The 288,358-nt window shown below is 42.1% G+C and overlaps 1 protein-coding gene across 2 annotated transcripts; it reads right to left on the bottom strand.

Moving 5' to 3' along the window:
- Nucleotides 1–3,923: 3,923 nt before the first annotated feature.
- Nucleotides 3,924–194,110, bottom strand: DLGAP1 (DLG associated protein 1). 2 transcript variants are annotated; one of them, XM_074985842.1, is made up of 10 exons: nucleotides 193,151–194,110; nucleotides 174,971–175,185; nucleotides 130,927–131,104; nucleotides 126,965–127,205; nucleotides 47,321–47,694; nucleotides 40,491–40,582; nucleotides 23,576–23,997; nucleotides 12,674–12,765; nucleotides 7,538–7,690; nucleotides 3,924–4,133 (listed from the first exon to the last, which is right to left on the bottom strand). In XM_074985842.1, the coding sequence occupies exons 1-10, from the start codon at nucleotides 194,108–194,110 to the stop codon at nucleotides 3,924–3,926; spliced, it is 2,937 nt and encodes a 978-aa protein (XP_074841943.1). The 2 variants fall into 2 exon arrangements, with proteins under 2 accessions (XP_074841943.1, XP_074841944.1); XM_074985843.1 differs by lacking the exon at nucleotides 193,151–194,110 and adding an exon at nucleotides 184,619–184,669.
- Between the last annotated feature and the right edge of the window lie 94,248 nt (nucleotides 194,111–288,358).

Raw genomic sequence — 288,358 nt, forward strand, 5'->3', positions numbered from 1 at the left:
ACAAATAAGTTAATTCTATTTACCTTTTCAAATACTAAAAATCTTTAATCCATTTGTTCATCATTCTTTACAAAAAGATTATGAGAATTTTATGGAAACATCTGCAAAAAATAGAATAATTTTTTTTTTGTTTTTTGTTTATTTTTTTAGCTTTCAATGCAGGTGACAAAAACAATCTTTTTTTCTTTTAAATTTTTCCCAAGGGGGAAAAAAAGCAACAATTTTGTACCAAGCTAACCAGAATATGGTAATTTTTAGTTTACACTTGGACAGATCTATTTTCATTTTAAGGATCCAAAGTAGTTTTTCTGGCCCATATTTACCAATATCTAAATTGGGTGTACCTTTAAATTTTGCAGTAAAGCTAGGAAAATATTATATACCCACAGTCATTAGGAATCAGCAGGCATTCAGCTAAGAAGTCATTCATTTAAAATACATACCAAAATATCATATGATATACAAATATGATTCATAATGCACAAAACTAAAAAGTCTCTCATTTTCTTCTTCAGTTTCCATAGTCACTTCTCAAGCTAAGTCTTAATTCTTCTTTCAGAGAACTTCATCCTCACCTGAATGTTGTTTTGGACAGCTTAGTACGACTAAGTTCCAAATAATTTTTAATATGTAACAGACCCATGTGATATATGACCAGAAGTGGCAATTGGCACTATATATGCTGCAAACACTGTGATCTGTCATTGCTGCTAAAAGTTAAAGCATGTGGGTTCATTCAAAACTAGCAAATACACTGGTATTCAAATACTTATAGGGCCAACCTTTCAAAGATCCATGGACATGAAGCACTCAGTTGGGTTACACTGGATTTCTGATCACTCTAGTTAAAAGTTTTTTTAAATATTTAGCCCTTATCTTGTAAACCACAGCAGTAAATATTTGTGCCCTGTTTATAAAGATATAGCTCAGATATGAATGGCTTTGAGAGGTAGCAAATTCGTTAGTGGCTTTACAAGTTTTCATGAAACAATTTGGTGCCAGACCCTTTTACCTCTCCTAATTTCTTCAATGAACTTAAATTAGCACCTGGCTATGTTACATTAAAAGAAGTTGCCTGGCATGATCTGAGATGTGTATTTTTAGGAAGCAGTTCACTTTCTGGTGGGAATTTCAAACGTTTTAAGATGTGAGCTACACAATTATATGTACCATGCATTGGGATTTCCGCAGGTGGCATGGGCACACTTTTTAAAGAAGGGCATTTACAGCCAACTTGGATTGGATGCAAAAAGTACACCTCAGCCACCCCTCAGTGGATTCTGTCACTGTGCCATTTCCAGATCAGTGAGGAAAGCTCTTCCTGTGTTACGCAGATGTCCCAATGGGAGAAGAGAGCATAAGCAGTGTCCCTCTCACTTTTTCCTTCAGGGGGTGGAATACATTTTAGGTGCATGAAGGCGTATGGGGATGTGCACCACCAACAGAAGAAACATAGGCTGCCAGCTGTAGGTGCTCAGCTAATCGGCTGGGCAGCACCTGACTCTCTCCTGGGTGGCTGCCCAAGTGCTCAGCTTACAGGGACTACTGAACATAAGACCCACCAGCAGGGCATGATTCTAGTCTTTAGCCCAAGAGGGCACTAATAATGAGAAATAGCCATTAGGCCAAAAGACACACAACAGTCCCAAAAGGCATGGTCTGCTGACTCGTGGGCACGGCCAGGTGGGCCCAGCCAACTAGCTAATGCTGCCTTCTGCAGCATGTGCCAGCTGCTCATTTTGGCTACGTCTACACGTGAAGCCAACATCGAAGTAGCTTATTTCGATGTAGCAACATCGAAATAGGCTATTTCGATGAATAACGTTTACACATCCTCCAGGGCTGGCAACGTCGATGTTCAACTTCGACGTTGCGCGGCACCACATCGAAATAGGCGCTGTGAGGGAACGTCTACACGCCAAAGTAGCACACATCGAAATAAGGGTGCCAGGCACAGCTGCAGACAGAGTCACAGGGCGGACTCAACAGCAAGCCGCTCCCTTAAAGGGCGCCTCCCAGACACAGTTGCACTAAACAACACAAGATACACAGAGCCGACAACTGGTTGCAGACCCTGTGCCTGCAGCATGGATCCCCAGCTGCCGCAGCAGCAGCCAGAAGCCCTGGGCTAAGGGCTGCTGCCCACTGTGACCATAGAGCCCCGCAGGGGCTGGAGAGAGAGCATCTCTCAACCCCCCAGCTGATGGCCGCCATGGAGGACCCGGCAATTTCGACGTTGCGGGACGCGGATCGTCTACACGGTCCCTACTTCGACGTTGAACGTCGAAGTAGGGTGCTATGCCGATCCCCTCATGAGGTTAGCAACTTCGACGTCTCGCCGCCTAACGTCGAAGTTAACTTCGAAATAGCGCCCGACGCGTGTAGCCGCGACGGGCGCTATTTCGAAGTTAGTGCCGCTACTTCGAAGTAGCGTGCACGTGTAGACGCAGCTTTTCAGTGACATACCCAAAACATCCTAGCCTGTGCTGGCACAGTGGCTAGTGTCAGTAATGCACAGCTAACACTTTCCTCCATCAGTACAACTCCAAGCAGCAAGGGCAAGATTTTTCCCTAAGTATCAAATAAACTGCTGAAGACTAGGCAATACATATAGGTCACAATGTTAAAAGCTAGTGTAGTGAACAAATACAGGCTCGTTACGGTCCCGCTACTTGTGAAAAATCCTCATCTTTAAAAAAGGAGGGTAGTTAATATATATATATTTTTGTTTAAAAAAAGAGACTAAAGGAGAAGCAGGCTGACCTGAAGCATATAACCAGCTACATGTAAAACAAAACAAAGCCTTGCTTTGAAAAACATCATGGGTTCCATTTACAGTATTTCAGTAATGGGGGATAGGTGTGAAATCTGATAGTTTCACCAGGATTAAGACATCAACAAAACCAAGTTGCTTTTTCTTTTCTTTTTTTTTCCTTTTTTAAAACCAATATAATTCATACAATACAATACCATAGGAATTGACAATACAGTACAGTTTTAAAAATTCTTAATACTTTGACAAAAAAGTCCCTTTTTATGTTATCTTCAACCATCATTTCTTCTTATCGCCTTTTTATTGCCTTTCAAAATAGATGAATTCCCTGGAAGATCGAATTTACAATCTTCTGCTGATCAAAACATTTAAGTCGTGATCGATGAGATACAAATGAGGCAGTTTGTGCAGCTGTGAGCGTGCAGGTATCATTTCTCAGGATCTTTTCTGTCCCTCACCATCTCACCTGCAGGGTCTACTCCTCCCTCCTGTTCACCACAACACAGCTATCTTCCCTCCCCGCATTCTCACCCTTTGTGACTTCTTAAATTCAGGTGAGACATTGATTCTGAGGTTTAGAATAAAGTGCGCCATCTGCTTAAAAAATAATAGTAATAAAAAGGGAATCCGAGCCAGAGCTCCTTTAATCTTTAACAAGGAAGACGGCAGAGCCTCAAGGGATCACCCTGCTTTACTGAATTTCCAAAATACTCTATATTTTTATATTGCTGTACACCAGGTAACAGATTAACTTTAGATAAAACTAAAGATCATGACTGAGTTTAATGGTGTATTTACTATACAGGTGTGTATGTGTGAGTTGTGTATTTATTTCTTAAACCAAAAGAGGGATTGTACTCTCTTACATGAGGTGAGGTGGCAGCATCAATACATGTGACAAAGCAGTATGAAGACATGGGCAAACCTTTAGAAAGCCAGGGTTATTAGAGGACATCTCTTGGAGGATCAACAACTACACCACAAAAGTGGAATTCATTGGGATCTTCGGGACTATGTGGAGAGAGGGAGAGAAAGAAAGAAAGAAAGAGGGAAAGACAAATACTTAAAGGTGGCTCTGAGCAGGGACCTAGAGGAGCAGATTATACAAGAAACTTGTCTTGCCAGAGAGAGTCCTCCTGGTAGGATCCCTTCATAGCCTGGTCTGGGCTTCAGGGATGTAAATTTCAATGCTTTCAGCGCTCTCAGTGGCTGAATTCTGGCGGACAGATGCAGCTCGTTTGGCAGCCATCAGCCGTTTCCGGGCCTCTTGACGCTGTGAGCTTTCCAGAGAACGTTCCCGTATGAGTGGCACCTGACCTTTCGCTGGCTTCTTTGGCACTGGAGGAGGGACCCTTCTCTCCTGATCAAAGCAGAAGGTTAATGATATTATACAGCTTCTCAGGGAAAGCTTGGAAAAAACTAGGATAGGTCAGTAGTTAGAACACACATTTTACCTAAGGTTTGTTAGTTCTTATCTGCACTTTCTTCATTGAACTGGCTTTTGTATTCAAGGGTTCATAAAAATAATGTAAGCTTAAAACAAAGGGTAGTATTGATAGCAGTGCTAGTTCTCCACAGGTACGGTGTGTGTATTAAACGCCTGGCGCTGAAAGGGCCGAAGCTCCCATAGCTAACCACTTAATTGTGGTTCCCATTGGGGAATCCAGACTCCTTGTCCTGGTGCCAGGGATTAGAAAGGAGAGCATCTTAAACAGAACTTTGTAGCGCTATTTTAAGATGAAACAGTTTCACAAACCTAAAGTATAAATTCTACTACGTGATTAAAAAAAAACCCAACTCCTATCAAACTCATAGGGTTTGTTAATAATAAAATTAATTTACTATAGCAGCAATCTGTTACAGACGTGAAGTACACAAATGACCTTGTCCCTTAAACACAATACATACACAGCACTCGATGGGCTTACAACACGGAGAGTCAATGGATATATATATCACACAGTAAATGTAATGTAAACTAGCAGCTTGGAGTTAGCATACCATAGTTAAGAATGAAAAAAATATATGTGCTTAGTGGTGGCCGATCTTGGTAATAGCTCAAATAATCCATACTTTTCATGGGTCACTATAAAAATTCCTAAAATTTAGCACCGTGCTGAATGGGTGTTAGGAATTACAATAACCTACAAACTGAAAACTGAGTGGGAATTTTTTAAAAGTCATTGAGAACATACACTAATCATCACTTTGGCACCCAAAAACACATGGTTAACAAAGGGAAAATATATATATTTATATACATATACGAGGATGGCTTTAGGAAAAGTGTGTACTCCACTCTGAATTTCAGTTGGTTGTAAAGTTTTAATCAAGTCAATAGATGGTCTTTTCAGTGACATCCCCTTCCAGCTGTGAACACAGTTTCTGAAAGTAGGGCTTTTAATACAGGTTGAACCTCTTATGCAGCACCCACGGAACCTGACAGGTGCTGGATGAGGGAATTTGCCAGATGATGGGAGGTCAATATTTTCTGGCATGTTACCAACACTTCCACTCCTTACTGGGCTCTCAGAAGACATTTAGGAGTAAATTACACCTAAATAACAGGACAGAACACTGGGAGCTAGGACTGGTGGCTGTAAACAAATGTTACATGACCACAGGAAACTTGGCCACACTGGAGATAAGTGGATATCCAGCTAACTAAAATCATGCTGGATTACGGATGCTGTCAAATGACAGAGTGCCGGATTAGAGAGGTTCAACCTGTACTTCAAAGATCCCATTCTAGTCTCTCATGTGCTCTCATGTTGATCACAACAGTCTTCATTAGTTGAAATGTAAAAGTGCATCCTCACACTTATTCACACTTGCCTTTTTCCTCTACAGCTAAAGATTAATCTATGTTGTTTAATAAGGGCCCAGTGGGGGTTGGGGGCAGAAATCGGGATGGGGGGCGAGAGGAGAGAGGCAAACGCAAACATTAATTCCACAAAAAGTTTCCAGCCTTTCTTTTAAATAAGGAGATGAACAGATTAATTTAAAAGCACAGTCAAATGAAGCAGAAGCAGCGTCAGTATAATTCTTCAAAGCACAGAACCTCTACCTTCCTAGTATGGGTTGTAAAATATATATGAACTTTTCTACAGTACTGCTGAACTTTTTTTAACCCTTTATAGTCTTCCTTTTGATGGGAATTCCTTGGAATGTTTTCCAGGGAAATGAAAGGGATACTTGGTAAAACGCTCTTGTCTTCATGCTGGAGACTAGACTCATTCTTTTGCATTAGAAGCAAATGCAAAATGGTACATTAGCATGTGTGCGTATGCGGGCTTGCAGATTTACAGCTTTGTCTCAAGAAAGGCATATTAAAAACAATTACCAGACTTCTGTATCGTTGCCTCAGAAAACAAATATGGGCCACCCTCAAACAAAATCCTAATGATATTCCACTGATGGTTTGGGATTAATTTGGAATTAGGCACTCGTAAATCGGGAAAATAGGACATGCTTTTTAAAGTCTTGTTTGGTGGAAATAGGATGTCAACAAAACTGTATATCAGACCTTCCTGCTGGAAGATTTATGGACATTTGCATTATTATTTGTCCAAAAGGAAATGTCACTTTTGCTTGTCAACAACAAGATGGATCAGAGCTATTTTTAGGGGCAGCTAATGTAGACACCAGTGTGGGTCAGCCAGATGAACAAGAGTATAATCCTTTGTCTGTAAAAGCTGTCTCTCTTGCTCCCTTGCCTTTCTGGTGTATGTTATATCCCTATCTATGTATGATATTCATCAGCCGGTGCCCATTTCTGAGCCTAACGAGGCTAATGGAAACTCAGCTCTAGAGTTAGATGGCAGCAGGTCCATGGCATTAGACTTTAAGCTCCTCTGGACACAGGTCTGGCTGTAGGTGTTTTCTATAAAGTTTCTAGCAACCGATGGGTTTTATAGAGTAATAAATTATGACACAAATAGTTTTGGAGAACTGTATTGTGGTTCACCCAGCATGCTGTATGACCAGCTGATCAGCTGTCCTGAGGGTGAGGATTAAAAATAAAGATATGTGTCAAACCGGAATGAAAAGAGGAATGTGGCTCACCCTTGGCAACCTGATAGTCTCCTAATGGAAACAATGGAAAACTGTTAAAAATAATTACTAGTGCAGTGCTACAAATGATTTCCAGGCTATCGTGGAAAAATAGTATTACCAGCAAAATGAACCCAATTACAAGAACTTCCTTTAAAAGAAAAGAAAAGAAAAGAAACAAATAAAAATAACGTGGAAAGATTTCCATGCAATTTTTAGAAAGTGTGTTCTTAATTCAGTATGAGAGCACGTGGGTTATCACTGTACTTATGATTTGGTTACCAAAGTCAGTGATGATTACAGTACTTCTCTAGCTTTCTCAGTAACAAAGCTTAGAATGTGCAAGTAAATTGAATTCTTTTTATATGCAATAATATGCACTGTAAAAGTGGTTTATTTAAATTTAAGAATCAATATATATGGCAGTTCTTTCCAATGACTGAGCATCTAGTATGATTAAATGTAAACTTTAACAAAGTACTACATTCCCATTATCCAATTCACAAAGACAGATTTGGTTTTAAAATATGCCTGAAACAGATTACAGATAATATCCCAGATGATTATTATGTAAACATTATTATTACAGTGAAATGAATCTGATATGAGCTTCGTTGCACATTTTTAACATCTGTATGCAGAGGACTATTTAATTTGTCCAGTATTTGTGCAGGGTTTTAAATGAAGCATACAAAATCTACATTGTTCTACCTTCTTGTCATGAGGATCCATCTGTTTCCAATTATTGGCCTTTAACTGATGAAGTTCATCAAATTTCATACTAATATTTTCTATGGATAACTGGAGCATATCCCAAAACCCTGCTAAATCCTGGGAGGTCGGCCTTGGATGTGCATTTGGATTCTGTACAACAAAAGAAAGAATAATTTGGCTTTAGTATCTTTTAATATAAAGCATTTGAGCAAATGGCCATGCACCATGGCGGCAAAGCACTTTACCTAGATTCCAATCATCAATGAGATACATAGAAAAAGTTAATAGAAATGAGAAAGCACACGCCTTCCTAATACTTTTACTTAGATTGAGGGCTAAATTCTGACAGGTGTTCTCCCCTGAACTCAGCGGCCTCAATTCCTGTGTTCTCCCCTGAACTCAGTGGCCTCAATTCTGGCTACCCATCCAAACACGGGAAAAAGTTGCTTTCCCAACGTCTTTCTGTAACAGGAGTCACAGAGGGCTCATTCTTTGGCACAGCCAAGGAGTCTGTCATGGGTGAAATCCTGGCTGCTTTGAAATCAATGGCAAGACTTGGCAAAACATGAGAAGTCATTCTTCCGCTCTATTCTGTGCTCATTAGGCCTCAATTGGAGTATTGTATCCTGTTCTGGGCACCACATTTCAAGAAAGATGTGGAGAAATTGGAGAAGGTTCAGAGAAGAGCAACAAGAATGATTAAAGATCTAGAGAACATGAGCTATGCGGGAAGACTGAAAGAACTGGGCCTGTTTCGTTTAGAAAAGAGAAGACTTAGAGGGGACGTGATAGTGGTTTTCAAGTACAAGAAGGTTATAAGTAGGAGGGAGAAAAATTGTTCTCCTTGGCCTTTGAGGATAGGACAAGGAGCAATGGGGTTAAACTGCAGCAAGGGAAGTTTAGATTAGACATTAGGAAAAACTTCCTAACTGTCAGGGTGGTTAAATGCTGGAATAAGTTGCCTAGGGAGGTTATGGAATCTCCATCGCTGGGATATTTGAGAACAGGTTAGACAGACACCTATTGGGGATGGTCTAGTTGGTGTTTGGTCCTGCCAGGAGGGCAGGGAACTGGACTCGATGGCCTCTTGAGGTCCCTTCCAGTTCTAGTGTTCTATGATTCTGTGACTTCACTGAGGTCAGGATTTCATCCTGCTTGTGAATCTACTGATTCAGCCAAGCATTAATTAACACTTGCACAGTGCTTTGATGATATTAAGGTCGATGAAAATATTACATTTTAAATAATAAACACCATTGCTTGTAAAGCTGGTATGTCTCCCTGCCCCCTGCCTGAGGTTCTGGTTCCCCGGCTGTGTTCCTGTGGGCAGTGAGGGCTCTGGACCCACACTGCTGTGGGGCACAGGGGCTCCAGCTTCTGGCCTCACACTGCTGTGGTGTTGGTGGGGGTTCCAGCCATGGGATCCCTGGCCAAGGCATGAGGGGATCTTGAAGCCCCATGGCTGGGAGCTGGCTGAGGCATGGAGCCCCACCACCAGCCCCAGCTGCAGGATCCCTGGCTGTGAGGGAACACTGGTGTGGAGGTGCCAGTACTCAATACCAGCACATACTAGCCGTGTCTACACGTGCACGCTACTTCGAAGTAGCGGCACTAACTTCGAAATAGCGCCCGTCACGGCTACACGCGCCAGGCGCTATTTCGAAGTTAACTTCGACGTTAGGCGGCGAGACGTCGAAGTCGCTAACCCCATGAAGGGATAGGAATAGCGCCCTACTTCAACGTTCAATGTCGAAGTAGGGACCGTGTAGTCGTTGCGCGTCCCGCAACTTCGAAATAGCGGGGTCCGCCATGGCGGCCATCAGCTGAGGGGTTGAGAGATGCTCTCTCTCCAGCCCCTGCGGGGCTCTATGGTCACCGTGGGCAGCAGCCCTTAGCCCAGGGCTTCTGGCTGCTGCTGCGGCAGCTGGAGATCCATGCTGCAGGCACAGGGTCTGCAACCAGTTGTCAGCTCTGTGGATCTCGTGTTGTTTAGTGCAACTGTGTCTGGGAGGGGCCCTTTAAGGGAGCGGCTTGCTGTTGAGTCCGCCCTGTGACCCTGTCTGCAGCTGTGCCTGGCACCCTTATTTCGATGTGTGCTACTTTGGCGTGTAGACGTTCCCTCGCAACGCCTATTTCGATGTGGTGCTGTGCAACGTCAATGTTGAACGTCGATGTTGCCAGCCCTGGAGGATGTGTAGACGTTATTCATCGAAATAGCCTATTTCGATGTTGCTACATCGAAATAAGCTATTTCGATGTTGGCTTCACGTGTAGACGTAGCCACTGCCACAAAAAAAAACCAAACCCTGCTAAACACACAAATAAATAAATGTCTGCTTTACACAGATTATTTATATCCCTGACAACAATAATCTTTGCAGATGGAAACATATATAGAAAGAGAATATGGATGCACATGAACTTCACTTTTGCAGGGCACTGTTGGGGATAGTTATATGCTGGATCAGAGTCTGGCTGTTAAAACTTACCTTGTGCCTTTGGCTCCTAAGATTTTGACCTTCCAGTGAAGTGCTACGTATTGCTCAGGTGAAGTCTGTCTAAAAGATCTAGTCAAGTGATTTAAATAAAATAGGCTGTTGGATACACTGGCTTACAGCTTAATTTTTCAGAAGTGCTGATCTCCCACAATTTCACATGAGGTAATGGGATCAACACCTTTTCAATACAGACCTGTCCCTGTGCTGTACAATTCTGTAGGATAGCTGGCTCCACTGAGATTAGGGTTTATATTACATCATGTTACCATTTTATCTTTCTCCAACAAAAATAAACCAGGTGCTGGTTATGAAAATATTCCCCTGAAGGAATGTGTTCCACCACATCTTTTTCATAACATCAGAGAGAAGGGAATTTAAGAGGATGCCTATGCCATCAAAACAGTGACTGTGGAAAACAAAAAAGCCACTTTTGTGGACATAGGGTATTACAGGATTTTCCATTCTTGAGCATTGCTATTATTGGGTAGGCAAATTGAAATAGTAACTTTGACATACACAGAGATGGAAACAAAATAATTTTTCATTCTTCATGTTAGTAAGAGAAGGACTAAATCATGCATAGCTGATTTCTGTTGCATTTGGCAGTTTAGGCAAGTTTGTAATTTATATCCTGATCCTCTGAGGTGCTGCTTCATCTCCCTTTGCCTTTGGTAAGAGCTGAAGGCTCTCAGCACTTAGCCACAGGGTTGAGCTGCTGATTACAAAGTTGAGTTCAATATGAAGCTTTTACTGTTACATTTTTCTTGTTAAGGCCCCAATCTAACTCACACTGAGAGACTCCTAATAACTTGGATGAGAACCAGGACAGGTGCTGAAAGCAAATGTCACCTTAAAATACGCACTATTCTGTAATGTCAACATGACATAATTTAAAAAGTGTTTTTGTAACAGTGAAAAATAAAATCAGTTTATCTGTAATTTGGAGCTACTGTTGTTTTATCTCAGCCTGACTGAGTGTTTTAAGAGGAGAGCTTAATAATGCGATGGTTAGTGTACAGAAAAGAGAGCCATGAGTTGTATGTTCCATTCTCCACTCTGTCCTGGTTTAGCAGACAAAAGTTTAATGAGATCCAACAATGGCTAGAAGATAAAACTAAATAAATTCAGACTAAAAATAAGAAGCTATTTGTTAATGTGAGAACAATTATCTATTGGGACAACTTACCAAAAGTTGTGCTAGGTTCTCCATTGCTAGACATTTTAAAATCAAGACTGGCTGTTTTTCTAAAAATTATGTTGTAGCTGACACAGGAATTAATTCAGAGAAGTTTTACAGCTTGTGTTATACTGGAAGGTCGCCTTACATGATGACAGTGGTCCCTGCTGACCTTAAAATCTATGAATTAGTTAAAAATGTGGTTTGAAATATAAATGAAAAGTATTATCATACTAGGTATACAGTATACAATGTATTGTGACTTATTAAGAGTAGCTATGGGAAACTGATTCTGAGAAAATAAGAAATTTCTTATGTCTCTTTGAAGATTTGGAAGAGTTTGGCTGTGTCTACACTGCCTCCCTACTTCGAAGGGAGGATGGTAAGGAGGGAGTTGGGAGTTTATTAATGAAGTGCTGCGGTGCATACGCAGCACTTCATTAAGCTAATTCACCCCCGTGGTAACTTCGAAGTGTTAAACTTCAAAGTGCCGACTCGTGTCTAGCCACGGCTCACCCGCAGGTACTTTGAAGTGCTGGGGCAACTTCAAAGTCCCTTTACTCCTCAAAATTGTACTGTTACATGCTTCTTGTTAAGGCCCCAATCTAATTCACACTGAGAGACTCCTAATAACTTGGATGAGAACTGGGACAGGTGCTGAAAGCAAATGTCACCTTAAAATACGCACTATTCTGTAATGTCAATGTGACATTACATTTTTGAGGAGTAAAGGGACTTGGAAGAACCCTGGGCACTTCGAAGTACCGGCGGGTGAGCTGCGGCTAGACGCGAGCCGGCACTTTGAAGTTGCCGCAGGGGTGGAATTGGCTTAGTGAAGTGCTGTGTATGCACCACAGCACTTCATTAATAAACTCACAACACCCTACTTACCATGCTCCCTTCAAAGTAGGGAGGTAGTGTAGACAAGACCTTTGATTGCTTCAATTACTCCCTTTTTGCAAAGTGCTACACTTACTTAATGTGGAGGTAGATCAGCCAAGATTCCACATTTGATATTGTTTCACAGTAGATCACTCCAACTGAAAGCAGTCAGCATTAGGAATCCCATGAGAAAGTGTCCATGAACCAAGAGGTTCACTCAGTTTTGAATAACATCCAAACCTTTGGGTGCTTATTTGAACAGCATCCAAATTCCAAGCATGAAAATCCTACCTCTGTTGAAGTCAGTGGCAAACCTACCACCGAATTTCATCCAACGCCTTTTTAGTTTCTCTCTTTTGTAATTATGATGGGCCTCTTACCAATCTCACACTGATTTTATACTGGTGTAACTCCATTAACTTCAATGGATTTACATTGTTCAAGCCTTTTACTGGAATAAATTGCAGATATTATAACCCTAGACAATCTTCATGAAATTTAAGGCACAGTGACTCACAGAGTAAATTCCTTTGGGATAAGAAATGCACAATCATATCTATAATAAATAATACATACCAGGTTTTCTTCACACAGTTCTCTGAACTGGTAAAATTTCTGCGCCATAAGAAGCTGGGCACTGCCCACTGCAGTTCGAATTTTCCCTAGAACTGACAGGAAAGCAAATGTAAGTCAGCAGGGGTTAGGCACTGTGCCCTTCTGCAGAGATTGATCCAGACACCCTAATGAGAAAAGTGGAGTAGCCACCATTCATTTTTAAGAAGAATGTTACCTCTGACTCATGCATTCTAGAGCAGCTGATAACAGTAAGTTCAGCTGCACACTAGAAAAGGTTTGCCCAGATACATGTACAACAAAGTGCTCCTGCTGGTACAGCTTACACCAAATGAAAACACTGGTGCACAGGGTGATCTGTCCTTTTAAAAACCAGAAGGACTGGATCAGCCAAGCCTGTCTGGTTATCAAACACATGTGGGAAGGAGCCAGTGAGATTCATAAAAGGCTGAGAGTGCTCATTTGCAGGCTGCTGCAGGACAGGTGTTTTTGTGACTGGCCTTGGAGCAGAGAGGTGCAGGGCAGGGGTCTCAAACTTAATTTACCTTAGGGCCAGTTCCATTCCTCAAATCCTCCTAAGAGGCGAGCAGACAACACCCTCTGGCAGGGCTCTGGGCAGTGGGGAAGAGAATGGGGAGTCTCTGCACATTTCCCCCTCCCCATGTGTCTCCTGGCCCCGCCTGCTGGCCCTCATGGTCTCCCTACACGTTTTCTGACCCTGCCTGCTGCCCCCAGGTGATTTAATCCCCCCCCCACACTCCAGGTCCCCATTACCACCTTCAGTGTAGCAGGGCTAGAGTGACTTCTGGCTTTGTGCTGCTGCCAGCACATGTCATTAGACTGGGGGATGTGTGCAGAACTGTCCGAGGACAGTTTGGAGCGGCTGTCCCAGGTGCGGCACTTTGGAGGGCCCCTGCAGTGCCCCCCCCACAACCATCCTATGGATAGAATGGTCTCCCATACTCAGGCACTCATGCAGGGCCCTGGGTGGCTTGCAGGGAGCTGTGGGGAAGCAGCCATCTCCCAGGCCAGCCTGGTGAAGTGGAGCTTGACCCCTGCTGCCGCCCTGCACCAGACAGACCTCCAGTGGTCCCTGTGGCTGTGTTCCTCAGGGGAGGGGGCTTGTCAGGAGGAGTGCGGGGGAGGGAGTGAGGGATGAGGGAGAGGGTGGGACAGGGCTGGGAAGAGCTGGGGTGGGGGTGGAGGAGGGACTGGGCAAACACATGTCTATGCAGGTACCACAATAAAAGCCCTATAGCTTTTGCTGATATAGGACTGCTGTGAAAAATCACCCCCTCACTGACATTGTTACACCTGCCAAAGTTTCTAGTCCAGACCTGGCCTCCGATGCAGGGTGGTGAAGAGCTTTCTGAAAATGTTACAAATGCGGAAGTAATCATGTGCCATGTCGGTGAAACACAGCTCCGACCAACGCCTCTGCCGTTTCCATCAGAAACATGGAGTCCAGTTCTTGGGTCTGGCTGACTCCTAGCTGGTGCTAGTCCCAGGAGGAGGGAACAGTTGCTTTATGTCCCATTTGCAAACCCAGAGGTCACGCAGAGGCTTTTTTTAGTCACTGTTTCAACTTAGAGCTGCTCTCAGTTGTTCTCAGCCACCAATGGCTCTAACTGGCCATTTCAGTATCCAGCACCCATCAGAGCATATGGTACTCCAGCCAGGTCATGTTTTGCTCAGCTGCATCCGCTACACTGGTGGCCCTGACAAAGGCAGCTAAGGGCCTCTATGGAAGCTGTGCATCTGTTGGTGCTTTCCCCCTCAGTGGTAAGTGAAATCAGCTTTACAGTCTCTTTGCACCATCTGAGTGGTGCAATGAGTTATAGTAGACCAGAGAATCTGGCCCATAACACATGTTTTTTCAATAACCTGGATGGAGTTAACTTGGTATTTACCACTTTACTAATGAAAGACATGAAGAAGAATTGTTCTGCTTTGATCTTAACTATTATTAATGGTAAAGCTTGCAGTCTCCAGAGGTCACAACTAACACAGGGCCCCATTGTGCTAGGAAGCATACAAGCACACACAGAGGCAGTCCCTGAGGAGTCATAGTATATACAGACAAGACAGATGATGATAAGTAGAGAGAACTGAGGTACAGATGTCTTGTGCATCTGATGAAGTGGGTCTTTGCCCATGAAAGCTCATGCTCCAAAATATCTGTCAGTCTATAAGGTGCCACAAGACTTCTTGTTGTTCTCGAAGCTACAGACTAACACGGCTACCTCTCTGACACTTACCCAAGGTCACCTGGCAGAGCAGTGGCAGAACTCTGACTAGAGCCCACGTCTGACTTTGAAGCGGTGCCTGAGTGTGGATCACGCAAAACCCCTATAAAGTCCACACAGCACTGAGGAGAGTTCAGTGGTGCAAAATGCCTTTCACACTGGGTGCTTTAAAATCCACAGTAAAGAATTCAGGCCTCTCAGCAAAGGCCAGACTTTAGAGATTGCCACAAAATCATTTTCAACGGAAAGGCCCAACTGGGTAGTCACAGACACACAGACATCAAGCAAGTAAGGACAAAACTAAATTAAGAGCTGAGTGGGCTTAACTGGCACCAGAGATTTTGTATACCAAGGGGTGCTGGCAATAAACCCCGGGTATACAATCACAGCTCCACGTTTTACCCTTGTCCTAGGGTAGCACAACAACTGGGCCTGGTAGAAATAAAACTGATCATAGCACAATGGGTCTGTATGTTAGTTGTGGCCTCTGGACACTGCAATCTTTACCATTAATAATAGTTAAGATCAAAGCAGAACAATTCTTTTGCATGTATTTCATTAGTAAAGTGGTAACTATCAATACAGTGTAAATGTTAAGGAAGAAGGATAAAATCGTCAGGGAGCCTTGTCTTTTTTGTGACTCTCCATTCAGAGCCTTACAGAAAAGAACTCGGGGCACACACAAGCACAGTCCAAGTCTTTCACTTTGCTGCCAGAACTAACCACTGCCAAGAAATAACTGTGAACTGAAAGATTCACTGAGCAGCATATTTTCAGAATGTTGCACTGGCAATTCTACATACAACTGTCATTATTGTTAGTAAAGGTGGTACGCCTAATTCCCTGTGCTGAAAAACGCACCCTTGGAGCGTCTAGTCATTTATGGGATGCAGTGGGCAAGCCACTCAACTGAAAGGAATCTGCAATAGTCAGGAGGAACTACTCTGCAAGCTTTCATGTGTTTCCCATTGTTAGGAACACTCTTCCCAGTGTGTATATTTCAGAACAGCTGCCTTATCTGGGCCTTGGCCATCTGATGCTGCACAACACAGCTTAGGAGTTGAGAAATGGGCCCTCCACTTCTCAGTACAAAGTTCAGACACAACTTTGTATGAAATATACATTGCCTGCAGGCAGGTCATGTCGAGAGGCTGTTCGTAAGTGAATTAAAATACACTTTTCAGTGGGGGATGGGGATGTACCCCTTCCTTTTTGTTTTTAAAGAATGCATAATAAGTTTAATGCTCTATAATATCATTAGAACTAGGGACTACAGGAGTTCCAACTTCTGGCTACCCTTGAGTAGCTACTCCTTTAAAACCCCTCCCCCCAGCTGATTGTGAGATGCATACTGATGTTGCTTTCCTTTGTTACTGGCTTCTGCTGTCGCTCCTGCTGTAGCTAGTCAAGTGTCACTGATTTCCCTACTCCTTGAAAACACTAGAGTACTACTGAAAGAAATCTCCCTAGAAGGCAAAAAGTTCTTCTCAGTAGCTCAACACTGCTTTATAATACTTGTTGCATTTAGTTTGCAAGGCAGAATGCCCATTTCTCTGACTCAGTCAAAATCTCTAGTGCCAGAAACGGAAGGGCTAACGTGTACTGTTGTAAAATAAATAAAAATATAAATAAAAACACATTGGTGCACTTATCTCTGGCTAAAATCCTGAGACGCTCTAATCTTGGATATAAGTCACACTTATTCACTCAGTGAGTGAATAAGAGAAAATGACAATGGCTATGTCTACACTAGCCCCAAACTTCGAAATGGCCATGCAAACGGCCATTTCAAAGTTTACTAATGAAGCGCTGAAATGCATATTCAGCGCTTCATTAGCATGCGGGCAGCCGCAGCACTTCGAAATTGACGCGCCTCGCCGCCGCGCGGCTCGTCCCGACGGGGCTCCTTTTTGAAAGGACCCTGCCTACTTCGAAGTTCCCTTATTCCCATCAGCTGAATTTCGAAGTGCCGTGGCCGCCCGCATGCTAATGAAGCGCTGAATATGCATTTCAGCGCTTCATTAGTAAACTTCGAAATGGCTATTTGCGTGGCCATTTCGAAGTTTGGGGCTAGTGTAGACACGGCCAATGTGTCATAAAAGGACTGAGCAAATCTTAGGAGCAGGTGGAAGTGTGTGCAGGAGGAAAAAAGTATTTATTAAAGCATTAAAACTGACTACTTTAGTTCATAATGCAACACACAAAAATTTCAAAGCATGCAATCAATCCCTCCTGTTCATTAACTCCATCAAGATGAAGTCATAACCTATCATAGTAACCAGATATTTCTATTCTTACTAACCTGGAGCTCCCTCCCCTCATAAATCCACTTCTTGGTCTTGCCTGCGTGAGGAGAAGTTACCACCATTGATTGCTGTTCAGAAAAAACTATTCCACTATAGTTAGTTTAGCATATTTTATCTATTCTGGACTCACTCCCCCATGTAGGCACTTCCTCCTGGAAAAAGGTGATTTTTGCAAGCACAGTATTATTCTGGAATAAAAAATCACTTTCATTTCAAAATAAAATGCCCACATGGGGGAGTAACTATGCAATAGATATAGTGAAATACTGAATTTAGAATAGCTAAACTGTTCAATTTCCCTGGGTAGACATGCTTTTAATCTGGTATATTTGTAGAGTGGTCTAGCATATTGAGCACTGGGCAGGGACTCAGGAGACCTGAGTTCTTATTTCCATTGTGGGCAGTGGCTGTTGGGTAACCCCAGACAAGTCACTTCTCCCCTGTGGGCCTCAACTCCTCTCTATGTAAAATGGGAATAATGATGCTGACCTCCTTTGTAATGTGCTCAGACTATAGAATCTTTGGAGGAAGGACTGTCATTTTTAATTGTTTTGGATAATACACAAATAAACTCAGTCGTAGAGGAGCAAAAATGCAAAACAAAACAAAAATATAAGACAAAAAGAGGAGTCTGCTACATCTTAAAGAAGTTCGCCTGCATGTGTATCAAAAAAGAAATAGAAAAAGTGACAAAGAAATAAAACAGGTAATGTGAAAAATCATAATATGATGAGTCTTTTAAAATATTATTTGACCTCTAAACACAAACTATTTGCACTTTGATTATGAACGACCTCAGTGTCTAACAAAGAACAAAGCTGGTCTTTGCCCATGAAGTGGGTCTTTGCCCGCAAAAGCTGAAGCTCCAAAATATATCTGTTAGTCTATAAGGTGCCACAGACTTGTTGTTTTTGAAGATACCAACTAACACAGCTAACTCTCTGATAAAAACCAAAGGAACATCTTTAGGACTGTGGTTATAAAACCTGATGTTTGCACTGTGGTTGTAGCCATGTTGGTCCCAGGCTATTGGAGAAACAAGGTGGATGAAGTAATATCTTTTACTGGGCCAAATTCCATTGGTGAGAGAGGAGAGCTTGCCACTTGTCTCAGCCACCTTGTCTCTCCAACACCTGCCAGTCAGTCAGGAAGGAACAGCTGGATAGCTGAAGACAGGAGACTGGCTGATTGCAAGGATGAGCACCAGCAATAAGGGGAGGGTGGCAGAAAATAAAATGGATCAAGACTGATGTGTGTGTTGCAGATGTTAGTAGTGCCCTGTGCATATGAAACAATGCTGCTAAAGAGACAGTACAATCCATTTCCCAGCCAGGATGGACCAGCAGTTAGCCTATTTGTTCCACTAGACCTGCATTTAAATAACTCTAAGCATGACAAAAGCCAGGAAATTCAAAGTTAATTCTAACCCTGGTGTCTTTAGTTGGCTATTGAGGAAAAAAGAAGCTGACTGGAACAAGTTAAGGACTGACTCTACAACTTACAATGAGTAGCATTTATTTACACGGCTGATCGCATTGAAGATTAATGGCACTATTTGGCTTGAGTAAGTGCCACTCAATATGAATAAGCATTGCAGAGTAAGGACTTTGTCCTATGATTTACCTGTTTTTTATTCCTGTGACTGACATGCTCGCTAATTGTAGGTATTTTATAGCCTGTGGATTTGTCTCTTTTCTTTCTGTCTTTGTACACTGACAAGAATCACATTTGAAACTTGGCTCTTCTGAGGCTCTGGGACATAGGTTAGTGTAGGGGGAGTTAGGGAGAGGAATTACAGAAAAGAAGAACACAGGAAAGAGCCAGGAAATGGTAGGAATAACTGATTATTTTATTTGCGCATAATTAGGACTAAAAGAGTACCTCTGAGGGGCAAAGAGAAATTAATGGTTAGTTTTATTTTCTCTTACATAATCAATCTGGTATCTCCCCAAACTCTTCTTCCTTTTGTTCCTGAGTTTCATATTTCATATTTTGTTTGAAACAAGTTACTAAACATTTGCAAGCTCCACATTAATCTGTTATAGTTTGTTGCACTTGCTTAGCAGAGACCCTAGAAGTGAATAGCAGGGTTACTGCAGATTTGAGGCCAACTTTATGCTCCAAAAAAACCCAGAGGGGCACAGTAACTGAGGAGGGGCACAAATCTTGTTAAGTTCCTTTGTTTTCTTTTTAGTCATCTTTAATTTCTTCAGTTTGATTCATCTGTCTGTTACACCAGTATTACACTGGTACTTACACTCCTAAAACCCAGGACTTGTGGTGAACCTGCCCACTGTTTGCTTTGGATGGTCATTTGAAAGTTTAGGAATAAGAAGCTGGAGATGAACAGAAATGTTTCTTAAGATGCGTGAACTCAAAACAATTTTCAAATTCCTTTGAAACTCTACACGAACTTATTCAACACTTTTATTAATGACCTGTATGAGGAAAAGGATTGTATCCTCAGCAAATCTGTGGATGACACCAAGCTAGGGGACAGGTAGATACATTGGAGGGTAGGGATAGGGTCCAGAGTGACCTAGACAAATTGGAGGATTGGGCCAAAAGAAATCTGATGAGGTTCAACAAGGGACAAGTGCGAAGCCTACATTTGGGAGGGAAGAGTCACAAGCATTGTTACAGGCTGGGGAGTGACTGGCTAAGTAGCAGTGCAGCAGAAAAAGACCTGGGGATTACAATCGATGAGAGATTGGATATGAGTCAACAGTGTGCCCTTGTAGCCAAGAAGGCTAATGGCATATTGGGGTGCATTAGGAGGAGAATTTCCAGCAGCTCTAGAGAAGTTATTATTCTCCCCTGTTTGGTACTGGTGAGGCCACATCTGGAGTGCTGCATCCAGTTCTGTGCCCCACTCCCTCCCCCAAGTAAAGAAAGGATGTGGATGTACTGGAGAGGGTCCAGCAGAGGGCAACGAAAATGATTAGTTTCAGAGGAATAGCTGTGTTAGTCTGTATCTGCAAAAGCAACAAGAAGTCCTCTGGCACCTTACAGAGTAACAGATATTTTGGAGCACAAGTTTTAGTGTGTGAAGATCCACTTTGACAGATGCATCTGATGAAGCAGGTCTTTGCCCACAAAAGCTTATGCTCCAAAATATCTGTTAGTCTATAAGGTGCCACAGAACTTGTTGGAAATTATTAGGGAGCTGGACTACATGACATATGAGGGGAACTTGAGGGATTTGGGCTTATTTAGTCTGTAGAAGAGAAGAGAGATAGGCAGTTTGATAGCAGCCTTCAACTTCTTGAATGGGCAGGTGCTCTAAAGAGTATTAAGAGAGGCTGTTCTCAATAGTGATAGATGTCAGAACAAGGAGTGATGGTCTCAAGTTACAGAGTGGGAGATGCAGGTTGGACTCTAGGAAAAACTATTTTACTAGGGGAGAGGTGAAGCACTGGAATGTGTTACTTAGAGCGGTGGTGGACTCTCCATCCCTATAGGTTTTTAAGTCTCAGCTTGACAAATTCTTAACTGGGATGAATTAGTTAGGGTTGATCCTTCTTTAGGCAGGGAGCTGCACTCGATGACTTCCTGAGGTCCGTTTCAGCCCTAGTATTCTACGATTCTATGAAATCAATAAATGGACCTGCTTTTGTTTGTATCCACAATCTGCTGCAAATGTGCCTTGAGATCTTTTTTCTACTGATTGAAACCAGGACCAGAGGAGAATTTGGCTCTCTAATATTAGGTTTGTCAGAGTCTGCTGTGTGGTAAAGTTAGTTAAGAGTCTGATCCAAAGTCTATTGAAATGCATGGAAAGAATCCAGTTGATTTCATCAGGATTTGAATCAGGTGCTTAACACATGCTTAGGTTTGCATCCTTACTTCCAGCATTTTCCTTTCATAAAGAAAAAGCTCTATAATCATGGGTGAACTCAGAAAATAGCAAAGTATGCTTAAGAAGTATCAGGTGTCCTGAACTGAAAGAGCGAGCATACAGTGATAACATGGCATTAATTTACCAGCTATATATACTACATTTTTGTGAGGAAATGGTTTCAGATAAACTCAGCAAATTTCATACAATAAGTAGTTTATTACAAGAAAGAGCATATCTATGTATACTGGTATTTCTCCCTGTAATGACTGAAACTATATCCTGTGTTTTCATACACAGCAGTAGACTGCATTCCTAGTTAGAAAACATTCAGTCCCATCTGGTAGATTCATTCCCAGTTAGATAATACCAAACGTATCTATGTAACATACAATCTACTGTCAAATAGCAGTGAGCCGTCTCCCAGAGACAGCTGTTTCACACAAGGGCTGCATTGTCTGACAGAAGCTTGTATCATTTTACTTCAAGTGCTCAGGGAACAAGCATTCTGTCAGCTGCCATGGCATTGAAGAAAACTCTGGCTCCAGATTTTCATTATTTTGTTATCAGGCCAAAAATATACTGTGGACTGTCAGAACTGAAGGTTGAAAACAAGAGATGCATTCCTTGTTCTACTTACATTTTATCAATTACAAATCCCCTCCTTTTCTGCAATGTGTATGTGTGTGTGTGTATGAAAAAGACATGATTTACTTCTCCAATTCCTACAACAAGCTTTTGTTCTCAGCATGAGTAAGCTGGCTACCGTGGCCCTCACCATATGTTTTTATTTGGCTTCAGGTAGAACAGGAAACTCAGAGCTGCCGTGGAATGTAAAACACAAGGTCCTCAGGAAGCAGCTGTCACTTTTAAGAATTGCAGATGACATCACAAAGAAGCCAGAAACTCACTAATGATTGCTAAACAAGGTTGACCCCCTTAGCCTCTGAAACCTCCACCGAAACCAAGAAGTGCCAGTTAATAAAAAAACAGATAAATAATCTGCAGAATACATAAAATGTCATTTGTACTGTACATTGAGGCAATGGTAGAACCTATATAACTCTTACCTTACTAGTCCCAAATTAGAACTTTTCCACTGATTGCTAAAAATTTAAAGGTATTATAACTAAAAAGACACCTCAATACAACCACAAAGTTCTCACTGTATTAGCCTTACTGTATTCTCTTCCTCCACTTGTCCTAGATGAGTAATTGTTTGATGGGCAAGTAATGCTTTTGCCATAAACCCATTTTCAGTTGCTTACTATCTTCCCAAATGATAACCATTTCAACTGAAATTCTCCACGTTTGGTTTCTGTGTAAGGTTGAATAATTTCAGCAATATATTTCAGCCATTTCTGAGAATGATCCTAGTGAAAATTAAAAAAAACCCCAAGGTTGCAGTATGAATGTGCCAAATCTATGTGTTATATGCCCTATACTCACAAAATTTTATAATATTTGCATGTGTAAAATTAGAGGCCACATCCTGAAAAACTGCTCCAGAAAATCAGTGTATTTAGTTCAGCTCTGAAAGTGTGTCTGTGCATGTACACACATATAGAATGTAAAAACTGTCAGAGGAGTCAAAGTGAGAGAGAGAGAGAGAGAGAGAGAGAGAGAGAAGAGTAGGTTGACAAGGACACTGAAAATTCTCTGTTTGTGTAAGCAACTGAAAAAGTTGGTGCCTTTTCAAACTGACCCTTTTGAAATTTTTGAAATGTGACCTTCACTATTCAAAAATACAAGGGAACATAATATTGCTAAAGAAATGAAAATGAACAACATCAGTTACATTTAAGATTCTAAGAGGCAATTTAAACCAAGAGCTAAAAAGAACTAAAAGATACTTGATAGTGAACATTTAATTGTATGTTGAACAGTTTCTGCTGCACATGGTGTTTAATGCTCCTTTGGAAAACCACCTTCAAAACTGTGGGCACTGTAAAAATTAGTAACTTGGGTGCTGTTTGGTGTATAGATTCTTTAGTGTTTTCTGATTGTGCTTGGATGATATAACTTAAATTCTAGGTATAGTCTAAGTTCAGTGACAGGAAATTTGAGGTGCAATGCCCATTTACAATAAATTTTAGCACATAAAGAGGAGCATTTACCCATAAAACCGTATCTTTTTTACAGAATCATCCATAGCATAACCCAGAAAATGTATCCATACATTGTGGAGGCATATCTAAATAAGGCACATATATGTCTGACATACAAATATACATAAGACAGCTTAATTTCCACCCACAACCTTTTAGAAATTTAAATGATATCCAAGGAAACTATTATGGCCTGACTTTCTGAGCTGCTGAGCATCTGCCGTTCCCAAACTCAAATGGAGTTACAGGTACTGGGTGCTTCTGATATCCAGGCATACCATCTGACCATTGTAAACCTAAGTGGCAAATGGCCTTTTCAAACCCCACAGACTCCTGCTTACTTCATCAGGCTTTGGATCATTCTTAAATGCTTATTTCTAGCAGTGATATTGTACTCGGTTACTTACTGTCCTCAGGTAAGTTGCTTTCCCGTTCTTCTCTCTCCATTTGCTGGCACCAGCCCTCCATACGATCTCTTTCTGCCTGAAGAAGCTTCAGAAACCAGTGCCCATCTCTGGGACAAACTGACCTTTGAACAGCCTCCAGAGTATCTTCAGTTATAGAATCAATCCAAGGATCCGGAGGAGGTAAAATTGAAGGGTCAAACTCTGTATCAAAGTCGTCATCTACTGCACATGCATGATAATGGTTTCCTGACCCCTGTATGCTAACAGTGGAGGTGCTTGCATCTCGGGAGTATTGTCTTGATATTTGCCCAGTGCATGTATTGTCCTCCTGAGGATCCACTGATATTTCAAAATTTTCATGGAAATCCAGGTCGGCTTGCACAGCTGCTGTTACACTATTAGATCGAGTAAACCTGCGGAAGCTTGAAAGAACATAAAAATCAAATGCTTAGTTATAGAGATTTTCCTATGGCAAACATTCCAGTGAAAACTGATAATACAGGAAAAAGATGATATTCTAAGATTCTGCCTCAGAGGGAATGGCAGTCCCTCCATCAGATTTTATATAGAAAAACTAATTTATCTTTTCTCATAATGTTTATCACCATGGATTATTTTTCTTAAAACAAACTCCCCACAAATTTTGATTTGAACTTAACATTTGTGATTGTTTCTGGATTGACAAGTCTTGGGTTTAGGCCAAGATCTTTAGTGATAACTATTGACTTTGGACATCTTAAAAGGGCCTGATTGTAAGAAACTGTTGGACTTCCATTTTCTAAATAGTGTTTCCTTTTAAGATGTCTCAAGTTGAGTACCCACAAACCGAGGCAGCCGAACTTATTAGCTGCTTTCCAAAATGTTGGCCTGAAGTTTCCTGCATTATGCATAGTGAGAATCAATATCACTAATAGATGCAAGGGGAGTTCAGCGTCCATGTACATTTTGTTCTTGTTTCTCTGCTGAGGTTGCCAATAAGCTAACACCAGCAAGTTAATTATCTGAAGCATTTTTATGAAGGGGTGGGTAAGGAAAACTGTTTTCAACATAATTATTCTATAGGTTAATTTCTAGTTTACCTCAAATAGTTTAATTTACTTCTTCACAAAAAGTCATTATTGACAACTCTCAGAAATGTATTACAAGTCTTACAATATTGTTTTTTATGCAATTCTGTGATTTTCTAACTTCTGCCCTCAATTTCAGCATGTTCTGCCCATATTCACAATGGCCCATCTCCCATTATGGCCCGTATAAAGGACTGAAACTACACGCTACCCTCTGAAAGATAGTCACCATGTCCTAAGGTTTGTAGATGACAGCGAAACTCCCCTCAGCAAACATGGCCTACATTTCCTATTGTTTTTAATAGAGCTGAAGCCAAGCTACTCTGAGGGAAGAAGCCGTTTTGTCAGCATGTAAGGGCTAGACAGCAGATGGGAGAACATGGCCATATCAGGAATGGGACTGCTGGGGGAGTACGAATGGGGAGTGTGTTGAGGAAACAGAACAGGTAACTATGGTGAGTCAGAGAGAGGCAGACTGAGGCTAAGTCTTTACAGTATTGATGATGTAGGGTGTACGTAGCAAAATGCAGAGAAAAGCAGGCTGTGTTCACATTGTAGTGTTTAGGTACATGTCACTGAAAGACTCCAGTAGGCAGCCGGGAAAGGCTTCATCATCTCTTTTCACAGTGTGGAGGAAAAGGGTCAGGGAGGGGAAGGGACTGGGGAAGTCCCTCAATGACAGCCTTTTGCTGCTTCCAGATTCTTTCCTTGCAACAGGAAAGGGCGCCAGCCGCAGGAAGCTGGCGAGCTTTCCTCTTCTGCCTCTCTGCTGGAGTCTTCTCCTGTGGCAGGGAACCACTTCAGCATGAGGGAGGCAGCCGGACGCTACATAGCTGAAAATAGCAGTGCCGAGCGGAAGGCAAAGCTTGGGCGAACAGAGCTGCATATGCTATGTACTCAGATACGTACTCACTGCCTTCAAGCATGTCTTTACTCATCTAAGCTTGCCCTCCCTGGGAGCGCTGGTAGTTATATGCATGCCAGGTGTGTGTATAAACATCTGTTGAGAGGACATGCAGAAGTGGCAGGAGGCAGATGGGGGGGCACCAGAGAGAGTGAGGGGGAAGAGGAAAACTGAAGGGAGCAAAGAGGAGTGTCAGAGGCAGGAGGCAGACGGATGGGTGCCAGAAGGAACTGAGTGTGTTGTAGGAGAATGTGGCATGGCAGAGGTGGTGCATATGAAGGGTTGCAGGTTGTGAAGAGAAAGGGAGGGAAATACAGGGGTCAAGTGAATGTAGCAAGTAACTGAGGACTGGAGACCTGCGTGGGAGCAGAAAGGAAGAAACTGACCGAGACAGATGCCTAGCCTACCTCTTTGGGGAGAACGGGGAGAAGTAGAATGATGAACTAACTCACAAGGATGACATTTAAATTATCTCAACTAGGCTTCAAAGTGAACATCTACCTGCACTGGGTAGAGAGTGTTCATACTTTTCCACATTACTAAATCAGGCCATCTGCACTAGCGTCTGGCTGAATCTGTATTAGTTTACACTTGGTTCACAATCTGACAATCATCTCTGCAGCCCTAAGGCTCTAGGACCAGATTGGCCATGACTTCCTGGGCTGCTTGGCACAGCTTCCGTGTTGCAAAATTGACACAGAAACACTACCCCCCCTCAACACACACACTTAGGGCTTGTCTACACTACCACCTTCCTTTGAAGGAAGGATGGTAATTAGTGTGGTGGGAGCTTACTAATGAAGTCCTGTGGTGCATAATGGAGCACTCTTTAGCAAATTCCCCCCTTGCGGCAACTTCAAGTTTTAAACTTCGAAGTATCGGCTCACGTCTAGCCGCAGCTCAAAGTGCACACCCAGTTTGATCCCTTCCCTTCAAAGACCAAGGCTTTATTTTCAGGCCTAGCTTTCTAGGGGGTGAGAATGCTGGAGAGGCAGTACGCTGGATTCAGGGGACCTCATTTTCATTTGCTTCCCTTTACATTCTCTTCTTGTTATGCCACTGAAGAATTAGTCCAGGTTTAACTGAGAGCAAAATTTGGTCAATTGTATTTAATCCCTGGTGGACTGATGGATGGGAGGGAGCATCCTGCATCATTTAATAGTGACTATCCAGGCAAAGAGACTCACTGAGAGACTTCAAAGAGAATCTCCTTTAATTCAATTGGAGCAGAAGAAGAATGGCTATTGATATGATGTGCCTTTGAGAGGCACAGCAAGGCAAAGTGGGAATTGGAAGGGGCTTCTCAATACCAAAACTGACCTGGGGATTCTGCAGGAAATTGTTAACAATACCCATTGTCTTCTCAGTAAAACAAATGTGCCATATTTGCATTTTTTAAACTTATCATCATATATAGAGAGAGTCTTTTTCACATCATACAAAATAATGCTTTTAATGAAGTAACTGTTTATGTGCACTTGTTTTGAAACAGGTGGTTCGGTGATGCAAAAGTCAATTATCCAGTTACAGCTTCACATGATAGACTCCATTTGCATTGAAATGACAAAGTATGATGCTCCCAGATTACTTCAGGTTTACAGCATTTATTTATTCTTTAATTAGAAAACTCTTTCTCTCCATTTTCTCATTTTCTATTTCAGACATGATCCACAGGTAGAAGGAAAACCAAAAAATAATACATGTCTCTTCTAATGACTATTAATATTATAGTTCAGCAATTGTGGAGGGAGAGCAATTCCTTTAATATGGACAGAATTTCTTCTCCATGCCCTTCAAGAGGTTGCTTGTGATTTCACCACAATGTGTGAGTCTTAGGGCTTGTCTACACTTGCAGAACTGCACCAGTGCACCTGTTCCACAATAGTGCTTAGTGAAGATGCTGCTATCCCCACAGGAGATCACCTGTCAGTATAAGTATCACTCCTCACTTATAGGTGATAACTGCATCAATAAGAAAAGCAGTCCTATTAATAGCACTGTCCACACCACGCATTAAGTTTGGTACATCCGTGTTGATCAGGGGAGTGGATTTTCTACATCCTTAAGCAATATAAATATAGTGACATAAGTTGGTAGTGTAGACCAAGATTGATTTAGAGCTTGTCTGTGCTAGGACTGAGGCTGCAGTGATTGATCCACCAGCAGCTGATTTACTGAGTCTAATAAAGACCCACTAAATCAACTGCCGATCACTCACATGTTGACTTGGGTACTCCAGCAGAATGAGAGGAGTAATGGGAGTTGACAGGAGAGTTTTTTCTCTTGACTCCCTGCAATGTGGACCCCACAGTAAATAGATCTAAACTGTGTTGACTTGAGTTATGCTATGAATGTAAAGGCTTAGCTTGACCTGTCCCTGTAGTACAGACCTGCCCTTAGATGCTGATATGCTTCTGTCTTAGTATCTGTAGCTATGTCTACATGTAAGCACCTTTTGGAAAGGCTGAAAATTGAATGGGGGCATTCAAAAGCATGGCTTTCTAAAGATAGCGACCACACATAAAAGTCGGATTCAACCGTTGATCTACCCTTTCGAAAGAGCACTGTGTTCTTTTGAAAGGGAGCGTCCACATGGCTCCAGGCACTCTTTTGAAAGAAAAGAAGGGAGCTGGAAATGCTGAGTACAGGATTGCATGGCCCACAAGCCCTTCTGGGGCTGCAGCCAGCCGCTCCTAGAAGGACCCCTTCCCAACACCCCCAGCCTGCATGAGCTGAGTGCTGCCTAGCTGCCCCCAGCCAGGCAGAGCTCAGTGTGCACTGGCATGGAGTCCCAGCTGCTGCTCCTGGCTGAGGACACATTGTTCTTGGAGACTGTGCTGGCACCGCTGTGCACAGTCATCACAGCCGCCCCCCCATCTACTTGGGTGGCTGAGCAGCCCCACTGGGGCCATGGAGTCCCTGCACCCAGAACCCTGCTGTCCCCGCTCCCCACCCCCCGGGTGCCCCAGCATCTCTGGAGCCACTCCAGCAGCACCGACTGGTGGGATAGCCTGGTGCTGGGGGAGTGGGACATGCCTGATGGATCCGCAACTTCCACACGAGCAGGCAGATCTTTCACAAGCTCTGCCATTGGCCTGCCCCCACACTCAGGCACCAGAACACCTGCATGCGGCCCACTATTTCCTTTGAGAAGCAGATCGCCATAGCCATACAGAAGCTGGCTACTCCAGACTCCTATTGCTCCAGTTCGGGGTGGCCAAGGCCACCATCAGGGCTGTATTCATGGAGGTAAGCCGTGCCCAGGTCATACGGTCTCTACAGGGAGGGGGCTCCCGGGCAAGGGAGACCCTTGTGGCGGGGGGGCAGGGAGGAGGCCAGGAGAGGTCCAGGAATGCCCCGCCACACTCTCACAAGAGCACATGTCCTCCCTCCCATGTAGGTTGTCTGGGCTATCAACGTCATGCTGCTCCACACGGTTATCCACCTGGAGGATCCAGATGCCACTGTTGCGGGATTCACTGCACTCGGTTTTCTGAACTGTTTTGGCCCCCTGGATGGGATGCATATCCCCATCTGTGCCCCAGCACACAGCGCTGGCCGGTACGTGAACTGCAAAGGCTGCCGTTTGGTGATGCTCCAGTCCCTGGTGGAGTCCAGAGCCTGGTTAATGGACATCTATGTGGGCTGGGCTGGCTGGACACATGATGCCTGTGTGTTTCGGAAATCTGGGCTCTGGTGGTGCGTGGAGACCAGGACCTTCATCCCCCAGCAGGAGATTCCAGTTCGGAGTGTCACCATGCCGCTCTGTACGGTGGCAGACGCTGCCTACCCCTTGTAGCCTGGCTAATGTGGACCTATATGGGCTACCTTGACCCCACCCAGGAGGCATTCAACACCCCCATGAACTAGGCCCACAACATGGTTGAGCAGGCCTTCAGGCACCTTAAGGGGTGGTGGTGGTGCCTCCTCTCACGGCTAGCGGTCAGGGTGCTGAACATGTCCAAGTTGGTGGGCACCTGCTGCGCCATCCATAACATCGTGGAGGGTAGGGGGGATGCCTTTGTGCATAGGTGGGTGGCTGAGGCTGAGTCCAGCCCTGGGTACGAGCAGCTGGGCACTGCCACCTTTTGCCAGGCCCACCAGGATGGGCTCCACATCAGGGAGGCTCTCTGTTGGAGCTTTGCTGATGGGCCTCAATGACCCTCCTCCTGCAACTATCCCCCCCACACATTGACCCCTCACCATCACCACTGCCACCACCACACCCACACATCCACCCTTCACCACCCCTTCAGGAAGAGCACGGCACATGGGGGTGTTTGTCAAATAAAAAATGTACGATCCACTACTGAAACTGTTCAGTGAATGAACATAAACCTATGTAGAGAGGGAGGGGGGCATACTATGTACCTTGGGGGGACAGGAGGGACCGCAACCTGGAGGGAGGATGGGAGGGATCAGTCCATGGCTGGGGTGGATGGCCACAAGCCCCATCGGCCCCGGGATCCCATCCCTCCCCAGGTCTGGGGTCCTCAGTGGGGCTGGGATGGGATGGGGAGCACTGGGAGACATGGCCATGGGAGGGGCTCGGTAAGGTGGGCAGCAGGGGGAAAAGAGGGTGGGCCACATTGGTCACGTGCTCCTGGAGGATGCCACTAATGTCCTGCAGGTTGGCCATGAGCCTGTCCCTGCTGGCCATGTTGGCCTCGGTGAGGTGAAAGTGCTGCTCAAGCTGGGTTTACACGTGGGTCTTGGCCTGGTGGTGGCTGGCCGTGTCATTCTCCGTCCGCTGGGGGGGTCGTCTCCGTCTGTGGGCCTGATGTTGTAATGCATGGGTGGGTGCCTGGGTGCTCTCCATCTCTGCTTGGGGGGCTCTCCAGGACAACGGAGGGCACGGCGCTCTCCTGACCCTTGGATGGTGCAGCTACATGGAGAGAAGGACGGCATGTCAGCACTGTATTATGGCCCTTGGGGCTGTGACTATGGGACCACATCCCTCCCCCTCAGGGCACCATCCCCCCTCCTGGGGGCACCACGTCCCATCCAAAGGCACCATAGCCATGTTGCATCTCGGGCAGTTAGGGGTTCCCAGCCAATGTGGAACAGTCCCTGGGTGCAGTCCAGCCCTGACTACCTCTTGTCATGTGTGCAGCTCACGGTGCTGTCTACAGGGGTGGGTGCTGACCATTGCTGGCAGCTGTCAAGGAGTGCCAGGTACCACACAAGGCTGGGAAGTGAGTGGACTGGGACCACTGGTCATGTGTGTGGCCCACTGGCAGGTGCATCGCCCCCACCCCACAGGCCAGGGTGCGTGCCCTGCTGTGTACTTACAGAGGGTCCCTCGATGAAGTCCGGTGATGCCTGGATCGCAGTCGCCCAGCTGGATGACTGGAAAGGCAAATCGATCGTGAGGTTCCCCTCCTCACTCAACCACTCCGTGGTGGTGTCTGGCTCCTGGCTTCCCAGTCCTGGCTGCTCCTCTGCCTCCAGCTGTGGCTCATCCGCAGATGTATTGAGGACGGCAGGTGGTGGGGAGCTGTCCCAGGGCCCCAGGATGGCCTGTAGCTCCCTGTAGAAGGGACAGGTGGATGGACCTGCCCTAGAACAGCTGGCTTTGTCCCGGGCTTGGGCATAGCCCTGCCGGAGCTCCTTCACCTTACTGTGGACTTGGTCCGCAGTATGCGCTGTGTGCCCGGGGTAAAGAGGCCATGGGTCAGGTGGGCGAATATTGTAGCATTTTGCCGCTTGACCCCTGTTTCGCTGAGGACCTCCTCTCCCTTCCAGAGTCCAAGGAGGTCTCTCAGCTCCCACTCCATCCAGGAGGGTGCCCTTCTTTTTTTTCTCTGTTCCAGGCCCCTGTGAGGCCCCAAGGGGCTCCTATGGCGGGTAGCTGTTGGTCATTCTTGTGGTTTTCCGTTTTGGAGGGTGGGTGAGAGGCATGCTGCAGTCAGCTCATGGCTGTGCTGCTAGCATGCTCTCAGCTTCCTGCCCTGGAGTTTCTGGTCCATATCACTTTAAGGGCAGCCAGATGCAGGGATCAGAGAGCCCCACTGCTGTGGGCCACACCGTCCCCGTGCTCCAGCTGGTCGGCACCATGGTGGACTCCTCTTTCAACAGAGCAGGCTGTGGAGAATCCACATGTGTATTCTTTCCAAAGAGTATTTTGGAAGGGGACCCTATTCCTGATATGGGATTGGGGTTGGGATTTTGAAGTCTGCACTGCATTCCTTCAATTCCTTTTGAAAGAACATGTTTCGCTTGTAGACTCTCTTTGCATTCTTTTGAAAGACGGCCGGAGAGTTCAGAGTTTCTTGCATGTGTAGACCCAGCTTGTGTGAACAGAACCGCTATTTGAACAGCTGCAGCTAATGTTCTGGCTTTACGAAACAAGACCCACATGTGAAAACATCAAGCTCTGCTTACTCGGATGATGCACTGCCAGAGGCATCACATTTTAAAACTTGTAAGAGTATATCCTTAGTGTTTTCAACATGGGCTAGTGCCACCAATGACAGACTTTGCTGAACATATAAAAGAGAACGGCCTATTTACTATTCTTGCCTAACAGACTATTCTTCGTACTGGACTGTGTAAATGTACCGGCCTTCACAAGAAAAATGACTTGTCAATATAGAATACAGCATCAGTTTAGAATTAAGTTACTCAAGGCTGTGTCTACACTTAAACTGAACCAGAAGCCACCTGCTACAAGACAGGCCTCGCAAGGAAAACAAGAGAACACCACTGAACATCACATACAACCCCCACCTATGGCCTCTCCAGCATATCATCAGTGATCTGCAATCCATCCTGAACAATGATCCTTCACTCTCACAGACCTTGGGAGGCAGGCCTGTCCTTGCCTACAGATGGCCTGCCAACCTTAAACAAATCCTCACCCGCCACTACAAATCACAAACCAGTGACTCTAGGCCTGGAACCAGCCCCTGCAATGGTCCTCGCTGCCAACTCTGCTCACATATCTACACCAGTGACATCATCACAGGACCTAACATCAACCATACCATCAGGGGCTTCTTTACCTGCACAGCTACTAATATAATATATGCCGTCATGTGCCAGCAATACCCCACTGCAATTTACATTGGCCAAACTGGACAGTTTCTCTGTAAAAGAATAAATGGACATAAATCAGACATCAGGAACGGTAATGTACAGAAGCCGGTGGGGGAACACTTCAATCTCCCTGGACGCTCAGTGGCAGATTTAAGGGTGATAGTTCTGAAAGAAAGAAATTTCAAAAATCAAGTGGTGGGGTGGAGGTTTCTGGGCTGCAGTTCATTTGCAAATTTGACTCCATTGACCAGGGATTGAATGGAGACTGGGAGTGGCTCGCAGCTTTACAAAACCAGCTTCTCTGCCCTGGGTGTTAATATCTCCCCATTAGACTCTAGCAAAGGCTCACATCCCCCTGTCTGATCTGATTTGTTTTTTCCTCTTTTGATAAGTACTGTTGATACTGGGCCATTTCCACCTTGCTGAATAGACCTTGTCAGCTCTGGCCCTCCCTTTCACTGGGACCCCACTCTTTAAATACCCCTATGAAACCACCGCCCCGCCCCATGCCCTCATGCATCTGATGAAGTGGGTCTTTGCCCACGAAAGCTTATGCTCCAAAATATCTGTTAGTCCATAAGGTGCCACAAGACTTCTTGTTGTTCTCAAAGCTACAGACTAACACGGCTACCTCTCTGACACTTCCTTGCAGACTCTCTGCAGACTCCCTGAGAACCCTGCAATGGGCAAGGTTCTCTCCCTTTGACATAGATAATCCATCTATCTCAGGGTATGTCTGTACTTATGGGAAGATCACTGCGCGTTGACCTATCTTCCAGAGTTTGATTTTGCTGCATGTGTGAGGATGCAACAAAATCGATCTCTCTGGACTCCACCTTTGACCCTAGTATTCCAGGCTATCGCATGGGGTAAGGGACGTTGGCACAAGCCCGAAGAGCCCTGATCTACGCTAGGGTTGAAAGTAGAATCTGATATGCTAATGGCATAGGTAGAATTGCATGCCTGGAATGGACTTTGTTCCCTAGTGTAGACCAGGCCTCAAAGGTAACTAGGTCGACAGAAAAATCTGTCCAACACTAGCACTTCTATGATCCGACCTAACGCTGTCTACACCAGAGGTTAGGTGAATATAATTATGTTGCTCAAAGGTGTGGATTTTTTAAACCCCTAAGCAATGTAGCTGGGTAACCCTAACCTTTTAGCATGGACCTAGCCAAAGAAATACAACTTTAATTGAAATGAAATAACCTGTTCTGTTCTTACAAAATACCATCCATCCATCCATCTCCTCTCTGCTTAAGCCAGTTAAAATTCTATGCTATATACATGACAGAACTGCTAGTGAAAACAAATAATAATAACAACAAAAACAATGCAGGAGAGTTTCTATGGCCAATGTGCAAAGTTCACAATGTCTTTACCCAGATGGAGCATTCACAACTAGTTAAGTCTTTCTGAGAAAGAAAAAAAAATGTTTGTAAATCGCTGACTGTCAGGGTAAGGATCTAAAACCACGAATTCATGGACTTGCCTCTTCCCCTGCTTTCAGATTCAGTTATTTCATGCTCGTTTGTGCCCTGCAGGGGTAAGGTGCAATAATTACTACTTTGGAGAATAACAGATAGCTGGCCTAAGGTGCAGAAAACCATGAAACTGCAGACTGGATAAACCAGTATGGAGCACAATACAGTGTCTGTTCTAAACAGCAACAGCAGGGTCACTCCTTAGCATTCATCTTTCTGCTGCTTCTTTGTGTTCCTTTTGAGAAACATGTTTACATTGCTATTGAGAGCAATTCTCCCCTCTTTTCCAAGAGGTTGCAAAGCATCTTACAGATGGCAGGTCACAAAGGCACATCTAATACTTTCAACCAGCTTCATTATGTACCTATTGGTTCTGTTGTCTCTTGCATTGTGCTTGTCTGCCAGGGTTATGGGGATGATAACTAAACAAAACAAGCTGTGGAAAAGCCTAGCAGATTCAATGTCATTGACATGCGTGTCTTGTGATGGCAAGATCTCGAACCATATAGTTTCAAGATTCATGTCAAACAGAGGTAATAGAAAAAAAGAGCTATCAAATCTTTTATTTGTAACTATCTTTCTCTCCCTTTCAGGTAGGACTCTGCTTTCAGATCTAAATGGCCTTTAAATTGGAATGTTACTTCTCTATTGTTGTTCTATGTTATTATGATTTTTAAAAATTGCACAGTGAAACTTTTTTTCACTTCACAGAATAAGTGGGGACAGACAGTGTTGCATATCTGAACAAAGTCTGTATGAATCTTGGCACCTTAGCAGAAGTACAGACTGGAGATGCCTCATGTTTATTATTATTTGAGAGATCTGTCAAGCAATAAATGAATAGACTGCAAGATAAAACTGTAAAACCCCAATTATTTGCTGGCAGATTATTTTTTGTGCTAAAGCCACACAAGCAGGAACCCATGTGTTAATGTTAATGCCACAGAATGTAAGCCAAATTAGATCCCAGGTGAAAAAGGCAGCACAAGAAGGATGATCGTGGTCCACAAATGAACAAAAGCCAGAGTAAAAAGAGGACTCTCTTTCATAAAATCATAGAATACTAGAACTGGTAGGGACCTTGAGAGTTCACCAAGTCCAGTACCCTGCCCTCATGGCAGGACCAAGCACCATCTGTATCATTGTTCTTTTCTTTTCATAACATTTTAAGTGATGGCAGAAGTCTTGGTCTATTTTTCTATGTTTGATTGGAAATAATTTGCCTCTGTAATTTAGCCTCTTTAGCTTATGTTATTGCTCTAACTTAGTAAGTTAAAACCTCAAAAATGAGATACTCCATGTGAAAGAGTCTCAGTGTACATAGTAGGGAAAAATCATATGTACTAACCAGAGAAACACTGTGATCAGGGGAAGATAGAACCTTTCCTTGGTGGGGAGGGACTTAAGTGGGTGTTTCACACCCATTTTGCTCCAGGACAGTATTCTTGGTCAGTGAAATGTGTTATTTCACTGTCTGCAAATTTCTTCCTAATCATCTCCGAACCAATTATAGTTACCCATGCACAATGTGAATGGGAGGTATGGCCAGGGAATATCATAGGGGCAAAGATGGGAGGGAAGGAGATACCCCAGGGGCCTCGATTGGGCTGGGACAGTTTGTGGGTAGCAGAGAGAGGGAATTACCATGGAACTGTGGGCAAGGCACTACAGAGGCACTGCAGCTGAATTGGTTTAGACCTGTACTAGTAAGGCTGTGGGACAACTCTGATTAAACCAATGCAGAATGGCTATCCTGGGTGCACTGCAAGGCTTGCGCTTCAGTTAATTTGACACAAGTAACTGAAAAACAAACAATTCAACTCCTAGGGAGGGAGCCTTGCTGCGGGGGGAGTGGCGCCTGGCTCGGAGGGTGGAGGCATATGGCAATCCATTCTATTTCTTTTGGACACCACTGCCTAGGATAGAAGAGGCCTTAGGTGGTCTTTTCAGGTCAAGGTTGAGTCAGAAACGAATGGAAAGATCAGCAAGCAGAGAAAACCAAGGACTGCAAAATAAATCTGCATGAACTTGACTGAACCTATAAAAATGAAGACCCACGTTTTGAAATGTTCCCTTACATGAGTGAGAAGCTAGCAGACTCATCTGAGAACTAGAGTGATATGGTTAAGCACGCTGAAAGCACACATGAAAAAGTTCAGCATCAATGTCAACACTTGGGAGAACCTTGCCCAAGATCGTCCCCAGCACAGAACGGTAATCCATGAGGGGGTGGCACAGTTTGAGAGGTCCTGCCACAGTGCAGATGAGGAGACGTGGAGAAGAAGAAAGGAGCATCAAAAACTTCCCCGTGCCCCTCCAACAGCTATCAACACCTGCCCATTCTGTGATAAGATCCACAGCTCCAGAACTGGGCTAAGCAGCCACCAACGGATTCACAAGTAGGAGGGTGACATGAAGACGCTCTACTAGTTATTAAGTGACCACCAAGGGGAAAAAATAGAGCAAAAAAAGGGGAAAAAGGGTTAGTATTGGTGGGATGAGAGGTGGGTGAGTTATAAGGATATACACTGTCTTTGTATGTGTGAAAAGATAGACCAGGGCATCGGCACTTAAGCAATATTGCAGAGCGGGGGCTTGCAACCAGTGTGAAAGCGTTATGACAATGAATGGAAAAGGGGATACAGGGTTGGATAGAAAGCATAATGGATTTGGACCCATGGCATTTTTGTATATGGACAATATTACAGAGATAATGACAGGCAAATTTATAAACACAGATACTGTGGGATGAGGAAGAGTGCTCTGAGTAAAATATCTCTCAAGGTCATGTTTAGTGAAGGCACATGGAAGGCACATTTAAAAATCAGAACAGCCTATGTCACTCATGGCTGTTGAAAAATATGCTGTGAGTAGTTAGACAACTGAATAGTTAGGTCAACCTAACTCCTGGTGTAGATGCAGCTAGGTCAGTGAAAGATTGTCTCAGAAAGATGGATTTATTACGTCTAAAGAAAGTCCCCTTTAGTTGATGCAGAGAGGATCTGCGTGGTGGTGCTGCAGCTCTGACACTGCAGTGCAGACACTACAAGAAGAGCTAGGGCTGTGTGTTGGGGACCCTCCATTTGTGTGAAAGAAGCACTCCTGTTTCTTGAGATATTTACATGAAGAAACTGAGACAAAGTCTCTTGTTTATGTGGTCTGAACACAAAAGGTGAAGAGTCATTAAGGAAATAAAAGACATGGAGAGTTTCATCAGCATGAGAATGAAGACTGAGGATAGTGATAAGATGACCAAAGGGTATAAAACCCATAGAATGAGAGGGCTGAGAAAATATGGACCTTGTAAAATGCCATAGGGGAGGGCTCTTGGCATAGGCGAGGCCAACTTTGTGGCTTTGTGACACGTTGATTTGGCGAGTGCACAAAGACAAATGATCCAATTAATATTTTTATCATCTTAGAACAACAAGAAGTCCTGCAGCACCTTATAGACTAACAGATATTTTGGAGCATAAGCTTTCATGGGCAAAGACCTGCTTCATGTGATGGGGGTGCCCATGAAAGCTTTTGCCTACGAAAGCTTATGCTCCAAAATATCTGTTAGTCTCAGGTGCCACAGGACTTCTTGCTGTCCTTTTAGAGTTAAGTCTTCTAAGGTGTTTTACCTTCCAGTACCCTGGAAGATAATTCAACAGGGCTATTTTTTTTCTTGTCACACCCATCCATTTGAAATGTGCTCTCAGGGATTCTGCAGATGTTACGGTTTAGGGCCAGGAAGAATGCACTACGTTTGCAAGTCTGTTCCTTTAAAAGATATTCATTAAAATGTCCTCCTTCACTGTGTTAACAAAATGTTAACAAAATGTATAGGAGTGCCAAATTGTGATGATAAGCCTTTTGAGTCTTGAGTGCACTCATTTTCTGACTATTAGGTTGCTGTCTTTTATCAGTCAGTTCCTTTCTGGACATACATGATGGATTACTATTTGCCGTTCTGCTCAAAACAGCAGCAGCCTCAACTTTATCACAAAAGGAATCCCACAACACAGCTGCCCTTAGGTAATGCAGAAATACTGCTATCTCAGTATAGACCTTGACAGTTAAATCCTATCTCTTGATTTCCCTCTCTAGAACAATAAAAACAAAACAAAACAAAACAAAACAAAAAAAGAAATGCTGGGTAAGTAAGGCATTTAGTATAAGTGGTTGCCTTATTTTGGACACTTATTTCTTTTGTGCTTGGGGAGGAGTTAAATGGCTGTCATCACCTATTCAAATGTGCTAATTTACTTAACACTAGAAAAGTGGGGGTGGGGCTGGGCTGAAGGCTCAGGATGCTATGTAAAGGAATGTGTTCCAGAAAGAGATGTTTCAACAGTTAATGAGGAACTTACTTAGCAACAGCATAACGGGGTCACTACAGTTCACATTTCCTCCCTTGAAGTCTCTTTAATCTTTTAGAGCCATGACAGAAATGCTCAGAAGATAATGAGACTCTGGTCTATTTGGTTTGAGATTTGGTTATAATCTTAGTGAAGGTGCAATAGCCAAAAAGAGAAAATTGGTGCTAAATATGCTTCTGACCCACTCTCTACTACAGTCACAAAGAGGAAGCCGTGCTAGTCTATACACTATCAAAACAAAAAGCAGTCAAGCAGCACTTTAAAGACTAGCAAAATGGTTTATTAGGTGAGTCTGTCCCATGAAAGCTCACCTAATAAACCATTTTGCTAGTCTTTAAAGTGCTACTTGACTGCTTTTTTTCTACTACAGTCAGTGGGCCAAATTCTGCTGACTGTATGAAAGTGGCAGGCCCAGCTGAAAGTGGTTCATATTTGCTGAGGTTTCCCATCACTGAGACTCTGCAGAGGGGGGCTCTTCTCCCCCTGCCTGGTATGAGGCAGTGCTTCATGGTGGCCCTTTATGCTACTCCACAGTGGCTTTTGGGCTAGTGCCTCATGTCCTGAGAGGATGGAGAAAATTCTGCCCCTCACTCAGCTCTCATATTAAAAGCCACTGAGTAAGGTTTGTGCAAGGATCGGGATTTGCCCTATTGTTTGCTTGGTCATAAATTAAACGTACAAGGTAGAAGTCTTTTTGGCAATTTCTGGACAGAGATGGTCCCGTGAAGTGTGCTCCGGTAAGGAAAAAATAGCATAAATGGCAGGAATGGGCTTTTTTATTTCAAGCACTAATTTAATAAATGACTCTAGAAGAGAGACAAGTTTTATAAACTAACTGTTTTGTGTAAATGTTGCATAACAATCTTAGTCAGGGATAATCTACTTAAAATGTGATGGGTCTCTGAAATATATCATGTTTTCATTTAACTCTCCTAGTGCTTCTGAAAAATATAAAACACAACCCTGAATCATACCCACCTTTCCAGCACCTCAACCCAACAACAGCCAGTCAAGAAGGAGTTTAATTTTACTGTGAGTGCAGGCACTTAGCCATTTCAGCTCTATCCCCTGCTTAACTTACCTATTGGAGAGAACAAGATGGGGGAGGCGATATCATTTATTGGACCAGCTTCTGTATCGTAGGTGCAGTAAAAGATATTACCTCTCCCAATTTATCCCTCTAATATTCTGGGACTGATGTGCCTTCAACACTGGATATTACATAATTGTTGTCCTCTTGTGTACATGTAGGGAATGAAAAGTGCAAGAAGCCAGCTTTTGGCTTGTACTTATGTACCTACAAATGTAAAGAAGTAGATTTAATTCTAGACTAACAGCCCCAGTACTAACGATACACACTTTAATTGTATTGGTCAACAGAAGAATAGAGTATTCTTTGTCAATTGGTTTACATACATTATTTTATAATTAATCCTCACAATAGAGGCTAGAAAATATAAATACCCATGTTTTACAGATAGGGAAACTGAGGTAGATAGGTTAATTCACTTGTCAAAATCCCCTTTTTGGATTTGAGGTTCAATCTCAAATCCAACATTAGAACTAAGGACCACTTGATTCCCGGTCCCATGGTCAGACCACATCTCTGTAACTCATCTTCTATGCACCTATGCTTTTAGACATCACAGTGTTTCTCTGAGAAATCTGATATCAGCAGGAATTTTCTCCTAAGGTAACATTCATATTATTTTAAAGTGAGACTGTTTGTGCCTTTATTCTTTTTAGAAAAGATTTTGAAAATGTGTTAACACCTTCCAACTTATAACATTCCAAATGAACATGCATTACTTTTAATGTAATTTTAAAACAGGAACATAATGAAGTGTGGAAACATATACAAGTTTACCTGCAAGTACTTTTTCATATCTACCTTTGAAATATGAAATTTAATAAAAACTTAAAAGTGTGTTGTTTGCAAGTCAGGCTCTTACATATCTGATCTCACTGGTGTGATTTTCCTTTGAGATATTTTGTATTAAGACAGGAACAAGAATATTGTACATGTGTATTAAAAAGATCAAATGAATGTTTACTCACCATTTCTCCTCCTCTACTTGAACACCTATGGATTGGAACTTACTGGTTGCTTTATTTTCACCTGGCTTGGTGGATTCTTCAGCTCCATCGACCTGAAGAAATAATGAGATATAAACAGAATGTTTTTTTAAGAAATATACTAAGGTAGCTGAGACACTTTCCTTCTTAATGTTTTAATTAGCAAGGACTTACCCATATGGCTGATATCATAACTATCTTCATCTTTTATGATGCTATTCAAATAATAGCATTTTGTGCTAATTTATAAAGGTTTTTATGAAGGTAATGATGGATTTTTACAATGCAGATGTTGTTTATCCATTGCATAACAGACACCGATTATTATTTGACAACACATTTTAATTAATGTGAATGTGAAGTGATGTTAAAATTATATTTTTAAAGGAAATTGTTTTATTTACACGTTAGAGTTTTGGAACTGTTATAGATACAAGGTTTAAAAGAAATGGAAGGTTATTTACTTGTAAGCCAAGTTCTTTGAGATGACTTTGCACCACACTACCCACAAATGGGAATATATAGAGCCACTTGAAGGAATAAGGGATTGGTAATGTTGACTGGTGAGGCACTAGACTGGGTCTCTCCCTTGATCAAGCAAAATAGGCCAACACTGCTGGATTAGAACACCTTTCTTGGGGCTTTTCCTGTGACTTTTGATGCACTCCCATTGCATGTGGTTAGCTGAAACCAGCCTGTTGAAGCTCCAATAGAGACGGGGGCTGGCTGCCTTGTCTGATGTACCCTTCTGACACTTTACAGTGGCCAACAACCAGAACAAGGTAATCCAGCTGCACCAATGTCAACCGGAACTCAGCAAGGAGGTGAAGGGTAAGGTACCCTGCATGCCAGCTCCTGCCCACCTGCATGTCTTTATCAACCTTTCCTTCTGTATTGACAACTGGTTGTGTGAGCTAAGAGAGCAAAAGAGGGGAGGTATGCCAACACCCTGATCACATCCTGAGACAAGAGCCCTGGGCTTGACCCCTAGGATCCACTGGTACTTGACAGGCAAGGAAAAAGAATGACTTTGGTGCAACAACCTATTTTCTACAGTGTTAATCCTGTGCATGCACATGCTTTGTACCCATTACAGATGCTGACCGGGAGATAACTGTGCAGTGGATGTGCCCAGACTCTGTTGGGGGCCAGGGGTGGCTGCAACCATGAAATTATACTTTGAAACGATCCCCCACCATACCTGGTGAGACCCTATTCGGATCACTCAGGCCCTTGCTGTCTCTTTGAGTTCAGATCCAGTTACGCATTCCATGCAAAGCTATGTGGATCACACCACTGTCTGCACTCATTGATACTGATGCAGCTGATAACTGTATGGATGAGAAGACTCTCCAGGCCCCAGGAATTTGCTTCCAGAAACCCACACCAGATGTCATGGAAACTCCATATGGAACCTTTATCCTTTGGGCTGATGACTAAGAAGATTATACCCCTGCAAGCTGTAATCAAGGGCCACTGAGAGGAGATGCAGTTCAGTGTAATTTGTTCACTCCACTTCCTCGCTAATCTTTGGGGGTCCACCTGCTTGGCATGGCACAACCCCCACATTCTCAGTCAGGAAAGAAATTCAGCCAACAGGTCAGCCTATGCACCAGCAGTGATGAATAGCGGGATCTGGGGGCCCATCCCAGGCAAATCTCAGAAGGAATCTCAGATTGCAGCAGCTGGGCACTGCCCCAGCTTCAACCTCCCACACTCCTGGCAAATAGCAAGATTATGCAAATATTTATCAAAAGAGAAATGTGGACATACGATCCCTGCACTGGGATTATTACTGTCCCATTGAACAGCCCATGGAAGGTCCATTATGACTGAATTTCTGCGACGTTTGAATTGCAAGTGGCAGCTCTCTGCTTGCACATCCAAGAAGACTTGGGGTTTTATTTGCCGCTTGACATTCCCTGTCCTATTCCTGGAAAAAGGATGGGAGATTGCACCTCTGTGTTGACTTTAGTGAGCTGAACCAAAAATGGTATTCTCTACTTTAATCTCAGAAGCATGCAATAATGTGCACTGTGTGTGGATTATTCACCACACTAGACCTACCACATATCCAGATAGGGTACAAGTAAAAGATCACCTTTGGGATCGATTGTGGATGCTCTGAATACTTGGTGATGTCAGTCAAACTAATTCAAACTTGGAACTTTCAACGCTTGCTTCATAAAGTGTTCAGATAAACTTGACTTTCAGACAATCATGAGCAACACAAATGTCACATTGTCTGTTCAGAAGACACTATCAGAGCATGGTCTGTTCGCCAAATTAGAGAATATACCATTGATCAATCCTCCAGAGATTTTAGGGTACATCTGACCCTCATAAGGGTTTAGAATGTACCTCCAAGACCGATCAAGAATTGTGACCAAGATGTAAGATTTCAAGCAGAACAGACCAATATATAGATGGTTGAATATATGTTTTGTAGTTGCAGGTCCTGTAACTGTATCACAGTAACCCTGTAGCAGGCCACTTTGGGTGCCTCAAAGCTCACTGTGCAGCCTCCTGCTCCTTTTGGTGATCTTGAATATGGGCTGAAGTTGGAGTTTATATTCACTCTTATGACGTGTGCCTACAATAAGGTATCCCGCACTAAGCTGCTGGGCACAGCTGTGACACCAAAAATCCCATCAAATCCCTGGGCTGATGACATAATTATAGAATTCCTTGACTCCAACAGCTACTTGGTAGTACAAACGATCAGGGATTAGTTGATAAAGATAGCACATTTCGTCTGATGTGACCACTCGCCATCGGCTCAGATGACTGCTCAATTCATATGTCATTCACGTTCATGGGTTCCCTGATTGCATTCAGTCAGATCAAGGACCACAGTTTATCTCATGAGACACACATAAGGCTCTCTGGTTACTAGATGTCCATGGCTTTGTAGCCCCTCTACAGGCAGCTAGCCAGAGAAGGTGAATAAAGTATAAGCAATATATATTATGTTTAGTTAAATATGACCAAGAGGATGGGTCCACTTCCTGCCTCTGCTGAATTTGCATAGAACAGACATGACTGTATTGCGCAGAGACCCTTTTTTGCAATTACAGGTGTCACTGATTGACAATATCGTGTAAAATCCTGAATTTTATAGTATTAACTTAAACTTTACTGAGTGAACTCAAACCTTACTGAATTAGGGTTAATTAACATCTCTGGAGTTCACTGTATTATGAATGTAAATGTTTATGTACTATTGTAAGATTGTATGGAACTTCTTTACCGCTAAGACAAGATTAATGAAATATCTGGCAGTTCAAAGAGCTTTTTGGAGCAATACGTGTGAAACAGATTTCCTTAGGAAATGCCTTAAGACGAAGAGAACTCAATGTCTGTGAAGTGAACTCTTTCTAAGATATGGCCTGGAGAGAGAGCACCTTTCTATATTACCTGCTTCTGGAAACTTCAGGTCAAAGTCCTCTGAACTGCACAAACAGGGAAAATGAACTTGTTTTGAATGAGCCAGTTATGAACTAAAATTGCGATGAAATTTTAACGACAAGGAATTCCTTAGGTTAGGGTTTTAAAAGAGTGCACTTGCCAGAGACCATATGAGAGTTGCAATGGACACCGATGCCAACAGATTATTCTGGCAGACTCACAATGGTCAGAAAGAGGCAAAAAGCCACCTCGAGGATGTTAAGAAAGCTTAAAATGGCACACAAACCACCAAAGACAGGAAGGATCAACTTTTGGGGGCTAAAAGGTTTGACTGTCAAAAATCTCTACACAGATAGGCCACCTTGAAAACTAGATCATCAATTCTTCAGACCTTATCAAATTTGTCAGAAAAACAATCCAGACCATGAGGAATATGAAGGCCATGCTGTAATGGATTCCACATTGAAATCTGGTCTCACCATTTATGGCACCTCAGAAAATGGGAGTGCTATGGTCCCAAAGAACAGTCCTGGGAGCCTGTTAGCAAGGTCTACACACCTGGGCCGCATCTACACGTGCACGCTACTTCGAAGTAGCGGCGCCAACTTTGAAATAGCGCCCGTCACGGCTACACGTGTTGGGCGCTATTTCGAAGTTGAAATCGACGTTAGGCGGTGAGACGTCGAAGTTGCTAACCCCATGAGGGGATGGGAATAGCGCCCTACTTCGAAGTTGAACGTCGAAGTAGGGCACGTGTAGACGATCCGCGTCCCGCAACATCGAAATAGCGGGGTCCACCGTGGCTGCCATCAGCTGAGGGGTTGAGAGACGCTCTCTCTCCAGCCCCTGCGGGGCTCTATGGTTACCGTGTGCAGCAGCCCTTAGCCCAGGTCTTCTGGCTGCTGCTGCTGCAGCTGGGGATCCATGCTGCATACACAGGGTCTGCAACCAGTTGTCGGCTCTGTGTATCTTGTGTTGTTTAGTGCAACTGTGTCTGGGAGGGGCCCTTTAAGGGAGCGGCTTGCTGTTGAGTCCACCCTGTGACCCTGTCTGCAGCTGTGCCTGGCACCCTTATTTCAATGTGTGCTACTTTGGCGTGTAGACGTTCCCTTGCAGCGCCTATTTCGATGTGGTGCTGCCCAGCGTCGAACTTGAACGTCGACGTTGCCAGCCCTGGAGGACGTGTAAACATTATTCATCGAAATAGCCTATTTCGATGTCGCTACATCGAAATAAGCTATTTCGATGTAGCGTGCACGTGTAGACGTAGCCCTGAAGAGGTAGAGAATTTTCACAGGAAACACCCAGATAACCCTAGCCTGGGGTTTCAGCTCTCTCTCAGCCTTTCTCTCTGTTGGGTGAAGCTCTGCTACTGCCTTCCCTGGCTCCAAGTACCCCAGTTGTGGATGTTGCCTCTGATTCCAATCCTGGCTGTGACTCAGGTTTGATGTCTGACTTCGGTATTTGGCCTCTGACTCTGGGCAGTGGCAGCTGGTGAAAGGGATTCTGGGGGGCACTGATTATGTGCCCTCCTCCTCCTCCCCAAGTCCTGGCCCCTCCCTTCCCTTGCTCCAAGCCTCCTCCACCCTGACCGGCCTCTTCCTCCAGAAGTGCAGTGCTGCTTCTGGTGAGTGCGGAGGCAGTCCCGCCTCTCACCTGGAGCAGCACAGCCAAGGCTCCAGCTTGCTGTGCTCTCAGGTCAAGATGCTCCGGGGGAGTGGCGGGATTGCCCCCACCCTCACCAGAAGCGGCATAGTGCTGGCAGTGAGTGTGGAGGGTGGACTGGGTGCTGGGCGTGCACGTTCCCCCATGGACCGCTCATGCTTTTCCCCTGCTAGTTTGACCCTTAATTCTGGCATCTGCTCTGGCTCTGAATCTTGGTTCTGTTTCTTTGCTGCAGACTGCTGCTCTGACCTCTAGGACTGACTACTTTCCTCCTAACCCTTGATTCCTCATACTGAGCACCCCAATCTAGATATGACTAGGGTGCTGGAAGAATTCTTCCATCTAGCTACCTACCTATTGCTGCTTGGCCACAGGTGGTTTACTGACATCAATGCAAAAACCTCTTCCATCACTGTTTGAAGCACCTACCCTATGGGGCTACAGTGGTATAGCTGCAACCTTGAAAGTGCGCCACTGTGACACGTGTAGTATAGACTTGGCTTCACTCACAGTTTGATCCAGGGGCTGCTCCCAATTCCACACCACACGCAGCCTAATGTCTCAGCCTATTCCACAGCAATTAGGTAAACCTAATAATACCAACGTGCCAGATATCTGTGTGAGAGTACACATGTGCAAACTCTATCTTTAGGTAAAGACTAACCAGATTTCCTGGGGGAGGAGGGTTGGTCAGTTTGAGGACACTGCCCTGTTTGCTTGGGATTCATTTCCATGCAAAAACCAGAACTGATTCGTAGCTGACTCCTATCCAGGCTATCTTGTTTTATTAGCATGAATGACCAGGCAGCTAATAATAGGTAGTCATGAGCATGTCATACTTCCATAGTCATCATTTGGGAACGCATGGGAGAGGGTAGTAGGAAAGTTGGCTCATATCTAAAAGGGAAATATATAACTTTTAAAATTTCTCTTTTCCTTAAGCTTCAACTGAGAATGATTGGATTAATTTTCTTGTTTCGTTCCACTAGAGGTAACAGAGTTTAATTTATGTTAAACGGGGGAATCACAGGGCTCTTACCCTGTGCTTTTGCAGCTGAAATAACAGCCAAGTAGAACAATGCTGCCTCATTCCAATGACTAACTGTTGTTTCCAAATGCATGAATAAGCAGTGACAATTCAGCTAAGCTGTCTGAAAGTGTTTTTCTGGTGATAGCATAGTGTAAATTATGGTTTTACACATTCTCTTTCAATGACTTCATTGCCCACCCTCCCCCTGCTGTAGTATGATTCATAGGTTTGGGTTCATGTGTGCAATTTAATAGAATTTAATAATAAGTAGCAAAAAGATTAAAAAAATACATGCATTTGATATATTTAAGATTATTTAGGAAAACGTCACTACCAGTAGTGAGAATACATTTACACAGGTTGAACCTCTCTAGTCCGGCACTGTGCTATTAAATTATTTAGCTATAATTTGCCACAAGCGTCTTCTAAATACCCAGAAAGCAGTGGATATGTTGGTAATGCTGCTCAATAGCACTGATTTCCCATGGTCTGGCAAATTCTCTGGCTCACCACCGGTCAGGTCCCAAGGGTGCCAGACTAGAGAGGTTCAACCTGTACAACAGACATCTCCAGTCACCTGACAGAAATGGGTAAATAACCAAAAAATGGATTGAAAAAGAGAAAAAATAAGACCATTCCATAAGTTATGTAGAAACCCACACCAACAAAAGCAGATTCTTAATCTGCTACTCAAAAACCAACACTTTACCTGTATTCCAACGGACAAACATCTGTTTTTCTTGAAGTGATCCTTCTTTCTGTCTTCCACAGCAACAGTGGCAATGGTGGTGGTTGTGGTGACTGTTGCAGTGTTGTTGCCTACGTGCTGGCTCGCAGGGCCATGGATCTGTGCATTAGCAGCCTCGATAGCAGCAGTTAAGGCCTTCATACTGTCCAAGCTTTCTGTAGAGTTACTGAGTCCCGACTGACTGATGATATCTCCCCTTTGTCCCTGCCCATCCATGTATGCATCTTGGGCTGACTCTGTGCTGCTCTGGGCTGTGATCGAAATAAAAGGTTTTGTGGTGGTCCTTGGTGGAACAGGAGGTGGTGTCTTCTTATATGTGGTAATGCAGGATGAAACTGGAAAGAATAACAACATATATATATATATATATATAGACCCTGACTTACATTTTGGTTTTCACATTTTAGTAGCAAACCAGCAGGAAAAAGAATGGATTCCAAACACGCAAATGACCATCTCTATCGGCAGGCTGATGGTGAAGAGGGCACTGTGTGTGTCAACCAGCCCTAGTAGACTCCCATTAGAGAGCTGCATTACCCTGCTTAATATTTTTGCTCATTCAGATGTGAATTACATGATATCAATGCAGGGGGCGGAAAAGATGCAGACATCTAGTTTCTCCTCTGCCAGTTTACTCTTTCCTGCACTGTATTCCTGTTTCTAAATGAGTCAAGCAATGGGGCTGCCTCCAAAATGTCATAGTTTTAAAACAAGATTAACTTCCAAAGACTCACTCTGGCTCAAGTGTATTATCTGCAATGTTTTACTGCAACCACGTTTTCTATAATCTAGGTATTTTTATGGTACTTAACACAGTGGTCTAAGTCTCAGAAGGGTAGCCATGTTAGTCTGTAGCTTCATAAATAACAACCAGTCCTCTTGCACCTTAAGCAACAGGACTGCTTGTTATTCACGGTGGTCTCAGTACACCACGTCAGACCTAAGTTTTGACAGAAATTATTAAACGTAGCTGTTTGGCCAGCGAACATAGGAACTGCAGCTATTACATATGACGCCTGGGCTGCATTTAAAATATAGATCAGCACTGCTACAGTACTCTGGGGTGTGAAACATTCACACCCCTGAGTGCTGTAGCTATGCCAACCTAACTCCTAGTGTGGAGGCAGGAAGGTCAACAGAAGAATGCTCCTGTCATCCTAGCTACTGTGGCTCAGGGAGATAGTGTTTTTACAGTGATGGAAAAACTCCGTCCATCACTGTAGGCCTCCTTCATGCTATGGGGTTGTGTCATGCATAGCTACCGAGCCACAGCAATGCCACTATAGTCCCCACAGTATCAATGCAAGCTAAGAAAATCAAAGGACATGCTGAATTAAAGTCTGTTACCACCAATTCTATGTAAACTTAGGTCTCCTATACGTCTGCACAGAAGAGATGTCTCACTCTTTGCTGTGGCTCTCGGGTCTCTTGGAAATATTTATTAAACATAAAAAATAGCTGTCAAAGCTACTTTAAAAAAACGTTTTCCCAACTGGTCTCACAGATTTCTCCGGTGCTAATGATGGCCCCAATTTTGCAAAGATTTATGCACATTTTGAGCTTTACACACTGGGAATCAGGCCTGCCGAGGACAAGGGGGGACTTTGGCTGCCACCACTGCCGAAGTAGTAATGGTGGCGGCTGGTGCTCCAGTCCCCTTTGAAGAGCTGCAGCAGTGCAGCAGCTTTTCATGCCTGGGATGGGAGGCGTGGTGCCTATAAACTAAAGGAAGATTGGGATTGTGACGCCCTGCTTTTCAGAAGGTCAGGCCACTTTCATTTGGATGCGTGAATATGAACTTAGAAGTCTAACTTTAGGTTTCCAGGTTTGAGGATTTTGGCCGATGCATTCAAAATTACAAGAGCATTGCCCTCCACCAAGAGAAAATGAAGAAATTAATTAAAGTCTATCCTTAAGGGCCATTTAGCTTCTCTGTATTAGTGAAATCCTGGAACGCTTTAACATGAGGTGAAAAAAAAGGCTATTGGGAACCCAAAACCAATCAAGCAATACTTTATTTTAAAGAAAATCAATGCAGACACTTATCTGTGCATAGTTCAGGTGCAAGCATGTTATATACATTCTTATTAACAAGAATCACAAGGCAAGGAATGACCTGTGAAGAAATGACTTATCAGCTCCCCTGAATTGGCAGACATCTGTGCCACCCTCATAAAAGGGGACTGTACTACAGCTGTTCTGCTGCCTGTTTGCAGCGTATGCTTGTTGAGTCAGAAGCCATAATGGCATTCATTTGGCTAACTCAGATCCAGACACCCAATATCTTTCTGATGATTGCAGGAATGCATTTTATTTGTTGTGATATCAAAGGAATCGCCAGGTCATGAAATCACACATGGAGTTGTTTTTTAAGAAGATTCTCACATTTCTGGTAACATGTCTGCAAATATAAAAACCTGCGTAGTGTGTTCAAGCACACTAAATGAGGATGGAGAAAGAACAGCTCACTGAAGCAGTCAGGATTTTGGAAGTATAACCAAACAAACTGTGATTGCCTTGTGATGTATTCACCAGAAGCTACTGATTTTTGAGTGGAGGTAAAATTGATCAAAAGGAGATATTAAAGTTTTTAAAACAAATGCAATAGTTTGTGCTGTGAACTGAGCTCTGGTTTAAACAGTTCATAAAAGGACAAGTTGGGGGTGCACAAGAAAAAGTAACAATTTCTGAATGAGACCATGCATTTTTGGAGCTGCTAAATGGAGCACAGCATTTATGAGGCAAAACTAATAGTGTTCAGGGAGGCTAGCTGCTGTTGATGCAGTACACGTAGATGGGTTTAAAAAGAAGGATGGAGAGCATGGTTTGTGTGCTGTCGAAACATATTTGCATCAGAAGTGATTGAGCTGATTAATGGTGGAGAGAATGTCCTTGGAGTGTTAGTGGCAGTGCTTCAGATGATCCACCCCCTTCAGACACCGTCATTTGCACTTCCCTGTATCAGAGGGAGTCAATTTGGCCCATTAAATAATTAATTTGCATAACACCCCAGGAAGATAAATATATTTAACAGCTGGGGAAACCATAAAAAATGGGATAAGATTCTCCAAACTAGAAGGGTAGCCGTAAAGACATTAGCTGCCTCATAACTGGTCACCTTATCTTAAAAAAAAGCCAATAAACAATATCTACTATATGTTGGTCTCTACCATGGGTCTGGATTCTTTCTGAGAGTAAAACAAAAAAGCTGTCTTGTAGCACTTTAGATACTAACAAAATAATTTATTAGGTGATGAGCTACCCAAGGGACTGAAAGTGGAAAATCCCATTACCATGAAAGCTCATCACCTAATAAATCAATTTGTTAGCCCTTAAAGTGCTACAGGACTACTTTTTTGTTTTGTGAAGACACAGACTAACACAACTACTGCTCTGAGACTAGACAATCCTCTGCTGTAGAGGTATTTTATTTCACTGCTCAATGTATCCAACAAAGAAAACAGTTCACACTATGAAGAATATACCTGCTTCTAGTTCTATACATGTTCTCAAAGGGAGCAAAGGATCAACAAGTCACATGCTAAAACTGTAAGAAGAAAAAAAGACAAAAGTTGTTTTAACAAGTCAGTACATAGCCTTAGTCTCCAGGAGTCACATGGCACATACTGAACAAATCCAGGCAGAGTGCAAGTCATAAAAAAGCCCCAGGCACTTCATTACTGGAAATGATGTAAGTTGCCGCTCCTTTGCTGATACTACAACAAAACAATGCTAAACCGGCAATCTGTAGCAGCTGCTCTCTAAATGTCAGAGCTGACTGAGTCTTTCAAAAGTCTGTAACATAACAAACAATTGGACTTTGTTCCTCATTGTTCTTCCCAGCCACTTTCAAGAACCTGGCAACTTGTGAGATGGCAACCAGTAGGGTCTGAAGAGGCATTTGACTTTTGACTGCAAAAGAGTCTATTCTCTCCTTCACCGGCAAATGTAGGACTTGCTCCAACCAGTGAAATCAGTGCAAAGATTCCTACTGACTTCACAGAATTCCACAGAGACTTTAACAATCTACACCCCACCATCAACTTATGCCTCGATTACAACATGCAAGAGATACATTTCCTGGACACTACAGTACTAATCAAGGATGGCCTGATCAGTACCACACTGTACCGAAAACCTACTGATCGCTATACTTATCTACACCCTTCTGGCTTCCATCCTGCACACGTGACTAGATCCATTGTTTACAGTCAAGCTCTTAGATACAATTGCATTTACTCTGATCCAACTGACAGAGACCAAAAACTACAAGATCTTTACCAAATATTCATAAACCTGAATTACCCACCAGGAGAAGTAAAAAAAAACAAATCGACAGGGACAGATGAATACCCAGAGACCAGCTACTCCAAGATCAGCCCAAAAAAGCCAAGAACAGAACACCACTGGTCATCACCTACAGCCCCCAACTCAGACCACTGCAACAAATTATTAAAGACCTACAACCTATCCTTAATCAGGATGCCACACTCCAGAAGGTCCTGGGTGACATTCTCTCCTACAAACAACCTCCCAACCTTATGAGGATCCTCACCAACAGCCACAGTCTATACCCCAGGAATACCAGTCGTGGAACCTTTCCCTGCAACAAAGCCCACTGCCAGCTTTGTCCACATATCTTCTCTGGAAATACCATCACTGGACCTAACCAGGTTACTCACAGAATCACGGGCACTTTCTCCTGCTCCTCTACTAACATCATATATGCCATCATGTGCCAACAATGCCCAGATGCTCTGTATATTGGACAGGCTTCTAACTCCCTTAGACAAAGTGTTAATGGGCACAAAACAGACATCAAAACACTCCAGATCCACAAACCAGTTAGTCAACATTTTAATGGAATGAGGCATTCTATTAATGACCTAAAGGTATGTGTGTTACTGAAAAAGAATTTTCGCACTGTTCTTCAAAGGGAAGCAGCGGAGCTGGCTTTTATATTAAAATTCAGCACATTAACACATGGTTTAAACCGGGACGGGAACTTTCTGAGTCACTATAGGGGCTCGTCTGCATACTTGGCTCAATCCAATTCTTGAACTCCCCCCCACCCCTCCACTCTCTGATTTGCTCACCTTGATTATCTTTTTCTGATTTGTCCTCCTTGCTTACGGTTTTTGGTTCTCTGTGCCTTAAATATTGAGTCTGTTCTGGTCTGGCTATGGTCTGAAGAAGTGGGTCTGTCCCACCAAAGCTCACCCAATAAACTATTTTGCTAGTCTTTAAAGTGCTACCGGACTGCTTTTTGTTTTGCTACTGACTTCAGTGAGGCTTGGATCAGGCCCATCATTCCCATCTGTATTACAGGACTAATGAAGAAATTCCTAATCATTAGTTTTGCTCCTTTCCTATTTTTAAGACACGCCTATTTCAATCCCAAATCCCTGACGGGACAGAATTTCCTCCAAGGGGGATGGGATAGGGGGAATAAGGGTGTTTCTTCTGCTAGCTAGTGTTTCTGAAGTGTTAAGTCACAGGTCAGGAATTTGGAAAAAAAGCAGTCTCAACCACCCAGGTCAGAAGGAAGTGAAATGGTTTAAAAATATCCAGGATTGCTTAATATCAAAGGCTGAATTCAAACGTTTCATTGCAAGAGCATTTCTGTCATTTAAACAAGCTCGCTGAGGAGAGGAAAGGTCGGGTCAAATGTGACCCTGCAATCACAAACTTGTTGTATAAACCGGTGATGGTTTATACAATGGGTGCTCTACAAAACCCACAGACCCATTGGTCCCACTGCACAGCTCCATCTACTTCACACAGTATTTTGGACTGTGCAAAGCAGAAGACATGTAAGAAATGCAATTCCCTGTCTAACCTGACAATTTCCCATAAGCAAGGTTAGCAAAGGGAATAAGAAGTGAATACAGATTTAAAATTAGGCAACTAACTGTCATTGTCTCCTAGGGAAAGAAAGCAATTAAATCCACAATTTGCAGGGTGTGGTAAAAATGTTCATCTGTACTTACGTCACAGAAAATATGAGACTATAAAGTAAAAATAGTTACTTAGGCTCATACCCTTGGAGGTGATGGCTACTTTTCTAATTTACCTGTTGTTAAATACCCATATTATAATACTATCTACATATGGCACTCAAATGCGATACAGTGTGTGGGCAGATATGGACCCATTGGCAAAGATCTCACAAACTAAAGCCAGGTCTACACTGGACTGGAAAGTATCAGAGGGGCAGCCGAGTTAGCCTGTATCTTCAATAACAACAAGAAGTCCTGTGGCACCTTATAGACTAACAGATATTTTGGAGCATCAACTTTAATGGGCAAAGACCCGCTTCACTAGACTGAAAAGTTGGTCTAAGATACGCAATTCCAGCTACAAAAACAATGGGCGAAACTATCCCGTTGACCTCCTTTACTCTTTGCAACCATGAGGAGTACCAGGGCTGACTATAAAACCCTGATGGTTTGATTTAGCATACCCCCACTAAGTGCGCTAAATTGAACCCTGGAATATTCACCCTGCAGGAGTCAATCTTCTGGTAAGTGTAGACATACCATAAGAAACCAGCTCAAGACTCCTAATTCAAGTTCTAAAACTCTACACATTCCAGGCTGCTCAGGCTTAGTTGTTTCATTTTGGCCTGTTACAGAGACAGGTTCCAGACATGAAATCTGGATTACAACTCAGAAGCCAATATTTATCCCTCCTATTCTACCTGGCCTGCTCCAGCCAAGTGGGGGACAATGCTCAGAACTGGAATTTTGGTTCAGGCCCAGCTTTAATTTGCTATTTTTATATACTTTAGTTAGTACACGTGACATTTGTATACTTTTTCTTAATAAAACCCCCTCCTTCCTTTCTGGATGGCAGATGGCTACCAACGCAGAAAATCCTTATTGTTCAGAACAAAAGTGAAATAAAGCATTTCAGAAGATATCCTAAACTGGCTGTGGACAAAATATCAGTGTGAGTTATGGGTATCACCCCAAATGAGAGCCACAAGCATCTTTATATGCCATGTCATCATGTGTTCTGAGTATTTCACATTTTTTCTGTATCCATGCATTGTATAGCCACGTGCCTTAGTTATCATAATCTAACCCCAGTACAGATTTGGAAACAGACATAAGTGGAAATTAAGAAGCTACAGAAAGCTATACATGTGATCTAAAATATCTGGAGTATACATAACTCACAAGATTAAGGTCCCATATTTCAGGGTCTTCAGTGCTTAAAGTAAGCGCTGCTTCTCCTAATGAAAAGTTCCTGCCACAGAACAGCAATTTCTAGCCCTGCGGGAAAGCATGAAATGACACCAGAAACTTGTCACCAGTACAGGGCTGTATATGGCTACCTGCAACTCAGATTAAACTGAGAGACAAATTCCACATGTGGAGAGGAAAGATGAAAATGTTCCTTTGGCCTTTTTTCTTCTTCACCATTTAAAGCTACTGTGATGGTCAAAAATTTAATCACTGCCCCTGTGGAGATAAAGTTAGTGGGTGGAGTGCAGCTAAGGTTATGAAAGGAGTCTGCATGCAATTATAAGATGGATATTGCTACCATCTAATAAATACACATTAGGAATTACATACACACAGGTGTCTCACAGGAATCATTTACTTGTTAATAAAATTTAGTGCCCCCACGCATGCTAGAACATAGCAGACATTACGCAACAGTTGTAGGGGTAGAAAAGAACATATAGTACTGAAACTGCTGGGGGAGTTTATGTAAACTGAATGTAATGATCTGTATTACAACCCAGACAGAACAAAGTATAACACCTTGCTTGTGGAAAAAATGTAATGTAATCTTTAACCATTTTAGATAGTTACAAGTTTCTCTTATTGGAGGAACAGAGACAAATAAATCTGTACCCTGTGCATGGTCAAATCTAAATCTTAGTGAATGAAAAGCAACTCAATTGCATTCATGTACTGTCTAGTGAAGCAACGAATGACGCGAGTGGGACCTGTGTCTACTTTGAGCTGTGCAAGACACCAATCATCTAAGTAATATTAACCTATTAAGAGAGAGAAAAAGAGTTTATACTTTACACAAGGAGTCTGTGGGTAATATAAAATCAGCTAGTAACCGAGGTACATCAATGAAACTGACTGAATAGGGAATTCAGTCAGTCTGACTGACTTATCAGTAACCTTTGGCTACTGGCAAAGCATTTGGGGGGGCGGGGGAGTCCAGAAAAGCAGGAACATAGAACTATTATAAAACAACACTCTGGCATTTTTCCAGACAGATTCCCTCACAAGGAAAGAGGTTTAAAACCACTGTAGCAGGTTATATGCAATACAAAACAAACCTCTATGCTCACTGAAATCAGGGTGCGTTGGGAAGGGAAGAAAAAGACAGAAGACTATTATTGCTATTAGTTTGCACAAGGCATGAAATCATTACACAGGGCTTCAACAAGGGATTGTGTGTGTGAAATCCAGCATTACTGACCTATTTAGTCAGTCTGTAAATTATTTACCCTTTCTTTTCATCTTTACAGCCTTAAACTGAGTGACTCAGCAAAACACTCTGAGCAATAGCTTAGTCTAGTGAGATTTCCTAATTGTTTATGCACTTAAATACTTCCCAAAATCCTTTTGTTTTATCTGAAGAAGTCAAGAGCACTATATGGAATATTAGATGAGCAAGTGTCCTTGAAAAGTACATTATTCTACAAAACTTATATGTTATCACAAAAATTAAAGTAAGAAACTGAGAAACTTTCTGAATACCATAAATTTGTTCTATAAAAAGCTTTCAGGGTGAAGAGGAGAAACTACCTCAAAAATGGCAGCTAATTACTTTTCACCAAGGTTGGATAACACTGCAACTGATGAATGTAATAAATAACCTGCAGCTCAAAGAGATTTGGTACTTTTCCTATACATCTTCTAGGAGTTGCATATCTCCAGTACAACACTTTATTGGGCATTAGTATTCTCTCCACGGTATGTTTTACTGCAAAACACATATGAACACTATAGAATTCCCTACATTTTCTATCAGGTAATACTGTCAGTATTTGAGTGTGAAAACCCTGCACTTGCATACACCAAGGGCCCACTTTCAGAGTAACTCAGCACTGTATAAGATTGGATAAGTTATTGTATGGCCGTGCTACTTTCTGCTGAAAAGCTTCAGTGTTCCCATTTTTTCCCCCCACTTGGGGCTGATGTTCCCTGTAAGCTGTGCACCCACACGGCAGCCTTGTAACTTCTGTGCACATCACATGGTAGGAACATAAGTGGCATGTGGGTCTCCCTCTCTGGGCCAGGTCCCTGAACGAGTGAAATCTTGGTAACTTCTCAGCACCGAAGGCTAGAAATTATGATGGACCTGAGGCTGACCAGTAGGCAGGGACAAGGAACAGGAGAGGAGAAACGAGTTCCTTGGGCAAAATAATCCATAGTTGGCACAAGGTTTCTATTTGTGGGAGGTAGGGGTGGCCAGCTACTGCTTTTTCTGCATCTTGTATGGTGGCGATCATGGTGCTGGCCTTTTTTCCCCAAGTACTCAGCACCCACAAGTGGGGCCAGATCTTCATAAGAGCACAGCATCCAAATGGCTTGTGAAAAATCTCACCACTTAATTTGAGGTCTAAATAATAGCTGAGGTCTTTTGAAAATTGAACGCAGCTGGTGAGCTAGCATGTTCTGTGTTATATTTCTGACAGAGATACTTGGATGCTGAGTGTGGAAAATAAACCACGTATAGCTGCCTCAGTGGGATCAGAACCTCTTGAAAATCTGACTCCCAACAATGGTTGTTGATCGCTTTTGAAAATCTTACACATGCAAGCACCTGCTTCTCTGTCTTGATAACCATTCTGAGCGTGTCCATATGGATTTTAAGAGCAGTTACTTTGCTCTATACATATGTGTGTTTTTTGCAGGTGTATTTAGGTGTCATTTAAAAAAATTATACTCAATATGTGCAAGAAAAGATGATGGCATTAGCCATTTCCCCCATGTCACCATTTACTATACACACAACTGGAAAAGAATACTCAAAATGTACAAGGGCCACAGCCAATGTACTGACAGCCAGTGCATAACAGAACTAAATCAAGAGGAACAGGGTAATATACCAAGATAGATCCTAAGGCAGCTCAGAATCAGGCTGGCAGTTTAGCAAATATCTCATAAAAGAAAGCACCGCAGGTCACAACCTATTTCAAAGTTCAATTAAGGAACACTTTTTTGTTCTTGCGGTCTTCTGTTATCTCCTCCCTACCTGACCAATACTGATGAAACAACCAAAGCAGCAATTTCAGCTAGTCATTGTAGGAATAGTTAGTTCAACCAGCAGCAATTGGCCTCATGACAGGAATTAATGTTCCATGGCCTATGTTATTTGTGCAGGAGGTCGGATTAAAAAGGGTGTATCAAACTGAGGGGTATTGAAATTTTTATGTGGGAGGTTATGAGTTGACAGCCTCCACCCCAAACCCCTCTTTGTCTTCAGAATTTATAAGACAGTTAAATATTTTAAAATGTGTTTGTCATTTCTACATCAGGGTCGCACTCCAATGCTTGATGGGTGAAAGTGATCACCGGCAACGGTCCCTCTAATTTTTCCCCCTCCGTGTGCAGAATAATTTTGTTTCATGCACTGAGGCATGGGTAGATGTGCACCATCAATAGAAACACAAGCTGCTGGCTGTGGGCATTGTGGGCACTCTGCTAATCAACTGGGCAGCATTTGAGTCTCTCCTGGGTGGCCACCCACGTGCTCAGTTTATAGGGAATACTGCTCACCAGTACAAGAGCTGGAGAACCACTGAGAAGTCACAAAATCTATCATGTCTTTGCATATAACCACATACATTCAGGTGTCTTTCAGGTATTAGATTACTTGATTTACCCTATTAGATAACATATGATCAAATTACTCACAGATAATCAGTCTGGATACTAACATACCGACCCATTTGTGTTTTAACAACAGCACTACAAACATGGATTGCTTTCACCGCTACATAGCAACCATCTTTAATGGGACTACTGACACTTTGAAGCATGAGTTTTTGCTGAATGCAACTGTAACAATTGCTCTTTCCTTCTGAACAGAACAGCTCTCTTTGGCTATGTTTACACTCCGGGTGCTATTTTGGGATACAAAGGTGTCCCGAAATAGCAATGTCATGACTTTTCACGGAGCCTAAAATAGCGCTGCTAATTCAGGTGTGCTAGTCCAGTTCTGGCTGCCCGTCATCATACAAAGGGTAACATAATGTTCAAAATAGCACCTTGGAAGTTGGGAGGACTAGCTCACTGGTTTGAGCATTGGCCTGCTAAACCCAGTGTCATGAGCTCAGTCCTTCCAAAGGCCATTTAGGGATTGGGGCAAATAGATGTCAGGGATGGTGCTTGGTCCTGCCAACAGGGCAGGGGACTGGACTAGATGACCTCTCAAGGTCCCTTCCAGCTCTAGGAGATGTGTGTGTCTTATTCCAAACTTCAGTGCCATTTAGACAGCACCCAAGTTTGGAATAAGATATTTCAAAATAATTTGCATCGTGCAAATTGCATAAGTTACTTTTTAAAATAATCACAGGGTAACAGTAGCCTTTGTGAATTCAGGATAAACACTATTGCCTTTAGTAACAAAACAAGAAGCATTACTTAGCCCTGCAGAGCCAATTCAATTATGATGGAGTGAGTATAATTCTGTTGATTGTGTTCACTTTTAATAATATTGTTTTCAAGAGGACGGTCTACCCATTATTTGAGCACTGATTTAACTAAACATATTTAGAAACCAATTAGGTTGAATTGGTCTGAACCAACCTTTTACATGGGTAATCCTATTCTGGATAAGGCTGTTAAAAATTGAACTAAATCAAAGTAGGGCTGAAAGAAGGGTGTCCAGGCAAGGAATTTACGCCATTTTAGCTAACCTCAATTTACTAATTAATCAAACTTATAGCTATATTGATACAACTTTTGTGTGACGACAAGCCCTAAATTCTAATTAATTATACCTGCACTACCCCAATGAAGTCTGTACAGGTGCAACTGAGTATTTATTACTGAAGACAATGCATGAAATGAAGGATCCCAGGCTGAGTTTGAAGAACTGCTAGATTTTTTTTTTAAATTTAACACATTTGATTCAGAAATCTGTGAAACACAATAAAAATGAAGTCATTTTTATAAATTAGCTTTTTGGAGTGGAACCTCATCTTAGAGAAGTTATTCTGTATGCGAGATACATGCAGTGAACCTTGGCATGTGTGTTGTTCAGTAAGCATTGTATGTTTGTCAGGATTGAGGCTGTTCAGATTTTTCAAAGCACTCCAGACTTTGAGATAAACTTGAAAACCAAATTATTTAGCATAAAGGATGTAAAATGCACTTTAATATTTTCAGTAGCTGTCTATATTATTTTAAAGCAAACTTGATTAAGTTGAAAGAGTTTTCCTAGGGCTCCTTCATAACGCTGACCATTTTGTCTCCGATCCAGCAAAGCACTTAAGCATCTGCTTAACTTTAAGCAGATGAGTAATCCTCTTGAGGTCAATGGATCTAGTCACATGCTTCAAGTTAATCACTGAAGTGCTTCACTGGATCAGAGCTGCATTGCTCACCACCTTGCAGGATCAAGCCCTTATTGGGTCGAATAGCATGTGCTAGGCTCATTTCTGATTGACTTGTGAATTTTACAGTGCTTCCTATGGAAGAATTTAGGAATAGGTTGGTCAAAATTTACTTTAGATCCCAGGATGAGGAAGGACTGACATTTTTTAATCAGAAGTATTCTGGAAGAAAATTCTCCAAATGTCAAAGACAAGAAAATAAAGCTAACATAAAGTAAGAATAATAATATTGCTCTTAGTAGTTCAGATAGATTGTCAGTAGATGCAAATCAACAAAATTCCACTGGGACCCATTTATACCAAGGGAGGGCTCCTCTCTATGTATTTGGTTGCAAGCATATCATGAGTTGGGTCAAGTAAATCTGCTCTGTGTATTTTTCTTATAGTTCTTAGGAATGATAATAAACACATAATATTCCACACAGCATCCTGGAAATCAACTGTCACATGTGTGGTGTATAATAATACTCATTCACACAGAGAAGTATTTTTGTTTCAGGTTGTTCTGTGCATCTGACATTTTAGGCGCTTTCCATTCAGTGATTAAGAATGTCTAAAGCAAAACATGTAAAGTCTGCCTGCAGCAAGAGAAAACAAAGGGTAGAAGACAAATTTGAAGTGAACTATGTGTGGCTTTTGGAGGGAAGGAGAAGGAGCCAGACATCGGCACCAGAAAGGGAGAAATCTGACAGCTCAAAGGTTCAGTCACTTTGTAATTACAGATACCCTTATCAATTAATCAGTTAAAAGCACAGTTTACCATCCTGTCACCTGTCTGGGGCAGTTCCTTTATCAGCCAGGGGAGGAGTCTGTCAGATGGCAGTTAAATGCCCTCATTTACAATAGAGGAGGAAAACAAGAAAAGAAGCGTAAGGCATGAAATTGTATCTGTCTTCACTGGTTTGAGTTTGAGGAAAACAGCAACCTTTTATCAAACCTGAGTAAATTTAATTTGTACAAAGTTGGGGAAATATAATTGTCTCAGAAAGAGTGAGAACAAGCAACTGAAAATCCAGGCATGAGCATAGCTCAAAAGGTGTTTATGACCCACATATGCTGAATGTACATTTAATTAGCGACCACCTCACTAAGTAGGATGGTTAAAGTCACTATGAGTGATCTCATTTTATTTTTTCATATAACAAATTTGATAAGAGTCCTAGCTAATATGCCAACAAATCAGTTTAAAACACTAGCACAGCATGAAAAAATTCCTAGCCATCAGATTGAATGCCATCAGCACAGAAGAGATTATATTGACATCTCATTTACTATCACCCCAGGAAACAGATAAGACCATTTCAATAGCTCCCACCTTAGAAATCACCTATTGTCTGAGTCCCAGGCTAACATAAGGGCAGTAGCCACTCCCTGTTGTTTCAGAAAGTAAAGGATTTAGACAAGGAAGGATTGAGGTGCACGAAGAGAGAAAGGGTAAAACCAGCCTCAACAAGAGTGAAGTAAAAGACATTTTCCATTTCCCTCCCCTAACCTCCACAACATCCCTGAGGAAATGCATGTAAAAGGCTTATGCAGTCGTGGCAGAGGAGCTGCCCTGAAGATTTCTAATTCACTGCATGTGAGCAACTTCACACCACAACATCTTGTAACTTCAGTGCAGGCTATGTGCTACCTGCCACATTTATCTACCTTTGTAATTTTTAAAATGAATGACTATTTCACAACAAAGGAATGTTAAATTTTGCCAAGATGATGACCATACTCCCTGAAGTCTGAATGCATCTCATGCCATTCCAGTTGCAAAACCAAAAGTATGCTTATCATAGTTCCCAATGTTAGAAAGTAGCACCGTAACGGTAGAGAGACTGTTGCTGAGTTGATGATATATTTCTCTCCATTCCTCTACACTCAAGATTCTATTGCAACTTGCTCTAAAGCAAATATTTAGGATTTTTTTATTTAAGGTCTTGGCCTGGATGACCACTACTCCTTCTCCATTCCAATTCAACACAACCATTTTAGGATTTCTGAAATTTAAACAAATGCAGGAACCTAAAAATGCATTTATGTGTTTGCATAATTGAAAGTTAAGGCTGAACCATCAGTTAAAATATCTACCTATCTTAAAATAAAACAAATAAAAACACATTCAATGTTAACAATTTGAGCTATTTGGACCATTTGTTATGGAAAAGTTTTTGGCGATCACAAACTCACACATGGTTTTTGCAAACAGCTGCAATATTAATCCCATGGATCCGTAGTATCCCATAAATGCTTGTAGATGGCAGATTTTCAACTAAAATAGCTTTTTCTTGCTCTTATTTTTCCTCTGTCCCTCTCACAGCTTTCTGTACTCTTTGTTTCCCCTTCCCAAGTCACACCCCTAACACCTCCCACTGCCTATATAAATGTATTCTCTCACAGTCAACATTTCATATTCTGGGACTTCTCTGGCCAGCGGTGCCCTAGAAGACAACCTGTGTTGCTGGGTGAGGAAGCCAAAACACATGGAATTTAAAAGATAAAGCATCTCTACCTTCAAGTTTGGATACTGTGTTCAAATCAGTTAGCCACATAACTTATCACACAACTCTATAACACAACTTTTACTTTCCTCCAGAAAGCCTGAATCCTGTGTCCAAATCAGGTAGCCACCATAACTAACCATACAATTCAACATTTCTCTTTACTTTCCCACAGAAACTATAAAACATAAATTGTAATTAGAGAATTGACAGACCTGATAAGTATCAGAGGCTGTGTTAGCCTGTGTCTGCAAAACCAACAAGAAGTTCTGTGGCAACCTTTGGAATTTATGCTCCAAAAAATCTGTTAGTCTATAAGGTGCCACAGGACTTTTTGTTGTTTTAGACCTACAAAAATACTCCAAAACTATGCTACCCAACACTGATTCAGGTTTGAAACAGCTATTCTATTTGACACCGTTCATATCTTTTGCTGTTTGCCACCAGCAAACAGTTGTGTTACATGAATTTTAGTTTGCACTAATATTCTGCGAATGGTTATTCTTCACATGCACATCTGTATCTGCTTGCCAACCCTGATATGAGTTTATTCACTGTTTGTTAATCTCATCTAATTGCAGAGAGGAAAACAATACCACTGTCAGATGACCAATCCACACAAAAAATAAATAGTGAACAGTTCATTAATAATCTATAGACTTAAATTTGTTTGTATAAACTGCTTTTGGACTAATTATGAACAAGAAATAGATTTATAAAAATCAATGAAGCATTTGCAAACAGGGAACAGGGATACATTTGCAAACAATGTATCACTCTAGTTGGTAATAATGATCATGTAATTTATGGTCTCTGAAGGGTTACTGTGTTAGTCTGTAGCTTCACAATAACAAGCATCCTGTAGCATCTTAAAGGCTAACAAACTGAAAAAGTAGATCCTATCCATGAAAGCTCACTACCTCCATAATTTACATTTGTCTAGCACCTGTTATTATAAAGGACCTGAAAGGACATACATACATACATAAATCACATTAGTGTCACCTAGAGCTGAAATGCAGTCACATTTGGGTACCACCACATAGCACTGGTTCAATAGGGTTTGTCTATGGTTGGAAGTTTACTTAAATAGGCAATTTCCCTGACAAATATGAGGGATAAGGGGTTGTCAACAAGAAGGGTTTTGGTTGATGAAACCTGTCTACACGGCTTGTTTTGTGGCAAGGGAAGCCTCTGCCAGGACAGCGATCATGCAAATGAAATCCACAATTTGTAAATGAGTGCCTCATTATTGTTGAGTGCCCTCATCTGTGTGACCCTGCCGGCAGCAGTACCCCGTTTAGAAGTAGACCTAGAGGAATTTCCACTTGTAAGTATGGCATTTTGGACTTAAATAATGTGCTTCCTTGTCAGGGCGTACTCAGGCCTTGAGGTGCAACGGCTATGGAGTCTGGTGCAACATCCGTGTGGGATCTTGTGATATCAGGATCTTGACTGCAGCTAAAGGAAAGGTTCCTTGACTAATAAGTTGTAGAAGTTCAAATTCTGCAGTTGTCTCTACTGGGTTGGCACAAGGAGTCTCATATTCTCAATCCTGCCTGCTTCACCTTGAGGATGACCTGGAAATTAGCAGCCCTGGGGGTAGGTACAGAGCAGACCCTTGTCCCAAGGGAAAAATAAATGTACCTGAGATGCAGCCTTGGCTGTGATCTGCCCTGAAACAGAATGGAATGTGATGTGAACTAGTCCACTCTTGAGAAATCCCCTTCTTTGAGATACTGAACTTAGAATAGCTGTGTAAAAGAATCACTTGTGATCCAAAGTGAATGATCTGGTTAGCTTGCCTGATAAGCCGTTCTGAACCCCCAGCAGCTGTGAAGGTATGAGTATCAATTAATTTTCACATACAGAAGTTCCACAGCTTGATTGCCATCTGGCACTGGCTGTTCGAGCTGATGCTCCCTCTTCTGGTTGATGTAGAACAGCGCTTCTGTGCATCTGTAAGTTCATTCATTCATTCGTGCCATGCTGATTAGCGTAGGCGATCATGGCCCTCCACCCCTGTCTATTACGAGTACTCTGGAGCATCTACACAGTACTGTGACAATGCAACCATGAAGTGATACTATCCAGTATTTTCTCACATTGTCTCACAACATCTTTCTTAAAAACCACATTTCTGTGGCTTCGACATACTTCTTAACTTGTTTCGCACCCATGATTCGCATCCATACATGAGGACTGGTTCTACATAACATTGCAGCACTCTTTTCCTAACCTCCAATGATAAAGATATGTTTGTGAGAATGCTTCTCATTTTCTGACGTGCTGCTTTTGCTTGAGTGATTCTGCATTTCACTTCAGTTAAACACCTATCATCGGATGCGATATAGGATCCTAAGTACTTGAATTTAGTCACTTGACGAAGAACTGTTCCATTTGCTAGTACCTCACATGTTGGCAGTACCTTCGTTTTCATAATAACATTACTTCTGCCTTCGAGATGTTCAGCTTGAGTCCCTTCAGCTTGCTTTCTTTATTGACGTGAACCAGCTCCTGAAGATCTTTCTGCTATTAAAACAGTATCATCTGCATTACCTCAGGTTGTTACGTTACATCCTCCAATGTTTAACCCTGGCAGACCTTCTATTTTGCGCATTATTCTTTCACTGTACAAGTTAAAGAGATCAGGTGAAAGAACACAACCTTGTCTCACTCCTCGATTTATCTTCACATATCTACTAAGTAGTATTAAGTACTAAGGGACAATTCTTTCATGTACCTGGACAGGAAATGGTGACGTGCTCTGGAAAGTGCCCCACATCTAGAATATGTATGTGCAGTCCTGTCTCTTGACTGGCACACAAGCCTTGAGAAAGTCGTCAGCATCAGTTCAATTTCAAACAAGGAACTACGTTGCTATACACGAATGGAAAAATTGGTAGGAAATTTAATTAGATTTTAAAGTATTTAAGACCACATGAGAGAATACAACAACTAAGGCACGGTTTGGCAGTCTAAAGCATGAGTACCTAGCAATTCTGTGGTCAGAGGATCAAATTCCAGCAGGGCTGTCATACTGTCTATGGGTACCTTAGAATGAAACCTTAAAAACCAGCATCCTGTCTACTCTGGATAGCCCTTAAATAAATTAAGTAGCCCTTGGCACTTTTGGAAGAGTAGAGGTTTGCCCTCTGTGCTCCTGCTGAAATTTACATAATTCTTTGGCTCTAACCTTCTAACCCAGAGTATCTTCTTTTTGTATGTATACTTCTGTATACAGTTTGCACAGTACTTCAGGAAGAAAGACACTAATAGATATACGTTACTAATCAGGAAAGAAAAACACCACAACTCCATTATGAAAAGATACATGAAATGCCTTAATTCAAAGTTATATGGCAATAACAGCTGTAGCAATGTCTTGGCTTTCCCATACAAAAAAATCCACCTGATTGCAGTTGATTTAAGCTAATAACATGCCAATGAAGATATTTCTCTCTTTCAGTTTTCAGATAAATTAAAATGTGTCAGGTTATTTTGTGGAGGAGAGGAAGTGGCTGAGGTCTGAAAAGTTATAAGACCTTAGGTGCATTAGAAAAAGGGAATTTCATTTATGACCGCCAGATGAGTGAGCCATTCCCTGTATTTTATCACCCGGAGTGTATGAAAAGAAACAAACACACCACGTTTACACATGGAGTCTACCTACCTTAACAAAAAAAGTTCAGTTTAAGATCCACATTACCTCACTGCTTATTCTATTCCAGCTCCATAATTATGGTATTCTTGACCATTACCCACTTCCTCCAGCTCCCTTTTGAATGGTGGATTACAAACTTTTCAGTACTGAATGGCATGATTACCATTTCCACCAGATGCCAAAGGGGTGGAATGTCTGATATAAGTCTGAGGTAGCTTCAGTTACCTGAAGAAAATTTTCTTTGCATTTCAGGGTATTCACCTTTCTAACACAAGGAAAAAAGAAAAACCCTGAAGGAATTTTTTGTGACTGGGTTGTTTGTTTTCAGAGGTTGATACTAAAAAAACAATTTTAAAATTCCAAAGTTAGCATGTGTTTAGACTGGGTTTTCTGTTTGGCTCATGTGAAAGAGGGTTGTCATTTGCAGAATTCGTGCTCTTTAATTTACTGGGTGCTTGATGACCCCTCAGTCGTTAAGGCCTCTGGTGTCTGCAGAGAGACAAGCAGCCATTTTTGTGCCCACTTTGGTGCAAAAAGTTAAAGAGAAGACCCAAACAAGCTGCAGGGGGGGGTTTATTTTTGTCTTTTTCTTAACCTAAAAAAGGTCATTTTCACTGACAGCTAAAAATCTGCTGTTTGCATAGAGAAAAATGTAATGACTTTTAATGTGAAACTTCCAATATTTAAGGGGCTTTGGATCTGAGGTTTTGGTTGTGGCTCTCCATCTAGTTTTTCAGTTATAAATATATGAGGGGTTTTACTAATACTCTTTAAAAAAGCTAAAGGTCAGATCAGTGCTCTGCACCTACTGCTGTGAGGCAACATAAAGTAGTCAAAATCTCACCTTTACTGGTAGGTTAAATTGGGTTTACAGCTGCTTACGTTGTCAGAGCAGTATATTTGTGCAAGATCACCTGCCAACAGAGGCTGCTGCCAGCAGAAAACAAGCCATGTAGGCAAAAACCTCTTTGCTTGGCAGCCCCTTATCCCTGATTTTTTCCAGGCATAAGGGGCTGCTGACAAAGGGGGCTTTTGCTGGCAGAAGCACATCTACACTGCTTTTTTTTTGCCAACAGCAGCCTCTTCCAGCAGGGCAATCTCAAGCAAATGCGCAAATTAGTCATGTAAATATGTAAATGAGTGGCCATTTGCATTTTTGAGAGACCTCCTTTGCATCTTGCTGCCGGCAGCACAGCTCGATGTAGACACAGCCTAAGGATTTGTCTATACAGTGAAGTTATTTCGGAATAATGGCTGCTGTTCCGGAATAATTTTGTGGCATCTACACAGCAAAACTGCTACTTTGAAATGATTTTGAAAAAGCAAATGGCTTATTTTGAGTTCTGTAGACGTCATTCTACAAGGAACAGTCATAGACGTAGGTATTTTGGAATAGGACCTATTCTGACAGGCCGTGACTACACTATCCCCTGCCTTTCAGAAGGGGCATGCTAATGAGGCACTTTGGCAGATGCTAATGAGGTGCTGCTATGAATATGCAGCACCTCATTGGCATAATGACAGCCACACACGCTTTGAAATTGTCGCTTTTGAAATGCATGCTGCCCATGTAGACAGGGGCCTTTCAAAAGGACCCCTGGACTTCAAAAGCCCTATCTTCCCAAAACCAAATAGAAAGGAGGGGCTTTAGAAGTTCAGGGTCCTTTCAAAAGGCCCCTGTCCACACAGGCAGTGTGAATTTCGAAAGAGGCACTTTCGAAATGTGCGCAGCTGCTGTTATGCTAATGAGGTGCTGCATATTCATCAGCATCTGCTGAAGTGCATCATTAGCATGCCCCTTCTGAAAGGTAGGGGCTAGTGTAGCCCTGGCTACAGGGAATAGGGACTATTTCAAAAGAGGGGGCCGCCAGCCCCAGTAGGGTACACTGCTGCTCAGTCAGTGTGGAGGCTGTATTTCGAAACAGCTGAGCACTATTCTGATATGCACTTTGTGTGTAGATGCACTATTTCGAAATAAGCTGTTCCAGAAAATCTCTTCTGGAATAGTTTATTCTGAAATAACATTACTGTGTAGACATAGCCTAAGGTGCAACAGGACTGCTTGTTATTAGACAGGTACAAAGGAAGCTGTAGTTTTCTTTTTGGTATGTTTCATGATACAGGTGCGTTTATTTGATAGATTATAGCCTAAAACATTTTAAATAATCTGTAAAAGGCTATTATTAAGTTAAATAGCACCTTCGGCAAGTTACATCCAGAGAAGTTTCGGAGAAACGGTAGCTAAAGAAGTATTTCCTTGTAGTTTCTATTAGATATTATGTACACTCATTCCTCCTTAAATGAGTACTTTATTAACTGGTACTCGTTTAAATGAGGGACACATACCTCCCTTACTTCACTCAACGAGTGAACTCCCCCCGCTAATACGAGCAAAACCCCCTCACTGCAACTCCAACCCCCGTAGTCTGACGCTCGCCGCCAGGCCTGCAGCCACAACCTGCTGCAGCCAGACCCCCTGCCAGCCCTGCAGCCCCCATATCGCGACAGCCAGACTGCACTGCTGCCTGTACCCTCCGCGGCCCTGCAGCCTGACCCCCCCAGCTGCCTGATTTCCCCCCCCCGGCCCCAAACCACAGCAGCCTGATGCCCCAATGGCCCTGAGGCCAGAGCCCCACCACCACCTGTACCCCCTGTGGCCCTGCAGCCTGACCCCTCCGCCGGCCCCGGGTCCCCAAACTGTGGCAGCCAGACCCCCCTGCCACCTGTACCCCCATGGCCCTGCAGCCTGATCCCCCTCCCCGCCGCGGCCCCAAACCATGGCAGACTGATGACCCTGCTGGCCCCACAGCCAGACCCCCCCATCACCTGTACCCCCCACATCCCCGCAGCCTGACCCTCACCATTGGCCCCCTGGCCCCAAACCATGGCTGCCAGACCCCCTTACTGGCCCTGCAGCCACACTACCCTGCCACTGGAAACCTCCCCCCACTGTGGCCCTGCAGCCTGACCCCCCCCTGCCAGCCCCACGGCCCCAAACCATGGCAACCTGAACCCCACCCCCACCCCAAAGACTCAACCCGCCACCAGATTTTAACCCTCCCTCCTGCTCACAGGCCCAAACTACCCCCAGGCTTTAACCCTCCCCAACCCAAGGTTCACTCAACTTTCAAAAGCAGAGCCACCTGCTCCCACTCCTTCCCCGAGCTAGAAGCCCTAGGAACTAATCAGACTATTACATGTAATTTAATAGGAATTTAGTGTCCCTCTTACAAGTTTCTGCCTATGAGCAGAAAGCTGGGAACAAATTGTGCTCGTATAGTGAGGGATGAATGTATCTGTAAACAGTCAAAATCTGTCAGTGGGCTCCAGCTACAGAAATATGATGCTTCCACATCCCTTTCTCCTCACTGATATTGCCAGGACTACCTGCTCTAACAAGCAAGTTTCCTGCTTTAACAACGTTTTAAGCAAACAAAAAGACTAGATTTGGGATTCAGTTATTGAAGCCAAAAAGCCAAGATGTTCAGAAGCAGCTAGTGATTTGGGTTACTGCAGTTTTAGGATGCGGGATGTGCGATCTCTTAAAACAGCAAAGGGAGGCCCATTTAATGTGTGTGTCATGATGAGCGCTCAGCAAACTGTTGACCCCAAATCCCCACATGCTTTTGAAAATCTTGGCCAGAAGTCCTCTTCCTGTCCTGCTACAAACCTCTACTACCACAAATATTAGAATTTCAGCTGTGACTCAACAACTCCATTACACCATATTTCCATTCTGGGATAAAAATGACTGCAGGTCAGTGCTGAGTCAGACTGTTCTTCTGTGGAGTTTGTTTATACATGTTCTAAGTTTTTACAGAGTTTTGGGATCCTTCGGTGTGAAAAGAGCTGTAGATGGAAAAAATGTAAGAACTGTGCATTCATCAAAGGGAGATTGGGTCCCATAGACAGGCAGGGCTAGATTCACAAAGACATTCAGGCCTAGTCAACCTTCTGAGGGAGTCTGATGTCTTCATCTGGAATGCATGGAGGTGTCTCCCTCTTTGCTAGACATTCACAGCTGCAAACCCTCTCTTCGGAGATAGGTGCTTGCCCGAGGCTGTCTTTGCAAGAAGGAGATACTCACTGAATACACTCTGTAGCCTGATTAGTAGGGAGTTGGGATGTTTAGCACACATTTCTGGGCATTTCTTAGTTTTTGTTTTACCTTTGTAGCACTCAGCTTAAAAGCTTACAAGCAGTGTGCTATTTTCTGTGATTTTGTATCTTAGTCATTATCGGAGAAGCAACAGTCTCAGCCTCACAGTGGAAAACAAACTGAAATACTTATTACCAGCATCAGTAAATCAGAGTCACACAACAGGACTTGTTTATGAGTCATGGTGGGTCAGACAGTTAAATATTCAAAAATTACACCCTCTAATTTGTGTCCACAATGCATTTGTCAGATAAGAGTCTGAGAGCCCAAACTGTACCCACAAAGAGATCCTGTATTACTTATTTTTAAACTTAATAATACTTGCATTTAGCTGTACAAAGAACAAACCTTCTTTGCAGGTAAAGTTGCACTTACAAATCTGTAATTGTCTTTTTTGCCTTTGCAGCCGGGTAGAAGAAACGAAACTACTTAGATATGTACCGCTAATGGATTCCTCACCTCATTCTCCAATGGGGCCTATAATACATATTATACGCCTAGAGATTATATATTTCATAAAATGCTTTGGAGGAAAGGTGCCATATAATTATATGTTGATTATAAATACTTCCACATTTGGAGATAACCTAGCTTTTCCTAACTGGTTTATATATCTTTATTACGATATCTATATTTGTTGTTACACTAAAATTCACTGACAGTTAACTCACTTCACATATCCTGTAATTGCACGTGGGGTGCCCTTTTGAGGTTACAGACTGTTTCCATCCCACATGACTAAATCAAAGCATTCCAAAAAACCAAAAGGGGTGGCTAAGTCTCTGGAATTTCAAAGCAAACATTTCTGTTGATCTGATGCTTCAACTTTTGACAAGTAATTTCTCCTAGCAGTTATGTATCGGAGGGGTAGCCATGTTAGTCTGGATCTGTAACAGCAACAAAGGGTCTTGTGGCACCATATAGACTAACAGAAAAGTTTTGAGCATGAGCTTTCGTGAGCACAGACTCACTTCATCTGTGCTCACGAAAGCTCATGCTCAAAACTTTTCTGTTAGTCTATAAGGTGCCACAGGACCCTTCGTTGCTGCCCTAGCAGTTATGTATTTCGTACACGTATACTAGTACTGGTATGCTAGTACATGAATATTATTAAACTATTCATTTTGATCTCCTTACATTTAATTTGCACTAGTGTAATTACATTAATTTAAGATGATTTTTTACTAGTGTACATGAGATCAAATTCGGCCCAACTGTTCTTTCAGTAAAATGAATCAGGAGCAGTAGGCCTGATTTGTACCTCTTTTACACTAGGAATATGTCAATGGAATTAAGTTAAGTGTAAATTAAGCCTCTCTCTATTGGCAGTCACTCGATAATGAGTAGGACGTCTTCATGTCACCCTCCTATTTGTGAGTCCATTGATGGCTGATCAGCCCAATTCTGGAGCCGCAGATCTTATCACACAAGAGACAGGTGTTAGTACCTGTTGGAGAAGCATGGGGCAGTTTTTGACGCTCTTTTCTCCTTCAACGCCTCTTCTCATCTGCACTGCAGCGGGACCTCTCAACTTGCGCCACCCCTTCACGGATTACCATTCTCCACTGGGGACAGTCTTGGGCAAGGTTCTCTGAAGTGTCAACACTGATGCTGCACCTTTTCATGAGTGCCTTCAGCATGTCCTTATATTGTTTCCACTGGCCCCCAATGCTCCTCTGTCCTGCCTCCAATTTGGAAAACAGAATCTGTTTTGGGAGGCGCTAATGAGACATTGAAACCATGTGACCAGTCCAACAAAGTTGTTGATGAATGATAATGGCTTCAATGCTGGTCATGTTCAACTCTTCCAGGATACTAGTGTTTGTGCACCTATCCTACCTAGATATATTTAGGATTCTCCTGAGGCAGTGTTGATGATATTGTTCAAGTGTCTTCAAATGATGCTTGTATGTTGTCCAAGTTTCACATGCAGACGGTAGCATTGGAACAACCACTGCACGGTATACAAGGAGCTTTGCCTTGGGATAGATGTCCTACTTCTCAAAGACCCTTTGTCTCAGGCAGGCTAAATCAGTGCTTGCACTGCTCAGACGAGGCTGGGTTTCCGCATCAATGTCAACTTTAGTGGAAAGATGACTCCCAAGGTATGGGAAGTGCTCCACATTCTCCAGCAGTTCTCCACAGATTTCAATAGAAGGTGCATAAGATTGTCCTGTCGGTGAAGGCTGGTGGAGCACCTTGGTCTTTTTGATGTTTAGAGCACGGCTGAGATTCTCGTATGCTTCAGTGAAGGCACTTAAGATGGTCTGAAGGGCTGCGGGAGAAAGAGCAACAAGATTGTTATCTTCCGCTTACTGGAGCTCCATGATCGAGGTTGTTGAGGTCTCGCTTTTAGCTTTCAGTCTCCTGAAATTGAAATGCTTCCTGTTCATTCTATAGACAATCTTCACACCATATGGAAGCTTGCCATCAATGAGGTGAAGGCTCATGGAGATGGTGATGCAGAACAGTGACTGGATGCAGCCTTGCTTAACTTCCATTTTGACCTCAAAGGGGTTGCTTTGGGATCCACTTGCACTCAGTACTGTGGCAGTCATGCTATTGACTTTTTTGGGGCAGCTAATCTTTGAGAGGATGGTTCACAGGATGCTATTGAGTTGAACGCTTTGGTCAGGTTGACGAAACTCATACATAAGGCTTGGTTGTGTTCACAAGATTTTTCTTGCAGTTGCCGGGCACTGAAGATTATGTCCCCTGTTTCTTGGAATGGTTGGAAGCCACACTGGGATTCTGGGAGAATTTTTTCAGAGATTGGCAGGAGTCAGTTTGCAAGGATTCAAGCTAAGATTTTCCCTGCTGTTGCCAGGAGGGAGATGCCATGATAGTTTCCGCAGTCCCACTTAGGCCCAACATGTATAACATAGTGGAGTTGCATTATCTTTTTTTAATATAAAGACAGTAGCAAGTTCATGGACTTAAATCTATTCAACATAGAGTGAACATGCACCCAGTTTTCAACTAGAACACCCAGTCCAAAAGGGAACATGGTGGCTCCAGTCCATAGTGAGTGAGCTGTTAAAAGTCCAGTTGGCAATGCTGTGGGGATAAAGCACAAAACCTACACAGTTGACGCAGTGGGGCCCGGCTGGTGGACAGGGCTCAAGGCAGCCCACTGGGAGCCAGTGGGTGGGGCCTTGCTGGTGGATGGTGTAGGCTACATTCAATTGGAGCACCAGGCCCTGAATGCACAGGGCCTAAAACAACAGTGTCACTCACCTTGTCCTGTTGCCAGGCATGGCCGCTGCATGTCCTGGTTGTGTACTGCACCCAGAAAGAAACCAGCACCCATTCCAATTTTTCCCATCTAAGCATGGAATAAATTTTGTTGTGTGCACTGAGGCAGCTGTGGCTGGACACCACCAGTAGAAACACACACTGGTAAATATGGGCACCCTGCTAATCAGTTGGGTGGCATTTGAATTTCTCCTGTGGGCTGCTCAACTGCTCAGCCAACAGGAAACACTGGCCCTGGAGCTCCACACTGCCCCTGACCTGAGTATTGTTGATGTGCTCTGATGTGCTCCCATGGACTGGGAACTACAGCCAGTGGGGGCTGTGGAGGTGGTGCTGGAGGGTGAGAACAGTGTCGTGTACAGAATCATTTGCTGTGCCTCCCCCCAGAAACTGGACCTACTGCTGGCTGCTTCCAGGGTGCAGTGTGGTCCATGGTACCAGGATATGGAGGAAGTTTGCTATGCCCCCAGGTAAGCCCATGCGCAAACCCTGAGCACCAATTCTCTGCACCAGCCCTAAGCCAGTCCCCAAATCTGAAGCCCCCTCCTGCATCCCATACCCCTCTTCCCCATCCTCATCCCAGAGCCTGCACCTCGAGGTGGAGCCATACCCCCTTGCACTCCAGCCCAGTACCCTCTCCCACATCCTGAACCCCTTATCCCCAGTCCTAACACCCTGGCTGGAACCCCCACTGGCCTTCCAAACCCCTCATCCTCAGCCACCCACCCCCAGAGTGTGCATCCCCCAGCTGGAGCCCTCACCCCCTACCCTTGCCCCAGCCCAGTCAGGGTGAGGAAAGTGAGGGGGAATATAGTGAGCTGGGGGCAGGGCCTTGGGGGAGAGGTGGAGCAGTGGGGGCACCTCAGTGAAGGGGCAGGGGTGATGTATGCACCACAGCGCTTCATTAATAATCTCCCTACACCCTACTTAGCATGCTCTCTTCGAAGCAGGGAGCTAGTGTAGACACAGCCGATGTGTATTTTTGTCTTACAATGGGAATACTATTTCATTATGATAATCGTGTCATTTATTATAGGAACACATACCCCAAAGCATCTGGGCATCTTTACAGAGGGTAACTAAAAAGATAACTTTCAATCAAACAAGGCAACATGCCTAAAGAATCACAAACCCTGAGTGAAGAAATAACCCCATGGATTAGCTCTCCCATTTAGTAAATAACCACATTTAGCCTATAAACAAGTCCACCCACATTTTAGGTTCTGCGCCTAAAATTACTAAATATTTGTCCCTTATAAACCGACTTCTTTCTTAAAGTTGAGTCAGGGAAAGGTGCGAGCGGAGTTGGGATGGGGGTTATCGTAGAGCATAGGAGGGTCTGGAAATTGGGATGAATGTTATTGAGCTCCAGAGGAGCTGATTTAAGCAAGACGTACCATGGAATGGAAAGGGCTGTTTTGGGGAAACATGACAGGGGAATGGAATGGAGTGTTTTGGGGTGGTGTCCCTGGAGGTGCTGGGTATCTATATGTGTTATTATTAATAGAGGTAAATATTTGTACTCAGGTAGGATCTGAACGGCCTAATCAGAAACAGGGCTCTCTTCCGCTGAGTGCTGTATAAACATCAAAATGAAAGTTCCCTGCTGAAAGGGTTTACAGTCTGAACAGGTGAATGTGTTACTAGGCTACCTGGTTTTCAGAGGGTCACCAGGCAGCTCAGAGGGGAAAATGGGTCTGAGTACTGGGGGCAAGTAAGACGCGTCAGTGAAGTGGCTGCTTGCCCTTTTGGTCTGCCAGTATCTCCTTCCTGTCCCATCTTATGTTTCCAAGGCCTGGTCAACATTTAAATATTACAGCTATGTATCAGGGTGAAAGTAACGTGAATTTCTTACATGTGTCACAACCCCTCTCCCCTGGGGTGTGTGTGCAGGAGGTTTGGGTGGAGCTGTGATACGACAGTAAGGGTAAGAAGTTAAAGTAAGAGTGGAATGTGATCGGCTGAAGGCAGGGGGCTGAGGAGTGTCAGGGCCAGGGGAGTGGTGTTGTGGGGGAATGTAGGAGTCAGGGCAGGGACTGGGGTGTGTTGGTGGCTCAGGATAGGGGGCTGGCAATACAGGAGTCAGGGCTGAGGGATATGGGGGGGCTCAAGGCTGGGGGCTGGGCATGTGTTAGGGTGCAGAAGTCAGGACTAGGGGTGGGAGGAGGGGCTCAAGGCTAAGGTGACCATCCATCCCTTCATCAGGCTGTCTCACAGGTGTCTCAACTTTTTAAAGAAAATAGGCAAATTGTCCTGTATGTTGCATAGCTCTTGTTCCCAGGCACCCTGTGTCTTGGGGTGGCAGCCTCTCCTGCCAGGAAGCTCCTCAGCTGGGTGGCTGCCCTGTTCCTTGGAGCTCTGCACCTTGTGGCAGCAGCTCCTGCTGCAAGGGGACTCCTCTGTGGTGCAGCTGCCCCATTCCCTGGCACCTCAGGGGGGCAGCCCCCACTGCCAGCGAACTCCAGGGATCCCCTCCAAGGGTCAGCTGCCTTGTTCCCTGGGCTCCCATGCCTCAAGGAGGCAGCTTCTACTTCATTCTCTGCCCATCCCTGCTGAGAGGCTTTGGAACACACCCCTCTAGGGGGTTCTGGAGCACCCATCCTCCTCTCCCTTTCATCCCTGGTGCCTCCCCATTGGAGGCTGCAGAGCCCCCATCCCTGGTGCTTCAGGGGTTAGGCCTGGAAATGGGGGGAGCAGGTTTGTGCAATGGGGGGGGTAAAGCTTGGGGATGGGAGCAGATTTGCGGGCTAAGGTGGGTGGAGCCTGGGAATGGGGGTGGTGCGTGGAGGGTGGATGCCAACATCTCTCCTTCTTGCTTAACAGCCTATTCCCAGGTGCAGCTTCTTCCTTGTCCTCATTTGCTCTGCAATCCAGGGGTGAAAGTAACTCAAACTTTGTAACCAGTACAAATCATCCTGTGTGCTCTATTCTTGAAACAAGGGTTACAAAAAGTAACCATGCAAGGGAAAAAAAAGTCCTGTCCTTTCCTGCCTCCCACCAGGCCAAGCCTATGGCCATCCCCAGACCCACAATGTTTTGCCTCTCTGCTGGCTGCTTGAAATGATGCACGCTCAGCGCTAGGTAATGGTGCACTACTGCCCTTGCAACTTCCCTTTGCTTCCATGTCAGAAAGTTATTTTAGTGTGGGGAAGAAAAGAAATCTGTGGGGGGGACATGAATTTTGCACATGCACAGGGGTGCAGAATTCCCCCAGGAGAAATCTCTCATAACATCCTTATAAATGAGAATTCTGAAAAAGCACCAGTCTGTACCCTGTTATTTTAGACATGCTGATTTGACTCTAATGCAGGAAAAATTTAAAGACAGAAACCATTAAATGGGCACTGTCAACCAATTCTGGTCACGGAACAGACAAGCAGCATCTTTGGAGAAAGCCATTTATATATCTAAAACTTAAAAACTGAAGAAACATATTTGTGGGTAGGGGTGGATGACAAAGCTATTTTAGTATGGATTTTAGGCTAATTTGTCTTGAAAGCACTTTTCCAGCATGAAATCCTCTTTTGGAGCAAGTCCACAGTTGGTTAAAGAACAAAACGCAAATGCCGAAGTAGTACTATAACCATGTTCTTTCAGTCAGTGTCTCCTATTCTGGGTAAAAATCAGGATCTGGGAGCAGTACTGTAAGGAGTGAGCGGTGGAGCACTCAGCACCTCAGAACAGATGATCTTAGGATACTGAAAGTAAGTAAAAATATCCTCCACTATTAAGGACATAGCTGGGGGAGGGCACTGAGGGAAAAAAGGCAGAAACACAATAGCGAGGCAGGGAGGACTGGATCAAGGGAAGTGAACTCTCTCGCTGTTGGCAGGGAAGGAAAGGGAGGCTAGGGATGCTGACAGCTCTGGGGCAGCTGCTTTTCCAGCTGCACTGCACAAGGGAAGAGTCTTTGATCTCCTGACCAAGCCTGGGCTTGCGGCCAGAAGCTATATCCTTTCTCCAGCAGTGGCAGCACGCTTCCTTACCAGTTTCTCTCTGGTTGCCTGGTCAAAAAACAAGTGATGTACTGGGACTTCACTGAAATATTTCTTCCATTTCTGCTATCACAGCAGAAAACATGTGCTATAAATCTCCCTCAAGAACTTAAAATCATTTTCTCATTCAGAGGAAAAAGTATCATAAAGTGTTCTGGATTTCATCTTGGGAAGCCTCATTAACAAAACACCACAACCCTCAGACATTCCAGCAAATTAAAGCAAATCCATTAAATATACAACTGCAGCACGGTAGTTGGATAAATATCTTGGCATGGTAAAGGGAAGCTGCTTTTTCAGGTAATCTTAACTGTTATTATGAGTGTTTTCAATAGACTGTTACTTCCAGGCCTACACATTAAACCACTTAACCAAGAGAATAGTGTACCTTCAGACATTACAGGCTGTTTCAGGAGAACTCTCACAAGTTTCAGAAACATAAAGTGAGACAATGGGCCAGATTCTGAGCTGCATTTCCAAAGCAACACTGCACATGCATGCAGCACAGGAAGCAGGAAGGCAAATGCACCATCCTTTCTGAGTTACGAATTTGGATGTGTCCAGTGGGCCAGTACGTTTGCAACATAAATCAGCCCCTTGGGCTGCTCTAATTTATGGTGCTTCCCATGAGGCTGTCTCTTAGGCCAGAATAGCTGGGGAAGAGAACTCCTCTGTGACTTGCAATACAGGGGTGCAGTCTTGTTAACCTGAGACACTCACAACTTGGTTGCGTGTATCTTGGGCGTTTACTACACGCTTCTGTTTTAGGGGTTATGAAGAGCTGTGCCGCTTAGGCCACACCTTCACTGGGGGAGCTAAGGAGGGAGGGACAGCTCAGTGGTTTGAGCATTGGCCCCCCTAAACCCAGGGTTGTGAGCTCAATCTTTGAGGGGGCCATTTAGTAACTTGGAGGAAATAGATTTAAAAACCCAGGACAGCAAGTGGTCCTGCCAAAAGGGGCAAGCGACTGGACTCAATGACCTCCCAAGGTCCATTCCAGTTCTGTGAGATGTGTACCTCCTTATTTATTTATATTTTATTTAATTTCTGGTAGGAATCTGGATCTGAATGGGTTTACTAGAGCCATCTATGGAAGCTGACCCCATAGCATAGCCCAGAAGCAGGGTCTATTTTGTGAGAGTGGGAGGCTTAAATGTTGGAAAGGCATTAGAATCGTTGTTCCGGAAGAGTGGTTCTGTTTTTATTTCACATGGTTAGAGCTCTGCAAATGCACAGATATCTACTTTATATCCGCAGGTATCCTCATCTGCGGGTGTCAGTGCAGATATCCATGGCTCATTTTTGCAGATTCGAATGCCCATACAAATTTATATCTAGAGCTCTACAAATTTGCAGACATACGCAGATATCTGTGGATCATTTTTGTGGATATAGATGTGGATGAGGATAAAAATCTTTTATCTGCACATGGTTACATGGACTTTGATGGTTACCATGTACACTGAGAATGCTGAAGAACAGGATATCATTTATATGTGGACTCCAGAATTTTGGATCACAAAAAACAAGCAGTTCTTTAGCGCCAAAGACTAACGAATTTATTAGGTAATAGGTAAAATTGTTAGTCTTTAAGGCGCAAGAGAGCTGCTTGTGTTTTGTGAAGCTACAGGCTAACATAGCTACCTCTCTGACAAGTTTGGATGCTTCTCTTAAGTCACTCCAGGTCTTCTGAAGGCCCCGACCTGGCACAGTACCTTCCCTCCCTAAACAATCCCTACTTCGCCCTTCCTCTTGGCCTCTCTCTCTATGAGCATTACTTTGAAAAGCAGAAGCTTCTCTCAAGAGGTGTTGGGTTCAGAAATGTTCCTATGTTCAACATCTTTTCCTTATTCAAAGAGGTAACCCAGTGCAGAGGGACTTAATTACCATTAGGCATGCAGTTTTAAGGTCCAATGAAACGCCTGCTGAAGTCAATAGGAGTCTTTCACTGGGCCAGCTTCAGCTGGCATAAAGGAAGCCAATAGAGTTATGCCATTGTATACCATATGTAGAGGTACCCCATTGACTTCAATGGACTTTTGGGACATTCCTACAGGTAATGTCTTCCTGCCTTTAACTTGGGCACATTTGGCAGCGGGGTTGATTTTCTGTTTTGTATTTTTGATTTGTTTTTTTACAATAATAGTTGGTGTTAAAATGTATGATACAATGAGGACTTTCAAAGATAGTTATTAAATGAGAAACTGAACATCTAATATACTCATGAACAGATTAGTTGCCAGTAGAAATCTACAGAAAAGTCAGACAAAAACAGCATTTCCTGTTACCAGCCCTGTGCCCCAAAAGCTTCTTTTTTTCAACAGGACAAGAGGATCAGATCTTGCTGACAGTGTTAAGTACTAATAAAGAGCCCAACCCACAACATCAGTAGTTTTGAAATCAAAAGGCCAAATTCTACCTGTTGATACATGCACCCAACTCCCTATCGAATCTGTGCAGATGCCCGTTAAAGCAGTATTTGGCCCAAAGTGTTTAGTCTGCACAATTTTAAACATGAAGTTCTCTGTATTGTTTGTACTACTTGTGACACTTCCTAGTGTAAACCTACTTGTCAGGAAAACCAATATATTTAGAGTCTGTCCATACTGACAGTAGCCATTTGGGTCAAATCTAATGAGATACTTTATTTATTAACATGATATATGAAAGCTTAAGTTATTACATATTTTACAGCCTATATACATACATACATCTATATATACCCACACATAGTGACTCTTCTTCACTGTCCATGAGCAATTAATTTACTATTATTTTGGTACTGTTACAAGCCTAACCATCACCCTTCATTAAAAAAAAAAATGAGAAGCCCTAAACTAAGACAAATGGTATGTGAGCCAGCCCAGAAATTAGCATAATTTGGGTAGAGGGTTCCACACGCACACACACACAGAGCATAAGTAGTCCATTTTTCATCACTATCCACATTTCTTGGCCAAGGTAAGTCAACACCCAGGTGCCAGAGAAACATGTTTCACACAGCTATGACAATAATGACAATAATAAGTAATTAAAAATTTTGCAGTCCTTTTAAAAGGGTCTGGCAGTCTGGATTTGGCCCATGAGTCACCTATTGACTACGCATGGTTTGGGATGTGTGTGAGAAATGAGAAAGTGAGAGACACTGAAGAAGCAGCTGGTAACTGGAAAGAAGCCTATAAGCTAGCTTTTGGGGTGCTGGGTGAAAACAGTGCTTTGGGGACTATGAGCAGGAGCACTGTCCCCCCTTAAGTTTCTTCTGTGTTTAAGGAAACAGGACTTTGTACATACCTTACAAATAAAAATGACTGAATTCAAAACAAAATCCAGACTTCATAGTCAATTTTTACTTCCACCTGGAACACACTCAAAACCCTGAACGTTGACTGGCCACTCAAGTCAATAGTAAGAGCAGACCAAAATGCCATGTATCTTTTCCCCTCATTGCTCTTTTTTCCCGAATCATTCTCATCACTATTGCCTGCTTGACGCAAAGATAGAAACAAATAAAAGGGAGACATTTGAAGGACTAGAAACCCTGCAAAATTGTTTGCCAAATGGAAAGGGACAAAATAGACACTGAAAGACATGATTGTTTCCAATGTCTCACTGTGTATATTAAAAGACATAGAATGATTGTTAAAAAACACAGCTTTGGAAAAGTAGTTGACACTTTCATTTTATAAGATGTAAAAGAGATAAGATTCTCGCTTGCACAATTGCTTGAAGCTTCAGTTTCAATTTGCTGTCAGTACTAAACATGAGAACTGCCAGCAGGGTTTATATGAACTTAACATGAATACAGAGATATCTCTGCAGAGTAACAGGGAAAATACAACAGTCAAACCCTTTTCATTTGAAGATTTAGCTTATTAAGTCTTGTCTTCTGGGTACAATCCTAGTATATGTAGGCTGCTCTACATAGAGTACTCAGAAATCCCAGAACCATCTTGACATATCAGCTAGAAAAGATATCAAAGAAGAAATAGCAGATTTAAAAAATAATTTGTAGGAATAACTGGCACACAGCTTCCCTGGGGACTTTACAGAGTGCTGTGCCACCCTTAAAGAGGTTCATGGCCTGGGGCAAGTCACCTATATGGGGGTCCTCTTTAACATTTTTTTTAAACAGGTGAAACCTGGTTACAGTGAACTTCAAGGGCACCTGCTGGCTGCAGGTTAAATATTGATAATGCCCAGCTGTATAATTACAATATTGTTATATATCATAAAAACCCCTCACTGATCATGATCAGTGTCACTCTGCTTATATTCTGAATGCATCTTCTTGGACTTCCTTGCAGCAACCTCTATTAGCAGATCATGGCAATCCAGGTTTGATGCTACTTCCCTCTCAATGGACACAATCACAAGTCCACCCAGCTTCTCTTGAGACATACTTCGATGTAGGCAGTGTTCCCTGTAACCTGTGTACTTGTGCAGTCACTCGGCAGGTACTCAAATGCTGCCCAGCTGATTAACAGAGCACTCACAGCTAGGTTTTGTTTCTATTGGTGGTACATATCTGTGCATGCCTTGGTGCACAAAATTATTCCACCACATGGATGGGAAAAAATTGCACATGGATGGAAAAGATTAGGGACAAAGTTTGCTGTATGTAGTTCTTAATGTTTAATTTGGAAAAAAAGCTTTGCTCCCCTGAAGCCACTCTGACTGGCATTGTCAGCAAAACCCTGTAAGCTACGGCTGTGTTTGGGAAGGTGCTGTCAAGTGATTTAAGAAACTGAAGAGCTTGAAAGGCAATACTTGCTCCCTCAGGGATGAATTCTCCGAGCACTTGAAGCTATGTTTTCTCCATTTATCTCTGTGTTTGCTTGTGCTATATTGGACTTTAGGGGCATGTCTACACAGCAAAGTCATTTCGAAATAACAGCTGTTATACTGAAATAACTATCCTAGCGTCTACCCAACACAACCACTCTTTTTTTAAAAATAATTTCAAAATAGGATTCTCCAGATATGAAGAAGTGCATCTTTACGATGAAAGCTCATCACCTAATAAATTATATTCTCATTTGTTAAGGTGCTATATGACTGTTTTTTTGTTTTGTGAAGATACAGACTATTCAAAATAGCGGTTGGCTTATTTCGAAATAGATAAACCTTATTCCACTCCTCTGGCTCCTAATATTGGTCCCTGTCTAGTTCCCCCTTTCACTCCAAGACAGATTACATTCTCATCAAAATGAGATTGCCAGCACCTATGGTTTACAAATTGTAGCGCTCGACAGGCATCTGTTGCAAAATTCCATTTGTTGAATGGGGACTTGTGATTGACGTATCCTTTGTTATGTTAACTGATATTGGGGTGAGTTCACACCAGCTCTCTCAATGAAATCTGTCTGTAATTCATCCCTATCTCACTCTCCATTTAACAGGAGGAAACAGGTTTGGGGAGCGGCCTGTAACTCAGGGCTCCCTCAGTCAATCGACCCCTAATTTGGATCACTCGTGGTCCTCTGCATCCCCAGGAGGCAGATGCCCAAGTAATCAGAGTAACATTCAGATTTCTGAGCCCTTAGAAAGGTTGAATTTTAAAGCTCATAAAATGGTGGACACACTCGGCTGTTTTTCTGTAATTTGCCAGCCCTGGTGGGTGGTGGTGGAGTTGGGGGATCCTAGGTCCTGGTATTGGGGGAGGTGAGCTTGCTGCTGGAGAGCTGAAAAAGCCATAGAGGAACCTGAGGAGGGGGGTGATAAGGGTCCCCCTGCTCCCTGTGGTGGAACTTGGTAGCAAGGACCCCTCCCCCTGCACCCGCAGCTGAGAGAGAGGAAAAACAGCACTGGAAGGGGGAGGGCTAAGCAGGTTAGACGGCCCCATACAGCCTGCCTGCTGGAGTGGTACTGCTGAAACGGTGGAGCACTAAGAGCCCACAGTAGCCAGCAGGCAAAATCAGGCCTAAGACGAATGGGTGAACAAACAGTGACTGAGTGGCTCATGAACCCATGGGTGGGGCCCCGGAGCTGCTGTGGACAGAACCACTCCTGTGGACAGAATTGCTCTGCCAGAGTGCATGGAATATGATGAGAAACATAGGGTCTAGTTCAACAAAGCACTTAAGTATGTTAAGTCCAGGCTGGTTCAGCATAGCACTCAAGAATGTGGTTAACCGCTGTCCTGAACAGAGGTGCTTTCCTGATACTAACAGATCACCTGTTTAGAGAAGATTGTAAATGGCCCAACCTGGCCTTATGCTCCCAAAGCGTAGAGATGAGGCTCTCTCAGATGGGAATCCTGAACCACCAGTGGATGTCCATTTCAGCAATGTGGCTGTAATGAAAACCACACGTCCCTATGTCTGACGAGGGATAGCTTTGTACGTCCAGGCTGTGACTGGCTTGAGGCAAATGTACACGTAAGGCTGACCCAGGTCGTCAGCAGGAGGGACTGAACCTGCAACATTAGGGGCTAATGCTCTGGGCTCTACTGCATGAGCTAAAGACCAAGCAGAGACTTCACTCTCGGTAGCATGTGGTCTTAGCGCCTTTGGGATTACATATAGCATTGGAAATAAAATAGCCCCCACAAAACATTGCTATTCATATATTTTTTCACTTATTCTTGAACATATAATTTATGTTGACCGCTCAGCAATACAATCAGCTGTAATGCGTGAGAGATGCTCACACACTCATTCTGCCACACCTGCTTATTTCAAAAGCTCTGCATTTTACAGCCTTCACACAAGCACCTGCAAACACTGTCAAGAATGAAACAGAGGCTTTGAAAAGGAAGGTACAGTTGATGTCATTTTGGGTTTCTAAAGATACAAATACGTTTGCAGGCAAACCACATCACAGGATATGCCATGGGTATAGCTCAAAGAGCTTGATAGCTCATCTGCTGCTGATGTATTTCATCATGTCTCTCTGAGGTCAGGTAGAGAACTGCTAGCCCAAAAATATACATCTGCATATACAAAAATTTTCAGCCTTAGCATATTTTCACCCCTAAAATAATCCCCTCGAAAGGGTTTAGTACAGACTTGGCCCAGGGTAGGGTTTACCAAGAACCATTTTAGAGTGGGTGTTTGTGCTACTATTTTTCAGGGAGGAGAAACAAAGACAAGTTGCAAATGCACATCCTTACTGCACTGTTCTGTTGCCTTCATGCAAGAGTTACTCAGCTGTATTAACTTATGGGCGATTTGCATTTTGCTCCTTAATGCTACTTCTACACTAGCATTCCTCTTTCGAAAGACACATGCAAATGAGGGAAATAAAAATGCAAATGAGGCACAGATTTGCATAGCAGGCACCTCATTTGCACATTGTTCTTTTGAAAGAAGAAAAGCAATGTAGACGGGGCACTTTTGAAAGTAATCTCCATCTTCAAATGAACCCTTCTTCCTATTTTTTTTCAGGAAGAAGCGTTCTTTCGAAGATGTGGTTTACTTTCAAAAGAGCTGTGTCTACACTGCTTTTCTTCTTTTTAAAGAACATGCAAATGAGGCTCCAGACATGCAAATCTGCATCACATTTGCATTTTTGATTTTTCTCATTTGCATGTCTCTTTCAAAAGAGGAATGCAAGTGTAGACATAGTCAGTGGCCGTGGCTATACTTGCCCCCGCCTTTTGGAAAGGGCATGGTAATGAGCCACTTTGTCAGATGTTAATGAGGTGCTGCCATAAATATGCAGCGCCTCATTAGCATACCAGTGGCTGCGTGCACTTTGAAAGTGCCACTTTCAAAATCCACGCTGCCTGTGCAGACAGGGGCCTTTCAAAAGGACCCCCTTGATTTCAAAAGCCCCTTCTTCCCATTTGGTTTTGGGAAGATGAGGCTTTCAAAGTCCGGGGGAGGTTCCTTTCGAAAGGCACCTGGCACTTTTGAAACGCACGCAGCCACCATTATGCTAACGAGGCGCTGCATATTCATGGTAGTGCCTATTAACATCTGCTGGAGTGGCTCATTACCACTGCTGAAAGGATGGGGCTAGTGTAGCCATGGCCAGACAGAAAGAGAAATATACCCCTGTGATCAGGTCCTTACTGTGAGAAAGTAAATTAGATTCACACAGAGGTGTTGGTTCTACCTCCCTTTCTTTAAATGTTGCAAAGTATATTGAACACATTTTAGGTCCCTGCAATGACTCAGTGCTGATTCATGTCTCAAAGGCCGTGTCTACACGAGCCCCAAACTTCAAAATGGCCATGCAAATGGCCATTTCGAAGTTTACTAATGAAGCGCTGAAATGCATATTCAGCGCTTCATTAGCATGCGGGTGGCAGTGGCGCTTCGAAATTGACGCGGCTTGCCGCCGCGCGTCTCGTCCAGACGGGACTCCTTTTCGAAAGGACCCCACCTACTTCAAAGTCCCCTTACTCCCATCAGCTCATGGGAATAAGGGGACTTCGAAGTAGGCGGGGTCCTTTCAAAAAGGAGCCCCGTCTGGATGAGATGAGCAGCGGCAAGCCGCGTCAATTTTGAAGCGCCGCTGCAGCCCGCATGCTAATGAAGCGCTGAATATGCATTTCAGCGCTTCATTAGTAAACTTCGAAATGGCCATTTGCGTGGCCATTTCGAAGTTTGGGGCTTGTGTAGACGTAGCCAAAGTGTGACAGATTAGGTTGGACACAGTGGAGAAAACACAGCACTCTGGGGGCTGTTCTCAGCTACCCTGAAAATGCTTTCTGTTAGCAGCCTCTGAAAGAATCTGCCTGCCTCAAGTGGAAAGAGACAGCAAATCCAGAGTGGATTCTGTACCTTTGTAAAGGAAGATCTGCTGTGTAAATGAAACTAATAAGATCTGATGACGGGGATAACAACGGTACTTTATCTGCCCACCACAGATAAAAGGTACTTCTGGACTAAACTTAAAGAGCATAAATGATGGAATTAAGCCAGGTACAGTAGTAGTACAGTTAAACTAAATATTGATATGTTTGTGCTTTCAAAATATTTGGGGGTATATGCCCTAATTTACCATCAGTCTTAGGATATACAGGATGAGTTTTGGAAAATCAGGCAGCCAGATCCTTCCACTCTTCATTCAACAGGACTATAAGTAAGGTACTAATTCAGTAAGAGTGTTTGAATCAGGCTGTGTCTACACTTGGGTCAAAGACATTCTCAGCTTGCACGGTTGTACTCATGTAACTCTCATTGAGCTAGTGCACTAACATAGTAGTGTGTCCCAGATAGCACGGGCTGTGATAGCAGTGGCAAGGTTAGTCACATACCCACGCGTGTATGTGGGTGGGCTCGGGGAGTGGCAGCCTGTTTTGCTACTTACTTCTGCACATACTACTGCAGCTACATTACTATTTTTAGCATGCTAGCTTGTGGAGAATTAGCATGTGTCTGTGAGAGAATCTCACCCCCAGCTCAAAGTAAAGATATAGTCTAATGACGAGTTTATAAAACAGGGGTTTTACCAAGAGTTCAACAGGCTGGTATCACAGGCAAGTGAGCAGGGCTGGATTAAGAAAGGAGCTTGAAGGCTGCAGGTCAGGGTCCCGGCTAAGGTGTCTTCAGCAAAAAGATCTCTGTCCACCAAAAGGGCAGATCTTTTTGCAGGGCCCTGGGCTGCAGGCCTGTGTTCTGACCCTGCCTAGCAGGGGAGGAAGTAGAGTTATGTGGCTCTGCCCACTGCCATTCTACCCACTTCAGCCAAGGCGGGCACTCCAAGTGCCAGGAAGCTCTGTCTGCATGTTTCCCTTGCTTGCAAACTCCACCCCCGCAGCTACCTTTGGCCAGGAATTGTGGCCAATGGGAGCTGCAGGGACCGAAGCTGCAGGTGACAGCAGGGCAGTGTGCAGAACTACCAGTCCTTTCCCTCTACTCCTCTCCCTGGGGCCTGTGCCCACAAAGGGGATCTGCCCAGGTAAGGACCCAAACCCATCTCTGCCTTGAACCTCTTCCTGCACCCTAACTCCCTCCCAGACCCTGGACCTCATCTCCTGACCTGAGCCCCCTTCCACATTCCATATCCCTTGGGCCTAGCCTCGAGCCCCTTACTACACCCAAACGCTTTCTCCCCAGCCCCAACTCAGAGCTGCACACCTAGTCAAAATCCTGCCTCAACCCACAGCACCCTCCTGCAGTCTGAACTCCTCATTTTTGGCCCCACCCCAGAAACCAGGGGGCCCCACAAAATATAAAAGCCTTGGGTCCCCAAAAGAGTTAATCTGGCCTTGCAGGAGAGGCATAAATAGAGCATTTACAAAGGCTAGGTCACTTAGTTTGTGTGTATGTTCGCTTAACTCCCTTGTGCAAATATTTTAGGCCTTAACAAGGGAGTCACAAGCAGACTCATACAAGCTCTGACTTGCGTGCGCAGGTTGGGAGCTCACTTTTGAAAATCTGCTCATATTTTGTTGCTAGGCAAAGTAGCCCAAATCTGCACTTCTTGTCAGATTCCTGGGCTTTCTGCAGACTGAACTATGTTGAGGGTTCGTGGAAGCCACTGGGTGACATTTTACGATATGACACAGGCCAGCAACCTTTCTGAGGCGGAGTGCTGAAATTTAACCTTTTACCTTCTATGTACAGTCTGAGTGCCGGTGATGCTTTTTAAAGTCACTAATAGTCCTACTTACAACAGCTTCATTAATAAATAAATAAATAATGATGCAGTGCTTTATGTGGTAGTTGGTAGCATTAGCTGATCTTTTGTTAATCCACTGGCTTTGAGCAAGCTCCTAGCTGCATGGGGGAGGAGGGGGTGGGGCTGAGCTCCCATCTCATGCGCTGATGAAAATCGGCTTGCGTGCTACTCTTGGCACCCGTGCTGGAGGTTGCTGACCCCTATGATGGGAGTGGCCTTAATTCCGTCAGCTGATTTTCAACACAGGCACTATAATATACACAGATTTTCAAAATGTGTTACATTCTGTATCATTTTGTAAAGTATACTTTCCAAAAGGGGAGCTAAACTTGTTTACTTTTCTTTTTTCCCCCTTAGACATGAGATTTCTTTTCACAGTGGAATCCTCTTAGAGAATCATAGAGAGGAAGGAGTCTTTAAATTCAGAATGTTCTCATGACAAATTGCCCATACATGCTGCTTAGCAAAAGCTCCTAGGGCTTGAAGGTAATTCTACAGCAGATTAGATCATGGCAACATCTCAGAGTGTGGAAAATGAGAAGATATTTTAATCCAAATCTGAGGAGGCACTGGAATGTGAAGGGTCCTTCAGATACCTGGGTGGCATGACTACAAGGGATGTGAGACACCACTTAGTGATATATAGAATTTGACTTGTGACTGCTGCTTTGGTGACATCCAACCACTTCTGAAAAAGCAATTACCATGAAGTGTGAAATAAAGCTGCTGTAGTCTCTTGTCTTCAACACCTTGGTGCAGGCACACGAGACATGTACTCTAAGGCTATGAAAACAAAAAAGCAGTCAAGTAGCACTTTAAAGACTAACAAAATAATTTATTAGGTGAGCTTTCGTGGGACAGACCCACTTCTTCAGACCATAGCCATACCAGAGGGTATGGCTATGGTCTGAAGAAGTGGGTCTGTCCCACGAAAGCTCACCTAATAAATTATTTTGTTAGTCTTTAAAGTGCTACTTGACTGCTTTTTTGTTTTGATAGTATATAGACTAGCACGGCTCCCTCTCTGTTACTAAGGCTACGGTTACACAACAGTTGCTATTTCAGGATGCAACTGTATCGCAAAATAGCAACCCTGAGGTTGAACACCACACTTGGTATATCAGCACTATTTTGAGGGTGGTATTTCGTTTCTGCTACCCCTTGTCTTGAGAAGCTTAGCAGAAACTTCAAAATAGCTGTTTATTTCAAACTTTGGTGCTGTTTGGATGGCACTAAGTTTGAAGTAAGTTAACTTGAAAAAAATCTATGCAATTTGCTTTGTGCAAATTGCATAAATTATTTCAAGTTATGGCCACAGTGTAGCCATAGCCTCAGGAAATAGGATATTAAAAGACTTTCTGCTTTCAAAGTGAAATGCCACAGCTGATTGCTGCATGTGACTAACCAGGAGTTAACTGCCCAGATTTTCAGCATAACTGGAGCAAGACCGAGTACGATCAACATGATCAGACAAAGACAACTAGAGTTTGCAGGAAGCGTGGGTTGGATGAGCACAGGAAGATTGCAAAACTAAGCTTTTCAGGGACTGGTGCCCAAGTGCCAGAGGGTGCCTGCTGTCAGTGTGGATCAGTGATTTAGCTGACTGAATGAGTTGAGGTATTGCTTCTCAAGGCTGTGTAAAGACTGATGGAGGTAGATGGCCGTCCATTGACTCCAGGGGTTGGTTTTCTGTTTATTGTGATGTAATTATGTCGGGGTCGGGAATAAGTGGCCCACAGGCTGGACGTAGTTCATCAGGGTTTGCCCTGGTAGGGCCAACAGCACTTTATTTATCTGCTGGTCTGTAGGTATGGCCACTTGCAGCTCCTGTTGGCTGGCTGCAGAACACTGTTCCCCACCAATGGGAGCTGTGCAAAATGGTGCAGTCCGAGACACTGTTTCTCGCAGCTCCAATTGGCTAGGAAAACTAGGGGCCAATCTTCTGATTCTGATCTCATTGATATAAATCTGGATTAACTCACTGGTTCTTTATTAGGGCCAGATTTACAAAGGTACACAGGCATCTAAAGATGAAGACAGGTGCCTAGCGGGGTTTTCAAAGAACTTAAGCAGGGAGTTAAGTGTGAACCAGCTCAGATGAATTTGTATATCCTATTCGGCACCTGACTGCATCTTTAAGTGCTTAAGTATCTTTGTAAATCCGGCCCTACTTATGTTATCACAGTTAATTTGGTGTCTGACTTATGTAACTTTGTTCTCACCCACAATTATTTCCAATTTGGGGACAATTTATACCTCCAGATTAGTGGCACCACTATGGGCACTTGCATGGCCCCACAATATGCTAATATGGCTGACTTGGAGCAACGATTCTTCAGCTCTCGTCCCGTTACCCCTCCTTTACTTAAGATACATCAATGACATCTTTGTCGTTTGGACCCACAGTAAAGAGACGCTAGAAGGACTCCTCAAAGACTTTAACAATCTGCACCCCACCATCAGCCTCAGCCTTGACTACTCCACATGAGGGATACATTTTCTGGACGCTAAAGTACAAATCACTGAGGGCCAAAGCAATACCACTCCCTCCCGGAAACCCACTGACCACTACACTTACCTGCTTGCTTCTAGCTTCCATCCTGCACACACCACATGATCCATTGTTTATAGTCAAGCCCTGAGATACAATCACATCTGCTTTGATCCTACTGACAGAGAATGAAAATTACAAGATCCCTACCAAACATTCATAAACCTTAATCACCCACTGAGAGAAGTAAAAAAACAAATTGACAGGGCCAGATGAATACCCAGAAATCAAGTACTCCAAGATAGCCCCAAAAAAGCCAATAACAGAACACCACTCGTTATTACCTACAGCCCCCAACTCAAACCATTGCAATGCATAGTTAAAGACCTACAACCTATCCGAAATCATGATGCCACACTTCAGGAGACCCTAGGTGACAGGACTGTTCTCTCTTATAGACAGCCTCCCAACCTTATGAGGATTCTCACTAGCAACCACAGGATATACCACAATAATACTAAGCCTGGAACTTTTCCTTGCAACAATCCCCATCACCAACTTTGTCCACATATCTATTCCAGACATACTATCACTGGACCTAACAACATTAATTACAGAATCATGGGCACATTCTCCTGTTCCTCAACTAACATCATATATGCCATAATGTGCCAGCAATGTCCACACACTTTGTATATTGGGCAAACTGCAAACACTCTTTGCCAAAGAATGAACGGACATAGAGCAGACATCAAAAATCTACGAATACACAAACCAGTCAGCCAGCACTTTAATGGAGTGGGACATTCTGTTAAAGACATGGGAGTTTGTGTTCTAGAGAAAAGAGACTTTAAGAACCGTCTACACTACAGAGAGAATGGTTGGAGCTAACATTCATATTCAAATTTGACACATTAACACCTGGTTTGAACAGGGACAGCAATTACCTGATGCATTACAAGGACTCTTTCACATACTTTGATGTTTGATGTAACACTTAACTTCCCCACCCCACACCCTTCTCTCTCTGCTCTTCCATCTGATTTGCCAACCGTGATAACCTTGCTAACAATTTTTGGACCTCCGTGCTTTATATATTGAATCTGTTCAGGTAATGCTATAGATGTGAGGAAGTGGGTCTGTCCCACAAAAGCTCATGACCTAATACATTATTTTGTTAGTCATTAAAATGCTACATGATAGCTTTTTTGTTTTGAATTTAAATGGGTGTAACTGAGAGGAGAACATGGTTCTATCCCCTCAGATTTTTTATGTGTTGTAAAAAAAATTTATGGTGCAGATATTCTGTGCAAGGATCTTACTTTCTACAATCAACTATTAAATTAACATCTAAAAATATTTTTGTAGATTATAAAAAGTTTTTCTTTCCTGAAGATCAACTAGAAAAATGTTACCTACTTCTTCACTAGATTTGCTGCCCGAGCATGTTAAAAGTCCTTATATACTCATCTTAATCACAGAACTAAGATTTGACTACTTTGTATTGCTATTAGCTTCGTAGTGCTAACCCAGCTGAAAGAGTGAGAAAGCTAGGTTCTACTGCATAACACACAATGCCAACAGAATTCTTAACCAAATGCCGAATATTTTTTTCTAGTGCTGACATGTCAGCCAGAAAGAAAACAGCTTGACTTTCAGACCCCAGGCTGGTTCTTAGGATAATTGTTTTGTTATTTGGAAAGGAGTAAATTTGTTATGAAAGCCATTGAGAGATGCTGAGAGATACTGAATGCAACCCTGTAAGACCACTTTTACAAAATCCCTTTTTTCCTACTAGAATTGCATCTTGAGAACCTTCCTTTTGAAAAGGCAGATTGTGTCATGAGCTGCTTTTTACTTTCTATAGGGAAAACTCAATTCTATGGTTGTGGAATGTTAAGTACCTTTTAAAAAATAAAACCTTACAGCCGGGGGGAGGGAGCAGTAATTACAAGTGAGGTGCGGTAGAAAGGGAGAGAGAGAGAGAGAGAGAGAGTCTACATGTATATTATTATTGCACCTAAATGGATGAAGCAGGTCTTTGCCCATGAAAGCTTATGCTCCAAAATATCTGTTAGTCTATAGTGCGCCACAGGACTTCTTGTTGTTTTTGAAGATACGGACTAACATGGCTCCCCCTCTGATGATTATGGACTTGGAAGCTAAAATGGAACCCTTTCATCAAGCCGTGGTGCTGTGCAAATGGCTGTGGTATTGAATATATTTGTACATTGAAACTTCCTTCTAATAAATGTATATATTCATCTTTGGATTTTCTTGGTGCTATGACATCAGCTTAACCATTGCTGGAAAATCACATAGATAGTACTAATATCTATCTATCTATCTATCTAGATATAGATATAGATATAGATATATATTAGTGCTATCCACTAGGTCCAGAATCTATATTTATATCTATAGCTAGCTAGATAGATAGATGAAGATCCCAATGGTTCTCCTTTCTGGAATTTGTCCATCTCTCTTGGTATGAGGGAGGCTGGCTTTTAGCTAGCACAGAGATAGCACAGCCAGCTCCTATGTTGGCCTCAGCCTAAAGTATGAGATGGGGAGTGGAAGAGGTATGTCTGTAGGAAGGCTGAAGCACATTGTAGCTCGGTAATCCCCACATCTAGAGAGTCAGAGAGTTTTAGTTCACAGCACCACACTTCTTGGGCCAAATGCATCTCAGTGGAAGAGAGGATCTAGTTTGTTTACCGAACAGTGCTACAGAGGTAGAACTCCTTCACCAGTGTGGAAAATAAGCATGTGAGTAGTAAGATGACAGCCTGGGCCAATTATCTGTAGTAATGTAAAAGGTGAGGTTTTTGTGGGATGTTGGGTTGGGTGGAGAGAGTGAGTGCAAGGGACAATAATACGTGTCTAGAATGAAAAAGTGTGGAAAAATATTGATATTTAATATTAATATTAAAATATTAAGTGTCAGAGAGGTAGCCGTATTGGCCTGTAGCTTTGAGAACAACAATAAGTCCTGTGGCACCTTATAGACAAACAGATATTTTGGAGCATGAGCTTTCGTGGGCAAAGACCTGCTTCATCACTAGGCATCTGATGAAGTGGGTCTTTGCCCATGAAAGCTTATGCTCCACAATATGTGTTAATCTATAAGGTGCCACAAGACTTCTTGTTCTCAAAAATATTAAGTGTTCATTGATAATGCCCAGGTGTAAGAGGTGCACCCTCCTAGAGGAAGGCACTATATCATCATGCACAATGGGAGAATGTATTAGAATGGTTCAACAACAATTGTATTTTAATAAGTCATCTAGAAAGGTTGTTTCATACTTATGGTCTGATTGCTAAAGTGACAGTATTCTAGTACTGCAGTTGTACCTGAGAGTCATACATAGTACCATCATATAAAGCCAACAATACATTACAGCGCTATTCTTCCCTGCAAACAGAAAAAAAATCTGCAGATTGTAAGATCTCTTAATCTCCACAAAGCATCAAAAGAATGTGAAATGCAAATGGGAAAGTAGAGCTCCTTTCTCACAGTCAGAGTTCAAACCAGACCCTAAGGCTTTCCTTCATAATTCTTCAGTAGAGCTACATCTCCCTCTGCTGTTTGCCTGCTATTGTTACTTCATCCCCAGCACCAGAAAATGCTGACAGATAATTTATGTATTATAAAAATGAATACTAGGCCTCCTTACTGTTGTACACTTCACCCTTCACTTAAAGACTACCCCCACCTCTCTCTCACACGTCCCCCCCGCCCCCCATGAAGACAATTCTAGACTGAAAAATTAATCGCCAAATTTTCATGGGATGCCTGTACTCCTACACTTCTGAACAGTTCTCCTTGCCAATGAATGTTTAACATGTTGCCTGGATTGATTTAATTATACAAATATTTGGTAAGAGTAATGTTTCTGGATACAAATAAAAAGTCATTATTTACTTTTGCCATGATGATCTCATTATCTCAATGATGTAAGTGCCAAGTATAACAGAACATACTACACTGTCAGAAGGCCAGCACTCTGAAGCCTTTCATGGTTGATATATAAGTATTTGTACTGGACTGTCTTCCCTGTAGTCTGCAGCCTCCATCCATAACCCCCCAGCCCCCAAACAAACAACATCCCCCAACACAGCCCAAACTATGGACTACTTTTACCATCTTCCTAAGAGGTTGCTGGAAATTCTGCACACTTCCTTCTCTCAGTGTGTGTGTCTGCATGTGCATGTGCTTTTTTCCTCCCCATCTGCCTTCTTCCTACCCATTGTTGTGAGAAACCAAGGCTACAGAAGTGAGCTTTTATTTAAAGCTGGTGTGGTCTGTGGTCCAGAAGGGAGTTACAGATTTTGAGCTAACGATGGAGAAAACTCATTCATATAACTGACCCTTGAAGTTGGCAGCCTCATGTGAAGACGCTGGAATAATTTGCATAGTGGAGGTGCTGAAAGCTACTGAATCAAACTGAAATTGCTTTAAAGCCAGGGGAAACAGCAGACTCCCTGAACTCCTATTTTCAGCGCCTATGGCTTCATGTTCTCAAGGGCTATGTCTACACTAGAAGCATCTGTCTTCAGAAGTTACTGTCAGAAGAGATGTTCCAACAAAACTTCTGCAGACAGGTCACATCTATACATAAAAGTGGATTGATTTTTTGATCCGCTCTGTTGACAAAAGGGCCTGCAAAGTGCCTACATGGTTTTTTTATTGAGAGTTTCTGTTAATAAAACACATTTTGGCTGTGTCTACACTGGAGAATTCTGTCAACAGAACTCAGGGAGCGTCTGCACACACACACAAAGCTGTCTCTTGACAGTCATGAAGAACGCTGTTTAACTATCAAAACAACAAGCAGTCACGTAGCACTTTAAAGACTAGCAAAATAGTTTATTAGGTGAGCTTTGGTGGGACAGACCCACTTCTTCAGACCATAGCCAGACCAGAACAGACTCAATATTCAAGGCACAGAGAACCAAAAACAGTAAGCAAGGAGGACAAATCAGAAAAAGATAATCAAGGTGAGCAAATCAGAGAGTGGAGGGGTGCGGGGGGGGAAGGTCAAGAACTAGATTGAGCCAAGTATGCAGATGAGCCTCTATAGACTATAGGGGCTTGTCTGCATACTTGGCTCAGTCTAATTCTTGACCTTCCCCCCGCCCACCCCTCCACTCTCTGATTTGCTCACCTTGATTATCTTTTTCTGATTTGTCCTCCTTGCTTACTGTTTTTGGTTCTCTGTGCCTTGAATATTGAGTCTGTTCTGGTCTGGCTATGGTCTGAAGAAGTGGGTCTGTCCCACCAAAGCTCACCTAATAAACTATTTTGCTAGTCTTTAAAGTGCTACTTGACTGCTTTTTGTTTTGATAGTGTATAGACTAGCACGGCTTCCTCTCTGTTGCTGTTTAACTACTGTCGACAGAAGTGCAGCGTAGACACTTCTGTCAACCAAAAGGGCTTCCGGTTGCCGGGCAGCACTTTTACAGAGCTGCCATTCTGTTTTCTGGCACCAGAGGCCAGTGCAGTCTGGCAGTTCTCTGTCGAAAGAGCAAGTTGTGGATAGATGCAATCTGTCGACAGATGTTCTGTCGAGATTTCCCTGTTAACAGTAACTTCTGGAGACAGATGCTTCTAGTGCAAACATAGCCTCTGTGTGTAGGTGCTCCATGAGTTTTATTTACAAAACCCCAGTTTTGTCTACAAAACTCTCTAGTATAGACATAGCCAAGGAGAGTAGCTATCAAGGGAGATCTTGATCAAATGCCATTGAAGTTCATGCCAAAGTTCTCAGAGACTTCATTGGTGTAGCATCAGGCTCTTAAGGAGGAGGATCACGCTCTGGAAATTAATCTGGTGTTCTATACAGAAATACTTTAAACTTGAAAGTTAAAAAACTAAGGAATCCCCCCCTCATTTGAATATTCCTTTGGGTAGGTGTACACTGGGCAGAAGATCAACCCACTGAGGATCAAGCTTCTGGGGGTTGATTTTGTGTGCCTGGCAGGGACATGTGAAATCGAACTATCTGGGCTCAGCAGTTGACCCCTGTACTTCTCAATACAGTTAAGTCTTTGATATCTGGCATCCACGGGACCACGAGGTTGACGATAATCAAATATTCTGTATGATAGAGACCAGCTGACGCTAGGTGGGAGAGCAGAGGAGCCTGCTGACTGCACTCACACACAGCACAGAGGGACGCAGGGCAGCACGGAGCCAGCTGCCCCTCCAAGGGGTGGGGTGGGGTGGGTGGGGTGGGGCATAGTTCTCATGCTCTGTACACAAACCCCACCTTGATGCTACTTCTTTGTGCTTTCACCTGGTGGCTGCTGAGCTACTTGGCTATGAATTATGCTGGTTATTTGAGTGTGCCAGTTACTCAAATACCAGTTAAACAAGAGCTTACTGCATTGTGAGGAGCAAGGGAGAGTGATGGAAGAATTTCTCATGTCAACCGCCCTCTGTAGATAAGTCTATTCTAGCTACGCAACTGCTGTAGTTAGAATTTCATATCTACAATTGACTTTAATGTCTACAGACCTGACCTTAGTTCTCCCCGCTAATTATGAACTTTAGTACCATACTGTGTTTACTAATGCCTAAACACCTTGAGGTATGAAGCTAGAGTTGCTGGAAAAATGGGGAAACTGCTTCTTGACAATTTCTGTAATTTCAAAGTTGTTTCAATTTCAGAGGGCATGAAATTTTCCAGCTCATTTTAATTGAAATTTAACAAGGAGTGCATTGGCTTACTGAAAACTGCAACAATTTTGGAATAAGTTTTTGAAAACAGTTTCAATAATTTCAACAAAATGCACCAGACAACTTCATGAAAAACAGGCAAAAAGCTTCATTTTCACATCAAACCCTTTGTTCCTTAAAACACTTTTTGTACAAAAAAAAAAAAAAATTACAACTAGCTCTGTGGGAAGCTACTATCGGAGATGGGATGCACCTGAATCAAAGCATGGGATGTACTCCTTCTCAAATGTTGAATAAGAACTTTGGAACTTGGACAGATTGGACCCACACTCTCTGGCACAGTGACCCTCTTTTGAACTTTGTGGCCAAGGGTCAAACGACTTATAAAGGGGAATTGATATCCATAAGGAATAATGTAATTAGCTTGAGATACGCTCCCAACACATACAGTTCACACATGTGTGGCACATATAACGTACCTCTAACCCACAAAATACAATACACAGAAGTAGAATATAAACAAGCAAACAAACAAATAAATAGAAAAAGATAAGCCAGATCCCCGCCAGTCCCCACCGGCTGCCTGCAGCTCCCCGCTGTTCCTCTGCCAGCTCCCCACCTGTCCCCACAGCTCCCCGTGGCTCCCTGATGCTCCCTGCTAGCTCCCTGATTGTCTCTGCACCTCCCCACCTGAGCCACAGCTCCCCGCCATTCCATGCTGCTCCCCACAGCTGCCTGCCAGCTCCCAGCTGACTCCTCCTGGCTCCCCACAGCTCCCTGCTGGTCCCCCATGACTTCAGGGCTCACTTCCAGGCCCCTGGCTCTACAGCAACTGCTGCCCGGCCACCACAAAGCCCTCTATGTTCCTGGCTTTTGGTCTCTCGGCCCCTGAACAATGTACAAGTGCAGATCAGCGTGACTTATAAGGCTTTCCTGAATTAACGACTTACATACGAAACAATTTATATCAAAACGACTTATAACTAGGAACCCCTGTACTAGGAATTACACTCATCCCTCATTTAACAAGTACTTTACTAATGAGTACTTGCTAAAACGAGGAACATATATACCTACCTTTATTCACTATATGAGTGAACTTCCCCCGCTTATATGAGCAGGGTCCCTGGCCGGGGGCAGGGAGACTCACAGCCCCACAGCTGGAGCAGAGCCAGATGCGAAGTCCCAGGTGGGGGCTGGGGAGACCCACAGCCCTGAAGGTGGCGCCTTCTCCCTCCCTTCCCTCAGACATGCAGCTGTCTGACAGCCCTTCGGCTGGGAGAAGAGAGAGAGAAGGCTCTTAGTCTGGTTCCCTCCCCTGCAATGGCGGAAACATGAAACTGACCAGCCATGAGCTGATCAGTTGCCCAGCCCCACAACCCCTGGGGAGACTGGAACCAGCCTGCCCGTGGTTCCCAGCTCCTGTCACTCTGGGAGCCAGGAAACTGACCAGCCCTGGCTGTTCCTGGCTCCCCTCCCCTTGCAGGAAAATTTGAGTTAGGCAGGGGTTGCAGGAACAACCTGTGGGTAACTCGAGGGTTTACTGTATTAGACCCGCTCCCCGCCCACCCCGCAGACCTCACCCTCAGCCAGGTTTTAAACCCCCTGCCCCAAGGTCCCAAACTGCCCCAAGCCTTAAGCCCTCCAGAAGCCCCAAACCACCCCCAGCCTTAGAGTCCCTCAGCAGACCCCAACTACCCCCAGCCTTATAACTCCCCAGCAGCCCCAAACCGCCCCCAGTCTTAGACCCCCCTGCATCCCTCAACAGCCCCAGCCTTAGACACTCCTCCTTCTCCCACAGCCTCTTCACTGGGGCTGCGAGGCTGGGCGGCTGCCCCAGCCCTCCTGCTCCCAGCAATTAACTCAGGTGTAAAGGTTTCAGCACCTGGCCATAAGGTAATTGCTGTCCCTAGTGATAGAGATAGCTGCCATCTCCAGCATCTCTCTCTATTGACAGACATCTGCCCGAGGCAGCAGTGTTAAGAAACTGCAAATGGCTTCTTTAACAGCCACATACAGATGGGAACTGCCCGGCTGGTGACCTTTAACAAATTTAATGGTACCTGTGTTTGGGTCCCGACCCATGGGTTGGGAATTCCTCTCTACATACATACACTACATTCTATTTCTGGTGCCAAACTATTCAAATACATCAGAAAAGTACCTAAACTCAACTGGTTTATGTCAAATTACAAGCCCTTGGAATGAATCGGAGACTTTTGCATGCATTTTAATAGGAATTTAGTGTCGCTCTATAAGTTTTCGCCTACGAGCAGAAATTTGGGAACCTGTTGTGCTCATATAGCAAGGGATGAGTGTAACATCTTTGAACTCTTTGGCTGTGGCCACACTTGGCCAAAACTTCGAAATGGCCATGCAACTGGCCATTTCGAAGATCACTAATGAAGCGCTGAATTGAATATTCAGTGCTTCATTAGCATTAGGACGCTTCCGGCCACGGCACTTCAAAAGCGCCGCCTTCGAAAGCGCGCGGCTCGGCGTGGCTACACGGGGGTCCTTTTCGAAAGGACCCTGCTCCTTTCAAAATCCCCTTATTCCTCTGGCAGCTTGAGCTAGTGGCCCAAGTAGGCACATATGCAGTTGAGGGAAGATTGTACTCTGGCTGCTAGCCAGAGCTGTAGCCCATGCTGCCTGGGTCACACTGCTTTTTGTTAGGTGCCAGCTCGAACAGAACTAGGGCATGTATTCCAGCTGGGAATGACGCCTCCCAGAGGCTGTGTTGGTGTGTCCTAAGTCAGGGATGAGCAAAATTTTTACACTGGGTCCAACTTTTCATCCATGCAATTAGCAATGTCCCTCCAACCTGTCTAATGTAATCCAAACTGATGGAAATTTTGGTTACGTTCATTTGAAAAATAAAACCCTTTTGGCACATGTAAGAAGACAAGCGTGTAGAATGTAAATACTTTATTAATCGGTGTATAAGTGTGAATACACATCCATAAACACAGTAACAGATTTCAACATTTTTAATGATCTGGATGAGCTTGAGACTCAGCAGCCGATCATGCTGTGCCCCACTTGTGAAATTTCACCTCCCCCCCACAACACACTTTGCACATCCTTGCCCTACATGGTGAAAAAATTTAGAGAGAGCTCCCAGCAGTTCTGCTGGAGGACCACCATCTCCCTCACACTGAGCTTTGTACTAGGTTGTTGAAAATAAGAGCTCCAAATTGGCTGATGATTTCAAACCTGATGGAGCATGTAGCTACAGTAGCAACTCTATTTTGCAGCATGTTGGGGGGATTGGGGAGTACCAATTAACTGAATAGTCCAGTTAACAGAGTTATACTCTAGCAAGAAGAATACCAATTTGCAAAGAATTAGAATACAATAGAGTATAAAATAGCGTCGAGGTACTCACCAGTCTGGTAGCAGTGCTGTACTGCAGAGTGATTGCTTTCTTGAAACACGTAGGTGTACAGAGATAAAGTGTTCTATACAGTAGTTTATACATTGAAACTATAGTGCACATAATTTAATCTTCCTTTCATGACTCAGAAGGCACTTCAGGATTTTACAGTGCCTCATGGTCATCATTAGAACCATGAATTATCCTTGTAGCTGTAGAAGGCTCAGGAGGTTGGGCTGAATCTAATGACTCTATGACACACCCTGGAAGCTCCTTTTTTGAATAAACCCTTGATGCAACTTGCTTGACTTCTTTTTGCATAGTAGAGTGCAGAATGTGCAATTGCATAACATACTGGGCAGGATACTAAGTCCAGCTGCTAGCCTGAAGATTTGTATTAGGGGGTATATAAATAATGCTGGTTAACTGAGCTTTCTGGTTAACTGCGTACCAGACAACAGAGCTTTTAGAGTAGTAAAAAAATCAGGGTAATAGTTTAATATCATATGCAATCAGCAGTGGAGCTGACAGTCACCGCGGGCCAGGGCAAAATGGGAGGAGGGCCTGGTTCCTCACCTTGGAAGGGGCGGGGATAAGGGTGGAATGGGAGGGGCCAAGGGCAGTTGCCCTTAGCCCCACCAGGACCACGGTGCTGGGCTTCCCACAGCCACATGGAGTGCCCGAGCAGCACTACTGGCACTTTAAATGAGCCCAGAGCTCTGAGCCCCCTTGAAAAACAAGGCTCTGGAGTAAGTGCCCCCTTTGTCCCCACCTCCCCTCCCATCAGCAGGGCGGAAAATCAGCACCCCTCTTTGTTTGATGCACTTCTAAAACTTAATGCCATACTCCCATTTCCAGTGGCACCCAGTGTGCGCGTAGGGACATGTCAAATGGCTGGGCAATAGTATAGGGAATCAACAAACTATCATACAACTTCACATCACTCCTAGGGACATTATTACAACTTCCTGGCCTACAATGTGACCTACAAATCATATTTTAAACTTGCATCTGCAGGTGCAGTTAGCAAAATGAAATGTATGAGAATCCTTTTCTCTGAATCCCTCACTGCCCCAGTTTGCACTCCCACTCATTTATGTTGTGCTATTAAAATGGTAAAGTAGCAATTTAGCTGTACTTTAACTTTTCAAGTAGTTACAAGCATTTGTTAGGAAACAATTTACAGGAAAATTAAGGGAAATTCATGTATTTGTGATATAATCATCAAAAACCACGAGAGGCCATTTGTTGAGTAGACTAAAAATTAACTGTTTCTAGGAAGAGCAATGTAATTATTTTTTCCATTGGATAGTCGTTTTCCACCAACGGAAAGACTTTTTACATTTGACCTAAATTTCTGGATTTTTTTAATACACACACAACCAGGAATCTGTAAGAAGATTTTGTTTGTTTGTTTGTTTGTTGATATATCTCTGTATACAAAGAGCGTACAGTTCACTTGTTTCAAATGCTGATGTGTAAAGTTAAAAAAACAGAAGCAAAAGTTAAAATGCTTTCTGTTCTAAAAGCTCCTACTAAATCCTAACTGTCTGGCACAGTGGTCTGTTTTATAAATAACCCAACTGTGAGGCTTCCACGGCCAGGAGGCTAGTGAAGAGTGTGTACAGTATACCTTTGTATGTAAAATAACTCTAAATAACCTGTCATATGTGACTCTTTGTCTCTCAAACAACAGTCCTCTCTGTACATGTTAATCCTCCTAAATCACATATGCTTTTTTAAGCACTCTCATCACCAACTTTTCCATATACTGTAAGGTCCCGACATTCATGAGTTTAACATTCGTGAATTCAATTATTCGCAAGTGGCTGCCGCTTCCCCGGAGCTCCGGGGGCAGGAGTGCCAGAAGCCATTTCCTCCCCGGGGACCCAGGCAGGAGCGCCAGCAGCCACCACTTCCCTAGGGCTCCAGGCAGGAACGCTGGCAGTGGCCGCCTTGCCGGGGCCCTGGGCAGGGAGCGCCAGCAGCTGCCACTTCCCCGGCATTCCAGGCGGGAGCATCCGCAGCTGCTGCCTCCCAGTGGGTGAGGGGCAGGGAGCGCCGACAGCCATCGCCTCACCAGGGCTCTGGTCAGGAGTGCAGGTGACCACTGCTTTGCTGGGGCTCCAGGCAGGGAGTGCTGGAGGCTGCCACTTCGCTGGGGCTCCAGGTGAATAATATTCATCATCCATGAAATTCAACATTCACAATGGTTCTCAACACCGGACCCTCGCAAATATTGCACCCCTACTGTGCTGTTTTCTGGCTGCTAGCTACTGGCTGCTAGGGAACATATTTTCCCTTACTTCTCTTCTACTTATGCTCCAATTATGACATCTTCCTCATACGGACCCATGGTAAGGAGATCCTTGAATTCTGCAGGGATTCCAACAATTTCCACTCCACCTTCAACCTCAGTCTGGACCAGTCTGCTACAGTACAAATCAATGATGGTCACATAAACACCACTTTATACCAGAAATGCACTGGCTGCTACTCTTACCTACATGCCTCCAGCTTCCATCCAAGACACATCACACACAATCCATTGACTACCCTGCCAAGCCCTAAGATACAATTCTATCTGCTCCAATTTCATTGACAATTGTTGGCAGCACAGACTTCAAATGAGTCCAATAAAATGTTTTGGAATCTCCACATCTGCCTATCTTCTCCAGAGATGGACACTTTGATGGTGTTGAAGGCTCTAGATTAGTCAGAGGAACCCACGATCAGTGGCTGTTTGTAGACCCTGCATTTTCAGTGATAAGGCAGAGATTCATAATTTGATCAAGTTTGTCTCATTCTTCTCTGAAACCAGTTTTTGTATTTGTTCTTTCGTCTTTATCATTAATGTTCTGAGATCCTGAATTATAAGAAGGAGCACTTTACTTGCTTGCAGTATTATGGAACAGGTATGATAATTACTGTACTTTGTCATACGTCCTTTCTTTGGTAAGGGCAGAAAGATTGCCTTCATCCAGTCATGAAGCCATTTTCTAGTTATCCACACATTGTTACAAATTTTCCACAAGACCAATTCTGTGGTCAACAATCATTTTTAACAGTTCTGATGATACATTATTATCTATTCCTGATGCTTTCCAAGACTTCATTTTCTTAATAGTATACACCACTTCCTCTCACAGGATTGGTGGCTCTGTACAGTCTTTTTTGTTGTGCTGTATTGTAAGTGGTTCTAATGAGGCACACAGATTGGCCTAGTAATCTCTCCAGCTGTGTTTGATATCGTGACCTTTCATAATACTCGGCTGCAGGAAAAATCTCTGTGATAAGGATTCTGACCAGCGTGAAAGTATCTTTTGTGTTATTATTCTCTTTATAATGCTCAAGTTTTTCACATTTTGTCCCGATGTGTTTGTTCACTCTTTATCTTATGCAGTCAGCCTTCAAGTCTCTTTCTTCAGTTCTTTGGATTCCCTCCTTCTGTCTCTAAGACACTGTCTTTTATTCTGCATTGTTTTTCCACTGTCTTCACTAGCTATGGTGCAGTCCGATATTGAGTTTTATCATTGTGTGCTTTCACTCAGAACCATTTTCAGTTTTATTCCAAAGTTTGTTGTTGGTGTTCTCTTTCACCTGTGACCATAACCGTAATTGTTCCATATAAAAATCAAGTGATTTCATTTTGTACAAGTCCAGATGCAGTGGACGTGTCAAAGGTGTTATCTTTTAAAGTTTTAATTTTATATTTGAGGCTAGAAGTTGATGGTCTAACCCACAGTCTTCACTTGACAATGTCTTTGACTACTGGATGCTTGATCACCAGCATCCCTGTATCATTCCAGAGTCAATTTGATTCTTTGTCATGCCATTGGTGACCTCCATGTGCATAAACCTCCAAAATGTTGGGCCAAGATGGTGTTTGTAACAAGATGATCAGAGCATTACATGTACTACTCTGTCATTTCCTAAACCCAGAACATGGTTTGTTCTTTACAAACGCTTATAGCTTAGTATTCATGTTCAGGTCTCCAATTACACGTGTGATGTCTGCTTGGCATTTTGATGTGTGTCTCTTCCAGCCATTCTTAGAGCTCATCAATCACATCATCATCAGCTGCTGTCGTACGAGCATAAACAGGTACGCTTGACACATCAACTTTAACATCTTCTTAGCTAACATAAATAGAACTCCATTTTCTTTTACATTTTCACACCCTGAGTGGCTCTGTGCATACCCATGCATTATTACAAACTGACCCCTTCCATTCCATTGCAGCTCTAAGGTTCCACAGATACCAAAATACAAAAAACCCAAATAACAGACTAGCAGGGCAGGTGTGCAAGAAATATATTTTATACACTATGTATTATGTAGTGTTGCATTATACTATATTCTTAGAAAAGCACAAAGTAGTGGTGGTGGTAAGGTTTCATCAGTCTGAGTCTGGTAAAGTTGTGTTACTCGTGTGCCTCAGTTACCATGAGTCCACATGGATAGGATCAGACTTGCAAAAGCGACCTAAAACTGAGTTTCTATGCCCAATGTTGAGAACTGAAAGTTCAGTACCCCGGACCCTAGTAGGATTAGAAAGAAAAAGGCACTAAAACCCACTAGGATGCTGGTAATCTCTCTTTTCCACCAGCAGTTTCTGGATCTGTAGGGTTGTAAGATAACATATTTTAAAGAAGTGATATCTAAATGCAAGGGTGGGGAACCTTTTTCAGGTAGGGGACCACTGACCTGTACAAAAATCAGTGGGGGGGGGGCACACAAGTGTAAGGAAAAAACTCTCACTGCTGTGGTCCCCAATTGTATGAGGGGCAGGGCTGTGGGGGCTGGGTGAGAGGGTGCAGGAACAGGCTGGGAATTGGGGACCTGGGTGGGAGGAAGGGTTCAGGAGAGGGCCAGGGGGTGGATGATATGGGCCAGAGTGGGGTGCAGGAGCAGGCTGAAGATGGGGAGCCATGACAGCCATGTGGTAGGAAGGAGTCTGAGAGAGAGGGGGCAGGAGCAGGATGCAGGTGGGAAGTCTGGGTGGAGAGAGGCGTGGGTGCAGGAGGGGGGTGGAGGTAGCTGCAAATTGTTTTAGAGAAAAGGTTCTGCTTCACCTCCCCATGTATTTTTGCTCAGTTGCCAACAAGTAAATACACCCCAATTTTAGTTTACATGTAAAATGTTGTCCATAACAAATGAGCTAGCTGTCACTGGCAGATGAATTAATAATTTCCCTTTGCTTCTTTTTCTCCTATAGAAACACAAGGTCATGCTCCAATGACAATAATACATTTTTCAGGAGGAAAAATTAGTTGTAAAAGCAATGCCAGATGATGCCAGCGTGATACAACATAAGAAACTGACAAAGCATCAAGGCCTCAGGGACAATTGAAATAATGATTACATTGCCAGACAATTTAAGAAAGAAACGGGGAGGCTTTTGGTGCATGTACGTGAAATTCTTGGTCAGGTTGAGTAAAGAATGTCTAATATTGTCATGATTAATCCCTTTGTGATTCATATCATATCATCAGAATTATTGCATTTGTATTGTTCCTAGAGACAAACTATATGTTGTTATACATCCACAGAGATTGTCTCCCAGGGGTTGCCTTGTTAGTCTGCAGCTTCACAAGTAACAAGCAGTCCTGTAGCACCTTCAAGATTAAGAAATATATTAGATTATGTGCTTTTGTGGGTAAGACTCACTTCCTCAGATGACTGGGGTAGATAAATAGAATCTAGGGTTTATATATCAGGAGGGGGATGAGGGGAGGAAGAAGAGGGAAAAAGGGCTACCTGCTACTACAGCCAGGGTCAGCAACCCTCCTGAGGCGGAGTGCCAAAATTTGACCTTTTGCCCTCTATGTATGGCCTGAGTGCTAGTGGTACTTTGTAAAGTCACTAACAGTCCTACTCACAACAGCTTAACAAATAAGTAAATGAAGATACAGAACTGTACAGTTTAGGTCAGCAGTGTCCAATAGGAATTCAAAGCTTGCCACGATTGTGTTTGTTGTCTGTCCATATTCACCACATTATATTATACAAAACTTTATTAAATCATATTGGAAAAGTGAATACCTTCTGGCCTTTGAAGTCGCACAAAACTAGGAGATTATGTCATAATTACAGACACAAGTACGGCAACATGACAGTTTGCAGCAAAGAACGGCTAACTACGGAAAGGCTTTGAACCCCACACAGCCTGTGGCAACCACCCCCTGACATGGCTGGGAGAGGCGTGACTCCAGCTGTTCCCTGCAAGCAGTGCGCAGACAGTGGTGCTGCCTCCATGTGTTAGAGGGCACAAGACCAAGCCCCCACCCTTGCGTGCTCCCTTTCAGCATGGGTGGTGTCAGTGCCTGCAGGGGTTCTCTGCTGGCTGGCAGGCTGCCTGCTGCATCACAACTCTGCTAATCGTCTTGAGTATATGTGATGCATTCCAAGAATTATTATTTCTTATGAGTTAGGTATGTATGCATTTGCCACAATGCACTGTCCTATTCACATACATGGAGAGTAGCGAATGTACTGGGCACCACAGGTTTAGGTGGTGGTTGGCAGCATTATCTTGTCTTTTGTTAATCCACAAGTGGCATGGCTTTAAGCAACCTCCTAGCTGCATGGAGGAGGAGGGGTGAGGCTGAGCTTCCTCCATGCATGCTGATGAAAATCGACTTGTGGCATGTATGCCCAGGGTTGCTGACCCCTGCACTAGTAGCACCAGTTGATTAAGCAAATTAGGTAGGATATGTCCCATTCTTGTGAATATGAAAGGTGGGGAAATTGCCCTTGTAATGCACAAGACAGCTAGATCTCTGTTCAGGCCAAGGTTAATTGCGTTAAATTTGCAAACGAATTCCAATTCAGTGGTCTCCTTCCATAATCTTGTGGTAAAATTCTTTTGTAGAAGAATGGCCACTATTACTGAATGTCCAGAAACATTAAAGTGATCCTCTGTAGGTTCATGTGTATTCCAATTCCTGATGTCAGATTTAAATCTATTTATCCATTGGTACGGAGACTGTCAGGTTTGTCCAATGTAATGGCAGAGGGGTATTGCTGGCACATGATGGCATATATCACATCAGTGGATGCGCAGGTGTCTCAGCCCCTGAAGGTGTGGCTGATGTGCTTAAGTCCTGTGATGGTGTTGCTTTGTATAGATGGCAAACTGAACATGATCCCTCAGTCTCACAGGCACTGGGTGACAGGCCAGTTCTCTCAGACAGTCACCCACCCAATCTGAAGAAAATACTCACCAGCAGCCACTCATCATTTCACAGAAACACTAACCCAGGAACCTACACCTGCAACAAACCCTGTTGCCAACTCTGTCCACATATGTATACGATGCCTGAAATGTGACAATCAAACTGGACACAATACTCCAGTTAGTCATATTAGAGAAGAGCAGAAGAATTATTTCTCATGCTTGTTTCACATTCCCACTAATAAATCCCTGAATAACGTTTGCCTTTAAAAAAAAAAAAACCAACAGTATCACACTGATATTTAGCTTGTGGTCCACTCGGAGCCTCATATCTCTCTGCAGTACTCCCACCTAGGCAGTCATTTCCCATTTTGTATGTGTACAATGGAGGCTATGTCCATACAAGACTATGAAAGTTGACTGCAGATATACAATTCTAGCTACAACAATTGCATAGCTAAAACTGATGTATCTGCACTCGTCTAACTTGTCTGTCTATACAGGGAAAGGTCCATGGGAGAGTTTGTCCTGTCAACCTCCCTAACATCTTGCATCTCACAAGGAGTACGGGGTTGACTGTGATCCCTGAGAGTTTGATTTTGGGTGTAAAATCAAACAGCAGAAGATTGAACCTAAATGGGTTGATCTTTCATGATAGTGTAGATGTAGTCTGATTGTTCCCTCCTGCATGCACTAATTTCCATTTGTCCATACTGAATTTCATCTGATTCACTTCTGAGCACTTCTCCAGTTCAGGTATTTTTGAATGGACAGGAATACAATTACGAGTTGTACCTCCCTCCTCCGGCATCCTTGGGACCTGAGTGGTCCCAGATGAAGGGAGATCAGGTCGGCTGCCTGGAGGAGGGACTGCAAGGCTCCCCCTCATCTGGCAGGGGTCCTTGCAGCTGTGGGTCTGCCAGAAGGGCTCCATGCCCCAGATGGCTCCCAGCCATGGGGCTGCTGGGGTTCCCCTGACCAGTTAGGCATCCCTGTGGCTTTGGCTGCTGGTGGGGCTCCGCGATCTAGGTGGCTCCCAACAGCAGGTCTGCTGGGGTTCACCCCCCGGGCTGGGGTCTCATGGCTACTCTCTAGCAACATCCTTTTGTCCTTTAGGTTGAGGGATGTTGCTGGATGAGAGTGTGCCAGATGAGGGAGTTTCAACCTGTACAAATTATGAGGCCTGACATACTACAATGGGATGATGCTTTGTCTCTACAGTGGACTGTATATTAGTATCTCTGACCTCAACAAATCAGCAAATTTGCACATAACGCACAACACCAACAAAAGTTCTTACAAGGAAAGATGTAGCAATTTTCATGAGCTCAGAAGACGGGAGAACAGGCTGAAGGAGGCAAGAGTTTGCAGGAGACACCAGGAAGTCAGTCTGTGTGTGCACATGTCTAGGAATGCTAACTGCAGTTACAGCACCCATGGAAATAATTCTCATAATAAAAAGCCAGATTAGTTTTACAAGCTCGGAGTCTTTTACAATGATACCCCATCAAGTTGCCCTTTCTACTATTTTTGTTTCCCAGTTGGGATCTGACAGATTTCAAACCTCCTTCATTTATATAAGCAAAGGGGATGACCTAGCCCACAGGTCAGCAACCCTCGGCATGCACGCCAAGAGTGGCACACAAGCTGATTTTCATTGGCACATGAGGCGGGAACTCAGCTTTGCCCCTCCTCTCCCAGGCAGCCGGGAGCTTGATCAAAGCCATGCCGCCTATGGATTAACGAAAGAGCAGCTAATGCTACCAACCACCACCTAAAGGGTGAAGCTCTGCACCTTAATTTATTTATTAATGAAGCTGTTATAAATAGGACTATTAATGACTTTAAAAAGTATCACCAGCACTCGGACTTTTACAAAGGTCAAAAGGTCAAATTTCAGCACTCCACCTCCGAAAGGGTGCTGACTCCTGACTAGCTGCTGGTCAAAAGTCAAAGGCCCTTGCTTTGCGCATGTTGTGGTGTATGTGCTTTGCAAGACAAGGAAGCAATAGAAAGTTCCCCAAGATTTGTTATCTAGTAACATCCTGGATAACGAACAATTCCATTTGAGGAGATTGTCCAAAAATTATGTTTTGCAAATCATGCTTTACCTCCTCGCTGTTTTCCAGAGGGAAGAGAACAATGGTATTTAAAGACTCTCATAGAGCAGGAGTGATAGGAATCTTTTTTTAAACCACTGCTTTGGGAGGTTTTCTCACAGGGAGACAAGTAAAAGCTTAAAGCTTGCCTCTGAGATTTAAGCTTTCATCAGAACAAGAACTACAAAAGCTATGTTTATATTTTACAAAAGACATTGTAAGCTGGCTTCCCACACATTTATTCCCCTGACTCAGTCTCTTATCATAAACCCCTCTGCAGCGAAGCAGATGAATGAGATGGCACCAGGTTTATGGAAATTATAAATCAAGCCTCTGGTGGGCCCAGTTGAGGATACCCAGCAGCACTTCATGCCGTTAGGCCACAAACCAGCAAATCCTGCAATATAAATTCCAAAAGAAATATCTAGCTCATTTTTAAGCATGACAGAGTGCACTGAGTTGTAATTTTATACTCAAAAATAAAAATATACGTAGCACATATACTGGGGAAGAGTAAAAGTGATGGTGTGGAAGAAAGAAACAGCAAATAACGCTGCACCTTACCTAAGGAAATTTAATTGCTTTGCTGCTGCGGTCCTCACAAATTCCAAAATCCATTTAAGTTTATCCCTCCTCACCCACTGTTCTGTGTCATGTTTAATATTTACCATTCACTATTAGAGTCACTTTTCAAAGAAACATGGAGACTTTTGAAGGCATTATTTTGTATCTATTCAAAGGAGTGAAGCAAGGATACACTAGAACAGTGGTTCCCAACCTTTTCACTGCTGCGGACCCCTAATCACCTCTCAAACCGTTCACAGACCGCCATCAAAGCCAATGCTAGTCCACACAAAGTGCCACAACAGAGATTTTTGGCCAGCAATTAATAACATTAGTGGAAGATATTTAAAAATAATAATGGATTGTAACTTTGCAAATTATTCATTTTAATTTTTTTATTTTTTTCACGGACCCCCTGACATACCCTTGTTGACACCCACGTGTCTGCGGACTCCAGATTGTGAACCACTGCACTAGAAGATTTACCTGTTGTTTCTTGAGTCTTTCAGGGCAGCAGCTGGGAGTGTGGCAGATGCAAGAGTCATGGCAGGGGATGGAGGACTCAGGGCAGGGAGCTGGGGGTGCAGGAACCTGGGCAGGGGGTTTCAAGGTATGGGGAGGGGGCTTAGGGCAGGGGATGTTACTTCTTGTGGCTGGCCTAGGGCAGTGGGGTTATGTTGAACGGCTGACAGTATTGTCCCTGGGCCTGGCCCCAGATAGTGGGGGCTGTGTTGGCTGGCCAACGCCCTTCCTCCCTGGGACTGGGCTGGAGTGGAAGGAGCTGTTGGGGGTCTGCTTGGTTCCTGCCCCCCATGGTCATTCTGCAGTATAACGGTCCCTGCCACTGGCACCTTCCCATGCCATTTGCTAAGAAACAAACGCATTCCAGGCACATCCCATTGTCCTGACACAACCAATACCTTACTTGGCTTCAAGATAGAACAGAAAGCTGCAACCCAGATTTGGTGGTACTGTCTGCTTGCATTTAGGAGGAGTTCTTGAACAAACCGACTTACAAACTCACCTTTTAATGTATCTAAAAACCAAGCAAAGGAAACGCAGGACTAGAAAGTTCCCCAACTTTAATACACTGTGACCCGCTTCTGACAATGAAAATTAATACAGGACCCCACCCTAACCCCAAACTGGCCCAGGGTGGAGACAGGGAGACAAAGCTGAAGCCTGAGAACTTCAGCACCAGGCGGGTGCCTTGTCACCTGAGTTTCCACACACAGCTGATACTCTCAAATATTCTCACATAATACTCTCAAATGGAAGACAGATAGTAAGGAGTACGGCAGTCTGTGTCTGAAGGGTAGAAGGCATGAAAGTTGTGACGGTAGGCAGGGTGACAGGAGGGGTTTCAGGCTTTGTTGAGATTAATTAACACCTGTTCTAATTCAATGTAATTTCTCAATGTTCTTTTTTTCATACATGTGTGGAATGAGCTTTGTTATGCACACCAAATTATTGAGGTATTGTATGGATGTGTGTCACCAGTAGAAACAATAACCTAGGTATAATAGGAATATTGTTTAAAAGTAACCATAAGGATAATTCTGCGAGGAGACATTTGGCATTTTGAACCATACTACTCCAATAATTAAATTTAAACATAAGAGCGAAATAAAAATTAAGAAATGCACAGACCAGTCAAAAAGCTCAAAGGAGAGCACTTTGGAAGAATAAAATTACAGAGAATATATGTGCATTGCAGGAAGTACCAGGAAGTAACAACAACAAAACGTGTATGTTTAGGGAGGCGAATGTCTCTCTCTCTCTCTCACGCATACACACTGTGTGAGACAGAGGAACATGTGTTTTCTCTTTAAGAACATGAACAGCTTGGCAGGACTCCTCAGTGGACTGCAGCAGCCCTGGGGTATCCTTCGGGTAAGCAATCTTGCTAACTCTCATGCTATGTGGTACTTACAAAAAACGGTCCCAGTATGTATACACGGGCACACGCGTATAATATCAAGGAAGAAATGTGTAAATACAGCACACCCTTTAGTTCTGGAAGAAGTGGAGCCGTTTCCTTAAAGTGTCTATATCAGGGGAGCCCAGGCCCTGGGTGTGGTGAGACCCAGCTCAGGGCTACTAGAAGAGGTGGGACCTTGGGCAGCAGGGCCAGGACTGGAGAAGCCAGCCCTCGGTGCCATCCAGAGTGCACTGCACTGGCCTTCTACCCTCCAACATGTCCTCAGAGCGGCAGGAAGCCCATGGTGCGGCGCTCCAGCACCGACTTAAAGGGCCTGGATTTCTGGCCATCGCAACAGTGGCAGCTGGGAGCCCTGGGCCCTTTTGAATACCTGCGTCCTGCGGCAACTTCCCCAGCAGCAGGCTTGGTTCATGTGCCTGAAGTGCGCAGGCCTGGCTGTCAGCTCGACATGGAACTGCAAGCTGATAGAGAAATCAGGCAATTGTCCCAGCCCCCGGCAACATGGATCCAGGGTGGGAAAACGCATCTCCCAGACCAGATTCCTCACTGAAAGGGACTTCTTCCTCCCCTTACTCAACAAAGCCAGTCCCCTCTCTCCACCAGAGACAGCGCTGCGGAGGTTACCCTCATTCTCGTGTTACACACCAATACAGTGTCCTCCCCGACCCGCTGGGTCTGCAGAGGTGGAGTACAAGGGCAGGGGTGAGGGGACACCCTCACATCAGTGCCCTTCCCTGTTGGGTCTGCATAGCAAGCAGGAGGCTCCTGGGAGCAGCTCCAAGGCAGAGGGCAGGAGTAGCAAAGCAGTGGGGGGAGAAGTACCTGAAGCGGATGGCACCTGACAGTTTGCTGAGCAGCACCCAGTAATGCAGCGAAGAGGGAACTTAGGTGTTAATTCACATGATGTGAAACACGCAGTATAGACAGACACAGTCCATTTTAACATTGTCTCTGTGACCAGAAGACATGATACACAGAAATGTTTGTTTGTAATGAATTCACCCTCATTAACACTTGTTCAAAATCAAGGGAAACTGAACTGTTTGCATACAGGGAAAGGTGATTATGCTTTTTCTCTCTCCTTACAACAACATCCCAAGGAAACAAGCATGTTAAGCACTGCAAAAAGATCATATTATTGGGTTTAATCCGCCTCTCATTAAAATAAGTAACAACACGTGCATTGACTTTAATGGGAGTTAGATCAGATCCACAGTGAAAACAACACGGATGGGAGTTTCACCAAGTTGATTACGAGTAGCCTTACTGAAGTGAGAGTGTTAAAAGTTTTAAGGAGAGCCCTCACGCAGAAAGTGAAGCACAGTTAGCAGGCTGACAGCCGCCACAGGCCCTGGAGCTAAGTGGGAAGGAGACCTGGCTCCCTGCTTCTGGAAGTGGCAGGGCCAAGGGCCATCAGCCTTAGCACCACCAGGACTGCAGCGCTGCGCCCCCCGCAGCCTTGAAGAGTAGTGCTACCAACACTTAAAAGGGGCCTGGCGCTCCAGCTGCTGCCAACGTAGAACCAGGGGTGGTGGCCAAAGCTCCGGGTCTCCGCACAACTGCCCCCTTAATCCCTACCCTGTTGGTGGGCCTGAGCACAATGCACTATGTACATATTTTATCTTAGAACTTTTTTTTATCATGTTAAACTTCAGATTCCTTTGATTTGAAATGCTAAGTCAGAATTCGTAGAGCTGAGTGAAGTAACACCTCTTCAAAAGTGCAACTTCAGTGTGATAGGACTTGTTAAGGTGTAAATTATTCTTCATATACTACACTGAGTCCAGGGAGTAAGGTTTTCTAAAGGCATTTAGCAGCAGCCAGATTATTTTTATAATGCCTGGGCTGCCTCAGTTTTATGCATCACCTGTTAATTTTTGACCTGATGAAAGCATTTCTAAAATAACATTCTATTAATGATACTATTTCTGACACAGTTCATTTTATCTGGCAGTTTGCAAAATAAAGCACTTACAGATAGTACACTAGACTAACTTAAATGAAGGAAGCTTAGAGGAAAACTACAAATTTTAAAGCCAAAATGTCCTAATTTGCTTTAAAGGCACAGTGCTTTTTTGTGCTGGTACTTGCTGATACTGAGTACTGGCACCTCAGCAGCCCCAGCCATGGGATTGACTGGGGGAGGAGGGAGGGCGGGGAACAGGCTGAGTACAGGCTCCTCTTTTTTTTTACAAAAAAGGCACAGTAAAGGAACGTATCATATCCTCATCTTTTTTTATATAATATTGAAAAAATCTTTACTTTTCTCTCAATTTTTTTCTGCCTAAGTTATTTTAACTAAACAGACAGCTTATTTGAGAATCATAATGTGATTATCAAGTCACTATTGCCTGGGCTGTGCTGATGATAAAAGCTGGAACAAACAGAACAAAGAAGATTTTTCCTTCTACAGGGTTGTACTGCAGGCTCATTTCTTTGTTTTGGTCCTTTGACAGTGTGGTTCAAATCCAACCTTGATCCGAGTGACTAGGAATTATTCTGATTACATGGTTCACTAAATTTTAGGTGTAAGGCAATTTTAGGGCAATCCCAGCTGACCAAAGCCAAATTCAAGAGAGAAAATAACTTCTGAAGACCAGAATATCCATTTACTCCGTCTAGAGGAGATCTAGGAAAGAACAATGGTTGGAGAAGCATTAGGATTAAATACCTGTCTGTGATATCTTTGATCAAGGAGATACCAGGCTCAAAAAAGACAGCTAAATTGTCTCTTTTTAGAAATAGGAATATTAGACTTTTTTCACATCCCTGTATTTTTAAGTCCCACTTTGCCTTGTTACTGCAATCGAATGAAATCAGTGAGGTGCACTGAAATGAGATGACTGCAGGTAACCTTTAATACCACGGTGTAAGAAGTTACATTACTTTTGGATGCACATGTCACAGCCTTACCACTTACTAAATGTATATTTATTGCTGCTGTTGCATTTCCTTTGGGTTCCTCCATTATGATGTTATAAAAAACAATAGAATATTTGCTTTGAGAACTGCTTAATCATATTTGTGCCAACAGGCCACAGCAGTTTCAAAAAGCCAATGACTATTATATACTGTTGCATAAATACGTATTTTGGAGGCTTGAAAATATATACTAAGTACTGGATCATATACATAAATATCCAATATGGGAGCTTTGAAATGGGAATTATTGACATGATAGCTGTGTCTACACGTGCACGCTACTTCGAAGTAGCGGCACTAACTTCGAAATAGCGACCATCGCGGCTACACGCGTCGGGCGCTATTTCGAAGTTAACTTCGACGTTAGGCAGCGAGACGTCGAAGTCCCTAACCTCATGAGGGGATCGGAATAGCGCCCTACTTTGACGTTCAACGTCGAAGTAGGGAACGTGTAGACGATCTGTGTCCCGCAACGTCGAAATTGCCGGGTCCTCCATGGCAGCCATCAGCTGGGGGGTTGAGAGATGCTCTCTCTCCAGCCCCTGCGGAGCTCTATGGTCACCGTGGGCAGCAGCCCTTAGCCCAGGGCTTCTGGCTGCTGCTGCGGCAGCTGGGGATCCATGCTGCAGGCACAGGGTCTGCAACCAGTTGTCGGCTCTGTGTATCTTGTGTTGTTTAGTGCAACTGTGTCTGGGAGGGGCCCTTTAAGGGAGCGGCTTGCTGTTGAGTCCGCCCTGTGACCCTGTCTGCAGCTGTGCCTGGCACCCTTATTTTGATGTGTGCTACTTTGGCGTGTAAACGTTCCCTCGCAGCGCCTATTTCGATGTGGTGCCGCGCAACGTCGAAGTTGAACATCGACGTTGCCAGCCCTGGAGGACGTGTAGACGTTATTCATCGAAATAAGCTATTTCGATGTAGGCTTCACGTGTAGACGTAGCCGATGAAGTGTAATGGCTCCAAAGGAGTTGTTCTTTAGTAGAGAGACCTTGCAGGAGCTGTGCGCATTAAAGCCACTTTTTAAAAGTTCTTCCAAAAGATTTTGATTGAAAACAAAATGACCCCGTTGTTTTAAAAACCCGAAGAAACCTGTTTCCGAGCGCTTGCAAAGTTCAATAGCATCTCAAAGTGTTAAATTTACGATCTATGGAGGACACAAAATTATCCAGGTTAGTGAAGTCTAAAAAGGATTAAGTGAAACTGCAGAAGGATTTAAAACTAAGTGATTGAGCAGCATGTTGGAAGTTGAAAATGAGTGCAGAAAAGCACAAGATAATACACATTGGAAGGAACAAGATGAATTATTCTCGCACATTGATGGGTTCTAAATTAACTGTAATCACTCAGGAACAAGACCTGGAAGCTCTTGTAGATGGCTCAGTGAAATGTACAGCTGTATTTAAAAAAGCAAACATAATTTGAGGCTGTATTAAAAAGGGAACAGAGAATACTACTGAAAATATAATGCCACTTTAGGAATCCGTGATACATCTTCTGGAAAACAGTTTATGTTTGGTCATGCCATCTCAAAAATATGCAGTCAAAATAGAGAAGGTAAACAATAATAATTAGAAGTTTAGTAAGGCTTCCATATATAAGGTAAGACTGGAATGTTTTCTGCTCATTTATAAGTGCCATCCCTACAGGGGAAAATACCTATCAGAATTCTGTTGTGTCACTGGATCTGAGCTACTATTCTTGACAAGGGCAATATAGTCCTTCTTTAATTCATTTAGTAAATGCAAACTGTCTCATTTTTAATTTATATTTTGGGTCACATAAAAATTTTAGCTCAGATCTGGCAGAGAAAATTTCTTTCCTTGAGATTAGAATTCTCTTCTTGAATTAAAACTAACACTTTATTCCCTTCAAGACCTCTACCAAGCAACTGTAAAACTTATTAACCACTGGGAGAAGTAAAATAAACACATTGACAGGGCCATATTAATCCAGAAACCATCTACTTCAAGATAGGTGCAAGAAGGTCAATAACAGAACACACTTGTCATTTACCTATAGCCCCCAGCTCAAACTCCGCCAGTGCATTCTCAGCCACCTGTAACCTATACTGGAACATGATGCTACACTCCAAGAGGCTCTGGGCAAGAGGCTTGGTCTCTCCTGCAGACAAACACTTAACCTCAAGAAAACTGTCACAAGCAACCACAGGCCATATCACAGTAATTCTAATCCTGGAACTTTTTCTTGCAACAAACCCCGTTGCCAACTTTGTCTACATATTTATTCTGGAGATAGCATCACTGCACCTAACCACATCAGTTACACGATCACGGGTTCATACTCCTGTATCTCAACCAATAGTATATATGCTATCATGTGCCAGCAATGCCCCTCTGCTATGTATACTGGATAGACTGAATAATCACTTTGCCAAAGAACGGATGGACACAAATCAGACATTAGGAATCTGAATACACACAAACCTGTTAGTGAGCATTTCAATGGAGTGGGCCACACTGTTAAAGACTCGAGAATATGCATTTTACAACAAAGAGACTTTAACACCAGATACAAATGGAAACATCTGAATTGGAGTTTACGCTCAGATTCAAAACTTTGCTCCTTGGCCTCAAAAGAGATAGCAATTATCTTACACATTACCAAGACAGCTTCCCCATCTTTGATATTTGTACTGATCTCAGGCAAGCCACTTAACTTAACAGACACTTGCAGTAAGTAATTTTCTTCCCTCTCCACCCCACCCTCCCCTTCCCCGCTTCTGTCCTAGGTATTTGATTTGTCAGTTTTCATTTTAATTTTTTTTGTTTGTATCGCTCTGTTATATAACCACCATGCCAATTCACTTTCAGCATTATTTCCAGTACAGCACAATCTCCATATCTGAAGAAGTGGCTCTGCGCCACCAAAGCTCCTCAGCTAATAAATTATTTTGCTAGTCTTTAAAGTGCTACATGACTGCTTTTTTGTTTTGTTACTCTATTCCCACTCTCAGTTCAGGCAACCAAAGAAGTCAGTTGACAACCTGTTGAAGCCAGCCTTTGGTTACGGATTTGAAACATTTACTCCGGGGATCACTGACATCATTGAAATATCTCAATTATGTATATCCTTAAAAAACACCATTCACCAATCCTCAAACCTGCAACAGGTACCCAGAGCCAAGGAACTACCTTTTAGTCACCGTTACATTCATCAAACCTCCTCCACTTGTTTCTTACATCAACCTGTAGCATTTTGTCTCAGTCTAGGTCCTGAACTTGCTAACACTATTCAGATATTTAATTTTAATCACAGGATTGGTGTGGGTGAGGTCAGTGAGACTACTCGCGGGAGTGATGTTATAACACGAATAATTATTTACAGTATCAAGACCTCATAATGTAAAAAATTTAAGTCAATGAATTTTTTCCAATTTGTCAGACCAGGGGAGGTCAGTGCTCCCCTGCTGCCCGCACTCCCAGGATCCCCTCATCCTGGCCATTGCCACATCCTGGCCCCATTCTGCCAGCCCTGGCCATGGTGCCTCAGCCCCAGCCCAGCCATGGGAAACCTGCTTTCCGGCTGCAGCGGTGCACTGCCAGTTCCCTGGCCCCAGCCGCTAGCTTCCCCATCCATAGGCCAACTGCTTTATGACTGTGGCTTCCTGGCCACTGCTGGCCCCCCCCAGCCAGTGGCCCAGTTATGGCTGCCCCAGCCAGGGCTCCCATCTGCCAGTCTCTCAGCCACCAGGGCTTTCTGGTCCTGCAGGACCATGGATTTTGTTGAGCAAGAGAGACAGATTTCAGAGGTACAACCTGTATATGGCTCTGCTATCTGAGGTAGGTACAAACTCTGAATTGGGAACAATGGAGATAGGTAAATAAAAACAAAACTGATGCCTTAAGTTAGTGAACAGATGGATGGACTAGTACAAGATAAAACAGAAAAGGGTGCTCGGAAGTCTGGCATTTTTTTTTTTCAAATACCAAGAAGACAGTTAAGCTGCAGTTGAAACAAGCTTTCCACATGCAACTATTTTATCTTTACTTTTAGAAGTACCATTTTTAAATGAAAAATTGTAAACATGATCTTACCACTTAAATGGAGATAGAGAGATGCCCTGTGCCCCAATGAACATGAAGAAGACATTAAAGAAGCAAAAGCCACCCTACTACTGTAGCTTGACTGGAAAGCTAACAATCAACCAGTCAATCAATCAAAAACATTTCTGTTAGATTTTGCTTTACTAATCCCTTTTTTATGTCATGTAGCTATGAAGAGAGCACACAAGGAGCACTTTACCAGGCTAAGAAAACTAGATATACTTTTGCATTTATATTTAATAAAATTAAGTTGACTATCACATAAACATTGTGACAGATGAGAAGCATCTGCACATTAATTTATGATTGCTGACATGTAATAGAGTGTGATATAATCATGTGTAACAGTATGAATATTATAAATGAGCAACTTAGTGATATCAAGTTATTGTATAACTGGTGGATTATTAGAATCTTCTGAATCGATATACTGATTTAATAGTAAGGGCTATGGGAGGAGCAAACAGGAAAGCCATACAATAGCTAGACAGAAAGCGGTTTACTTGTCTTGTGAGGATTTATCAGACTTTTTAAATCTCATCGTAAAACAAAAACAAAATAAAAACAAAAAATAACAACAACCCCTCTCCCCCAAATTTTTGGTCCCTTTGTAATCTGGTGGCTATGCAGTTCAACAGCTGTTGCAAAGATTTGCTTGGGTTACAAGGATTTTTTTGTTTTGTGGGTCTTTTGTGTTTGGAAAGAGAACTTAATTATAATTTTAAATTTAAAAAAAAATCCTTTATTCAATATTTGCTAATTTTGATTCTTCAGCTGAACAGGCTGCTTTTATTTCCTCCTTTGGATTATCTGGCCAGGACAGGTTAAGTGGTCTATGTTCTAATATTTAAAGAGACTGCATGCCCAACAGAAAAACTACACTTGAAATGAACAAAAAGCTTGTGGCAGGCAGTATTTAAAAATAAAATGTGCACGCACCCCAGGTGGGGAAATTGGAAGTGACTGATCACCAGCTATTTAAAAGTTCTGCTAGAACTCAGAGTTTTTTGTCAAAGGGCCAATCTGTCCATAAAGAAATCGATACTTGAGTAATTTAGGAACATTTGAATTGTTAGGATTTGAAGTTTGATTTTCAGGTAGTCAGGAGTCACAGCGGGTGAAAATGCCAGGAGTGAGGCATAGTCAGCAAAGAGCTAGATAAAACGTAGCTAAATAAGGCCTTCATGAAAGTTGAAACTGAACCATAAAATAGATTGAAATAAAGATGTCTGCTCTAGCTAGGGTGTAACTGTGTCCTTACAATGAGAGCTGCATACATGCAGAATGGAGACTAATATGTTTAAAATGTTGCAATTATTTAGTTGAATGTGAATGAGACAGAGTTAGGAGCATAATTTACACAAAGCCCCTGGGTGGCAGAGATCTAGCTGCATGGGAAGGCTGTGTCTTCCCAGTCAGCCCCATGTGGTACCCCCCACGCTCTATCCAAAGGTCCCCTCCTGCAGCTAGTGAGCTCCTGCTGAGGCAGGTTGCTCCTCTGGCAGGGACTAAGGGTAGGTGGGGCTGTCCAGTGCAGGTCTGTGCCACCTGGCTAGTGCTCCCTTGTGGGGTGGGGCTATGTATTCTGCCAGGTGAGGCCCGTGTACCAACCAGAGCTCTGGGGCTGGGAGAGAGGCTGCCAGCTGTTGGGGGCTGATCTGGGCATAGGAAGAAAGGGGCCTTAGGTGCTAGGGGTGGGCCAGACAGGGAGCTAGCCTCCCTGAACTCATGGCTTACCTACTGCCCATGACAAAAACCTCCAAAGGTCACATTTTAGTGGTCCTGAAAGAGTTGATAGCTCACATAGTTTCTCTGATTTCTTCCGTTTCATTAGGTTTCACTGAAAATGAAAAAAAAGGACCTCTCTTCCCCCAGTAGTGCTCTCCTGTATACTTACTGACTTTAATGACCAGTGCTGACCAGCACAGGGACCAATTGTTCTGATAACATTGTCAAGGCTAGCTGTCAGTAGAGTTGGCATTTATAAGGGACTGAGTCCTAGGGCATGTCTATACTCTGTGTGCTAAAGTGGCACAGCCATAGCGCTGCAGCTACAGTGCAGTAAGAGAGACACTGATACAGTGACAGTGATGTAAATCCACCCCCTTGAGAGATAGCTGCTAGGCTGATGGCAGAATTCTTCTGTTGACCTAGTAGAGTCCACACCAACTTTGTGAAATCTGTCACATCCCAGAGCTAAATAGGCTGACTTAAGTTTTAGGTGTACACCAGGCCCTGCAAGAAGGTGATATCACCACCCATAAAGTGAGAAAGAGGGAATCTAATCACATTTGGTACAAAGTTAAAGGAAGGGTCTCCTCAGGAGGCTGATGACAAGTAAAACCTGGCATAGCTGGGACCATGGATAGCAACATTCCATGTATAGTTAATCTGTTTAGTTTGTGTCTCGAAAAGGAGGAGTTTGTAGCAAGTAAATGGGTAGGAACTCTCCTTTTTCTTTCTCATGTAGTCCTACTACCTCATGTAACTTCATTTGGTATCTCTCCAGCCAGGCCACAAGCAGTTAAGCAAGTCTTTGGCACAATGCACTGTCCTTGCTGTGTATGAGTGAGTGGCAGGCCCATTTAAAGCATAAAAACATAAGAGTTGCCATATTGGGTCTGACTATGGTCCTTCTTGCCCAGTATCCTTTCTTGTATAGAGGAAGCTTCATACAAGAGCTTTACAGGGAGTGCACAGAACTGGGTAATTATTGAACAATTCAGCCTTGTCTTCCTCTCCTGGCTTCTCATAGTCGGAGGTTTAGAGCTGCTCCGAGTACAATGTCCCTGATCATCCCTCATAAACCTATCCATTTTTCAAAACTCACTTATACATTTTGGCCCTCACAATATCCCATGCCAGTGAGTTCCACAGGTTAGCTATACACCATGTCACAAAGCACATTCTTGTTTTTATTAAACCTGCTACTTATTAATTAGGAGACCCCTAGTTTTTGTATTGTCAAAAATGTAAATAACTGTTCATTATTCTATACCATTCATGCTTTTATAGACCTCTATCATATCCCCTCTTAGTCGTCACTTTTCCAAACTGAAAACTCCCAGGTTTTGTTTTTTGCTTTTGTTTTTGGTAAGATGGTGGTAAGAAATGGTTAAAATCCTTTACAGAATCAGACAGCTGAAGCAATAGGGGTCTCTGCCCCACCCCCAGCCATACTGCTACCCAAAACAAAGAAAAATGCAAGGCGCATGTGGACAGAGGGGTTTTGCTGCCTATTATTTTGGGAAGAACTTTGAGTCTGTGAAAGAAAAGAAGAAGGTACCCAGAGGTTTAGAGAGAAGGCACTGAGAAAACACCCAGCACAGCCTGAACAGGAATTAGGACCAGGCCCCGGGAAAAGCCTAGGGAAAGCATGCGTTTTGAGCTGAGTGCTGGCTGAAAAGGTTTGGAGCTGTGAGCATAAAAACCTCTCTCCTGTTGTTCAAATCCTCCTGGAGTCACAGAAACAGGAGCTGTTCACAGTGCTTGTAAATAAACAAGACTGCACCAAAAAATCCGGACTCCTTCATCTATGTCTCCTCCTAACTGGAAGAACCTGCAACCCCCTTGAATTTTTGCATAAGTGCACAGGTCAAAAAGGATAACAATCTTCTTTTTTCTACCTCATGTGAGCAGGAACTATGTGAGGTGACTGTTACGTTACTGCCTAACTGTGAATCAGCCTAAGGCCAGGGCTAAGGAGATTACATAGATGCTCTTGGACTGAATTAAAGTGCCAATTGAGATTGTGAACCCATAAAAGTTACCGTTAAAGTTGTAATAAAGGACAAAATGTGACCCTAAGGAGCCTGGAAAGACAAAACTACCCAGTAATTCCTGTAATATGATGGAAAGAATGGAAATCTACTGCAGTCTTTTAAATCCGTCTGCACTGTCTAGAGCAAGGTGGTGGGCGCTTCTTTTCCTGACTTTAAAGAGGCCCCTGGAAAAGGAGTACCAAATGAAGAAAGATTTCTTTCTTTAGATTAGGCTGGGGACATATTTTCCAAACTATATTCTCTTCTCAGTCCTTGGAGATCACCCACAAGCACCTTTCTTTCTCTTACTCATTCCCTATCCCACTCAGCTTTTTTTCTAAACCAACAGAACTTCCCACTGAGGACAAAAGGAATGGGCATCCTTATGTGAGTAAACACTTGGGAGTTATTCTTAAAAAGTAAATCTTTCAACATCGCTATCTCATCCTTGTGAAAAAAATCCATTTAGAGTAAAGACATCACCCCTCCCCCAAACCATCCATTACAGCAGAGGTGGGGAACATTTTTTGAGTGACGGGCCACTGAGCTACAGGAAAATAAACCAGGGCCACACAAGTGAGAGGCAACCCCTCAAAAAAACCCTCACTGATGTCGCCCCCAGCAGAGATACCTCTTTTCCCTGGTGTGCTAGCCCTATGGTTAGGGATTGGGGAGAGGACGCAGGGAGGACCAAGCTTCAGGTCTGCCCACAAGTCAGATTAACTCTTCTGTTGTCTCAGGGTTAGTAGATTTTCTGAGGCTCCCCCAGAGGCTCTGGGGTGAGGCCAAAATGAGGAGTTCAGTGTGTGAGAGTGGGAGTGGGATAGAGATGGGGGTAAGGGTTGGATGTAGCATGCTGGAATGTGCTGGGAGTGGAGGTCTGGCCTGGAGGGCAGGCATGGGAGCGGGCTAAGGGCGGGGTGTTTGGAAGGGCAGAAGGGTGCAGAAGCAAGCTGCAGGTGGCGTGTCTGGCCAGGAGGGAGGATGGAGGAGAGGACTGTGGGTGGTAAGTCTGGAAAGCAAGGAAGGTGCAGCAGTGAGCTGGGGTGGTGTGGTGTCTGGTCAGCAGTGGGGGGTGCAGAAGCAAGGGAGCATGCAGGAGCAGCCTGGGGTAGCGTGTCTGGCCATGATAGAAGGTGCAGGAGCACGGGTGGGTGCAGAGTCTGGCCAGAGAGAGGGAGCAGGAGCAAGAGAAATGCAGGAACAGGCTGGGGAACATTCATAACACCACAGTTTGGAAGTTATTTCTTACCAGTCATTGATTTAGACGAGAACTGTACTGTAAAACAGTTGCTGATCATGTTTTGAAGTTTATGATGCATTGCCAACATACATCCACTAATGCTAACACTTGATATTTTAAATGGTATAAATAAGGCTGCACATTTTTGACAAAAAGACTGAAAAAGTTTTTGATGATCAGAAACAGTTGAAAAAGTGGCCTTGAAGGGGACTAGGATCATAGCCAAGGAACTCAAGCAACTGCAAGAGTGAGATAACACATGCAAAAGGAGAAAAAAATTAGGGAAGACCATAGAATTAACAGAACATAAGAAAAAAACAGTGGCATGGACACAGGGGAATAAGTCAAAAGCACTGGGCTCTTTTCAATCCTCTTCCAGAGAAAACTGCTTGAGAGCCCTTGGTTGTGGCTTTCTTGAATAGGGCTTTGAAAATACAGATTTTGCTTTTGTTTTCCGATCTGTTTTTTTTTCCCATGGAGTATGAATTCTGATGATACTGGTTAATGGATGTAATGGTTATCTTTGCATGCCCAACAGCAAGATTATTTTTTTTACTTACAAAGCAACCATAAATAACTTGAAATATTTGAAAAAAAAATGATCAACCTCAGATCTTCTGGTTTCTGTTATAAAGCCTGAATAGGTACAACTATTAGGATGAAGAGCGGGAGAATGAAATGGACATTGCCCTCCCCCTCTTTTTTGCTAAGAGGGCTGGAAGAGTAATTCATCATTATTGCTTGTCTCCTCCAAATTTTAAAATGTGCTCACACTACAGCAAAGCGGAGGACATTATGCCGGTTTATGATGCAAGAAGACTGTAAGGGACCAAAGTGGAAGAATATTGCATGCGCAGATCTAGGGGTAGAGGCAGAGTCTCCTTACAGTGTTGTGACCCAGGGAGAGCAGCCTAGATGCCCTGTACATGTGAACAATGCTTGACAGTAACTGAAGCAGCAGATGAGCACATAGGGGGAAATCCAGTGTACTAATTGAATGAACAGTTAGATAATCGTGACTCAGCAAGTTAGGGAACCTATAACAAGCACACTGCTGGGCAGCAAATTGGACTTTTCCATGGGACCAGGTGCTGGTGCCACATGCCTTCCTTGGGGCCGTCTGCAACCGTTCCAGGGTCCCCACGTGCTGAAGGGACTTAAGATCAATTCTTCTTGCCATATAGAGTTGGAAAATTTACTTTGGGGTATCGAGTGCTGATTGCATCAAATAAATGTTTTACAACTCGCCTTGGTGTCGGGTGCTTTCTTTTCACTCATGAACCTTGATCCTATTTCCTGTCCTATTTGGATGTTACAAAGATCCTCTCAACTCATTTGGAAACAGAGGGCTGAATCCTCATCTTGTATAAATCAGCCTAGCTCCACTGTGTGCATTGATTTACACCAGCTGACGGCTGTTGGAATGGTGTTGAATTATGAATTGTTGTGATAGATATGAGAAATATGTTGGATATGAGTTAGCTACAACCTGATATGTCTGAATTTGCTACTGGATCCTGGGAGCAGGGTTCTCAATATCAGACAGTTGATTTGGAAATATCCTCAGCGTAATCAGAGACTCTATCTTTATGTGTTTCAACAGGTGACTTTGGAACATATCCACCAATGGCCAGTTTACCAGGTAAAGAAAATACAAATACACATTATCAACGAGCTTGGCACAGGCTGACCTGGGTCAAAATGACCCTTTGCGATGGCACCAAACTAAGAGTTCAAGTGAATGATTGATGGGAGTGTAGAAGTCAACTGATCTTCAGTCTCGGTCTATTTTGCAATTCCTTTTAAAACATTACTTAGGGAAAAAACAGTAATGAAAGGCCCACAGATTATATTTCAAGGACAAGAGACTCCTTTGAGAGCAGAAGTTATACATCTTAAGAATACTATCAGTCCAGTTCTTAGTTACTCAATTAACATCTGAAGAGGTTTGTGATACTGTAAGACCAAGGGACCCATGGTAGCCAACAACTTGCTATGAGAGGCTTTTGAACCAGGAAGCCTCAGGGTAATCAAGACCATGCCTTGGGGAACACCTGCCTGGCCAAGTACTTCAGAGAGAAAAGAAAAGAAAAGAAAAGAAGTCTCCATCTAAGACTGATAGTTAAACCTGGTTTGCTTGCCAATCAGGATATTGTGGAAGGCCAACATGGGTACTGAGAGTTTATGCTTGGGACACTGAGGTTTATTAGGAAGATGCACTGTATAACCCTTCATAGTTTATGTAATTCTTTCTCCAATAACCTGCTGTGCATTGAGCAAACTGAATCTGAACCCTATACGTTTCTCCCGACTGTGTTTCTGTGTCACGGATTTGCATCTCTCCTGTGGGCTCTCCTGCTCCCCGTAACAGCCTGGTTCTATGGTATGTGAAGATACACAGATTTCCTACAGGCTAGCCCATATACAAAGAAGAAATCATAGTTTGTCCCAAGAATTTCACTCCAAGCAAGGATTTGATTCCCTAGTGTAATACATATTGTACCCTGTGGTGCTTTTCTTTTGCACCCTCCTGAATTCCCTCTTTGTTACTCACCAGTACTGCTCTGGATGGTCCTCACTGTGGTGGTAGTGCGTGGGGGAGAGGAGGACCTCAGCGACACGCATTCATCATCTTGGGAACAGCCCTTCTCAATTGCTCTCACATAGCTGTGGCTCCTCATGCGGAAGCAGCCTGGCATTGGCAGATCCAGGGCCTCTACAGCCTGAGACTCTAGTTCGCTGAACACCGACTCACAGACTGATTCAAATTGACCATTTACTTCCATCTCACTCACCTGCAGGACAAGAAAGAGGTAGTTTAATTATATCCCTCAGAATCGATCTATCCTGTAATAACATTTCCAAAGAAAAAACGGAGCAATATTTAAAATTTCCTCTAAAAGTTCCCTTTGAAAATGAACAGTAAATGATTTACACTTGAAATCTCATTTTTATGCAGTAACAATTCTTGAAGAAAAACATCAGATGTACCTATTCAGAGTCAAAAAAATACAGAGCTGTGGACGTTGTAGGCTCAGCCTCAAGCTTATGTAACTAATCCAACTTGGGCCAACATTAGAGATTAAATCTGGGACTTCTAGTATTAAGAGTCTGAGCCTCTCCATCTTGAATGAAAGGAGTAATTCCTTGTCTGGCAGCTGTAATAGACTCATTAACCTTTGTTATGCACCAGCCTCCAAAGAGTAACAAAGAGCCAGGGTCTCCTGTGTTGAGTTGCACTCAAAAGCACATGGCTTTGCTGCATCGGTTACAAACTTTGCCAGCTGTGCCTACACGGCAATGGATACCCATGTTTTTAAACTCGGGACTCAGCCATGAGATTGGCATTAAAATAACAATCCCCAATAGTGGAAAAATGCACATCTGAAACAATAATGTAAACCATGATTCAATTATGTCACAGGCATTCTAAAGACATAGAAACAAAGGGAAAGTGTGATTGACTTTCATCTAGGAAGATTTAAAAGATGCTACACTGGGATGAATTCTAAGAAAATGTTTTTTAAAAAGGCTGAGTATCAGGGCATACTTTTGAACAGTGAAATATATTAGACTGTGGAATAACTTGCCCAGGGAAATAATGCAATGAGATTGATTGCTTTAAAATAAACTGGTGAAATAACTGGATATTATGTTGAAAAGAACAATCCTATATTGATAGAGGATAAACTAGATTATCAGATAGGTGTCTCCCACAGCTAACTTCTAGGATATTTTAAGCTTCCTATTTTTATTGATGAGGGAGCCTGCACTCTTTGGAGCATAGATAGCTGTTTGTAAGCTTCAATCATATCACAAATCAACCAGTCTACATTGGAATGAAACAGTTTTATCCCACACTTACAATTTCAGTTTGCTATTTTCTGCTGGCTTCATAACTCAGTTTCTGTAGCACCTGCCTATACTTTAGTATAGATTCGTACAGCAAATAATAAGCAGATGACTTTTCTGAATGTTCAAATTCTCAGTCCCTTCCTGAGCAGTGCAGACTTCATCTTAGACTGAATGTCACTCCTCTAGCCCACTTATTCTATATAAAAGCCCCTGGACGAAATTCTGGCCCCACTGAAGTCAGAGGCAAAACTTGCTGACATCAGTGGGGCAAGGACGTCTTGAGTTCTACCAGCCACAGTTTTAGATTGCTTTGATATTTTATATTACACAAACACAGAGACAGCCATTATTTTTAATCCACAAATACTTAAAAGTGAAAATTGATCTAAGTCCAAACAAGAATGCTCTACTGAAAATGTACGATCCAGTTAAATTGGCCTCCACTTTTGCCAGCATAAATTGGAGTTCCAAAATTGTAATATCAGTGATTGTCACCCACAACATGAGTTATTACTGATGACTTAGAGCACACAACACCAAGACTGCGTCTACACTAGCATGTTCTTTTGAAAGAGTTTTTGAAAGAGGGGGGCTCTTTTGAAAGATCCCACAGAGGGTCTACATACAAAAAACATTCTTTTTAAAGTAAATCCAACGAATGTGGCACTCCTTTTGAAATCATTCTTCTACTCCCATTTCAGGAACCACACCTTTTTCTGAAAGTTTCTTTAGAAAGAAAACATGTACAAACACTCCGCAGGGCCCCTCTTCTGAAAGAGCAGTCCTCATGGCACCTGATTTTTCGATCGCTGGCTCGTTCTTTGAAAAGAGTGGGGACTGTGTGGACGCTCCCTTTCCAAAGAGCAGATCACTCTTTTGATCTGCTTTTTTGTGCGTGGATGCACTCTTTCGAAAGAAGTTCTTTCAGAAGAGATCTTTTGGAAGGGCTTCTTTTAAAAGATCTCTGCAGTGTAGACATAGCCCAAATGAAATGCAGGGCCTTACACTAGTTGGCAAAAAATACATACCATGCAAGAAGGCTCTTGCAGAATGATATACCTGACCATGGTGTTTTAAAGTAGTGATGTGTTTGAATTTACACTCAAGGGCTACGTCTACACGTGAAGCCTACATCGAAGTAGCCTATTTCGATGTGGCGACATCGAAATAGGCTATTTCGATGAATAACGTCTACACGTCCTCCAGGGCTGGCAACGTCGATGTTCAACATCGACGTTGCGCAGCACCACATCGAAATAGGCGCAGCGAGGGAACGTCTACACGCCACAGTAGCACACATCGAAATAAGGGTGCCAGGCACAGCTGCAGACAGGGTCACACGGCGGACTCAACAGCCAGCTGCTCCCTTAAAGGGCCCCTCCCAGACACACTTGCACTAAACACCACAAGATCCACAGAGCCGACAACGAGTTGCAGACCCTGTGCATGCAGCATGAATCCCCCGCTGCAGCAGCAGCAGCCAGAAGCCCTGGGCTAAGGGCTGCTGCACACGGTGACCATAGAGTCCCGCACAGGCTGGAGAGACAGCGTCTCTCAACCCCCCAGCTGATGGCTGCCATGGAGGACCCCACAATTTCGACGTTGCAGGACGCGGATCGTCTACACGGTCCCTACTTCGACGTTCAACGTCGAAGTAGGGCGCTATTCCGATCCCCTCATGAGGTTAGCGACTTCGACGTCTCGCCGCCTAACTTCGAAGTTAACTTCGAAATAGCGCCCGACGCGTGTAGCCATGACGGGCGCTATTTCGAAGTTAGTGCCGCTACTTCGAAGTAGCATGCACGTGTAGACACAGCAAAGATGCTCAAAGAAAATTGCCTTCTATCTCAGCATTATTTTAGGGCCCAACTCTGTGAAATAAGGAGCACTCAACACATCTTTGTCCTGGATCCTATTTTGCATGCAGGGGAACTAGACAGATGTGATGGCATGACAGTAAATGCATATTTCATACAAGAGCAGGCACATACAACTTAAAATGCCCCAAACTACACAATATTCAACTGACAGACTATAGCTGTAACAGAAGAGGGTGTTACGATTTTCCAGGATAATAATGCACATATACATAATTAACATGTGAACTAAACACATATATACCCTGTACATCATAAATTCAATGCTCTATCAGAATTAAAAAATTTGTAAGAGGTACTAATAAGTCTTTTCAAAATATTGGATTTATGTCGAAACAACTGTGGAATATGAAATACTAGTAACTCTTGTTCTTTTTCCCCTCAAACATTTTATGGTCCACGCTCCTGAAAGGAAAATGGGGAGTGGACTCCAAGACCTACATTTCATTTTGAGTGCTAAACCAGAAACGTCTTAGAGAGAGTGCTGAGCACCTGTCCTCTAAAAATCAGGCCCTTTCAAGACATTTCACGTTATATAACCAAAAAATCACCAAATTTCAAAATTTAGACTGTGACCTCTTTAAATTTTATTCTTTCTTAAAAGCGTTTATGAAAAAAAATCACAATAAGTCCTTTTAAAATTCAAATGCTTTTGAAAATTTTCCACTGACTTTTCTGAATTCATTGCACAATCACGTTTCTGGTTCTACATACGGCACATATACCAGAATTGGCGGGTGACTGATTTTGATCTTGTCCATAGCTGTGCATGCTTGCCACCCACCTGACTAATTGTGCTCATGGCTCTCATGTAGCTCTCATTCCGGGAACGGAATTTAGGAGACGTTAACAGACTTGCTGGATCCAGGCTGTCCAAACTCCTATTGATTGAGACTTCACTCACTGCTCTCAAGTAACTGTGGCTCCGGATCTGAAGTTTGGGAGAGTGTTCGCTGGATATCCTAGAAGGAAACGGTGGAAAAGAGACATTACATCAAATCCAAGGAACTTAATTATGGCTGGGGAGGACAGTAAATTGTTCTGCAGGGAAATAAGTCACACAAGAAATTATGTAAGAGATAAGGAATGGGTTTTTGACTTGTAACTCATTTTATGTTTTGTTGAGGATTGACACTAAAAAATCTTAAAAGGGAAGAAAACTTATTTTAGTTTCCGTAAGTTTATCTCCAATAATAATGGCGTATGGTATCTTTAAGGCAGCATTTGTAAACAAATGAACGAACGAACGAACGAACGAACGAACGAACAAACAAACAAACAAACAAACAAACAAACAAACAAACAAACAAACAAACATAAATTCAATTCATCCCTTGATTTCTCTCTCTCTCATTTAAGAGGCGTATGTGCTTTTTGTATGGTCATTTGGGGTTCTGTTTTTCCCTTTTAAGAAAACTGAAGTCTGTAGCCCAGTATTTCTGCTATCCATTGCAGACTCATTTACTGCAGCTGTGTTCGCATTTTACATCACGAGTCACTGACAACACTGAAACGTTGCTAGGCACAAGACGACCCGGTATTCTGTTGCCTAAAAAATTGAACAAATTTCAGCCTTCTCATGCAATACACAAGTTCAGCCATCCAAAGCTACAAGTCTCTACATAAAATGCTCCATCTGAGTAACTTTCTGTGTAGATAAAGATGGCATACTGTGGTCTCTGCAGGCTGTATCCTCACATAAAGATGATGGCAGCCACACATCAAAGCGGCCTCCATCACAGCCTTCCACTTAAACTGCTTTTGAATGTTTTTTTGAAAACGAGCACTCAATGCAATAAATGTTGAAAGGAAGAGCTCTTCTACATCAAACAGGATTTTTTTTTCTTGGGGGAATGTTCTCCATTCCTTACAAATTTGGCTTGGTCACAATACTGAAGAAGTCAGTTTTCCATTTTCAAATGGAAACCTCACTACTGTGCATGCCAAGTCCGTATGAATGAATGAGAATGAAAAACAAAACACTCAAAATTAATAATAAGAATCAGGAACACAGAGCTAACTGGAAAGAAAACCTGTGTGCCACTGTATGTCTAATTTCTGCAAGCAATTACAGAAATTGTTCACTCAAATAGCTAACAGGAGTATTTTGTATGTGCAGTTTCCCAACTCCACACATAAGTTTGGCAACTGTTTACAGATATTAGGTGAGCAGTTTGATTGTGTTATTGTGCACATGACTAGTTTAATGGTTAGCCTGAAAGTGTAATTACGATACTACAATAAAACTTATTAATTAGGGCCATAACTGGAATGCCATGTTTTCTTGATGATCTACTGTAAATGAATTTGAACTCTTTATTATTAGATAATTATTAGAAAATTCTGTCGTCTCTTGAAGGCTGGTCATTCATTTGCCTTCTTTAATCAGTGAGGTCACTAACTGGATGAACTGGATATGAAAAATGTTAAGATTACACTGGACGCAGTAAGTCCAGATTTCCAAATGGACTCTGGAATTCCATTAGGGATTCTCCACTGGTGTACAAACATAACACAACGCACACAATATCAAAAATAAAACGACTGACAGCTATCACCTCCACTTATGGCTGGCAGAGCTTTTTAATAACATTTTAGCAAAACCTGATCAGTATAGCTTTTGGAAATAACTCCTTGTATGTACTTTACTTAGAACACTGAGAATATTCATACAATCCAAATTAAATGAATAGTTCATCACAAAAAGTGATCGTATGAGCTCCAAGCTGAGCAGGATGTCTCCAAATATAATTGTTAATCAAATTAGTTCAATTTTTGTTTTAGTTTATGGATTGATTGTAAGCAGTTTGCTGCCTCTTTTCAATATCTGATATACAAAATTGAAATTGTGTGGATTATTTGCAAATTACTCAATAGGTTACTCAGTATTATTTCTGTTCACTGTCTGGATGAACATGCAGACACTGAATATAAGAAACAACAAAACTCAGTTCACATATACTGGCAATTTTAAAACTGTTTTCTGTAAATATTCGTGCAGGCATCTTTGAAATTTACTTTCTGTAAATGTTTCCTTCACGCTAATGAGTCACGGCTGCATCCATACAGATACTTTAGTCATCTGCAAGGAACAGACTTGGAATATTCAGCATCAAAAACAAAGGCCTCACCCACTTGAGCTAAAACAGATCTCCCAATGGCTATAAGAAGTAAGTTGGTCCGGTCAGAGGAAGCAGCCACCAGATGGAGACATGATCATGTGAGCATCACTAGAGCTTGCTTGCTTGAATGTTCATGGAAAGCAAATACAAGAGGCATGAATCTATGTGAAAATTTGAGCATGCAGTTGTACAATTTTTGTGGTATTTTCCCAGCCCTATAAAACCCACCTAATTTCTCTTATTGTATATGTTTTCTTATTGTTTCCTCAATGTGGGCAGTAAATGCAAATGGGTTATTTTTCTGACTTATTCTGGTCTGATAGTTGTCGCTTGACTGTGTAACTTGACTGTTTAGCACGTACCTGGAAATGTGTAGCTACTTCGCACTTTGCTAGTCTACGTTGCAGATGAGGAATCACACAGATTTTGGCAGCCACCTAGAGGAGGTGACTGCTGTTCACTAATGACCATATTCACAGGCTTCACTATGTTTATAAATGATGGAAAGAAACTAAGATTTAAAGTACAGGCAAGGAGTAAATAGAGGCAGCTAAATTCTCACTGACAGAATTCCTTACATACCAAAAGAGGTATTTAACGTATCAATACTGGTCAGGATTGGCACTTTATAAATGTGTAATGAAACATTACCATAATCATATCCCACAGTAGTCTTTAAAGAGTAGCTGAAAAACCACGGGAAACTTTGAGAAACATTCTGTTTGGCAATAAATCTGACAATAAATCATAATTTCAAGTTTTCACTTTCTTAGTTTGTCCTCAGAGACTTTTAAATGATAATGATCTTTCTTTCCTCAGTGTTCAGCACCTTCTGCTGATTATTCCATAATCTTTTGTTTGTGATGTAATTTCCATAGCTACCGTCATTCACAGAGGAGGATTATGACTATGGGCAATATCTGCAACTGAAGTGAAAAGGCTTTGCTAGCTCCGCTGACATCACTGATTAGCTTCAGGAGCAGATCAGCTCAAAGATCCAGGAACTAGCTCCTCAGGCGTGTTGCATCCTCTTTGCATTGTACTACCTATGTATATAACTCACAGATGATTACTTAGGAACAGGAGAGGCAAAGAGCTTGCTTACACAGAGCTTGTACACCAGACCCTTGGAGGCTAGCAGGAGTGAGAGTTAAGATGGGGTTGGTGTCCCCTCGAGATTATTTTTAATTTTTCCTTTTATTTTTGAGAGGACACTGGATAGTACTGTACTTGGCCTGCTCACACCAACTGCATTATGATATTATTATAATGATCAATGGAGACAGCACCTGCTTCAATAAATGGTGCAGAATCTTTCCCTTAGTGTTAAGTTGTTCAGTAGCTGATATTATGTTATCTTGGTTTGGGGCAGGGCAGAAGTGCTAGCGGAATGTTCAGAAATGCCCAGGTGTATGGGGTTTGTTTCTTGCAGTGTGCCAATAAATCCCCTAGCTAGTAGTACAATATTTCACTTGTGCATGAAAAGCTGTGGAGGGTCAGAAGAATACGTTGGGTGTAACTGACTTTTTTGAAAGGTCTGACAATAAAAAAAGATATCCCTGGAAAAATATACTGAGATGGTCTTCTGAATTTCAGTGTGCAAATTCATGGCACAAAACAGAGTGTTGTGCCACATGGGTTCCTTGCCATGTCAATATAAAGTGTCATAACTGTGCCAGGCACAAGGAAACAGTGATGTGTCCAAAAATATGTAATGAATATGTAATGAATACCTTCACTAGTCAGGCTGTGAGGAGCAGCCAGTATAGAAATACATTTTTAACTCATCTTTAAAAGTAAAACTTGACCTTTTGCCGGCTAAAGCTCTCAGAATTAATTTTACTAAGTTACCCCTGACAGCACAGTTACCACGGAACTAATTATTTCTGTGCTGAATGCTATCCCTTCCTCCAGCCAGGCTGGTGGGAACATAGCTCTGCGTTTAGCTATCTTTTCAGTTTAGCTTTAGATTGAAGGGAAAAATCATTTGCTGATACTAAGTTAAAAACTGAAGGACACCAATGAAGAACACACACAAATCAAAACCATTCAAGTGTATTAGTCCATTCATGACGCAGGTCATAAATTGAGTACTTTTAGCAGTGTTGCACTCGCATTGTGTTAACTTTTCACTGAACAGTGTACAGGGCAGTGCAGAAATTGGCAAGGGCAGAATATCAGCTACTTTGTGCATTTGTTCTCATGAGACATTTGCCACATTTTGCCAACCTCCTTTACCATACTGTTTAAAATAATATTGTCTTGCTAAGGGTTTCACGCTTTGAAGATGAAAGTCTCAGCATGTGTCATGTACAGTTGCTATGGAATCAGACATAAGAAAGACAAACAAAAACTTGCGCACAACCAGAATATCTTTTTGCTGAGCAGAAATTCAACAGCAATAGGCCAAAAGTGGCAGCTGTTTCCCTGATTATAAGACTCTATTAATCAGATTATAACTCATCCCAACTACACAGACCTATCGGCATTCAGCTCCACTAATTATGTAGGGGTATGCATTACTTTATTATTAATACCTTACAAGTCCTTTAAGGTGGATCAGATGTCAGAGACAGGGTGAGAACAGATCATACCTTCTGTGTTTTTTCACTTATATCTGTCTCTCTGCTTGATATTACAGACTCTAATATGTCTGAACAAGATATCACTTAAAATTAGCACAAAACTCAGCCCAGTTAAATGCCACACAGCTCTGTGATGCGTATCTCCAGCTGGTAAATTGTGCTGTTTTGCTATAAAAGCACATGGGTGTCCTGCCAGAGAACCCTTATTTGTCTGACAAAGGTGGACCTTCATCAACTTCTATTTGTAAGCAATTTTAGAGAAACAATTTCTTAAAAGCTACCATTGACTGGCTGGCTCAGAAACAATTTAGAAATCATTCTTCTATAACTAGCTGTGGTCCCAGATGATCTCATGATTATCTTTTTGTTTCCGAGGTTATGCTGTAAGGACCCCGGGTCAAAAGCATGCGCATCTTCAGTGTTTAATTTTGAGATCATTCTGTGCTTCTTCTAATAATTTCTTAGTTCTTATTATACAATGAAGCCATGTATTTATATAATGACTTTCATCCCAAAGGATCCAAAATCACCATATACAAGCAACAGAACAGGCCAAATAATTAGGGGTGCTTTTATCCACTAATGGAAAACATTTGCTTTAGGTGAATCACAGCCATATCTAACTATGCCCAGCAATGTTATAATAACAGTAACGGACAAATAAAACAAAATACCATATTTTCTACAGGTGAAAATCTAGATAGGCATGATATCTTAACCAAATTCTCACCCATATCTTGGAATTAATCCTTGTAACCTTGTTCAAAATGGTGTGGCAATGCTGTCTCTTTTATACACAGGCTGACTGCATATGAAAGAAATATTTAACAGTCTTCTACAGTAACTGTCCAAATCATCTGCATTTTCCAATAATATTACCATGCTGGTGTGTAGCGCATTACTGTAGAATATCATGGTATTTTTAACACCTCTCAGAAAATAAACTCATCCTGCTTAGTTATAGTCAGTCTGACAAGATATAACAAGATTGCTAAGACCTGGTCTGCATCTAAAATTTTGATTGACCTAGCAACATCACCCAGGAGAGTGAAAAATTCACCCCAAGAGACATGGATAAGCCAACCAAAACGCTGGTGTAGACACTGATAAGGTGGATGGAAGACTTCTTCTGTTATTCTAGCTATAGCTTCCCAAGGGGGTGGATTTACTCGCAGTCATGGAAAACCAATTCCTTTGCTGTGGCAAGTGTCTACCCTGTAGCAAACTCTGTGGCACGGGTGCAGTGCAGTAACATTCATAGCACAGACATGACCAAAGGTGCTCCATCACACTTCTTGAGGTGTTCTAAAAGATTCCTCTCACTACATACTACAGAGGATCTGCTAGAAAAGCTTGTGACCCTCAAAGATTTCATTTGGGATTATTTGGTCATAAGCATAGGAATTGGTTACTGTCACCGCATGGGTTCCAACCACACGTTTGAATTTTTGTACCTCTTAGGGTAGGTCTACACAGCCAAGTTATTTCAAAATAACAGCCACTATTTCAAAATAATTTTCAAGCGTCCATACAACGCAATGACTATTTTGAAATAATTTTGCAATAGCCATCAGCTTATTTTAAAACTGGTAAATTTAATTCCACGAAGTATAGAGCCTATTTCAAACTAGGTATTTTGAAATAGGGGCTGTGCAGAGGCTACTTCTACACTGTTCCTTCCCTTTTGACAGGCGTATGCAAAAAGGGCTGATCAAAATACAAATGTGATGCTGATTTGCATATTCAGTAACTCATTTGCATAATAACAGGAAATGCTATTGTCAAACGCCAAAACTGCTGGGTAGACAGGGGTCCTTTGAAAGGAAGCCCTGGTTTCAAAGCACCCTTTTCCTGAAAAAACCTCAGGTAAATTACTTGGGAAAATTCTTACAAATGGAAGTAAATGAGGATTGTCTGGGGATTCCTTTATCAAGAACAGGGGATGAGAGCCTGATCTTGTCTAGCTACTGCTGGGTGTAGGACTTACCACTGCAAGTGGTTCCATTGGCGTCAATTTGGGAGATGAGTGCCTAGATGCATAGCAAGTATCACTTGTAACAAATACTTTTAGTTCTCAACTCTGAGTATGCATGTCCTGGTTAACATCTGCAAACGGTGGATGTGTTGAGCTATTGCTCTTCCCTTTCCCCATCATGGCATAATTTGGAGATTGCATATGTGCACTTTTACTAAGTGGCTATTTCAATATCCTTCAATTTAGCTTGTTTTGTGTTTTGAAAACACTCAACCATTCAAAGGGACTACAGAGGAGCCTGCTTTTCTCCTCTTCAGCATACTTTTTTCTTGCATGTTGAATAGTAACAGAGAGGACGCTGTGCTCGGCTATACACTATCAAAACAAAAAGCAGTCAAGTAGCACTTTATCCCAAACCAAAAACAGTAAGCAAGGAGGACAAATCAGAAGAAGGTAATCCTAAAGGTATGTGTGTTACTCAAGAAGAATTATCGTACCGTTCTGGAAAGGGAAACAGCCGAGCTGGTTTTTATATTCAAATTCGGCACATTAACACATGGTTTAAATCGTGATGGGAACTTTCTGAGTCACTATAGGGGCTTGTCTGCATACTTGGCTCAATCTAATTCTTGACCTTTCCCCCCACCCCTCCACTCTCTGATTTGCTCACCTTGATTATCCTTTTCTGATTTGTCCTCCTTGCTTACTGTTTTTGGTTCTCTGTGCCTTAAATATTGAGTCTGTTCTGGTCTGGCTATGGTCTGAAGAAGTGGGTCTGTCCCACGAAAGCTCACCTAATAAACTATTTTGCTAGTCTTTAAAGTGCTACTTGACTGCTTTTTGTTTTGATACTTTTTTCTGTTTTTTAAGCAACTAATTTGGATTTGGTAAATTTTCTTTTCCTTGAACACCTATAAGATGTTGAGTTTAATAAGGATACAGCTCATGCTGCTCACTGCACGTGGACTGAGAACCTATCGTGAGCAAGGAATAGTGCCTATGGACGTCATTACATCCAGTTTGTCTAGCAGTGTCTAAAAAAGGGTAGCTTGAAGCTCAGATATGACCCAGATCTGCCTCCTCCCTGCAGTTTCAAGACCAGTGTAAAACTGTTCAACTGAGTTTACTGTTGGCTAAGAGAAAGCAGCAGCAATTTGTACTTACATATCCAGGAAGATAGAAATACAAAAAATATAGTGTTGTGTGCATTTTTTTATGATGAAAATAAATCCAGCATCTAAGTAGCCATGAAAATTAGAGGGATCCTTTGGTTCCAGCCAAGTTACTTATGACGCTTGGGGCCCAATTATTTTTTATTTTAAGGACCTTTTGTTTTTCAAATGACTTCGGGAGTTATATCGCTGGAGCAAGGAGATTTCCCCTCTCTTCCACCCAAAAGAATCTGCCTAACAAGAACTGTTGTTTGATTAGCAGATCCATTGCTTTTCTTTTAGCCTTTCCTCCACTGAAAGAAATCCAGATAATCCCAGAGAGCTCAGTTGTCTTTGTGTGTTTCACCATTTCCCATCTTCTTCTCTTTACAGCTTTGATTCCTCGAGACTTTAAGGGATATTAACCATAGTGAGCATTCAACAGCGCCAACCTGTGAGAAATCTAGTGTTGCCTACATAATTCTATCGGTACTTGCAAGGGCAACACAGAACTGTTAAGCAGCCTATGATAGAGTGTAACACTTATTTTCATTTTGCAGGATCTTCTTAAAAATCTGAACATTCTCAGAAAAACTCAGAATTGCACTTGACCAAAAGATTTTATTTAAAAAATCCTGATACTTCTTGTAGTATTGCCTGTCCTCAGGGTAGCCCTGTGTGCATACTCATTCATGGTTGGCAGGAATTGGTTACATTTTTGAGTGAGATGGAGTGAAATTTAAAAAATAAATAAATTAAAAAAAAGCATTGCAAGCTTACCTAAAAATGCCACTTGCAGTTACAGACAAGTGTTCTATCTTGCATTCACATATAGAATACGGTTTGTAATATTGGGAAAGTGAAACAGACTGAAACATTCATTTGAGCTTGGGAATAAAGGAATGAATTTTTAAGAACCACTTCCACTAGGGAAAATGTCATTGGGCAGCTAGTAACGCAAGCAGTGCCATTTAGCCAACTTTAAAAATGAATGTGAAAACAGTGTTCAAAGATTAAATTTGCTTCAAGCCTGGGATTCAGCAAGGCAATGAATCTCTGGTGTGAGGGGATGAGCAACCTCAACTCCTAGGAAAGGAATTCAGGAAAGGCATTCAGTCATACATGCCTAACCATAGACGGGACTTCAGCATCATGCTTAAAATTAATTATGTGATTAAGTGTTGGCTATGACTAAGTGCTTTGCCAGAATCCACACATTGCCCATTTAATATGAAAAGTCAGGAAATTCCAAGCAATCTTAGGATAGGAAGAAAGGGGAAAACTAGACAGGAAAAGAAAAGAGGAAGAGAAAATGAATAAACACAAATTTTATGAACCTTATAAAGTAGAGCCAAAAGTGACAGAGGCACTTCCACTCAGGCACAAAGAACAAAGCACACAATTATAATGTAAAGCCAATTATGCTGACCCCAATGGACAAATGGGTAAAACAGTATTCTCTCCAGGACAAAGTAGTGCTAGGATATATGGTGACATGGAAGACTTTCAAAGCATGTCTCAGTTAACAGAAGAGGCACCAAACATCCCTGGGCACTTGTTTCATAGAATCATAGAATCCTAGGGTTAGAAGGAACCTCAGGAGGTCTTTGAGTCCAGCTCCCTGCCTAAGGCAGGATCAGCCATAAATAACCATCCCAGCCAGGATGTTGTCAATCCAGGACTTAAAAACCATTAGGGTGGAGATTTCACCATCTCTCTAATTAATGCATTACAGTGCTTCACCACCCTTCTGGTGCAATAGTTTTCCCTAATATTCAACCTACACCTCTTGCAAAAAACCACAAGCCTCATCCTGTGGCACTGCAAAATCCAAATACATAACATGGGGGTGACACTGGCCTATGTGAGGAATCAGATACATACTTTCAATTTATGATAATGCAGCATAATGGAGAAATCAGTTTTACAAAGGATGGCAAAATACAGTTCCCAGGTATTCTTCAATCCTGACTCAGACAAATGTCTTTGAGATGAATGACTTCAGGTTTGGCTGGCCGTAATGAAGAGTGACAGGCTCAAAGAGGGTGAGAGAACTTGGATGAGCCTGATAGCCTGCTAGAGATTCCCAGTGGACTGACTGTGAGACAACTACACAAAACACCTTTCCCTCCACATGCTATTTTGAGCTGCTGGTTCCACCATCAGCATGATCAACTTCTGGATAGTTTATTAACAGCACCTTGCCATGGTGGCTGTATTCTGCTTTCTCCAAAAAGGGTAAGAACCAGTATGGAAACCAATACATCTTCTGACAGGAATTCTTTTGAAAATTACTCCTGCTCAGAGCAGCTTTAATTTCCCACAAGAACACAGTTCTGCCCTGGCAGCTCTCCTACCATCTGAATGGAAACCTTTGCAGTGTTACACAGTGTGCCATACACATCCCAGGAGGCAGAGTCTTGGCAAAATACTTGAAAACATCTTGTGCTCCCAAGAGAGGCTTTACTTTTCCTGCTATAAAATAAGTCCGTGTAGTCCCATCTGCTGCAGTGTGGAGGAGAGTAACTTCAAAGAAAATCTGCAGAGGGAACTGCACTGACAGGAACAGCGTCTGCTGAACATACCTTTTCTCCACCAACACAGATCCATCTGTGTGCTCTCTTGGTGACATCTGTTAGTGCTGAATGTGGGTAGAAGGGGTCGTGGAGGGGGAGACACACCCAAAAGGGCAACATGCAAAATGCAGTATAAGATACTCCAAGCAGCATTCCTCCCTTTTGTGGCTGTTAGACATCCTAGCAGGTGTAAGCATGTACAGCAGATGGGAAGACAGCCAATGACAGGATGACGCATGTGGGAACATGAATAAGAAATACAGGAACTAACCCCTTTTGGCTCATGGATCCTCTGCCTACATTCATTTGAAGGGCTCTGTCCCTTGCTAATTCTTCAACCTGAACTATTCCACATCCAGGAAAGGTCATGTGGAGCATTTTATTTCTTCCTAATGTCATGCATCATCTGCCTGAGAAATAAACGGGGGAGTTCTCTTATAGGTTAATCAACGCAAAGTATTCCTTTACAAACAGAAATCAAGGGCCAAGAATATAGTACATAACAAATAACAACAGGCTGCATTTCTATACTCATTACTCATTACACAGTTCTCAGATTCAAGTACAGGTTGAACCTCTCTAGTCCAGTACCCTTAAGACCTGACTAATGCCGGATGAAAGAATTTCCTGGACCATGGGAGGTTAGTATTGACTAGCAGCATTACTAACACTTCCATTGTTTGGTGGGCTCTTAGAAGACATCTGGGGTAAATTAAATATAAATAACAGCACAGAACACTGAGAGCCAGGACTGATGGTTGTAAACAAACTTAATGAGACCAGTGGAAACTTGTCCACACCTTTGATAAGTGGTCGCCCAAATTACAGATGTTGCCAGACAGGAGAGTGCCAGACTAGAGAGGTTCAACCTGGACTAACATTAATCAACCAATAGTAACAGAGAGGTAGACATGTAAGTCTATACTCCAACAAAACGAAGCAGTAGAAATGTAGCACTTTAAAGATTAACAAAATGATTTTCGGTGATGAGTTTTCATGGGACAAACCAACTTGAAGAATAAATAAGTCATTTTGTTATTAATTTATCAATTTGCCTAGCATCCCTGATGTGAAGCACGTAAGTACTATCTCTGTTTTATTGCTGGGAGATGGAGACACTGACAGGTTTAGTGACATACCTAAGGACACTCATGAAGTTTATGGTAGCACTGAGCCCTCTCCTACCTGAGCTCTTTGCTTTAGTCACTAGACAGTCCTTCCCCTTCCCTACTTTAATGTTGTGATCCAAGCGTTCTCCTTCCAGGTGCACCTGTCATGTTCTTTTTTAATGTGACAGACACTGAGAAGACAAATCATACCTTGTGGTGCTCCTGCACTATAATTAACCTCAGTGTATCATTTTATGGACGAGGAAGCTGTTAAATTTGTCTACGCTAAAAAGAGCCTAGAAGAATAGCATCAAGATGCTGTTTTTAACAAGCAGCTTGACTTATTCATAGTAGATGTTTTCCTCTGCTTCAAACAATAGGTTTTGAATGGAGATGGGGGTAGTTGACATTTTGAAATTCAAATATTGTTTTTTTGATTCATGTCCCCCCCCAGCACCAATCAACCCTGAATTTTAAATACAGGTTGAACCTCTCTTGTCAGACACCCTTGGGACCTTGCTGGTGCTGGACAAGATAGTTTGCCCGACCACAGGAGGTCAATATTGTCTAACAGAATTACCAACACTTCCGCTGCTTACTGGGCTCTTAGAAGACATTTACAAGTAAATTACAGCTAAACAACAGCACAGAACACCTCTAGGCAGGACTAGTGGCTGTAAACAAACTTTATGGGACCACAGGAAACATGGCCACACTCATGATATGTGGTTGTCTGGCTAACTAAAATCATGCCAGATTAGGGATGCTGCCGGACGAGAGTGCCAGACTAGAAAGGTTCAACCTGTGTTATAGATGATGCAACCCCTAAGCAATACATTGTTGACAGAGAGCCAGTCTGGACGTTCTGGGGGAAACCTCTGTTGACAGGCAGGGCTTCTGAGACACTGGGCAGTCGTCTGCTGTGCTTCTGGTTGGCCATTTTGCCAATACAGCAACCAGGCACTCTGGCCACTCTTTGTCAACAGAGATATCTTCTGACAAAAACACTGTCAACAAATCACTGGAATCTAGACATAGCCATAGGCTGTTGTTTTACATGAACTAGCACGTATCATCATATCAACCTAGTAATTTGCATACAGGCGAAAGAGTAGGTTGGAAGACAGCAAAGACTTGCCTAACTTCAATATGGACCAGAAAATCAAGAGTCATTTATATTACAGACAAAGGAGAACATATGGACAAGCACATACTGGGAAAAAGGAAGGCACCATTTATACAAAAAGGACAAATCTGCTACACCTATCTGATTAAGGAAGAGATCATGACAATTAACAGGAATAAAGACACGTACCTTGGACTTAAGCAGATTTTTGAAACAGTACAGCATTCAGAGTAGGATATAAAGTTAGCAAGTATATTACTGCAAATGGATAACAGAATAAACAATTGTTCAAGAACAGGGTATTCAAAAATGGGTACAGATCACGGAAGAAGGTGGGACGTGGAGGTCCAAAGACATGAGTATTAGCTTCAGTTTTGTTCACATTACACCATAACTATCCTGACGGTAGGACCTACCATAAACACCCCAAAACAGAAATTCAGCATAATATTTTGCTTCAGCAAAGAAAGAAATTAAGGAAATCTTAAACGCCTTCTGTGGGAATTATGCTCAACCACCCTAATGCTATTCATTCATCATTTGCACAACAATGCATTCACTTAAACAAAAAGTAAATAAAATAGAAAACGAAACAGATAACTGGGATGCATGAATGCATACAGGCATTGAGAGACCACAGTACCAGGGATTTCCTGCCCCCCCCCCCAAATCATGGCACTGTGTTTGAAAGAACAATTAGTAAAAAATTCACAAAAGAAAAGCTAGGAATGTAGCTGGGCTTTGAGAAAAGATAGAAAAGTGAAGCCTCGATCCTTGATACATGCAGATGCTTAATTTTAAGTATGTGATTTTTTTTCTGTCTGGAGTTCAATGGGATGAGGCAAGTAATTAAACTTTGGGAACAAGGGACTTTTCCAGTACAAGCTTGTATGACTTCTAAGAGATAGAGAGCCAGATTCTTGTGCTGCATAACTGGAGGTTTGTGTCCCTAAAGCCAGTATAGCTGGCCATAGGAGAATTACCTTCCTGGAGACAGAGGCTACTTACACTTACCGGAGAAGGCTGACCCCTCCGGGTTGCTCTTCTGGGGGTGCTGTTTCATGCATACATGAGACAGCGCATTCCAGGGTCAACATTGGCCCCAGAACTCCTCCTGAGCCGCACTGTAGTGAGGAAGGTCGACAGAAGGAGCGCTCCCATTGACCTTCTGCCATGAAGACAAGCACAGAGGTTGACAGCTGCAGAGTCAATTTTTGGTACACAATTGGCATACAAAAAATTGCATAACAGCCATCAAACTTCAAGGTAAGACTAGATGCAGCCAGAATCCCCACCAGCATTCAGCAGTCTATTTGCTTCTACATCCTGTTGCCACTCCCTTGGTGCCAGCATAAGGAAAGGAGATAAATGACCAAGATCATGCTCTGCCGATTCCTGGCTGCATGGGACTGACAGCAGTTGATACAACTTGGCCAGGGGACGGCCCAGAGGATACAGCATTCACTAAAACAGTCTAACACTCAGGCCACTTTTAAAGCCACTCCTGAGCTCTATACTGTGTTCCTTGGGATAGATCTAGGCTTGAGTTTCAAATTGGCTAAAAAGGTCAACAGGGCAGGACTGAAACTGGGTAAAGCTCTTTCCAAATAAACAACTGATTTCAGAAATTGTGGGAGCTGTTGTGAAGTATGTTGTTTCAGGGAAGAGTGTGAATGGTTGACCATGGAAACTGATGATTTGTAACCTTATTTCTTGTATAGGCTGAACATCTCTAGGCCGGGACTCTCTGGTCCAGCACTGCCTCACTTTTGGTATTGTTGGGTTCCCAGTGGGTGCTGCAGGGTTGAAGAACTCATGGGGAAAAAGCAGAACCAAAGATGCCAGACCAGAGGGCTGGCCAGCAGCTGGGAGGAGAGCCCAGCATCCAGGAGGGCAAGGGGCTGGATGCTGGCAGCAGCATCCAGTAGCCAGGGCTGGGGCCAGCATCTGGGAGCAGAGTCCAGTGGCTGGAGCTGGGATCAGCAGCTGGCAGCTGGGTGGAGGAGCAGAGCCCAGCAGGTCTGAGTGGCACCAAGAGGTCGTCTGCAGAGGGGCCAGCATTGACCTCCCCTGTTCCAACAAACTCCTTGCTGCTGGACCAGTCAGGTCCTGCACTTGGAAGGTCCAAACTGTATTGTGTTTGTACTACATGTTAATTGTACACACACACCTTTTTTTTTTTTAAGATCAGTTATATGCTGTTTTCCTTCGATTCAAATGCTCTTGCTTGGAAAAAGTAAAAGGTCAATTAATCCATGTCCTCCTTCCCACGGGACAGAATATATGTCAGAGAAAAAAAGAGTTATTGCTATGTGAGAAATTGTGTTTTATCTAATAGTAAAGGACTGAACAGCTGTGACAGAATAATCTGCTGCCACAGAATTTCAACAAAATCGGAGCAAGAAGTACCCATCTCTTTCCAAAGAACAGAGAGTACGTGTCCACATTTTATTTGACTCTAGAGTTAACCATACACCAGTGTTCGTGGAGTTTCTGGTCTGAGGTATGATCACATCTAGGATTCTGATTAGACACTGCCAAAATATTAGTATTTTCACCATTTTGGACTGAAATCTCGGAGGAATGGCTGTTCTTTTGATATTCTGGCTGCATTCCCACCAGAAAACAGACTCCTTTTATCAGTTTGAGAAGCTGAGCTGCTGTCCCCTCCCTTGAAATTCAGACAGGTACAATTTAACTTTTGAGTAAACATCACTAGACACACAGGGTTGGGTTTTTTTGTTTTTGTTTTTGTTCAAAATCCTTGTTGTTATAGCAGCACCATTTATGGGATGACACTTGAGCTGCAGTGAAATCAGTGATGCCAGAATCTCACCGTGGGATGTTTATATACTTACACCTGTTTTCTAGTTTTAAAACAAGTATATTCTTGACGGCAGCAGGGCAAAACAAATCTTTCAGTAAATGTGGTAAGAAGGCAATACAGCTGTTCTTAAGTTAAACAAACAAACAAAAACCCAGATGCAGTTATACCCTTAATTTGTTTCGCAACTGATTACATGTCTCAAATTTTGTCAGGCAAGCAGCAAGGAAAATGGTGAATAATACTGGATATTACCATAAGGAGAGACTTTTGACAGGATTTTGTCTAATTCGCTGACTGCATTATCCCTACACTTGTCTGACAAAATCATAAATTCCTCGGGCCAGAGTACAGCACAAAAGTGAGTGCTTTTCCCCAGGAGTTTTTCAATATTTTCTTTCAAGCGCACAGATCTGCAACACCAATTGTCAGATATGAAATGGGAGAGATTTATGTGCTCACACTGAAAGCTCCTGAACCTGCTTTCAGCAGGATAAATCACTGTCACATTGCAGACATGCATAGATAAAAAACAAACATGGCTGACACTCCTGCTTGATTAAAAGAAAAGGATCCTTGGGTTCTGGATGTGGCTGCTGGCACTCTGAGATGACAAAATGGCTAGATTCTGTGGGCTGCCACAGGCCACACATTGGGCAGCAGGAGTTCAAGTTTATCAGATATGGTTGTATTTAGGTACTGTAGCTGGAAATTACTGTGAAATTTAGCTGGGATGTAACAACAGCAATTTCTTTAATAAACCAATGATTGTTGCGATATTTTCTATAAGTACCTTCAATTAGGTTTACATGAATAAACATAACAAATAGCTATCATGTTAATGATGAGACGCTATGGTTCCATGACTTTGCAACATTCATTTAATTAGAAAGAATGCACATTTTGAGCAAAGTCAAATAGGTATGTCTTCCCTCCCACCGTGAAAGAGAACTATGTACATATTGGTTAGGGAGAAGAGGCAGATCATAAAAGGTCAAATCTGAGCAAATGAACTTTGCGCTCCTTTCGCTATTGGGGTAAAGAGGAATATTTGAAGTAATTCTTTTTCACGTTATTCAATATTTGTTTCTGGTGTGTGTCACGCTCTCTCATTCTGCTTCCTCACGCATAGAGATTATTTAAACATACTTTGAATAACGATTCAGCTTCCTATCTAAAAGAATCATGCAAAAGTATATGATATAAAAGGATGTGCATCAATATATCTTCTTGCATCCTCAAAGGGCAGCAGAGCTTCTCATATTCATGTCTCTCTAATCTTGAGGCTGTGAGCGTCAACAGTTTCAGGGTACGTTACCCTAAGCTTGAGGTGTAATTTCAATTCTGGGTGACATACTTGTGCTAGCCCTGACTAAACGAGCACACAAAAAATAGCAGTGTGGTTGCAGTGGCAAGGGGGACAGGATGGCTCAGGCATCCCAAGAAAAATCCTGTGAGACCCTATGCACATAATCAGGGAGCTCACCCATATTGCCATCCATGCAACTGTGGTTACAGTATGATTTTTAGCAGGCTGGCATGATCAGAGCTCGTTCAGTTAAGTTTACTTCCAGCGTCAGGGAAGACATACCCTTGGGACAGAGTTCACAGAGTATGAGGCATGTTCATCTTGAAGGAACACAGCGTTAAAAAAATCAACACAACCAAGCATATATTATATCTACTTTAGCTGTTTGAATATAAAAATGCTCCAAAGTTTCATAGTGAACTAACGTCCACATTCTATGTACTTCCTGCTGCTCAGAACAGAAAATTACCATGTTAGTTGCCTGTTTGCTCATTTTGTATACTAGACAATAAGGGCTCTACATGGCACTTTGTGTAAGTGCACATCTCTTTTTAGTCCTATGAATTTTTTGCATGGCAGATTTAATTCTTCAGCTGCTCACATGCGAACGTAAGAATGTCTATACTGGGTCAGACCAACAGACCATCCGGTCCAATATCCTGTCTTCTATTAGTGGCCAATGCCAGCTGCTTCAGAGGGAATGAAGAGAACATGGGGATGCAACCCCATCATCCAGTCCCAACATCTGGCAGTCAAACAATTAGGGATGCGTGAGGCATTCCTGACCATCTTGGCTACCTGCCACTGATGGATCTTGTCTCCATGAACTTATCTAACTCTTTTATGAGCCCACTTGTACTTTGGGCTTTCACATCACCTGGCAACAAATTCCACAGGTTGACAGTATGTTGTGTGAAGACTTCCTTTTGTTTGTTTGTATTTTTTAAACCTGCTGCCTGTTAATTTCATTGGGTGAGTCCCTCTCGCAAAGTAAACCAGAAAATACATTGCCTCATGCTGAGAAGTAATGATGTTGCTGTGGCCAGCGTAACACAGTACAATTTCCTAATGCAGGCCTCGGTATTCCACTTTACTTATGAGAAGGAACTGTGGACGTTTAATTCTAGGCTGAATATCTGTCTTTATCAAACAACAGAGAAAAAGCCTCCACGACTATGCAGAACCTAGGGACTGAGTTAATTTCACAGGACAGGACTGGAGAACTCCTTCATCAAAATGCATCCATGCCAACAGCTCTTAGGCCAGTTGTGAGCTCTGAAATCCTCTTTCTCTGCAGTGTGTACCACTTATACACATTCAGATAATAGGCATTTTAGCTCTTGAAGCAGATAAGTAAGGGAGCGGATTATTGAACGCTATCAGATCTTCAGAAACAGCGTCAACTACATTAGGATTTTGCAAAAACAAGTATGGAACATGGTGCTCCACAATCACCGGCAATACTGGATTATGGACATGAGTGGAGGAGCTTAGAACAAGTGCAGAAAAAAATAGCTCTGGAGCAGAAAGAGACACAAATCTGGAAGACCAGAATACCTGATGCCTATATAAAACTTGGTTTTGCCCAGCTAATTACAGTGGAGTTTCTGAAATTGCGTACCACAGTTCTACCTCTTAGATACAGAAATACTCATGCCCCTCCCGATGGGTAAATGCTTTAAAGAGGAGTGGCATAATTTCCTGTAACTTTATTAACACACATTACCAATAAATTGAGAGTATGTAAAAATTCCCTACTCTGTTTCTTTCTACTTACCATACTTACTCCACTAAACACTAGGGCTCTGTCTACACTACAGTGATCTGTCGAAAGAAGTTACTGTTGGAAGAGATCTCCTGGCAAAACCTCTGTCGACAGATCGCATCCACATACAAAAGTGGATCGAAAGAGCAATCTGCTCAGTCAACAGTGAGTGGCCAGACTGTCCGGCTGCTCTTTTGACAGAAAGGCCAACCGAAAGCTCAGCAGACAGGGCTGCCCTAGGAACTGGAAGTCCTGTCTGTCGACAGAAGGGCTCCTGGAGCATCTACACCGCTTTTTAGTCAACAGAAAACTGTTAACAAGGGCGTTATACCTGAACGTGGAGAGTCACTACACTGCTGGCGGATGTGCTGGGTTTTGTTGACAGTCTGTTAACAAGGCACATTTGGCGTGTAGACGCTTCGCAGGTTTTTCTGACAAAGGCTGGTTTTGCCAGAAGAACCCTCTCATGAAGACATAGCCTAGATCTTGCAGACACTTTCCCACATACTCAGTTTTGAGAACATCTATTGAGTAAAGTTAATCATGCGTGTAAGCATTTGCAAGATCAGGGCTTTAACTGTTATAACTGGGAAAACTAAAGATATGCTGACAACAGTAGCTGCTGGTCATATAAGCCAGCAAGAACAGCCTGATGATAAAGAGACAGCAAAACAGGCATTCTGTTTTCTAATATACTGCTAAATTACTCCTCCTAAATTATGTATAGCAACTCTCTGAACTATGACTAAGAAGTGAAGAACAGGATTATTATAGTCTCAAATCCCAAAAGAAAAAGCAAAGGCATCATCACAAAATACTGCTTTTTGTATAGAAGAAAAGGTGATTTTCAAGTAAAGAAATGAAGAATCATAGGCTTTTGTATGAACTCGTCAGCTTAAATAGGAAATACAACAGAAAGCAATAGCAGTCGATGCATTTCTACGAAACAAGCCAGGCTTGATGGGAGCCACCCCCACAGCAAGATAGTTTTTTTCCTCAGTTATATTTTTTTAAAAAGTATATAACCATTTCAGAAATATTTGGATAAAACTTTAAAAATAAGTTTGGGAATATTTTTGAATGAAAAGCAACTTTGAAATTTTGGTTTATTAACCCACCTGCGGTTTTAAAATTTTCAGTCACTTCTGCTGCACAGGTTGTTCATTTAAATTTACTCTCAGCACCTCTGCAAAGAATCACTACTTTGCAGGATTACAGTGTGCTAGCACAAATTTAACAGTGCTTTGTGCTCCACTGAAAGTGAGAAAAAGACAGTTGGGAAGGGTAAGCATCTGGGAATAGAAAGGGAGAAGAAATGGGTATAGAACGTGCACTTATATTTATGAGTAAATCTCATACACATGACAGAGCCATGGGCATGTTGTGGAAAGACTGGCTGGTCTTCTGGCTTGTTATTGATTACAGCTGTGATCAGCTATCCAAGTTAGTCTCTCCTCAGTATTAATCTTAGAGATGTGGACTGCAATATTTGGACTGGGCTCTGAACGCTCCCAAAGTTGGGGGAGTTTGGATCCAGGCTTATTTCAAACATATCTTTCAGGCAACTGGGAATCTTCTTTTTATGCACTAAATAAGAATTAAGTGACATTGTTAAGTGAAAACATTTTCTCCAGAAGAGGTAGCTCCTGCTGTTGCTCTGAAGTTGAATGAATAATATCAAAAATATATATATTTAAATGTTTAGCCGCTTTTTCTGATCCTGGGTTATCTGCAAGAGGAGTGTGATTTTTTTTTCTGAAGGTATATATTATTCAAATTTATTTGACAATTTTTCTTTCCATTCTCTCAATTAAACATAAACATTCTGTGGCAAGCATTTGATGTTCATTATTTAAAATGTGAACTGCCCTGCTTTGTTATAATGGTCACATAAGTTGAATGGTATTGTTTCTGTTACCAAATTCCACAACTGTGCATGCACATGTAATGTAAATATTTACATACACATTTAAAATTCAATTTCCACAAATATTAGCACTTGTGTGCACATATGCTCCCCAAATTGGTATCAGTAAGTCAAGACAGTTGGAGCGTTCACAGGAAAAAAATGGAAAAGGGGAAATCAATTCATCTAAAAATTCCATTTGATATAGATGGAAGTTATATGACAGTATACATCCAACACTAATGCTGACGTAGATAGTGCTGTTAGCTAAGAAATCAAGAAACCATTTCAACCCACAGCCAGGTAATTCCCCATTGGTTCAAATCCCAAAAAAGCATACAATAACCAAAAGAAATTGGATGGCTATTGGGTGACATCACTCCAGTCCTTACCGAGTACATTTCCAGTTCACAAATCACGAGTGCTTTTAGCATCACACTGCCTTTGGGGAGCTTCAGGCAAGAGGCTGAGATCTAGAACGTGAATTGACAGGGGCCGCGTCTATATTATGAGATAAATTCGAATTTAAGGCAGTTAGCTCAATATTAAATCGTCACTATAAATACCATTAGCTCAATTTAGAGATCACTAGGATAGATATAATATCAATATCATAATATCGTGGGAACTGTGTGGGTGTAGTGTCAATTTCAAATTTCGAATAAAGGGCAATGGGGAAGGGCCATGTCTTTACATCAAATTTATTAGCCTCCAGAAGTATGTATCCCACAAAGTTATGCGGTTACCCAATAAGTATGGCTGCTTCCTTCTCCACTGCTCTCCATCCAGGTGCACAGGAAGAAAGTCACAGGAAGCCCACAAATTTTTGATTAAATTTGAATTTGAATTCATCAGCATCCAGGTGTGCAAATATAAAGCACCTCGAAAGTAAAAAAATTCTTTTGCCTATCCCCATCACATTGCACTGCATCAGTAGCCATTGCACTGCATTGGGAACAATCTCCTCCAATCATGAGCACTCAGGGTAGTGATCTGTTTAGCAGTTTTTCGGGCTTGCAAGAGAGCTCCAGCATGGACCCATCGAGAGGTTCTGAATCTTCTTGCAGTTTGGGGAGACAAATCAGTGGCAAGGAAACTTCAAGTGGCCAGGAGAAATGTGGTACTCTATGATAAAATTTCGCATGAGACGACTGCCAGAGCTTACTCCCAGGACTCTATGCAATACTGGGTGAAGGTGAAAGAACTCTGGAAGGCCTATCAAAAAGCCCAGGAAGCCAACGAGCACTCAGGGGCATCTCCACAGACCTGCTGCTATTATGAACACTTGCATGTGCACACTGGGGCCAACCCCACTGCAGAGCCCAGTATTAATTACTACACTTGTGGAGGCCCCGTTCTGGAGTCAGGGTGATCCAAGAGGAGCTGGGAGCCCAGGAGGAAGAGGCCAAAGGACAGGCGGAAAGGGAAAATGAGCAGGGGCCTGAGGAAGTTCTTCCTGACAGCCCAGAGCTCTTCACCCTACAGCTGGAACAGGTCCCCTCTCCACAGGCCCCCTCTATTCAGGTCCTCTCTATGCTGGTCCCCTCAACGCTGGTCCCTGAGTCCCTGGGACGGTAAGCTGTTCTGGTGAGTATTTGTTTCTGAATGCTAGAAGTGGTTTGCAGGTGTATGTAAGTATAGGTATGGGTATGGGATTTTCTGTGGATCTGTGCCCCTCAGAACAGCATGGTAATATTTCTGGGGCTGGGGCACTTCTCCTTTTTGGAGATCTGCTCGAAGACCTCATCCAGGCACTCTTGTATTTTTTGCACAAGGTTTACGGGCAGGCCTGACATACTGCGGTTTCTATAGTAGCACACCTTGCCACGCCAGGCAACCAGATAGTAATCTGGTGTCATGGTGCCACCCAGCATTTTGGTAAATTTTCCAGGCTTCTGGTCACACAGGATGAGCAGCTGTTCTCTTTATCAGTATCTGTTAGTTTTAGGAGGGTGATGTCTTCTTTGGAAACCTAATGAGGCACAGGAATTTGGATTGGGTTTCTTTCCCATGCTTCCTGCCCTTTTCCATTTTCCTGGAACGCACTGCTGCACTATGTGCCTGGTGGGCGCTCCATTTCTTCCCCGCTCATGAGGGCTGCAGGCTCTCCGGGCCTTCTCCCCTCCCATGTCCCTTTCCCTCCCAGCATTTCTTTTTACTTTACAGAGATCCCTCCCCATACAGCTGTCCATATGTCTGGAATCGAACCCTTCCCCCTCACCATGCACCTGCTGGGATCTGCGGACCCTGCTACCACAAACCGGCATCTGCAGCACAGGTAGGTTTGCCCTCCTTTACCATGGCTTTTTTTCCCTGATGACAGTTGCTGCAGTGACTGCCAAGAACCATTTTCCCCTCAACCTGGTAGATGGCAGGAAAACACCCCTCCCTCTGGCGTTTCTTTTTACTTTATAGGGATCCCTCCCCACCCCACCGTCCATGCAGCTGGAATTGAACCCTTCCTCCTTGCCATGTGGCTGTCAGGATCTGCAGACTCTGCTACCACAAACTGGCACATGGAGCACAGGAAGGTTTGCCCTCCTTTATATGGCTTTTTTTCCCTGGTAAGTGATGCTCTGGTGACTGCCAAGAAACATTTTCCCCTGACTTGGCAGATTGGAAGAAAACGCCCCGCCCCACCCCCAGCATTTCTTTCTACAGGTATCCCCTACATCCAGCTGTCCATGAGGCTATAATCGCCTGCCCCAGGACACTGGATGGCTTCCCCTGCTTTGCTGCCCTCCACCTTCCCCCGAAAAGCAGACAATAGCTTACAATGTCCACAACAAAATGTTCTGGATAAATGATGGTAAATGATGACTTGTGCAATGAACACTTCAAATCCCATCCTTAATAAGCCTTAAGTGGCCTTGCAAAAAGAAACTTTCCCTGATGGGAGAGACAGAGACTTTGTGTGAATTGTATCACAATTTTGACCTTTGATTTATAGCAGGCATCCCAAGAATGGGAGACAGCGCAAGGAAGTGAAAAAGGTGCAAGCAGGATCTGTTTCTGCAGCACATGGAGTGACATGATGAAGAAATGAGTAAGATGGCAAGGGGCAGAGCTCAGTGGCAGGAACGTACAGCTGAATGGTGGCAGACTACAGCTCAGTGGCAGCACAAAATGTTTGAGTTCCAGCAAAAGCAAGCGGCAAAGCTCATAATGGCAGTGAGCAACCAAACGGAGGTCCTGCGCTTCATGCTGAAGCTGCAGAGGGACTCCCAATGCAGCACCGTGGGCTCTGCTCACTGCTGCCTGGAATCGCCTGAAGAGAGGTCGCCCACCCCGCCGTTGTCTTAGTCCCCGAATGCAGGAAGGGAGGGTAAAGACAGCCTGCTGCTCTAGCTCCAAGGGCCACTGCAAAAGACAGCCTGCTGCTCTAGCTCCAAGGGCCACTGCAAAAGGCTATTCCACCACCCTTGGCAATGCTTCTTTTCTCTACCGCTTAAACCTCTCCTCCCCCCAAAATAAACATATTCTTTTGAGCTTGGTGTGACTTTTTGGCATGCAGGAGTGGTAGGGTACAGAAATCACTGTGGGGAATTGGGCAAGGGATGGAGGGCTGAAAGCACAGGTGCCCGCCTGCGCTAAGCCAAGGTCCACAGGGGACAGGAGGCAGACAGAACCAGGCAAAGTGGGGGGCCTGAAAGCACAGGTGCCCGCCTGCGCTAAGCCAAGGTCCACAGGGGACTGGCAGCAGATGGAACTGGGAGGGGGACAAGGGTAGATGGCTTAAAGCACAGATGCCCTTTTATAGGAAAATAACCCTCCCTTGACATCCATTGTACTTCCTGTAACTTAGCCCCCTCCCACCAAGTAAAAACATTCATTCAGTAAGACAAGGTCTGATTCATTGGTTCACCTTTGGTGGGAGGCACAAATCAGTTTGGGGAGTGGGGCTTGGCTGGGAGTACAGCAGAGAAATACATCACTGTCATGTGTGTGACAAGTCATTCATGAAACTATGTTTTAACGCATCCTTTATTGCTGCTGCTTGTGTATGGTTATTGGTGAATGGTGGTGTAGGCAGCTGCGAGTAAGCCCTGCTGACAGCCTGAGTTTCAGAATTCCAGATGGATGGGAAATTCTCTTGCCTGGATTCATAAATGCTGTGCAAAATAACACACACTGTAGTCACGGTGGGGACATTAGTTTCAGAAAGGTCCAAGCGGGACAATAAGCATCTGAAACTCGCTTTTAAATGGCCGAAGGCACATTCCACCACCTTTCTGAACTTGCTGAGTCTCTGACTGAAGTCTTCCTTGCTGCGGTCCAGGGTTCCTCTGTAGGGCTTCATAAGGCAAGGGAGCACAGGGTGAGCAGGGTCGCCCAATATTATAATAGGCATCTCCACATTGCCAATCTGGATCTTCCAGTTTGGGCAAAAAGACCCATCAATGAGCTTTCTGCACAGACCAGAATTTCTGAAGATGTGTGCATTGTGAATCCTCCCCGACTGTTCCACGTTGATGTGAGTGAAATGACATTTGTGATCCACCAATGCCTGCAAAACCATGCAGAAGTATCCCTTTAGGTTTATATACTCAGAGGCTAGGTGGTCTGGGGCCACGATGGGGATGTGCATGCTGTGATGGACCCATCAACTATCCCTGAAGGGTTCTGCGCTTCCTGGTGGCTCCTTGTGCGCCTCAGAGATTCATGGGGCTGATTTCATTGCCCTGGGACTTCCTGAAGGCAAGGGTCTCCCTTTACTGAGCCATTTACATCACAGGCCAGTCTGAATTTGGGTGGAGCAGGTCCCCCTCTGCCAGCCTCAAGCTGCTCTGGCTCTGACCCAGTTGGTCAGCCCTCCAGGGGAAGTGGTGGTGGTGGTGGGGGGTTCCAGTCTTGCCTACTGCCCTGGACTCTGGCCCAGGGACCCTAGGGAGCTGGTGGGACTTTTTCCCTCTGCCCCATGGCAGCGACCTCTCCCTGGGCCTCTTCACCCGCCACTACCGTCTGGAATCCTTCCCACCCATACATTGTTGCTTGGGTATCCAGCTGTGTTCTGCTCTGCTCTGCTTGACTCTGTTCTGTTCTTTTCTGTTCTACTCTCCACACCTCCAGCCTCTTTCTCTCTGGGTACCACTCCCCTCCCCTTCTGCTGCCTGCCTCCTTTTACAGGAAACATGGAGGCCTTACCTGGTCACAGCTGCTTTAATGATGGCCTGTTGCTGGATGACTCCTGATGAACCCCAGCTGCCTATCCAGCCTGCAGGACTGCACCCTCTGTGAACTTGAAGGGGGAATGAAAATGGAATTCCTCCAGCACCCAAAATGTTCCCCCTCCATCAGACACTTGTCATTTGTAGTCTGTGATCTACCACAGTGCCATCTATTGCCCACTGCAGGTAGGAAACCCCTGGGCAGCAAGGGGTACACTAGATACACTGTACACCTTCCAGCGTCATGGTCTTCCTGAGGAGATGCCAACAGATTGTATGGGCCACCTGCATCACCACAGACTCCACTGTAGATCTGCCCACCCTGAACCGATTTGCCACTGACAGATAATTGTCGGGCATTGCAAACTTCCACAGAGTGATTGCCACTCGCTTCTGAACCATTAAATCCGGCCTCATCTGTGTGTTGTTGCATCTGAGTCTGGGGGCCAGCACATGACAAAGTTCAATAAAAGTGGACTTGCACATGCAAAAGTTCTTGTCCCAGGACTCCAGAACTCTGCGGTCCCACCAGTGTGTGCTGGTCTCATGAGTCCAAAACCACCACTCCACCGTCAGCAATGGATTTAGGCTAGCCAGCATGTGTGAGCTCTTGGACTGCGGTTGAAAGATTTGCTCTTCAAAACCATCATCTCATCATCATACTGAACTATCACGGTGGTTTGTAATGGAAAGTAAAATTGTGCAACAGTCTGGGATGCTGCCGCAATGGTGTGTGCAATGACTTGAAGCATTTGGGGATCCATGCTTCTAGTACTGCTGTGTCATTGAAAATGATGGAGAAAATGGCACGATCACCAGTTCATCTTTGTGCAGTTACTCGGTGCTCTGAATTCTGTCGCAGGGCTTTGCATTCTGGGATTCTGACACGAAACACCCACAAGCAACCAGGGCTAAGGCACTGTGGGATAGGTACCCACAATGCATTGCTCACACAGCCAAACTGGTATAAAGCAATGGGGATGTGGACACTCGACACAGACAAATGGTGCGTCCATCTTCCAGAAGGTTTATAGACACTTAAATCTGAATTCATAAGAATGAGGTGAAAAATGAAATTTATCTTGCAGTGTAGATGCAACCAGGGAGACTGAACTAATCTCACTCCTGCTCCTACATATATACGATGAGCTGGGGCAGCTCACATATACCTGCTCAACCCTGTACCATGCACGGCAATAGCACAGCTTAGCTGGGCTGAGACCAAACCTGTCTGAATCCCATGGGTATGTGTTCTGCACAGCGAAGCTGTGCTGCTGGGCTTTGCTACTATTCATACTTGCACTACCGCTGTGTGAACTTGTGCAAATGTGTGCTCACAAGCCAGGAATTTCATGAACAGCTCACAGTGTAGACTCTGCCAGAGGGTATGTCTACATTGGAATGGAAGCTGTTCATTCCAGCTTGAAAACAGAAGCCTGAACTTGCTCTTGTTGATCGCTAAGGTGCCACAGGACTGCTTGTTATTAGTGTAGCTCTTACTGAACCAGCATGCTAGCAAACAGAAGTGCAGCTAAGGTAGTGCAAGTACAGGTTGAACTTCTCTAATCCATCACTCTCTTGTCCAGCAACATTGGAATTCCATAACATAAACTCCATGACATTCTTGTGTCACTTACCCGCCATTACCTGCCTGAGTGCAACATGAGTGAATAAAAGTCTGGGTGAGCATCAATAATGATTTTGCCAAACTTGGAAACAAAACATAAAAAGCCCAACCCTAAGGCTTAAGTTAACAAGAGGGAAACTTATCCCTGCATATATTTGCTTGGAAGCAACAAGAATGGCTGAACAAAGCATGGCAGAGACTAGGGCTACATCTTCCCTCACAAAAAGGATTTTTTTTTTTTATTGTGGGATGGGGGAGTGTTGTGCTGACCTCACTTAGCTACCTTACAGTAAACCCTACAGCCGTGTCTACACGTGCTGCTTCTTCCAGAAGCGTCACACTAATAGCACTAATGAGCTATTCAGAAGATGCTTATGAGGGGCGGATGCAAATTTCTCCCCCCTCATTAGCATATTGGCATGTGATTCAGAGTCTGGAAGAAGCTCTTCCAGGTTCCAAAGCACATTTGCAGACATGTGGCCCATAGTGATCTTCCAAAAGGAAACCCTCCTTCTGGAAGCCCCTTCTTCCCCAAAATTTCCAGAGGGAAACCCTCCTTCCAGAAGATCCTCGTGGGCTGCGCATCTGCACCTGTACTTTAGAGTCCGGAAGAGCTTCTTCCAGAATACGAACCACGTGCCGATACGCTAATGAGGTGCAGAAAATTTGCATCTGTGCCTCATTAGCATCTTCCGGATAGCTTATTAGCGTGCCACTTCTGAAAGAAGCAGCATGTGTAGACACAGCCTACAAGTGCCTTGTTTCCACTAGGACTTTCTGGGTGTTTCACTATAAGAACCTGCTCCTCCCCCTTACACCAGTGCCACTGAAGACAATTCTGCAAGAGAAGAGCAGTGTTCCTGACATTCATATTGGCAAAAACAAGGACGAAAAATGACCAAACATGCTTTATAGCTAGAACAATTACTTTCTGCTGCCTGTAGGAAGTTACAACAATTGGTTTCCTATTGCTAAGACTGTTTCATTCTAAATTCCCACAATAAATCAATATTCTGCATATATATATGAGCTGCCATCAAGAAATAACTGGCCCTTGTATTTCCCCTTCCCCACACACAAATGTCTTGCCTTCAATTTTCTCTTCACTTACAAATTTGTCAGAAGCTGGGGACTGAATGGATCACTTAACAACTGCACCATTCTGTCCACTCTTTATGAAACATTTGTCACCAAACACAGTCCGAAGACAGGGTACTGAGCTAGAAGGACAACTGATCTGACTCAGAAGGGCCATTATTTTGGTCTTATCTATCCACCCAAATGGAGCTATCTTAGGCTCTTGGGCCTGAATAGTGAAAAAGCTTGCCAGCAGGCAGAGAGACTCTACCTTACAGAGAGAACTGGGGGCAGCTGTAAGTGACAAAGCAGTAAGCACAATAAAAAGTTTAGCAATAGATTATAGTGCCAGTCACTGAGGCTGGAGACATTATTGGAAACTAACTTTGTTTCTTATATTGGAAATCTGACCGTTTTGGGGAGGTTGCATTTTCTTTCTCTTGTGTCCCAAACAAACCAAAGAAAAATAAGAAAACAGTATTTCTCTCATTTACTAAAGGGTTGAGGAAACTGAAGCCTAGCATTCCATCTTGCTAATACTAACTACTCAGTGGAAGATTCCCCTTGTACCGAGCCCTAACTGAAAAATCCCACCAGAAGACAAAATGAACAGGCAGCCCCCTCGGTGTTCACAAACACATTCAGAGTGAAGATGAAGACCTTTGCTCCCGTGCCCTGCCTCTCCTCTCCCTGGGTGAAATCCTGGCCACCAAAGGCAATTGGATATTTTCATTAATGTCAATGGGGCCAGGATTTCACTCTCCAGTTTTGAAGCTGCTTGTTTACATTAGGTCTGAGAAGTTTTAGGGGCTATTTTCAAAAACGCCTGAGAGATAGAGGAAAACAAATACCACTAAAGTCTCCTTCTCTGTACTACTGCTAAAGAGATGGGTAAAACTTATTCTACTGCCCAGGGCACTTGCGGGAAGGTGTTTTTCAGCTGCAAAACTCCCCACCCCCCATCACTCTACAGGAGGCATAAGAAATTCTGCAAAATTTATTATCCTTTCTTTTTCTTCTCTGTCCCATCCTTGCTTTAAAAGCACTCCTGAAGCACCTTAAAGACAAACCAATTTCTTTATTAGATAATGAGCTTTAAGACCCACTTAGTTAAATTCTCCTGAGGCTTTTTTACTTTTTATCCTTTTGCTTCTCTTCTCCCCATTTCCATTTGGTTCTAGTTTGGTCAGTCACATTTTTCTTTTCCTTCCTTTTCTTCCTCTCCATCCCACTGCACCTTTCTAAAGGTCAGGCCTTTCTTCCTTCCTAGAAAGAATCATCAGTTTGGCATTTGTCTTCCGTCCTTTGATTGGGCAGCATCCAAGAGTCAAAATAGAATGTTTCATGTGCCAATAAAGAAAAAAGTCCCATTGCAGATGCCTTGTGATAGTGGTCCTCATAGCGCATCTACAGCACACTTCCTACCCACTAGGTGGACTCTGTGCACGTGCTGTCCCAACTCTTCCCTCTACAAATCAACACCAGAGAAAACTCTCTGAGACCTTTGTAGAATTTGTGGGGTGCACTGATGTTACAGCTCTACCTAACCTTGACCTGATATCTCTCTGCTCCTCTATTTCTGGTGGCCATTTTCAGCCTAATCATAGGATGTTTATTTGCTTATATTTTATAATAAAGTTGGGGTGGATTATCTCAATTGAGCTGTTTTTCTGCTGTACAATTCAATGAGTCCTGGTCTGAACCCAGTTTATGTCCTGACACAAATGTCACCGTGCACTAATCCAAAGCCTGCAGTTTGAGAGTCAAGGTGGCAGAAGAGTTACAACCATGGAAAGAAACAAGCTTCTAAACGAAACAAGATTTTCTAAAGGGTACATCTACACTTGGCTGAAGATTCACACGCTGGCAGTTGATTCTCTGGGATTCAATTTAGCACCCCTAATTGGGCCACATTAAACTGAGCTGTCATGGTGCCACCATCGACTCCAACACTCCTTGTAGTCACAAAGGAGTAAGGGAAGTGGACGGAAGAGTTTCTCCCTTCTATCTCCAGCCATGCGGATGGCGGCAAACATCAGTTTTAGATATGTTGACTCCTGCTATGCAATTCTCAGAGCTGGATTTTTGTATCTAAAATCAATTTTATTTCCTAGTGTACATCGGCCAAAGTGTCTGGCCCTTTCCTGCAATCCATGCCAATAGCAGTCTGTTCTCCATTGTATCTGTGACCCTCGCAAGGTTTGATCTGACTTGTAATTCTGTTCTCCAGGGACAGACCAAGGACCAACCTTGGACTAGTTGTCCAGAGACTTAATTTCACGATTTATAATCAACTGCCTATTCATAAAAATATATACATATTAAGTTTTGTGGTGTGTGTGGGAGCACCTCCATTATTTTCTTTGGGCTGATATTACTGCAGTATTTGATGCCATCAGTGAATACTGACTGTAACTCTGTATTCTGAAACAGTGGGGTTGTGACATCAGCAGGTAAAACAGTAGGTTAATCTGTGCAACAAATCTGCTCTGCTGCTGTTGGTGTAATCTCCCTCTCTCTCTATACCGATTTATCATTATTGTTTCAGGTGGCTGTCTAGGCTCTTATAAGAAGGACACAGAGATTCTCAGGCTCATCTCATTTTTTGAGCTTCTACATAACATACATACATTACGTAAGCCCATAATAAGTATTTCTCAGTATATAAATTTTAATGTATTGCTTCCAGCCTATGATTAGCAGAACGGAGTGTTGTCTCATCCAATTTATAAGCTACTATTTACACTGGTAAGTGGGAGGCAACAGGAAGAGACACACTCATGAAGTAAGTTACATAACAGAAGCCTGTAAGTTATAAATCCTTCTTAACACTTTCCTCAGACATATGCTTCAGCATATGTGGGTTCCTTGCTCATCGCCACTGATGTGTCTAATCGTGTAAGTTACAGGTCAGTGGTGCTGGATATACAACTGGGATGAAGAAAATGAACTTATCCAGAAAATAGCATCGTGAAAATAGTATGGACTGGTGAATTTCCTTTTACTCATCTCTGTGTCAGTTCTCTTTTACAAGACTGGTGAAATGAACGCATTGATAAACGAGTTGGACTTTCTTCCACAATGCATATATGGTCAAAAATGAGATCAGAGCAACAATGCTTTGATGAAAGGCAATATAACTCTCTGGCTACGTCTACACGTGCACGCTACATCGAAATAGCTTATTTTGATGTAGCGACCGATGAATAACGTCTACACGTCCTCCAGGGCTGGCAACGTCGACGTTCAACTTCGATGTTGGGCAGCACCACATCGAAATAGGCGCTGCGAGGGAACGTCTACACGCCAAAGTAGCACATATCGAAATAAGGGTGCCAGGAACAGCTGCAGACAGGGTCACAGGGCGGACTCAATAGCAAGCCACTCCCTTAAAGGGTCCCTCCCAGACACAGTTGCACTAAACAACACAAGATCCACAGAGCCGACAACTGGTTGCAGACCCTGTGCATGCAGCATGGATCCCCAGCTGCCGCAGCAGCAGCCAGAAGCCCTGGGCTAAGGGCTGCTGCACACGGTGACCATAGAGCCCCGCAGGGGCTGGAGAGAGAGCATCTCTCAACCCCTCAGCTGATGGCCACCATGGCGGACCCCGCTATTTCGATGTTGCGGGACGCAGATCGTCTACATGTGCCCTACTTCGACGTTCAACTTCAAAGTAGGGCACTATTCCCATCCCCTCATGGGGTTAGCGACTTCGACGTCTCGCTGCCTAACATCGATTTCAACTTTGAAATAGTGCCCAACACGTGTAGCCGTGACGGGCGCTATTTCGAAGTTGGCACCGCTACTTCGAAGTAGCGTGCACGTGTAGACGCAGCCTCTGCCTCCAGACCAGGAAGGATGTTGCATTTGGCAAGCCCAGCCAGAAGCTCTGTTTTAAACAAGGAGTTTATATGTTGACGCTGTTCCAATTCAGGGCAACGGCACCAGGCCATCTGACAGGTGAGTGCAGAGGGGCAGTTGCAGAGGGGACCAGCATTTAAAAGGAGCCTGGAGCTCTGGCCACCTTTGTCATCAGTGGGAGCTGGAGCACCAGACCCCTTCGAACTGCCATGGCAGTGCTGCTTTGTGTGGCTGTGAAGGAGGAAAGGGACCTAGCACTGAAGTCCAGGTGGTGCTAAGGGCTCAGAGGCCTAGGCCATGCCCCTTCTGCCCTTGGCCCTACCCCTTCTGGGGGAGAGGACATGAACCCACTTCCCATTTTGCCCTAAGGCCTGTGATGGCTGTCAGCACCGCTGACCTGCAACTTTATCTCCCCTTGGCTATGCAGCATGAGCAGCCACTCCCAGCTCACAGATTCCCAGCCGTTGCCCCTCAAGGGTGGAGGTGTCTCTCTGTCCCTTCTGATCAGGCTACTCCCAGACTGGACAGCTGCCTTTCCTTCACTGTTGCATGTAACACTGTTTCTTAAACTATGTTCTGCAGAACACTGGTGCTCTGTGAGTGACTCGCAGGTTTAAATAATTCAAAGATTTACAATAAATAACCATTTTACGATGATAACAGTGATGGAAAATATTGAAACATAATTTTATTTTTACATCTCATGAGATCGGTAGTAGTCTGGCGACATGGCAAGGTTGACTGACAGTGTACTAGTCTCCCTTCTCCTCTAATCTTTATCTACCATCTACAGGGCAACTAGTAATGACCTGCGGCACATGCACTACACCAACATGGCGGTCATGCTGCCAGCCATGATGTCAGCCAATGTGCATGTGTGGTGTGCGTTGATTTATTGAATATATTATTTCCACCGATATGAGTAAGCAGAGGAAGTTACATTTCTTTTTTTTGAAAAAACCCAGAAGTGTGTGAAAATACTACTGCTGAGGAAGCAGGACCATCAACATGCGTAGGAAATTTTCAGAGGTGTTCTGCGTAAAAAAAAAATTGTTGTTTGGTATTCCGTGGTCTCAAGAAGTTTAAGAAACGTTGCCATATAGTGTTGTTGTAGAAGAAGAGTTCCCTGTAAGCTGAAAGCTTGTCTCTCTTTCCTTCACTGAGTCATTCCTAACACACAGATGTTGCTTTAGGTCTCCAACTTGTTTTCTCTTCAGAGATGGATAACTGTGCAATTGCTATAGCTCTAGGGTACCACACAGCTTTCTCCAAGCAAGCCTGCTTGATCCTTAAGGCACTAAACATTCCAGAGAAAACCTATTAAAATTATAAATCCTACATGATAATAAACATATGATAGATCATAAATTTAGAGTGTCCATCCCAACTCTCACAGAAGCTCTGCCAAATGTAGTTTTTTTTAATATTCCACTCTGGGGGCATCATTGTGGTCACACAATCTCAACTCAGCTTCAGTTCATAAGATGCGCACAGTCTTATGAGGCCACATTGATCTAAGCCCCTTCATTCTTCGCCTAAGGACTGGGGCCATGGACCAGGGCTCCTAGCTGTTTGCTGGTATAGGAAGAATGACCTGAGGCAGGTTAAACCCCAGGCTTTTCTGTGTCTGTTGGTCCCTGGAAAACCCAGTTTGAACTAGCATATGCATGTTTTCCTAAGACAGTGTGTAGTGGACAAAATACATACACATTCCTCCTCCCCACAGCATCACCATAGCACATAAGTGGCTGGCTTTGTGGTTATACTGCAAAGGCATTAACTCTTAATTCAATAAGGTTTAAAGCAACTCAATGAACCTTATCTTAACTCCATAAGGTATGCTCAGTGTATCACATGAAATTGTAGTCAGTCAGACAGGGAGAAGAGGATGTGTAGGATGGAGGCAGAGAAAAAATGTCCTTTGATTCCAGGTATTAAGAGAATATATGCCTCCATGGCTGAATGTTTTACTTACACATTGGATCAGATCAGACGTGGAAGATGATAAAGATTGCCGTATTATAATATACATTTTTGTGTTGCTTTTCTTGATGGAGTTAAACTAATTGAAATAAGGATTGCACATAAGATAGGAAAAGATTCTAGTTCAGGACAGACACAACAGGAACATGAACGTGCACATTCTTTAAAACTCAGATCAACACACGCTGTTACTACGTGTTGAACAACAAAAGAGAGTCAAACTTTTTACAAATATTCAGTACCAGGCAGAAAAATGCCACTCTCTGTAGGGCCAGATTTTACCAGCTTGTTAATTACCAAAATCCAAGGGGATAGCGCAAGCAAAGAAAAAGCCTGTCACTTCCTGGTAGGATAATGGGAGTACAGCAGCGGAGGTGTGGATTTCAAGAGCACAGCAAGCTGTGCTTTATTCAGAATTCTACTCATAGCATTTTAAATGTGTTCTGTAAGCACAAGGAAATCAGGGCATATCAGAGGAAGACTGTGGGAGGAAGATTGTATGGTGTAACAACAAAAATGAGCAGAAAACAGAAAGTAAATTTCCCATTACATAAAGGAGATATGACAGAGTTGTGCTTTTAAAAGCTTGCTACATATAGAAAAAGAAACCCCGGTAATGAAAACCAATCCTTTTCCTGGAGGAGAAGGTGCGTGAGCAATGGTAGGAGGTGGGAGGGAGTGTGTGGGCTGTGAGACCAAAGTGAGGCAAAATGCATTTGGAGTAAAAAAATCCCACACAATAAAATAAACAATGAAAACAAAAGGGGAAATGGTTTTCAGTTCCCAAGTTCATTTGTCTTCCAAAGAGCAAGTTAAAGACCACGCAGGTGCCACAAAAGAGTTCACATGCTGGGGTGGGGGCAGGGGAAGAGAAGAGACAAGCAGAAGAGAATGCAAAAAGTCTCTGAACCATTACCACAGCTACATCTGTATAATCACTTCTTTGACACCCAACACATTCTCCACTAGACAAGACAAGAATGGGGAGTGGAGAGGAGCTCAGCTCTAGGGCACTGGTAATGGAACAAAGGTCTGATCCAAAGCCCACTGGAGTCAATAAGAGATTCTCCATTGACTTGACTTTGGATCATTCCCATAAAGTCTTTTATTTCTGCACAGATTTTGTCTGAGTCAAAGATGACTAAAGGAAACAATGTATTACTTAACAAACCACTGCTAGGTTGCGCATTTGAAATGATTTAGGGTTTTAGTGCAATCTCCAGCAGACATATTCACAAAACCCACATGACAGATTCATATATTCCAAGGCTGGTAGGGATCATAGTGGATGACCTAGTGTGATCTTGTACATAGTATTGGCCAAAGAGCTTCCCAAAATAATTCACAGAGCAGAACTTTCAGAAAAACATTCAATCTTGATTTAAAAATGGTGAGTCATGGAGAATCCCCCATGACTCTCAGTAAGTTGCTGTAGAGGCTAAGTACTCTCACCATTAAAAATTGTGCTTTATTTCCATCTAAACTGTCAGATTAGAACACACAAACTCATGGGCTATGTCTGCATTTGCATTCCTCCTTAGAAAGAGGTATGCAAATGAGGGAAATCAAAAATGCAAATAGGTGCACATTTACATACTGGGCACCTCATTGGCATATTATTCTTTTGAAGGAGCTTTTTTTGAAAGAAGAAAATCAGTGTGGATGCTGCTCTTTCGAAAGCAACTCCATCTTTGAAAGAACCCTTCTTCCCACTAATTAAAGGGAAGAAGGGTTCTTTCGAAGATGGGATTTACGTTTGAAAGAGCCGCATCTACACTGCTTTTCTTCTTTCAAAAGAAGAATATGCAAATGAGGGGCCAGATATGCAAATCCACACCTCATCTGCATTTTTGATTTCCCTCATTTGCATGCCTCTTTCAAAAGAGGAATGCTAGTCTAGATGTAGCCTAAAGGTCAGAAGGGATCATTGTGATCATCTAGTCCACAAGCCCCAGAACCTCACCTACCCACTGATCAGGAAAGCTGAGGAAGGAATACAAATAAATGATCTTCAATCTCCCTGAGATGGTCTCTTTTAGGTTAAAAAAATCACGTTAAAATAATGTAGACAAACGTTTCACATGTTAAGACCCTGGGAATGGTATGACGCGATCACACACAAAGGCGACATCTACACTTGCCCCCTTCTTCAAAGGGGGCATGGTAATCTGGCAGATGGGAGATTACTCATAAAGTGGTGTGATGCATATGTAGCACTTCATTAGGCTAATTCTCCCCCATGGCAACTGCAAAATTTTGGGGAGTAAAGGCACTTTGAAGTGCTCGCAGCTACATGCATGATGGCACTTGGAAGTATGACACTTCAAAGTTGCCATGGGGAGAATTAGCCTAATGAAGTGCTGCATATTCATTCATCATAACACTTCATTAGTATTCTCCCATCAGCCTGATTACCATGCCCCCTTCGAAGAAAGGGGCAAGTGTAGACATAGTCAAAATGTCTGGGCAGTCAGAAAATGATTATATTTAATATTATTTCACATTGGAAAAGTAGATAATAAGGAACACTATTTTACTTTTTTCCATTTTAATGACTTAAGTTCTGCTTCATCAAAGTCCTTAAGTTTGACATCAATGGAACTTAAATGTGCTTACATTTAAGCATGTACTTAAGTGCTATACTGAATAAATATAGAAGAATTTACTTAAAGTTAAGCACACATTTAAGTGCTTGTCTAAACTGAGGTCATATTTACAATAAAGCTCCTACTTCACCTATTTTTTTTAACCTCTGTTTACCACATACATTTCTGCTGCTTCACACCTTAAATTTCACTAAAACCCTTTTTGGGTCATGCCTTTAAATGGTGCAGAGTAATTGTGTTTAAATTTTTTAAATTAAGTCAATGAATTTTTACTAATCTCGTCTCTCCTATGTCCAGGAGGAAGTGTACTGGCTGTGGAATATTTTCACGCCCCTAAACAGCATTTGTATTGTGAATTTTAATGTTTCTGGAACTGACCATGGACTTTGAGTCTGATATAGGCTATGGAATCCATCAGAAGAAGTCAGCACCAATCCTGAGAGTGTTTTGGCATAACATCCACCTGAGGTTGGGAGTTGGGGTGGTGCAAGGTGTTTAACCTTCCCTCCCTGATAGTCACTATGAAGATACTGCCCCCAGAAGTGGAAATTTTGACTTAAGAGGAGCTATGGCAAGAGCTGCTTGGGGTTGTACTGATTCGAAGTATCCTTTGAGCACTCTCCACTGAGCCTATGAAACTCCCTCCAGAAACTAAAGCTGTCCCTGGACAGTAATGGAAACTATACCTGGTTGCCATTGGGTCAGGGTGGATCAGGCTGATATGGAAAGGTACAGTCAGTATCTCCTTGTGCCAAAAGGATCTGAATTTGTCCTCCTGTCTGTTCATTACCCATGTCAAGAGCACAACATTGTTAACAATGACCAAACACCTTTTTCTACGGATTGTATGTCAGATGAGGTATCCAAGACAAGTGGCAGAGAGGAAGACGAGGAATGTTGGGACTTGAATGAAGGACATTCAAAAGGAGCCTTTTGCCACTAACCACAGACAACCGAGAAGACATAAGTTTAAAAAAAAAAAAACTGTAGCCCTAGGCATCTTATAAGAATTTTAGGGGTTTTTTTTTTTTTTTTTGGTTCAATGAATTCAATTCACTATTACAGCTATGAGTTTTTGCAGAACACAGGGGCCATGTCTACACGAGAAAGTTCTTCTGAAAGATTTTTCGAAAGAAGGGGGCTCTTTCGAAAGATCCCATGGAGTGTCTGCACACAAAAAGTGTTCTTTCAAGAGAAAACTGAACGAAAGTGGAACTCCTTTCAAAAGTGCTCTTCCATTCCTGTTTCAGGAAGGGCTTGTTTACACTAGCTCCCTACTTCGAAGGGAGGATGGTAAGTAGGGTGTTGGGAGTTTATTAATGAAGTGCTGCGGTGCATATGCAGCACTTCATCAAGCAAATTCCCCCCTGAGGCAACTTCCAAGTGTTAAACTTCAAAGTGCCGACTTGCATCTAGCTGCAGCTCACTTGCGGGTACTTCAAAGTTTTGAGGAGTAAAGGGACTTCAAAGTACCCCGGGCACTTCAAAGTACTGGCAGGTGAGCAGCAGCTACAGGCGAGCCAGTATTTTGAAGTTTAAAACTTTGAAGTTGCCACAGGGGGGGATTTACTTAAATGAAGTGCTGCATATGCATATGTTATAAACTCCCAACACCCTCTTTACCATCCTCCCTTTGAAGTAGGGAGTCAGTGTAGATAAGCCTGAAGGGCGCCCCTTTTTGAAAGCTTCTTTTGAGAAAAAAAATGCATGTAGATGCTCTGCAGGCCCTTTTTTTGGAAGAGAAGTTCACACAGAACCTGATCTTTCAATCCCTGGCCTGTTCTTTCGAAAGAGCGGGGACTGTGTGGATGCTCTCTTTCAAAAGAGCAGATCACTCTTTTGATCTGCTTTTTTGCGTGTAGACGCACTCTTTCAAAAGAAGTTCTTTCGGAAGAGATCTTTCGTAAGGGCTTCGTTCAAAAGATCTCCATAGTGTAGACGTAGCCAGGGAAAAATAACTGTTAACTTAAATCTCAGGCAAATAAAACTCTAAGTACAGAATTCTCTTTTATGGGACTGCATTTCTTTTACAAATTTATGTCAATTCACAATTTACACTTTCTGCTGTCTGTAGCAAATTTCTTCTGATTCTCCTGACATTTGGACTTTCTTCAGAGCCCTAGATCCTGAATTAATTTGATTTTAAGTTTTAAACAGTAGGCTTCTAGTTCTCTTGGCCACAGAGCAAAGTGATTAAAAATGGGAACCCTAAAAGCTGCAGAGGGCAACTAAAATGAGCATAACATTTATTATTTTTAAAATCTCCAAAGCCTAATTTTAAATATTTCAATATGTTTAAAGCACAACATATGAACTTTTCTTGGGATTGGTGGCACTGAAGTCTAATGAAGCCCCAAGTAAGAGACAGGCCATAAACTTCATGTAATACACTTTTGGTTCTAAATATCCACAACTAACACTGTACACTACACCACCCTAGGAATGTCACCAGGAGTAGCTGGCCTGGGGTGGATTTGTGCCTCTGAGGCTGTGTCTACACTGTGAGCTAAAATTAATTTAATTAAAATCGATTTCTTAGCTCTGGGTTTTATCCATTTGATTTTGAGCATCTTCACCTTTCCACATGCTCCCCACAAAATCGACTTACTGCTGCCACACACAAGTAGCTTAAATTGAAGTTAAATCGAGTGCTGCAGCAGTGTATTGTGGGAACCCATCCCACAGTTCCCTGAGCCCCATAGCATTCTGGCCCTGCAAGTAGATGTGGGTATATGACAACATCTTCCCACATTTCACTCCCCTCTTTCCCCTGCCGAATTAAGTATATTTAAGTAGATACGGGTGCTGCACTGAAACTCAAATGAATCATTGAAACAGTTACAGCTTGGGGCAGCTAAAAGACCCCAGACTACACCCAGGTTTGGACCTGCCAAAAAAGAGCCTCAGAACAAGAATATTCCCCACTGCAAACCTTACTTTGAGAACTGTGGTAATTGTATAGCTGCTATATTGTCTTCTTTGAAACATGCATGGCTCGGGGAGACTAAAAGACCCCTGGCTACAGCCAGAACCTGAAAATCATGACATTTGACAGCCCCGAAAACTGTGACTGCCCAGGGAGACCCACCACCTGCTCCTATGAGCAGTGTGCCTCGGCTTTATTTTGACCTCGGATACGGACTTAGGGTTCCTGGAAAAGAGGATTCTAAGTAGACATGGGTGCTACACTGAAATTCAAATCAATCACCAGTAACAGCTCAGGGCAGCTGAAAGACAACAGACTTTGACAGCCCTGAAAATTGTGATCACCCAGGGAGACCCTTTGACTATGTTTGGACCTGAATCTGGATTTAGGCCTCCCATCAAAGAAGGCCCTCAGAAGAAGACTATGTTTAAGTGGACATGGTTACTACACTGAGACTTAAATAAATCACTGAAGCAGTTACGGCTTGGGGTGGCTAAAAGACCCCTGAATAAAGCCAGCCCATTTGACCTCTGGATAAAGCCCATACAAAAAATTTGGTCTGAGAGGACAGCCACTCTAATGACAAAGTATTTCTTCCATTGACCGAAAATCATGTCCGCCAAGGGAGACATCCCTCAAGCGGATAAAATACCCCCAACTATACAAGCCCCGAAAATCACGACTGCCGAGGGAGACTTCCCCTGGGCGGCTAAAAGAAGCCAGACTACAGCCAGCACCTGAAAATTGTGATCGCCAAGGGAGACTCCCTCACGACGGTTAAAAGACCCCCAACTGAAGCTAGCTCCTTTGGCCTTTGATAAAGCCCACATAAAAATTTTGATCTCAGAAGACAGCCACTCTAGTGACAAACTGTTTTCTTTCACTGACCAAAAATTGTGTCTGTCGAGGGAGACATTCCATGGGTAGATAAAAGACCCCCGGCTACATCCAGCCTCCAAAAATCGTGACCCTCGCCGCATGCAAGCTGCCTGGCACCTTGTGCAGCACGTCCTTTTATTGGTTCAGGGTCAAGCCACATGATGCAGCTGGGCACAAGAAAGTTCCAAACTGTGTGGCGCCTCCAGGAGGAAGGGAAGGGAGGGGATGTGGGAGCCAGGACAACATGTCAATGGCTGAAAAGAAGTTTTGTCCTACCAGACAAACATGACCCCCACCCAAAGACTAGCTGACACATGGTACAAGGGACGGGGGGCAGCAGCTGACACCAGGCAGCCCAGAAAAAAAGGCAGCTAGCAGGGGTATACACAGAACCACAGACCCCGCAGCTACGCTAGTAGCGAAAAAAAAGAAAGAAGATTTCTCAACTTCTCGCGATCCTACAGCCCCGGGCTTCCACGTACCGAATTGAAATTGTTTTCCTGTTGCCTAATTCCTCCACACCGGAGATCAGTGGAGATGGAAGAACTGTGGGGCATTGTGGGGCAGATACGCGACATGTCCAGAGGCTAATGAAATTGATTTAAAGACATGGTGTGTCCTCACTACCCTTCATTTATAATGTGAAATTCAAACTGAATGCCACACCTGTCAGGTTACTACGATTTCAGGACTTCAGGAATTTAAAGTGAGGACAGGCACTGGGAAAAATTGGGCTAAATGACTTAAAACAGATATTATCTTGTAGTGTAGACGCAGCCTGAGTGTTCAAATTGCTCACTGGGTGCCTTTCTTATCCCAAAAGAAGAGTAATTTATTGCAGGTTACTTTCCCCAGCCTGTCCAGCTGTGTGGGATGGCACATAGAAGCAGAACCTGCCTACCCCTACGGCTTTGCCCCCTCACTCCTGTCCCACTCACTTTATGGGTGGGCACTGCAACCATGCTCTGCACAGGGCTTGGACCCAAGAGCCTTTCTTTTTCAAACTCCCCCCATCCCCCCCACTCCTCTGCACTGGTGTGTGACAGCTAATTATAATCTAGTGATCCATGAATACAATTAAAAACATAGCTACCAGAACAATAGCTAATATTCTGATGAGATACTGACAGATAACAGCTGATCAATATTGGCGTTGCTAGGGAGCCAGAAACACCAGTGAAATCCATGCTCATTTGCGTTGTGGCCTTTCAGGTGGACCCACAGAACAAGTGTGGCAGTTAAACTGGGTTCTAGTGGCAGTTTTGCCATCCATTTACACAGGGCAGGGATAACAATAGATTCCTGGGTTTTTTTTCCCCCCTAATATGTAGTTCATTTTCTCTTCGCTCCCAGCTTTTCTTTCATTTCTATCATTTTGGTGGCATGCCTCACTTCAGTGGGACTGTTTGTATGCTTATTACACATGGTGTTTAAGTGCTTCATAGGATCCGGGCCTGAGTATTCAGCATTTTGTAATATCAAGCCCAATAAGATTAAAAAGCAAGAGAGCAAATTCTAGTAACCAAGTTGTCTACAATCTGCACACAAGGCTGCAGAGAGACTGTGAACAGTATCTAAACATCCAGCAGAGAAAAAGCCACAGGACAAAGAACAACAGCCACTGATCCTGTATGCTGGCTAAACTGCCCTGCCTACACCCAGAAGATGTTTTAATGATTTCCCAGTACAGCTAACAACTGCTTTGCTCCATTGTTATTATCAGTGTTGGGAGCCGTACATTCTGAATTAACATCTGGCAGATATTCCTCCTTCCCTGGAAATAATAACTCATTAAAAATTCTTTTCACCTAATACAAATGTAGGGAAAAGTTATGGTAGAGTTTTCTGGCTACAGTCACCAGTCCACAGTTATTCCCTTCAACTGGATATGTTTAACTTAATCTAACCTCATTTAACAAAGCCTGTCAACTTGGCTATCTATTTTAGCCAATCTGTCATCTTCTGGCAAGTGACTGGCACCTGAGTATCTCAATGCTTCCCAAAATTACAACGTGTACATGTTTTCAGCCTCCTTATTGGATGCTTTGGCTCACTCTCTTGTCTGAGCTGGTGTCTGGGCACTGTTTCTTCATTTCACTTTCAGTGTGCACTGCATAGCAACCAGTAACAAGTTCCCTCAATTTCCACAATAAGAACATATTTCAAATAGTTAATTTGCATTATGATGGATTTTACATTGGGTCCCAGCTGGAAAAATATTTTACAAAATGTAACAATGCCCTCAAAAAGCCTCTTCAGAATTAATATTGGAAACATTAGCCAGCTCTAGTTAGACAAACAATTTGATTTGCAGTTAGTTTGAGTCCAATCCTACTTTGATGAAAATCAGAGGCAGAGGAAATGGGCTCTTGTTCTCTCATAGTTTTTCATGTTTTGACCCAGAACAAATGGAGGTAAACTAAATATAAGTTATACTGTTTGGGTTTTTAAAATTGAATGTTCTTAAAAACAATCTATTTTGAGCACCATTTTTAAATCAAAAAGATCACATTCTAAGCAACTTCTACATGTCTTCAAAGGTGTTTCATCTAGCAAAGCTCTACCCACAGGCTACTACCTCTTCCAGGATATTGACAAAGATTCTCTGCTATCTGAAGTGCATGAGGGCCATTAGTCTTCCTGAAAAGAGCTACAAATATTAGACGATGATTTTTGATTCTCTGCCTCATTTTGTAATTTTTTAAAAATTAAAGTATCTTTTAAGCCATTCCCAGTCTTAATTTTTGGTTCTCAGTTAAAGTAATGTAATTTTGGATGAAGATATGGATGTCTTTATTTTCTGATGCTCTTATATCAAAACCCTCTTTGAAGGTTTACAAAGACTGGTGTAGGGCTAATTTCATGTGCCTTGCTTGTGTTAAATTCTACTCACGTTTGCCTAAGTATGTACACAGTTGAGAAAGACTTGTGGAATACAGCACTTAAGGTTCTGATTCAACAAGGTGCTGAAAGAATGTATGATAATATTGAGCATGTGAGCAGTCTCATGAAAATCAGTAAGTTTAGGTGCTTTGTTGGTCTGAATCCTAAACATTAGTGCCCAAGTTCAGGAAAGCACTTAAGCACTGTTAAGTCTACCCTAATCAAAATATCATTTACGAGGACCTAACTGGAACATAAGCACTTGTTGAAGTGCTTTCCTTACTTCAGGAACAGCAAGCGGAAAAATGAGGCAGGGGCAGAAATGTGTTTCTCTGATGCTCAGTGTTTCTTTCCATCAAAGTCTTACTTGAGGGTGGTGAGTTCCGTAAGCGATGGTTGGGTGGCCTTGAGATAGCTTTCCCTTCGTGCTGCAATCTTTGGTGATAGCTTCGGGCTGGTGTCTGAGTCTCCACTATCGTCGTCACCCATGGCTTTAATGTAACTGCCACTGCGCATCCTCCGGCATGGAATCTCATCTTCTTTGCCTCGCGGAGTGTACCCAGTCCATTCATCTTGTGGAACCTACAGTAATAAACACAATTCACATATTCAATAGACCTTCTTCTGTAGCAACTGTGAGACTGGAAAATATCAAACTGCAGCTGATCTTTCAGCTAAAGGATGTATGACTCTGTTCTTGGTAGGACCAAACTGGTGTGTGTGTGGGTTCTGATCTCAACCCAACCCTGGTATTTTGGTACAGTATACAGTCCACAGCAGAAGGTCTTATTTTTCAGGTGTATCACTGGCAGGGGGAAGGGATGCAGCAGCCCCTGCGCACCACGTCCCCCCCCCCCAAAAAAAAAACAAAAAACCCCCTACCACTGAAGAATATTGGTTCTTGCCTCCTCTCTACCCATGAATGTAGGGCACTATGTATGCATCTCTGCTTCTGCCATTTCTCTGAGGCTCCCTGCCACCCTCCAGCAGCCTATCCCCAGCCACACTGATTGAAAAACTAGATCACTGTGCTCTCTCCTCTCCCTCTCCCAGGTGAGCTATTCTTTGCTCTATTACGGTATTAATGGTTTTCAAGTATCTAAAAGGGCATCATAAGGAGGGGGGAGAAAACTGCTTCTTCTTGGCCTCTGAGGATAGAAAAAGAAGCAATGGGCTTAAACTGCAGCAAGGGAGGTTTAGGCTGGAAATTAGGAAAAAGTTCCTAACTGTCAGGGTGGTCAAACAGTGGAATAAATTGCCAAGGGAGGTTGTGGAATCTCCATTGCTGGAGATATTTAAGAACAGGTTAGATAAATGTCTGTCGGGGTGGTCTAGACAGTACTTGGTCCTGCCATGAGGGCAGGGGCTTGGACTCAATGACCTCTCCAGGTCCCTTCCAGTCCAAGTATTCTATGATTCTATCTAGGAACGCTTCACTGTAAGAGCAGCAGGGCTAAACAAAGTCCATCTACTGGTATATTTCCCTGCTGTCAAGAAACAAACATGCTGTCACACCACAAACATTGCTTACATTACACTTAACACTTCCCTATTTTTCCCAACTCTCTGATGTTGTGGGGTGAGGCATGATGGATGGGGCATCTATTCTTCCATTTAGTACCACTTCACACTTGTCTGAGAGACTCTTTCCTTCACATTGGGCTGGGTCAGATTACCAGGTAGTGCCCTGACTGTTACCCACAAATGCTGATTCCTCATTAGGACAGCAAATGCATTTTTGAATTTTAAGGACTTTTTCTCCAGAACACCACTGCTACTTGTTACTGTGCAGAAACAACAAATCATTGCCCTAAACAGCCAGCCATTTTTGGATGCTTGTCTCCAGCATCTGATGAAGTGAGTCTGTGCTCACGAAAGCTCATGCTCAAAACTTTTCTGTTAGTCTATAAGGTGCCACAGGACCCTTCGTTGCTGTTACAGATCCAGACTAACATGGCTACTCCTCCGATACTTGTCTCCTGTACTGTCCTTCTCTCTCGGCTGGAAAGTAATCTTGGATCCTGTTCACCTTTTAATACTCCTGAGGGTACCAGGGTCTCTCAAACTTGAGTACCTTCAGTGAATGCCATGGAGATGACGTTTATAATCTCACATCCTTAGAAAAACACTGGTATTGGAACCCCCTTCCAATCCTTTGTATTTATTCAGAGCCGGGGTAAAAGTAACCCGTTTCTTACAGACAGTGTACTATCACATCCTATCTCCCTTCCTTGAGGGGGACTGATGTGATAAAACAGAGCCTGTAAGAAGCTTAAGTGTTTGGTGGAGTTCAGGGAAAAAAGTGTGTGAGGAGGAGGGGTTCAGAAGGCAGGGGATTCAGGTGTGGGGCACTTTTCCCTCTGAGATTTTTTCATCCATGAGTGGAGTGAGTTTTGTCTTCTGCACCAATTCTGAGGTCATGTATGCTTGTTCAGATGTGTGTCACCAAGGTACTGTGCCCATCAGTTACTAACAGAGGCATTTTTAAAGCAAGAGTGCGCGCGCACACACACACACACACAGCGGGAATGGGGGAGCCCAGCCATGCGCGCGCGTGCACACACACACACAGAGGGAATGGGGGAGCCCAGCCACGCGCGTGCACGCACACACACACACACACACACAGAGGGAATGGGGGAGCCCAGCCATGCGCGCGCGTGCACACACACACACAGAGGGAATGGGGGAGCCCAGCCACGCGCGTGCGTGCACACACACACACAGCGGGAATGGGGGAGCCCAGCCATGCGCGCGCGTGCACGCACACACACACACACACACACACAGAGGGAATGGGGGAGCCCAGCCATGCGCGCGCGTGCACACACACACACAGAGGGAATGGGGGAGCCCAGCCACGCGCGTGCACGCACACACACACACACACACACAGAGGGAATGGGGGAGCCCAGCCATGCGCGCGCGTGCACACACACACACAGAGGGAATGGGGGAGCCCAGCCACGCGCGTGCGTGCACACACACACACAGAGGGAATGGGGGAGCCCAGCCATGCGCGCGCGTGCACGCACACACACACACACACACACACAGAGGGAAGGGGGAGCCCAGCCCCCACACACTCTAGGGAAAGGGGAAGCTCAGCCACAGGCGTACAACAGTGGGGGTCAAGAGGGACTGCCCTGGGCCAACCCTTCATGAGTGGCTGGGATCTCCTGGCCCCTTTGAACTATTGTATGAGCAGTTCCCAGGGGCTGGAGCGGCACTGTGCCTGTCTGTCATTCTGCCAGTGTGGGAGGGGGCCTGAGAGCTGATCGCCCTCAGCCCTGCCCCTTCCATGGGTGCGGAGTTTGGCCTCCTCCCACTTTGCCGTAGGGCCCAGCACAGCTGTCAGCCCCACTGCCTCCCCACCCCAAACCTGAAATGACATCCCTGCTTATTTTCCACTTCCATTTTAGATGCCTGTCATATGTAGTGCAGGAACATATATAGCTGTGTGACTCTTAGGCTCTTTTTTCTGGGTGCTGCATCTTCTACGGTAACATGAACCCAACAGTCTGAAATCCAGGGATGTTCCCCTCGAGTTTCAGAAGTTCAAAACGACTTCCTATTTGTTTTTTTGCCTTGCTATTTTCTGTCTCCTAAAATAAAATGTATCCAAACTTTACTTTTTCTCCTTGTTTATGGAAAATCAAAACAAGGGGAATGTGTTTTCAGCGACGGTTGGAAATGCCATGAGAACTGCTGCCTCCTGAATGCCCTACCTCCCATTCCTACTGTCAGCAAGTCACAGGCCCTCATCTTGGGCTATGAAGTTGAAAAATTACGTGCCTGCCTGAATAAGATTAGAAATGAGAGCAGATATGAAGTAGAACAGAGTTACTGAAGGAATGCTCCTGAAGTCAGCTCTTTCACAGCAGCACTCCAGTCTTTCCAGTAATTTGTGTATATGCATCAAAATCATAAAAGCAAGTGGGCAACATTTTACAGAAATTAATTGTAATCTTTAGTTTTCCCACCTAGTCTTTGTTTATTCTCTTTATTGAGATAAACATATAAAGGTAAATTAATATATTGTTACTTACATAACTATGTGAACAATATAAACTAAATGTACATTCCCAAACTCTAGGGCCTCAAAATTTGACCGACAACATTTGAATAATAGTGGCCCCAAAACAGGATTACAATCTGTGGTTCCTTTTTGCGTGGAAAATGGTGCTGATTTTTTCCAGGCACAAGGGGCTGCAGAAAAAGGGTTTTTTTGCTGGCAGAACCACATCTATGCTGCTTGTTTTCTGCTGGGAGAAACCTCTGCTGGCAGGGTGATTTTGCGTGAATATGCAAATTGGCCATGCATTGCCATTTGCATTTCCAAGACTGTTCATTTACAATAAGCTGCCAGCCCTACAGCTCAGTGTAGATGCAGCTGAAGTCACTGTCAGCAGGAGGTATCAACTAACGGGAGGGTCAGCTGGAGAGCAGGAGTTAAAATCCAAACAAACAAAAACTAGGCACAAAACCCAGCTATGATTTCACAGTAACGTATCAGGGGCTGAACAGCTGATTCCCTGACCATGATACAATTAACCCCAAATGTGGAGTTCTAGTTCACGTCCACTTCTTGTTTGCCTGTGTTTGTATATGTACCTATCTTTTGATAATGACTTTGGAGCCACAGCGCATAGGGAGTATTTTACACTTTTTCACATCTGTAACACACAAAAAATAATCTTTTTGGCTTAGATTTTTGTTCTGCTTTCAAGGGTAAGGGGCAATAAAATCAAATGAATGCAGGCTATATCCTCAGCTTTTCTCAAGTACACCTAGCAGCCTGCAAAATCACTCTCCCACACCTCCTATTTTGGGAGTAAAAAGTTGACTTCCCAAATTGTTATAAAAAGTTTACACAAGATTAGTAAAATCAGGACTCATCATGTATGCAAAGCTGGAACACCTCACAAGAATTTTAAAACAAGTAAAAAAAAATCAAGAAAAATACATTTCTAGTCACCCTTAGGATAGAGATAGTTGAAAATTTTATTATGTATAGTACACCTGAATGCTTTGAAGGAACAGTACCTCATAAATCTCTTCTGTTCAATTTCTATTTATTATGTTTGATTTTAGTAGCTATGATTACCTTGTTAAACTAAATTAATTAAAAACAAATTATATGTATTAAATTAGAAACCTCTATGTTAATGCAACATTAAGGCTGAGATTTTTTTAATTGGGTAAAAATCCAGGAATTCATATCACCCATGCCTAAGCCAAGTTGAGCACCTGTAGTTTCTGTAATGCTGTACACATCGTTGGACATAATGATTTAGTATTTAGCTGTAATGCAGATGATGTATAGCTGTTTCGGGAACCATAACTCTGAATGTCTTAAGTTGTGTTGTCTATGTTTTGGTACACACTATGCCTTCCATAAGAAAGATTATCCAAGAAGTTTAGAGACCATTGAACAATTTTCTGAATCCGGTTGCAATGGGTTTGCCACATAACCTCACATTTGCACATGCATACATGTCTCTACATGCACAAATGGGGTCCTTTCCAGCTTTGAAAATGTAGCCGTGTGCATCATTCAAAAGCCTAGGGTCTGCTAGGCCAGAGACACAGGCTCATTTATTGAAAACCAACAATAAATCTCAAAATCCACTTTGCTGTTTCAACCTCCTTCTTGCAAAAGAACTACAAAGAAGGGAAGACACAGACTGACAATGTGGAAGACTGAGGGCACCGAAAAGACAATTTGTTTCTGCTGTCACTGTTGAACTATTCCAGAATGAGGGGAATGTGCTCATACAAAAACAAAGAGGTGAAATAAAACAAGCCAGGTAAACTTCAAGTTCCAGTACTACAGTGAGGCTGGCAGGGAAATTCTATATTTGACAAAGAAAAGGACGAGATGGTGAGGAAAAACAATCTGAGTTAAACACAGAGTTATGAGACACTAACCCAACCTTAATGTAATGCAAATATTTAAAAAGGGCTCTAGAGGCGATCCCGGCAATTACAGACTAGTAAGTATAATGTTGGTACCACGCAAATTAGTTCAAAACCACAGTAAAGAATAAAACTGTCAGACACATAGAAGGACATAATTTGCTGGGTGAAAGTCAACATGTTTCTGTAAAAGGAAATCATGTCTTACTAATTTATTAGAGTTCTTTGAAGAGGTCAACAAATGATAAGAGGCATCTGGTATATAGTGTACTTGGATTTCCAGAAAGCCTTTGACAAGGTCCCTCACCAAATACTCTTATGTAAATTAAGTTGTCATGGGATAAGAGGGAAAGTCCTTTCATGGACTGAGAACTGGTGAAAAGGCAGGAAATGGAGTTTAGGAATGAAGCATAAATTTTCAGAAAGGAGAGGGGTAACTAGTGGCATTCCCCAACGGTCTGTCCTAGGACCAATCCTATTCAATTTATTCATACATAATCTGGAGAAAGGGGTAAACTGTAAGGTGGAAAAGTTTGCAGACAATATTAAACTGCTCAAGATAGTTAAGACCAAAGCAGACTGTAAAGACCTTTAAAAAGATCTCACAAAACGGAGTGGGCAATAAAATGGCAAGTGAAATTTAATGTGGACAAATATAAATTAATTCACACTGGAAAAAATAATCCCATCTATACCTACAGTATGATGGGGGGCTAATTTAGCTACAACTAATTAGGAAAGAGATCTTGGAGTCGTGTGGATAGCTCTCTGCAAACATCCAAGCAGTGGGCAGCGGCAGTCAAAAATGCAAATAGGATGTTAAGAATAATTAAAAAAGGGATAGCAAATAAGATGGAGAACATCTTATTGCCCTTCTGTAAAACCATGGCATGGCCACATCTTGAGTACTGCGTACAGATGTGGTCTCCTCATCTCACAAAGGTATATTGGCATTAGAAAAGGTTCAGAAAAGGGCAGCTAAAATGATTAGGAGTTTGGAACAGGTCCCATATGAAGAGAGATTAAAAAGGCTAGGGCTTTGCAGCTTCGTAAAGAGGAGACTAAGGGGGGATATGATAGAGATATATAAAATTATGAATGGTGTGGAGAATGTGAACAAGGGAAAATTATTTACTTTTTCCCAAAATATAACTAGGGGACACCAAATGAAATTAATGGGCAGCAGGTTCAAAACAAATAAAAGGAAATTCTTCACACAGCGCACAGTCAACCTGTGGAACTCCTTGCCAGAGGAGGCTGGGAAGGCTAGGACTATAACAGGGTTTAAAAAAGAGCTTGATATATTCATGGAGGTTAGGTCCATTAATGGCCAATAGCCAGGATGGGTAAGGAATGGTGTCCCTAGCCTCTGTCAGAAACTGGAGATGGATAGCAGGAGAAAGATGGCATGACCGTTACTTGTTCAGTCCACTCCTTCTGAGGCACTGTTGGCAGACAGGATACTGGGCTGGATGAACCTTTGGTCTGACCCAGTGTGGCCGTTCTTATGTTCTTAATCCAAAATGAAGTATCACAAAGAGAAGTCTGATTTCAATTCATGGCATTTGGGAAGTCAGGATATGATACAAGCTGTTAAAGCTTCAGTGAACAAGGAAGTACAATTGCAGAACTATAATAAGTCATTAAAAGGGATGGTACTAGTTACAACTTTTTTTTACTGTGCTGAATGCTTATATAGTTCGCTTAGCTAGCTTGCAGAAACATGTTTAGGCAAATTTTCATTTATGCTTTGCACATATTTTTCGAAGAAAAAATATTATATTATATTATATTATATTATAAAGGACCAGATTCACCATGGCCTTATTCCAGCTTTATTGAGTAATTACACTGATTAAAATGATGTTACACCTGGATAAAACTATAGCACAGTGATAAATCAGAGCATGTACAACAGTAAAAATGCTGATGAAGTAGTTGACATTTAACCTACCATTAGCTATACCACTATAATGCCTTACATCAAAGGATCTGAAAGCACTTCACAAACATTACTAAATTAAATCACACAATCCCTCTTCTGTGCAAGGCATTATTATTAATTCCCCATTCACTGGTGGGTAAACTGAGGCACAGAGCACATAGGCCAAGGTTTTTGCACTTCATGAAAAGTTAGGTACATACATCAGTACTTAAGGGCTAAAATAAGTGACCCATTTTTCAGAGCTCAGTTAAAGAATCCATAGTATAACTAATCTATCACAGTTTTACATGTTAACTTTAGGCATCCAAATCTAATAATTTTGGTAGATGTGATATAAGCATAGTCTTAAAAAATAAGTTTATGGCAGAATGGAAATAGGACCCAGGAGTCTAACTGAGTCCAAATTCTCTGTCCTACTTAACAGAAAAAACTCCCACTCTCATATCAGAGCCTTATTTTCAAAACTCAACAGGATATGTATTTCCAGTATTGCCAGTATTACACATAGTTTAACTATAAGCACTACTTTACTAAATTAAAGTATTTCAAATCAATGCTGACTACTTTTCAAAAATTATTGTCTTTGATGAAGCGGGTCTTTGCCCGCGAAAACTTATGCTAGAAAATATCTGTTAGTCTACAAGTTGCCACAGGACTTCTTGTTTTTGAAGATACAGACTAACTCGGCTACCCCTCCGATACTTGTCTCTATTTACTCTTTTAAAGCAAAAAGCTTACGTGGATTTGCAAACCAATATAATCTGCTGTCAAAGAAAAATGTTTCAGATTCTGGCAGAAGAAATAATATACTAAGCACTCAGCCCTTAGATAAATAAAAATAAATATGACTATGCATAAACAAAAATAAAGTAATAATATTTACAAGGGCCTTATTATTACTTTCTCAGATGTGGTGTCACATACTACAGTGCTGTTCATTCAAAAATACTATGGAAATGTTAAGGAAAAATGGTTGTGTGAGTGGTCAGATAATTTTTTTAGGGAAGTTTGCTCAGCTCTTGCAACTTTTGAAGGCCAGCATTGTATCTTGCAAGGTCAAATACTATGCTGCACATAAGGGTTTGTTGAGGCTGCAGCCTTTTAAGATTCAGGGTAAAAATGCCTATATAGCTGAAGAAGTCAGCACCTTCACTTCTGCTTAATGTTTAAGGATATTTGAATAGCTATTTGTCTCACTAGTATAATTTTTCCAGAATTAGAAATATTATACTACAGCCTTCCTAAATTAAACCATCCTGCATTGCACAGAATATTTTTACTTCCAGAAGAGGTGGGAAAAGAAGGACACGCAGAGAGAAATATAGAGACAATAGTGGAAAATAAAAGCCAAATCCAATGAAGCACATTCCCTCTTTAACTAAAATCTCATTTTTATTATCAAGCTGTTAAATAAAATAATGTGGAGACTAGAGGCACTTTATTTTTCAAATGGGCTTTAATAAATTTAAAGTGAAATCTTTTATAGTAGTAATTTTTCATTCTTTTCAGAATAATGAAGAATTTGCCTTAATTAAAAAAAAAGTCCAATGAAATAGATAACAAATATTAGGAAGAAAAATAGCACTTAACAGAGGCCTCAGAACTGTGTCAGATAATGAAGCACACTACCTCCATTACAAGTAAGCACTTAGAAATGCAATGCTCCTTAGAAGTCTGAAAAAAATAATATTGACTAGGGTTTCTTTCTTTCTACTCAACTGCTAGCTGTTAGATTCACTTTACACAAACAGACCATGCAAAACACATACAGTCAATAGCCAATCCCTTCACTGGTTTCAGTTGCATTTGCTGTGCTATTTGCTTGCTCTGATCTTTATCTATATTTTTCTCTGAAAGAGACTAAGTTTATCATTAGCAAGCTTGGCAAGAATTGTAAATTTAATTTTGCCTTTTTTTTGTGTAAAAAGCTGGATTTTTTTCTTATGAAGATTTCTGGGTCCCCAAACAAACAAAAGACAGGTATATAGTGGCACTCAAGTGCTAGACTATTCACCTCTAATGCACACACTGGATGAAATTTGAAATAAACTCCAGCATGGGAGGACAAAAATATGGATTTTCTTCAGGCTTTAAGCAAGAAACAATAATATTTATTTTACTTCCTGTTTCCTAAAATGTTTATTAACTTACCTTATTAGATGAAATATCAAACAGACTGTCTTTATGGTAAATTAAATTCATTATTCATCTCAATTTTGATTTGGTTTACTGCAGCTGAGAGCATAAAGCTTCTCCTTGTGCTTTGCCAATGCAATGTGGGGGACTGGAAGTAAACACAAGGGCTGGAGGGGAGTGGCTGGCCATCACTCAGCAGTAGACTCGTAACTTCAGTGTTCTATTAGTATGTAAATACTTAATGAAATGAAATCACACAACTAAGAACAATACCTAATGACTGCTCTGTGCAGATTTTTAAACCCATGCAATTTGGTTCTCTGAGCAGTTATCACAGCTATTTTTTATGTTAGAGAAAATTCAATTGCCATCTTCCACTGTCTAAGTCTATTCTTGGCAATCATGAATACTGAATTCCTAGAACAATACAAATGAATATCACAGCATCCTTTCATTGTGCATTTTCTGGGGTCATTGAACTATACAAAAATGGAGGACTTAAGATATAATGAACACAACATGTCTTACTTATGGAAAAATAAGCCTTCAGCAGTTTTCAGAAAAGCAGATATGAAGGTTATTTCCATCTAGAGCAAATTAAATATCTGGAATATCCCTGTCAATATTTATTTTAGCTTGTGAGATTGTAGCAATCAAGTTCTATTTTAAAATCAGTTAATTAGACTGAAATATCTGCATGCATCTCAACATGAAGAGAAACTGGTATTAGTTTTCCAGCAGTGAAGACAAACAAGACTGAGCCAAACTGTTCTTAGCTTGAACCACTAAGTACTTTGGTCACAGCACTGTGGTATTACAGTTGTGGTGCTGTTTAATCTTTACTTTTGCTCTTTACAGTGTGGGAACAAGAAGCTTAATTTAAAATAGCAGAAATATTCCTTACTCTCCACTCTGAAAAAGAGAGGCATACTTTCAACATTTATCTCCAAACTACTGTATGTCTCCATTAGAAATGGGGCCCCATTGTTAGAGTTCAGATACAGATTTAGATCTGGATCCAAACTGTCCCTGAGAATGGGGCTGTCCAGATCAGGGTTTTGTTAGGGCGCATAACAGAGAGGCCCAATCCACAAAATTCAGATTAGAACACCCCCTCCAAAGTTCTTGGTGACAAGAAGGTGTCAGATCCTGCGTTCTGAGATGGGACTATATCTAGTTTATATCTTCCCTCTCAGCTGGAGTTGGAGTTGTTACCAGAGATCAACTTTGATATCTTAGATACAGTGTCCACACACACACACACTTCTCCCCGCTTCAGAGATAATTTATGATGGGATCACTCAAACAGCTGTATTTAATGGTGCCTTTATCATATGTACTAATATCACCCCACTGATAGTAGGTATGGATCCCAGTTTGATGAAGAGTGGTAGACATGCTCATGGAATGTAAGGATGTTCAAGCCAGATGAACAGACAGAGGTACTGAAGTCAAAGTAGAACGATGTGTTGTATACATTTGTACAGTCACAAAATTGAGAAGCAATGGAACTGTGAAGCCACTAGCAGATAGGAAAGAAGAATTTCAAATACAGTTGCAGATACAATTGCAGCTATAATCTTTAAAGACCTGACATCTGGATATTAATACAGCCACATACATGAGCTACTGTGCAAGTAAAATGGGATGGCTAGATTAAAGACCAGTTTTTAACTGATTATATCAGCAAATGGTGGCTGTTAGGGAGAAATAAACAGGGTCACCGGTCTCACCAACTGCAGTAATGGAAAGTTACTGTATGGTACATTTTAAAACAGGTTGCAAGAGGAAGATAGGATTACCTAGAAATGTTCTAGTATATTTATGGGTTATTTTCATAGGAAGGATTTTTTACAGCATAGCAAAAGTGCTTTGGATAGATAGCGAATTAGGCTGCAGAATATGTATGCCTAAATTGAAGATCTGGTTGAAATTATTCATTATGAATATATTTGTTGCAAAGTTAACTCCCATTTGTGAATCATTTACAAGCTCACCTCAGTGTCTACAGAGCTACTCATTATTCATAAGCATTCAACAAATAGTTTGGATGAAAAATTGCCATGGCTGAAAAATCACTTTTGGGTGAATGTCATTTTTCTGGTACGAAACCTGAGATAAATACCAGTTATGCTACAGTTCATGATACTTTTGGAATTCAAAAACTTTTTCATTAATATATGGAGGGGGACAAAATACTTGAAATAATAAAATCCCATGATTATAGCTGGTGTTTTATTTGAAAATATATTTGCATATTTTCCTTTTCAGTTATTTCACCAGTTTTATAGAGAATTTCATAATAGAGATCAGGATAAATTGCTAACTGGAGATTTCTGATTTGCAGAACTGACAAGAAGAAAATGGGAACTGTAAAAGACAGATTTATCATTAAGTGGGAGAAAGTGGTAGAGAATCAAGTCCTCGATATGAGGACTGCAGAAGAGAAAAGTAGCACCTTCTGTATGTGTGTATACAAAACAAGGGCCGTGTCTACACTAGCCAAAAACTACTGCTCACAGAAATAAGAGCACTTTGAAGTAGGCAGGGTCCTTTCGAAAAGGAGCCCCCTCTGGATGAGCCACGTCAATTTCGAAGTGCCGCGGCTGCCCGCATGCTTCATTAGTAAATTTGCATGGCCATTTCGAAGTTTTTGGCTAGTGCAGACATAGCCAAGGACATATTGGCTTCGTCTACACTACATTCCCCTTTTCTATTTTGTTTCAGGAAGAAGGGTTCTTTCAAAAATGGGTTTTTGTTCCTTGAAAGAACCCCATCTATATGGCTATGTTTGTTTTCGGAAAAGTCTCTTCTGGAAACTGGTCATGTGAGATTATGCACATGAGGCACAAAATTTGTAAATCAGCACTTCATTTGCATTTTCAATCTCCCTCATTTGCATTACTCCTCAGAAAGGGGAATGTAGTGTAGACACAGCCTCAATGTAGATTAATTTAGTAATCACTTCACTCTGACAGAAATGCAAATAAAGCTAACAAGAAAAACAAGCAGATGATTGCAAATTCAGGTAAAGCCAACAAAACAGGTTTCAAACAAATAAACAGTTGCAGCAAATAAACAATTTACCACGTTACTTGGTAGACTAAATTATCAAATCATATGATAGCTCACAGTACAGATCAGCACCAGAATTCAACCAATAAACTCCATTTTGCCTTACAAATAATTAGGGCCAGAGAAACTATGGGATACCTACTGCATTTGAAAGTGCCTGAACCTAAGAAAAGAAAGCAGGATTAACTGAAGCAGAAGAATTTCTTTATGTTGGAGTACATTACGGACATTGCCAATGGCCTCCACCAGGGGCTAAGCCTGAAAACAAGACATAGGCACTGGGACAAATCAGGCCCTTCTTTATCTTCCTTAACACTCAAAAGCTTTTGGCTTACAAGTCTTATAGATTTTTCTCCATCTCTTGCTCATAGGCTGCTGGACAAACCATAATACTTTGATAGCTGCCGCCACTTCCCCCTCAGCTACTTGATAGCTCACTCTTTCAATCTCACACTGCCACTATTCTGTGGCTATGTCTACACTAGAGCATAAAGTCAATTTTAAGGGAGTTAGGTCGATTTTATAATGTACCTGTCTTCACAACAAACAGCATTAGGTTGATTTTAAGAGATTCTAAGGTTAACTTTTCTACTCTAACTTTTTCATGAGGAGTAATGCCAAATTCCAATTTACAATTGACTTAATGCTAATGTAGACGCAGCATTATTTAATTTGATTTTACTGGCCTCCAGAAGTGTCCCACAATGCCTCCAATGTATCCATTCTGACCATTGCTTTCACCTCTGCTGCTCTCCAGATGAGCAGGAAGTAGGAAACAGGAAACAGAAAGCAGCCCAGTCTGTCCAGCTGCTGTCCACACCATGCGGCTGCTGAGCTCTGTGGCTGCCCCCACCAGCCACACTATGTGGCTCCCAGGCTTTCCAGATGCCCTGCACACCATGCAGTTTCTGGGCTCTCCTGCTGCCCCTCCCCTGCACTATGCGGCTGCTGGGTCAAAATGAAATGAATCAAAATAACACTATCAAAACAAAGCATTTCGACAATAACAAAAAAACCAACCTTTCAATAACTCCAAATAGAAACTCTTCAGATTTTTATTTCTGCATTTTAAATGTCTCAGGACAGGCCCGCTAGCCTTGTAACGGCTTGTGCTGGGGCGGACTGTGGAAAAGTGGTATGAAAATGCATTTGGCAGTTTGTTTTCAATGGAAGCGGGGACTGAGGGCAATGCACTCGCATGTTGACATCAGACATCCAGAACCACTTGTGGTACATTTTTCCCCATAACACGCTGGCACAGAAACCCAGAATGCAACTGGGATGCAGGAACTTTGGAATAGGTACACACAATGCACTGCTGACCCAGTTAAATTTGACAAAGATAATGGGGACCCCCTGTATTCACTTTCTAAACGTGTGGATACTCGCCATCAACCTTATAAAATCAAGTGGCATAAAGTCAACTTTAATAAATTTGACTTTATCTCCTAGTGTAGACACAGCCTATGGCTGAATCTACCATGTACTGTAGCTGTCAGTACCTTTCCTGCTACTCTGCACCAAGAATATAAAATTATTATTTATATGGTGCTAGTGTCTAGGGGTTCAAGTCCTTAACTGTACAAACACATAAGACAAAAGATGATCTTTACTTTAAAGAATGTAATGAACTCTAATTAAAACCAGGAAATAAATAGCTTGATTTCCCTATCCGGTGTATCTGAATACAAGTGACTACAGGGTATCACAAAAGAACAGGACTGATCCAATAAAAAAAAATGTGGGGAAATATGAAAAAAATCATCTATACATTTTTCTCCCTCTCTTTACATATAGGTGAAGGCTAGGAGAACAATTGAAGGAAACATCCAGCAGCAAATGCATTGCTAGTGATTTACTATGTAGTGTGCATGAAATACAATAGCTCAATAAAATTAAGTATTGTAAAATATCTATGCATTTAGACTATTCCTTGGCTAGGGAAGTATAGCTCCCTACATTACAAATTTTGGTGATATGTTCAGCTCAGAACATTCAAATGGACTGTTCACCATAAGCAGTGAAGACCTCATTGTCAAGGCATGGGAAACTATGATGGGTAAAATAAGAATGCTCCTTACCATCTCTCACCCTCGACTGCTTGGGGAAACCCCTGAGCTGAATTAAATCAGACTATTTTCTTGAGGTAAGAAGAAGTTCAGAAACAGACTCTACCCATTCCCTTCCTGCCCACCACCACACATCGACTTCCTGGAGGACACATGGGATAATTCTAGTCTGCTCTATGTCAAATAAAGGAATTGCTTATTCTCTCCCAAAGACCACATTAAGGTAAGTGCCTGGGGCACAGTCCCCTTCCCCAGTTCTGCTGCAGAAGTAAAGGAAGACCAACCTAAGAATATTATGAGATTCAAAGGCACAAGTGTAGCAGTGAGTACTTCTGCCTTTCACTACTGTAGAACTGGTGGGATGGCAAGATTCCCAGCTTCTATAATATTTCATCTGTGAATTGATCAGAGCAGGTCTACCATCCCCATAGAAGGTGGCAGAGGCAGTAGGCAAGATATACCATCTCGGAAAAGCAAATGAGAGGAGAAATGCTCTATCAGCTGCCTCCCTAAAATAGTATAGGGAATTCATAGTTCCTTGTAAAAAAGATGGAGCTGTGAGAGGATCCTACTAGCCACTTCCTCCCTGCTCACTTAGCTTACCCTACAGCTATTGGACCCGACTGGAGATACAAAAGATTGTAGTAAGAGAAAGAATGGATCCTGGAGGTTTGGAATCTGCTGTGAATCCATATTACAAACCTTCAGAGATTAGCCCATCTCTAATATGGTTAAATGCCAACTGACGACTATATTGAACCTATCAAGTTTGTAGCAGAAATAAGTACAATTGTTATGGCTTGTTACTTTCATTTCTAAATTCTGAGGTGTTCACATACTACAGTAAGAGAGTCCATACAAGTAGGCAGGCATGCAGATGAGGGGAGGAAGGGGAAATGGTAAATATTTCACTTGTGACCTACGCCAGACTCAAGCCCACAGATTCGCAGAAAAAAAAAATCAAACTGAATATTCCGCAGAGCAAAAAAGTCACTTCTCAATTGTGTTCACACACATCACCAGAGCAGTCTGCATAAATAAAACGCTAGGCTAATTCAAGGATCATGTATTCCATTTGCTGGGTCATCAATAGCAACTTAAATTACAAGTGAGTTGAAAAGACCCTCTAGTAAAAAAGTTAAAAAAGCAGCAAGGAGATAGCAAAGTCATTATCGGAGTTGTCCTACGCTATCATGGCTTTGTAATTAATTATTTCTACCTCAGTTAGTACATTTCAAATTGTCTCAACACAGGAAACCAGTCTATGTTTCAAAAGGAAATGTAAAACCTAGTTACAACATATCTGTATCTTATTAATACAGATTTGTAGGACACTGATTATTTTTATTTATATTGCAGTGGAGTTTAGGGGTCCCAGTTAGGATTAGAGCTCCAGTGTTCTAGGTGCTGTACAAACACAAAGGAAGACACTGTATATGCCCTGAAGGGCTTAAGTGATGCAAAAAGGAGGAGGGAACGGGAAGCAGATAAACATGCAGCATTTTTTACTAACATATACATTTGCTATTTTTAAAATCTGTCAATAGATAATAGTAAGTTTCAGTTGCCTCAGACCGTCTCATAAACTGATGTCTTATACTGCTAGCAATCTAAATTAGAGCTTGATTAAGATCTTCCTTTGCTTTTTAGTAAATCCCAAACACGGACATTTCACTGTTTGTTAAAGTGTATGATGCTATTAATAAGAAAAAACAAAAATAACAATCCGGGAATGAACAGAATAGCATATGTATAAGAGGACATTTAGTCAGTCTAAGTTCTGCACTAAAGGATATATTTCCACGCAGCTATAGATAGTGTGCTCTAATTCCACTTATGAAAGCCTATTTCAGTCAATTAAATATTACCTACATGTCCCTCTGGAAGTACTTATTTGAAGCTGATGTTGGCATAGTTTTTCACTCTTTTCTATCCACCTGATTTACACACTGAATTATCAGCTACTGTATTGATACCTGACTGGAAAAGAAAAACTGAGTGCAAAAACATCAACAAAAGAAGTCTCAAATCCAGACTAACCAAGACATTTCACTCTTATATTATTTTTCTAGCTCCCCCAATCTCAAGAAAACTATTGTATCAAACCTTTAAAATGTTGTAACTCAGTCCTAAAGTCCTTCCCCACTCCATATGTGTATCTGTACACACACCCCAAGCATGCATACTTCCTCCATTTTCCCCTCCCCCATGTTACTATAAATTAATGTAAAATATACACTTTTTAATATTGTAAACTGAGAGTTTCCAAGTTTGGTATTCTAAATGATATCATATGAGATTTCACCTATGGAGCTCAGTTTTTAAATGTGGGTGCCTTAATAGGACATCTGAATTCGGCACTTCGTCTGAGTTCTAATTTGAGCAGCAAACTGTAGAAACTGAATGTCCCATAAAAGGTAGCCACATTAGAAAACTGGGCTGCTGTATACATATAAATATGCAAGACTCCCATTATTTTAAAGCAAAACAAAGTTCTCTTCTCAAACCTCTTTTTTCCTCATGGTCTTCTCTCTTCTCTGTGCAACGTTATTCCATTTTACACATACACTTAGATGTGCCATAATGGCTTCGTTTAAAATGCATAAAACCTATCCACAGCTCAACTAGGAATGAAACCGTTTTAATATTTTCTGATCCATGTTTCTGCCACACACATTCACTGGCAGTATGATAGCTCCAAGAGCTGACATCTGATTCTTGACATTTAAAGATACAATACTGGTGAAAAATAGTGACGCTTTATTAACTGCAAACAGCTTGTGAGGGAGTAGGTGATGTACTCTTAAAGTGTATAATCAGAACAAGCAATCATTACAGCCTTTCAATTTTATATTTTTGAATCAGTGCCATAAGAAAAAGAAATAGCCAGATACACAAATCTGGACACTTTACAATAACTGTTTCGTTTTTTTGTGGGAAAACAGCTAATAGCTTTTTTTTTACCGGTTTGTAAAGGATTAAGACAGAGTTTCCAAAGGGTCTCCAATTTTCAAATAAAGTAAGAACTAATGAAGGCAAATCCTGAAATTATAGAAACCAAAGAATCTGTATATTGGTAACATCCTGATGTGTGACATTGTAGTGCTAAATACAAGCACAGCAACCTCCAATTCCCTAAGCCCTGCTGTGACTGCCTTTTGAATCCAACCCCCCAAAAGCTCTCATTCTTCTCACATGAAAAAACATCAGCTGTGGGCCACTGGAAAAGTTCATTTGAAACACTGGCTTTTAGCAATAAGATGTAAATTTATTTTTAATTCTATCTGGGTTACCCCTCTCCCCTTTGAACATATGATGGATGATTACTTCTGAAATATCAGAGTGAAAACACATATGCAAAAAGGACAATTCAGCAAACAGCAATCTGTGACATATACAATACCTGAAGGTACTGACAGGACCGTTCCTGTTGACATGTCTCTGACTTCACAAGTGTCTGATCCATATTAGTATTAACTGAAGCTTTCTGGTAAACCTCACGGGCTCTGCTCACTGTCAGCGTAGAGGACCAAGAACTTTTCTTCGTTAACTGGGCATCCACATTTACAGGCAGGTTTGCACATGTAGAGCATTTGACATCATTATTGCTTTTGGATGACTTCACAGTATGTTGACTAACAGTATTATATGCTTCCATAAAGTACTGGGAAGTGGAACGATCAGGGCACCTTCCCATAGTCATAACCCCACTGGGACCATGATAAATGCAAACATCATTGTCCAAGTTATCATCTGAACTCCACCATCCTGGTGCATTGGATCTGGACTTGCCTTCTGACTTCCTTTCTTTACTCTTGCTACGCTTCCCATACCTCATACTCTGTGTCTCCTCTGGGCTTGCTTTGCCACCATTGACACTTCCCTTTGATGGTCCCTCAAGAGAATGAGACTTTGTAAAGAGCTTTTGAACAGAGTGAACCAAGTGCCGGATCCTCCCGGGACTGTCACTGCGATGTTCCATGGCAGTCCGTTTGTATTGTAAGGTATGGTATCCATCTCGGTTGAGGGGCAGCTGCCTTTCAAACTGGTCCAAAAGATTGGCAGGAATGCGATTAGCTTTGTTAGCTGTCCCATGAGGAACCAGAGCACATTCGTCCTTAAGTTCATGATGAGAATTGTAATGTCGCCGAGGAAATGTGCTGCTAGCAATTTGATCGTTATAGGGCACCATGCATTCTGCCTGAAAGGAGTTCCTCTGAGTATAATAAGGGTGATCAGCAGGATGAGGGTCCCCCGGATTTAATAAATATGGCTTCCTATCTGGGTGATGTGGCAGACTGTCACATGGAGGGTCACAGGTAACCCCATGATGATGACTGCGGTTGCTGGATAAGCCTTTCATGGTTGATGTAAAGGGTGTCCCAAAGTCATCTAATATGTAGGGTTACGAAACAGACAGATCGCAGACTAAGGCCTAGAATAATGGAAAACAACAGAAGATGTGAGATACTTAAGCCACTACAGTAATTAACATGCATATTTTTCATATAATTTGCCTCTAATATCAGAAATCTTATGCATACAGTTCTTTCTGATACAACTTTTTTTAGACAATTGGATTGGGAATATTTAGCCTCAGAATGACTTTTAATGTTGCAGTACCACAACTGGCAACCTGCTATACTGCTTTAGCTCAAGTCTCAATAACTACAACCTCTGAAAGTACGTCCTCAGTTCATGTATCACCAGGTGCAAATTTAGCAGTCCAGAGGACTAGTTGGAGTAATTTTGACACAACATAAACACCACCAACTTATGAATTGCTAATGCTGCAAAATAATTCACAACAATGTCTAAGTAGCTGGTTCCAGCTTTTTTGGGCGAGTTCATTCTGTGCAGCCTTCTTGCAGCTTCTTCTAACACAAGTGAAATGGAACTTTTTCAACTACACTATTGTTTCCATTGGGGCTGATAATGTATTGTACCTCTTGGAATGTTGTTTTAGTCTGGCTCTTTCGTGGGAGTGTGAAAGACTTGTGCAGCAAATGGATGACCACTGTATTGCAAGGTATTTTCATCAGGTAAGTGTTTATGTTTTAACGCTTTGTAGAGATCACATCTGCCAGAAACATTAATTGTATAGACTTTCTGAAATAGCATTAAATTGGTTTTGATCTAGCAAAGCTTGTTTTCCATTAACTAGTACCTATTTCATATTTTCCTTGCAATCTCTAGCAACCCAAAAATATTTCTTGATAAGCTACACAGCAGATGTGGATGTGCTGCATTTCATTCTTCCATTCCACCTCTGTAAAATCAAGAAAATGTTCATTGTTTAAAGACCTTGAATACCAAAAAGAGTTTTCAAAATATCACATATGGCATTTGACGTATTCAAACAAGATGAGCTCCCTGGTTTACCTGAATAGATGTGTGGCCTAAAGCACTTTAAAAAACATTAAAAGACTATATTCAGAGGTCAGGTCTTGTCAACTATGCAGTACTGACAGTATCCGGCATTTCTAAAGAATACTTTGCAGCTTTACCAACTCCTTTACTAAGATGATCTAGTAGACTGTGGACAAGCCTTAATACCCAAGGGCATTTGGAAAAGCTCTCTTACCCGAGTCATTTAAAATGCAACTTGAGACAAAACATATGCTCAGAAACAGTCTTGTGAAATGGACCTCATGACTAAATAAGTCCTCACCCATTCTTTAATATCTGTGAATATAGGTTCACATTATACAGCTTGGCAAACGGGTCTTCAAGCATATAATGTTGACACAAATCCTTTATTATGACCATACTGTGAGCCTTAGGATTACATAATTATTTTACAGCTAACAAAACACAAGTTCATCCTACAAGAAAAAGATTACAATAGTTCCGCTCCTGGAGACCTTACACTCGAAATCATAGACATAAAGGAGACAGGATTGAGTGGAAGAATTCAGAATGTTGAGTGAGCAACATTTATATTTTAATTATTCATATATTTATGAATTCCCAACTTGTCGGTATTGAAAGAAATAATTTTGCAGAGGAGAAAATTGAACGAGAAAGGGGAGTGCTAAGAGTTTGCAGGCTTGATTGTGAAGCTGTTCCATGCATAAGATGAAGCATGGAAGAAGTCATGAAATGTGTGAGGGAAAGAAATGAATGGCATAATATAGATTCATATCACTGGTGGGGTGGTTATGGGAAGAAGTAAGAGCACCCTACAAGGTAGGTCTGATTTGTAGGCTGCAGCACAATTGCATGAGAACTAGAAAGCAAAGATGAACAGTTTAAACTAGACATGGTGTGCAAGGTAGAGAGTTTCAAAGAGATGGCGGAATATGTGGTTTGATTGATGGAAGAGGAGAATAATTTTACTAATAGACAAATCTGATAGTAAGGCAACGTGGTTGTAATAGAGGCTGGATGAAAGGAGAGCTTAATTATCACGGGAGGAAAAAGACCAGGATATGGAAGAGGGACATCTGAAACAATGCTGAAGATCTCACAATGGCAGGAGAACCAGAAGAGGACAGAGCAAAGGAAAAGTGGACTGCCAGAAAGAAGGGAGTGGTCAGTAGTATTTAAAGATATGGATATGGATGGACTAAAGGTTGAAAAGGTGTTCTGTAGAAGGTAATGGGAGAGTAGAAATTATTTTATTCTTAAGCTTTAGGCTGCTACTCTATTATATTAAATTACAGAAGTCTTCACATTGCATCAACTGTGATGAAAATGCTGAAATTATGTACCCAGAAATCACGGAATCATAGAATACTAAGACTGGCAGGGACCTCGAGAGGCCATCGAGTCCAGCCTCCTGCCCTAATGGCAGGACCAAGTACTGTCTAAACCATCGCTGACAGACATCTATCTAACCTGTTCTTAAATATCTCCAGTGATGGAGATTCCACAGCCTCCCTTGGCAATTTATTCCAGTGTTTGACCACCCTGACAGTTAAGAACTTTTTCCTAACGTCCAACCTAAACCTCCCTTGCTGCAGTTTAAGTCCATTGCTTCTTGTTCTATCCCCAGAGGCCAAAAAGAACAAGTTTTCTTCCTCCTCCTTATGACACCCTTTTAGATACCTGAAAACCTCTATCATGTCCCCCCTCAATCTTCTCTTTTCTAAACTAAACAAGCCCAGGTCTACCAGCCTTTCTTCATTGGTCACATTCTCTAGTCCTTTAATTATTCTTGTCACTCTTTTCTGGACCCTCTCTAATTTCTCCACATCTTTCTTGAACTGTGGTGCTCAGAACTGGACACAATACTCCAGCTGAGGCCAAACCAGCTCAGAGTAGCATGGAAGAATGACTTCTTGTGTCTTGTTCACAATAAGAAATGAGCACCAATCTTTTATTATGTATCACATACCTAATTAACAAAGATATGTCCCATTGTACTTTAATTATTCTGCTACTATATGAGAATCTAACGAAAGCAGAAAAGTCTCAGGCTAAATTGGTGCACTGATATACATTACACTCAATAAAGTAGACTGGTGATGTATTTTCTCTAGATTACAGAGTCGTATAGTGCTTCTAAATAATTAAAGAATTACTCCTGTGATAAAAGCACATTTGTTTTCATGACTATATTAACTCCATTCAGGAGTATATTGACAAATGATATGAAACAACTACACCCCCTCCTATCATTTGGAAAATGATTTCATACAATTACAGTATATATTAAACCTATCAAGGCATTTTTCATTAATAGCCGGGGGAAATCTGACCATGTCACAAGTTAGCTGAGATGAGGAAAACAGTTTGTGTTCGCAGTGTTACATCTTGGCCAAACCAGGACTGTTTAATCAATCATAAAAACAATAAAGGTTACCTTCTGAAAATATTACCTTCTTATAAACAATGGAAATAGTAGCCCTGTGCCTACAGGCACAAAAGACTACTTGATAGAACAGTGATGGATGACATAATAGAGAAATAAACATTATTTTCCAAGTGTGGAGAAGTACTATCTTATTCAGAATCAGTTTTATGTTTGCCACTGTTATTTTAAGTATGCCTTAGGAGAGAAGGAGATAAAAATCTGTTCATACTTACTGTGGACATAGTATGGCCACATGCCATATTACAGCACACAGGACATATATCAGTTATATGCTGGAATGATTTAATGTGCTGAAACATTGTGCCCTAAATAATTCAGTATGGTTTGGAATCGAAGTGGCATACAAAACATCAAAATGTGAATATATAAATTTTACAAGCATTCAATGCACATAGAATCTATTCTGATGATTATTTGTATTAACTGATGCACAAACCATCTATATTCTGTGTTTATTCATGTGCAATCATTTACAGAATCCTGTTTCCTGACTTATGAATCTGTGGAAACCTCTCTTTTTTTAAAGATTTAGTGGCATGTAGCACAGCCTCTGCAATTTCATCTGAAAAGATCATATAACTACATTACCTGTATTTTATAAAAAACAAAATCGATCAGGCAGCAAAATTCTTTAGTTACAATCATATGCAAATAATATTTACACATAAGGCTCTGAGCCTGTCACGGAGGTCAGAGACTGTGAGACTTTGCAGAAGCTCCATGACCTTTTTAGCAGCGATGTGGATGACCCCAGAGAACATCTTCCTACCACCCCAGAGCAGTCTTCCAGCAGCAGCAGCAATAGGGCCCAGAGAACCTAAGATTTAGTCCTGGGTATTTTTAGTAAAAATCACGGACAGCTCAGGGGATGTGAATTGTTGTTTATTGCCCGTGACCTGTCTGTGACTTTTACTAAAAGGACCTGAGTAAGTTGCGGTCTTATTTATAAAGGGCAGGTAACACCACAGAGTAGAGCAGATAATATAGAATGTATAGTTTACAAGTGTGTATTCTTATGTAATCAGAAGAAGCCTGTAGTTAGCATAGGTGCCAACTTCCTCTCTTGCCAAGGGATGCTCACCCCACTGCTGCAAGCCCTCCTCCATCCAGCCTCTTCCCCTATGTGCACCCTATGTCCACTCTTCCCCTGCTCTTCCAAAGTTTCTTGATGCTGTGAATCAGCTGTTTGAAGCATTCTGGAAGTGCTGGGGTCTGGGAGAGGTCAGTAATCAGTCAGCAGCGTTGCCAGAGGGTCAGAGGTGCAAGAGGGAGCTTGGCTGCTGGTGTGTGTTCAGCACCCACTAATTTGCCCCCGGGGTACTCCAGTCCCAGAGCACCCATGGAGTCGGCATCTATGGTAGAGTTAGGTATAATGATTAGTGTCTTGCAAAATTCCATTGGTTAGATCAGGGGTCAGCAACTGAAATAGCAAGAAGAGGCATTTTTTCAAATTCAGTTACAAAATCAATACTTCAAGAGCTGCAATGTATATGAATACAAGAAAGTCCTTAATAAACAGTCAAACCTTACTTTTTGTCACCCCATCAGAAGAACAGCACACACACGTTTGTATCAGTTAGAAAGTTGTTACCCCCATCTCCAGGGTTTACCTGCCCCCAACACCCAAATCCTCCTCCCTAACCCCAAGCTTTACCCTCCATCCTGCAAACCTGCCCCCCAGCCCCAGGTTTAACCCCTTCAGCCCCAAACTGTGCTCCCATCCCTAGGATTTACCTGCCTCAGATGCTCTGCGCACTGCCTACCTTCCCCAGCTGCTGAGGTACAGGGTGGAAGCCTGGAGCCGGTGACTACCCTGCCCCCATTGCAGCGCAAATGGATGTTGCAGTCTGGGCAGTGGCAGCACTAACACTGGGTGTCGTGGGTGGGCACTTCCGAGCTGGCAGCAGTGGCAGCAGGGAAAGGGGGAGTAAACAGCTGGCAAAAGAGCAGCCACCTCTCTTCTCCCTTTGGCTGAAGCTCCATGCCTTGGCTGGAGCAGAGCTGTCCACTCTCCCCACACTGGGAGTGGAGAAAGCAACACTGGGGTGAGCCAGCTCCTTTCTTTCCCTTTCTCTCTGGCACAGCTGGGGGGGCATCCACTTGCAGCTCCTGGTGGCGGCTGGTGGACAGCGCACTGCTGGGGGAAATGGATTACTGCTCTGCTCATCCACTGCCACCTCTCCCTCCCCCACCTCCTACTCTTCCTCATGGCTCTGGCAAAGGAGCTCTGCCGGCTTTCTCTTCCGAGACTCCCTGCTGCCACTGACTCCACTTGTGGCTTCAGAGGCTACCACTGCTTGAACAAAAGAAACTAAATCCAGTTTTAACTGTGGACATCGTTTAAGTGGTGGCAGCCTTCAGTGTCGCAAGAGGAGTTGGTGCCAGCCGCACTGGGAGCCACAAGTGGCTCCTTAAAGAGCTGCTTGCAGCTCCAGAGCTGCAGGTTGCCAACTGTTGGGTTTGATATTTCCTTCATGTGAACATTACATACAGTAAATACTGATTATTTTTCAAGTAAATTCAGAATTTGATTATGCAAGAGTAACACAAGATTCATAATGAGACAATTCTGCAATATATAGGAGTACAACTGATACATACAGAAGTCATTTGAAGGAACCGCCTACGTAACTATTTGTGTGTGTGAGTATTGCATGTTTGAAGAACAGAGAAACTCCAAGGAGTTGAGATCTTTATGAGCAACAAGTGAACATGAAAACTGTATTAGCAATAGACAATATTGAGACTAAATAATGACTCTGTATTTAACCTATGGTTTCCTATATAAGGATGAAAGTGGCCCAAGACATGCTACAAAATCCCTGCTGTACACATCTGTTGATAAAACGAAGGTCCTGCTGTGGAGGGTACATTTTTTATGCAGTGAACGTAATTCTTTTGAAATATTCAGTGAGTCATGGGCTGTTTTTCAAATCTGTTTCAGACAGGGTCAGACTAAAACTATGGCTCTGATTCAGGAAGGCACTTTAAGCACCTTTCCTGTACAGGGGAGGTTTTTTGACTTGGTACCTCTGTGTCCAAAAACAGAATTGTCTTTCTAAAGGTATTGGGTGTGGCTCTGTGGAATGTTGACTTTAGCTCATCATCTGCAGGATGATGTATGTAATTAGAGACACATGTATCTCTGAGAGCTGGAATGGACCCTGGGAGGTCATCTAGTCCAGTCCCCTGCCCTCTTGGCTGGGCCAAGCACCCTCCTAGATATGTATTTGCCCCAAACCCTAAATGAGCTCTACAAGGCTTGAGCTCACAACCCCAGGCTTAGGGGACCAAAGCTCAAGCCACTAAGCTATCCCTCCCACCTGACTACAATGCTTCCACATAAATATGCTTTCTCATAAGAGCTACAACAGTTCTTGCATTTGATCTATTGTAGCCATCCTGGACAAATGGAGGGAGAGTCTCCTTTTCCTCATACTAAATCCTGAGGATTTCAGTTTATTCTTATACTTAATGTGTGTCACCAAATAGAATAGCTGTTAACAGGGAGTAGCAGGGTTTCAAAATGCTGCCTCAAGAGTTCCAACCCCTTACAAACACAGGAAAAGTACATCTGGATGGAAAAACTAACCACCATACATTCCTCAGTCACAACACAAAAGACTGATATCTCAGGTCGCAATATTTTATAACCAGTAATTCTGGGGTGGCCTTTTTCTTGGCTTTAATGTCAGTCTAATATCCCAATAATGCAAGTATATAAATCAATACAAGGATACATATGTAAAAGATTTGTCCAGGTATTTTGTTAAAGGTCTCCAGAGGCCACACACAAAAAAAGAGGAAAATAAGGTTCCACATTAATTTTCTCAATGTTTTTGGCATATATCCTGAGAAAAATGTGCTTAGGGTAAAAGTCTCAAAAGCATGCATGGGTTTTGGTGCCACGCCAAAGCATTCAGACGATGCAAATGATATTTTAATTATAATTATGACTTTGAACAGTAGAAGGGAATCCTCAAGAGAAAAGTTCTGGGTGGTAGAGTACTTGTTTCAGCTCTAGAGCCAGATCAATAAATGGGAGTACCCCCAAAGAAAACGATCACACTCCAGTTAACCTATGGGTAGTGGTATGGAAATTGGCAAAGTGTTGAAGGAAAACTCACTGTTATATAATGGGTTTTCTGGAGAGCTAAGGAATTCATTCCAGGGTAAAACTGCTTAAATCAGGGCCACTTACAGCCCAGGCTACGATTTCCTCCTCACTAAGGCAAATCAAACAAGCCATAAAAGTACTTCTGCCATCACCACTGGCCAGCCAGAAGCCACAAAAGCAAACCCATAGATTTCCCAGCTATTTTAACTGCTCAGACCAACAGATCCCTATTCAGGTGAGAGGTTCTTAAAACCTATTTCACCAACTCCACACACCTTCTTCTAATCCCCAAAGGGTCCAGCCACAGTCCAAGGTCAATACATACTTGGATTTTACCCAAATCACGATGCCGATGCCAATCGTTCAGATCTAAAATCTAAAGGTTTATTAACAAAGAAAGAAAGGATAGGATGATAGAGAAATGATACATTACCTACATCAATTACAGTTACTGATGCAGGCCAGCTATGTTATATGCTGAATTCTGGAAGTCTCTGTAAGCATCCTTTTGAGGGCTGGGTCTCCTGTCCAGACAGGCTTAAATCATGAGAACTGAAAGAACAAAATGAACCCCATCAGGGCCCCTCTCATAGTTTTTCAACTGGAGGGAAAAAGTTATTTCTTCTCCCATAGGTCTTGGATTACCACCTGATTAGGTGGGTTACTGTGGCATGTTGCCATTTGCTGCAGCCCAGGAGGACAGTCCCAAATTCCTGAGATGTGTATTGGCTGCCTGGGCATCTGCTACTTTGTCTTAGTCCATCATCTGGGCTGGGGAGGAGATCATGTCTCCCAGTGTGTACTTTTGACTCTGAAACATCTCTAATACAGCCAATATCTATAACTTCACATACAAACATGGGACAGACACACAAGTCACATAAACAGATTCAGGGCATGCGAGCTTTCATGAGACACCTCACTTGGCCCACCTAGAACAAGATTTAGTACCACTACATACAAGAGCAGCATAAATGGCTTCCATATTCAATTTAAAAAATCCAATAATGTCATACTCACAGCAAAAGGAAACAATAGGATTATGTAATTAGAAGGATATCTTATGTAGCTCCCTCTGTCTAAAGGAACCTCTGACTGTTACTGGGAAGACCCTTCATACTGCAATCTGGCTGTAGAGACTACAACTCCCATAAGGCTTTGGGTAGGAAAGGGAAGGAAAGTGTGGCTTTTGGCCAGGCTGGGGGAAGATAATGGTGATCTCCCTGTAGTTGGAGAGTTAAGACTGATCCAACAGACTACTTCAGGGCAGGTGTGGGGTTTTCTCCCAGCCAGGAACTTCTTTGTGGAGCTACCACCACCAAATGAGAGACCCTTCAGGGAAGAAACTTCATCAGTGCCTGTTAAAGTGCTGCGGTCAGCTCCAGTGTCAGAGGGGCTGGTCAGCTTGTTGCCTTGCCTGGACTGATGTACAGAATCCTCACCAAGATGTCTGCGATCCATTGGAATGCCAACGTAAGCAAGCAACTGGAACTTTGATAACTGAAGAGTGTGCACTCGGGGATGGGATAACTGATGCCAGTTACATGTTTAATTTATTTCTGTGTGTATTGTTAACTGCTTTTGTTCATGTTTAGTCTCTAATCCTGTCTCCTTAAGTTAAGTAAAAGTGTGTGTTAATTCTAATTTGGTCTATTATATATGTACTGTTTACAACTGATCTTTGGGAGTTAAACCCAGGTCATAATTGCAATAAGTATTCCTGGAGGTTTCCAGTGGCACACCATTAAGTGTATACCGGGGCCAGCCAGGTGGAGGCATCACCATTTTACAAACCTTTAGAAATTAGGAATGGAAAGGGGATTCCCAGCTATCCAATACCACCACTGGGACACTCAGGATCTCCTTTAATATTAAACCCATCAGGCACACAGGTACACAAAACAAAAACACAGTCATGTACCACTTTAAAGATGAACAAAATAATTTATTAGGTGATGAGCTTTTGCGGGGCACATCCACTTCTTCAGATCTGGAAATAGCGCTGAAAATGAACTGGCATGATGGATAAATAATGGAGAGCTGGAACACAAACAAACAAGCAAACAAACAAAAAAAGAAATAAAACCTGACAAATCAGCTATGGGGGCCAAAGGATAGGGAGGAAATTGCATACTGCAAGCGTCTATTAAGTTAAGTGATTTGTTTGAGATCACTATGAATGTGAAAGATGGGGAAGCTGTCTTTGTAATGTGTAAGGTAATTGCTGTCTCTATTATGGCCAAGGTGCAAAGTGTCGAATTTGAGAGTAAATTCCACTACAGGTGTCTCCCTTTGCAAGTGTTGCCTGCTCCCAAGTAACCCAGGGAGGAAAGAAAGGGGGTTATACTTATAACAAACAAACAAACAAACATCTTTTTTTTTTGTCCTTGTCTACTTTTCCCATTTGCATTAGCACACCCTAACATTTTCAGTTCACAAATGACTATGGTGAAGGGTGCCAGAAACAAATACACCTTAAAATGTGATCACAAATGACCCACTGCATTAGATACACCTAATGGAAAAAGCTAAGCACGGGGGTGCAAAAGGTTAAATCCACATAGGAACCAGGTTTTCACTAAAATGGATGTTTGTGGTGGTGAGACAATATTGAAGTCCAACCTTATCATGTTATCTGCTTCTGGTAGTTTTTTGTCTCTATGGCTAATAATAAATTAATTCCTTTCTAAGATAGTCTCTAAGCTTGTAGTCACTGCAAGAACCTTCTAACACATAATTAATCTGTGAGTCACATGCAAATACCATTACAAGGTCTGCAAAAGCTGCACCAGTGATACATCTCGGTGACATTTTGACATATTGAGACTGAATTTTAATCATGTTAGGTGTGCAATTATTTGGCTTCCATGCACAAATCTGTGAACTGCATATAGAATGGCAAACAGTGATAATTTTCTCTCCCACTTACCTCATTCACACACACACAATTGATCCTTAATGTGTTTCAAAGCCAGGTCCATTATAATAGTGATACACTATATAATTAGACTGCGTGTAGTCATGAATTTTCTGTGGTACTTCAGTCTAAAATCTGTCTTTCAGGGTAGGATGCAGCATACTGTATGCAGAATTTGTGGTAGGTCCTATCACAGCTTCAAAATTGCCATTTTTATTCTTGCTTCTGAGGAGGGAAATGACCCAACTTTTGATGCCTTACAATGTCTTGATGAGCAATATGTTATGTTACACACATTATTCTATATATAAATGGAAAATTTGTCCTGTTATTAATCTTCTATTATTGTTATACAATTAAATTCTTGAATTTTTAGAAAGAGAGAAGGATGTATATAATTTATGTGTGTCGGAAAAATATTAAATTGTACTTTTCAAGAAACCCTATGTGAACGTATGTTTAAAGATTACATTGTAAAGTACATGTATAAGGGAGCCAATTTAAGGTGGCATAGGAAGCTCTAATTCTGTTTGCTCACTCTGAATGCTATTCGGTTAAATCTGAATTCCATTCGGTTAACAGCATTACATGAAAGTTCCAGAGCGGCATTTTAGAAGAAGAAAAAAAGGGAAATGCCATAATTTGGAACTATATGGGTACATGCCACTTGGCTGGAGTGTGTCATTTACTTTGCTTCAGACCTAAGGATCTGCAGAGTAGCTGTTTCAATTGGGAATTCTAAAGATCTTTCACTTATTGTAGCAGTACAGATATATTCTGACCCTCTAAGTGTTTGTGTGTGGGAGAGGGAGGGAACTGTCTGGCTTGCAATTCTTGCAAGACAAAGAGAACAGTGCTTGGGGAGAGATGAGGGAAACAGGTTGGAAGCCACTGCAAGAGGGTGTGTGCGTCAGTATGGTGCTGCTGACTCATCCTCTGGGACTGGAAGAGCCAAGGGATCAAAAAGCAAGCCCAGGTGTGAGAAGTTCTTACCCAAGAGCAGGCTAGGCAGCATGTGTTGGTAAAAGATTTTTAAAAAGGAGGTATTGGTGAAATGAATGGAACAGGAGGAAGAATTTGGGATTCCTATGAATGGTACAGCTGGGAGCCAAAGCTGCCTTCTTATAGCCCACCTTAACTGACGTTGTATTAATTAATTTTCAATGCAATTATCAGGGGAGCAGATGGGAAGTTAGAGGGAGAGTAGCTGATGGAAAATGGGTAGGGTAGGTGGCAGAAGCGTCCAGGTTGTTACCGAATAAACACAGAATTCCTTGCACTGTACAGTGTTATCTGCGGAGTAGTTCCAGATACCTGAGAATAAAGTTGCATCCTGATTAAAACTGTAGCAGATGTCTCCTACCCTTCTCCCAGTATAGCCAGACAACTGTTTGTGTGGCTTGAAGAGTTTTACCATATGCTATCCTGAAATCACACATTTTACATTCACATCAGATGTTTGGCTTTTCTTAATCCCATGTGCAGAATACAGGATTAAACCTATGCTTTTATAGTGCTGGGAGCTTATGTGTAGGTGACTTTACATGCTCTCAAATAGTGATACACTAAATTCAGAAATTCATTTACCAAAATAGTTCTTTAGATTTACATTTCTTATTATCCAAAAATCATCATTTCAAATAAAATTCTTTTTCATTTTTCTCCCGCACAGCTGAGAGCATAAGATGGGATTAAGTATAATAAAACGTACTTTTATGAGACACTTTTCATTGCACTTGCTTCCTGCTGGAGTATTTGTAAGCCTTAACCTATTTAAAACCAAACACAGGATTTTATTGTTTCCTTTTACTATCCCTGCCAGGAATGCACTACTCGGTGTCCTTCCAAATTCCAAGCAATATTATATTCCACAAAGGATGTCTTTATCACACTATAGCCGTGTCTACACGTGCACGCTACTTCGAAGAGTGGCACTAACTTCGAAATAGCGCCCGTCACGGCTACACGTGTTGGGCGCTATTTCGATGTTAACATCAACGTTAGGCGGCGAGACGTCGAAGTCGCTAACCCCATGAGGGGATGGGAATAGCGCCCTACTTCGACGTTCAATGTCGAAGTAGGGAACATGTAGTCATTGCGCGTCCCGCAACATCGAAATTGCGGGGTCCTCCATGGCGGCCATCAGCTGAGGGGTTGAGAGACGCTGTCTCTCCAGCCCATGCGGGGCTCTATGGTCACCGTGGGCAGCAGCCCTTAGCCCAGGGCTTCTGGCTGCTGCTGCTGCAGCTGGGGGTACGTGCTGCGTGCACAGGGTCTGCAACCAGTTGTCAGCTCTGTGGATCTTGTGCTGTTTAGTGCAAGTGTGTCTGGGAGGGGCCCTTTAAGGGAGCAGCTTGCTGTTCAGTCCGCCCTGTGACCCTGTCTGCAGCTGTTCCTGGGACCCTTATTTCAATGTGTGCTACTTTGGCGTGTAGACGTTCCCTCGCTGCGCCTATTTCGATGTGGTGCTGCCCAACGTCGATGTTGAACATCGACGTTGCCAGCCCTGGAGGACGTGTAGACGTTATTCATCGAAATAGCCTATTCCAATGTCTCCACATCGAAATAGGCTACTTCGGTGTAGGCCTCATGTGTAGACGTAGCTTATGTAAGCTTCCATTTGCCCCTTGGCCCAGGCCTGGTTCTCAGCTTCAGGAACTGGGGGAATAATACAAACAACCTCAATTCTGAGGTTCTAAGGAACAACAGAAATACTCCTTACAGTGATGGTAAGAACAGTCACAGGAATCCATTTCACAGTCAGGCTAGGTATTACGCAGCCTTGAACATATTCAGAACTGATATTCAGTGTGGCCCAGAATCTTGCACTGTCATGGCCCAGACTCTCCTGTTCTCTAAACAGGACAGGCATGAGAATGCTATGAAAGAGATTCCACTCTTGGATCAGAAAATATCCATGAAATTTCTCTTCACAGACTACTACGTGGCACTGATAGATTTTTAAGGTAGGGCTCGGAGCCAGTGCTGTTAATGATGTGTTAATGCTTTGGAGAAATTAGGGGGAGCCTGAGGATTCCTCATGAAGCTTTGATTCCAGCCAGTTATCTGTCCAGAATGTATTTCTTCAATGAGGCACCAGGAAACAGGGTAGGAGATAAAGATGTGAGAGTAGCACCCATATTACAGGCTTAATACTCCTGGAGGAAATATGCTTGAGAAATCAGCCAAAGAACTTTTTGAACTACTTTCTGCATACCATCTCGGATAGCAGTAAAGGCAGGTGATAAGATAAAAAGAAATGTTTGCTTAGCTCAAAACTGGAGTTACTTTTTTAGCCTGCTTTCTTCAAAATCAGCTTCTACAAATTCCTCATTCTAGAAGTAATAAGAGCCAAAATAATTAATGATCACATTATCTTACTTTCATCTAGACCACAAGATCAGAGGGAGTTTATATTTGTCCTAAGCTAATTTCTACACACCCTTTTATTAAAAAAATGGTAATTAACATGGTGGACTCTTGAGATTCAGTTGTCCCATATAAAAGGATTTTCTGAGCAAATACTTTAAAGAATGAAAAGGTGATACTAGTAAATGTATCATATTGTAGCAAAAGGAAGCATAAAGTTCTCATCTAATTAGCAAATGGATTTCGAATTCTCTTTACTGAACTGCCAAAACATGCCACATAAGTTTTTGGTGATGCTGTATTGGTGAATTTCTTTGTTCCATATTTTACAAGTTTAATGCATTTAACTATTCCCAGATTAAAGCAAAAATGAAACTCCCCTCCAGCAGAGATGTTATAATTATCACAAAAGAACCATTATACACTTAAAAGAATTCCAAACATGTTAAGGTATGAAAATACACAATGAGCGATCATTTTAAAATGAATTTTAACTTTATATCCTTATAAATTCTTAGAAAATGCTCTGTGCTGTAGTTTTAAGGATGATAATCTATATTTATAGGGTCAATCCAATTCCAGCTTAACTATGGAAACACTCATTACATATATTTTATAAATAAAATTTAAAAGCTTTTAAAAGAGGTTCCCTCTATATTCACAATTTTGGATTCTCTTTTGGCCATCAGTCTGACTAGGAAAACTGATGATTTGCTTAAATACCTCAAATATTTTCAATATTTGTCCAGACAAAAAATTTAATTTGCCTCAGTTGTGTTTGTGCTCTTTGTGTTTATTTTTCATGACTATTTCAGCAAAGTGATTCAGTGGGATGAACACGTATGAAAACTGTTAATTTTAACACAGCAGCTTAGAATACTTCTGAATAGCAAGTTTTGAATTTCTTCATTCAGAAAAGAATCTGATTTAAGAGTTATCCTTATTTAGTTAAGTAGCAGGAAAGAATGCTATGCACTCCATGGGTCAAATCAAAACTAACATAGCCCAAACACTGGATTACGAATATTTACAAACAACACTACAATCACTCATACAACCCAGTTAATAATTTAAAATATTGAAAAAGCATGAGAAATTCAGAAATTTCTTGTGGACAATGAACAAAATAGGAAAATCCATTGCATAAATTGTTTCCTACAAGCTATTTGCTCAGCTTTGCAAAAATAGAGATGTAGGAACTTGGCTAACATTATTTAGCTCAAAAGAAATATTAGAGAGGTTTCACAGATGGTTAATTCTGGAGCTTTGGTTCTCAAAAGAAAAAGACAGAGCTCTGCTGGAGGCTTGTTAGATGTACTTCTTGTTCCTTATGCAAGGCAAACAGAATTTAAACCATGTAGTCTCAGTCACTGCGTATGTTCTCTCTTGAAATGTATCACAAATAACAATGGTGAATAATAGCAATAAATGGGATTGTTATTACTGAAGGATGCTTGACTTTGTCGCATCTCCAGCCCCATTACTGTATGTTATGTTGTCTATTTAGCTCTAACGGACAGGAACACTGACTGAGCTGTATTTTAACAAGAGTACGTGTGGTGGGGATTTATCAGGCTTGCCAGGGGTCCTTAAGGTGGGAGGGAGTGGGGACTGAGAGCAAGGTTCTCTCTATTTTTTTTCAATCCATGTGCAGAACAAATGTTGTTATCTGCACTGAGGCATGTGCTGGTGCACACCACCACCAGAAACACATGCAGCCGGCTGGGTGGGCACTCTGCTCATCAGCTGAGCGGCATTTGAATCTCTCCTGAGTAGCTGCCCAAGCACTCAGCATACAGGGAACACTGGCAGAGAGACATGAACATTGCTGCAGATGAAGAGCAGCTCCGTGTGACAGCGCTCAGAGATGAGAAGAGGAGTAGCTGATAAAAGGTGAGCCCTTGCTCCGTGGAGCACCCTGCAGCCTTGGAAGTGGTGATGTATCAGGTTTAGGCCAGGATCTTCTGTGCACACAGTGCCAGCCAGGGGGCTGCGAAGGATTTTTTTTTTTTGGCGCTGCCAGACGGGCAAGGACAGAGTGGGGCTTATATCAGTTGCCCCACAGAACGCCTGGAGGAGGGCTGAGTTAGGGTGAGCAGAAAACAAGGGTGAAGCTATAATGTCGCAACTCATAAGTGTGGAGCAGTTGTCCAGTGTAGGTACTAAATAGGGAAGGGACACAGTGCTCTAATGAATGCTTTGGTAAAGGATCTGAATGAGATGTTTGATAAAGGAGTGGAACATAGGGAGGGTGGGGGGTGGGGCTCCTGGGAGTGGCACTTCCTTTAGAGTTTACCTTAATCTTAACGGGGGTGGTGGTAGGGTCTCAGCAGCACTGATTGGGAACTAGAATGGAAACAAAGAAAGACCCTTCCCCCCACATCCCTCAGGTAGATACTGAAATGCTCATGGAGTTGCCAGTATTGCCCACTTTTATATGCTGGGCACTCCCATAGATCTAATAGTAAAGTTGCTGTGTAATTCAATTATCACCAGTGCCTCTAGCCTCCCAGTATAGCCAAACAAGGTGCCTACAGAGTCCTCATATTTGCTAGCGTAACCCACACACCTAGGTGTGGTTAACTGTGCCATGTAGTGGTATCTAGGCCACTTCTAAGAGGAAGAATGAGTGTCCTCTACAGCCTAAGCTGAGGGGCATGTGGCCTTCAGCTCAAGCTGTAGCAGTGCCTGCACTAAGCACAAGAGGTCCCAGGGTTGAGCCTGCCTGTGGGTAGTTCCATCTACATGATACAAGATGGTAATTATTAACAGCAACAAGCAGACCCAGAACATATTCAAGAATATTTCCAAATCACTTGAGCTTTCCTGTTTGGAAGCATACTCAGGCAAACAGGGAATTTATACACTCATAGACTAAGTCAGAAGGGACCATTCACAATCATCTAATCTGACCTCCTGCACGCTGAAGGTCACACAACCTCACCCACATCATGGTATAAAGATTTCAAGTTAGAGTATCCATCACTTATACAGTAAGCTCTTTCATAACTGGCATCCCCAGGACAGGGAAGTTGCTGGATGTTCAAAAGTTCTGGATAATGACAAAAAGCAGTCAAGTAGCACTTTAAAGACTAGCAAAATAGTTTATTAGGTGAGCTTCCGTGGGACAGACCCACTTCTTCAGACCATAGCCAGACCAGAACAGACTCAATATTTAAGACACAGAGAACCAAAAACAGTAAGCAAGGAGGACAAATCAGAAAAAGATAATTAAGGTGAGCAAATCAGAGAGTGGAGGGGTGGGGGGGAAGATCAAGAATTAGATTGAGTTAAGTATGCAGACGAGCCCCTATAGTGACTCAGAAAGTTCACATCCCGATTTAAACCATGTGTTAATGTTCTGAATTTGAATATAAATGTCAATTCGTCCACTTCCCTTTCTACAAAAGAGCGATAATTTCTTTTCACTAACACACATACCTTGAGGTCATTGACAGAATGGCCCATTCCATTAAAATGTTGACTAACTGGCTTGTGGATCTGGAGTGTTTTAATGTCTGTTTTGTGCCCGTTGACCCTTTGTCTAAGGGAGTTAGAAGTCTGTCCAATATACAAAGCATCTGGGCATTGTTGACACATGATGGCATATATGATGTTAGTAGAGGAGCATGAGAAAGTGCCCGTGATTCTGTGAGTAACCTGGTTAGGTCCAGTGATGGTATTTCCAGAGAAGATATGTGGACAAAGCTGGCAGCGGGCTTTGTTGCAGGGAAAGGTTCCAGGACTGGTGTTCCTGGGGTAGAGACTGTGGCTGTTAGTAAGGATCCTCATGAGGTTTGGAGGTTGTCTGTAGGAGCGAACAGGCATGTCACCCAGGGTCTTCTGGAGTGTAGCATCCTCATTAAGAATAGGTTTTAGGTCTTTAATAATTCGTTGCAGTGGTCTGAGTTGGGGGCTGTAAGTGATGACCAGTGGTGTTCTGTTCTTGGCTTTTTTGGGCTGATCTTGGAGTAGCTGGTCTCTGGGTATGCGTCTGGCCCTGTCGATTTGTTTTTTTACTTCTCCTGGTGGGTAATTCAGGTTTATGAATATTTGGTAAAGTTCTTGTAGTTTTTGGTCTCTGTCAGTTGGATCAGAGCAAATGCGATTATACCTGAGAGCTTGACTGTAAACAATGGATCTAGTCACGTGTGCAGGATGGAAACTAGAAGGGTGTAGATAAGTATAGCGATCAGTAGGTTTTCGGTACAGTGTGGTACTGATCAGGCCATCCTTGACTAGTACTGTAGTGTCCAGGAAATGTATCTCTTGCACGTTGTAATCGAGGCATAAGTTGATGGTGGGGTGTAGATTGTTAAAGTCTCTGTGGAATTCTTCTAGAGCCTCTGTACCATGGGTCCAAATCATAAAGATGTCATCAATGTATCTTAAGTAGAGGAGTGGTAATAGGGGACGAGAGCTGAGGAATCGTTGTTCCAGGTCAGCCATAAATATATTAGCATACTGTGGGGCCATGCAGGTGCCCATAGCAGTTCCACCAATCTGGAGGTATAAATTGTCCCCAAAACGGAAATGATTGTGTGAGAACAAAGTAACAGAGGTCAGACACTGGATTGGCTGTGGTGGCATCAGGGTGGTGTTCTTGATTGCTTGTAATCCGTCTTTATGTGGAATATTAGTGTACAGAGCCTCTACATCCATTGTGGCAAGGATGGCATTATCAGGAACTTTTCCGATGATTTGTAATTTCCTCAGGAAGTCGGTGGTATCGCGGATATAGCTGGGAGCGTTGGTGGCATAGGGTTTGAGGAGGGAGTCCACGTAACTCGATAGTCCGGTGGTAAGGATGCCAATACCTGAAATGATACGGCGTCCAGGGTTTCCAGGTTCGTGGATTTTGGGAAGTAAATAGAATAATCCAGGCTGCGGCTCAGATGGTGTGTCTGAGTTAATAAAGTCCCGAGTAGCAGCAGGGAGTATACCTAGCAATGCATAACACTACAGAAAAACAAGATTAGCTATTAAGAAACAAAAATGTCTGCAGAGTACTTTATTTACCAATCAAAATACAGATAGTCCCCGACTTACAAAAGGGTTATGTTCCAAACACCTGGTCGTAAATCGATTTGGTTGTAACTCAGAAATACCCTTATATTGTAATCCCTCGAGGTACACGAGGGGTTGTGTTCCACGTAACCCTCACATCCATCGAAATTCATGTGAGTCGCGGAGGCCTTGGGGGATGGGATGGGGGCCCTGGGAGGGGACAGGGCGTTAAGCCTGGGGTGGTTTAAGGAGGCAGGGGTGGTGGGAGGGTGCAGTTAAGCTGGGGCTTGCAGGGGGTTGGACCTGGGTAGCGTCTTTCTTTCTTTCTTTCTTTCTTTTCTTAACCTTTAGATTTTAGATTCTAAAGGACTGGAATGGGATTGGGTCAGAGCTGAGAATATGTTGACACTGGGAATGTGGCTAGTCCCTTTGGGGGGCTGGAAGAATCTGTGTGAATTAGGTGAAATAGGTTTTCATAACCTCTCACCTGAGTAAGGAGGGGTGCGGGTTTGGACATTAGGAAGTGCGGAAGAATCTGTGGGTTTGCTTGTGTAGCTTCTGGCTGGCCAGTGAGGCTGGCAGAGGCATTTATGTGGATGGCTTGGTTCGCCTTCCTGAGAAGGAGCTCCCAGTCTGGGCTTCAAGTAGCCTGGTTTTAAGCAACTTGACCAGGCAGGATCTCTCAGCACTGCCCAGAAAACCCTCTAAATATTACAGATGGGAACCTACTTTCTTAGATAGGAAAGGTAGCTAGTAAGAAGTGCAGACCTGAGTTCACACCTTATGATTTTGTTATGTGTGGTAATCTTACATGTCTCTTGTTTCTAGGTTTAATATTTATTCTTTAACTACAAGTGGTCACAAGTGCTACATGATTTTACAGGAGTGGCAATACAAAGTAAAACTAATCAAATGGGGCACAGAAGAGCTGGGATTCCTGCCAGCATCAGTGGCTGGATATCACAGGGGAACAACTGAAAGGGCCTCAGGGATTGACTTGCACCTATCATTAATCTGAAAGGTGAAGTGAGGGTGGGTGTAGACTGGTGAAGAGTGGCTGCATGGCTGTTGGTTAGGGAGCTGACACATAGTCAAGCAAAGGCAAGACTCCCTCATGCTAGAGCAGGTCCACTGATGGGGGGTGGGTGGGCAAAGGTGGCAATGCCCCCGAGCTTGTGTGTTTCAAAGGAGCTTCAGCAGCAGTGATCTGAGCTCCAGACCCCTTTGAAGTTCTGCAACAGTGCTACTTTCCATAGCTGTGAGGGGAGTGGGGAGCCAGCACCATGGTCATGGTGGTGTGTAGGGCTGACTGCCCTAGGCACTGCCTCTTCCACCCTTGGCCCTGTTCCTTCCAGGGGTGCAGAGCCCAGCTCCTCCACCCACCTCTCCCTGCAGCCCACAGTGGCCGTCGGTCCCATTGTGCTAGAGACAGGGAGTAATAAGATGACTCATACTCCTGGCTGCCCCCAGCATCATCACAGTCTCCCAGGAAGACTTCTGGTGACAACAGTCACGTATCATATCTATTAAGTGCTTCCTAGTCGCAGAAAAAATGAAAGTGAGCCAGAATTTATTTCTACTATGACTGATCCACCCCTACCCCTTGTTAGTGTGAATTAGGTGTATATAAAAATAGCTATAGAAAGAAATGAAGGAAAGACATCATAAACCAAAATCTCTAGCGTAAACTGACACAATTCCATTGACTCCAACAGACCCGTAGCAATAACAGCCAGAGAATTTAGACACTGCACAGGGAGTTTCTATACTTCTTGCCAGCGCATTTTTTGTAAAAAAAAAAAAGAGGTGCTCAGCCAGCTTCTCGCACTCCCCCTCTGCCAGGGTTCCCGCAGCTGGGGCTTCTGGTGGGGGCTCTGGCCCCATGCTGTTGTGGGGCGAGCAGTGGCACACAAGCCCACTGTCAGCCCCAGTGGTAACCACGGCTGAGAGGGAACATTTGTGCGGAGCTACTGCAACAAAAAAAAAAAAAAAAGCCCTGCTTCTTGCTCAGTTTGATTTTACTAAGCCGCTCACAAATATACTAGGATACATGTACATCTTTTATAAGAGCTCCTCCTCCATGCTTAGGGTTCAGTGTAGGAATTCAGAGAGAGACATGGGCTGGAGGGCAAGGGCTTTTTATTTTACCTCACAAAATCTATTAGAGAGTTCTGTAAAGCACAGTGCCTAGGGAAATTTTAAATACAGAAACTCACTTGCATCATATAAGTTATTGAAAATGTTGCCTTAAGTCAGAATACGTAAGTAGCATCTCTCAATCTTGTTTTTATAGCAGTGATGTACAATGCTATGAAGGGGTGACCCCAGTCTCCCTAAGGGAGAAAGGAGAGTACAGGATTTGTTTTAGGCTGCATCTATTGTGGTATGGTTACCCAGACGTGTTCATAATAGCTTTACAAAAAAGTCATTCATCTGCTCTCCCAGCTAAAAATGAACGATAAGTTAAGAGCATCTGGGCTGGAGGTTTGGGATAGAATGTGGGAAAGGCTGTAATCAAAAGAAAAGGATTGACCATGTCTACCACAATAAGTACACAGAAGAAAAGTCTGTTGAGAACCTTAGTTCTGATTTAATTCCATTAAGTAACATAAAACCACTATCAACAAGTCACTGAAAACCACCACAGAGATTCCTGACAATAGACTATTACTTTGCATATCTGTTCTTATGTTATTACAATGAATATGTTTGTGTTATAACCTGTAATGTCACATTCTGACTTTATGAAAAATCTTTAAATCAACACACACACGCAAAGAAAGAAAAACCAGTTTCCATGTATGCTGCTTCCCTAGAGCTCTGCTATTGCGATGGGAGAGCATGTACTTTTTTATTTTTAAGCACAACAGTGGATATCTTGTTCTAGCAAAATTCAGTGTTCAAAAATAAAAGATGAATGTACATCAGTGACTCGAGGACCAGAAGCTAATATCAGCTAGTCTAAGGGAACAAACAATAAGACAGTTTAAACTAGAATTTTATCTAGTGACCGCTGTGCTTGACCTTCCTTGGCAACATGTGGAATTGATAAAGTTGTCATTAGAGGAAACAATTAATTGGAAGGAGAATTTCTGTTGTATTATGACAATTATGAACAAATTGGATCTAAGACACTCTCTGTAAAGGCCTAGAGTATAGGCAGTCTGGCCTAGCAGTAACAACTGGACGGAGCTCTACCCACCAGGGAACATTGTTAATGGGTATGACACAGAAAAAGGTCAACAGTCAGGTTCTGTAAGCAAGAACCAGGGTAAGAGTCAGGTGGAATTGGAGACCAGATCAGAGGCCAAGCTAGAACTGGGAGGCAGGCATCAGTGTTAGCGTCAGGAGAACAGAAAGCAGGAGATCAAGCAAAGTCTGGCATGGCAGCTAGCTCAAGTCTGTGCGGTTGACAAGACAGATTCCTAGAGCAACCCCCTGAGATTAAATAGGGTCTGTACCCAGAATGTCACAGGGTACTGTCACTTGGGCCTCCTGGGTAGAACTTCAGATGCATCTGTCTTTAGATTTCCTGGCTGTGTCTCTGCATGATCTTCCAATGGCACTGTGGGAACATCAGCTGTTCCCAGGTTCTCACATTTCCTTTCTGTGTATTTATTTTCTTAAATACAGAATAACCAAAGAGTAGAACATACTGTATGAAGAAACTTTGGCATTTGAATGCCTTTGATAGGCGTTTAAGGGCCCAATCTAAAGCCCTGTTTACTTGTTATTACAGCAAGAACAGGTAGCCTCCCTTATACAAAGGTCACTCAACAGTTTCCATAAAAAGGTCATTTTCATATTTGTTTATAAATGATATCCTCACACCCCCACCATTCTGAAATCTTCAACTTTTGCAGCTCAAATGTATCAAGTTTGTTCTCTGCCTAAAAGTTTTTAAACTTAAGTAAGACACAGCCACATATCCCCTCTTTACAGTTTGGTGCCTCTGAATAAAAAAAAGATCCAAACTCTATTTCCCTGCTGGGTGATATGCACACGAACATCTGAGAGCATGAGTTGAACTACTATCTGAAAACAATTTTTTAAATGGCATTCACAACCAAAATGAAAATTAGTTTTCCAAACAGTCAATATAAATATGCACTGAATATTATTATTACAGTAAAGAGACAATGGGCCACCCATCACTTAACTTCAGTGACTTCAAGGGAACATCAGGGATAAATTTGGCAGAAGATCTCTATTTTAAGCCCTGTCTAATTACTAGTTAGAACAACTGGCAGAACTGGGACAACAAATTACCTGACTTTCATTATAAATTAGTCACTGCAGATTTTTTTGTTAAATATTTGGGGACAGGCTAGCTTTCACTAAACTCCACAACATGTGATTTTCTCAGGGTCTGGACAAATCATCAGGCTAGCAAGACACTCTGCTGGTCAGTAAGTTTATCAATCACGCTAATCTAAAATATTCAACAGAATCTGAAATGAACAACCTTCTCACAGAAAAATGCCAAAAGGATGAATAACTCAAAACTAGGTTTCTATTACTGAATTAGAACGTGTTCAGCTTTTTTTTTTAAGGGCAGACATGATCATATGATCATAGTATGAAAATATTTGGAAAAATCTTTAGTCTCATATTATAACCTTATTTTTTAAAGTCTCACTGTTAACTTGTCCATTCATTTTTGCATAATGAAAAATTCAACAGCTCTTGAATGTAAACAGGTACAAAGATGAATTGGGCATGAAAAATTTGATAAAATTTGCTAGAGATTGCAAAATAGTAGTAGTAGTGTCTAGAATTAATGCTGGAGCAGTAGCCAGAAAAAGCCTTACCTTTTCCATTGTGTCTCGGGGAAGGCTTTCTTCCCAAAAATCTTCAGCATGTAGCTCTGCCCTTCAGTGCCATAAACATGATTTGCCCCTAGAATTTCTTCCAGGGGTATCTTTGACAGCATTATGAACTTTAGCAATAACCAAGAAGGCAGAGGAGAGGAAACAAAGTATGATAAATAATCCTATAAGGGTGGGGAATCATGAATTCTAAAAACTCCAGGATCTAGAGTATCGGCCACCTTTGCAGTATAATAGTGAATCCAGAAACTAATGTTGGTGCTCAAGTGCTAACTGGAAGCAGAGCATCATATAATGGCGTAAAACTCTAAAGCTAAGAAAACTTTTCTTAATATTAAATAGTTTAATGTACAGGTCATTTGCATCTCATGGGATACGAGCTCTATTTCTTAACTCCTTGGGGTTCTGAATATGTGACTTAGCCCCCTGTGTAGCATGAAGAAACAGCATGTGCAGAACATCACATGATACAAGAAAATGAAGGAGAACAGCAATATCTCAGAAACAGTAGCAAGTGCCAATTTGTCACCATGCCTCTGAAATCCCAGAGCACACATAAGGATATGGATAACTTAGGCTTCATGCCATCAACCTACAGTGGGGAAGGCATGGTTCATACAAGTAGTCCAAGCTGGATCTGTTTCAGTGAAAATATACTTCCACTGTGAATGGTTCACTGGACTCAGGCAAGCAGGGCCTTGCACTGTGGCACGTTTAGCAAAACCTGCTTTCCTCCACCACCGATAGCTATCTAGCGCAGAGTCTTCAATGCCTCCCTGCGATAAGTGCTGTACATGTGACATATGAGTGCACCTCCGAGATTATGAAATGATGCATGAAACAGAAAATCCTTGCCTTCTGTAGACTTAATAATACTGACAGTGTGGCACAGAACCTGCATAGCAGCAACACTGTGCAGGGTTTTATTTTTATCACAATTGATGCAGGCTGTGATGTAGTAATATGGGCATACAGCACTTTCAGTTACCAGTATACGTAGAGTACTCCTTAGTATAGGAAATACGTTACTTGAACCCTTAACAAGATACAACATACTGACGTCTTGGAAGAGAAAAATAAACACTGTGGAATTATTACCAGCATGCATTCAATTTCCATGGCAAAATAATAATCCCAAGTCTGTACAAGAACCATGAAAGGGGATGGCACAGTGAATAAATGCCCTAGTTTTTCACCTCTTAGGAAATAAATTCAAAACCTGACTCATTCTTCAATTATATTATCCACATCACCAGATGACCCTTTGGGACAATTTCCTGTACTTGCTTAAAGGACATTTGTTTTTAAAGGAAAAAAATAATATAGAAACATTTCCTTCCTCTGCACATGACCCCATAATCTAGTTAGTGTCTGAACAGTAATTTTTGGGGGTTCTAGGAAATGTTGCTAACTTACAATCCACTGATATTTTGATGGCAACAATGCAGTTATGATATTAAGGAAATATCCTGGTCCATTAAAATAAGAAGCAGAAAAATATCAGATATTACAAATTCAATTCATTACAAGTTGTTAGCATATAGTTATGATACCGGACTTTTCTCCATTTAGTCTCATAAGGGCTACGTCTACACGTGCAGCCAACATTGAAATAGCTTATTTCGATGTTGCGACATCGAAATAGTCTATTTCGATGAATAATGTCTACACGTCCTCCAGGGCCGGCAACGTCGATGTTCAACTTCGACGTTGCTCAGCCCAACATCGAAATAGGCGCAGCGAGGGAACGTCTACACGTCAAAGTAGCACACATCGAAATAGGGATGCCAGGCACAGCTGCAGACAGGGTCACAGGGCGGACTCAACAGCCAGCCGCTCCCTTAAAGGGCCCCTCCCAGACACAGTTGCACTAAACAACACAAGATACACAGAGCCGACAACTGGTTGCAGACCTTGTGCCTGCAGCATAGATCCCCAGCTGCCGCAGAAGCAGCCAGAAGCCCTGGGCTAAGGGCTGCTGCCCACGGTGACCATAGAGCCCCGCAGGGGCTGGAGAGGGAGCATCTCTCAACCCCCTAGCTGATGGCCGCCATGGAGGACCCAGCAATTTCGACGTTGCGGGACGCGGATCGTCTACACGGTCCCTACTTCGACGTTGAACGTTGAAGTAGGGCGCTATTCCGATCCCCTCATGGGGTTAGCGACTTCGACGTCTCGCCGCCTAACGTCGAAGTTAACTTCGAAATAGCGCCCGACGCGTGTAGACGCAATGGGCGCTATTTCGAAGTTGGTGCCGCTACTTCGAAGTAGCGTGCACGTGTAGACACAGCTAAGATGCCCCAATCCTGCAAGCACTTACAAATGAATAATTTTACGCACAAAAGGGGCTTGTCTACACTACCTCTGTCCTTCGAAGGAAGGATGGTAAGTAGGGTGTTGGGAGTTTATTAATGAAGTGCTGTGGTGCATAGGCAGCACCTCATTAAGCAAATTCCCCCACATGGCAACTTCGAAGTTTTAAACTTCAAAGTACCAGCTCGCATCTAAAAAAATTTTGAGGAGTAAAGGGACTTTGAAGTTGCCCTGGCACTTCGAAGTACCGGCAGGTGAGCTGTGGCTAGACGTGAGCAAGTACTTTGAAGTTTAAAACTACGAAGTTGCCGCAGGGGGAAATTTGCTTAATGAAGTTCTGCATGTGCAGCGCAGCACTTCATTAATAAACTCCCAACACCCTATTTACCATCCCCCCTTTGAAGGAAGGTAGTGTAGACACAGCCAAGCAGTCTCATACAAGTTAGTGGAATGGCTAATGTCAGAAAAATGATGCACATGCTTTAGTATTTGTAGGACCAGGGCCCAACTGCTCACAACAGCCTTGCAACCAAAGTGTTTGAGAATATGTTTTTAGCTTCTATATTCCACTTTTCAGCATTTTAATACTGTTTCCTTTGCACTGACTGACATACCATGCACAAGGAGGGTTTGATCAAGAACTCCTTCCAATCAGCTGGAAGGGTCTTGAAGAAGAGAAGCTTTCCAGTTACACCACACATGCATTACTTATTTTCTTGAATGGTACTTAAATGAGCCACAGTGTAACCGCCACAGTGAAAACATCGTGGCTACGTCTACACTAGCGCACTACGTCGAAGTAGCCTATTTTGAAGTAAGAACATCGAAATAGGCTACTTCGACGTTTATCGTCTACACATCCTCCAGGGCTGGTGCCGTCAACGTTCAACGTCAAAGTAGCAATGGGGAGCGTCGAAAGGAGCTGCCCCGGAAGGAAATGCAGAGTGTCCACACACACAAGCACTCTCTGTAGAAATCAGGGGCCAGCAAAGCTTGCATATGGGGTCACAGGCTGGACTAGCCCTTCTGGGGCAAGAGCAAGCTGCTCCCTTAAAGGGCCCCTCCCGGACACACTCGGCCTGCACAACACGAGGTCCATAGAGCCAACAACCAGTTGCAGACCATGCGCACGCGGCATGGACCCCCAGCTGCAGCAGCAGCAGCAGCAGTAGCCAGAAGCCCTGGGCTAAGGGCTGCTGCAGGTGGCAACCATGGAGCCCTGCAGGGGCTGGACAGAGCATCTCTCAACCCCTCAGCTGATGGCCACCATGGAGGACCCTGCTATTTCGATGTAGCAGGACGCGGATTGTCTACACATGCCCTACTTTGACGTTCAATGTCGAAGTAGGGCGCTATTTCCATCTTCAGATAGGAATAGCGATTTCGACGTCTCACCATCTAGCGTCGATTTCAATGCTGAAATAGCGCATGGCGCGTGTAGATGCAACGCGTGCTATTTCGACATTGCGCCAGCTACTTCAAAGTAGCTGGCTAGTGTAGACACACCCTGTAAGTCAAACATGGTCTTTCTTACCTTAAATGTAAAACCTTTTCAATCAATATAAAGAAATGCTCTAGAGACAAGATCACTCTTTATCACAGATCACCTATGAAGACTATAATGTCTTGTTGATGGGGTTGTGATCAGTTGGATATATCTATCTATGATAAAGGAGCATTGCTCATCTTCTGTCTTCTCTTCATGGGTTTTACTAAATACAGTAGGCTTCTCATTATTCTCTGTATCTGACTTCGAGAAGTGATTTTACTTAAGTTTCATGTGTGCTTTCAAACCAGAAATGTATTGTGGTAGGGTAACGTGGAAAAGTATTCATTGCTTTTCAATAGGCCAGTACTTGAATACTTCCCACATATTTTCATTAAAGAGATATTTACGGGGACTCACATCAAATTATTAAGTGAAACTTAGATTAATGCATTTGCTCGGGTTTAAAGTTTAACTCAAAACTGAACATGAACAAACTCATACAATCTAAGTAGGTCCATTAAGTACAATAAAACATTAAAGAGGAAACAATCCTTTTATTATCTAGACGTCAGGAAAATAATTATGTGGGCTTAAAATTTAAAATATGGGAATCTAAACTCTGCATGCAAAATGTGTGCATGCACTCTTGCTTGTAAAACCCCATTAGCAATGGCTTGCTTACATGCACTTGCTTAACTTGTGCTTATATGCGCTATTACCCACACTGAGTATCCACAAATCTTTAAGAATAAAGTTTGCAAAATATGTGCATGCAATTTTTATGGACCCTAAAAAATCCATAAAAATCCAATTTTTATGTGTACTAAATCAGACACCAGCTTTGAAGCTCTGGTTCACATATTCCAAATCTGTTATACTAATAGGATTTTCTCTCTCTATATATTAGAGAGCATGCATCTGTACTCCATTTGTTCAAGAGCTCCTCTTAAACCATAATAGCTATGACCACAAACTTTAGTATACAGCTTCCACTTACCCTAACTTAAACCAAGGTAGGGTTTGATTGCGGCTGGAAAGTGGTAAGTGGCTGAAATCCCATTGTTTTCCGGAACATGGAAAGAGAAGGGTACCCAGAGGAGGGACAACACACTTCACATTCATCAATGAGCCTGCTCTTGCCAGTGCCAGGGCCAGAGCCAGGGCCAGGGCCAAGTTGTGAAACCCTTGCCTTGGCCTCAGCCCTAACCTTGAAACTCTCACTGCAGGCCAGTGGGAAGTGCCATGCTCCCTCTCCGCAGCCCCGCATCCTTTGCTGGGGTGGGGAAAAGCACTGTGGCCCAGGCCCCAGACTCCTCCCCGATACCTCTTGTTGGGGCTGGGGAAAAGTGCCGCAGCTCTGGCCCTGCTCCCACCAAGTTCAGGCTAGGGTGTGGGAAGGCACACCCCCAGTAAGGAGCCCAGCACAAGCCTACTCCGTATTTTACATAAATACCTGAGGAACACTGGGTAAATTTGCTAGTTATATAAATAAAACAGTGGTCAGAATGCTCATCTTTGTTTGGTAAATATTGTAACGAGTTTACTTTAACCATCTGCATACTCATGACATTCTGAAAAATTCTTCTTATGGAATGTTCACTTTAAGGATCTTGTTCTTTTTAGAGAAGACAAAGATTACATCCTCTACATGTTTAAGATTCCTTCACATTATCAAAATGGTACTAAAAAGGCCTTTAACATAAATGGTGCCATCCTGCACAAACCTTATTGAATTAACTTAAATTTCACATTGAATTTAGCATCTTTCGAGTTTATTGTGTTATAAATGCAAATTTTTATCTATTATTGTGAGATTGTTTGGAACTTCTTTAGCAGGAAGAAAATATTAATACAGTCTCTGGAAGGGATGAGGAAGTACAAAGCTCTTTTGAAACAATGTGAGTGAAGTAGAAGTATTCTCATACCTATTTTCTTCCTTAATACTTTCAAAAAATCTTATTAAAATACAGGTTGAACTTCTCTAGTCCAGAACTCTCTTGTCTAGTAACATCCATAATCCAGCATGATTTTAGCTAGGTGGATGATCACTTATCATGGATGTGGCCAAGTTTCTCCTGTGGTCCCATAAAGCTTGTTTCCAGCCACCAGTCCTGGCTCTCAGTGTTCTGTGCTGTTATTTAGCTGTAATTTACCCCTAAATGTTTTCTATGAGCCCAGTAAGCAGGGAAGTTTTGGCAATGATGCTAGACAATTTGACCTCCTGTGGTCTGGCAAATTCTCTCATTCAGCACTGGTCATGTCCCAGCAGCACTGGACCAGAGAGGTTCCATCTGTAGTAGGTTATTGATAGCTTGGCATTGTCTATACTGTGGCTTTCCTCCAAATACAGCTCTTGGTACAGACCTGGATTATCAACAGGCAAAGCTGCTATTTGTGCCAATTGAATTTATGCATATTTCAAACTGAGGCAAAGTCCACTAATGCAACAAGAGCTTTGCATCTCTATGCTGAATATCACTGGTGCACACTGGCGCACTTACCACAGTGACTGGCAACTGACGGCTGTAATTGGGGTATGGCCCTCAGTATAGCGCAATGATGTGGGTAAGTTAAAAGCCACTGGAAAAAAATCACAGCTCACACATGCTCAGTAGAGACTTCCTAGGGAATGCATACACTGCTCATAAAATGTGTATTTTTACACTGGGTTGGCAAAACCTGTGTTAACTAACTTGGGTAAAATAGTGATGACACAGCAACTTCCTTTTAACTCAGGCTAGTTGCTTGAGTTATAGTATATCAGATAGTCACAGACAGGCAGTTGAGTTAGTCTATAACTCCACAAAACAAAAGTCTTTAAAGACTAACACCTAATAAATTATTTTGTTAGTGTTTGTAGTCTATCAGATAGTGAACTTAAACTGCTAGCCAGAATTAGAAGGTGAATTATTGTATCTTCACGGGCAAACTTAGGAGTGCTTGATTTAAAAAACTTAATAATGTTCTTCTAACATACATTCTTTACATATGTTTACTTTATCTATCTCACACAATACTATATGCTGTGTAGGCTTGTAGAATGCTACATAAAGAAGGTGTGAATACACATGCAAATAAACAAGATGACTGTTTTTAAATAAAACAGTTTGAAGAATATGTTTATAATAAAATAAAATATGTTTGAAGAAATATAAAGAAAATGAGAAAAATTAAAATGAGAAACTCCATAAAAATAGTCCCAAAAGTCCTTACGTGACCCACAAAATCCATGTTGATAGCACTAGGAATGATAAGCATGTTACAATATAAACAACCCTCAGGACTCTTAAAATATTTTCAGTGTGTTCACTAACAGTCATTGATGTGAGGGTACAAGAAATAACTCAAATATAAGTGAAAGATGTGCACTGCATCCATACTGTGATTACTGTACTTTGGAAAGGTCAGGTGCTAGAATACTTTTGTATAAGGTTAGGATGTATGTCCTTACCTATGACACTAATGTAAAAATTGATCACATGACAAGTGGAAATTGTATTCTGATTCCTGACCTTGTTTCACCTGACAATCGGAAAGCTGCCTCCCCTCCAGCATAACGGGTTCCACTTGGTTTATTATAACCAAAATGATGGCATTTTGATGGGAATAAACTTATTTAATAATCCAACACAACAAATACCTTCTGCCTCTTGAAAGTGGGCAACATGAAAGTAGAACAAAAGATTTTTAAGGCCATAGATGAGATTTTGCAATGGTCATTACAGAAATTCACAGGGGTAAATGCAGTAAGAAGTCCCTATTAGTGCTGATAAACAAATGATCACAGCTAGACATGGAAAAAATGCAATAGAGCATATCTTACTGCATTTAGAGCAAACAGTGATTAGGGACCCAGGTGAGAATCGGAAATGAGAGGAACTCATCCCAGACTATCCATAACCTCATGATTAATGTAGGTCAACTGCTTTAAAAAAACCCAGTTCTAAAATGTCAAAATGCTTTGCTTTGTACACCAAAAATATAACTTTTCCAGCCACCAGTGCCACAGACTCACCCTGTTCCGACAAACAAATTGGCTGTAGCCACACTTGGCCAAAACTTTGAAATGGCCATGCTAATGGACAAATCGAAGAATACTAATGAAGAACTGAACTGACTATTCAGCACCTCATTAGCTTTCACATGCTTCTGGCCATGGTGCTTCAAAAGTACCGCTTTTCAACACACGTGGTTCGGTGCGGCTATATGGGGGTCCTTTTGAGAAGGACCCTGCACATTTTGAAATCCCCTTATTCCTCTCAACTGAAAATTTTGAGGAGTAAAGGGATTTTGAAGTATCCCAGGCACTTCGAAGTACCAGCGGGTGAGCCATGGCTACACGCAAGCCGGCACTTCAAAGTTTAACACTTCAGAGTTGCTGGGACGGCGGGGCGGAATTTGCTCAATGAAGTGCTGCATATGCACCGCAGCACTTCATTAATAAACTCCCAACACCCTACTTACCATCCTCCCTACTTTGAAGGGAGGTAGTGTAGACACAGCCATTGAGTTCCCCGTCTCATGCACCACCTCCAGATAAGCATTTTACAGGGTAAATTATAACTTCCATTTTGATATTTTAGAATTATTGTTTTAAAAAGCTGTTAACCTACACTGATATCGATTCACAGAACATTTCAGTTTATGCAAATCTGCTGGTTCAGGACACAATATTTGTTCATCTCTACTGTTATATGTCTGCTTCCGTTTGGTTACAATCTAAGTAAGCCCTAAGGGTTTGGGATCCGGCTGTTTGAGAGATCACTTCTGTTTGTACCCCTCTAAGGAAGATCATTAAGATTTTCTAGATCAAACTCTCTCATATCTTCTGCTTTCCACCACCTCCACCAGAGCATTGTCAATGGAGGATTTATGCCTCTGGAAACTGATTGATCAAAGCCCAATCTGGCAAGCTTCAGGAAACAGTGTCAACTCCTGATACTAAAGTGTGGGGTGAAGAGATAGGATATATAATGAGGAAGGAGATTGGTGATGTCTTTTAATTTTCTGATTGCTTTTGTATTTGTGTAAAACTCAAGCAGTCTGGATAAGCAGCACCAAGTATAGATATTGAAACAGATCACAATCTTTTCCATTCTATTAAACTTTTGAAACTTAGTGACGATTTTTTCTCCTGCCAGCGCTGTTCCACTCTGTATAAAATATCTTCTCAGTGGCTCAGTGACCATACAAGTGTGAGGTTGACTCTACTGTTGGGTAGCTACGGTGCTCATCTGTGAGGGACACAGTCCTTGCACCAGTGAATATTTAATTTATACCCAGTAGAATAGCTTGAACAGGAGAGCTGAGAAAGCCCAAGCACAAACCATCCAGTAGGGGGTGGGCTAGCTTAGTGGTTTGAGCATTGGTCTCCTAAACCCAGATTTGTGAGCTCAATCCTTGAGGAGACCATTTAGGAATTGGGACGCATAAATGTCAGGGATGGTACTTGGTCATGCCAAGAGGGCAGGGGACTCAACTAAGTGTCCTCCAGAGATCCCTTCCAGTTCTAGGAGATGTGCATCTCCAATTATATTTATAATAACCTTGTGGTTAGGAATTCTGCTCTAAAGGGAGGACATGAACCCAGTTCTCCTATGTCCTCGACAAGTGGTCTAGCTACTGGGTCCTATGATATAAAAGGGGTAGCATCACCTACAGTCTGTGAATGGCACCTGAGGCCACCCCCCCAGTGAACACAGCCCTATGATCATAGAATGTTCAGACCATGCATCAAGCAGGGTAGACAGCACAGATTGCAGGAGAGATGAAACAGTACAAACTTGCAGTTCTGGGCTTGTGTGAGACCAGAGGGACATGATCTGGGCAGCTATGCCTGGTAACAGGTGAAACCCTTATCTGTTCAGGCCATGAAGAAGAGGGTGTGCCACAGACAGAAGGTGTGGTTTTTATGTTATCAACAGAGGCATCTGATGCTTTAATGGAGCAGTATCACCACGCATCATCACAGCCAGATTCTACACCAAAGTGCAAAAAGTACTAATTGTGCAATGTTATGCACCAACCAATGAAGCAGCTGAGGAATGTAAAACAGACTTCTATGAGAAACTATAAAGTGTGGTGAACCAGGAAGTAAAAAAGCATATGTTGATTTTGATGGGCAACTTTAAAGCAAAAATTGTAAGCATAAGTATACTCAGAGAACAGATCATGGGAAAAGAAGGCCTAGGCAACATGAATGAAAATGGAGAGTGCTTCAGTGACTTTTGTTCCCTCAACAGATTGGCAATAGCTGTTAGTGTTTTTCCACATAAAAGAATTCACAAAATTACTTGGGTTTCACCGGACCGCCAGTCAGAAAACCAGATTGATCACACCCGTATCAGCAGTTCCTTCAGAAGACTGATGCAGCACGTCCGCACTAGAAGAGGAGCAGAGGTAGGTTCAGACCACCATTTGGTCGCGGTAAAACTCAAGTTCAAACTCAAGAGGCACACCACAAAAGTGACCAAGCTGGGATTGAGATTCAGCGTGGAGCAGCTCAAGGATTTAGAGACAAAAGTACGTTTCCAAGTGGAGCTGTCCAACAGATATGCACTTCTGGCAAACCTCATCCCGAAAGATGCTACTGTGGAACAAATCTGGGAACACACCAAAAAAGCCTGGAAAGAAGCCTGTAAATCTTGAATGTTTGGACGCAAAGCTTTCTTTATGATGTTTTCAGCTCTTTCTCATGCAAACTCATTTCATGCATTTTTCATTGGTTTGCTGTAAACATTTTGAAAAAATACTTGAATCTACAGCATTTATACAAGTTGGTTAAAATGGCTGTTTATTGTGTTCCTTACCGGAAGAAACTACTTCCCCTCTCCCATGCATGTAGATTAAAAATAACCTGTTCAGTCCATAAATAAATGTCTTTATTGAGTCAAGAAAAGAGATCCGATTCTCCTTAGCCATTTTGTTCCAGGATGAGTCATTAAATCAGTTGAAACTCAAGCCGAAAAGAAATGCAAATTTGGCATGTTTTTTGCTAAGCCATGCAATGAACTGTTCACAAATAATCTAAAGACAGGGTTAGTTACAGAAATTATCTGTTGAATAAAGAACATATTTCAGAAATTCACAAACTGTCCTGGGAGAATTATCAAGAAAGGCAGAATTTGTCTCATAGATTCTTGGTTATAAATTATCCACCCACCTGTGCTCATGAAGGTCTGAAGCTGGCTTTTGATTAGGAGAGCCCTTAGTGGGGAGATGATAGCAGTACAGAAGGTTTGTTGGCTAACTGCACTAATCTGTCTCAGGGGGTAGCCGTGTTAGTCTGTAGCTTCAGGTATTACTCAAGAAAGCTCACTACCTATTAAATAAAAATGTTACTCTGCAAGGTGCTGCACTAATCTGGTTTAAGTCCCTAAAATACATTAATTTAAATTTCCTTTTTTAAACTGGGAAGATAAAATGAGTAATCTGAACAGGCAGTGAGTTTTCCAGGCTCTGTGTTATCAGATTAAATTCCTTTTCCTAAAAGTCAAACTATGTTTTGTGGAATCAAATTACACAGGCGTGGAGACCACCTATATGTGTATCTCACCCTGTACTCACAGAGGAGAGTTACATCCTTACATGCCAATAAACACTCTTGGGTCAGGGATCTTTGGTTAGAGAGTGAGGTCAGCTCAGGGAGACCAGTGGAAGTCTGGGCAAATCCAGAAGGGATCTTCCCATCCAAGCCTGTGCAGAACACACGACACAAACTCCAGCTGCCTACAGCTGTGTTAGTTTTCCCATTTATGCTCTGCTGAGGGTCTGGATAGACACAGTAACTGGTGGAGAAAGCCCTGGTTGACTGCCAAAGAAAGGACAATATGACCATAGAGCAATTTAAATGGCCCTCAGAGAGGGATCCATAATTTCTTAGGAAAGAACTCCTTGGCTGTTCTAAAGGGACACTATCTTTCCACAGCACACACAAAATAATTGAAGGGGCTCATGGAGTTTTCCTTTCACAGGATCCCTTCCTGCAAGTTTTTCACGAGAAGGTGGGTTTGGGACCTGGAGCAGTTACAGGCTTGTGCATGCAAACATATAGGCATGCTGCAACATGCTTTTGTTTAATGGATTTTTAGGCAGTTAGATGGCTTAGGAGACTGAATAGCCATAATGGGATAATTGGGAATGTGAAGTAATTTAGTATACATTAAGCTAATAAAGGCTTAAAGTCCTGAATGTATCAAAGTATATCTTCACAGGTCAAGACAGCCAGATTGCAATTAGCTGTATAATTGCAATAAATCAATCAAAGGGAAGAAAACTAGAACTGTTTTCTGTTCTTTAAATTGAGAGCAATTTAATATTATAACACTACGGGGTGGGATTCTCATTTCTGTTAAGGTTCCTTTATACCTCTCTGGCAGTATATCCACTTTAAGATCCCACACAGTCAGACCAAAACAAAAAAGCAGTCAAGTAGCACTTTAAAGACTAACACCTGCAACAAAGCCCACTGCCAGCTTTGTCCACATATCTATTCTGGTGATACTATCACTGGACTTAACCAGGTTATTCACAGAATCAAAGGCACATTCTCATGCTCCTCAACTAACATCATATATGCCATCATAAGAACATAAGAATGGCCATACTGGGTCAGACCAAAGGTCCATCCAGCCCAGTATCCCATCTGCTGACGGTGGCCAATGCCAGGTGCCCCAGAGAAGGAGAACAGAAGACAATGATCAAGTGATTTATCTCCTGCCATCCATCTCCTGCCCTTGTTCTGAAGGCAAGGGCACCATACTTTACCCCTGGCTAATAGCCATTTATGGACGTAACCTGCAAAAATTTATCAAGCTCTTTTTTAAACCCTAATAGAGTCCTGGCCTTCACAGTCTCCTCGGGCAAGGAGTTCCACAGGTTGACTGTGCGCTGTGTGAAGAAAAATTTCCTTTTATTAGTTTTGAACCCACTACCCATCAGTTTCATTTGGTGTCCCCTAGTTCTTGTATTATGGGAAAAGGTAAATAATGTTTCTATATTCACTTTCTCCACACCATTCATGATTTTATATACCTCTATCATATCGCCCCTCAATCGCCTCTTTTCCAGACTGAAAAGTCCCAGTCTCTCTAGCCTCTCCCCATATGGGACCCGTTCCAAGCCCCTAATCATCTTAGTCGCCCTTTTCTGTACCTTTTCTAATGCCAATATATCTTTTTTGAGGTGAGGAGACCACATCTGCACACAGTACTCAAGATGTGGGCATACCATAGTTTTATATAGTTTTATATAGTTTTATATATGCCAACAATGCCCAGATGCTTTGTATATTGGACAGACTTCAAACTCTCTCAGACAAAGAGTTAATGAGCACAAAACAGACATCAAAACATTCCTGATCCACAAACCAGTTAGTCCACATTTTAATGGAGTGGGCCATTCTGTTAATGACTTAAGAGTCTGCGTCTTATTGAAGAAGAATTTTCAGTCTGCTCTAGAAAGAGAAGCTGCTGAACTCTCTTTCATATTCAAATTCAACACACTAACACATGGTTTGAACTGGGATGCAAATTTTCTAGGCCATTATAGGGGCTCTCTGGCATACTTGGCTTAATTTAATTCTTGACTACCCCTCCCCCCAGCTCCTCTGCTCTCTGATTTGCTCACCTTGATAATTTTTTTCTGATTTGTCAACTTCGATTACTGTTTTTGGTTCTCTGTGCCTTAAATATTGAGTCTGTTCTGGTCTGGCTATGGTCTGAAGAAGTGGGTCTGTCCCACGAAAGCTCATCACCTAGTAAATTATTTTGTCAGTTTTTGAAGTGCTAATTGACTGATTTTTTGTTTTGATAGTATATAGACTAGCATGGCTCCCTCTCTGTTACTGTCAGACCAGTGTAGGGCCTTAGTATAAAACAGAATCAAGCCTTATTCACTTTGAGACTGTGGAGTATCGTTGCCTGAGTGGTTAGGCAATATTCAGGGCCTCACTAGTTTGCTAGGAGGAGACTGATAAGATAGTTTGGTATTTCTTTGATGCAGTTCTGTTTATTTACAAGTAACACACAGAGAATCCTGTGCCATTCTAGAAAAAAAAACCAACAGCAGGCACTTTCCTTGATTACAGTTTCCACGCCTGCTGCTGTAGCCGTCACCAAAAGAAACTCTCTCTTGACTTCCTCTCAGGGCCAACTGAAACTATCTGTTCACATTCACTTCTGCCACACACAGGTCTACCAACCTATACTGCAACCACTGCTTTTCCCATTAGTCCCAAGAAAACCTCTTATTGTCTCTGACTGAGCTCTTGCTCATGCCTTCTCATGTGACTCTACTCCTTGGGTGGTGGCTCCTTTATTGTTTCAGTTATCTTGCTCCATAAAAAACTCAACTGCTACTTTGATTTGGCCTCAATGAAAGGTAGTTAGCAGACATATCAGTTTCAGGGGTGTCTGAGATTGCCATAGATCAAAAACATATGTATTGGCAACCACCATTCCTTCAGCACAGCAATATTAAATTCAACCACACTAAGAAATGTTTGTTGTATGGCTGTCGATTCCAAAACTTTTGTAATTCTCGTGCTCTTCATCTGCCAATAAGGGTTTGAATTTGATGATTTAATTAAAAAAATATTTTTAGGCAAGTCACAAGTCACTTTCTGAAGTCTTTCTTTCACTCTCTTTGGTGTGCATACCTATTAACCTTCAGATTTCAGGTAAGGCTTTGATTGTAGCACTATGAGATAAATTCGAATTTATTAAAATTGATTTTGTAATGCTGGGTTTTATAGATTTGAATTTGAGCATCCTAACCTCCCCGAAAATTCCCCACAAAGCTGACTTATTGGTGTCACACTCAGTCGTCAAACATTGACCACTGCAGCAGTGTACCATGGCAATCTATCCTACAGTTCCCTCAGCCCCGAAGCAGTCTGGGTATTTTTGCTGGTGCAGCATGGGAAAAAACATGCCCCGCAAGTGGTTGCAAGTATTTGATGTCATCTTCCCACATTGCATTGACCTTCTGTTGAAAACAAATGGCCATTTTTCCAGAAGGAAAGAAGGAAAAGTAGGGCATCAACAAAGATCACCAAATTAACTGAAATATTTTGCTTCTATAACTGAATTGCTTATTATAGCTGAATTATCAAAGATTTTACAAAAAAGCAGCAGGCATCTGCAATAGGCTTAAACTGCAGCATGGTGTCTGTGTCTTCTCAACTGGTCCTCCAGCCACTTTTTCCTGTGTTAAAGGGGCCAAAGCTTGAAGAAAGGGAAGGACAGAAAAGGTTAGGAAAAAGATTTTTGGCTTCCCACTTCAGTACAGAGTTGTCCAATGTGGGGGATGGGGCCCGCCAAATTTCAACAAGAGGTGTTGCTCAGGTGGGAGGGGGGCCAGCCCCCTAACAGTCATTTGATGGAGGAATGAAGGCTAGATGACATGGTCTCCTCAGTGTTGCTCAAGCGGGAGGGCCAGCCCTGATTTTGTGTGGGCCGGTCCCCCTTATCACCATAGGGGGTTCTGGGGCCTGTGGCCGGAGAGGCATTTGACATGGTCCCCCTGGTGGCAGTAAGTCTCCCAAAATCTTTGCTGTGGGTGAGGGGACTTTCCCCTGGTGGCAGCAAGCCCCCAAAAATCTTTTCTGCCTTGGGAGCCCTCACCATATGCAAGTCAGGACATGGTGCTGTCTGGCAGCATGGTCCACACTGAACAGCAGGCACATCCTTTTAGTAGGTCGGGGGCTACCCATGTGATGTGGTTGGGCATGGGAAAGACCCCAACTGTATGGCACCTGTTGGGGAGGAAAGGGGACCCCCCTGCACGAATGTAAACTGCAAAAAAGAAGTTGCTCGGCCTCTCATGCAAGCACAACCCATCCCAACAGCCTAACTGCCATCCAGCTAATTAAAATCATGCTGGATTATGGATGCTGCCAGAAGAGAGAGTGCTGGATTAAAGAGGTTCAACCTGTATAATTCTACCAATTTCAAAACCTGTGAGCACATCTAGACAGCATCAGTTTCTGAAGCAGTGACAAAATCTAAAAATTTGCAGCTTCCTTCAGGTCTTAATTGTTTCCAGTAGAGATGGGCCCCAGCCAGAACCTCAGGTCCAAACACTTCTGCAACTTTGGGGGACGCTCATCTTCATTTCCCACCTTTACAGCTCAGGCATGTCTCTAGCTTTACCAGGATAAATTCAAACATTAAACAGAGGTCTGAATTGTGGCACTGTTGTGCTGCTTCAAAAACGGCCTGGGACAGAGACGGTTACTCACAGTCGACCAGTCTCCTAGTTCCCCCTTTTCTGGCTGGTAAGAGATGACCCCAGAGACAGCCCAAAGTTCTGCCTTCCCCAGTGCCGCTTACTTTCTTCCCATTCACTAGCATGGGAGTGAAAGCAGCAGCACTGCAGAGGCTTCTTCCTGTATACTGTTACCCGCAATACTATAGCTGCAGGTATTGTAGCCAGTCACCTTACGGTCCCTTATTCCATTCAGAAGCATGCAGGGCAAGACACAATTCTGTTAAAACCTTTAAAATAACTAATGAAACCATAATCAACTGCTGTCTCCAAAGCCAATGCCTGGGACCTGGTAGATCAGCTTCCCAGTGAAGAAGAAATCAAAGAGACAGACTTTGGGTGTAAGTGTAACTAATGTGTGTATGTAAATAAAGCACCCGTCCTGGAAAAGATGTAATGAAACAGCATGAACAGTAATTTCTTCCTTCTGGAATCGCAGTTCAACACAATGCCTGGATGACTGAGAGTGTCTTTTGCTCAAGAACAGACTCTGACCAGAGACAAAGGCAAAGAGCAAACTTCTGCTCACAAACGCACAGACTTGAAGATCAAAAGGGACCCTTGTGATCATCCAGACTAATCTCTGACATACTGCAGGACAGAACCCCAGCTACCCACTCCTGAAATACTGAAGTCATCGCAACATTCACACTAGTTTACACCTGCACAGCTTCCTCCACACAGCACCTTACATAACAAAACCAGTCACAACATGTCGCAACAAGATGACAGAATTGTTCATATCCTTAAAAAAACTTGGAAGACTGCATCTATCACCACCTGCTGGTGAAACCTGTAATAACCATACATTCAGTAGAAGTATTAGCATTGATTCCTGCTTGCCATAGCTGTGTACTATAGGTAATTTTGGGGGGTAAAATTTTCAGAAATCACTGAGTTGCTTTTGAATTTTTGGTGTTTGTTTACACAAGAACCCTTTAAATTTAAAACTCAGGACAGTCATTCTGACTCAATTGCATAAACACCAAAAGTGACCAAATTAAGCATCAATTCTGAAAATACTCTTATCAAGATCTGCTTGAAAACCTAGCACAGTAGTTAACTTTCAAATTTCATTCCTTGCTAAAAAATTAACTGAAAAACAGCAGTGGATCTTTACCAATTAATAGAGATTTGTTGGGATTCTCCGCATCGCTGAATTAGAAAACTAATAATTTTGAAAGAATCGTTTCAACATTCAATTTCAAGATCTAAAGAGAGTCAGCACTTTATAATTAATGTTATACACTCTAAACCTCTCAGACAACAAAGCAATGGAGCGGAACGCTACTTGTCAATTTAAAGCAATTTCTGCACAACATCCACAGCTCACAAATCCTTTAGCACTCACAGTATCTCTTGTCTTATTATGGCTGAATATTCAGCCTACTATTTTAGCAGACACTCTGTGTTAATCCTGAGCATCTTTCTTTTTCAGTCAGACCTGTTCATTACTGCCACTTTCCTCATCTCTGTCCAAGGTTCTGAATATGCAGAATTCTGCAGGTTCTTTGAAGAATGAAGGAGGCCAGGGGTGGGGTGAGGAGTCGGAGGTGTGGATAGAACAGATGAAATCTTGATGATTAGAACCAAGGTCTTTAGACATCTATATTTAGAAAAAAATTATCTCACACAATGTCACTGTCATATTTTCTTACTGATGGAAATTTCAGACTGTAATTCTGCATTTCCAAAGGGCACGCACACACAAAAAGCATATAATATTTGGATGAGAGCAGAGATCCTCAATCACTGAACATCTGCCTATATTTACTGCAGGTCTTTAAGCAGCATCCTTCCAAAACTTGTTACAGAATAATTAAATTGGATTGCACATTGTTTTACAACATTCAAATCCAATTAGAATGGAAGCTGATGGGGAATAATTCTTGGTTCTGGCAATAAAGTACACTTTCGCTAAACAATATTTTATCCACAAGATGAATCTGTGTATTGACCTAGAAGCTACCATAAAGCCAAACATTTCACTAGCATTGAAAATATACAATAAAGCAATATATTAAAGCAAAAATACCCATTAACAGATAGTTGATTTTACTGGCTAAACTTAACATTGTTGCATATTTGAAAGAAAATCATACAATCATACTTGTAAAACAAAGAAAGAATTTATACTAAATAGCTCAGAACAAAATGATACAAACATTTCCAAGGTAGTATGGATATATTTTTTAAAAGATGCAATACTTTCTTCTCATTCAGTGTTATCAATATTTTATTCTCCTTATTGAACTGATATACATTTCTGGAAAACATAACATTTTAAAGCATATTACCAGTTCAACAGGACTTAAATTAGTAATAGCAAAAGGACCTTCATTTTAGATACTTTGTGTAGATACGTGTGGTTATTGCCACAATAATTTCTGAAATATAAAATGTAGTGCATGTTTGTCTATGCATATATGTGAGGCACAGAATTCATTAGACTGTAGTATGACTTGATTAATAAACTTGGGAAAGTTTACATTATACTTGCTCATGAGCAGCTAAACCATGAGTGAATTACGTAAAGTTATCTTAAACAAGTGTGACTAAATCATAGCCCCATAGGCTATGTCTACACTAGAGAGTTTTGTTGACAAACTGGCGTTTTGTTGACAAAATCCGTGAAGCGTCCACATTCCCAAGGTGTTCTTTTGACAGTAATCAACAGAACACAACACCTTTATTGACAGCATTCTGCTGCTCTCCCATGTGGCAGAACACCTCTGTCAACAGAAGGCCAGTCTGGACATTCTAGGGGGCCCTTCTGTTGACAGACTGGGCTTACTGGACACCAGGCAGCCCTGTCCACTATACTTCCAGCTGGCTGTTTTGTCGAGAGAGCAAATGAGCAGTCCAGATGCTCTCTGTCAGCAGAGCATATCACTCTTTCAATCCACTGTGCAGTCGACAGAAGTTTTGACGGAAGACAGATTGCTCTAGTGTAGACATGGCCATAGACCCATAGGCTTAGAAGGGACCACAAGGGTGTCTGAGTCTAGCCTCAAACTTCAAACTCATCTCAACTTCAAAGTCTGATATCGAAGAAGCAAGGTCTGGAAGCAAGTGATATTGACACTAGAATTCATTTCTTTACAATGACACACATCTCATTGTTGATGCTCAAGCAGCACAGGATATCAGATGTTAAACTCTTTCAACCATCCTAGATTGACTATACCCATTCTGGACTTTGAGTCTGTTTATCTGGGGAGAAAATTCATATATGTTGGGGAAGAAAGAAATATTTCTCTAGTAAGTGAATTAAAAAAGGGTGGGGTATCTGAATCTGTTCAGGTTTGGAAAACTGGAAGCAAATCTGGTAGAGATAGATTTGTGAGCAGACTATATTTCACTCAGGCAAAGTTCCACGACAGTTACATGCCTATCTCCACACAAGACGGAAGAATCCCAAGCACTGTTTCAGGCTGGGGACCAACTGTCTAAGTAGCAGTGCAGCAGAAAAGGACCCAGGGATTACAGCGGATGAGAGGCTGGATATGAGTCAACAGTGTGCCCTTGTAGCCAAGAAGGCTAATGGCATATTGGGGTGCATTAGGAGGAACATTTCCAGCAGATCTGGAGAAGTTGTTATTCCCCTCTATTCAGCACTGATGAGGCCACATCTGGAGTACTATGTCCAGTTCTGGGGCCCCCAGTATAGGAAGACGTGGATGCACTGGACAGAGTTCAGTGTAGGGCAACAAAAATGATTAGGCATCTGGAGCACATGACCTATGAGAAGAGGCTGAAAGATTTGGGCTTATTTAGTTTGCAGAAGAGAAGCCCAAGGGGCAATTTGATAGCAGCCTTCAACTTCCTGAAAGGGGGCTCTCAAGAGGATCAAAAGAGACTGTTCTCATTGGTGACAGATGATAGAACAAGGAGCAATGGTTTGAAGTTGCAGAGGAAGAGGTGTAGGTTGGATAGTAGGAAAAACTATTTCACCAGGAGGGTGGTGAAGGACTGGAATGCGTTACCTAGAGAGGTGGTGGAATCTCCATCCTTAGAGGTTTTTAAGTCCTGGCTTGACATACATGGCTGGGATGACTTAGATGGTGTTGATCCTGCTGTAGGCAGGGGGCTGGACTACATGACCTCCTGAGGTCCCTTCCAGCCCTAGAATTCTATGATCCTGTGATTGTATGTACAGATGTATGATGTGAGTGGAGTGGGAAAATACCAGCCCATGGGCTGGATCTGGTTCTCTAGGATCAACCCCTGGGGTGGGCTTCTGCTGCCGGAGTTACATGTGTCTCCACAGGCATTGGCAACTGCAGCTCCCATAGGTTGTGGATCATGGTCACATCTCACCACGGGCTAGTCCTGACAATCCTCCACCATTTTCTTGCCCATCCTGATGTAGAGTATATTTTACATTATAGTTATACTACCCATTTTTAGAAATAAAAAACAGCTAGTTCCCTCCACTCATCTATTTGCCTTTTCTTCAGGATTAGCTGTTTTTGGTGCTCCTACCTCATCACAACTCAGCCCACAGACTAGATCTTCTCTATCTAGACAGCCATTCCCACTCTCCTTTGTATCTGGGTGGCATTAGGAGCCTCTTGCCTCACTGATGGCATGTCTACTGTAGAAAGGTTGCTTTACAAACTTCACACTAATTATAAAGGTGATTCATGTCCCCACTATCCTCCTTCTGTGGATGGAGACTAACATGGAGCCAAGAAATTATACAAGAAATTGACAACAGTTATAGCCAGCACCCAATGAAAGTAATGCAACATTTATGTGGACACTGTGTTGTCCTAACTACACAGACATAAGCCTTATGCCTGTCACAGAGGAGGCGTTATGTCATCGGAGAAGCAGGGCACTTACATCAATGTGTGGAAGGCTATAGTGTGTTCACTGACATAAGGAGGTCTACTTAAGCTGCCTTGCATTGACCTAACTCTCTAGTGTAGACCAAGCATGAATTAATAGAACCCACTTAATGATCTTTTCACACATGACCAACTCCTGCACACAGTGGTGAGATATTTATACAAACATAGACCATCAATTACTTGCATGTCTTTTGTTTTAGGTCTTTGAAAACAGAAGGAAAATCTTTACTACAAAATGTTATATACAGGCTATGATGTGAGATTACAGTGCAGATTTAAAAAAAAAAACCTCTTCAACATGCTCACCGGTAGAGCCAGGGTCTTCCCAATTCATGACAAGTCATGTGAGATGTGGTTGCTTCATTTTGCAAACCTGGGGGAGGAAACCAAGCACATTAATGAAAGTATGAGAAAGCATTTCTAAACTGGCAGTTTTATATTACTGTGTACAGGTTTTATTATGTGCTAAGTAAAAGAAGAGTCAAGCACTAGAAAAACAACAATCTCTAGTAAATCTGTAGAAAAAGACAAATGCCATTTTCACAACATCTTAAATGAACACCCTTATGTTTTATAAAACTTGCTTTCCTGCTGAAACAGCGCAGACTGCATTAGTATTTGAAAGCAACATGTAAGGAAACCACTTGAGGCAACCGATAAATAATAGATGAAGCTTTTCCCAAAGGAGAATCATTAAGTGCTTTAAAACACACCAAAATGAGGGAAGCCCATGCTAAGAAGTGGAACAGAGCTAAAATTTCACATAAAAAGGAAGTGTTATTCTGTTTAAATTTGTAAAGTTGCTATGATCACCGGATTTCTTGGTCAGAGCCCACTCTTGAGGTAAAACAACTTTTGACACATGTTAAAGTGCTAGTCATACTATATCAACAGACAGTCAGGAAACAAATAAACCTCTGGTGTTTAAAGGCCCTAGGACCGAGTCACTTCCCCTTAAGGTTGCAATAGACAGGAAGCGTCTGCACACTTGAAATGCCAAGTGACATGGTGGCTTAACACAGTATTGGGTAACATTTTATTGTAATGCAGACACTATTTCATACCTGGGTATTTGTATTCTAAATTAAATCACAGTAGGTAGCCATCCTTTTCAGGTCAGGCAAAGATTCCTCCACTTACTGTGCCCAGCCTAGGTTCACTGTTTTGCTGCGTGACAGATGGACTTCCTATGCAGCACATTGTAAATGCCGTTTTTGCTTTCATTTCGCTCATTCTTTTTTTTTTTTTTTTTAAATTCTATATGCTTCAATGCAAAGAAGCAGACACAGGACAGGACATAACCATAAAATGATTCAGATTTCCTAGCTCTTTGAGAACTAAACATGAAAATCTCTTTTGTTTTCACATTAAAACTTGTCAAAATACCTTCAAAATGCTGAAAAGTAATCCCCTCCCTGCAAGGAGACTGGAAATATTTTCTTCAGAAAGATTCCCTCCTCTTCTTCACACTGTTTTTCATAGAGTTAGCATATGCTGGCTTACTGCCAGTACTGACAACATTAAGCAATGAGATAAGATCTCTAAGTCTTACCAGCTTCAAGTGTTCAACTAGCATGACTCAGGTCCCTCTCACAAAATGATGAGATTTCTAATACCAACACATTTTGTTTGCTTTTTATTTGCTTCTGGTTTTTAAGACTTTAGGGTTTAAATTTACAGTGCGCCTGGTAAGATAACCAGTGCCCTGTTTATCCGTGCTTGAGAAAGTTGAGACTAGCTCAAGTCAATGGGGCAACATGTTAGAAGATCAGATGTATAAATAACAAGCTCCCAATTCCTGAACACTATCCCTTCAAATACTATTCCTATTAAATAACCTTTGCTTGCAGTGTTCAATTTTTTTTGACTTTTTCTGTATTTGTACAGGTGTGAAACTGCAAGTGAAATCTGCAAGAATGGAAAGCCCATCCTGATTGAAACCAATGAACATATGCCCATGCACAGAGTAAAGGTGTGGAACTTCACATATCTTTTCACAGCATTCAGTCCCTCGCCAGTGCTGGACCGGCCCTTTGACTGTGTAAAGGTTTTATTCAAAATATTGACTGTAGCATTAACCACTGCTCTGATTCCTCTCCCCTCCCCACACATTAAGTACTAAGGTTCATTGACTACTTAAGATTAACATTTATGAACAAAATATCAAACCTGCAAAGTCAATGAGTTGAAACCACCAACTTTTCTCCAAAACTCTCCTGTGGAGAGGATCAAGAATTGAGGATTTCCTTTCCTGACTTTTTTACTGACTCACTCATAAATTTACCCATTTATAAAACTGAGGATTCAGCATCTATGATGCTGTCTGAATCCTTATTAGAGCTGGGTGAAATTTTATGTTCAAAACTTTTTCTGACCAAAAAAAAAAAAAAAGCAGTTTCGGCTATTCTGAAACATTTAGCAAACTCATGCTAATTTGGCTGAATCTTTGTGGCCAGAGGAAAAAAATCCACAAAATTCTGAAAAGAAACATACATTTCACTTTGATGTGTTGGAAATTAAACCTGTTACTTTTTGGTTGGAGTTGTCTTTTTTGAGTAGTTTCCTGTAGTTTACTGATAAGCAACGAAAACATTTAAAAACAATAAAAACTAGAATATGTAGATATTGTTGATGGGAAATGTTGTTTTACACTGGGCACCACTGCTGGCACCCTGGTGAAGTGGGGCATCTTGTGGGCAGTGGGAACTTGTGGAACTGCAGCCATGCCCCCTGCCCTGTGTAGTGAGTGGGGGACAGGAGAGAGACAGTGGGGCAGCGGAGGAGAGGAAGGGAATCGGGGGAAGATGGTGAGGGGCAGGGGGGACAGTTTGGGGGAGGTGACCCTGGGGGCGGACATGGAACAGAGCGGAGGCAGTGAGAGGTATGGGGAAATGGAATTATGGTGGCAGAGGAGGCAGTGAGCTGGGGATGGATGGCAGGAAAAGGAGGGAAGACAGGGCAGTGGAGGGGTATGCAGGGGAACAAGGTGACAGTAGCACGTGGGCAGGGCACTTTGAAAGCGCCATGGTTCATTCCCGCGTGGCTCATCTACACCAGGGTCCTTTTCGAAAGGACCCCACCAATATCAAAATCCCCTTATTCCTATGAGCTCATAATTCTATAATATCAGATAGTTACAATATCCCCATGAGCTCATAGGAATAAGGGGATTTCGATGCTGGTGGGGTCCTTTCGAAAAGGACCCTGGTGTAGACAAGCTGCGTGGGAGTGAACCCCACCGGCATGCTGAATATGCGTATGAGGAGCTGAATATGCATTTCAGCACCTCATTAGTATTCTTTGATTTGGCCATTAACATGGCCATTTTGAAGATTTTACCAAGTGTAGTAGGAGGATAGATGTATGCATCGGATTTGTGAAAACAACTATGACAAAGAAATTGCCATCGGGAGGAGTTTCTTGGTCAGTTCAAGGATAGTAAGATCAGAAAGCAAACAGGCTTGCATAACAGTTTCACACCCTTACCAGCTAATACTTCCCAAGCATGATACGCTTTCAGCTAAACTGGCCTGCAGGATATCAAAAAACTGTACTGGAAGGAGCTTTCACTATATTTTACAGACAATTTAGAGCTGAACAATCTCACCACTTCCAAAACTATCTGATCCACTCTGTTATCACCGAGGTCACCCCCTCCACTGCACACATTTCTCACCTGTCTTTTCCAATTTCCTTTGCAAACTCACAGACTGGATTCAAGAGATGACATTATTCCAACATAATGGAGAATGAGTGCCTCGTTTTAATTTGAAATGAAACATACTCAAATGCATAATTAAAAGTGTTGTTGTTTTTCTGATTCCAGTCATCAGAACTTAATATCACTTTTTGAATTTTATAATTCTTAAGAGACAGTGGAAAACACATATAGAGGATGACTCTAAAGCTATATCTACACAGCAGCATTATTTTGAAATAAGCTATTCCAGAAAAGATTTTCCAGAATAACTTATTTTGAGATAATTCTGCTACACACAAAATACAGTTTGAAATAGCTGAGTGCTACGTTGAAATAGAGCATCCAGACACAAGGAAGCCTATTTCAAAACAGAGCCACTAGATGCACTATGGCTTATTTCGAAATAGCTTCTATTGCCAGTCTACACAGCCCTTATTTCAAAATACTTATTTCAAAATAGATGCTATTTTTCATACAGGCTGTGTCTATACTATCCCCCTCCTTTTGGAGGGGGCATGTTAATAAGGGATTTCGGAAGATGCTAATGAGGCACTGCCATGAAAATACAGTCCCTCATTAGCATAATGGTGGCCACGCGCAATTCAAAAGTGCCGCTTTCAAAACACATGCAGCCTGTGTAGACGGGGGCCTTTTGAAAGGCTCCCGATTTCGAAAGACCCTTCTTCCCAAAATCAAATGGGTTTGCAAAAACTGGGAATATTAGTGTGGAAGGAGGAAAGCAACCTGAGTGTGACACACTCATTAATGTACATATGCTATATATGTGTTGTAAACCAACACTTAAAAGCAAATTCTTCCAAACTCCAAGAAAAGAGTGTGTTGGAAGCCAGCCCCTGATAGGGATCCAATTCTTGCTGCTGGACCCTTTTGTATTGGACAGAAGCAATACTACAGATTGAAAGCCCTGAAATTTGCACATTAGTAGTCTAGATCAAATTTTGATGATGTGGGTGCATCTCTAGTGAAAACTAGTCAGTAATTCAATGGAAGCAAAATGTGGAATACATAAAAGAAAATGAGACTGTGTGGAAATCACCCTCTCAGCAGGCTAAGTCAAATACTGTAGTCATATTCTTTAAAGGGGAGGAATATTATGGTCAAATTAAATCTTGGACTTTGAAATGTAAACTGCCCGCCTGGTGCATTGTGGCCCTTTTATAATACCCTGTCTCAGATATTAGATAATGGATGCTATTAGAACCAGTTTCTCATATATTATGGACAGGTGTCTGATATACAGTATTCTGACAAATATACTCCAGTTTCTGACGTTAATGTCATAGTTTACTTAGCCTGAAGAATATGTTCAATATTCCTTTCTCACTAAGCTAGCGTTTTGTTTTTATAGCAAGTGATTCAACTTGCAATGAAATGGTGTAATGGAAACCTATGTGTGCAAATTTTCCATCTTCAGAATGAAAGACACTGTGAAAAGGGATAGGGAAGAGGCAGAGAAATATAGCCTCTCAGTTATTAAACTAGAGGAGATCTGACAGCAAAATCCATCTGTACCATTTTAACAACTCAGAATGACAGATATTCAGCTGCAGAATCACATTAATTAAGGTGAATTACATGCTTTATAGGTTTTTCAAAAACTCATTTTGAAGAACTTAGCTGGTATCATGTAAAATAATAAAAAAATCTGTATGTCAGTTTTACTCAAGTAGGTGCTGCAAAGCCTGCTCACTCAATGGGAATGTTTCTAACAGTCAGTAGGTAGTGGCAAGTACTGCCTCCTGCTGTTTTCTCTACAGGGGAGACCAGTTTTAGGTTATGGTCAACAATCTAAAGTAGTTCTGCTCAATAAGGATACAGAAAGGATAGCTAATTCAATGTATACTGGGGACATTTTGCTTTTCCTGGCCAGCAATTTCTGGGGAGTGCTCAACTAGACCTCTGTGTACCATCTCTGACAGAAAGGAAATTGCAGCTACTTTTCTACTGCAACAACCTTTCTTTAGATTTCTCTCAGCTGCCAAAGCTTTGTTGTTAGTGTAAACCCAGTCTAAATTTAACTATGATCTACACTAAGTAGGATTCTTTATAGGTAGCATTGTTCAAAGGGAGTCTTAGAAATTCTTTTTATTAACAAGAATTATGCAGTCTAAATGTAGGATGCATTAGCAAAGCTGTGTTTTGCAAAATGTCCTCCATAGGCCACCTAAACCTCTTGTTTTCTATCCATGCAGCACTTTGGCAGAGATTTAACACCTCTTCCTAAAAGTGTTGTTTACTGTTTTGAAACAGGCATGCAGATTACATTTATTCCAAAGGATTCAGTTCATTAGAAAGGGTAAAACATTTAGCGCTGACATAAAGCACTTTTTATATGTATTGCTGGCCTTTATTTACATTCAGCAGAATTCCGTTTTTGTTTTTACTTTTATTTTTTATAATTTTAGTGGCTACTCCTGCTAAGATATGGGAGCATGTTTCTATTTTTATTTAAATTCTTATCATGGTAGGAAGCTATTGGGGAGAGTGTCAGACAGTGGGAGGAGGTGTCAGACAATAAATTATTTAACTTTTTAAATCTCAACACTTCTTGTCATTAAAGGTTTATAACTATTAAAACACAAATTGTCGACATCCCCCCCAAATATACAAAATAAATATCCTTAACTCAAAATCTTATATATTGTCAAGCAGCATTTTCCTTACTTTGCCTATCTATACAGTTCAGCTATTATTATTGTGAATATTTGTCAATTTTATGAAATAATTATTTAGCTATAAAACATCTGTGGAAGTATAACATTGTATAAGTATAACGTTGTATAAGGGGACATGCTGGATACATTGTATATGAGAGGGCATGCCAAAACATGTTACAAAGTATCTGAGGGAGCACACATAGGGACAGTTAGCTTTTGAATGGAGAAGCAATCAAGATGGAGCCAGCACATCTAAGAAGCAGGCATCAGAATGGAAGGTGTGAAGGGCAATTAGTTAAGTTAACTGGAAGCTGTTAAAGGAGATTGTTAAGGGTGGCAGGTAATTAAAGATACATGACTGGTCTCAGGGATCTCAAAGGGTGGTAACTAAAATCTTTTTCTTCTTTTGTCTGTAACTTGTCTGTAACTTGTTCTCCAAAAAACAGTATAAATTAAGAGACACAAGCCCCACTCGGGGGGCTCACTTCTAAATGTATTAGCAGAGCGGCTTTGCTAATAAAACAGAGTGGTCTGATAAATTGTGAGTCTGAGTCAAACTTTGACACATCTAATCCTTCAAGCATACCTTTATTGCTTACAATATTAGAACTGCACCAGTGTTTGTGACTGTGTTGCCCTCTACTGCTTATTTTACATCATATAATAATAATAATAATAATAATAATAATAATAAGCTTACATAAGCCTTATTTCAAAAGGTTTATTGTTAATGAAGTTAGTTAAGAATGATACAACTAATAGAAACATAAGAGATAGAGATTTGTGGCTTTTGGAACCAAAGGTCTAGCAACCTACAACAACAATGAAAATGTGAAGAAGGATAATGGAAAATCCTGGCCCTGGATTGAATCTTCTTAAAATATGTATTTTACAAACCTGCTGTCCTCAAACTCAAAAAGTGCATTACATGTCCCTTGGATAAGAAACCGAGAGTCCACCTCCCATTTTCCTTGGGACCCTTTCAGATCTGGGTCTCTAAGGCTACGTCTACACGTGCAGCCAACATCGAAATAGTCTATTTCGATGAATAATGTCTACACGTCCTCCAGGGCCGGCAACATCGATGTTCAACTTCGACGTTGCTCAGCCCAACATCGAAATAGGCGCAGCGAGGGAACGTCTACACGTCAAAGTAGCACACATCGAAATAGGGATGCCAGGCACAGCTGCAGACAGGGTCACACAACAGCAAGCCGCTCCCTTAAAGGGCCCCTCCCAGACACAGTTGCACTAAACAACACAAGACACACAGAGCTGACAACTGGTTGCAGACCCTGTGCCTGCAGCATAGATCCCCAGCTGCCGCAGAAGCAGCCAGAAGCCCTGGGCTAAGGGCTGCTGCCCACGGTGACCATAGAGCCCCGCAGGGGCTGGAGAGGGAGCATCTCTCAACCCCCCAGCTGATGGCCGCCATGGAGGACCCAGCAATTTCGACGTTGCGGGACGCGGATCGTCTACACGGTCCCTACTTCGACGTTGAACGTCGAAGTAGGGCGCTATTCCTATCTCCTCATGAGGTTAGCGACTTCGACGTCTCGCCGCCTAACGTCGAAGTTAACTTCGAAATAGCGCCCGACGCGTGTAGACGTGACGGGCGCTATTTCGAAGTTGGTGCCGCTACTTCGAAGTAGCGTGCATGTGTAGACGCAGCCTAACTGATTTTTAAGTTAACTATGAGAATCCAGTTTGTTAGATGCCTCCTCTTAGTCTAATGACAACAATATGATTAAAGTCACAGAACCTATGACTTTTGTGAACAAAGCATGCATGTTTGCAAGCATCATTTCCTGATTTTAATTCAAATGTATTTAGGTAATTTATATTTTTATTACTCCAGGTTTACTTTCAAAACAGCTTTTACAGCTCATTTCCCCATTAATTGGTAAAGTCATTTTCTTTTTCTTTTCTTTCCCAGCCAAACAGGTTACCAGTTTTCTAATCTTACATTCCATATAGCTAGATCCCTGGGCTACATCTGATCACACGTTATTCAAATCCACCTTGATAAAGTGCAGTAATTATATTTTATACCATTTCTGAAATCAGAAGCCTCTGATTTTCTTTATTGCAAACATCTCCTTGTTTTTCTTGTTAAATTGATCATCGTTCCTTTTGATTTTGCTCAAGTAAGCGTGAATATGATTTCCAACAAAAATAACAGCAATCACGTCATTTGTTGAGTTGAACAGTCATCATCATCATGCCTCCTACAGATGGCTAAAATAATAAACCAGAAGAGGAATTATCCTTAAATACAATTTCACATGATGAAAAAAATGCATACATTTTATGATGCACCAAATGAAGATATACTGGCTCTCCATAGCTGAAAATGCACTCTGTCCCGAATCCAATCTATTTTCCTTATGATGCAAAGTGAGCTAACAGGGTACTACTCCAAACACTCAGCATAGCCAACTCAGTGAACAAATTCCCATGCTGCAAAGAAAAAACAGGAGTATCAACTTTATATAATTAGCTGAAAGGAAAAATAATATTCTTTGCCTCTGGATGCTTTAGCCAGTGACTCTCTAAAAAAAGGACTACTAATTGTCAGAAATTATTAACAGAAGATTATGCTTTTGGTTTATTAAGAGCTTTTTCAATATTAAATCTTAGATATTTAAAAATTTCTACTTATCATAGTCAGTATATGCCAGAAAATGGGCAAAATGTATTAACGTGTCAGATAGAAATGGGTGCTTCTGCAGGCTATAGAATGGTAATTGCTAAAAATACTTTAATGCCTCAGATAACTAATACGCATCGCCTCAGTATAAATATACTGTCAATTGTGAGGGAATGTTACCTAATCCTTTAAGTCAACATGGGAAAAATTTTAGGCTGAATTCTACAGTTCACAATGAGAGAGGTCTGCAGACCACAGTATACTTTTCCAGCAGTGTCACAAACCACACACAGTCAACCACCTGAAGGACAAATTTAGCTGTACACATTTTAAGGAATTTTTAGGAGACTGTTTTTCTTTCAGTGTTATAGCCAGGCAAGGGATTGGTCAGCTCGTAATATATTCTCCTTTTACATGAGCAATGTTTAGCTGAGCAAGATTCAATTACACTATTCCTAACAGAACAAAAAAGCAGTCAAGTAGCTCTTTAAAGAGTAACAAAATAATTCATTAGGTGATGAGCTTTCGTAGGACAGTCCCACTTCTTCAGACCATAGCCATACTACAACATACTCAATATTTAAAGCACAGAGAACCAAAAACAGTAATCAAGGTGGACAAATAAGAAAAATATTATCAAGGTTAGCAAATCAGAGAGCAGAGAGGTTGGGGGGGAAGGTCAAGAATTAGATTAAGCCAAGTATGCAAACGAGCCCCTATAGTGACTCAGAAAATTCTCATCCCGGTTCAAACCACATGTGCCAAATTTGAATACAAAAGACAGCTCAGCTGCTTCCCTTTCAATAGTGGTGCGAAATTTTTTTTCAGTAACATGCAAACTCTGAATTCATTAACAGAATGGCCCACTCCATTAAAATGTTAACTAACCAGTTTGTGGATCTGGAGTGTTTTTATGTCTGTTTTGTGCCCATTAAATCTTTGTCTAAGGGAGTTACAAGTCTGTCCCATGTACAAAGCACCTGGGCATTGTTGGCACATGATGGCATATATGATGTTAGTTGAGGAACATGAGAATGTGCCCGTGATTCTGTGAATAACCTGGTTAGGTCCAGTGATGGCATTTCCAGAAAAGATATGTGGACAAAGCTGGCAGCAGGCTTTGTTGCAAGAAAAGGTTCCAGGACTGGTATTCCTGGGATATAGACTGTGGCTGTTGGTGAGGATTCTCATAGGGTTGGGAGGCTGTCTGTAGGAGAGAACAGGCTTGTCACCTAGGGCCTTCTGGAGTGTGGTATCCTGATTAAGGATAGGTTGTAGGTCTTTAATAATTCATTGCAGTGGTTTGAGTTGGGGGCTGTAGGTGATGACCAGTGGTGTTCTGTTCTTGGCTTTTTTGGACCTATCTTGTAGTAGCTGGTCTCTGGGTATTTGTCTGGCCCTGGTGATTTTTTTTTTTAATTTCTCCTAGTGGGTAATTCAGGTTTATGAATATTTGGTAAAGATCTTGTAGTTTTGACTGTACCTAAGGGCTTGACTGTAAACAATGGATCTAGTAATGTGTGCAGGATGGAGGTTAGAAGGGTGTAGGTAAGTATAGCGATCAGGGGGTTTCTAGTACAGTGTGGTACCAATCAAGCCATCCTTGATTTGTACTGTAGTGTCCAGGAAATGTATCTCTTGCATGGAGTAATTGAGGCATAAGTTGATGGTGGGGTGCAGATTGTTAAAGTCTCTGTGGAATTCTTCTAGAGTCTCTATACCATGGGTCCAAATCATAAAGATGTCATCAGTGTATCTTAAGTTGAGGAGGGGTAATAGGGGACGAGAGGTGAGGAATTGTTGTTCCAGGTTAGCCATAAATATATTAGCATATTGTGGGGCCATGAGGGTGCCCATAGCAGTTCCACTAATCTGGAGGTATAAATTGTCCCCAAATCAGAAACAATTTTTAAAATGCATGACCTCAATTAAGATGACAGCAGAAAACAAAAATAGTTAAAAACGTTATTTACATTACAGGAAAACAGAGGGGATGTTTTAAGGAACAAGTAATGTTATGGACCCTCTTACATCTTTACCATTTCAAATTCTGCCAAACAGTTAACCTTCTGTAACCATCTTGTGGCCTATGTAAAATGAGCATATTGGTCTTCAGTCCAGTTTCAGCAGAGATATTCACATAAAAAAGCTACGACCTTTGCGAGCAAATTTCTTGGCACTTGTAAGTTGAGTTTTGTTAGCATGGCACTGCAGGGAATCTGCACTACCACTGCCCATGTGGGCCTTATTAATAGACAATTTCATGGCTCAAGGACACTTCTCAGAATTAGTAAGTTTACATTTCAGAAGGGTTATAGTAACACAATTTATATGTATTACCCACTCACATTTTCATACACTACAAAAAGATGATATATACAAACTAATAAATACTCATAAAAAGCTAATTATGTAGTGTGGCAAGGCTAGCCTCACTCCCAGGCTTCAGGCCTCTGTTTTGTCCACTAACCCCACAGCCAGAATACTGTTGCCCTTCTTGAGATGTTGAGTGGGGAGATGGTGGTTTGGGGGGAACCTGGGCCCCACCCACTCATTCCAGGTTCTGGCCCAGGAACCCTCTGTGGTTGCTAGTGGTGCGGGAGGGCTCCCCTTGTTATGTACAACGCAGCTCTTCCCTGAGCCACTTCCCCAGATGATTCCTCCCTGCCCCGTACCTCCTCCAGGTAGTGGCAGCAGCAGCAGCAGCAGCAGCAGCACATTCTCCCTCCTGGATTGGCTCCTCCTGTGTGGTCAACCTTACACCAGATCTCGGGGCCTCCTGGGCAGGGGCCTTAGCCCCTGGCAGCTGAGCACTCCTCTCCTCCTCTGGGGCCTCTAGAAAAACTCCTTTTGCTTCTATCCTCTCCTCTACCACCTCTTCTATGACTCTCCTCTCCCCGCTGTCCTACTGAGTAAAGGGTTCTTTTAAAAGCAGACTTAAGTGTGACCCGCTGGCCCCAGCTGGCCCTGGGGTGGCTTCCTCCCCAGCTGCTCACACACCGCTTGTTTGCCAGCCCAGCTTTTCCCTCTTGTTCTCACCCACTCCCAGCCTTACCTTGTTACAGTAGATATTTATATCCTTATTGAGATAACACTTTAGGCTACGCCTATTCAAGAGTTTTGTCGACAAAACTGGGGTTTCGTTGACAAAACTCGCGGAGCATCTACACACAAAGGCTGTGTCTACACTAGCCAAAAACTTCGAAATGGCCATGCAAATGGCCATTTCGAAGTATACTAATGAAGCGCTGAAATACATATCCAGCGCCTCATTAGCCTGCAGGCGGCCGCGACACTTCGAAATTGACACGGCTCGCCGACGCGTGGCTCATCCAGACGGGGCTCCTTTTTGAAAGGACCCCGGCTACTCCTATGAGCAGATAGGAATAAGGGGACTTCGAAGTAGGCGGGTCCTTTCGAAAAGGAGCCCCATCTGGATGAGCCGTGTGGTGGCGAGCCGTGTCAATTTTGAAGTGCCATGGCCGCCCGCATGCTAATGAGGCGCTGAATATGTATTTCAGCACTTCATTAGTAAACTTCGAAATGGCCATTTGCATGGCCATTTTGAAGTTTTTGGCTAGCGTAGACACGGCCAAAATGTGTTCGGTCAACTGTGCGCCCACAAGACACAGCAATTCCGCCAACAGCATTCTGCCTCTGCAATGAGGAATAACACCTTTGTTGACAGTTTGTATCAACAAAAAAGCTGTGTAGATGTTCGGAGGGGGGGCGGTTCTCTGTTGACGGACGGGACTTCTGGGTCACCAGGCAACCTTGTTTTCTGACCTTCCAGTTGGCTGTTCTGTTGAGAAAGTGGCTGAGCAGTCTGGCCACTCTTTCTGCTGACAGATCAGATTGGTCTTTCGATCCACTTTTGTGTGTGGACATTATCTGTCGATGTAAGTTTTGCCAGATTTCTTTCAATGGTAACTTCTGTGAACAGATTGCTGTTGGGTAGACGAAGCCTTAGAACAGGGGTAAGGAAACTTTTTATGCCATGTCCTCCCATTCAGACCTGCAATTTGCTGGGTCCCCCACACCCTCCACAACCTGTGGGAGGACCAAAGAAGGTCTGCAGGTGGGAGCGTGCACTGGCCAGGGTCTCATTTGCTGGGTGAGCAGTGGCTTCTCCTGCGGGGGCCGGGGGGGGGAGCGCTGTGGGGCCGGGCTGGCTGTGGTGCCACAGGGGGGAGCCTGAGTGCCATGCTGGGACACCCCCCAGCCAGCCCAGCCCCCGCTGTTGGGAACCAGATGCCTCAGCCTGGCAATGAGGCAGGTGCCACAGGTTTGCCTCCCCCCCTCCCTTATTGGTCCAGCGTGATTGGCTCCTCTCCCCTGCATAGCTTCTGCTGCATCGCCAGTCCTCTGACATGGAGGCAAAGGGTTTACAACACAGAAGAAGCTGTGGGGTGGGGTGGGGGACAATTGTGCTCTGCCCCACCCCTACTAAGTGTCGCACTGGGGGCATGCTCCCCAATTTGTGCACCTTGCCTTAGAAGACTGAAATTCAGTTGAAATACAGTATTAAAAATTCTTTGGAATTCCCTTCCAACTCCAGGACCGTATTTGTGTTCTTTGTCTGCTGCTAATTCCTTTGACATTACAACAAAAAGGTGGAGACACCACAATAAAATGCATATTATTTTCACTGCAGATCAGAACAAGAATTGTATTTCCCCTATTTATTCCACATGGTAGTTTGCTGGTACAGAATTACACAGGGGCTGTGGAGAACTTTTGGTTGCTTTCTAACTTGGTTACTTTAAGTATCTTGTTGCTGTTTGCTATCTGACTGAAATATGATTACAGGGTGATGTTAGCTAAATCATCTGTCTGCCAACTTCCTCTTTTTTCATAGTGCAGAGAGTTTTGTTCTCTTTACAAATGGACAAGATGTGTTATAATGTGCCAGAGGAAATCCTCTACTGCTGCCATGCTCCAGTGAGGGAGTCTACATGAGGTATTAAGGAGAGAAAAGATTAATTAGAGTTAGCAACTGAGGTAAACATACTCTAATTAAAATATTTAATCTTTAACTTTCCAATCTGAATGATGTTTCACCTGGAGAAATTCTAAATCAACTAGTATTAGCTGGAGACGGACAACTGCTGTATGCTAGGTAAATGCAATTCTGTGTTTTAAAAATAGCTGCAATTGTCCTTTTAGCTTGATTATCCATTTTTTATGATGATAAAAATAAATCTTGCTGGCATAGAATGTATTTTTATATTCTAAATACAGTACTGGATTTTCAATATTCTTTCAGCTTCTGGTGGCCTTTTTTCCTTTTTGGTGATCAGGGTACTTTATTTATATCTCTTCCCACAGTGACTTCTTTCGACAGATCGTTCTAGTGTAACCATAGCCTGTGGGTTTATAGCTAACAGAGCTGGTCTGTACTTGACCAGGCATGACTACTGGAATAGGGGCCTACAGAGGTGGGGCTGGAGGTTGCTGTGCCTTTGCCATCCCAGATTCTCCATTGGAAAGCACCCACAGCCAGCAAAAAGTTACAGCAGCCCCACAGTCTTTAATCTAGTCTATTTCTAAGACCAGGGAGCAAGTTACAGTCTGTTGACAGGTCCCATCTCTGCTGTACTTAGTGATTCTCAGTCTAGCTGAAAATCTAGCCTGAAGTCATTCTTTGTGAATAGCCTGATAAACTGTTTGAGGTCTGGTCATCTCCATCAGCACACAGATTTTCTGTTACTGACAAGACACCAGTTTACCTCAGTATTTTTATTTAAGCAGCTGAACCTTATCTAACAACTATATTTCAAACATGACTCTTTTAGACTTTTAATTGTTTTCTGATTATTTAACAGAAACCCCTTATCTGTTCTTTACACAAAGTAGAAAAATAGCTGGCAGGGGTAGAATGTATCCATGTAATTTCTTCAGAACATAAATTCATCTTATTTACATGAAAGAAAAGCCTGGATCCTTTCAGCATTAACTGGAAACAGCTGTTGCAGCATTTGAAGCACTTGAAGTTTACATATTTTAAACAGCAGCTTTTAGAAATATTCTAAAAGCCAGCTGAAAGCAGGATTCTTGAATATGATTAGTGCAGAATTAAAAAGATCTGCTCAGTTGCCTAATTCTTTATAGCGCTACTTTGCACAAAGTGGCTCTAAAGGTCTTACAATTCTTTAAGCAGCAGGCACAATTTCAAATATGTGCCAGAAAAAGGAGTGAGAAAGAAAGAGACGGAGAGAAAAACAACAAAAATATTCCTCTTCTTTTTTCCCTTTTGATCTAGCTGAATATATTGTTCCCTTATGTTCATAGTCTTATGTATTCCAAATATGGGGCACTGATCTAGCACCCAGAAGAACAGATGAGAAGTACCTGAAAGTAGGAGACACACATTTTTGTTGTTTCACAGCTGCAGAAAGCAGAGTGAGCTAGAAAAAAAAATCTGGAAGATGCTTTGTAGTGCTCAGCTAGCTAACAATAACTAAAAAGAATGCACCAAAACAGTGGCAAAGCATTTAGTGACATAATCCCATTAATTTACAGTTCTAAAGACTGTCTATATCATCTGTAACAGACTCAGGATACCAATCTGAGTTGATCTCAATCAGTATAGTTTATTTACACCAGTTGAGAAGTAGCTCTTGCAATTATAGGAGTACCATGTTTCTGAAATCTTGCAGTAATGTTACTTCAAAATGGAACCTATACATTGTGCAAGGTAGATAAGAGAATGGTTTTCTCTACCTTCTCTTTTTGCATTTGAGCCTTACTTATGTAGCATATCACAGTAAGAAGAGAAGATTAAGACAACTCCTTTGGTCCTCAGCTAATTGTTCCCAACTAATATAGTACACTGTATATCCACTCACACTGCATTTGATTGCCAAATCAGTCATTCTCTGTGAGATGTTACAGATAAAGTATATCCAAAATAGAATACTTTCTTTTGCAGTGCTACATTACACTCTTATTTTCTAAGCTATATTTGTTAAGATTCAGATTTACCTACTTATTGTTCAGTTCTGAAAGATAAGCTGTTAAATAAGAACACGGTTCAGTCTTCAACATTTTTCATAGACAGTAGCAAAAACGTCTCCTTTTCTGTCTGTATTTTTCTTTTTAAGTATCTACAAGTTTGAGAAATAGCTATGCACCATAACAATGTATGACACATTCACCTAAGAGAACAGCTGCCTGCTAATTAGCCAAATGTTCTTCATTTTCAATCATGCAGTTAAATAAACAACCTGCAACAGGTGGATGAAGTATAGGAGCTCTTCTGCAAATTTGAAATGCACCAGACTTGCCATTAGCAATAAATAGTGCAGGTCTCTAAATCGACCCAGTTCCCAGTGGCTATAACAAACATTCCTGAGGTTACAGGCTGAAAGACAAACAGTGGTTCATATTATATTATGTGGTGAGTCTGAACAGGGCAGATAAAACTGGCTCAGGCAGATGATAATGTGGTTGGTTAAATATGTGCTTTGATGCAGCTTTGATGACAACACTGGTTCTGGCAACACAGCTAAGAAAAACACATGGCTGGCTCATGACAGCCAAGTCAGACTTGCAGACCTCGGGCTGAGGGGTTGTTTCATTGTGGTTTTGACCACTGGGCTTTATCTGGAGCCCAAGCTCTGGGAAAATCCCACCATGTAAAGTCCTATAGCTCAGGCAGAAGCTGACACATAGATGTCCAGTTAGCAAGTAAACAGTTCAAGTTCCATGACCTCAGGTGAGCTGGCTTGGGATAGCAGTGGGCTTTTCTTTGCTATGTGGATACAGCCACTGTCTTCCTTTGCTCTGATAACAACTAGTTCATTCTTGCCACACATCACTCTCTTCTGAGCAGTCTGATTAAAAGTTCTTAGGAAAGACAGACCAATTTAGGTTAAGTTGAAAACAGGTGGTATATTTATGGAAGTATGATTTATACAGCTCGTGAAATCTGGTGTCAGAAACAACATCATGGACTTTCTTGAGGAAGAAAAGAATGCCATCAGTGAATGTGAGTGGGATTTTTGTTCAATGTAATAAGAATTACGCAGTAGAGACTTGAATTTCAAAGTAAAGTTAAGGGGTAGCAATCCCAAATGGATACATTTAAAACAACAAAAATCTTGAGTGGCATCAAATGGGCTTGATGGTTTTCACTTCCTTCTCCCCCACTTAGAGTAAACTGAATATTTTTCTAGGTACTGTCATGATATCTCTGAAATGGAAGTAGACAATACTTCTTTGTGCTTTACGAAAGCAGACAATACTTCATGATTACAGTGCTAGCTGCACCTCTGCTCTCTTTCTGAACTCACTGAGCCTGTCTCTCCAGTGTCAGGTCGCATGACTTTACTTCTCCTGGGGTACAAGTTTGCAATTCCTTACTTTAATATCTGCAATAAATTTTGTTATGTGCACTGAGGCATGTGCGGATGTGCACTGCCAGTATAAACATATGCTGCTGGCTGTGGATGCTCTGCTAATCAGCTGGGTGGCATCTGAATCTCTCCTGGGTGGCCACCCATGTGCTTAGCTTACAGAGAATGCTGGTTGTAACTCCCTACATGCTCACGCTAGCTCTCGTTGACTTAGAGTGCTAAAAACAACAGTGCAGTTAAAGTAGCCTGGCCAACAGCAAGAGGGTCAGGCCACCTCAGCACTTATCCATTGGGTCCAGATGGGTTTGTAGCCCTTCCTACTGCATACCACTGCTCATGCTACAGTGGTTACACTATTCTTTTTAGCATTCTAGCCCAATGAGTGCTAGAAAAAGCATATCAGCTGGGACGTACCCTGCCCTTCCCTCCAGATCAAAGTGTAGACATATCTTTAGACCACACCCTATGCTATAGCATCTAATGTATCCAATGTGCTTATCTGGGGTGTCTAGCTGAGTTTGGGCATTTGTGCTCCTTTCTTTTGTGAATTTGTGACCAGTGGTTCACATAATGACTAAACAGTCTTTTTAAAACCAAAGTGGTGATCCAAGAACCTCTTAGCACCAATTGGCAAGAGGAATACAGGAATATCCACATTCTGTAACATATATTTTGGATCATCAAAGAATGCCATGTGAGGTCCTAAATGAAGGCTGGTGCCACACTGGTTATTATCACTGTGAAAGGTATGTACAGATGTTACACAGGGAATTATATATACATACTGAAATTAGGTTCTCAGAGTCTGAATCAAGATATTAATCACCAGCGGAGGTGAAAAACAGGCATCCGCACAGGCAATAAATGCTTATTCACTTGTGTGGGGAAATCAGCTAAGCACTGTAAGCTATCACAGTGGATATGCATTTCCATACAAAGGCAAGTGTTAACAAACTCATGGAATCCATGGAAAGAGGCACATAGGACAAAAACATGCCAGAAGGGTTTATTCTGTCTTTGAGTAAAGACAGTGAACTTCCAGGGTATTTTGAGAAGGCAAATCAGACACCCAGTCAACTTGTTCCTAGCAAGAAAATGGACAATGAATTTATATTAGTGAGAACAGGGTCACAGACAACATTGATTGAAAAAGCTGAGAAGGACTTTGCGTGAGAAGTTTCTCTTGATAGGAAGTCAACCTGTTCATTAAATTTAATCTCTAGAAAGCATATTCTGATATATTTTAAATGTCAGCATCGGTTTCTAATATCCTTACTCATGATCCCCTGAATCTCTAGCCTTGGATAGTAAACTTACACTACATGTACACTCAGTACTGTAGTAGTAACAGAGAGATAGTTGTGTTAGTCCATATTCTAGCAAAACTAAAAAGCAGTCATGTAGCACTATAAAGACTTACAAAATAATTAATTAGGTGCTGAGCTTTTGTGGGACAGATCCACTTCTTCAGATCTATAGCATTACCAGAACAGACTCAATATATAAAATTTCCTGTCCCACGAAAGCTCATCACCTAATAAATTATTTTGTTAGTCTTTAAAGTGCTGCATGACTGCTTTTTTTTGTTTTCTTTAGTACTGTGGTGTTAAAGTGCTGGTCCTGAGTTGAATCTTACAAGCTGGTATATGTATTTCCCATTGGGAGATAACAGCCCTTTGTAACACTTTGAGTATTCAGCAGCTAAGCAAGCTGCGCACTGTAGGGAACACTCCAGGACCTTGGTGGTTGGTGTGTGCTTGTGTTGCAGAAATTGCCAATCCACAGTAGGCACAGCCAAGGCTGCTTCATGCTAAGGTCAGGTAATTGTGAGGTGCCACACAACCCTGCATACCTTCCTGGGGAGTATCAAAAATATTGGTTATTTCCACAGCAGGAACAAAGAGAAAAAATATTTTAAAACAACAAACATTTCTACTTCACCCAAAGGGTTTACCCATCTTTTGATGTTACCTTAGGCAGGGCTAGTTTCTTCCAACGCTCCAGTTGGTGCCTCTGTGAGAATTCGTTTCCTGCAGTGAGACTGCCTGTCAATGCCTCTCAGTTCTTACCAATTCTTGACCCTTTCCCCATCTGAACTGAGGCAGTGTGGTAAGGCAGCTGGATTTAGGAGATGTCATCTTCACATCTAATAGTCAAGTAATATCTCTTTCAGCAATCTTAACTCTTCACCAAGAAGTAACATCCTCAGACACTGTTTCCTTTCTGCCTCCTTTTTCTTTATAGCACACTATTAAACTAAACCAACAGTAAGCATGCTAAATACATAGTCAATATGCAGTATTCTAAACTATTTGGCTAAGTCTACACTAGAAGCATCAGTCTACAGAAGTTACTGTCAGAAGAGATAGTCCGACAAAAATTCCGTCGACATTGCATCTACACATAAAAGCAGGTCGATCTTTTGATTCGCTCCGTCAGCAAAAGGGCCCCCCCAGAGCTGCTACACAAGTTTTTGCCAACGGTTTCTGTTGACAAAATGCATTTTGTGTGTAGACATTCTGCAAGTTTTGTCTACAAAGCCCCAGTTTTGTTTACAAAACTCTAGTGTAGATATAGCCTTAGAGTGCTGCCCCACATCTGTTGCTGACAAATCCATCTTTGCGTAAGTAAACAACTGTATTTCTTCTCCCCATCACAGAATTCCTGTTAGCTATTCAGGTGTTGTTCTAGTCTGCTCTTCTACCGCTGAATTATACTCAGTACAACTGTAAAATGCAATTTCCATTTCAGATACTATCAGAGGCATTAAATACAGAGTTTCAGCTACCACTAAATTTGACAAGTGCTATTTAAATTTTTATCTTTCATTATTAAAGATGAACAATCTTGCTCATTATAATCACATTCCTATCCAGGACCTCAGAGCTCTTCCAAATTAGGATTATAGTGCTGCCATTTTCCTTCTTGGGAAATTTGAATTGCATTGCTAGCTGCTGCTTCTTCTGGAAAAAAACACCCTTTACTTCTATGAAAAATATATCCTTACATCAAACAGGCAAGGTTAAAAGTAATTTGCATGTACAGGGTACATTTCATGGAAGGATCTCACAACAGTTCAAATACTATTTAAAAACACAAACTATGAATTTGGAAGTTTCCATTCCCCTTTCTCATGGTGTGATTTCCATTTAACAACACTGAATTTTAAGCCCCCACATCTGTATTACAGGTAGTTTTCAGACTAGCAAATACAAAAGGAGAGAGTTTTAGGATGAGGTTATCAAAGGAGGCCCATTGGAAGTCAATAGGATTTGGGCATCTCACTTCCTTACACTGCTCTCACCAAAATCACAACAGGTCAGAAAAACAATGATATTTAAGCACCCAAAGATGCAGAATGACTGCTGAAACAGGTTATGCACCTATACTCCACTGACTTCAATGAGACTTAGGCACCTAACTTTCTTAGGCATCTTCCTAAACACCAGCAGGTATCTATCTGCATCTTTAGATATCTAAATAGCCCTGTAAATTTGGACTAATGTGTATGAGTGGTAGAGTTGGGATACAATCCCAGAGGCCTGACTTTGAGTTCTCTGCTTAAATTACGAGACTTCTGAGGTTTTTTTTTTAAAATAAAAATCAAGCAGACTGAATTAGCATAGGAACAGAGGTCCTTAGAAAATATCAGGGTCATATGTTTTTCTATCACTATATCTATGTTTCAGTTGATAAATAAATTACAATACTGACAGCATCTCAGAGTGGTAGCCATGTTAGTCTGTAGCTTCACAAGCAGCCAAGTAGCACCTTAAAGACTGAAAAAAATTGTTAAATAAAGAGCTTTCATGGGTAAGATCCACTTATTCAGATTATCAAAGAGAGGAAAGAAAAAGCTGCCATACTTGGAAGCAATCTAATACTCTAGAAAACTTAATATGCACATTTTTCTTCCATGAACTGGGTTGTATATTTAAGTGGTTTACAATTTATTGGATCTACAGTACTACTAAGATTGGAGTTTATATTGAAAGTTATTTGCACAATAAATCAATGTCAATTGGGATAGACCAAAGTTAAAGCTCAACTTGTTTACAGCATTTGCAATATTTTTACTTCTTTAAAACCATTTTTCAATAAAGAAAGAAATTATGAGGTCAGCCACTTTCTTCTGTACTGGGTTTCAAAAAGATATAGTATTGTAGTAATCATTTATATTTGCAGTGATGTTTTATATGTAACTATTAGAACAGCGGTTAGGAAACAGTCTACATTAATTTAGGATTCTCAGTGATATTCTTCCACCTTCTTCTATAAATCACTATCAGCCCTGAGACATCTATTTCCTTCTGACCTGAACCTTTAGTAGGTTTTTTTCAGTTCATTATCAGTGCTTTAATCTTGGAGTTACAAACAATTAAGCACTCCTGCTTTACTGATGGTTCATAAATTAAATGATTTATCTACATATCCACTTCTGCAATACATTGAAATCTAGCCAAAAGGCAGCACAAGATGAAATCAACCAGAATGTTTTTCATTCTTGGAGCCTCGTTTTCAAAGGAGCTGATTTCATAGCTCTCACTGACTTCAATTTGAATTGTGGGTTCTGGGCACTTCAGGAAACACAGAAAAAAGAAACACAAGGTTATGGCGGCTTTTCCACCCCTTAATAAGATGTGCATGAGTGCTCATAGCTTCTGATTCATGAAAGGAAATAAGGAGAATGGAATGGCAAGAGACTTCTTGACTCAGCCTGTGCTGTCACTCAGAATTAATGATTTGAGGAAGCTGGTTTGTAATACAGTCTTTCCATTCTCTCCTGTTTACAAAAATTGATAATGCCCTATAATAGATTTGTCTTATCGTGAAACTGAAACAGTATTTACTAAATTAATTCAGGTGCAATATGAGCAATGAATTCACAGGACACAATTTGTTATTAAAACCTGCAGGTGCCATCTGTTCATTTGGAATATAAACTGTATTATTCACCTAATACGTCTCTCATGCTTGCCAATAGCCATAATTCAACTGCAAGCCTCATGATTTTATGAGACATATTTGTACTCCACCTTTTAAACACTCAAACATCCTGCACTTACCACAGGCCTATTTCAAGGACCCCTGCATCAAAAGCTGACTATTCCTATCTCAGGTTTTCTTCTGAAGCCAAGTGCTCGTCTAATCAGCTTCCGCATCCTGTCCTACCTATAGCAGGTGCACAGTGGCAATAAAACACGCACTTCAAGAGCACGCCTGGTGCAGGAACACCTGGGCAGTGCTACCAGGTAATGATTAAGTACTTGAGTTTTATTTAATTACGAAGAAGGGATTGAATTGGGCTGCAGGAGAGAAGGAATAAAACATAAAAAGGGCAAAAATAAAAAGTTTAACTGTAACATCTCTCAGGCAGAATGTATTTTCTGAAGTAAAAAAGAGAATCTGCAGGGGACGTCAATTCCACTCATGCACAATGGCACAGAATTTCCCCAGTAATTAGGTATGCTAAAGGATCAAAAAGTGACTGAAAGTGATCATATTTATTCTTCAACTGCAAAAATCGATCTGACTAATTCTTAGGATGAATTTAAAGTCCTGTTACAATCATGGCATGTTGTATTGAGAAGGATGGAGAGATCAGGCCAATGGGAAGCAAACCAGGTTAGGACTCTCGCAAAGACAAAGCCACAAACCTCATATCTTCTGATTGGACAATCAGATGAAACATCTTATCTCCTTGCTGTCAGTTCCTGACACCTTCTATGACCGGGCAGTTCTTGTCAGGAGATTGGCATGTAGATGGCAAAAAGGTGTGGAATCTCAGAAACACAGGCCCATCATCTAACACAAGCCAAGCCAGCCTTATGAAGCCATTGACTTATTGGAAAGCAGATGTTCTGCTGCCCATATTGTGCCTTAACCAGAGATCACTAAAGGTACTGAAAGAACATCCACTGGCTTTGGATCAGGCTCTTTTTGTATGTGGAAGAGGTGATAAGTGTGGCTGTGGATTTGGGATGGTCTCACTCCCTTTGGAGAAGGGGATATGGTGAGCACAGTAGTTGCAAAGGAAGTGGGATTCAAGAAACTGAGATCTAAGGACAAAAAGACAACTAAATCTGTCCTCTTTATGTGCAGGAAAGGAGTACTGAGCTGAATCTAAGTCACCTTGAACTTCTGTATACAAGTTACTTAAAGGAAAGACATGCAGTCCAAAACAAATAAATCAACCAAGAGATTTGAAAATAATATTCTTTCATTTATGAAATGAAAGTTAATGTTTCATTCCATTTTAAGACAGCCATGTAGTGTGTCTTTCTGAAGGCCTGAATTTCAGTCAAAACTCTGCACCGGTTTTTTGCCTGTCTGAGTTGATTTGCATGCAAATTGTGTGCACAATGCCACAGACAGCACTTGGATTTTCAATCTTAAAATCAAAACCTGAATGTTCAATAAATTACAAAAATCAAGTTTGAATCCTAAAGTCTAGCTCCTCAAAGGGACTTAGGTCTCTAACTGCCACCTCATAGAAATAAATCCAACATTTAGGTGTCGTTGAAATTCTCAACACTCTTGTTCATAACTCACCAAATGCTGTAAGTGCCTAGATTTCAGCTCTTCCCCTGTCCTCCTAAAGCTCCCTTAACACCATGAATCAGCTGTTTGCAGTATTCTGGAAGCACTGGGGAGGCAGGGGAGGATTAGATCAGTGGGGCCATAAGTGAACAAGAAGCGCAGGGGCAGGGAGTGAGGCTGAGGGAGTGCTTGGCTGCCAGTGGGTGCTCCGAAAACCATTTTCCCTGTGGGTGCTCCAGCCCCAGAGCACCCATAGAGTCAGCATCTGTGATGTGCACAACCATCCAAGTTCTGATGCCACTGGGCATCTCACATGACTAGCACATGCACAAACTTCGGAGAGATTCTCAAACTAGTCATCCATTTGCCTACCTCATTTGTGGGGACCCCATGCTGGGAGCTTGTCTAGCACTTTGGGCCCTATACAAAGGGCAACTAGGGGTTATCAAATCAGAAATGTATGGGTTTGGTTGGCAAGTGTTCGTGTGTATGCCAGAGTACCTACCATCCTGGGCACATGGCTGGGATGAGGGAGACATGTTTCCAAATCCTTACTCCACCTCATTTAGAGCACCAAGTTAGACTTATGTCTTCTACATCCTGCATGAGTGCCCTAACCACCAGGCCGGTTAGTTTTCTGGAGCAAGAGTCCCACAAGCTCTCCAGTTGAAATTGTTCCAGTTTGTATGAACACCTAAACAGTCATATGGCCAGACAGAATGACTGATTCAAAAGTCCAGTAGCTAGGGCATTTCCTAGGATGTAGAACACCCAGTGCAGAACAAAGATTTGAAAACAGGTATTCCACCTACCAAGCGAGTGTCTAACTAGCAGTATGACAAGGTGGCTTTCTTTCTGTGTGGGTTTTTTTTTTTCATGCGAAAATGCTGGCGTTAAGTGCCCACCAGGGTTCACAAATGGGAATCCTGCACCAAGATAAGCTCCTAGCTCTGGCTAAGAGTTTAGTGCCTAATTACTGTAGGCTCCACCCTCACCTGCATTTTCCACTGGCTATCTTATGTGGTGCCCCACTCATTTTGCTGATTTCTGAGGGTTATTTTGTTAAACACCTAAGTCACCCCTTGTGTTGTATGGGAAGCCTGCTCATCTAACTTGGGGCTATAGAATCTGTTGGATGGCACAGTGCTTAAAGGTTAAGCATTGGTGTTGCAATATCTAAATCCCTTTATGGATCAAATCCCAAATATCATTCGAAGAAGGTAGAATTTAGATCCCTACATGCCTAAATCACTTTTAATTACGGAATTTATGATCTTATTTTCAATGAGAGACAGGCTCTCAAGTGCCCGCATCTTTTAAACAGGCATTGAGCCAAAGATTAAGACAGATATTGGTTCGATAATCCAGTAGTTAGAGCAACTGAAAATGGGATTTTGACTTCTAGATCATTTAGTAGATTAGAAAATTTTATTTTGTATCACCATTATGTTTTTGCATTCCTTTTTATTATCTGTGCATGCTGAAACATAATGGTTGTTCTTGCTCATCCCCAAAAGTTGTATGATTAAAGACATAGCAGATTAAAAGGTTGCTTAGTGTTGGTCATTTAGTCAAACTTCCTCCACGATCACATTTCCATCTACTGTGCACTGTATGGAATGTTGTCCAGTCTAGTGGTTAACAAGAAAAAAGGGATATCAGTCACTTCTTACAGCAGATTATTCCAGTTTAATAAATTTCAACATCAAAAATATTCTTTTTCTATTCTGCTGACTTTTCCCCTTAGTACCAACACATTATTCTTAATTAATCCCTTTCCTCTATCTTATTTCATCCTAAATAGTTTAGCACTTATAATTTATGAAATTTAAGTGTCCTAAGCCCATGGACAAGTGAAACAGCTTGTCACTGAATCTTAATTGAAAAAAAAAACCTATATCACAGCAGAAAGAACTAATACTTTTCATATGCCACATTTTGCTACGCCTTATCAAATTATCCTCATGGCTTGTTTAAACCCTAAGAATTTTTCCTCGGACTGGCAGGATTCAGTATGTGTATAAGAGGGCTGTAATATTAAGACTTCATAGACAGCTACTGTAGCCTTGGGGCTGTCACAGCTGTACACATATTACTGACTCTCAATGGGAAATAACATCAATAAGCTATTATTAGTGAGGCACAAATGTGAACTGAAAATATCTGAGAAGGATCAGTATTTGAGTAAAGTTCTTCAAAGTCAAATTTCTATTCAGTTTCTGGCTTTAATATTTAAATATCAGGTGGATGCTTTAAAAAGAGGTATAAGTAGGAGAAAAATCTTGTTCATGCCTCAGAGCAGATCCTTTTCTCTTCATCTTCACCTGCTGATACAGGTGGTGGAATCACAGTTTCATATCTGATAATGACCATCACTCTGATACCTGAAACTCTAGACAACCTCTTAAAATAGTTATATTTGGGATTACCACTTGAAACATAAGCAATTTAACTTCCAATCATTCAGTGTGCTTTTCTAAAACACCAAGGGTGCGTCTACACTTGCATTCCTCTTTCAAAAGAGGAATGCAAATGAATTCAAAAATGCAAATAAGGTATACCTTTGCATATCTGACACCTCATTTGCATATTCTAATTTTGAAAGAGCTTCAAAGATGGGTTTACTTTCGAAAGAGCAGCATCTACACTGGCTTTTTTCTTTTGCAAGAAGCGCTTATGAAATTAGAATATGCAAATGAGGTGTCAAATATGCAAATTTATACCTCATTTGCATTTTCAATCTCCCTCATTTGTGTGCCTCTTTCAAAAGAGGAATGCAAGTGTAGACACATCCTGAAACTGCATTGACCCAATACGTTCCACAAAAGACATGAAGCACAGATTCAGGAATGATAAACGGGAGCTTTGGTATAACAAAGGACATTATTTAGATTAGAAATTAAGCCAAATACAGAAGACAGTGAAAGATTTAATATTTAATGTCACCATATTATTTATATCAGAAAGGTAGCCGGGTTAGTCTGTATCTTCAAAAACAACAAGAGGTCCTGTGGCACCTTATAGACTAACAAAACAAAAAAGCAGTCAAGTAGCACTTTAAAGACTAACACAATAATTTATTAGGTGAGCTTTCATGGGACAGACCCACTTCTTCAAACCACAGCCAGACCAGAACAGACTCAATATTTAAGGCACAGAAAATCAAAAACAGTCATCAAGGTGGATAAATCAGAAAAAAATGATCTAGTTGAGCAAATCAGACAGTAGAGAGACAGAAGGGGGGGAGTCAAGAATTAGATTAAGCCAAGTATGCAAATGAGCCCCTATAGTGACTCAGAAAATTCCACGTGTTAATCTGTCAAATGTGACTATAAAAGAGAGTTCGGCAGTCTCTCTTTCACGAGTGTTGTGAAAATTTTTCTTCAGTAACATGTAAACTCTTAAGTCATTAATGGAATGGCCCACTCCATTAAAATGCTGGCTAACAGGTTTGTGGATCAGGAGTGTTTTTATGTCTGTTTTGTGCTCATTAGCTCTTTGTCTAAGGGAGTTTGAAGTCTGTCCAATATACAAAGCATCTGGGCATTGTTGGCACACAATAGCATATATGATGTTAGCTGAGGAACATGAGAATGTGCCTGTGATTCTGTGAATAACCTGGTTAGGTCCAGTGATGGTATCTCCAGAAAAGATACATGGACAAAGCTGGTGGCAGGCTTTGTTGCAAGGGAAAGTTCCAGGACTGGTGTTCCTGCAGTACAGACTGTGGCTGTTGGTGAGAATCCTCATAAGGTTGGGAGGTTTTCTGTAGGAGAAAACAGGCATGTCACCTAGGGCCTTCTGGAGTGTGGCATCCTGATTAAGGATAGATTGTAGGTCTTTAATAATCCATTGCAGCGGTTTGAGTTGGGGGCTGTAGGTGATGACCAGTGGTGTTCTGTTCTTGGCTTTTTTGGGCCTATCTTGGAGTAGCTGATCTCTGGGTATTCGTCTGGCCCTGTCGATTTGTTTTTTTATTTCTCCTGGTGGGAAATTCAGGTTTACGAATATTTGGTAAAGATCTTGTAGTTTTTGGTCTCTGTCAGTAGGATTAGAGCAAATGAGATTGTACCTAATGACTTGTCTGTAAACAATGGATCTAGTTATCAAAACAAAAAAGTCAAGTGGCACTTTAAAGACTAACAAAATAATTTATTAGGTGAGCTTTCCTGGGACAGACCCACTTCTTCAGACCATAGCCATACCAGAACAGACTCAATATTTTAAGGCACAGAGAACCAAAAACAGTAATCAAGGAGAACAAATCAGAAAAAAAAGATCAAGGTGAGCAAATCAGAGAGTAGAGAGAGAAAAGCCGGGGGGTGGGGAGGTCAAGAATTAGATTAAGCCAAGTATGCAAATGAGCCCCTATAGTGCAGGATGGAAGCTAGAAGCATGTAGGTAAGTATAGCGATCAGTGGGTTTCTGGTACAGTGTGGTACCAATCAGGCAATCCTTGATTTGTACTGTAGTGTCCAGGAAATGTATCTCTCACGTGGAGTAATAGAGGCATAAGTTGATGGTGGAGTGTAGATTGTTAATGTCTCTGTGGAATTCTTCTAGAGTCTCTATACCACGGGTCCAAATCATAAAGATTTCATCAATGTATCTTAAGTAGAGGAGGGGTAATAGGGGACGAGAGGTGAGGAATCGTCGTTCCAGGTTAGCCATAAATATATTAGCATATTGTGGGGCCATGCAGCTGCCCATAGCAGTTCCACTAATCTGGAGGTATAAATTGTCCCCAGATCGGAAATAATTGTGGGTGAGAACAAAGTTAGAGGTCAGACACCAGATAGTATATAGACTAGCAAGGCTTCGTCTCTGTTACTTACAGACTAACAGATATTTTGGAGCATAAGCTTTCATGGGCAAAGACCCGCTTCGTCAGATGCATGAGTTGGGGAGTTTCAGAGAAGGATTTAAAGAGGGAGCCTCAGTAAAGGGGAGGGACAGAAATGACAAGGTTTATTCAGTCAGGGTGGATGTGGCCCATTATCAGTAGTTAATGTGGAGTTGTGAACATCAAGAGAGGAGAAATCAAGGCAGTTCAGTCAGGGAGGACGTAGCCCATTCTCAGTTGTTAATGTGGAAGTGTGAACGTCGAAAGCAGATAAACTGATTTTGTAATGGGCCAACCACACCCAGTCGCTGTGCAATCCTTGGTTGATGGAGTCAAATTTTGCTTTACATTTTATTTTTGCAATTTTTTTGTTGTAGGACTGTTATTTTTAAATCTGTTATTGAGTGTCCAGGGAGACTGAAGTGTTCTCCTATAGGTTTTTGTATGTTACCATTCCTGATGTCTGATTTATGTCCATTTATTCTTTTACATAGAGACTGTCCAATTTGGCCAATGTAAATTGCAGTGGGGCATTGCTGGCACATGATGGCATATATTAGTAGATGTGCAAGTACAAGAGCCCCTGATGGCGTGGTTGATGTGGTTAGGTCCTGTGATGATATTGCTGGTATAGATATGTGAGTAGAGATAGCAGCGAGGTTTGTTGCAGGGATTGGTTCCAGGTTTAGAGTTACTGTGCTGTGCTCTATAGTTGCTGGTGAGGATTTGTTTAAGGTTGGTAGGCTGTCTGTATGTGAGGACAGGCCTGTCTCCCAAGGTCTGTGAGAGTGAAGGATCATTGTCCAGGATGGGTTGCAGATCACTGATGATGCGTTGGAGAGGTTTTAGCTGGGGGCTCTGTGTGAAGCTAGTGGTGTTCTCTTGTTTTACTTGTTGGGCCTGTCTTGTAGCAGGTGGCTTCCGGGTACACATCTGGCTCTGTCAATCTGTTTCTTCACTTCCTTAGGTGGGTATTGTAGTTTCAGAAAAGCTTGGTAAAGGTCTTGTAGATGTTTGTCTCTGTCTGAGGGACTGAAGCAAATGCGGTTGTAGCTTAGTGCCTGGCTGTATACAATGTATCAGGTAGTATGCCCTGGATGGAAGCTGGAGGCGTGTAGATAAGCGTAGCAGTCCATGGGTTTTTGGTATAGGGTGGTATCTATCTGATCATATTATTTGTTTCTCTACTGAAAAAAGTGTAGTAGCTTTTACACTCTATACAGATTTCTTAAGATGCTAGTTAACAAAAGAAAATCACTCCCTATCTATGAATAAGGGTTCACAAATAGCAGTTTCTAGGACTATCTGCACACAATGGCTATAATGTAACAAGATGACAGGGTAGAGCTGTGAGTTTTTGATCACTGCTAACTGACTGAGAATTGTTCACACAGGTAATTCATGTGAATCCATCCCATAATAGCTGTACCTCTTTAGTCACTGCTTGTTCGTTTCATCCACCTGTTACGTCTTGTATTTTAGACTGTAAGCTCTTTGGAGCTGTCAATTATTGTACATTCATACAGTACATAGTATAATGGGAGCCTAGCTTTGTTGAGAGCTTTAGGCACTAGGGCAATCTAAATATATCTATATATATATATTAAAGCAGGGGTCAGCAACCCCTGGCATGGGTGCCAAGAGTGGCACACGAGCTGATTTTCATTGGCAATCGAGGAAGGAGTTCAAACCCGCCTCTCCTCCCCTATGCAGCTGGGAGCTTGTTCAAAGCCATGCCACAGGTGGATTAACCACCACCTAAAGAGTAAAGCTCTGCATCTTAAGCTATTTATTAATGAAGCTGCAGTAAGTAGGACTATTAGTAATTTTAAAAAGTATCACCAGCACTTGGAACATACATAGAGGTCAAAAGGTCAAATTTCAGTACTCTGTCTTGGAAAGGTTGTTGACATCTGTTTAGAGTCTGTCTGTTAGTGCTACATTTGTTCAAGAACTCCTCTTAAACTGTAAGAGCTATATCCACAAAATTGGTATGCAGTTTCTTCTTACCCTAACATAAAACAAGGTCAGGATTGATTGTGCCTGGAAAATGGGAAATGCACAAAATCCCAGGATTTTCCAGAACATGGAAAATGTTCCCCCTTTGTCTGCTCTTTTCCAAGCTGAAAAGTCCCAGTCTTTTTAATCTCTCCTCCCTCATATGGAAGCTATTCCAAACCCCTAATCATTTTTGTTGACCCTTTCTGAACTTCTTCCAATGCCAACTTCTTCCAATGCCAATACCCTTTTGAGATGCGATGATCACATTTGTACATGGATTTATATAGAGAGATGATATTTTCTTATTCTCTATCCTTTTCTTTAAACGATTCCTAACATTCTATTTGTTTTTTTGACTACTGCTACACAGTACAGTGCATGAATGATTTCAGAGAACTATCTACAAAGACTCAGATCTCTCTCTTGAGTGGTTATAGCTAAATAAGTCCCCATTATTTTGTATGTATATTTAGGATTATGTTTTCTAATATGCATTACTTTGCATTTATCAACATTAAAATTCATCTGTCATTTTGTTGCTCAGTCAGCTAGTTTTGTGAGATTCTTTTGAATTTCTTCACAGGCGGCTTTGGAGTTAACCATTTTGAGCAGTTTAGTATCATCTGCAACTTTTACCACCTCACTATTTACCCCGTTTATGAATATGTTGAATAGGATGGATCCCAATATGGGCCCGAGGGGGATGCTACCTTTCTCCAGTCTGAAAATTTACCATTTATTCCTACCCTTTGTTTCCTGCCTTTTAACCAGTTATCAATCCATGAAGTGCCCTTCCCTCTTATCCCATGACTGCCCACTCTATTTTGGTCAGGGACCTTGTCAAAGGCTTTCTGGAAACCTCGGTATACTGTATGCACTGTATCCCCCTTGTCCATTCGCTTTTTGACCCCTCAAAGAATTCTATTAGATTAGTGAGGCATAATTTCCCTTTATAGAAATAATTCTGACTTTTCCCCAACAAAATATAGTCATCTAAATGTCTGACTTTACCGTTCCTTCTGTTCTTTACTATAGCTTCAACTAATTTGCCAGGTACTGACATTAGATCTACTGGTCTGTAATTTCCAGGATCACCACTAGAGCCCTCTTTAAAGATTGGTGTCACATTAGCTATCTTCCAGTCATTTGATACAGAATTTGATTTTTAGAATAGCTAACAAACCACAGTTAGTAATTCCACAATTTCACATTTCAGTCTTTCAGAAATCTTGGATGAATTCCAATCTGGTCCTGATGACTTATGACTGTCTAATTTATCAATTTCTTCCAAAGACTTCTTTCACAACTGATCATTCAGGGACAATTCCTCAGTCAGCTAAAATATGGCTCAAGTTTGCGAATCTCCCTAACCTCAGCCATGAAGACTGATGCAAAGAACTCATTTAGTTTTTCTGTAATGACCTTATCATCTTTGTGTGCTCCTTTACCATCTCGACCATCCAGTGGCCCCACTGGTTGTTTAGCAGGCTTCCTGCTTCTGGTGCTTTTAAATTTTTTAGCTATTACTTTGATTTTTTGGCTATCTGTACTTCAAATTCCTTTTGGCCTTCCTAATTATATTTTTACACTATTTGGAGTAAGGAGGAACGTATGACCGACTGCAAAAAATATGTGTTAGATTATTTGGAACATCACATTTTACAAACTTAATCCCATATGAAAGCAAACAATAGAATGTTGCCTGGTATATTCAACGTATTGGCAGCTGTTTTATTAAAATTCATTGCTGTAGTTTACAGTACATCGATTTTCTACACGACTGAAGGAAAAAGTGAAACATCCACAGTAAGTACACAGAAACACACAACGTGATTTATTAACATGTTTCCAAGAATCTAGAAGAACAACAGTAAAATGAAGGGAAGATGTACGGAGAAGACATTCTAGAATAAATTAAGGTCACCTTCATACCTGTCAATCAAGAAGAAAGCACGGAAGCAGTTTGCCAGAGAACACAGCATGTACAGTAACAAACAAGCTTGCAAGTCACATCAGGAAAGAACATGAGTCATTCGTAAGGGTTTAATTTCCCTTAATTACAGATATGTGATGTGACATTAAATGGTTAAACAGATCAGACTGTCAACTTGCATCAGCAGAAACTTAAATAGGTCAATAAGAAGGAGCTTTTGAAGAAATCATGTTGTAAATTAGATGGGGCAGGTCTGATACAAATAAAGTAAAATAAAATAAAATAAAATCATTAATGTGATGGGAGGGATGAAGAGGGAAAGTCCTCTCTCCCATTTTCTCTCTGGACAAGGATAAAGGTCTAACACTTTCCACGGATAAGCAGAATCTCTTCAAGACAGAGAAGGTGGCAGAGGGGCACAGAAAAGCAGAAGATTAAGAAGAGTCTTGCATGCCCTAATTCTTCTTGTGTCACCCATTGACCATTTGTGTCCTTCAGCAATGTCACCTAGTTTACTTGTGTCTTTAGGCAACTCTCTTAAACCAATATTTTCAAAAGCGTCCATTAATGGTGCAAGCTTTAATTTTGGGTCTTAATTTATGACACTCAGAGGCTTCTGTGGGAACTGAGAATGGATATTCTAGACATTTTGGCCTTAACCTCTACCAGTTCTCTTATTTTGCCTTCTTTCAAATGGAGATACTAACACTTATGGGCCTTGAAACAGTTTTATGAGGATTGATAAGCTAACAGTTGTGATGCACTTTGAAGAGGAAAATACTATATAAAAGGCTAAAACATTGACATGGATAGTCCGCAAGACACGTTTTGTTGATAAAAAGGAAAAATCTAGTAGAAATCATTGACATGGGATGTCAGGCATGACCATAATTGCGTTATCATTTGATTTTGCCCTTCAAGTGCAGTCCCTTTATAAATTCTCACTTGCTCTATTTATCAGATAGCATGTTTCATGTTTTATGATATGTTAATTAAACTTACTTAATTCAGCATGGCTACTCACATACTGAAACTTGAATATGCCTTTACATTTTGTTCACTCATTTTAATTTGCCCCAAAAACAGTCTCGCTCCTTAGGATTTACACCCTTCAAATTCTGCCAGATGGTTATAGATACCACTATGGCCCTATCTATCCGATGCTTATGTAGACCTCATTATGGTAATACCAGAGTGCTACTGAAATCAGACTGCATTTATCTTTATAACCACACTGAGAGGAAGGGAAGTAGTATTAGCCTAATCTCATACCTGGAGAACTGCAGCAAAAAAGAGATTAAGTGACTTGTCCAAGGTCACACAGAAAATCTATTGAAGGGAAAGGAGTGGAACCAAGATCACCTCAAATACAAAATCATCCCCTCTTTCATTAGCTCTCGCAATGTCATATTTAGTTCTCTCAATGATTAGATCCACTTCATCACTTCTGTTGCTCCTCTCTGAATTTCATACAGTTTCTTGACATCTTTCTGTCACTAAGATGCCCAGGACTAAACATAAGATGCATGCTAGTTTCATGAATCCAACACAAAGAAAAACACAAGCACCATTGGAGATGCATAAAACATAGAGTCTGTGTACCTTTTTATTTTTGGCTGTGATTGTGTGGGTTTTGATAATGCTACATCAAAGCATTGCTCAGCAAAGCAGGCATTTAAGAGTGACAGGAGAATTCAGGGACGCAGCATGGCTTCTAATTTGTATAGCAGTTCCACTTCCTCAAGGCAAGTTTCCTTGAAAAGGCCACCCCACCTTGAAAAATGTTCACCACATCTTTGAAAAGCAATACATAGTGCTCATGATGAATACACAGAAACCAGAAGCTCGTCACAATCCAATGAAAAAACTTTGCTGAAGGGAAGGTATTGAGCTTACTTTTACCATGTGCATCACCCCCCACCACAACCCTCTTTAATAAACGGATGAATAAAAAGAGAAGAGTGTTGTCAACAGCTTAATTTGGACATATATTAATTTTGAGTTAAATAATTCTAATTAAAAGTCATCCACATCAGGATATGAATAATCACTTGGCGGTATGAGAATGTTCCATTTTGCTGTTCCATGTGTTACTGTTCTAATCTAGAACACATGGGTGGTGGCTAAAGCTGGTGTTTGGGGAGGCAAGCTCCCCAGCCTGCGGCCCCACCCATACTCCACACCTTCTTCTCCAAGGCCTTACCCTCTCTCCACTGCCCCACACTGTCTCCTCTTTCTCCCTGCACACCCACTCCAGCCAAATCCCTGAACTCAAATGTAGCAAATGACATTTGGAAATAAAAACACTCTTCTAAATATTTCTTTCTAAAGAAAACAGCGCAGTGTTTTGCAATACACGCCAGATTGTGAAGACTGGGCATACAGAAGGTACTTAATGGAAAGCCCTAAATTTGGGAACAAAAAATGTCAGTCACAGTTAACATATTGCGGAAAATGACATAAAAATTCCCCACTCTTACATCATCATAACCTATGCATAGTCAAAACAATGCTTCAATTTCAAATTTGTGGCAGCTCCACCATCTTAGCATTACATACCAGCATCCTCCACGCCACTTCCCCCACCCAGTGTATTCTCTCACACTGTGGCTAGCAGTTCAATGCACATTCACTACCCTCATTCCTTCATTTTTATTGCATTATATAACGTATTTCCCATCCGTTTAACAATGAGTAGCAAGCGTAGTGCAAGCGGAAGTGAAGGTGCTAAGGTAAAGAAACAACATAGTAATATCGCATTAAGCCTTAACCTGGATGTTATAAGTTGTAGTAAAAAGGGTAAACTTGCGGTCAACATTGCCCATGCTCTTGACTTGCCTCTGATGAGTGTTCTTACAATAGTGAAGAATGCTTCCAAAATAGAAAGCAAGGCTAAGGATACTTTGAAGCATTTGTAGGTAAAAATAATGAGGCAAAGGAGTGAGATAATGGAGAAAAATAGAACGTTTGCTGGCGTTATGGACTGAAGACAATATTTTAAATTAACCAGTCAGAAGATGAGTGTTCATAACAAAGCTCTTTTTATTTTGAAAAGGGAACACTAATTTAGTGTGATTTTCATAACAAGACATGTTTACAAAAGTTCATGTTAAAATGTTTTTAAAGAATTTGAAACATTAAAGAATGTTATACCTTAGTAAGGTGCTTGATGGAAGTTTCTCTCAAAAACAGTCCATCAAATAGTCAGAAATAAAACAGAAACTCATTTGTTCAGCTGTCTGTTCAAAAAAGAATATCGTCCCTTTCTGGGGTGGAAGAAGAGTAGGGATGGATAGAAAGGACAGGAAGACTTTGGAAGCAACTTTTTGTACTGTAGTACTTAAAATTAAAAATGTGTTTCAAATAAGGCTGATCTTTTGAAAAATCTATTTTAAAAACCTACATGTCTGAAGACCCAAGCGTTTAAGGCTAAAGCTGAATACACATTGTGCATCTAAACATCTATACAAGGATTTTTTAGAGATGCAAGTTTATAATCCATAGCCACAAACTAAAGAAATATGTAGAGCAAATTTTAAACTGAGGTTCTATACACACAGAATAAGTAATGCACAGCTGGTTTTGTCAGCAAATAAGGTTGGCACATGCCTGTTGAATGGTTTCATTACAACTAAAATGGCTCTTTCACAGGTTCAATGTTATGCTAATAGGTTTGGCAAGCTGGAAAGCTTTTCACTGGAAATTTCCAGCACTATTTCCACATCTGAAGAAGTGGGTCTGCCCCACAAAAGCTCATCATTTAATACATTATTTTGTTAGTCTTTAAAGTGCTACATGACTGCTTGTTTGTTTTGTTGAGATACAGACTAACTTTGCTACCTCTCTGTTACTGTTTATAGTTCCTTGCACAGCACACTAAAATGCATAATACTAAAGAAAAACAAGATTAGATATTAAGAAACAAACAAAAACGTATGCAGAGTACTTTGTTTACCAACAGTATTATTGTATACTGTAAACTTATACTGTATTTGCTGAATTTATTTGTATTTACTTATACTGTACTGTAATTATGGAAAATTCCTAAAAAATTACTTAAGGTTCAAATGCCAGTTATTTGAGAGTTCTGGAAAATAGAATGCTGGATATGAAAGAGTTCACTAAATGTTCAGTGTTCAGAGAATGCTTAACCTTATAATACAAAGTTTCTTAAAAATAGTCAAGTAGTAAATAATCCAGTAGACACAGCATATACCAAACTACCTAACAAAAGATTTGGATACCTCCTAACCTGAAAGGCAAAACAGCTGCTGAGCCTCTCACTATGAATCAACTCACTATTTTTCTGGAAAAAATGTGGAATTAAATAAAGCCTAACCTAAACTGCCCAGAAGGGACACCAAGTGCATCTTAAAAACAGCAAGAAAGAAACAAGCAAAATTGTTGCTGCTTGCTGTACAGCTATAGAAAGAGATAAAATAAACTGGAATCACTACTCTGTTGTTTCAGTTTTATGCCAGGGCGCTTTATAGATTTCAGATGAGTGATGCTGTCTAAAACTGGAGCACTGAGAGTGGTGAAACCTTTTGTGGCACTCTAGAGGGAACTCTGTAATAATTAAATTCATACAGAAAAATACCCAAAGAAACAAAAATTGGAGGACATTGTAGTAGGGTTGGGCATACCATAAAGCCTCCTCTTTCCATCTGAAGTACTCTTTATATATAGAAATGCAATCTCTGTAACTTGGCCATATTTTTCCAAAACAAAATTTTTTGCTGTAGTGACAAATCAAACGTAATTTGGGGGCCTCAATGTACCTTGTTTGTATAAAAGTATATAAGTCTGTATTTGTCAAGGCTTTTTTATACATGCTGGGTAGGTTAGCAAGTATCAGTTGGCATTTGACGGAGCATTCTTATGCACGGGTAGGGAAGTTTTAAGTGATACAAAGATATACGCACAATAACACTGGTATATGTAGACACAATTGGCAGAATTAGGTTTTTATATAAGTTTTTGTTTTGTTTTGTTTGATTGTTAGCCATAAAACTGAGACGGATTTCTAGCTGAAGATACATGCAAGATCTATTTATTTATTTACCCCTTCTTCCAAGGAGCTGGTAGGGAACAGTATGCATGGAAACCTAAAATTGATGAGTTAGCCTATTTCAGGAGCTGGCAGCCAAAATAGCAAGAAGAGCCATTTTTTTTCCAATTTGATAAAAAACTCAATAATTGAAGAGCTGTAATGCATGTGAATATGAGATGATCCTTAATAAATAATGTCAAACTATACTTTTTTGTAACCCTTATTTTAAGTGCACACCCAATGCCTTGTAATGCTTACTGCAGGACATTCACAAACTTTATATTATCTATTTTCTCACACTTTATGTGGGTGTTTGTACCACCGTCTTCTTGACTTGCACTCCCGAAACTTCTCTCCAGAGGACATTAGGGGAAGTTACCCAGTGTTCTGAGATCACACATCATTTGATATTTAGATATGAATCGTTCATTTTTGTGCTTTTAGAAGTTCACCATTTACTGAAAATAATCAGGAGGGTTTTTTTTTCTTTTTTCTTTACTTTGCAATTATAACGTTGGGAGCCACAAAGCCTTAAAGAGCTACATGTGGCTCCAGAGCCACAGGTTACAGGCCCCTGGTCTATTTTAATGGCAACACTATTTCAGGTTTTATATTATATATGTATTTTATAGCACTGCTATTTGTACCTAGGCATTTTTATTTTTATAAATCAAAAAGAAATAAATCATTTAGAAGGGAGGCTGTCATCTTATTTTCTCCTAATATTAACAGTCTACTATATGAGTCATCTAATGGCGTGTGGGAGGAGAAAGGAAGAAGATACATTTGGGTATGAGAATTTTTTTTCCCTGTCTTTGGATTCAGCACAGGAGGGCTTGGAGTTTTTCCTGCTCTTTTATTTTAACTGTGTTTCTCAGAGCCTGCCTCTGGACCAATGAAGTTTTGCCAAGAGGACTGGCGTTTTGATTAGATTATTTAGCTCCTCAGTATATAAGGTGATGATATTAAGTTGTTATCCCTTCTGTTTTTATTTTTATGCTGTGTTCAGTTGATTTCCTTTTCACCATTAGACGTCTTTTTTGACTTTTATTAATAGTTCTTTATATTTGCATAGCCTCCTTTGTCTCATAAGTGCAGAGACACTTTGCTTACCCTTACCATTCTCTTTTGAGTGAGTTTCCTAATTGGTATCTAGTACCTACACATTTTAATGCTCCTAACGCTATATACCTATGCCTCAGTATAACCTTTTATTCTTATGCAGATGCTAGTAGTTCAGAGCATTTTCTGCTTGCATGTTAGTTAAACCAATATAACTTTCATGTGTAGACCAGACCTAAATCATTTTAATCATTCAGGTGGCCCTCAAATATGGGAAAGGGGGCACTGACAGAATTTTATCTACCACATTATCAAGGGTGATTTTTTTCCCTTAATTTTTAAACTTTCACTCCCCTATCACAGAGGAAAAAATACAAAAAATCCTAATACACAGGGTTTCAGTACATCAGATTCAGGCAACCTTCTTGTTACTGGAGGAAGAATGAAGAGATAGGTGATGCTGCATCTCAGGGAGGTAGAAAGACACAGCTTTCGAATCTATTCTTGACCATCATGGAACCCATATTGGGGTTTTGAATAATTAAATATGCTTTACATCTTAAATGATGGTTATAGTTATGCAAGTTCAACTCTATACTGCTGATCATGCTTCCATCCTGTTCCTCCACTGACTTCCACTATTCTGGGAATCATCTCTCTCACTATCTGGCAGCATGGTCCATGGATAGAACACTGGATTAGAAGTCAGGAAATGATGATTCTATTCCCAGTTCTGCTACTGACTAACTGCATGGCAGTGGGTAAGTTTCCATCTTGTCTTGTGCCCGTTTCTTAACCTTTAATAATGAGGTAATGCTTACCCAACCGTATTATTATTGTCCTTTCTGGTTTTAGTGCAAACATTACTATATTATATATTTTTCACAGGTTTTAACAGGAAAGTTTAATTGGAATAATATTTCAGTGTGTATGAGTTGTCAAATAACCAGTGGACTCATCAGAAGCACTGTGCAGAAAAAAAAATTAAAAATGTTTAAAAAAGAGAGCTAAAACTCACGATTAAAGTTATATTTTGTGATTTATTTTACACATGAAATGGTTATTCAGCCCTCTATAGTTAACAACCTGCAAAAGGTCTAATTAGTCAATGACAGTATGCACTGTTAGGATGTTTTTCCTTTCTGTTTTATTGGTTGAATAATTTGTCGTTCAGTGTCCTGGTAAGAGTGTGTAGCTGGAGTTCTCTGAAAACTGATCTCAGCTGGAATTGGCTTTTATAGCTGTTCACATAGTTAAGGCAAGCTGATGGCTTTCCAATTCATTTGAGCACTTTTAAATTTTTCTCAAAACACAACCTTGGAAATCCACAATATTTCAGCAAACTACAAATTTAAGTACACATCTCAGCAGGGATGGGCTCCTCCCAAACTAGTTGTTTCCCAAAACTTAAATTCAAATACCCATCCATTGTCTAGAAAGGCAGAGATAATGGTAGACCATAAAGATAATGAAAATACATTGAAATTGAAAAGAACACACCAGTCTTGGAAATCTAAAGAAGGAGAGAGTTTGCCCTCCTCTGAACAGTCATGAGTTATCATGAAGAAAGAAAACCATTGAAAATCTTTTAGAAAGTCTTGGCTCTGGGGCTTTATATCCAGGAATCGGAGACCATCATCCAAGCAACATCACAAAACGCTGGATCCCCTCCATGGCTATGTCTACACTAGAGAGTTTTGTTGACAGAACTGGCATTTACTTAACAAAACTCATGGAGCACCCACAGTAAAAATGAATTCTGTAGGCTTACTGTTGATAGAACTCAGCACTTTTTTCAACAGCCTTCTGCCTCTCCCCCATTATGCAGAACACCTTTCTCAACAGAATCTGTTTTCAAAAAAGCCATGTGGACACTTTGTCGGGGAGCGGCGGGGGGCTCTGTCGAGAGACAGGAATTCTGGGTCACTGGGCAGCACTGTTTGCTGTGCTTCTGGCTGGGCAGTCTGGCTGCTCTCTGTCAACAGAGCTATCCGCTTTTGTGCATGGCCACAATCTGTCGCCAGAAGTTTTGTCGGAAGATATCTTCCAACAGTAACTTCTTTCAACAGACTGCTGTGGTATAGACATAGCCCATGACAGAGAGCACACTGGTGCCAGACAGGGAGAGATCTTTTTGCTTTTAGGCTGGCTATGGTGTTGGCTCTGCACCACAGCGGAAGAGCATAAGGCGCCCAAGGATACAAGGCAGGTAGTGAACAAACCCTGTACTACTCTGCGTGATCTCCAAAATGTCACACATGTCCCTACATGCTAAAACATTCAACATGGAGGTAAACCCAAATAATTGGTTGGTTTTTTTTTCCAAAATGGAACCCCCAAAATCTGTACTCATAACAGTGTTCTTGGTTCTTCCTTGTTTTATCCAAACCCAGTAAAAAAATCTTGCCAGAAAAGATTCAGGTGGCAGAGTAAATCTGCCTGATAGTATCAAGCATATTTAATTTACCACTTTCTTGTATGAATTCAGAGTGGCAGACACTCAAAGTTGGGTCTAGCTCATGCCTTGTGAAATAATATGCCAACTGCTTAATCCTCAAGCTCCACCTGCCAGTACCTCACTGAAAGATGAAAAGTTACCTTTACTCAGCATAACTCCTTTTCAGCAACTTACTGAAGGGAACCAAAGGGAAAATTTGCTAGTCCCACATATGCACCTCCCAGCGCCTCAGGTGGAAGGTGAAGAGACACCTATCACCTGTAGTTCCCAATGGCTTACTTCCTGGGACCCAGGAAACAAAAGATGGAAAGAATGAAGACAAAGGTGGAAGACCTAGACATCATGGGCAAAGAAGGTATGAAACCAGGTGGGATGAAGAGATAGAACAGAGGACGAGGAGAACAAAAACACAAGGAAGTAAACATATGGGAATGAGCAATATGGTGGAAGAGGAGGTGATGGTGGAGTAGTAATAGGAGGAGGACAAGAGAAATAGAGACAAGGGTGAATAAATATAGGGAAAGAGAGATAGAGGAGGACGCTGTGCATAGCACAAGGAAAAGGGTTGATGAAAGTGGCAGTGGGTCAGAGAGGGAGGCCAAGAAGTTGTTCAGAGGGGTAATAGTGGGACAACAATGGGAGGAGAAAGGCAGATAGATGTACATTTTGGTAACATCACGCAAGCTCTACCATGTGTTGCTATTATGAATTGTGGCTGGGGACCGCTTACTTTCATAACGTTAGCCAGAATGTAGATTTCAATGACCCTGAGGGCTTTTTTTCAAAACAAAACAAGATTTTGCTTCATTACTCTCATTGTGCTAGGAGCAGGGCATGAATTATCAAAAGGGTTAGAGAGATTAGCATTGTAGTGTGATCATATGGCAAATGATCAAGGAAAATTTGAAAAATGCATAACAGGTATCATCAAAGGTCACAAATTCTTAGGCAAAACCGTAAGTGCCATAACTACTGAGAATTTTGCCAAAACCAAATTGTGCCTGTCCAAATAGAACTCTTTAAAAAAATGACAACATTCAATACTGATGATCTGATACACTTTACTGACAATTTTAAACACAAAAAGTGCCAAGTGATAGAGAAAAACTACTCAGAGATTGGAAAGATTAATTTAAGGACTATTTAAGATTTATTACATTTCTCCTTTTAGTACATTTTAATAGTGTCTATTATTTTCACTATCAATGGACTTTCCACTGACTTCAGTGAGTTTTGGGTGGGCTCTCTTTGGAGGCAGCTATCTAACTTGAAGTGGGGGGGAATTTCATGCACAGAGGAAAGGAAAATTATCCTATCAACCTTGTTTCCTCCCTCCAGTGCTTGGCGAGGTCTGTGCCAAAGATTAAGTCACAAATAAACACTCTAATTGCAAAGCAGATTGCATAGCATAAGGGGGATTTTTCACTTCATGTACCAATTCCTATTTATTCCTATTTCAAGCAGTGAAAATAGTCAATGAATGACAAAAAATAGAATTATTTTCCTGGTTGAAGCATATCTCTGGTGGCACTTCTTGGGAGTCCCTAGCCATGGTGGGTGCATCTTGAAAGATGTACTTTGGCTGGGTAACCCAGCCTCTACAGGATAGACACACAAATCAGCTGAATACAGCGGTCATATGAGACACTGTGGCATCCTTTCCAAATAAAATAAATTCCATTTTCAGGTCTTTGAAGGTGATGCTGGCAAATCAGGTAACAGCTCAGTCCAAACCCCATGCCAGTTCACTTCCATATTAGTATAAATCAAAGTGCTAAATGTATTCAGATGTTTAAACTTCATGGAAACTAGTGGAATGTTACTTGTACTTTTTTCACTTATCTGTTCCTGCAACAGCAAATCTTTGCATTGTAAATATTCCTGTAAGTAAATAACTCAGATACTAAAGAAGGCTTTATTAAACTTTATCAGAAAAGGTGCTAATTCTAAAGCAAATGGTTTTGACCTGAGATCAGGTATTCCAAGTTCATTCCCCACTCAGTATCATCAAAAGAAAGCCCAGTTTGTAAAATTGCTGTCATCTTGTTTTCTGTGCAAAGACACCATAAATATGGATTGAAGGAAAGTTCCTTTGTTTGACGGTTTGGACTCTGAGCCTGGGTTTACACTACAGAGTTCTGTCAACAGAGGAGGCCTTCTGTCGACAAAACTAGGGAGCGCCCACACTACAAATGTGTTCTGTCAAGAATCTGTTGACAGAACACATCAGTTTTCCTGGCAGAGTTCTGTCTTGACTGTACAAGGAATAGCACCTCTACTGACAGATTCTCTCGACAAAAAAAAGAGTGTAGACACTCCACGGGGCCCTCTGTTGACAGAGACGGCTTCCAGTTGGCTGTTCTGTTGAGAGAGAGCTGGGCAGTGGGACAGAGAGAGGTGTTTTACAAAACAAAACAAAACTAGCGTTTGCTTTGTTACTCTGTCAACAGAGGGCATTGACGGGGGTGGGGGGGGGAGCCTGTATTAGGTGTGAACATGTTCTGTAGACAGAGGTTGTGTCGGGAACTATCTGTTGACTGTGACTTCTGTTAACAGAGCTCTGTGGCATAGATACAGCTTTACAGAAGTGTGCAAGATGCGAAGTGGAGATTCCCATAGATAATCTGGATATCCTGACAGACTTTAGGGAAACTGGCTGTTTATTCCATCTATGCCACCATTTGAAGTTACAAACTGATTAATCTCTGCTTGTATTTTACCTTCATTAAGCTCTCAATAGGTTTCATTTTAGCTTGTTTACTAAATAATTGGGTACAAGTATTTTCTTTGGTGTAACATCTGGAGTTTCAGCTAATCTGGGATAAATGACAGGCCACCTGAGGCTCTGAGAAACCTGATGATTACGTGTCAGTAAACTTTAATCACAAAGTTCAGTTTGGGTGGCAAGATTAACTGGAGCATCTAAGGGGATGACTGGAAAGACTGTTACTGTGATCCAGGAGTTCACTTTCGCTACTGCTTTACTGGAATCTAATTATAGACAACACCATTAGTGTGGAGAACCTGCCATGACAGTTTGCCACTCCAGAAAGGGTAACAGAGGATTCAATTTAAAGTCAATTTTTCACAGAAAGCCAACACATTGAAAAAACATTTCCAATCGAACATTTTCAGCTACCCCTAATTAATTTCTGTTCCTGTTTTTTATTTGCTGCATTTATTTCTTTATTGTTAGCTAACATCTTCCCTCCCTAAATTACTACCATTTATACAAAATATAAAGACTAGTCTCTTAATCTATTCTCATTTCTGTCCTTTGATTATTTTTGCTGGTTTTCTTGAACTCCCAATTTATCACTATCAAAGTACTCAGAGTCAAACCACACACTTCAGATGTGGTTCCAGTGCAGGAATTCAGAAAGCAACTATTACCTCCTGGATTAATGATTTGATGCATCTTTATACACCACATCTGAGTTGAACTAACGTTTTTTTACTTACCAAACTGAACTATAACCTCCAAAAGCACTTGTTGTCCATTAACACCCAAGATCATTCATTGGAAAGTGGCTTTCTGGTTTCTTGCTCTCATTGAGCATGTATGCCTTGGAAGATTTTTTTTTTTTGCTTGCTAAAATTAATTTTATATATTTTGCCCACATTAACAATCTCTCTAGCTCAATTTGCATTAAAGCCGTGGTTTTTACTAGTCGCTTTCTTAGCTAGCATAATCTGTTAATTTCATAAAGCAGGCTGTTTAATCCCGTTCTAGACACTTCCCCACATTCAATATAATGCCTTTTATTGCTTTGTTCTTTTAAAAGTTTTCAGTCTAAAAAGCAGTGTTCTACCAAAGACTTTTTGGCTTCATTCAATGAGCTATAAAATGTCCTATTGTAAATAAGGTACACCAGACCAAATTCTGTATTGATTTATATCTTACTAACTGCTCGACTCCAAACTACTACAGCTGCACAAGTCAGTTAAGTCACTAAGTTACAGTCGATGCAGAAATTGTCCCATTTGTTTGAATTTAAATATTTTATATTCCTCACATTTTATTCCAAGTGGCTGGGATGTGAGTGCTCTCAGATCTATGTATAATCCAGAACAGCATTTGTCCCTGTATGGAATACCTCCAGAGATGTGCATCCATTATTACGAATATTATACATCTGAGTGATAACATCCTGCCAGTCCATCAAGAGTTTCCCTTATATCCTAGCACCCCGACATGCCAAATGAGGGATTGCAGCTGCAATGTTCTTAAACTTCTATAGCTCAGTACAGATTAACACTTTCTGTGTAAATCAATGAGCCTGATACAACAGAGTTGAGGGAAAAGCAAAGGCAAATTTAAGCCATTACTCTCCTCGCCCAGGAATTCTAAATTGCACCAGAGAGTACTGGATTACTGCACAAGCCAAGCATTGCAAGAGAATTGTGGCTTTGCTGCCTTCTTCAAACATGCATCCTGTATGGGAGCTGTGACCAGAAGAGGGAGATGACTTTGCCAGCTGTAGTCCAACCCAATGCTAAACTAATCCCCAAGCTGCCAGTTAAGCCAGTTTTATTCTGCTAGAGTGGTACAGAACCGGCGGTAAAGGGCTTGGACCTTGGTGGAGGGTAAGTAGGATACTGAAAGACTAAAATAATGATTTACAGAGACTGGACGCATACTACCTAAATAATTTTTTTTTCTTGCTCTTAGTCTCCTGGTGATTTTGCTGGAGTTGCAAACAGCCTGGGAAAAAAAAAACTAAAAAGAAACCTCAAAGCATGTTCTTGGAGAGACAGCTGGCTGCTTTCTTATTCAGCTCAATAAAAAAAGTCATTTCACTCTCACAGCCTGAGAAACAAACTGAGATACTCTGGGGAGCAATTCTTGAAAATGGAATCAAATAGGAAGAAATTGAGGAAAAAGAAATGAGTGGTGCATGTTATAAAATCTCCTAAACCTACCTTCATTTTTCCATAAGTGATATGTTATGACCTCATCACATTAGACAGCTTCCCTATCACTTGAACAGGCATAGTAATATAGGCAGGCAAACAGAAACATCCCATATAACTGTTTTTGTGAGAATGACTAGTTAATATTTCAAAGAAAGTAGCAAGTGCATGAAATTAACTTCTTCAAACATCTACAAATCCTGCTGAAATCAACAATTCAGTGCTTTCCATTACAGATTTATTCCCGGTTTAATCTCATTATTCTGGTGTGTGTTAATGTATCAAAAGCAGCAGCTGCTGCTAAGTGCCTGGATAAATATGTAAAATTTATAAAACACTGGTAATGAGGAGTCAGCAGAGGCTACACAGACTGGCAACTGCAGTACAATAGAATGTAATCCTAAAAAAAGAAACAAATTACTCTACAAGATTAAAGAAGTTAAAGAATGACTGATGTGTCTGAGGCAGGGCACATGCTGTAGGCTCTCCATCCTCACTCTCACGAGTGCTGGCAGTCTGGACTCTAAGCCTGTGGTGGGGCAGCCAACAGCCTGCCACACAGAAGGGCAGCCACCTCCAGCATTGGGGCCTTTTGCACAGCCTGTGAGTTGAGAACCGATGATCTAAATAATTGATTAAGATATTGAACAGAGCCAGACCCAGAGCTGATCCCAGCAAGACCCCACTTGATGTGCCCCTCCAGATTGACTGCAAATCACTGATAACTACTGTCTGGGAACAGGTTTGCAACCTGTTTTCTTCCGCCCTCTTTTAGCAGCTCAATCTAAGTACTATTTCCCAGTTTGTTTATAAGAAGGTTGCATAAGACAGCATCAAAAGCCTCACTAAAGTCAAGCTATGCTACATCTACTGCTTTTCCCCATCCACAAGGCTCATAATCCTGTCAAAGAAAACTATTTGATTGGACACAATTTGTTTTTGACAAAGCCATGATGACTTTTACTTACTACCTTATTTTGTTCTAGGTGCTTTTAAACTGTGGGCCCTGCTGCCTGCCCCCACTTTAACTTATTCTCTGGTGCTACCTTACTGCTGTTTTGTTTTCTTAGAATACAGACTAACACAGCTACCTCTCTGTTACTATTCTCTGAAGTAGAATAAACCCAATAGGATCTGAAAAGTACAACTCTGTGCATGGCAACTCAGGCTCTGACCACCCCCGCTCTGACTTAGTGCAACTACAACAGTTCTACTGCAGGCAAAGCCTCAGACAGCCATAGAAGGAGTGGCTGTTTGCCTCCACAAGAAAGACTGCTGAAAAATTTGTTCAAGTAAAAATTACAAATGACTTCCTTGGGCAATTTTGAATTCATATGACATTAGGGAAATATATCACCTACCTATTTATGGCCTACAGGTTGTTTAGCAAATGATGCCCTTGGCTGTTAAGGTCCTCACAATCAGACAGGTTTGACAGCATTTCAAAGTTTTCAAGTTTCCCTAGCACAATGAAATGGAACGGTTCACTCTGTTATTAAACCGCTATGTTGCCATGGTCTTCCAGAAAAAAAAAATTCTCTTGCTAACCCAGTGAAGATAGTATGCACACCACACAGACAACATGCTGCAAGGAACTTACTATATTATCAATGTAAGTGCCTTTATAGAAACGGACAAGATCAAACAAAAGATAGATGCAGAGACAAAACCAAAACTTGCATTATAGTCTTAAAGAAACAGTCTGATTTATTACGGAACAGCACTTTATTAAATACTACTACAGAAATTGTCTGCAGTGTCTCCTCTCTAGTTATGTGTATTTAAAAACTCAAAGAGTAAGAGACTGTGGCTGCATCTAAACTATGAGATAAATTCGAATTTCAAGGCTTTAGCGCGATACTAAAACATGACTGTCTTCACACGTAATACTGTTAAGTCGATTTATTAAACCATAATGCCAATTACAGAATATCGATATTACAGGACAAATATAGTGTCTATCTTGAATTTAAAATCTCGAATAAAGGCTAGTGTGGAAGCACCATGTCCTTAATTCAAATGTGTTAGCCTCCAGAAGTACGTATGTATGTATCTATCCCACAGATCCATGCAGTGACCCTCCAAGTATGGCCGCTTCATTGTGCACTGCTGTGAGGTATGCAGGAAGGTCAAAGTAAGTCCGTGAAGACTGGATTGAATCTGAATTAAAATTTGAATTAGAATTTAGCAGCCCAGCCCTGCAAATGAAAAGGGCGTCCATCACGAAAAAATCCCTTTGCATTGCATTGGTAGCCATCGCACCACATCGGTAGCACTTACAGTAGCCCTGAACTGCAATCATGAGCACTCAGGGTAGTGATCTGCTAGCACTTCTCAGGCTCGCAAGGGAACTCCAGCTTGGACCCACCAGGAGATTCAGGATCTCATTGCCATTTGGGGAGACCTATCGATGGCAAAGAGACATCGGGTGGCCAAGAGAAAAGTGGCCATCAATGATCAGATGGCGCGTGAGAGGGCAGCCTGAAGTTACTCCCGAGGCTCTGTGCAGTGCCGGGTGAAGGTTAAAGAACTCCAGCAGGCCTGTCAAAAAGTGTGGGACGCCAACCAGCAGTCGGGGTGCCTCCACGGATCTGCCACTATTATCAACAGCTCCACATGTTTATGGGGAGCGACCCCACAGGGAGCCCGGACTGAATTACGATACTTGTGGAGGCCCTGGTATGGATTCTGAGGTGAGCACGGAGAAGCAGCATGGCCTGGATGAAGAGGGCAATGGAGAGAAGGAAGGGAGCAACAAGCAGGGGACAGAGGAAGTTGTTCTGGACAGCCCGGAGCTCTTCACCATAGACCTGGAACTGGTCCCCTCCATGGTGGGGCCCTCCACAGCATTCCCCTTCATGCTGGGACCCTCCACCACAGTTCCCTCCACACCAGTCACCTCCACACCGGCCCCAGAGGCCGCTGGAGCAAGCGGTTCAAGTGAGTCTTTATTCTAGTGCTAGAAGCAGGTTGGGGGTGGGTATAGCTATACGGTTTTGCATAGATACAGGTTTGCTAGCTGTACTTCTGTGCCCCTCAGAACAGCGTGTTAATGTTTCTTAGGATGGAGCACTTCTCCTCTTCGGAGATCTCCTCAAAGGCCTCATCCAGGCACTCTTGTATTTTTTCCATGATATTCTTGGGCAGGCCTGACTTGTTGTGGCTTCCATGGTAGCACACCTTGCCACATCAGGCAACCAGGTAGCAATCTGGTGTCATGGCACAACGCAGCATTTTAACAAATTTTCCAGGCTTTTGGTCACACAGCAGGAGTAGCTGTTCTTTTTCCATATCTGTTAGTTTTAGGAGGGTGATGTCCCCTTTGGCAACTTGCGGAAGCCTGGGAATTCGCACTGTCTTTTTTTCTTTTTTTTTTTTTTAAACACACTTCCTGCCCCTACACATTGTCCTGCAGCAGCTGGCAAGTGCTCTGTTCCTC

This window comes from Carettochelys insculpta, chromosome 2, assembly GCF_033958435.1.
Source record: "Carettochelys insculpta isolate YL-2023 chromosome 2, ASM3395843v1, whole genome shotgun sequence".
Classification (NCBI taxonomy): Eukaryota; Metazoa; Chordata; order Testudines; family Carettochelyidae; genus Carettochelys; species Carettochelys insculpta.

What these genes read in the sequence shown, in the direction of transcription:
- DLGAP1 (XM_074985842.1), bottom strand. Translation starts at nt 194,110, where the DNA reads ATGAAAGGCTTATCCAGCAACCGCAGTCATCATCATGGGGTTACCTGT. An exon ending in AACTGTGTGAAGAAAACCTG is followed by an intron (nt 7,691 to 12,673) that starts GTATGTATTATT and finishes TTTGTTGTACAG; the next exon opens with AATCCAAATGCACATCCAAG. An exon ending in TGGATCCTCATGACAAGAAG is followed by an intron (nt 4,134 to 7,537) that starts GTAGAACAATGT and finishes TGCTTTGATCAG; the next exon opens with GAGAGAAGGGTCCCTCCTCC.